Source organism: Orcinus orca, chromosome 9 (assembly GCF_937001465.1).
Source record: "Orcinus orca chromosome 9, mOrcOrc1.1, whole genome shotgun sequence".
In the NCBI taxonomy this organism is placed as follows: Eukaryota; Metazoa; Chordata; class Mammalia; order Artiodactyla; family Delphinidae; genus Orcinus; species Orcinus orca.
Genome location: NC_064567.1, coordinates 4183994 through 4433036, shown reverse-complemented (window position 1 = coordinate 4433036; position 249043 = coordinate 4183994). Strand labels below are relative to the sequence as shown.

At 43.9% G+C, this 249043-nt stretch overlaps 2 long non-coding RNA genes, 1 other non-coding gene and 1 pseudogene across 3 annotated transcripts; 3 read left to right on the top strand and 1 right to left on the bottom strand.

The window, feature by feature from the left end:
* The first annotated feature begins 6414 nt into the window (after positions 1–6414).
* LOC117197180 (uncharacterized) lies at positions 6415–137526 on the top strand. The gene is made up of 16 exons (XR_007479114.1): positions 6415–7158; positions 16827–16941; positions 88068–88385; positions 88475–88581; positions 94370–94651; positions 95064–95210; positions 95467–95567; positions 95789–99325; positions 106959–107052; positions 107141–109037; positions 109521–109760; positions 128755–128859; positions 129060–129213; positions 130298–130337; positions 132162–136902; positions 136987–137526. It is a non-coding gene; the product is annotated as an uncharacterized LOC117197180 (long non-coding RNA).
* On the bottom strand, positions 130476–147776 carry LOC117197182 (uncharacterized). The gene is made up of 5 exons (XR_007479117.1): positions 144175–147776; positions 142220–143961; positions 140152–141419; positions 138802–138917; positions 130476–137397 (listed from the first exon to the last, which is right to left on the bottom strand). It is a non-coding gene; the product is annotated as an uncharacterized LOC117197182 (long non-coding RNA).
* Positions 147777–170810: 23034 nt separating this feature from the next.
* Positions 170811–171794, top strand: LOC101275040 (PAX3- and PAX7-binding protein 1-like; annotated as a pseudogene).
* A 7166-nt stretch (positions 171795–178960) lies between these two features.
* On the top strand, positions 178961–179105 carry LOC117197203 (U8 small nucleolar RNA). The gene has a single exon (XR_004477741.1). It is a non-coding gene; the product is annotated as a U8 small nucleolar RNA (small nucleolar RNA).
* The last annotated feature ends 69938 nt before the right edge of the window (positions 179106–249043 follow it).

Here is a 249043-nt window from a genome sequence, read left to right as displayed (position 1 = left end):
TCTTTCTATTCCTGTCTTCAGGTAAACTTTCTCATTTGGGGCAAGCCTACTTTCCCTGCTCTCCTGTCCCCTCTCTACCTCCCATAGTGCTTGTAATAATGCTGTAATGACAGGCAGAGTTGAATAACTTGTTTCTTTTGTTGGAATTCTGGTGATCATTCCTGCCCCACCCCCACCCTGGGGAGTCAGTAACCTACTATTTTTCCAAGGCCTAACACTTTTTTCCTAAGCTGAAGATGCTAATTCCCACCCCCAACTCCTTGGCATTTCCCCTAGGATACTATTCACATCACAGTTGGAAGAGTATTAGGCTTGTTTATTACTCTCAAGGCTGCACCCCTGCTTTGTTTATCTCCTGCGCTGAGGGCAAGTGCCACCTCGTGTATAGAATAGACCCTCAAAGTTGCCAGATTTAGCAAGTGAAGATACAGGACACCTAATTGAATGTGAATTTCAGATAAATAACAAATAGATTTTCAGTGTAAGGATGTCCCATACCATCTTTTTGATATACCTATGCTAAAAATTATTCATTGTTTATCCAGAATTCAAATTTAACTGGGCATCCTATATTTTTTCTGGCAATCCTATGCTCAAAGAAATTGTATTGTTTTCACGTAGTATTGATAATGCCAAGGAACTGTGGGCTGTACCTATTTGCTTTATGTGAGTTTCTAAAGCACCACTGATATCTTAAAGTAATTTACCTATTTACTTTGTCTCCCCTTCCCCCCAACCCTTTGTCTCTAACCCCCCGTTTGTCCCTCTCTGTGTTTACTTTAATCCCTTCACTGCCTCTCTGAGGATTCTAAGGAAGTTATCACAGCAACCTAAATCATATACACAGTTAATCTAGAATAAACCTAGCAAAAAGCATAGATGTTCTACCCATTATTATAAGTGGGGCATTGAAATCTCCAATTATTATTGTTAAATTGTTCGTTTCTCCTTTCAGTTATGTCAGTTTTTGCTTTATGTATTTTTTCAGCCTTTTCGTTAGGTGCGTATATGTTTACAATGGTTATACATTCCTGATGAATAAGCTCTTTTATTATTATACAATGTCTCTCTTTGATTCTAGTCATTTTTTTTGTTAAAGTCCTTTAGTCTGATATTAATATAGCAACTCCACCTCTTTCAAGGGTGCTGTTGGCATACATTTTTCTATCTTTTAATTTTCAAACTTTTTGCCTGTCCTCTGAATCTAAAGTGTGTTTCCTGTCCACAGCATGTAATTGAGTCTTTTTTTTTTAAAGCTAGTTTGGCAATCTCTGTCTTTTGATTGAATTGTTTACTCCATCCACATCCTGGTCTGCTTCTCCTGGAGTGACACACGTGCTCTATGAGCAGAGCTGGGCTGGGGTGGCAGCCCCTGGTCTGGAGTGACACAGCTGCTGTATGAGCAGAGCTGGGTTTGGGTGGCAGCCCCTGGTCTGGAGTGACACACCTGCTGTATGAGCAGAGCTAGGTTGGGGTGGCAGCCCCTGGTCTGGAGTGACACAGCTGCTGTATGAGCAGAGCTGGGCTGGGGTGGCAGCCCCTGGTCTGGAGTGACACACCAGCTGTATGAGCAGAGCTGGGTTGGGGTGGCAGCCCCTGGTCTGGAGTGACACACGTGCTGTATGAGCAGAGCTGGGTTGGGGTGGCAGCCCCTGGTCTGGAGTGACACACGTGCTGTATGAGCAGAGCTGGGCTGGGGTGGCAGCCCCTGATCTGGAGTGACACACCTGCTGTATGAGCAGAGCTGGGCTGGGGTGGCAGCCCCTGGTCTTCTAGGCTTGTACTCCTGCTGTGGAGCCTCTGCTTATGAATCAGCTGGTATGGGGTCAGTCGAGGCCTCGGTATTGTCAGCCCATCATACCTGGGGTGGACGTTCTGTACCACAAGGTAGGAGTCTCATCTTTTTAGCCATGCCTGCCTGGAATTCTTTTATTTATTTATTTATTTATTTATTTTTGGCTGCATTGGGTCTTCATTGCTGTGTGCGGGCTTTCTCTAGTTGTGGCGAGCGGAGGCTACTCTTCGTTGCGGTGAGCAGGCTTCTCATTGCGGTGGCTTCTCTTGTTGCGAAGCATGGGCTCTAGGCATGCGGGCTTCAGTAGTTGTGGTGTGCAGGCTCAGTAGTTGTGGCACGTGGGCTCAGTAGTTGCGGCACATGGGCTCAGTAGTTGTGGCACATGGGCTCTAGAGTGCAGGATCAATAATTGCGGCGCATGGGCTTAGTTGCTCCACGGTGTGTGAGGTCTTCCCAGATCAAGGCTTGAACCCGTGTCCCCTGCATTGGCAGGCAGATTCTTAATCACTGTGTCACCAGGGAAGTCCCTGCCTGGAATTCTGAAGGCCTGAGAAGCACCCGTCACCTACCCTTTCAAAGGGAAAATGTAGCTCCACTGGGAGTGAGGTGGGGAGAGAGCCCCCGTCTTCTTAGCTGCATCTGCTCAGGTCAGAGCACCTGTGGTCGAGTTACCCAGGGCTGGGGGACTGGGGGTGGGAGGGGGCTCAGATTCCATAGACTTTCACTGTTTTTACTGAGATTTAGTAGATTTTCTTAAATGAATGTTTCTCCATTCCTTTGCTAAATGCCCTTAGGACAATTTCCAGAGGCTTTAGATGGTTGTATAAAAAAATAATTTTCACTAGTTAAGTGGTTGTTTTTCTGGGGAAGGTGGGTTGGCTGGACTCCCCAAGCTGCCATTCTAGAATTCCGCCTCTAACTGCGACTCTGAACTACACGAAATAAAACTTTTCTTTTTTTCAATTGCCCGCACCGGCATGTGGGCTGCAAACCACCATTTTTGTCTGATGGAAAAGTTTAGCACAAGTATTCTTACTTGCAGTAAGTGACACTGAGTCCTCTGATATTACTTATTAAATATTTGTTATCCTACATTTTTGATCCAGAGAAGGAAACTCACTGGTATAGCTGCAGTTCATGCTCCATGAATATTTAACCCAACAACCTGTGAATTTTTATTACCCAGTGCCTTTGGACCAGTAGTCTTATTATAGATTTAAATCCTCAACTTGGTCTTAGAGATAAATCTATTATTTTGTATTTGCTCCCTAGGGAGAGATTTAGTCTAGAGTTTTTATGGGGTTTTACGACAAGACGACAGTGCTCTGTAGGTCCTTACAATGTTTAGCCGTGTGCATCCTGTTCAAATACTTTGAGATTTTGATGTTTGCTGGAGAATTTATCTACTCTCCTTTACCCTCACTGCTAATGGTAGACGAAGATGCCAACGAAACCAAAGCAAGCAGCCGAGTTAGCTGTATGCTCTGCTATGTTCCGGAGAACATTTCATCGTTGGTGAAATTCAGTGGGGCAGGGGTGTATTTCTCCCCTTTGACTTTTTTTTTTTATCGGCAGTGCTGCGCAGCTTGTAGGATTTCGGTCGTCCTGGGTCCTCAGCAGTGAAAGCATGGAGTCCTAACCACTGGACTGTTAGGGAATTCCCTCCCCGTTGCCTTTTAAGGATTACTTACAAGGATTTGTTAGTATCCTTCACATATATCTAATGCAGTACGCCGTATGTGTGTATTTCCCACTTAACACTTGAATCATTGAAATGTATGGAGGATCCATTTAAGCCACGTTTACTAAGTAAGTGGGCTGTTAGAACATCATCATGTGGGCCATAGCTTTTAACCAGATATAGTTTTAATTTAACTCTTTAGGCTCATGGAAACTGGCTAGTCACCCCTCCCTTTCCTCTATCGACCAAAAGCTTATTGAAGACTTACTATGGTTAATACTCTAAGTGATATCTCAGGGATACAAAGAAATATTAGCCTGACTCTCTTGCAAGGACCCCTAGTTCTCCCAATCAGGCAAACTCTATGTGTTAAATTATGAAACAGATAGAAGTTTGTTTTGTCTTTTGGATTCTCTCTCCTATGTGTTCCTTTCTTCACAGACATTATCTGGACTTTTATGTTGCTCTTCCTTTCATGCTTTCAAACACTGCTTTGAAAGGACATTCCCGCTACGTGGATCTAAGGCGATGCTTTGGTCTTCTAAAGGAATTTGTGGGCCCAGCTCTTCTTGTTGTACAGACTGTGCCCTGTGCAAGGGCACCTGGCTCAGGGGGCAACATGATGGGCTGAATTCAGACCTTAGTCACTTTCCCAGCCCCGGGTCCTTGTAGACTATTCCAGAAAAAGGGATCTCACTATAGCTTTTCTGCCCTAATCCTAAATGGACCACCTTTGACTAATTCCTATGAAGGTACCGTGTGTGTAAGCTGACAGCCTAAATACTGAACTTTAAGGAAAGGACCTGTCGTTTATTATGGGGTTTCAAAAAGTCAGGGAGAAGATAGACTATTTTAGGGGGCCTAGGGTCCCCTGTGTGATTAAGAACTCCTAAGATGAAGCTTGAAGTCTGCCCTACTTCAATGCAGAGCAGACTCAATGGCTGCTACCCCTATATCCTATGTATTTGTGAGAGAATTGTTCACATATTGGTTAAGAGGTAAGACCGAAAACCCCTATTGGGCGTTTTGAGTTAAGCTTTGAGCTATAGATGTTCCTGGGAAAGAGAGGATGATGAATTAAAACAGTTATAAGAAACTGTAACTCAGACAGGTGCTCAATGTCAGTGATCTTGGCCAAGACAGGGTCAGTGATCTTGGGTCAATGGAAAGAGTGAACCCAGGTACGGATGATCACTAAGATCAGAACTGGGGACCTGGGGTCCAAAATTTAGATGAGAAAGTGCAACTTAAGCATCCAGCTGAAACCTGATTGAGGAGGACAGTCATCTAAACCATCGTCAGACTCCCCGACCATGTCAGTCTATGCCTTGCACGTTTGAGGTGAACGCAGAACTAGAGAAAACTATTGGTGAGCCAGGGAAGCACACGGCACACCCAGGCCTTCTATGGAAACTTTGAATGGGAATGGTGTCTGTCTTCTAGCTTAAGGAGAGAAGAGACAGAAAGCAAGAGGACCTGGGCTCTTACCAGAGTCAAGAGCAAAGCCTGTTGGCAGAACTGAGGGAAAAACATGGCACTGGGAACATCTCTGATTACGTGTATGGGGACCTTGGGTCTCTTCTTAGCTCTGGATCCTATTCTTCTGGCCATAAAAATGGAGACTGTGCTTCAGCACACACGTGGGTAGCCTTTCCTCTTTCAGTTTAGCATTTCTTGGGAATCCAGGGCCAGAGGGTGTCACCGTGTCCCAGGTCTACCTGTGCCTTGATGGCAGAAACGAGATCGAGAGAGAGAGGGAGAGGGTGAAAGAACAGGAGAATTTGTTAGTTCCATTACTGATTCTGTGTGAGTTTCTGTAGAGGGTTTGTACACAATTAGCAGCAAAGTTTGGAGAGAGCCAGTGCATTTTATGACCTTGAAATATTTAGTAGGATTTTTTTGGTCTCTCATTTCTATGACTTTTGAAACAGTTAAGAGATGCTTACTTGGCCCCCATTTTGTTGGAAGACCAAATATGCAAATTGAACCTAATATTATGAAAAAAAATCTTTGTGATCAGAATTTTCGATGGTAATTTATTAATGGCTAGGTGTTGCAAAGATACATGGTTGCATTCAACAAGGAGGGCAGCTCATGTAGCCACTAATAATCCAATTATTATGCATAGAACTGGAGGACTGTTTCTCCTTAAGTGATGTGCTCTCCTGTTTATTACAATAATTAAAATAGTTAACAATGACTCTATGAATTTTGTTTCATAAATTTTGTTTACAAACCAGATAATGACTTCACTTTTGAGTCATTTTTTACTTCTGCAAGAGGGGATAGACGTTGATATTGCTGTGAGCTCCCATCATGCACTGAAATGTGTTTAATTGCACGTAACCCCAGTAGTACGATGACATACCTGCTGCATAGAGTCTGGCATTCACGCTGAGACTTTCTCATCGGTAAAACTGTTCTCAGTACTGTCATCACGTGTGTAGTGTGTTTTGTTGGGTGGATGCATGTCTTGGGGTTGGTTCGTGTATGGTTTTAGCAATTGCCAATGTTCCCCCAGTGATACAAGCAGGCTTCGTGGAGGAAGTCAGATTTCCAGAGTTCTTAGGACAGGAAAAAGCTTCCTAAGATAAAGAGAACGAACGTCTGCCAGGATCAGTCCTAGGAATATGATTTTTTTTGGGTTTTTTTTTGGCTGCATTGGGTCTTACTTGTGGCACTCGGAATCTTCGTTGTGGCATGTGGGATCTTTCCTTGCAGTGCGCAGATTTCTCTCTAGTTGTGGCGTGTGGGTTTTTCTGTCTCTTGTCGTGGCACGTGTGCGGGCTCCAGGGCAAGTGGGCTCTGGAGTTTGCCGCGTGTGGGATCTTAGTTCCCTGACCAGGGATTGGAACCCACGTCCCCTGCATTGGAAGGTGGATTCTTTTTTTTTTTTTTAATTAATTAATTTTATTTTTGGCTGCATTGGGCCTTCGTTGCTGTGCACGGGCTTTCTCTAGTTGCAGCGAGCGGGGTCTACTCTTCGTTGCGGTGCGCGGGCTTCTCATTGCGGTGGTTTCTCTTGTTGCGGAGCATGGGCTCTAGGCGTGTGGGCTTCGGTAGTTGTGGCGCATGGGATTAGTTGCTCCGCGGCATGTAGGATCTTCCTGGACCAGGGCTCAAACCCATGTCCCCTACATTGGCAGGCGGCTTCTTAACCACTGCGCCACCAGGGAAGCCCTGGAAGGTGGGCCACTGGGGAAGTCCCGATGTTGTCTATTTTAATGGGGGTTCTCAAGCTTCATCTTCAGCAGCTTCATCTGCAGAATTTATTAAAAAGCAGATGCCTGTGTCTACCTCTGATGAGTCTATTGTGTATCTGTGGTGGGTTCAGGCATCTGTATTTTTTATAAGCTCCTCAGAAAATCCTGGTATATACACTATGTTTGCCAATAAACCTCATGTGTTCTATTCCAGTAATTTTCAAAGAGCCACGTCCTGAACACTTTTTTTTTTTTTTTTTTTACAGTACACGGGCCTCTCACTGTTGTGGCCTCTCCCGTTGCAGAGCACAGGCTCTGGACGCGCAGGCTCAGCGCCCATGGCTCACGGGCCCAGCCGCTCCGCGGCATGTGGGATCTTCCCGGACCGGGGCACGAACCTGTGTCCCCTGCATCGGCAGGCGGACTCTCAACCACTGCGCCACCAGGGAAGCCCCTGAACACTTTCATCATGAAAATTGGTAAGCTGTTGATGATCTTTCCTTGCTGGACTACTTCCTTTCATTGTAAATTACAATGGATAGTAAATCGTGATGTAACACACCAGAGCTTAAAATGCAAATGATTAATTCTGTTGAATAAGTCAATTTATCAATTTCAGGCTTTAAATATAGTTAAATATTTTAATAAGTTAAATATTTTAATAAGCCTTTGTTTTGTCAGCTGAAAATTAGATATTCTATAGCACTGTTCAATAACCATTATTTGTAGGATTCTTGTTGGATCGATACAGCCCGGAGTTCCCCTCATGTGCTAACTCAACCCTGTGCTAAAAGTTTTCAGGCCCCAGGTAAAACGGTCTGAAAGAATGAGCCTACTCGAGAAAATGTAATTAAGATAAGAGTTTAGAACTATATTCATTGATTTTGGAAACTTGGCTTTTCTTCGAGTAAAAATCAGTTTTAAGTATTTTTAAAAAAGGATTATGAAGGATTTGCATTTGTTTAACGTGAACTACAATTCTGCAAGTTGCCTGAAATGTCACCATTACATATTTAATCCTTTAATTTAAATTATGGTCTCTGGTGTGTCTGTCACAGTAAAAGTGCTCTTTGGTGTCAGTCTGATGATATTTTAGAGGTACTGCAATGGAGTGAAAAGGCCACTGCAGTTGAAACAGAAGATTTGCAGTTATTAACTGTTCTCAGCCAAGGCATCTGACTCTCTGAACGCTGTGTGGGGTTGAGAACTGAGTAGGGTATAACAGTATCTAATAATCCCTCTTCTCAGCTGTACCCCCTTCTCGCTCTGCAGAAAGCAAATCCTTTATCAGACATCAGAGTGGAAATCTTCTCAAGAGTGTGGACACCTGGTTTTTCCTGGGAGCGGTCCTTGATGGGAGACTGACTGGGCTGGTACAGCTGCCGCCCAGGTAAAGGGTTGCTTTTCCCACCTTCTCTGCTTCCTCATCTTTCCTTTTCTCTCATCGTTTTTTGGGAGCTCAGGGCTGGATCAGAGACCATCGCTGTGATGCTCCTGCATCATTCTCAGAGAAGCAGAGAGAGTGATGGTTTTTCTTCTTCCACCAAAACTGGCTGCCGTCTTTGTATGTTAGTTCCATTCTCATCTAGACCAATGTCCGAGGGACTCTGAGTCTTTCTTTATTGAGTTTATCATTCTTACGCTTAGCAGTTAATATTTAGGGTAAAAATTCCCCATGTTGGAGGAGAAAGAAAGGACACAGAAGCAGAAATGATGGTGGCATGAGTGGGGAAGAGTGAGAAGTCTGGCCTCCTTAAACGTCTACGTTCGGAGAAGGTGGGGCTGAATTCTAGGGGCCTTGGAAGCCAGGGTGAGCAGTTTAAATTTGATGGAAAAGGGAAAATGGGGCCAAGCATGCTCTGAGATGCAGGCTTGCCTACAGGAAATTTACCAGGAGCAGTTCCCAGAGCAACGCCTGTGGAAGGGAGGAGAGTGGGCATGGCTGAGGCAACCTTGGCATTGGGGCGTCAACAACAACCTCAGCTGATGGCCCGGGGAGCTCGGAAGCTGGAGCATTTTCAGGTGGTCCCATGGTGCCCCGAGCTTTTTCCTCCCACGGTGGCCAGTCATGAGGTGTGGCTTCCTGTGCCCCCAGCAGTGTGATCTGGGGTGAAGGAGCTCTCTTCATCTGAGGGCAGTTTGCAGAGGGGGTGACAGCTGAGGGATGTCCATCTTCTGGGGAGGGGGACAAATCCTTCATCCCTGAAGGAGGATCTGGGTGGCACATCATGATGTCCGTCACGGGGCATCACTGCCGTGTCTTAAGGACATCTACTGTCAGTGGCAAAATGGTTATTTGGAAGTGGTTAGGTGCCTTTGGCAGAATGACCAAGCGAGTCCTTCAGGCTGAAAGAGGAAACATCCCCGAAGGCTGTAGGTTTACAGCAAAGCTCTCTGGAGGAGTGGGTGGCATAAATACAAACCAGCATTACACCTAACGGCACTCGGTCCCGTACAGTTGGCACCTGACTGGCACTGTCGCCATGTTTAAACGTGCCATCTCGCTTTGCATTCTGGAGGATGCAAAGCCTGCTGGTGGCCGGCTGTGTTTCATCACCATTCTGCTGGTTGTCAGCATCTGCTGGTTGTCAGTGATAAATTAGAGGCATGTAGTTCCCAGAACAAATGAGCCATTTTGAATATTGTGAGATGTGTAATTGAATGTAATACTAGCCTGTAGAATAATTGAGTTTAGAGAAACAAATATGCAAGAGTTTGGACTGAACGACCTGACAGAGGAGGAACCCGACAGTCCCCAGACCTCCTGATTCAATCATTGCATGGACGTGACACACAAGGAGAGCAACCATGCAAAAGCCACACACCTGGGCATTCAATTATTTTCCCCACGAGCAGTTGAAGCCCGTATTAAATTTCATTAATTTTACATATTACATCAAAGTTATTGATCGTACATAGAACATGTCTTTAAATCAACTCAAGTCAATCAACGTTATGGCCCCTCCATTAGATCACGACCTTAATCAGCATGCTATACCCACTAAATGCCAGTAGCAGCCCACAGGTATGACAATCAAAAAGTTGCCCCCAGTTGATAACCACTGCTATAGACCCGTCATAATGAAATTTTAAAATAAGCTTCCAAAGGACTAGGGTGATTTGCAAGTAAGTTAATTGCCTGGTGAAACAAACCTCAATATTCTTGAAAGAAAGACAACAAAATCCATACAGTAAACAAGGCTGCATTTGTAATGTTCAGCGTACACTCCGTGGTGAGCACAGCTGCACAGATCACCTGGTAGGAATAAGGGCCCTGCTTCCCCTGCTGCTGCCATTGCTGTGGCAGGCAACCTAGTCATCATCTCCCTTCAGGACCTGCCTCTGCTGTGGAGGCAGCTTGCTCCAGGTCACACCCTTTTCCTGGGGGATTGATATGGGGGTATAAAGGCCTGGCCCCCTTGTGTCAAGTTGGGAAATCTCTGAAGAAGTTAAAAAAAAATTAATAACGGTGTTAACATGGATTTAGGAGTACTAAAAACTCAGCTAATCAAGAAAATCTAACAGCAGAAAGGGATGTGGAAAAAAGGAAACAACAGATAAGGCTAATAAAAAACACATCGCAGTGTGGTAGACTTATCCCAACTGTATCAATAATTATCTTAAATAGAAATGTACTAAGCAATCCAGCTAAAAGGCAGCGATGATACACAAAGAAAAGCAGCAAGATCATATAAATGTCATTTACAAGAGATGCATTTTAAACATGAACAAAAGATGAGTTAAAAGGAGAAGGACAAAGAGGCTTATCATGCAAACTTTAATCTTAGAAAGAAAGCTGGTGCCATGGACCGAATGGGGTTCTCCTCGATTCATATGCTGAAGTTCTAACCCCCAACGTGACTACCTTTGGACATGAGGCCTTTAAGGAGGTAATTAAGGTTAAATGAGGTCATAAGGATGGGGCCTGAATCCTATAGGACTAGTGGCCTTATAAGAAGAGGAAGAGACACAAGAGATCTCTCTCCCACTTTGCACCTGTGCCCAGAGGAAAGCCCATTGAGGACACAGCAGGATGACGGCTGTCTGCAGCCAAGGAGAGAGTTTTCACCAGAATCCAACCCAGCTGCCACCATGATCTTGGACTTCCAGACTCTGGAAGTGTGATGAAATAAGTTTCTGTTTTTAAGCCACCCAGCCTGGGTTCTTTTGTTGTGGCAGCCCAAGCGGACTCCTATAGCTGCAATGGGTATGTTAATATCCAACAAATTAGACTATGGGAGAAATAAGGCATATTATCAAAAATAAAGACATTTCACAGTGATAAAGGAATCAATTCATTAAGAGGAGAATCCTAGATGTGGAGATTCTCACCCAGATCCCCCTTCAAAAATAAGAGCCTGCTGCCCTGCTGAGGAGAGTGTGCTCGGGGCTGCAGAGAGCTGTCTCATGTCACCTTTCCTGGGGCAGCCGGCATGCCGAGTGAGGCAGGCTGGAAAGACTTGCACGCTCTGGCTGCATATGGGATCATGTGATGGGCAATACTCACTCCAAGGCTCCCCACTAACGGTCGAGGACTTAATCTCTGCTACAATCCGGGCACTGCTTTCCAAGTCAGGAAGCTCTATGCAGCAGAAGGCAGAGTTTTATTCCGAAACTCTGCCGCTGGGGTTTGCTTGAGACTTATCTACTCCTGGAACCCTGGCACCTGGATCTGCTGGGCATGTGGCCTACCTGGGCGGGTCACTGGATTTGCTGCAGAGCTCTCTTCTGCCCTGGTACACACCTGAACCTGGATTTTGGAAATAGCATATGTCAGACTTCAGAATCTTGTTCTAGCCTATTACCAGTTTAATTGAAAGGCTGCAGAAAAGGTCACTATGCCTTTTTTTTTTTTTTTTTTGGTGGCAGGTGATACAAGTTGCAACAACCTGTCTTGACGGTGGAGGGGCATTTTGACTTGCCCCGGACCACTGGATGTATAAAACTTCACTACTGGGGCAAATTGGCGAGACTCTGAATCCCCATAGCATTTTCTCCCAATAACTGGCAAGAATAGATCTCACTGGGACATGTAGACATAACATATAACACGTAACAGTTTGTTTTCTGATTCTGGGTAGTGATTTGGAAACACCATTGGAATTCATGGCTTAGAATCGTAGATCTATGTTCAAGCTACTGATATGTTTCCTTTTCATTTGAACTGTTGTCCTGGAAACCTTTGAAGCAACCAGAGGTGAAGCAAACGCCTATGTAGCATTGAGCTGCAGAGTCTCTTTTCTGCGTCTGAACGTGGGTCTCTTGTGGGAATCAGAACTGCTCACAGACTCTCAATCTCTGCAAAAGGAATATCCTTGGGAAATTTCATGAAGGAAGCACACTTGTGCTACATTTGTGGTCTCTTCTCTGCGGTGACTCTGTGATAATAAATGTGTTTAAAAATCCATGACAGTGGGGCATCTATAGATGGTAGATTGTTTTGAATTTTTGTCAGCATCATAAACAATTTCACATTTCAAAAGAAATTTCTACCGAAACACTCATGCACAATGTAGATTTGCATGCACAATGTAAAACACAGACTGGTTTGAACAAACAGCACAGTGCTGCTTGGTTGTTTTAAATATTGGCATAGATAAAGATGTATTATTCATCTCAACTCTTTCCATTGCTTTGAAACAGAAAATAATTTCTGTGGCCAGCTCTGAATAAATATGTGAGTTTGTGCCTTAGCAATCATGATATGTTCATCTAGCTTGATGGGAAATGTAGAAATCCCACCTCATACTCCAGTTTTAACTTCTCTTCTTCAGGTCTAATTGCCCTTTCACCTGCTCTTCTTTACATAGCTCTTGGAGGGGATGGGGTGCTGTCTCAGTTCAGGAGGGTCTTCTCTGTGTCCTCCAGAGACAGAGGACACAGTGGGTCAGGTCTGGGTTGAGGGATGGGCCTGAGGTGGGGCTGGTAGTGCTCTAAGTCAAAATGTCCAAAGATCAAATTCAAAGAGTTTCAGCCAAGGCCCTGTGGACCCAGGAGCTCTGATTCCAGAGCGTAGGAGGTCAGATAATGATGCCAGCTAGGAGACAGAGCGATAAAAGTTCAAGAATCCCTGCTAACCTGTCAGAAGACTCAGAGGCCAGAATTAAGGCCCAGACACATGACAAAGCCTGCCTGGGGAGTGAGGGCATTCCTGGGGAAGGAATCTGTTCTTCAGGCCATTATACCTGAAGGTAACACTGTTGCTTGTTGCTACCACTGGCAACCAACATAGCTGTGCACAGGGAACTAGATTGTACTTACACTGTGAAGTATAATTTGTGGTTTAAAATCATAGACTTTTAGAGTAAATAAGAGTCTCAGACCACAGATTTTTAAACGTCTGGACTTAATTTGTATTCAGGCCCTCATTCTACCAGTCACAGTAATTTGTGGTTTCCCCTTTTCTGTTTCTCTGGGATGATGTCCAATTTCTGAGGGCAAGCACTGATTAGATTTGGGGTCCTGTGTCATCAATCCAGGAAGACAGGTGAAGAGTCATGCCCCAGTGTCACCCTCAATGCCCCTCCAGAGCCAGGGTCTCCTGCTGCTTGTGGCCCACTCCAGACCACAGGAGAGTTAGGCCATCCTACACCAACAGCTCCTAGAAATCCTCTGTACTCTTCCTAACTGCGTTGGAGTACGGCCTTCTCCAAGCAAGACCTCCCCACACATCCCCTAAGCCTTCAATGTTCATGGCCGATCAAGGGGCGTATCATTTGGCGGGAAAATGGCATTTCAGTGGCTGGATCTGGTGGTGCTGGAGCCATTTCTCTCTGCAGAAAGAGGTTCGATACTTAGAGGACCCTTTAGTCCGAATCAGAAAGTGTAAGTCTCATTCTTCGCTTTTCAGGTGTTCTTCTGCTATCCAGAAAATTGAATCTACAAGAAACTACAACAAGCCTGCATTCCTTCCCTTTCCCTCTGTTTCTGGATGACCAACCTTACAGAATTTTGTTACAGTTTCTCAGTCACGGCTTCATCATTGTCTGTGATTTTGCAAGCTGGCCATGATGTCTGAATCTGATTATTCCACCCTGGGTTACAGCCGCTGCTTCCAGGGCACTTGGCTCTATTTGTAGGACTTTTTATCAGTTCATGACTGTCTGAGTATTCCTGGAGATTCTAGATAAGCCTTCCCATATTCTGGGCTCAAATTTTGACTTACAAATCGGGTGCCTAAAAAATGTAACTTATGTTCCAAAATTTCATGTCTAATTTGAGGCACCATTCCATCAGGGTGATAGACATTTCATATGAATTTAGGGTTCTTCCTTCCTCACTTTCCTAGGGCAGCATTTAAGTTCTGTGGGCACATGACAGCAAGGCACAGAGGGAAGGATGCTGCAGGAGTGGGTCTCAGCATCATTGGCAGCCGGCTGAGAGGTCCGGAGACCTCTGGTCTTTGGTCAAGTCTGTAGTTAGACATGTGGGCTGTTTCCATTCCGTGTATGTCTGTGACGATCTAAGGCGGTTTTCACTTACAAAAGAACATTCATGGCTTTAATGTTCCAGGAACATGGATTACAAATACAGAAAAAATCATTAAAGAGGTTGCTTAAGTTAGTGGATCAGACTTGGAATAGGAAAAGAAGTATTGTTCCGGAAGCTTCTGCCATAGCGTAGTAATATGCTCGGAGGAGCCCTGTGTGAGCTTATTTTTTGCTCCCAAGATGAGGAAGATTGTAGATATAAATAGTTTATTTTCAGGAAAGGACCCTCAAAGGAAACTTTCATCATTTAACCACTCTTCAATTGCTCCAAGAAGATAAAAGTACAACCTCCAAACCTTGAAAATCAGGTCAAATCTTCCTAAACCCTGGAGTTGTGGGGATGCAGAAGAAGCAGGACGCCCATGAGACAGGTGTTATTATTCCTGCTTTCAGATCACCAACTGCTGGTCCGAGGTGGGATTTCCATGGAAAACGTAATGAAAATATGACTCGTCTTCCCGCTTCGTTCTTCCCTGGTCTCAGAGTCGGGGGGAGGCTGTACGGAGGAAGTGTAAGATGAAGAATTTCTGTTTTCACTAAGAAAGATGATGTGATTAAGGAACAAGTTTTTGAAAGTCTCAGTCATTTTAAGGAAAAAAGATTTCTTAAAAAGGAGCACCCGCCGCCCCCCCTCCGTATAGAGAATAAAAGCAAACAACTTAGAAATGGGTGATGACTGTATGCAGAGGACAGCTCTGTTGAAGTCCCATGTCACTTGGACATGGTTTCATGTAGCAGGTGCTCTAAATGATTCGTGATGAAAGGAGTTTTCAGCATTATTACAATGTTACCTGAGGAACTACTCATCGGGAAGCGTTGGTCATTCCATTGTGTAGCAGTGGTAATGATCGCTGCTCAGGAATGACTCGATCACGCATTTTTGTCTTCGTTCTGTCCAGCGTGTCACTTTGAAACGAAATTAATTTTCTAGACAGAAGAGCCAGAAAATAAATCCTTTTGGAAATCTTTAGAGATTTAGATTCACTCCCAACCCCACCCCCCGCCCCCGCATCTCTTAATGATGTGCCAGGCATCTGCTTAGCACTGGGTGCAGGGCAGGCAGGTGGCGTCCATGCGTTTGACAGATCTGAGCATCTATTAAGCACCAGACAGTGTGCTCGGCACCAGAGATTGGAGAATGTCCAATCTCCAATGAGATTGGAGATGCCAGAGCTTGGAGAATGTTCCTGGTCTTAAGGACATACAAAGATAAGTGGAGAAGAGATATTAATTGGCAATTAAAATACAGCATTGTAACCACTAGTCATGGAAATCTCCTCTAAGATGAACATCTGGCTGTATTTTTAAGAATGATAATCATGAGGTGCCTCTTCTAGAAACTGGGAAATAACTACTTTGTGTGATCCAGAGAAACACGAATCGAAGTTAGGAAATATGCTATTGGCTACTTAACAATTTTTCTTTTTAAATTAGCAGGACCAAGTTTTTTGTTTTGTTTTTTAGAAGTTGCTGGGGGTAGGAGTTTATTAATTAACTAATTTATTTTTGCTGGGTTGGGTCTTCGTTTCTGTGCGAGGGCTTTCTCTAGTTGTGGCAAGCGGGGGCCACTCTTCATCGCGGTGCGCGGGCCTCTCGCTATCGCGGCCTCTCTCGTTGCGGAGCACAGGTTCCAGATGCGCAGGCTCAGTAGTTGTGGCTCACGGGCCTAGTTGCTCCATGGCATGTGAGATCCTCCCAGACCAGGGCTCGAACCCGTGTCCCCTGCATTAGCAGGCAGATTCTCAACCACTGTGCCACCAGGGAAGCCCAGCAGGACCAAGTTTATAGATAAAAAGGACAAAGGATAGAGTATTTCTTCTGTTTAGTCATTTAAAAAACTAACTCTTCAGAGACAATGTTTGTACTACTTGTGCTGAGCTGTGTTGCTGCCGAGGTGTTGTTTGATTCTTTCTGCTTATTGATTTACAAAGCTTCTTAAAAGGCAAACTTCAGTTTTCCTTTTGAACTGGACAAAAATTCAGAATGTACTAAACCTGACCACACGTACAGTTTCCTAAGTTGTTCTCCCTTAAGAATGGCTGCAGAAGCTCCATCTCGTAAGATGTGGGATATCATTTTCTTTGCCTTGAAGACAGAATTTCCTCGAGAATTGTAAATATCTGATATGGTTTTTTTTTTTTTGCGGTACGCGGGCCTCTCACTGCTGTGGCCTCTCCTGTTGCGGAGCACAGGCTCCAGATGCGCAGGCTCAGTGACCATGGCTCACGGGGCCCAGCCGCTCTGCGGCATGTGGGATCTTCCCGGACCGGGGCGCGAACCCGTGTCCCCTGCATCGGCAGGCGGACTCCCAACCACTGCGCCACCAGGGAAGCCCTATTTCCTGTATTTTAAGATGCTTTGACATCTTGGGGCCTTTCTGGTCCTGGAGAGTCTCCCCGTCCCAGGGCCAGTTAATTCGTAAAGAAAGTAAAACACTTGCTTTTGAGCATGTCTTTCATGTCCAAACCAGAACCCACAACCTCAAGTATCGCCTTAATCTAACTCTCACACACCAAGCCGATATTCCCCTCTCCCAAATCCCCCCAGGGCCAGGTACTGGTTGACCAGGGACCCCTATAGCCTAGAGACCACTAAAATTATTCACACCAGCCAATCCTAAACTTGCTCAGCTTGTCTACCCTGCCCCTTCCTTGCAGTGAGACCACAATAAAGGCTCCCGCCTGTGTTTTCTCCTTGCCCCTGCGTCTTGCCGAATCTGATGCTTCCACATGTGGACTTGCACAGCGTGACTGCCCTCTCCTCTTGGGAACAGTGAGTAATAAAGGCTTCTTTCAGGGAAGTCAGTTGCCTGTCACCTTACCTGCCTGTCATCCATCACACCCGATTAAACAAATCCCAGGGATATTTTAAAACGCCCGTTCCCCCATGCAAGCTCCCCCTCTATCACACTGCCCTGTTGTTGCTCTCTGGGGTGTTATCATCATCTGATAGTATCTTGTATATTGTTAATTTACTTTTTACTTATAACTACAAGCCACTGTTCCTCGCAAGGTTGTAAGCATGGTGCAAGTAGGAAATCTACTGCCTGTTCAGCATCCCTGGTGCCCGGACCAGAGCCTGGGAGAATGGGCAATCAGTCAGTAATTCTTGTCCAAATGAAATGTGTAGACACTGGGAGAAGAGCAATGAGAAAATCAAATGAAAGAGTATTTGAGAAATCATTTTGGAAGTTCTAAAATATTATACAATTAAAATGGTGAGTTTATTGCTGGATGCCTCTAGTCTCAAAAATTAAGCATTTCATATAGCATCACAGGCAGGTCTCGGAGGGCTTTAAGGAAGTATACTTTTATCCATTTTCCTGCACAGAAGGACAAGATATCTCTAGTGGTCTCAGAAAAATTTCTTATTAGGGAAAATCATGTCAAGATACACCTGTGGCTCTGGTGCTGAGATCTGTGTATTTTCCCATCTTCCTGGACAGTTGGACTACAGTTCCCAGCACCCCTTGCAGTTAGGTCTGGTCATCTGATTGAATTCTAGCCAATAGTGGGTGAGTGAAATTGATGGGCACCACTTCCAGTCTTGGCCCCTACAAGTGTCTCTGGGCAACCTCCAGGCTCCTTCACCTTCCTGGGTGACCTTGGAAACCATGGGTGGGGGGAAGTGGAGGTGACACAGAATGGAAGGGGTCTTGGTTCCTACCTTATCACTTGGAGAGTCACTCAAGATCAGCAACATTCACTTTGGACTTAACCTGAGTGAGAAAGTTTTGTTTTGTTTTTTAAGTTTTATCAAAAAATAGCTGATTTACAATGTTGTGTTAGTTTCAGGTGTACAGCAAAGTGATTCAGTTATACATACGTATATATCTATTCTTTTTTAGATTATTTTCCATTATAGATGATTACAAGATACTGAGTATAGTTCCCTGTGCTAGACAGTAGGTCCCTGTTGTTTATCTTTTTTACATATAGTAGTGTGCATCTGTTAAACTCATTTATCCCTCCCCCTCCCTTTCCCCTTTGGTACCCATCAGTTTGTTTTCTATGTCTCTGGGGAGAGTCTTATTGAGTGAAAACACTCGGGTTTTGTGGACAACCTGTTTTAGGAGCTATTGTCTTCATTAACATCGGTGCCTCGAGTGTCTGGGTAAAATCTAGCTGATGCCAAACATTGTGATGACAGGGGATTTAAAGCCCTCTTCTCGCCGGGAGATCAGAGGCTGTGGGAGTTGAATAACTCTTTTGCCTATGATTTACAGGGCTTCTGTATGGTCTAGGTCCACGCCTCCTGTGCTCTTTCCTGTGTCTGCTGTGGCTTGGGTTCTGCCATGACTCAGCATCTTGCCTTGATTGGGTTAGAAAGGGCAATCCTGAAGAAGTGAAATTCATATCTGTCAGTTTGGCAGAGTTTGCAAAAATCTACTCAAATGCAATTGTCTGGTATTATTTCTCTGGGCTCTAGGCAAACGGCCAGAAGGTGGAGATCTGATTTCCTCCCTAAAATATAACTTTGCTCTCCCAGGCATAGCTGTCAGCACAGGGGAAGGACTAGACCTCAGTCATCCCTTAACAGTGTCCTTCCCTTTCCTAACTGTCCTCTCTCCCTTTCTGGGAACCAGGGCTCTGGGGCTGTTGCCTCGTGGCCCCAAGCCCCCAGCTCAAGCTGCCCTCCTTTGTGCCCCTGCTCCCTCTGGGTAGACGGTTGTCTCCTGCATCCTCAGAATCGCTCTCTGAGCCATTCCCTAGAGCCCTCATTTACCCTCAGGGGCCTCAGCCTCTGCTGTTGTCCAGCAAGGGTGGGAAACAGGCGGACGTGCAGCCTTCTCAGGCTTTTCTCCACCGCCTCAGCAAAGGAAAGACAAAGCAGAGGGAATGTTTCTGGCTGGTCCTCTTTCTGTCCCTGGGAGGGTGGGCAGGGAGCAGCCAGGCTGCATTTCTGAGGTCCTCAGATAAAGACCCGTGGGCACTTTCCTGTACACTGAGACTTCTTCTTTTGTGATGTCAGCTTTTAACTTGCCAAGGCAGGGCGAGGTGGCAATGCTTGTTTCATTCCCCATTAAAGAACTCTTGACCTCTGGTGTGAAGAGTTCATGGAAACAGGTGTTGAGACTTCCCAAGTATTTAGAATGTGGATTTCATGAGGAACCAGGTAAGTAACTTGGCTTCCAGTCCTGGTTCTGCATTAACTGGGTGTCTTCCAGCAGGTCCTCAGTTTCTGGACATTTTTTTCCACTTGTACAACATGGTAGTGGGTTTCTCAGTGGATTATTTCCCTCCTAACATGTAAAACATAATATGTTTTTTCATATCAGATAAGTGAACTTTGTTCATCTGGTGATTCAATGCCAAGGTGATATGACATCGTCTCCTCAATAGATTAGCTGTCCTTTAAGAACACTCCTAACCAATTCAACAGTTTAGTCTGCTTGTTTTATTTTACTTTTTCTATTGTGGTAAGGACACAACACGAGATCTACCGTCTTAGCAGATGTTTTGTACACGGGCCTCTCACTGTTGTGGCCTCTCCCGTTGCGGAGCACAGGCTCCGGTCGCGTAGGCTCAGCGGCCATGGCTCACGGGCCCAGCCGCTCCGCGGCACGTGGGATCCTCCCGGACCGGGGCACGAACCTGTGTCCCCTGCATCGGCAGGCGGACTCTCAACCACTGCGCCACCAGGGAAGCCCCGTCTTAGCAGATTTTTATGCGCACAATATGGTGCTGTTACCTACAGGTGGCCAATCTCCAGAACTTACTCATTTGGTGGAACTGAAACTCTACCCAGTTCTTCCCTCAGCCCCTGGTGACACCTTCTACTGTTTCTGAGTTTATTTTAGATGCCTCATGGAAGTGGAACAATGCAGTATTTGTCCTTTTGTGATAATGTGGCATATGCATACAATAAAGTACTCTTCGGCCTTTAAATAGAAAGGCATCTCATTGTAAAGCAATTATACTCCAATAAAGATGTTAAAAGAAAAAAGACAAGGTACTTACCAAATTAAAAAAAAATAAATAAATAAAAAGAAGGGCATCTCAGTGTTGTTTGACTTGTGATCTGAAGTCCTAGGAAGTCTTAGGAGCCACCCTGGGGGCCTGGTGGGGATGGGCTGAGGAACCTGTGGGGTCCTCCTCTCGTCCTACCCCACCCCTGCCACCCACCACATTCATGTTCTCTATGTATTTGGGTTGCAAAGTAAGAAAGCATCCTGGACTAGATGATCTGAAAATGATGTTGGTCCTCATTTCAGGTGTTTTGCTCTATTGGTTAAACATGTGTCAGAGAAAAATCTTTATTTTTCATTGAAAAAAATTGCAGTCACCATTTTCCTTGGTTCTCTCTGGTTCTAACATTCTCTGATTGTCTAAAATGGGACAGGGGATGAGGTCCGCCTTTCCCGGCACACGCTTGGGTAGCACACACTGGTGACAATACCCAGGAGAAGAGGCCATCGCAGCTCCGTCCTGGAAGCAGGGTCAGAGATAGGCTGCTGGGCCGCCTGCCTGACCCACTGCCTCAAGGCGGATCATCTCCACCTGTGCAGCAGCACCCCCGAGGGTGAGCGATACAGCAGACTCACGAGGAAACTCTTGAGGCTCCTTGGTGAAGAGCTATTATGAGATTCCATTGCGTTAACATGGGTTTCAGCTGTCTTGCATCCTTTTGGTGGTTTACCAGCCCTAAAGAATGAAGCAGAGAGTGCTACCTGAACTATATTTCCGCTTAGAATCAGCCATGTCTGATGGGCGTCACAGTGGGTAGAAATAAATATCATGCGTCGCTAATTCCTCTAGAGAAGCTTGGGTGAGAATATGTACGTTTGGCAAATGTGAACTTGCACTTCACAGGACGCGGCCGTGTTTACAGAGCCCACTAGGTGGTGCGTGAGCTGCCCCGATCATGATGGTCTGAGCTGGACCAGTCAGAGCCCGCCTCCCAGGAGCTCCCTCAGGCCAGATGCTCACACCTCACGATTCTGCTCTCCAATATCCCCGGTCCTGTATCCGTCTCTAGTTTCTTCCTCTGTGAAAGCAGGGCCCAGGCTTTCTTGCTGCTTCTTTAATAAAGCACACAGTAAAAGTTTGAATTCTTGAAACCTTCATTTAATCCTTTAAACTCCAACAAGCATTGAATTTTAATTTTAAAGCTGTCACAGATTCAAAGTATTAGAGCATGTTTATGGACAAATCACATGTTCAATAAAGGGCTTGTATATAGAATAGATAAGGAACTCTCAAAACTCAAAAACAAACAATTCTATTAGAAAATGGACAAAAACATGAACCGACATTTCATCAAACAGGATATATATATTTCTTTGTCTTTGGAATTCTAGATCTGTGGTCTCAGAATTAGAGAAGTTTCCATACATCTAACAAGCAACTTTCCAGTCCAAGGCAGGGCAGAGGGAAGGAAGCTCTTAAGCTCATCATTACATCCTCACTGATGCACCAACCAAAGATGTTTTTAACAGGGTCCTGTGAAGAGGCTGATGTGGACACAAAGTCTGCTCCCGTATGTGGGGACCCCTCTTCCCGGTGTTCACTGTGGAAATCTAAGCTGGACCAGGAACATGCTTGATGCTTGACAATTGCAACCATTCTCTCTGACTCATGATGTCAGTCACTACCTACAGTGGTTAAATTCCCTGTTTCCACATCTGCAGTGTGGTGGCCAGCCCAAGGTTTTCCTGGTGCCTTTGAATCCAATCTCCTCCCATACACTGATCTATTAAACTTCTTTCTTTTCTGCTGGAGCCATTTCCTTTTTTGTAAAAGGCATTCAGGTTCATACATTCCAATCAAAACCAATTGATTTACACTTTGCTTTTCTTGAATCCCTTGCAATTCTTTCCCCCTCCTTTTTGTATCTTCATGCTCATTTGCACAACGGTTTTTACTTTCTGCACCTGACCCTGCCCTGCTCTCCAGTACTCTGCAGAAAGGTGTGACATAACTGTGCAGTAGATTGAATTTGCAGGACGCTTACCCAGTGAGGCAACAAAGCCCATTCAGACAGAGCACTCTACCCACTAATTATTCACATAATGTGAAAAGTAAATGAGGCTTGTTAGCATCGATGCTATCAGCACGTTAACTTACTTTAAAACCATTTTAATGATGATTAAGTAACAACTGGATGCTGCATTATTAAGGGGTCTCTATGTTTTTGTGTACATTGGCTGGTTCTTAATTGGCTAATTTCTTTTTTTTTGAATTTTATTTTATTTTATTTTTATACAGCAGGTTGTTACTAGTTATCTATTTTATACATATCAGTGTATACATGTCAATCCCGATCTCCCAGTTCATCCCACCCCCCCATCCCCCGTTTCCCCCCCTTGGTGTTCATATGTTTGTTCTCTACATCTGTGTCTCTATTTCTGCCCTGCAAACCGGTTCATCTGTACCATTTTTCTACATTCCACATATATGCATTAATATGCGATATTTGTTTTTCTCTTTCTGACTTAACTTCACTCTGTATGACAGTCTCTAGATCCATCCACGTCTCTACAAATGACCCAATTTCATTCCTTTTTATGGCTGAGTAATATTCCATTGTATATATGTGCCACATCTTCTTTATCCATTCGTCTGTTGATGGGCATTTAGGTTGCTTCCATGCCCTGGCTATTGTAAATAGTGCTGCAGTGAACATTGGGGTGCGTGTGTCTTTTTGAATTATGGTTTTCTCAGGGTATATGCCCAGTAGTGTGATTGCTGGGTCATATGGTAATTCTATTTTTAGTTTTTTAAGGAACCTCCATACTGTTCTCCATAGTGGCTGTATCAATTTACATTCCCACCAACAGTGCAAGAGGGTTCCCTTTTCTCCACACCCTCTCCAGTATTTGTTGTTTGTAGATTTTCTGATGATGCCCATCCTAACTGGTGTGAGGTGATACCTCATTGTAGTTTTGATTTGCGTTTCTCTAATAATTAGTGACGTTGAGCAGCTTTTCATGTGCTTCTTGGCCATCTGTATGTCTTCTTTGGAGAAATGCCTGTTTAGATCTCCTGCCCTTCTTTTTTTTTTTTTTTTTTATCAGTACGCGGGCCTCTCACTGTTGTGGCCTCTCCCGTTGCGGAGCACAGGCTCCGGACGCTCAAGCTCAGCGGCCATGGCTCACGGGCCTAGCCGCTCCGCGGCATGTGGGATCTTCCCAGACCGGGGCACGAACCCGTGTCCCCTGCATCGTCAGGCGGACTCTCAACAACTGCGCCACCAGGGAAGCCCTCCTGCCCTTTTTTTGAATGGGTTGTTTGTTTTTTCAATATTGAGCTACATGAGCTGTTTATATATTTTGGAGATTAATCTTTTTTTTTTTTTTTTTTTTTGCGGTACGTGGGCATCTCACTGTTGTGGCCTCTCCCGTTGCGGAGCTCCAGACGCGCAGGCTCAGTGGCCATAGCTCACGGGCCTAGCCACTCCACGGCATGTGGGATCTTCCCGGACCGGGGCACGAACCCGTGTCCCCTGCATCAGCAGGCGGACTGTCAACCACTGCGCCACCAGGGAAGCCCTGGAGATTAATCTTTTGTCCGTTGATTCGTTTGCAAATATTTTCTCCCATTCTGAGGGTTGTCTTTTCATCTTGTCTATAGTTTCCTTGGCTGTGCAAAAGCTTTTACGTTTCACCAGATCCCATCCATTTATTTTTGTTTTTATTTCCATTACTCTAGGAGGTGGGTCAAAAAAGATCGTGCTGTGATTTATGTCAAAGAGCGTTCTTCCTATGTTTTCCTCTAAAAGTTTTATAGTGTCTGGTCTTACATTTAGGTCTTTACTCCATTTTGAGTTTATTTTTGTGTATTGCGTTAGGGAGTGTTCTAATTTCATTCTTTTACATGTAGCTATCCAGTTTTCCCAGCACCACTTATTGAAGAGACTGTCTTTTCTCCATTGTATATCCTTGATAGTTGACCATAGGTACATGGGTTTATCTCTTGGGTTTATCTCTGGGCTTTCTATCCTGTTCCATTGATCTATATTTCTGTTTTTGTGCCAGTACCATATTTTCTTGATTACTGTAGCTTTGTAGTATATTCTGAAGTCAGGGAGTCTGATTCTTCCAGCTCTGTTTTTTTCCCTCAAGATTGCTTTGGCTATTTGGGGTCTTTTGTGTCTCCATAAAAATTTTAAGGTTTTTTTGTTCTAGTTCTGTAAAAAATGCCATTGGTAGTTTGATAGGGATTGTACTGAATCTGTAGATGGCTTTGGGTAGTATAGTCATTTTCACAATATTGATTCTTCCAATCCAAGAACATGGTATATCTCTCCATCTGTTTATGTCATCTTTGATTCCTTTCATCAGTGTTTTTATAGTTTTCTGAGTACAAGTCTTTCACCTCCTTAGGTAGGTTTATTCCTAGGTATTGTATTCTTTTTGTTGCAATGGTAAATGGAATTGTTTCCTTAATTTCTCTTTCTGATTTTTCGTTGTTAGTGTATAGGAATGCAAGGGATTTCTGTGCATTAATTTTGTATCCTGCTACTTTACCAAATTCATTGAATAGTTCTAGTAGTTTTCTGGTGGCATCTTTAGGATTTTCTATGTATAGTATCATGTCATCTGCAAACAGTGACAGTTTTACTTCTTTTCCAATTTGTATTCCTTTTATTTCTTTTTCTTCTCTGATTGCCGTGGCTAGGACTTCCAAAACTATGTTGAATAATAGTGGTGAGAGTGGACATCCTTGTCTTATTCCTGATCTTAGAGGAAATGCTTTCAGTTTTTCACCATTGAGAATGATGTTTGCTGTGGGTTTGTCATATATGGCCTTTATTGTGTCGAGGTAGGTTCCCTGTATACCCGTTTCCTGGAGAGTTTTTATCATAAATGGGTGTTGAATTTTGTCAAAAGCTTTTTGTGCATCTATTGAGATGATCATATGGTTTTTATTCCTTAATTTGTTAATGTGGTGTATCACATTGATTGATTTGCATATATTGAAGAATCCTTGCATCCCTGGGATAAATCCCACTTGATCATGGTGTATGATCCTTTTAATGTGTTGTTGGATTCTGTTTGCTAGTATTTTGTTGAAGGTTTTTGCATCTATATTCATCAGTGATATTGGTCTATAATTTTCTTTTTTTGTGGTATCTTTGTCTGGTTTTGGTATCAGGGCGATGGTGGCCTCATAGAATGAGTTTGGGAGTGTTCCTTCCTCTGCAAGTTTTTGGAAGAGTTTGAGAAGGATGGGTGTTAGCTCTTCTCTAAATGTTTGATAGAATTCCTGTGACGCCGTCTGGTCCTGGACTTATATTTGTTGGAAGATTTTTAATCACAGTTTCAGTTTCATTACTTATGACTGGTCTGTTCATATTTTCTATTTCTTCCTGGTTCAGTCTTGGAAGGTTACACCTTTCTAAGAATTTGCTCATTTCTTCCAGGTTGTCCATTTTATTGGCATAGAGTTGCTTGTAGTAATCTCTTAGGATGCTTTGTATTTCTATGGTGTCTGTTGTAACTTCTCCTTTTTCATTTCTAATTTTATTGATTTGAGTCCTCTCCCTCTTTTTCCTGATGAGTCTGGCTAAAGGTTGATCAATTTTGTTTATCTTCTCAAGGAAACAGCTTTTAGTTTTATTGATCTTTGCTATTGTTTTCTTTGTTTCTATTTCATTCATTTCTGCTCTGATCTCTATGATTTCTTTCCTTCTACTAATTTTGGGGTTTTTTTGTTCTTCTTTCTCTAGTTCCTTTTGGTGTAAGGTTAGATTGTTTATTTGAGAATTTTCTTATTTCTTGAGGTAGGATTGTATTGCTATAAACTTCCCTCTTAGAACTGCTTTTGCTGCATCCCATAGGTTTTGGATCGTCGTGTTTTCATTGTCGTTTATCTGTAGGTATTTTTTGATTTACTCTTTGATTTCTTCAATGATCTCTTGGTTATTTAATTATGTATTATTTAGCCTCTATGTGTTTGTGTTTTTTACATTTTTTTCCCCTGTAATTTATTTCTAAACTCATAGTGTTGTGGTCGGAAAAGATGCTTGATGTGATTTCAGTTTTCTTAAGTTTTCCAAGGCTTGATTTGTGACCCAAGATGTGATCTATCCTGGAGAATGTTCCGTGTGCACTTGAGAAGAAAGTGTAATCTGCTGTTTTCGAGTGGAATGTCCTATAAATATCAATTAAATCTATTTGGTCTGTTGTGTCATTTAAAGCTTTCATTTCCTTATTAATTTTCTGTCTGGATGATCTGTCCATTGGTGTAAGTGAGGTATTAAAGCCCCCACTACGATTGTGTTACTGTCGATCTCCTCTTTTATAGCTGTTAGCATTTGCCTTATTATTCAGGTGCTCCAATGTTGGGTGCATATATATTTATAATTGTTATATCTTCTTCTTGGATTGATCCCTTGATCATTATGTAGTGTCCTTCCTTGTCTCTTGTAACATCCTTTACTTTAAAGTCTGTTTTATGTGATATGAGTATTGCTACTCCAGCTTTCTTTTGATTTCTTTTTGCATGGAATATCTTTTTCCATCCCCTCAGTTTCAGTCTGTATGTGTCCCTAGGTCTGAAGTGGGTCTCTTGTAGAGAGCATATAGATGGGTCTTGTTTTTGTATCCATTCACCAAGCCTGTGTCTTTTGGTTGGAACATTTAATCCATTCACATTTAAGGTAATTATAGATATGTATGTTCCTATTACCATTTTCTTAATTGTTTTATGTTTGTATTTAAAGGTCCTTTTCTTCTCTTGTGTTTCCCACTTAGAGAAGTTCCTTTAGCATTTGTTGTAGAGCTGGTTTGGTGGTGCTGAATTCTCTTAGCTTTTGCTTGTCTGTAAAGCTTTTGATTTCTCTGTTGAATCTGAATGAAATCCTTGCCAGGTAGAGTAATCTTGGTTGTAGGCTATTCCCTTTCATCACTTTAAATATATCATGCTACTCCCTTCTGTCTTGTAGAGTTTCTGCTGAGAAATCAGCTGTTAACCTTATGGGAGTTCCCTTATATGTTGTTGTTTTTCCCTTGTTGCTTTCAATAATCTTTCTTTGTCTTTAATTTTTGTCAGTTTGATTACTATGTGTCTTGGTGTGTTTCTCATTGGGTTTATCCTGCCTGGGACTCTCTGCACTTCCTGGACTTGGGTGGCTATTTCCTTTCCCATGTTAGGGAAATTTTTGACTATAATCTCTTCAAATATTTTCTTGGGTCCTTTCTCTCTCTCTTCTCCTTCTGGGACCCCTATAATGTGAATGTTGATGTGTTTAATGTTGTCCCAGAGGTCTGTTAGGCTGTCTTTGTTTCTTTTCATTCTTTTTTCTTTATTCTTTTCTGCAGCAGTGATTTCCAGCATTCTGTCTTCCAGGTTACTTATACATTCTTCTGCCTCAGTTATTCTGCTATGATTACTTCTAGTGTATTTTTCATTTCAGTTATTGTATTGTTCATCTCTGTTTGTTCTTTAATTCTTCTAGGTCTTTGTTAAACATTTCTTGCATCTTCTTAATCATTGCCTCCATTGTTTTTTCGAGGTCCTGGATCATCTTCACTATCATTATTCTGAATTCTTTTTCTGGAAGGTTGCCTATCTCCACTTCATTTAGTTGTTCTTCTGGGGTTTTATCGTGTTCCTTCATCTGGTACATAGTCCTCTGCCTTTTCATTTTGTCTATGTTTCTGTGAATGTGGTTTTCATTCCACTGGCTGCTGGATTGTAGTTCTTCTTGCTTCTGCTGTCTGCCCTCTTAATTGGCTAATTTCTGAGGTTGGGGCGTGAAGGCAGGAGATGACTAAGTTTAGTTTTCTAAGAATTGTCACTGAGCTTTTAACATTTTATAACTAAATTTATAAGAAGTAGCTTCTACAACATTATTGAGCCTTTGAGCTGACTCTTAACATAAATAACTAAACTAGTCTTAAGTATTCTAACTGAGTTTTGGGGCATTTTCTCTTCATTTAGTTTATTATCCCAGATCACAAAGTTAAGAACCATTAAAAAATAAATTAAACTAGGATCTCCTGCCCATCAGACAGCTTTTAAAATTCTACTTGAAATAGAGATTTCCCAGTTAAAATTGATGTTGGGGACTTCCCTGGTGGCGCAGTGGTTGAGAGTCTGCCTGCCGATACAGGGGACATGGGTTCGTGCCCCGGTCTGGGAAGATCCCACCTGCTGCGGAGTGGCTAGGCCCATGAGCCATGGCCGCTGAGCCTGCGTGTCTGGAGCCTGTGCTCCACAACGGGAGAGGCCACAGCAGTGAGAGGCCCGCGTACCGCAAAAAAAAAAAAAAAAAAAAAAAATTGATGTTGGCATTGGAGTAACTATTTCTATTCCATGTCAGCTAAAGGAATTTGGGACACATACATAGTCTAGATCTGAGTCACCAATATTGACACCTCAAAACATAAAAACATATTGTTAAACTAAAAAATCAAAGAAAGAATTTTGTCCTAAACACTCAGCAAAAATTAACTTGTAGGGTACATACAACTCCTTTTCCCTTTTGCCATCCTTGCCCCACATGGGCCAGATATTTGCAGAGCCTTATTTAATTCTTGTGACATCTCTCTGAGATCATGTTATCCACATGTGGCAGATGGGGAAACTGAGGCTGAGCATGTTTAAGTAGCCTCCTGGAGATCATTGATCAGACCTAGAGTTTCTCAACACAGAGTCCAGGATTACTTGTGTCAGAGTCATGAGGGGTTCCAAAATGCAAATTTGGGGGTCTCACCCAAACCTTCTAAATTTTGGGGAATGGGACACATAAATTTTCATTTTTTAACTACCTCCCTAAGTTGTTTGTATAAACACCAAACTTAGGTCACTACCTCTATAGCATAGATATTCCTTGGCATGTGTGAATTCTGCTTGTGGACAAGAACTGCATTGCTTAAATGGATCCATCGGGAGAGGGTGTGGAGAAAAGGGAACCCTCCTTCACTGCTGGTGGGAATGTTGGAAATTATTGAGAGAACGGGAGCAGTATGGTTTATCCTGAGAATTCAGACCTCAAAGGGCATTGATATTTTTTGCCTTTGATAATCTTTTAGAGTGTGAATTACTTAAGTTCCCTGTTAATTTCTTACTTACTTTTGACTAATGACAGCTCTTTTGGTTATCAGGGCCCTAGTCCCTTACATTTGCATTTTCATTAAGGGATTTATTACTATGTATTAGTCCAAATCCAGTAAGGAGAAACCACCCCAGGCCTTTGAACAGAAAGCATTCAACACAGGGAACTGGTTACAATGACAAAGGCCAGAAAAGTCAAATGGGGGCAGGGAGGCAAGAGAAAGATTAGGGGCAGCAGGAGGATTGGCAACAGGAGGTCCAGCCGTTTCTGGGGGGACAACCGAGGGAAGTAGTGTTAGCAGAATCCAGAAGCTGGGGCCATGTGGCAGGTTCTAGGAGCATCTGGGTGGGGGAGGACTTCTGAGGGCTCTAGTCAGCAAGGAGACACTGGCCGCAGCTTCCTCCCTTCTCCTGTTCCTCAGGGTCCATGGGAGCCTCCCATTGGCCAAAGTCACCAGAAGGCTGGTTGGCAAAGGAGGCTGGGAAGTTGAAATACGCAGCAGGTGGGAGAAACGGAGGGGATGGAGGCAAGTGATGGATGTGCCATTCCTCCTCAGGGAGGAAGATGGTCCACTATCTCCCTCTCCTCCACCCATGCGATGGACCTGACTAACTGAACGGGTCCTGGATGGTACCTGTTGGGCCGTAATTACCGGGGCAGGACCCCTGCTCCTTCCCTTCTCTCTTGCCTCTCAGGCCCTTTCACGTCCAGCACACAAGCTCCCAGCTCCCAGGCCCACGTAGGGTCCCCCTCATGACCTCATGCCATCAGAGCCAGGCTGACCCTAATTTCTAGCTTCAGAGAAAGATGTGAGGGATCCACCCATCACTCCATGGTGGGCAAGATAATTCTTAACTCCTTGCTGGGAACCCATGGATATGTTAGGTCACGTGGTGTGAGCTATTAAGGGTACAGGTGGAATTAAGGGTGCTAATCAGCTGACCTTAGAATAGAGAGAATCCTGGATTATCCAGGTGGACCCCATGGCTTCATGAGGGTCCTTAAAAGTGGAAGAGGGAGACAGAGAAAAAGAGCCCAGTGAGCAATGCAACTGCGGAGCTCAATACGTGATAGGGGTGGCCATTCATCAATTGCGAAAAGAACCCTACTAGTTGATCAATCTTATATAAGTGAGATTGATCTTACTTATATAATCTTTTTTTTTTTTTTCGGTACGTGGGCCTCTCACTGTTGTGGCCTCTCCCATTGCGGAGCACAGGCTCTGGACGTGCAGGCTCAGCAGCCATGGCTCACGGGCCCAGCCGCTCCGCGGCATGTGGGATCTTCCCAGACCGGGGCACGAACCCGTGTCCCCTGCATTGGCAGGCAGACTCTCAACCACTGCGCCACCAGGGAAGCCCTTACTTATATAATCTTATCAATCTTTTTATCAGAAGAAGCTAGGCATCCTATGCCAATCATACTCAAAAATAAATTTCAAATATATTAAAGATATAAACATAAGTCATCTTAAAAATACAAAATTTGGGGATAATATTTTTATAGTTTGGAGGAAGAAGGAGTATCTGCTTGAGTGGAACTGGAAACTCAATATTATGTAATAACCTGTAAGGGAAAAGAATCTGAAAGAGAATATATATATAACTGAACTGCTGTGCTGTACACCTGAAACTTACACAATATTGTAAATCAACTATACTTCAATAAAAAGATTTTAAAAAAAAAGCTAGAAACTCAAACACATGAAGAAAAGATGGACGGTCTTGGCCACCTAGAAATGTCAAGTCTCTGAACGTGCAAAGATACCACAAAACAAATCAAAACACATGTGATAAACCAGAAGAACACAGGGCAGCTTGTGTGACAAAAGCTTCCCTTCTTCACAAACGGCTCCCACAAATAGATGAGAAGGCAGCCTGACAGAGGAGGGTCGGAAGAAATTAGCTGTTGGGTGAGTTACCGACGAAGAAACACAAACAGCTGGTGTAGGAGCTGTTGCCTCAGTTGTGACCTGCCAGGTTCTTGAGGTTTTGTTTGTTTGTTTGAACGGTCGCTGAAAATAATCAATAAACAATCAATAATAAGAATAGAAAAGAGTTTTATTTGAGCCAAACTGAGGACTAGCCCGGAAGCCCACTTCCCAGATGGCTCTGAGAAACTGCTTTGGAGAAGCAGGGTTTTCAGCACAGTTTTATATCTTGTCAGGACAAAGAACATGAAACAAGTCAGGGATCCGTTTCTTCAAGGTTCAAAAGAAAAATAAAAAAGAACAGACCAGCACGTACACAGCAAGTTAGGATGGCCTTAGCACCTGGGAAGGCAATCTTATCATTAAAGGAGGACCAGCATTGGTGTCCCAAGAAGAGGGGCATTTAATCTTTATTTTTAACATGGACATTCTTTACTTCTGGTCAGTGAGCTCTTTTCTTTAATAATTAAAGCAGATGTTCAATGTATATTTGATAGACCACAAACAGGCCATTTTAGTTAGCATCAAATTCAAGGGAACTCATGTATAAGCCACAATGACTTCCCTATATTCAATATGTAAACATTTCTTATAGCAGAACCCATGGTTGGCAATTTTTACTTTCATTTCTCCTTTAGCCCCAAAGTTATATTTGAGTGTTTTATATTTTCTAAGTGGTTAGATTTATTTTGACTGTCCTCTTGTCCTTTCTAGTTTTCTTGAGCAATGGTAAGAAAGCATGTTCTTTTTATTTATTTATTTTTTTATACAGCAGGTTCTTATTAGTTATCCATTTTATACATTAGTGTATATACGTTGATCCCAATCTCCAAATTCATCACACCACCACCCCTAAGAAACCATGTTCTGAATCATCGCTGTCTTAGGGAGACCATATGTTTATTAGCTAATGAAATTTTTATTAAATGTTCCATTAGCACCCTAAAAGTGTGTCCTCTGGTTTCGGGTGTAAAAATTTTATACATAGTTATTAAATATTATATCAAGGTTGCTAGGCATGTTATTCAAATTCTTAAACCTCATTTTTATTATTTAATCCATTTCTGAGAAGTGTGTTTCTAATTCTCCCAATTTCTCATTGAATTTACATATCTTTCACTGTAAGCATTTTGATGCTTTATTCTGTGCCCCCGGATACATGACTATTGTGTTTTCTCAGTGAATTATCTCTGTAATCAATATAAAATTTCTCCTTTGTCCTATTTAAGAAGGGTCAGCTTTGACATCTCATGTTAGCATTGCTACACCTGCTTTTTCTTGGCGTTTTCCTCATGTGTCTCATCTCTTCCTTTATTTAGTAACGTTTCCTGTGTCATTTGGTTATGATGTGTTTCGTGTAAACAGCATGAACTTGTATTTAAACTGTCAGAGGGTGCCTTTTAATGGGGGAATTTAAACTATTAAGATGACGACTATGTCTCAAGTTATTCCAGTGACCATATTGTTAAGTCTTCTGTTTAAAATTTGAAGGGAAAGCACTAGTCGATGGAAATAAGATGTAAAACTTCTAAATTACTAAAGGAAAGGAAGAGAAGGATTCCCACCAATCAAGGCAGCATAAGGAGAGACAGAAATCTACAAGGAAGGCAGTCTATTAAACAAAATCGACAGCTACCTTCTTAGGAGCTTCAGCATGCTTTCCCATCTCTCCAGTCACCCTGGAAAGATGTCCTATGAACGATTTGGAATTTTTTCTTTTATTAACATTAATTTAGAAGTCCTTTCTTCAATTTGCGTTAAAGGTAATGATTGCATTCACTTAACTAAAAATTTCCTGGCTCTGCCTAAAATTACAAGGCACCATGTGCAGCTGAGGAATTGCTTACAGCAACCCACTGTTGTGAGGTTGCACCCTTCACACCTCCAGCATAATAGATTTTATATATATTTGTGTGTTTTTATGTAGTTTTATTTTTTTAATTGAAGTATAGTTGATTTACAAAGTTGTGTTAGTTTCAGGTGTACAGAAAATGATTGAGATATGTATATGTATATTCAGTTACATGTGTATATATATATATATTCTTTTTCAGATTCTTTTCCATTATGGGTTATTACAGGATATTGACTATATTTCCTTGTGCTATACAGTAGGTCCTTATTGATTATCTATTTTATATACAGTAGTGTGTATCTGTTAATCCCAAACTCCTAATTTATCCCTCCTCACCCCCTTTCCCTTTGGAAACCATAGGTTTGTTTTCTAGCTCTGTGAGTCTGTTTCCATTCTGTAAATAAGTTCATTTGTATCATTTTTTGGTTCCATATATATAAGTGATATCATATGGTATTTGTCTTCCTTTGTCTGACTTACTTCACTTAGTATGATAATCTCTATGTCCATCCATGTTGCTGCAAATGACATTATTTCATTCTTTTTTGAAATAGTAATAGTAGTATTCCACTGTGTGTGTGTGTGTGTGTGTGTGTGTGTGTGTGTGTGTATCTTCTTTATCGATTCTAGGTTTTTATATTTATCTCACAATTTCCTAGGAGATGTCAGTAAAATCTCTGGGTGATGGGGCATATTTCAAAATTGGTCCTCTGTCTGTGACCATTTTAATCTAATATCTGGTGATTCTTTGTTGCTTATTAAGTTTTCATTACATATCCAGATTAATCTGGTGTGAGCTATCTCAGGAACTGTAAAAGTCACTGCTCCATTTCCTCAGAGGAAACCCCACCCTGCAGGGGAAGATGCACCACCAATAGGAGGGCTTCCCTTCCAGGTGCTGGGCAGGGACCGAATCACAGCCCCGCTGAGGGCTCCAGGGTGTCCCGCTGCTGCTGACCCCTCTAGGATCTTAGCTGGTCCAACACACATACACAGAAAAAGCTGGCAGAATAGAGAGAGCAAACACCCACTTTAGCTAAAGTGACAAGGTTCTCTGATGAAAACGGTCTCAAAATGTGTATTTTTCTGAAGCGTTATACTTCCATTAAAAAGTTAAGAAAAACTGGATTGAAGAATGAGGCTTAGTCCTAAAGGGAGTTGGGACCTCCCTCAACCTGAAGACCTAATTGATGGATCGATGTTGCATGCGATGAATCTTTTTTTTTTAAATCTATTTTTAAAATTTATTTTTGGCTGCATTGGGTCTTTGTTGCTGCACGTGGGCTTTCTCTAGTTGTGGCGAGCGGGGGTTACTCTTTGTTGTGGTGCATGGGTGCACGGGCTTCAGGAGTTGTGGCACGTGGGCTCAGGAGTTGTGGCGCACGGACTTAGTTGCTCCGTGGCATGTGGGATCTTCCCGGACCAGGGCTCAAACCCGTGTCCCCTGCATTGGCAGGTGGGTTCTTAACCACTGCGCCACCAGGGAAGCCCCCAGAAGGTCTCTTGAGGTCTGGTGAGCTGCACCATTTCTTTGGTGTAGAATGAAGTTCTTAATATCTTTCTTTTTTGAGCGGAAGACATGGGCCCATTGAGAATTTGATAAAAGCTGTGGCCCCTTTCACTAGAAACGTGTATTTGCACATAATTTTGCATATAGTCCTTCTTAAACCCACAGGTCCGTGGGCCCCAGATCAATAACTCCTGATAGAATACGCATGGCTAATGTGTGCTGAGATTTGTCCTGTGATGAAGTTCCATGCCCTGCTTTTGGCCTTTTGGGGCATAAATTGGACACAACCTGAAGAGTGGCAAAGGCTGCGCATTGACGGTCACCCCTGTGCCCAGGAGCAAGGCCCTGTCTTCTCTATAGTGCAGCTTTCTTCAGAGATGGCTGAAGTGGGTAACATCTGAGGTCTATTTTATCACCAGCGCTTCCACGGGGTCTCTATCCCCATCACCACATAGAAGCTGGTCTTGTCAAATTTACCGGCAAACTCAGTCTTTCCAAAACTGATGACATTTTTATTCATCTTTCACGACAGCTTAGCAGCGTCTGATCCAGCTGGTCGCTCCTTCCTTGAAATCGGTTTCATCCTTGACTTCTGGTAGGTTTTCTCCTACTTCTCTGGCTTCTTCTCCTCAGTCTCCTTTGCTGACTCCTTCTCAGTTGCCAGCATGATAAACGCTGGTGTGTCCTACAGCGTCTTCCTGAGGTCTTACTTCTTCTCTGTCTCTATTTATTCTCTAGATAGTTTCATCCAGTTCTGTTGCCTTAAAATTCTCCTGAATGCTGGTGATTCCAGGCCTGAACACTACTCTGAGTTCTGACATATATATCCAACCACTTACTTGAATTCCCCACTTGGTGAAAAGCTTCTCAGAATTGATACCTGTGGGGACTTCCCTGGTGGCACAGTGGTTAAGAATCCGCCTGCCAATGCAGGGGACACGGGTTCGAGCCCTGGTCCGGGAAGATCCCACATGCCACGGAGCAACTAAGTCCGTGAGCCACAACTACTGAGCCTGCGCTCTAGAGCCCGCGAGCCACAACTACTGAGCCCATGTGCCACAGCTCCTGAAGCCCGTGCACCCAGAGCCCACGCTCTGCAACAAGAGAAGCGACCGCAATGAGAAGCCCGCGCACTGCAACGAAGAGTAGCCCTCAGTCACCGCAACTAGAGAAAGCCCGCACACAGCAACGAAGACCCAACACAGCCAAAAAAAAAAATAAATAAATTTATTTTTAAAAATTGATATGTGCAAGTGAAGTTCATGATTGCAATAAGGTGCCATTTTCCTGAGATGGGCGGGACTGGAGGGAACCCGTTTGGGGTTCCAGTGGGGAGGTGACCAGTTATCAACATTTACACAACACCCTTAACTTTTATTCTTTCCCCTTATTTTAACCACCGGTCAGAGTTCCGCCTCTGAACAGATCACTATTGCATTGGAATTCTCCGTTCTTGTTACTCTAGACCAAGCCGCCTTCCCCTCTCACCTGGAGTAACGCAGTACCTTCCTCCCTGCTTCCTTTCACTTCCCCAACCATTCTTCCACGGGCCACCCCAGTGACTCTTCTTAGACATAAATCAGATCGTGTTACGTCATTTACATTCTCAAACGTATCAGGGCCTTTTTGTTGTTAGGATGAAATAAACGCTCTTCACCACGGTCTCTGCAGCCTCTATCACCTGCCTGTCTCATACTCTCAAATGCTGTGCTATGTTGGAGCCAGGCTCAGGGGTCTCTTTCTAACTCTTACATGAAGAATTAGGGCCAAGGGAAGGATTCCAGAGGAAATATGATACAAATAAATTCATTTTCACGTGTATGTTACCTTATCCCTCCAATCACATTACAAACTCCTGTGAGCAGAGGCTTAGTTTTATGCTTTCTTTCTCCATGATCCCCACTTCTCCCTCCCACCTGCTCCCTTTGTCTTTACGTAGGATGTCATCTTTTTTTATATGTGTATATATAATATTTATTTCTGTATCTATCACATTTTTTATCCACTCATCCATCAGTCAGGACTTAAGTTGTTACCATATCTTGACTATTGTAAATAATGCTGCAATGAACATGGAGGTGCATATATCTTCTGGAATTAGTGTTTTTATTTTCTTTGGATAAATACCCAGAAGTAGGGTTGCTGGTTCATGCGGTAGTCCTATTTTTAATTTTTTGAGGAAGCTCCATATTGTTTTCCATAGCGGCTGCACCAGTTTACATTCCCACCAGCAGTGCACAAGGGTTCCCTTTGCCGCACATCCTCACCAACACTTGTTTCTTGTCCTTTCAAAAACAGCCATTATAACAGGTGTGAGGTGACGCCTCACTGTGGCTCTGATTTGCATTTCCCTGTTGGTCATCTGCAGTCTTTGGAAAAATGCCTACTCAGACCCTCTGCCCATTTTTAAAAATTGGGCTATTTGGTATTTTGCTATTGAGTTGTAGGAGTTCTTTATATATTTTGGATATTAACCCTTCTCAGATATATGATTATTTTCTCCTATTCAGTCAGTTGCCTTTTCATTTTGTTGTTGGTTTCCTTTGCTGTGCAGAAACATTTTATTTTGATGTAGTCCCACTTTTTTTTTTTTTTTTTAACATCTTTATTGGGGTATAATTGCTTTACAATGGTGTGTTAGTTTCTGCTTTATAACAAAGTGAATCAGTCATACATAAACATATGTTCCCATATGTCTTCTCTCTTGCGTCTCCCTCCCTCCCACCCTCCCTATCCCACCCCTCCAGGCTGTCACAAAGCACCGAGCCAATATCCCTGTGCCATGCGGCTGCTTCCCACTAGCTATCTACTTTACTACGTTTGTTAGTGTGTATATGTCCATGACTCTCTCTCGCCCTGTCACAGCTCACCCTTCCCCCTCCCCATAACCTCAAGTCCGTTCTCTAGGAGGTCTGCGTCTTTATTCCTGCCTTACCCCTAGGTTCTTCATGACATTTTTTTTTCTTAAATTCCATATATATGTGTTAGCATACGGTATTTGTCTTTTTCTTTCCGACTTACTTCACTCTGTATGACAGACTCTAGGTCTATCCACCATATTACAAATAGCTCAATTTCGTTTCTTTTTATGGCTGAGTAATATTCCATTGTATATATGGGCCACATCTTCTTTATCCATTCATCCGATGATGGGCACCCAGGTTGCTTCCATCTTCGGGCTATTGTAAAAAGAGCTGCAATGAACATTTTGGTACATGACTCTTTTTGAATTTTGGTTTTCTCAGGGTATATGCCCAGTAGTGGGATTGCTGGGTCATATGGTAGTTCTATTTGTAGTTTTTTAAGGAACCTCCATACTGTTCTCCATAGTGGCTGAACCAATTCACATTCCCACCAGCAGTGCAAGAGTGTTCCCTTTTCTCCACACCCTCTCCAGCATTTATTGTTTCTAGATTTTTTGATGATGGCCATTCTGACTGGTGTGAGATGATATCTCATTGTAGTTTTGATTTGCATTTCTCTAATAATTAATGATGTTGAGCATTCTTTCATGTGCTTGTTGGCAGTCTGTATATCTTCTTTGGAGAAATGTCTATTTAGGTCTTCTGCCCATTTTTGGATTGGGTGGTTTGTTTTTTTGATATTGAGCTGCATGAGCTGCTTGTAAATTTTGGAGATTAATCCTTTGTCGGTTGCTTCATTTGCAAATATTTTCTCCCATTCTGAGGGTTGTCTTTTGGTCTTGTTTATGGTTTCCTTTGCTGTGCAAAAGCTTTGAAGTTTCATTAGGTCCCATTTGTTTATTTTTGTTTTTATTTCCATTACTCTAGGAGGTGGGTCAGAAAGGATCTTGCTGTGATTTATGTCATAGAGTGTTCTGCCTGTGTTTTCCTCTAAGAGTTTGATAGTTTCTGGCCTTACATTTAGGTCTTTAATCCATTTTGAACTTATTTTTGTGTATGGTGTTAGGTAGTGATCTAATCTCATACTTTTACATGTACCTGTCCAGTTTTCCCAGCACCACTTATTGAAGACGCTGTCCTTTCTCCACTGTACATTCCTGCCACCTTTATCAAAGATAAGGTGTCCATATGTGCGTGGGTTTATCTCTGGGCTTTCTATCCTGTTCCATTGATCTATCTTTCTGTTTTTGTGCCAGTACCATACCGTCTTGATAACTGTAGCTTTGTAGTATAGTCTGAAGTCAGGGAGCCTGATTCCTCCAGTTCCTTTTTTCGTTCTCAAGATTGCTTTGGCTATTCGGGGTCTTTTCTGTTTCCATACAAATTGCAAAATTTTTTGTTCTAGTTCTGTGAAAAATGCCAGTGGTAGTTTGACAGGGATTGCATTGAATCTATAGATTGCTTTGGGTAGTAGAGTCATTTTCACAATGTTGATTCTTCCAATCCAAGAACATGGTATATCTCTCCACCTATTTGTATCATCTTTAATTTCTTTCATCAGTGTCTTATAGTTTTCTGCATACAGGTCTTTTGTCTCCTTTGGTAGGTTTATTCCTAGATATTTTATTCTTTTTGTTGCAATGGTAAATGGGAGTGTTTTCTTGATTTCACTTTCAGATTTTTCATCATTAGTATATAGGAATGCCAGAGATTTCTGTGCATTAATTTTGTATCCTGCCACTTTACCAAATTCATTGATTAGCTCTAGTAGTTTTCTGGTAGCATCTTTACGATTCTCTATGTATAGGATCATGTCATCTGCAAACAGTGACAGCTTTACTTCTTCTTTTCTGATTTGGATTCCTTTTATTTCCTTTTCTTCTCTGATTGCTGTGGCTAACACTTCCAAAACTATGCTGAATAAGAGTGGTGAGAGTGGGCAACCTTGTCTTGTTCCTGATCTTACTGGAAATGCTTTCAGTTTTTCACCATTGAGAATGATGTTTGCTGTGGGCTTGTCATATATGGCCTTTATCATGTTGAGGATAATTCCCTTTATGCCTACTTTCCGGAGGGTTTTTATCATAAATGGGTGTTGAATTTTGTCAAAAGCTTTCTCTGCATCTATTGAGATGATCATATGGTTTTTCTCCTTCAATTTGTTAATATGGTTTACCACATTGATAGATTTGCGTATACTGAAGAATCCTTGCATTCCTGGAATAAACCCCACTTGATCATGGTGTATGATCCTTTAAATGTGCTGTTGGATTCTGTTTGCTAGTATTTTGTTGAGGATTTTTGCATCTATGTTCATCAGTGATATTGGCCTGTAGTTTTCTTTCTTTGTGACATCCTTGTCTGGTTTTGGTATCAAGGTGATGGTGGCCTCGTAGAAGGAGTTTGGGAGTGTTCCTCCCTCTGCTATATTTTGGAAGAGTTTGAGAAGGATAGGTGTTAGCTCTTCTCTAAATGTTTGATAGAATTCACCTGTGAAGCCATCTGGTCCTGGGCTTTTGTTTGTTGGAAGATTTTTAATCACAGTTCCAATTTCAGTGCTTGTGATTGGTCTGTTCATATTTTCTATTTCTTCCTGATTCAGTCTTGGCAGGTTGTGTATTTCTAAGAATTTGTCCATTTCTTCCAGATTGTCCATTTTATTGGCATAGAGTTGCTTGTAGTAATCTCTCATGATCTCTTTTATTTCTGCAGTGTCAGTTGTTACCTCTCCTTTTTCATTTCTAATTCTATTGATTTGAGTCTTCTCCCATTTTTTCTTGATGAGTCTGGCTAGTGGTTTATCTATTTTGTTTATCTTCTCAAAGAACCAGCTTTTAGTTTTATTGATCTTTGCTGTTGCTTCCTTCATTTCTTTTTCATTTATTTCTGATCTGATTTTTATGATTTCTTTCCTTCTGCTAGCTTTGGGGTTTTTTTGTTCTTCTTTCTCTAATTGCTTGAGGTGCAAGGTTAGGTTGTTTATTCGAGATGTTTCCTGCTTCTTAAGGTGGGCTTGTATTGCTATAAACTTCCCCCTTAGAACTGCTTTTGCTGCATCCCATAGGTTTTGGGTCATCGTGTCTCCATTGTCATTTGTTTCTAGGTATTTTTTGATTTCCTCTTTGATTTCTTCAGTGATCTCTTGGTTATTAAGTAGTGTATTGTTTAGCCTCCATGTGTTTGTATTTTTTACAGATCTTTTCCTGTAATTGATATCTAGTCTCATGGCATTGTGGTCAGAAAAGATACTTGATACAATTTCAATTTTCTTAAATTCACCAAGGCTTGATTTGTGACCCAAGATATGATCTATCCTGGAGAATGTTCCATGAGCACTTGAGAAAAATGTGTATTCTGTTGTTTTTGGATGGAATGTCCTATAAATATCAATTAAGTACATCTTGTTTAATGTCTCATTTAAAGCTTGTGTTTCCTTATTTATTTTCATTTTGGATGATCTGTCCATTGGTGAAAGTGGGGTGTTTAAGTCCCCTACTATGAATGTGTTACTGTCGATTTCCCCTTTTATGGCTGTTAGTATTTGCCTTATGTATTGAGGTGCTCCTATGTTGGGTGCATAAATATTTACAATTGTTATACCTTCTTCTTGGATCGATCCCTTGATCATTATGTAGTGTCCTTCTTTGTCTCTTTTAATAGTCCTTATTTTAAAGTCTATTTTGTCTGATATGAGAATTGCTACTCCAGCTTTCTTTTGGTTTCCATTTGCATGGAATATCTTTTTCCATCCCCTTACTTTCAGTCTGTATGTATCTCTAGGTCTGAAGTGGGTCTCTTGTAGACAGCATATATAAGGGTCTTGTTTTTGTATCCATTCAGCTAATCTGTGTCTTTTGGTGGGAGCATTTAGTCCATTTACATTTAAGGTAATTATCGATATGTATGTTCCTATTCCCATTTTCTAAATTGTTTTGGGTTCGTTATTATAGGCCTTTTCCTTCTCTTGTGTTTCTTGCCTAGAGAAGATCCTTTAGCATTTGTTGTAAAGCTGGTTTGGTGGTGCTGAACTCTCTCAGCTTTTGCTTGTCTGTAAAGGTTTTCATTTCTCTGTCAAATCTGAATGAGATCCTTGCTGGGTAGAGTAGTCTTGGCTGCAGGTTTTTCTCCTTCATCACTTTCAGTATGTCCTGCCACTCCCTTCTGGCTTGTAGGTTTTCTGCTGAGAGATCAGCTGTTAACCTTATGGGGATTCCCTTATGTGTTATTTGTTGTTTTTCCCTTGCTGCTTTTAATATGCTTTCTTTGTATTTAATTTTTGACAGTTTGATTAATATGTGTCTTGGCTTATTTCTCCTTGTATTTATCCTGTATGGGACTCTCTGTGCTTCCTGGACTTGATTAACTATTTCCTTTCCCATATTAGGGAAGTTTTCAACTATAATCTCTTCAAATATTTTCTCAGTCCCTTTCTTTTTCTCTTCTTCTTCTGGAACCCCTATAATATGAATGTTGGCATGTTTAATGTTGTCCCACAGGTCTCTGAGACTGTCCTCAGTTCTTTTCATTCTTTTTTCTTTATTCTGCTCTGCAGTAGTTATTTCCACTATTTTATCTTCCAGGTCACTTATCCGTTCTTCTGCCTCAGTTATTCTGCTATTGATCCCATCTAGAGTACTTTTAATTTCATTTATTGTGTTGTTCATCGTTGCTTGTTTCATCTTTAGTTCTTCTAGGTCCTTGTTAACTGTTTCTTGCATTTTGTCCATTCTATTTCCAAGATTTCGGATCATCCTTACTATCATTATTCTGACTTCTTTTTCAGGTAGACTGGCTATTTCCTCTTCATTTGTTAGGTCTGGTGCAGTTTTATCTTGCTCCTTTATCTGCTGTGTGTTTTTCTGTCTTCTCATTTTGCTTATCTTACTGTGTTTGGGGTCTCCTTTTTGCAGACTGCAGGTTCGTAGTTCCCGCTGTTTTTGATGTCTGTCTCCAGTGGCTAAGGTTGGTTCAGTGGGTTGTGTAGGCTTCCTGGTGGAGGGGACTAGTGCCTGTGTTGTGGTGGATGAGGCTGGATCTTGTCTCTCTAGTGGGCAGGTTCACGTCTGGTGGTGTGTTTTGGGGTGTCTGTGGCCTTATTATGACTTTAGGCAGCCTCTCTGCTAATGGGTGGGGTTGTGTTCCTGTTTTGCTAGTTGTTTGGCATAGGTTGTCCAGCACTGTGGCTTGCTGGTCGTTGAGTGAAGCTGGGTGCTGGTGTTAAGATGGAGGTCTCTGGGAGATTTTCGCCGTTTGATATTATGTGGAGCTGGGAGGTCTCTTGTTGACCAGTGTCCTGAAGTTGGCTCTCCTACCTCAGAGGCAGAGCCCTGACTCCTGGCTGGAGCACCAAGAGCCTTTCACCCACACGGCTCAGAATAAAAGGGAGAAAAAGTAGAGGGAATTAGTAGAAGTATGAGGAAAGAAAGAAGGAAAGGAGGGAAGGAAGGAAGGAAGGAAGAAAGAAAGAAGCAAAGCAGGAAAGAAAGCAAGAAGGAAAGAAAGGAGGGAGGGAGGGAGGGAGGAAGGAAGGAAGGAAGGAGGGAAAGAAGGAAAAAAGACAGAAAGAAAGAAGATACAGTAAAAATAAAATAAAGTATAATAAAGTTATTGAATTAAAAAATTCTTATTTAGGAAAAAAAAAAGGACGGATAGAACCTTAGGACAAATGTTGGAAGCAAAGCTATACAGACAAAATCTTACACAGAAGCATACACATACACCCTCACTAAAAGAGGTAACGGGGGAAAAATCATAAATCTTGCTGTCAGAGACCACCTCCTCAATTTCGGATGATTCGTTGTCTAAAGGAGGGAAGGAAGGAAGGAAAGAAAGAAAGAAAGAAAGAACGAAGGTAAAGTATAATAACGTTATTAAAATTAAAATTGATTATTAAGAAAAAAATTTTTTAAAAAAAACCATGGACGGATAGAACCCTAGGACAAATGGTGGAAACAAGACTATACAGACAAGATCTCACGCAGAAGCATACACATACACATTCACAAAAAGAGGAATAGGGAAAAAAATCATAGATCTTGCTCCTAAAGTCCACTTCCTCAATTTGGGATGATTGGTTGTCTATTCATGTATTCCACAGATGCAGGTACATCAAGTTGATTGTGGAGCTTTAATCCGCTGCTCCTGAGGCTGCTGGGAGAGATTTCCCTTTCTCTTCTTTGTTCTCACAGCTCCTGGGGCTTAGCTTTGGATTTGGCCCCGCCTCTGCGTGTAGGTCGCTGGAGGGCGTCTGTTTTTTGCTCAGACAGGACGGGGTTAAAGGAGCCGTTGATTCGGGGGCTCTGGCGCACTCAGGCCGGCGGGGAGGGAGGGGCATGGCGTGCGGGGCGGGCCTGCGGCGGCAGAGGCCAGCGTGACGTTGCGACGGCGTGACGTTGCGCCGGCGCGACGTTGCGCCGGCGCGACGTTGCACCAGCCTGAGGCCCGCCGTGCGTTCTCCCGGGGAAGTTGTCCCTGGATCCCGGGACCCTGGCAGTGGCGGGCTGCACAGGCTCCGCGGAAGAGGGGTGTGGAGAGTGACCTGTGCTCGCACACAGGCCCCTTGGTGGCGGCAGCAGCAGCATTAGCGTCTCCCACCCGTCTCTGGTGTCCGCGCTTTTAGCCGCGGCTCGCGCCCGTCTCTGGAGCTCCTTTAAGCAGCGCTCGTAATCCCTTCTCCTTGCGCACCAGGAAACAAAGAGGTAAGAAAAAGTCTCTTGCCTCTTCGGCAGGTCCTCCCGGCTATCCGTGGTGCACTAACCCCCTGCAGGCTGTGTTCACGCCGCCAACCCTAGTCCTCTCCCTGCGCTCCGTCCGAAACCGAAACCGAGCCTCAGAGCCTCAGCTCGCAGCCCCGCCCGCCCCGGCGGGGGAGCAGACAAGCCTCTCAGGCTGGTGATTGCCGGTCGGCACCGATCCTCTGTGCGGGAATCTCCCCGCTTTGCCCTCCGCACCCGTTGCTGTGCACTCCTCCGCGGCTTCGAAGCTCCCGCGTCTGCCTCCCGCAGTCTCTACCCGCGAAGGGGCTTCCTAGTGTGTGGAAACTTTTCCTCCTTCACAGCTCCCTCCCACTGGTGCAGGTCCCGTCCCTATTCTTTTGTTTCTGTTTTTTCTTTTTTTTTTTTTTCTTTTGCCCTACGCAGGTACGTGGGGAGTTTCTTGCCTTTTGGGAGGTCTGAGGTCTTCTGCCAGCCTTCAGTAGGTGTTCTGTAGGAGCTGTTCCACGTGTAGATGTATTTCTGGTGTATCTGTGGGGAGGAAGGTGATCTCCGCGTCTTACTCTTCCGCCATCTTCAAGGTCCCCCCCGACTTGTTTATTTTTGCTTTTGTTGCCTTTGCTTTTGGCGTCAAATCAAGAAACTCATCGTAGGATGGCATCTTGCACAATCCATTTAACACGCTGTTTTTTGAGCATCTACTACACAAGGGGGCTCTGGATTAAGTACTGGGAGTTTAGTAGACGTTAGATGTCGAGATGGTTTCTCTCCGTCTAGAAATATGAGCCATTGCATGGAGAGGATGGGAGTGGAAGATATCTGCCATAAGAAATGTGCAACATGTCAAAGCAAATTTTCAGCTCTGGTAGAATTTTGCTATTCTAATGAATTTTGAAGACTATCTCAGGCTAACTTTATTGCTTTGGATTAGTAACTGACTAAATGGTGCCTTAGTTGCTTGCAAGAGTATGATTTCCCAACGTGCTGAATTCTCTCCTACACTGTAGCTAAGAGGATCAAACTTAATGGAAAATAATGATATTCTTCACTCAAAGAGACAACAAGCAAGGTACACCCTTGCTCCTCTCCCTTCCCTCTTGATAAACATCTCCTACTTAGAGTTTCGCCTGAAGCACAGCAGAAAATAAATCAAAGCACGTTAAGGGAGAAACGATTCCTCTTTTAGCAACAGATTCTTCCCTCTTGACTTAAAGAGAACAACCACAAACGTTAGATGTGGTCAGCTGTTCTATTTGGTGTGGAGAATCTACCTGACAGCTTTGTTTCAAAGCTTTGTTTTTAAAAAAATTAAAGAGAGTCTCATCCGGTTATGACCACAGGCTTCCTCCTAATTCAAGTGGAATTAGGAACCAGGTACCAACGCTGCATACACGTTGCACGGTACAAACTTACATTGCAGAGTTCCGTGAGCAAGAGGAATCATGCCTTGTACATTTTAAGCTTTAATTACAGAAGAGCAGGCAGTTTGGTTCATCTTAGATGAGCTGGGCTATTCTGTGCTGGTTAAAAATCAGAAGGGGGTTATGGAAATGAGTCGCATGGTGTCAGTTACTTCAAAAAAAAAAAGTATATATATATATATATATTTTTTTTCCTTTTCTACTCAAATGAAAAACAGAAGCAGGGAAGAGGAAATGTAGGCATTCATGAGCTGTCTCTTGCTGTCGGGGGAGTGAAACCTGCGGTGGAAGCCGGAAGTCAGGGCCTCTTGATGGAAAGTGCCCTGAAGAGAACTAGAGAGGGTGGAGCTTGGGCACCTGTGGAGGGCGTCACGCCTAATGGTTGGTCTTGCTGAACCGCCGTAGAAGGAAGCAAAGCAACAGCCTATCAGAATTACGCATTGAAATAAGTGATAATTATCAAACTATATAATTTGATAATTATCAAACTGTCCTCTTGGTGGGGCATGGGGGAGCTAACTTTCCAAAAACATGGCAAAGAATGGCTTTGTCTTTTGAAAAGCTCTAGATATTTTCTTTAAAAACAATTAAACCCAACTCAGTTTTACTAATTAATTTTGGCCAGATATGGTATTCGTTTATCTTAAAACAACTCAGAGTGACTTTTGGGTGCTTTTAAATATCCCATTTCCCCTCAAAGCCCAAGGATTTGGCACCACAAAAGATGCCTCTCCAGGGCTTCCCCGGTGGCACAGTGGTTGAGAGTCCGCCTGCCGATGCAGGGGACGCGGGTTCGGGCCCTGGTCCGGGAGGATCCCACATGCCACGGAGCGGCTTGGCCTGTGAGCCGTGGCCACTGGGCCTGCGGGTCCAGAACCTGTGCTCTGCAACGGGAGAGGCCACAACAGTGAGAGGCCCGCGTACCGCAAAAAAAAAAAAAAAGATACTGAAGTTGATTGATGGCTGTTCCAACAGGGACGTTGTAAAACAGACTGTGCTGTTGCAGCATCAGAAGGGTGTGTGTAGACGCTTCCAAGGGGTGTGCTCCAAAGTGACCAAACCTCAGACACATGAACTCAAGTATCAGTCGAGCTACCTTGTAACCATACATCCCACACAGAGTCAGCCTGGAGTGAAAACTGGGTTGAACTGTGAAATCAACTTAAAAATTGGATAGACGAGTGTCTAAATATTTCTGTGTGAGCTGTATATTTAAGTCGATTTAGTTCTCTGTATTATTAAATTATTTCATGAAGTCTTTAGATCAGACAGTGCAACTGGATGGAAGGTATTCCAATGTCCAGCCCTATTGATTTGCACTTAGTTTATCATTCTTTCCACAATGCCCAGCAAAGTATGAATGATACATCTCATAGGTAAGGCTGATCTTTAACTTGTGTTAAATTCAACTTGAACATGTATTATTGAGCACCTTCCAAGGGCTGGAAGACCATGACGCTTATTTTAGGCTCTGCCACTTCCCGTGTGGGTGATTACTTACCCTTCGTGAGCTGTGAGCCTCTGTGGAATTGGACAATGTCCTAATTATGTCCTGGCATCATTAGGATCCGTTGTTTATTAAAGTTCCTTGTCCATTTTAACAATCACGTGAGTAGGGTATCACTATTGCTATCTTTGTTACGACTGCCACCTCCTCTTTCACTCATCTAGTGATATCCCAGTATAGGCACATCCTAAATATTCAGGAAAACACCTCTTCTAGCTTTGCAAATCATAAGATGATCCAAAAGTCATCCCAGTTCCTTCTGTGTTTCTGTTACGGAAAACACGATGAGGGTGATCTAGGTTTTAAAATAAACAAAGCACAGCTGGGCTGACACTTCCTGTGCTGTTTTCCATGCCTCTCCTCTGATTGCATGAAGGGTGCATCACCTCTATTGCTTTCTATTCCATCACAATCCCAGTATCTGGGCAGATCATCTAAGTTGGTGGAATACTCACTCCGCAAGCCGAATCCTGAGGATTTGCCTTCCTTCAACACCCTTCCAGCTCAGTAACTGCAGAAAGAATGCTAGGAAAGAGCACATTCTGGGGCGCACCCTGCCATCTTGTCAACCTGGGGCCTTGAGAACTGGATGCCACCACTTGCTCCTAAATTTTGGCCTGGTGGTTCACTGTCTGGCCTCCTGAGTGAGGCCTGGTCCTCAGTAGTGACTCGGGGGGAGGGGTGTCATTGAAAGCAGACAAGGCAGGTGAGCTGTCTGAGCTGGAGTCTCCCTCCTGCGTGTCCATCTGGCTGTCTTTCCCCTCCCCACGCCTCTCATCCCAGGACTCGTAGTTCTTCACCTGGTTGGGTGCCTGTAGAGCCAGCCTTCTGCACCACTGATAAAACATCCTAAGATTCTCATCGACAGACATTTTTCTCTTCCTAATTGATCACAAGGGGACTGGCTTCCCAAGTTGATTTCCAGGTTTTTTTTTTTTTTTTTTTTAAACCTCTAACTCATGGCTGGCTGCACAGTAAAAAATAGACAAATGGGGCCTCATCAAACTGAAAAACTTCAGCATGTCAGGGCAAACAACAAACGAGTGAAAGCCGGCCTATGGGATGGGAGGAAGTAATTGCAATTCATAAATCTGATAAAGGGTTAACCTGCAGAATATATAAGGAACTTCTATAACTCAACAACAAAAAACCCAAATACTTGATATAAAAATGGGCAAAGGGGCTTCCCTGGTGGTGCAGTGGTTGAGAGTCCGCCTGCCAATGCAGGGGACACGGGTTCGTGCCCCGGTCTGGGAAGATCCCACATGCCGCAGAGCGGCTGGGCCCCTGAGCCATGGCCGCTGAGCCTGCGCGTCCGGAGCCTGTGCTCCGTAACGGGAGAGGCCACAGCAGTGAGAGGCCCACGTACCGCAAAAAAAAATATATATATTAAATTAAAAAAAAAAATGGGCAAAGGATTAGAATAGATGTTTCTCCAAAGAATACATACAGATGGCCAATAAGCACATGGAAAGATACTCCACACAACTAACCATTAGAGAAATGAAAATCTAAACCACAGTGAGATATCACCTCACACCTGTCAGGATGGCCACTATCAAAAGTACAGAAATAACAAGTGTTGATGAGGATGCGGAGAAGTTGGAGCCTGTGCTCTGTTGGTGGGAATTTAGAATGGTGCGGTTGCTATGGAAATCAACATGGAAGCCCATAAAAAAATAAACTAAAGAGTACTGCCATATGACCCAGCAATCCCATTTCTGGGTATTCATTCAAAAGAATTGAAGTCAGGATCTCAAAGAGAGACTTGCACACCCATGTTATTGCAGCATTTTCACAATAATTAAGAGATGGAAGCAACCCAAATGAACATTGACAGATGAATGAATAAACAAAATGTGGTATATATGCACAAAGGAATACTATGTAGCCTTAAAAAGGAAGGAAATTCTGATACCTGTTACAACATGGAAGAACCTTGAGGACATTGTGGTAAGTGAAATAAGCCAGACACAAAAGGACAAACACTTGTCTGAGGCACTTAAGGTAGTCAGAATCATGGAAACAGAAAGTAGAGTGCTTGCCAATGGCTGAGGGGGGAAGGAAGAGAGAAAATTAATGTTTAGTGGGTATGGTTTCTTTTTTTTTTTCCCAGGCAAATCTCTCACTTATATTTTATTTTTATTTATTTTTTCCAGGCAAATCTCTTGCTTTTATTTAATTTATTTCTTTTTTAAAAATTTTATTCGAGTATAGTTGATTTACAATGTTGTGTTAGTTTCAGGCATACAGTGAAGTGAATCAGTTATACATATATATATATATCCACTCTTTTTAAGATTCTTTTCCCATATAGGTCATTACAGAGTATTGAGTAGAGTTCCCTGTGCTATACAGTAGGTCCTTGTTGATTATCTATTTTATATATAGTAGTGTGTGTACGTCAATCCCAATCTCCCAATTTATCCCTCCCCCCTTACCCCCTAGTAACCATAAGTTTGTTTTCTTCATCTGTGACTCTATTTCTGTTTTGTAAATAAGTTCATTTGTACCATTTTTTTTAAGATTCCACATATAATCGATATCATATGATATTTGTCTTTCTCTGTCTGACTTACTTCACTCGGTATGACAATCTCTAGGTCCATCCATGTTGCTGCAAATGACATTATTTCATTCTTTTTTATGGTTGAGTAATATTCCACTGTATACATGTACCACATCTTCTTTATCTATTCCTCTGTCGATGGACACTTAGGTTGCTTCTATGTCCTGGCTATTGTGAATAGTGCTGCAATGAACATTGGGGTGCATGTATCTTTTTGAATTATGGTTTTCTCTGGATATGGGTGTAGAGTTTCAGTGTTGCAAGATGAAAATGTTCCAGACGTCTGTTACACAACAATGTGAATATACTTTAACACTATTGAACTGTACACTTAACAGTTGTTAAGATGGTACATTTAATATTGTGTGCTTTTTTTTTACCTCAGTAAAACACACACACACACACATACAGACACACACACATACAGACACACACACATATAGACACACACACAGCCTCTAAGTCATTGGCTTTTGCCTGCCCGCAATGTCGGAAGTCACTTGTGACATGGTTGGAAAGTTTCAATATTGGTAATGATTTAAGATGCAAATGTTTGCAGATTGCAAGCAATAAAGGAATAAATTGGTACATGTAAATGGCTGAGAACTGTGCTTGGTCCATGTTTAGTATCAACACATACGTGTGTAGTGGTCAAGCATAGCACTGTTAGTTTACAGTCTTTAAAGCAGGCTCGTTCTTTTGAACACAATACCAGAAATACTCTTGGAGTGTAGACAGACAGAGATAACTCATCTTCTCAAAATCCCTCCTGTAATCTCTGATGACACTGAGCTGGGAGAGGACTTCAGATTGCTCTGCAGACCCTGGGCAGATGCAGAGTGTATGACAGAAAAAAGAAAGGGTGGCACAGCCTTGGCAAAGCTGGCTGGTGACATTAAATTCTCTGCAGATGTCATGCCTTGTAGTGATGTTGAAGACCCTTCTATCAGACTCGGAATTTGTAAGAGACTCAAACTTCTTCCTAGAGAGAGAAAGTGATTCCTGTAGCTCCGACTAAGGCTTTGCTGGCCAGGACAGGCAAGGGCCATCCCACAAGTTTTAGTCAGGACTGACACATTGCAGGCTTTTGGGACGACAGTGTGAGCTATTTCTGCAGGTTCTGAGAGCCACCTCTTAAGGCAAAAGAATACATGCCCCTCAACTAACAGAGATACAGGTGTGGAAAAGTTGTGCCTTGGAAAATAGCAGAGTCTACAGACAACTGGGGGAGCTTTGCCCAGCCTTGGTTTGAAACCATTTCTAAAGCAGCCATTAAAAGATTACACAAGCCGCAATGTTCATACCCTTGGCTTTTCTTTGAGGAAATTGAGTATTTCATGATAGACTCCCCATAAGGAAAACACACACCCAGGAATGCAGAAGCTCAGGCATGTTGGAGGCTTGGTAAGGTGTGTGTGTTGATGGGGCAGGTGTGGGTATCACAGAAAATGGAGGAATAAGAGAATGCACTCCATCTGGGATCAGCGTCCATCCCCCCTGGCAGGGTGCCAAGAATGCAGGGGCTGGTCCTGCCTCCTGGAAGAGAGGGACGACACGAAAGCATGGAACGGTAACAGCAGGAAGCTGCTGAAAGTGTGTGGACATGACCATCAAATACAAACCTGCATGGACCAGCAATCAACGACAGTTATAGACAGCAGACAAGTTAATGGTTTCCTGTATCTCCAGAGCTCACCGTGCAGGTATGCAGCAATAGATGATGCCCCGAACACGGAAAGAGGATGAGCCAGGTCCAACAGTTCTGCCCTATAATGAGGTTTCATGTCTTCTTAGTCTCTCCATTCTCTCCTGCGTGAAGAGCAATGGTCAGTGCCCTCGTAGCATCCCTCAGCAGGCCCAGATTTCAGGCTGACGAGTTCTCTTTCTGCCCTACTCAAACTGGGATCTGAGCATTTTATTTTATTTTTATTAAAAGGGTCACAATATACTCAAATGTGAGAAATATTGCTCAATACTATATCCTCATTTTGAAGAATCATAAGGCAAACCAATATATTAAAGCTCAGAGCATGTTTCTGACATAAAGAAATGAGTTTAGTTTAGTTCAATGCAATTTTCCCAAATGTATATATACTCAGAACATGTTTTTTATCAGAGAACATTATTAATAGTATTTGGGTCAGCTTCTCCAGAAACATTGGATTAAGTAAAGCCCCAAGTCCTCAAACTCATTCAGTTGCCTCCATAATCACGCCCTCAAATCAATCTAATCTTACCTACTACTGCTTTTCCATGTAAATCTTCAGATGGGGAGGAAAGGTGGTTTCACTTTTCTGAAATTCTACATGTCCCTTTCTTTTGCCAGTATTTCAAGCTCAAGGGTCATTCCCGCACCTTTGCTCATGTTGTAATTCTCCCAGGAATCTCTCTCCAGCACTACCACTTAAATTTTAACGTACAAATTAAGTACTTATCATCTGTAAAGACTTTCCTAATTTCTTCAGTTACTTTGTTAATAATAATGGTTAACATTTCACAAACATTTGCTGTGCACCATAAACTCTAACTAGAGCCCCTTTTATGCATTATTTTACTCAGCTGTTAGTATTCTAGGAAGGTGGGTATGAGATTAACTCTCTAGGCCTCAGCTTTCTGATCTGTAAAACGAGCCTAAGAGTCCTTACTTGCATCTGCACAGCTGGTGAGTAGCAGGGATAGAATTCAAACTCACTTCTGACTTCAGAGCCTGTCCTCTTAAGCACCGTGCTGTACCTTGTCTCACAACAATGATTCTCTTATCCAAATCCCTACAAAGTTTTTGATTAGGCTGCTTTTGGAATTTTGCTATTTAATACCTTTTTAAAAATTAAAAAAAATTTTTTTCTGTGTAAGAATTTACATTTATTTATGTATTTATTTATTTATTTATTATTGGAAGTTAGTTTCTGCTGCACAGCAAAGTGAATCAGCCATACGCATATACACATCCCCTCCCTCCTGGACTTCCCTCCCCCCATCCCACCCAAACAGGCCATCACAGAACACTGGGCCGAGCTCTCCGTGCTATACAGCAGGTTCCCACTAGCCATCTGTTTTACGCATGGTAGTGTATTTATGTCAAACCTAATGTCCCAATTCATCCCACCCTCTCCTTCCCCCACTGTGTCCACACATCTGTTCTCTACATCTGCCTTTCTATTCCTGCCTTGTAAATAGGTTCATCTTTACCATTTTTCTAGATTCCATTTATTCACTGCCTTGTAATTAATAAGTTGCAAATTCAGAGCTCAAGTCAAGATGACAGGTGGCTCTCAAAAAATACTTGTTGTTTCTTCCAGGTAGTTGGGGTCAATGACAGCTTCCTAAATCCACATCTCACCACAATACAAAAGAAGAGCCTATAAAATTACACAAAGTCCAGGACACTAGAAGACACACACACACAACTAGAAGACAATGATTGTGCAAAATTTACGCCGTTTTTAAGTAAAAATAAAATAAAATCTCGGTAAGTAAAATCTCTCAGACTCTTTGGCAAACCTTTGTTACAGGCAAAGACAGTCTGATTTAAAAAACAAAATAAAACAAAACAAACATTGCACAGAAGAGAGAATAAGCGAATGAGCAGCAGGTCTAAAATTATTCTAAAACCACAACCAGAATGATAGTTAACCTAATTGTGAAAATACTGAAAACATTTACTAGTAGACCATAGCACTGATTATAGGAAAGAGACTTAAAATATATGTGATTTGAAGTGGCAGTCTTCAAGAAGCATAGTTTCTGGTGAGAAAAAGACAAAAAATAAGGGATAGGCACTTTTGGGGATTGGGTGGTAAAAATAAAAGGAATGAAAGGAAAAATTAAAGTCCTGCAAGACCAAAAGTAATATAAAAACTAGAGGGTGAAGAACTACTCCATGCATCAATTAGAAACTCACGCATTAAAGAAACCAGACTATACAGACAGAAGAGGACATCATGCCACTAGATTAGAAATCCTGTAAACTACCACAAATATGCAAAATGAATACTGTGGAACTGAATAAAGTTCCACAGTATTCATACAAAGTATTGTGTGAATACAAAGTATTCCACACATATTCTATACAAAGTTACCACAAAAATATAAAAAATGAGAGTTAACACATTTCAGTTGATGAAACTCCTTCCCTAGAGACAACCATGAAGCAAAACTGTAAGATATGCTCCAAATGAATTAAATATTTTCAAACACCTATAACATGAAGAACCACTTTGAATCAGAAATCAAAGATTAAAAACAAAAATGGACAGAAAGACGGAAATGAAGAGAGTAATAAGAGTCATTGAAGGAATGCAAGAACACAACACAAAAATAAGATAAAGGAAGAAGTAAAAAGGATCAAAGAGAAGAAGGTTGCTTGGGAAGATCAACAAAGAAGAAACAACATACACATAATTGAAGTCATAGATGTAGAAAACAAACAATGGAACAGAGCTAATATGTAAATTGTAATCCCAGAAAACTTTACAGACATGAAAAAGACCTGAATTTATAATTGAAAGTGTCCACTGATTTCCTCAGAAAACAAAGAGGGAATGATTAGATTTATGATATAACCCAGTAAATCTATTAGACTTAAAAGATAAAGAAAAATATTTCAAGGTTTTCAGGTAAAAAGGATTAAAATAACTTGCAAGAGCAAAAGAATTAATCTATAATTAGAATTCTGAAGACAACATAAGAAAACAAAGCAACAATGGAACAGAATTTCAAAAAACTCAGTGAAAGAAAGTATGAGAAAGGACCTTTATTATTTTTTAAAAATAAATGTATTTATTTATTTTGGGCTGCATTGGGTCTTCTTTGCTGCACACAGGCTTTCTCTAGATGTGGCGAGTGGGGGCTACTCTTCATTGCAGTGCGTGGGCTTCTCATTGCGGTGGCTTCTCTTTGTTGTGGAGCATGGGCTCTAGGTGCATGGGCTTCAGTAGTTGTGGCATGTGGGCTCAGTAGTTGTGGCTCGCTGGCTGTAGAGCACAGGCTCAGTAGTTGTGGCACACGGGCTTAGTTGCTCCATGGCATGTGGGATCTTCTGGGACCAGGGCTCAAACCCATGTCCGCTGCATTGGCAGGCGTATTCTTAGCCACTGTGTCACCAGGGAAGTCTAGGACCTTCATTTTTAATCAAACTGTCTGTGAATCATCAAGACTGTAGACAATGGTTTCAGACACTCAAAAACTTGGGGAGATGTGTGCCATGCCCCGTTCTCAAGGAATTCAAGAGAGGATGAGCTTCATCTAAACAAGAGATGACTAGAAAAACTCCAGCAAGAGAACACAAGGAAAATGGAAACAATAAGAGAAACGAGGTTGCAATCCTAATGTCAAAGTAGAATTGACACCTAAAAGCATTAAATGTGACAAACAAGAACATTTTAAAATGTTGCAAACATAATATGTAATGGAGATATAACGGTAATGAATATATATATACACCAGTTAACACAACAACCACTGTTATGAAGCAACAATTACAGGAGAAGCAAGGAGATAGAAATATTAATAGAAACAGGAGATGTTAACACATCACTTTCAGTACAGGACAGATCAAGCTGACAAACCAGTAAGGATATAGAAGACTTTAAATAAACCACAGGGGGGACCACTGATAGGGAGCTAAGGATATAGAAGACTTAAACTAAACCACAGGGGGGACCACTGATAGGGAGCTAAGGGTATAGAAGACTTAAACTAAACCACAGGGGGGACCACTGATAGGGAGCTAAGGGTATAGAAGACTTAAACTAAACCACAGGGGGGACCACTGATAGGGAGCTAAGGTATGCAGATTGGGCAGAGGGAAAAGGAGCTGCAATGCAGTTGCAAATGAGGCCTCAGACAGTCCTGCTGGGAGCTGGGCTACATCTTCAGGTTTCTCCCAGTTTGAGGCAAGAGGGCTCAGCCTTTGGATTCCGGAATCAACAAGTCCCTGACAGGTCATAACCTCGGGTAAGGCAGCTCCATGTGGCTGAGGGCAATTCCCAATGACCTTGAATCTCATTTGAAAGCTTCTGCCTGCATTCCAACAGGGACCAGGGAGCCACTGCATGTTCTTGAGGGGCAGAAGGGCAGTATGGAAGATTCTTAGAAGACATATGTTTGGTTGTCCTTCACACTTAGCAGAATCATTAGAAAGGATCTGTGAGTTCCATGCCTGCAGTATATGGGTTCATGTAGAAGCAGTCTTTCATGACTGAACTGCCTTCTTTAAATCCGCAGTGTTAACATTTCCAATCACGCTTAGTTATCTTCCATAAAAGGCCGTTGTAATCTTAAAGACATTATCTATGACACTGTGTTTTTCTGCTGCTGGTTAGGCAAATGGCAAACCAAGGTGACTGCTCAGGGAAATTAATGTCCTCGTTTGTCACCAGTCTGCACAGCAAAAGCACTGGTTCCCTTTCTGGCTGATTGAGTAATGGTTTAGAAGAGGAAAATTGATAGGTACAACGCTACTCCTAGAAGGGAAAACTGATAAAAAGAATTGACTACCCAAATCTCTCTCATTTCTATGAGATAGTCTTTCTGCTCACATTAAATGAGCTTGTCAAAATAAATAAGGAGGCACTGTCACTGTGGATGGTGGAAGCCAGGTCCTTAGTAGAGGAAATCAATTTGGAGGTGGAGGGTTTGTTTCTGCTCCAGGCAGGCGAGTCTCCAATCTCATTCACTTCTTATTCTTGCTTAGCGTGCAACCATTTCCTTCTGCCTTTGATACAAATCCTACACATCCTCTGAGGCCAACTTCAGTCTCTTCTCTTGGAAGTCAGAGTATCCTTCTCTGAATTTCTACCATTTGCAGTCTGTGCTGTGCAAGTTGGCACTTAGCGAGCGTCTTCTTTTCTTCTTTCTTGTATAATTCTCACTCTTCCATGTACGTTAGCCTTACCATTTAGACAATCTGACTTTTTGTGGCTGTTGGCCGTGTCTTATACAGGTCTGTATTCCCCTGCACAGAGCACCGTGCTGGGGACATTATAAGGATGCCGTATATAACTGATTAGTTAGACCTGGCACGAATAGCATGCATCTGCTTTTTGCTGCCCAGCAGCCCTTCTTTTCCTTTCTGGAAGTAATAATATGGAATAATATCCCAAATAGTTTGAGAAGCCACTCAGTCCTTCATTATCAACCCTGAGTTTTTTGTAGGATTGATCATTCTTCAGCAACAATCTGTTCATCTCATTCTGGTTGTCATAGTGATTGGTTCAGGGATGGGCAGGCAACCTAAGGCCCTTCATGGTAAACCTCAGAGCCTTTTCTGGTATGTGAGTTCAGGGTTATACCCAGCTTATATCCTTGGAAACTAGTAGCAGCCATCACGTGACCACGAGGAGAACCAGTGTTAAAATGAAGGTAGAGTAGAGAGAGGTTCAAGGACATTATTGAACCACTGGACCGAGGCCTGCCTATAGACTTACCCGCTGAAGAACAAATAAAGTTCTCTTTACAATTTAAGCTAGTTTGAACCCTGTTTTTGTAATGAGTAACCAAATGAATATAGGAGATCCTTGGTAAATATTTCCATGCAACCCACAGTAATTTATGTGGGCATTTTGTATCTCCTTGGAGATCAGAATCGTGTTTGGACAGTTTTTCTTTTCATAGTACTAATATTTAGTTATTTTCGGGAGGAGAATATTGCAACATTCTGGCAAGCTGTAGGGATAACTATGGGTAAAGAGAATGAAATGAAAAGCAAGTTTTCTCACTTCGATACTCTCTCCCTTTGCGGGAGGTTTCTTGGAAGTTTTGAGAAACATGGAGAAAGCAGCAGGGGGGAGGGGATCAGTCCAGAGTAGTTTTCACCACTTCCAGTTTCTTCTATTCACTGCCCCACGCCTTGACTCAGACAAGGGGATTCTTTTTTTTTTTTAATTTATTTTTTTATACAGCAGGTTCTTATTTGTCATCCATTTTATACACATCAGTGTATACATGTCCATCCCAATCTCCCAACTCATCCCACCACCACCCACCCCCCGCCGCTTTCCCCGGACAAGGGGATTCTTTCCTCTTCTTTAGCAAAGATTCCCATCCTTTATGCTGCCCGTACTGTCTACCCCCTTCACGAACCAAATACACAGCCTTCATGCCACCTCTCATTGCACTTCTGTCAGTCTCAGAACTCTTGGCATTTTTGGCTGGACAGTTCTTTTTTGTGGAGGCTGTCCTGTGTGCTGGAAGATGGTTGGCAGCACCCCTGGCATCCATTCATTAGATGCTGGTAGCCCTCCCTCCTCTTCCCGAGTTTGACAACAAAAATGTTTACAGACATTGCCAAATGTCCCCTGGGGTCAAAATCACCCCCCTCCCCATCCTATTGAGAATTTCTGCTCTACGGGGAATGGAGGCGTATAATCTAGGAAAATGATGTTCCTCTGGTTGTCCCTCTTTGGAGATTCTGAGTTTTCCCATTAGTATCCTGAGTCCATGCACACGGGATCTCCATTCTGAAGTGATGGAAGAATCGAGATACTTGGGGCTCTCAGAAATCGGACCCAACTACCCTAGTCCTGTGTAAGTGCTCTGGATCTGTGTTCACAGGCAGTGATTCAGCGGTCTATCGAAACTGTCATCAGCCACGAATCTTTGTCATAAAGCAAGAGAAGGTAATCCAGTATTCCCAAGACAGTGACTTTCCTTGCATTGTCTTAGGAAAAGAGCAGTAGAGTGCCAGCTGCTATTTACTGAGCATCTCCTATGTCCTACTATATACGTCACTGAATGCTTTGTATTTATCCAAACTAATCATCACAGACGTGCTCCCAGGTCGGCATTAGGACTCCATCGTATCAATTCGGAACTTAAGCTTCCTGAACTCAGCCCTAACTCCTAGCAGGCTACACCTTGGGTGTGTCTGGTCAAGGTGCACACCGTTTACCTCGGCTGGCTCCCCGAGGGTGAGTGTCGTCTTCTCCACCAGGAAACTGCTCCCGGCAGGCTGAAGTCTAGGCTTGCTCTTGTTTTATAATAAATGCCTGGGAAATGTATTTTCTCTTGCCCTGGACCCTCTCCCTCGATGCTTTGGGTCCCAGGAAGTTGACCTTTACAGGTTGCAGCAACAAGGCTCCCTGACCTCCGGGCTCCCAGTTAGGTGTGGACAATGGGGCACCAGGATCAGGAAAGGTTGGGCTCCCTCTGTCTCTCCATCTCTCCCTGCCTCTGCCAGGCTGCCTCTCAGCAGTGACTTTGTCTCTCTACCAAAGACCACAGCTCCTCTTGGCGGGTGGGAGTGGTTCTGGCAGTGGAACGCCTGGGAGAAGGACCTCGGTCTTTGAAGAAAGAATTCAGCAAAGAGACAGAGATTGTGAAGCAGATAAATTGTTTGTTAGCAGCAAAGCACGTGTGAAAGAGTCAGTCTCAGAACCTAAGGGGCGGCTTAGGTTACTTATATGGGGGCAGTTTTCTGGGTTGTCTCTGGCCAGTCATCTCGCTTGTGCTGTCAAAGGGCAGCAGGAAACCAGTTGGAGCTGCTTAGCCTGGGGCCTGTCTCCTGCCTCAAGAGGGGGTCCCCTTCTCCAGCTGCAGCTGCAGCTCCCCAGATCCTGGTTAGCTGCGCCTTCCCCTCTCTCCAGACCGAGGAACAACAAAGGTCGCTCTTGGCCAGCCTCACGTGCTTCCTGGGTTCTTTCAACCCCAATCCTAGGCAACTGGTACCTGCTCAGATCAACTCACCCTCCAGCCTAAAATTAATTCGCTCTCAAATATAAACAAAAATCAAGGTACCCTGCACTTTAAGTCCTCAGTGAATCTGTCTTATGTTAGCATAATAATAATCTGTCTTACGTCTTATGCCGTGGTTTCTATACTGTGTGACCTTGGCCCAGTGAGTTTTCATCACAGGAGTGTTCTAGTTGTTCACTAGTGGATGCTTCAGTTAACTCCCCTCAATTCGATTATCCTTCCTGAGTGTGCAGACCGCGTCCCGCGGGCACCTAACTGATAGCCTGAACCTGGTATCACTATGAACGCTCAGTGATGTGCTGAGGTTACTTCTGGTAACTTCCCGGGGCTTGCAGGCAGACACCTAACCAGAGTCCCCAGAGGGTGGAAGGGAGGGGGTGGGGTCTAGGTGGACCTGCCATGCCAGCATCCAAGCTGGTGGCTCTGTTGGTTGGTGGGCACTTTGTATGTAGCGGGCTCCTCTCTCAGAAGGACGCTTCTTTAAGGTGGGGCAACGCTAGCACTTACCTGCGCGGAGGTGGGACGCATCTCGGTCCACACTCCCCTTTGGCCTCAGCAGTTCCGTCAGCCATTTCTGTCCTAGTAGATTTGCTGGCGCTCCACATGTATTTGTGGATTTACTGCTTTTAAAAAGTGACTGAAATCTTATCTTTCCCGGTTGTTGCAGTCTGATGGGAAAACCCACAATGCCAGCAGCTGCCGGAGGGGCCCCCAACCCCGGTACGTACCTCAGTGGCTGGCACGTAGAGCAAGCTCTGTGCATGCACCGTTTCTTCATTCATTGGAGAGAATATAATCATTTACTCAGTAAAAACCACCCAGCATAAAAACCATTGCAGGGCTGAGATAAGACAGATTAACAAAGGAAACAGAGTGCAAGGTCACTTTAAAAAATGTATTTATTTAGTTTGTTTAGTTATTATACTTTCGTATTTGGAAGCAAATACATTTTAATCTGGGGAGTGAGGCCTCATTTGACTAGGGGAGGGTATTACATAGGGCTTTATCCTAATGGTAATAATTTTCAGGGTCTTGATTGACTTTAAATTGTCCAAAACGTAGCATGTAAGAAGATGGAAGAAAGTTCTGAAGTGGGGCTGTAATGAGCTGGATATCAAGAGATCTATATTCTTCTCTGCATCTTTTTTTTTCTTTCTTTCTTTTTTAATTTAATTTTTATTTTATATTGGAGTATACCTGATTTTCAATGTTGTGTTAGTTTCAGGTGTACAGCAAAGTGAATCGGTTATACATATATCCATTCCTTCTCAGATTCTTTCCCTTATAAGTTATTACAGAATATTAACTAGAGTTCCCTGTGCTATACAGTAGGTCCTTGTTGATTATCTATTTTATATATAGTAGTGTGTATATGTTAATCCCAAACTCCTAATTTATCCGCCCCACCCCATGTTTCCCCTTTGGTAAACATAAGTTTGTTTTCAAAGTCTGTGAGTCTATTTCTGTTTTGTAAATAAGTTCATTTGTATAGGATTTTTTTTCAGATTCCACATCTAAGTGATATCATATGATATTTGTCTTTCTCTGACTTACTTCACTTAGTATGATAATCTCTATGTCTATCTGTGTTGCTGTAAATGGCATTATTTCATTCTTTTTTAAGGCTGAGTAATATTCCATCATATATATGTACCACATCTTCTTTATCCATTCATTTGTTGATGGACACTTAGGTTGCTTCCTCTCTGCATCTTTCTAGTGGATGGCATTGGGAAAATCTCATCTTACCTTCCAAGTATCATGTTTATCATCTATCTATCTATCTACCTATGTCTATCTATCTATCTATCATCTATCTATTAAATAAAGAAGGAGTTTGGACCACATAATTCAGATGGTTTCTGACCTTCTGTGATGTGATGATGGGATTCTGATTGTCTGAGCAATGTATTTAAACTTCGCTTCTCTTCTTCCAGTCTCTTAGACCCACACATCCAGGGCTGGTTGTTGGTAGGCGAATGTACCTTAAATTGCCTTTGATGTGCTCCTGGGGTCCTCTGAGTGCCTGTCCCTGTTCCCATTCGACGGCACCTGTGCTCCCCTCTCATCCCGCATCACCACAGCTCACATGCCTCCGGCCTGTCCGCCCTGTGATACGTTGAGTAGCAGTGGAATTTGCATGGAGAACGTGCCAGCAGCTGTAGGCTTCCGTTCACTGCCGTTCCTTGGGAGGTGTCACAGCCCTGCCTGGGAGCCCCCGTGAACTGTTCTTCCCCCCGGCCTTGCTGTTAAGCCCCTTTGTGAAGATCCTCTGGGGATTTAGCAGCTGGCCCTGAGCGCATGCTCTGTCTTCTCATTGCATTTCTGGCTTCACCTCAGTACCTTAGTTTTCTTTTCCTACCTTCATGTTTCTCTTCTCTCAATGTCCTCATTAAAAGCTCTTCTTTCTTCCTCTCAATGCCATGCCGATAATCACCTCCATCCCTTCTGCTCCCAGCTGGTATAAATGCCTGGGATTCTAATGCTTGAGTCACTCTCTGGGCTTGGGCCAGTAAATGCAGAGCATAAATCTAAGTCTGTGCGAAAGGTTATCTGGGAGGAATAAGGTGGGCACATTGACCCCACCCATCGTTAACATTCAGAAAGCAGGGCTGAAGAGACAGGAAGCAGGTGACTCTACTGGGGCCTTTGGTGGTGGGAAGTCGGGGATTGGGCGGTGGTACAGACGCAGGACCGGACAGCATCTTGGAGGGGTGCTGCAGAACGGATGTGAGGACAGGCCCCCGGCATGAGCAAGGGGAAGAAAAACATCTGTTACATCTAAGACACAACAGGAGTAAGATCCCACCTTCGGGACAGTGGAAAATTGACCTTGCTCGCCTCCCAGTCCTTCTGTGGGAGCTCTTTCCACCAGGTCATTCATTGCAGATTAGACTGCCAGTCCTCGAACGAATCCAGGCATCGTTAAAAATGCAGAGAGATCAGCCTCTTCAGTACCCAGGCCTAAAAAAAAAACCCCAAAACAGATTATGCCATTATGTTGACCTACTGCCATAGAGACAAGATGATTAGGGAAACAAAAATCCAAACTTTTAGCTTTCTAGCTTTACGATGAGTCATAAAGGATCCCACGTGGATAACTGAGCTGCTCTCGGAACAAAACTTAATGATGTTTGGTATTTTGAAAGATGTTTAGTGACAGGGACTCTACCTGGTTTAGGGACAGGGACTCTACATCCCTCAGAAGTGATCAGCCCCTTACGAGTCTTTTGGATCTAATTTGCAAATGGAAAGCAATTGAGGGGGGATAGATATTACTCAACCCTCTTCATCGCGTTCCAAGGGTGCTTAACACTGCGCACGGGCAGACTCTGCCGACAGCCCCTTGGGTGTTTGTGGGACGCAGCCATCCGTTCCAGGCTTTTCCTTCAAGAGCTGCAGGCAGGGTTTTAGGAACTTAAAATGGATTTCTGGTTACTGGGGAGAAGAGGTCCTGGAAAGGGAAGCCACCTATAGGCCAACAGTGAGAAATCCAAGCAAGTTAGATTTTGGAGTTCTCAGGACGCGCCTTGTTTATTTCCAACGCCACATGTTTGCTCTGGCTTAAAAGCCCTGCCTCGCTCTCTAATTGCCAAGTCTGGGCTGGCTGCCGTCAAAGTCCTCCAGCCCAAGGCGACCAGGAACACCTCTCCCTGCCCTTTGGTGTCCTGGGTGCCTCTGGCTGGTGCAGCCAGGACCAGGCAGAGAGGACGGGCGGGCTGACAGTCAGCATCTCAGCACGGAAGACTCTATGCTGCAGGTACACTGCTTTCTCATCACCTGTATTTTTGTTTTGTTCTCCTGACAACCTCGAGGAGCAGGTCTAACAGGTGGATCCTGCCCGTTTTACAGAGGACGAGAGAGGGTCCGAGGGCAGGATGGTCGGTGGCCACAGGGCTCCCGACGTGAAGCTCAGTCAGTGGAAAGCAAGGGCAGGTGGGGACGGGCAAAGGGGGCTCCTGCGATCGCCTGGGTCCTGGCAGCATGCGTGTGGGACGGGAGACCTGCCGGGTGGAGGAGGGGTGGGAGTTGGTAGGCTACCTTCTCACCCAGCCACTGGTCGCTGGGAGGAAATGAGCGTCTTTGAGGGTCGGAATGGCACTCAGGGGATGAAAACGGTTTTGACAGCCTGTGGACCAGCTCATGCTTTTCTCCCTCACTGCCTGTCTTTCCTCCCACCCTGTTTCTTGGTTTGGAAGCTGAGGATCAGAGCATCCGTAGTTCTGTACCATTTGTTGAAATCTCAGCACTCTGCTGTCGAAGGCCCACGAAGACGGGTGGCCGGAGGGACTTGATCTACTGCGAAGAACGCGGGAGATTTGCGTTGGCTCAGAGGGGTCAGAAGGGTGTGCCTTGCACACAGCCGAGTGAGGGCGTGCACGTGTGTGCGGGAGCGTGCATGCGCCAGTGTGCACGTGTACCTGGACACACGCATGTGCGTGTGTTTGGCAGGATAGGAGAGCAGGCTGTGGTTAGTTAGCAGGACCAGCAGGTGACCGGCCTGAGGCCACGAGGCGACCAGACTGAGGACAGGAGTGTGCAGTCGGATTGTGGTGGCCTGTGCTTGCTGGGCAGAGGAGATGGGACACAGTCTAGCAGTAGGGTGACTCGTGTCCAGATGGGCCCTGGACAGGTTTGGTTCTGGGGTAATTATTCATAGCATCCCCTTTTGCTTTCAGAAGTGCCTCCCATAAATTATTTGGGCATCCTTTCTAAGAGGACGCCCAAACCTTGCAGGCTCAGCTGGACAGCTGGGCGGAGCTAGCTACCCCGATCCTCTCTTCCTGGTCCTGCCTAGGAGCTGCGACCTGGCTGCAACCTTCTGCTTTTTTCTCTGGGTCCAGTTCCTGATGTTGGCAGAGCAAGTCTTGTGTGTCTCCTTCCAGGGCCATCTGTTGAGGACACATATCCCCAGGTTTGTAGAAGATCCAGGCTTTGCAGAGACCAGACACCAGTGCCATGGGTGTTTCCTCTGACTTACCTGTTCGTTATCCTAACCACGTCCCCAAACCACGTGCCTCTCCTCCCTGAGAGCATGTGCCTTTCCCAGGGCAGAGGACGCTCACTCGCAGACAGAAGGACAACGTTGGGTCACTTTCTAGTAATTGTCTATTCACGGAGCATGAGGGCCCATTGTTGCTTTACATTCAGGATGAAAATAGCTCTGTGTCTTGACCGGCTTCAAGGAAGGCTTTGAAAACATCAAAACAGAACTCTCTCCGAAAATGCACTCACAGCACTGTCTCCAAAACATCCTATCTAATCGTCTCTCAATCAGAACAGTTTTCTTTCCTCTCTTCCCTGTTATGCATGACAATGACACAGGGTGGGTTCGGATTTCTTCTTGGTACAGTGAGGACAACGCAGGGACCCCTCCCACTTCTCCAGACTCTGGGCAGGCTTGGAGCTGGCGCTCAGGCGGCTGTCTTAGAACACCGTGCAGACTCTGCAAGCTGAGGACATTGAATTAAGCCTCTGTGATGATGAGGGCATTAGATCAGCCATCGGGGATCCTGGGCCTTGAGAGGGAATCAGAGGAAGTTAAGGGCGATCCAAGTTAGGGCAGCTGAGAGGCATACCGACGACACAGCCATGGTCTTGGGGGGTTTCCGCACAACGTACTGTAAGAAAATAGAAACCGTGACTAACACGTGCATTGAAACCTGCTTCAAAATATAAAACTCAAGCTGGCATTCAACATCTGACAAGCTCTGACCCAGAGCTTTCCCAGTCTTATCTTGCTCTGCACAAAAATTACGCTGTGTCTGAACTAACCCACTGTCTTCTGTGCCTGCGTGGTGTCTCCTACCAGCCCTGGGCCACCCCGTCCTCCATCAGCAGTACCCCTCCCCCACTCTTCCTAGCTGAATCTCACCTCCTTTTCTCTGGGTCCATCGCACGTCTGCCCCAGTCTCCGAGCACCCACCCCACTTGCCTGGGTCTGACTCAGTCATTGGCCAGTAGGGGCACCATTGCCCACTGCAATCAGAATTGGGTCTGAACACCCGCCCTCCACTTGGTAATTGGATAACCTTGGGTTAGAAACATCACCTTTGGAAGCTGAGTTTCCTCACATGTGAACTGTTGGAGGGGAGGGGAGCACGACAGCACGGAGAGGACCCGGGGTGCCCTGGCTTATCACCAGCACCCCCTGACCAGGCCTAAGGGGCTGCCCAGGGGGTTTGGCCCCTGAGACACATAGACCGGAGGAAGCGCCCTGAATCCTAGCTTAAATAAAGTGGTCACCTTGAAAGAGGGCATTCTTGTAGTCCCAGCCCTCCCAACACACACACACACTGAGTCCACGTTACCTTGGCCAAAGGCCACCGATGTAATCCATGATGAGGGCTCTGGTTTCCTCTGCTCTTTCAGGGACCCAGGGGTCCATAGTTTGCCCCCAGAGAGTCCATCCTTGTTCTCTCCCAAGATCTCTTTATGATCCAGGTACTGTTTTCCAGTTTTCTGAAAAAACCAAAGACCTGCCCTTGGTCATTTTGACATTCTGTAAAATTATTACTAGCCCTTTCTTGACAAGTTGTGTGTGCTTTAATTTAGAGATGTTCTGCCCAACATCCAGACCTGGCCCCTTCTGCAGATGAGGGACCCCAGTGAGCATTGTGCTAGTTTAGGGGAGCTTGTGGAATCTTTGATTTTAAGGAGGTGGGATTTCTTGAGGAGCGACATTGCATAATTGGGGGCAGTGACTGCTGTCCTACCGCAGGCTGGAGAGCAGTGAGTCACACGTTTTGATTTCTGGCTGTGGAGCTGGCCATTCTAGGAGGTCACGGGCCAGTGTCTCTTTGGCAAAGATCAAGGCATAGCCTGTGTTTGATAGGACTCAGTACCCAGCACCTGAAAACTAGATCACAGTCACTTTTTACTTCATAGACATTCACCTTTTAAAAAATTAGGGAAGGGGGCATTCCTTTTTTTTAATTAAAAATGTTACAGTGTGAAATCCCTCACTCCCCACGCACATCACTGTGAACAGTTTCCATGTGCTGGAAAAAGCGTGGAAAGAAAGATGCATACCGAGACTGCGATGATCATTTTATAAATTTCTTTTTGAAATTTGCCTTTCCACCCACCCCCCAGCACCACATCATAAATAAATGTACCTGATGCATTTGACATGACCTCTTAGACTCTCTGGTCTGCTTCCTGGACACACAGCCACTTTCTACATTCAGCTGCCAGCAGATTCCCTTTGGACCCACACGCTTCTGCAGGGAGCTGACCAGTCACCTTCCCCTTTACTGTCCCCAGCCAACTGCGCACCCAGCATTTGTGCCTCCTCTTGTCACTTCTGTCTCTTGAGTGGCTCAGAAGGGGCCGGATAAGACAATGAGGGTATATGCCAGAGGAGTTAACTCCCCACTAGGTGGATGTTGACCGATTGCAAACAGAAGACGGGAGGAAGCCAGGAGGCTGGGATACATTCATCCTCCTTCCTCTCCTGCTCTGAGGTGTGCTATTTCTGCACTGTCTGTCCCAGAAAGGTGACATCTCATGCTGTGACCTGCTGTGTCATTCAGGACGCATTGGGAAACAGTGCCGGCCCCTAACAGCTCACCTTGCATTGCTCCATATTTCCACAAGGTGGCAGTGTCACACACACAGCTTTATTTGGTGATGCTTTGATAGATTTGTTTTGTAGGATTTCAAATTGCAGGTGCAGCTCAGAGGGGAGAAGATTTGGGGGTGGTGACGTTCCTTCAGGCTTGAATCATGCCATCTTTGATCAAAGCAGAGCTGCGTGGTCACACAGCTCCCACCTGGGAGGATCAGGCAGGAGCTCATCAGCTCTTGTCAGGGGTTCCCCCCTTAGGTTTGTTTGTGGCTTTAAGACAAGTCTGTTTCACACTTCGCCTCTGAAAGAGACGGTATTGAGGCTCCCCTGTGGGTGCCCAGTGTGCGGTGGAGTTCTGATTCCTGTCTGGTCCCTGTCTCCACCCATCACATATAAATCGACTAAGGATTTAATGTGGCACTGTTTAAAATTTTTGAAAAGAAAAAGTGCAATATCTTTTTGACCTTGATTAGGGTAAAGTTTGTTTGTTTGTTTGTTTGAAACAAAACCCAGAAATGCTCACCATGAATTAAAGGAATGATAAATTTAATTATTTTAACATTAACGATTTCTATTCATGAAAAAGCATTATAAAAAGGAAAAAAACCCCACACAAACTGAGAAGATATTTGGAACACACATAAAGTATTATTATCAGAATATATTAAAACGTTTTATAAAACAAAAAGAAAAAGATAAAAATCGGGCAAAAGACATGAATGGACATTTTACTGTTAAGGGGAAAACAAATGGCCAATAAATATATGAAGACATATTCCATTTCATTATTGATCAGATTGCTAAAATTAAGGAAGTTGGTACTATTAAATGGTAATAAGGATTTGGGCCAAGAACTTGTCATACTCATTGCTGGTGGGAACATTTTCTGGGACAGTTACTTTAAAAAAAGATTCATGGGGCTTCCCTGGTGGCGCAGTGGTTGAGAGTCCGCCTGCCGATGCAGGGAACGCAGGTTCGTGTCCTGGTCCGGGAGGATCCCACATGCCGCGGAGTGGCTGGGCCCGTGAGCCGTGGCCACTGGGGCTGCGCGTCTGGAGCCTGTGCTCCGCAATGGGAGAGGCCACAACAGTGAGAGGCCCGCGTACCGCAAAAAATAAAAATGCAAGAGATCTGCAGATGTGTAAGCACAGTATTCTCCCTGTAAGGCAGGATGTGTTCCTCCTCGATAGGCCAGCCCATATCTAAACCATGTGTCATTTTCACAGAATTCCTCTCGAGAGAGGATGATCCTGAAGACAGGAAGCAGTGTGCAGAGAAAAGAGATTCTTGTATAAATTACAGGCCATAGCCAATAGGCTTCTGTGCTCCAAGTGCAAACCATTCATTAGGGACAATCTGATGATATGTTTCAGCCCAAACATATCTGAGGCCAAGTTACCATGTTATAGGACGGCAAAGTTTTAAAGCCACCCATCAAGTGTGGTTCTTGCCAGGTGACGGATTTTGAGAATAGAGGTCATCAGATAGAAGTGAAGCAAAGAGCTCAGGGTAGAACCTGAGTAACGCCCTTTACCTAAGATCTGGGAAAATGCGCCAGCTTCCAAATAGACAGCAACTGTCCCCTCGCTCTTTTACAGGCTTTCGTTTTTCCAAAGTTCAATCACAAAGGCATTGCCTGTGGCAGGCACTTGAATGCTGATTCTGTGGAGACAGAAAACCCTTTTTCTATGTACCGCATGATAGAGGATTTTAGATTCGGGCTGGCCATCCTGTTGTGTTGCTGGCAATCTCAGAAGTGCTTAGTGTTTGAATCCAATTACCAGAGAACCCAACTGACTTATTAAAAGAAGGTAGTAGCAAAGGAAGCTGGTGACACAGAAAGAAAAGTGAATACAAACCACATGGTTTGTTTGATTATATATTTTGACTAAATTATTAATAAATTTTATTTCCAAATTGGGTTCGTACCAAGGAGAAGCAAAGGATGCAAAATGATATATTAATGATAAGGATCTTACAAGAACCATAGTTAATAGACAAAAAGCATCTCCTAATGATTCAGAACCTTACAGCAAATCAAGAGAAAAGAAAAACAAAAACATTACAATTAAAGCACGAGAATGTGTGGTTCAAATTATCTGCATCTCGTTCAGTGGATCCTGGTTGAAATTGTCTACTTCGTGCCATTGTCCCCTTGATCTGAAAGTTTTGGATGGAAGCTGTTTTCTTCTGATGAATACCTGCTTTTAGAGAATTCCAACTCATTTTCAGCTTGAGGTCTCCATACAGGACAGATTTTCCATGAATAGAAAATGTCTCGTCTGGTTGGTGAGCGGCAGTGCGACAAGCGGAAGGGCTCTTTGAAGCTGCCCTCCTGTGTCGGGGGGCCTGGGTCTGCTGAGGAAGGAGAGTACCCCAGCTGGGCAGCTGCCAGCCTTCCACAGCAGGACGGCCACCGGAAGCCCAGCCGGCGGCAGGATGCAGCACCCGAGGCCAAACGTGCCTCCCAGAAAAGGCGAAGCCAGGAGCTTAGAGGAGGGAGGCGCTCCCCGGCTGGCGCAGCTGGCCCGGCAGGGCCAAGGGGGAGGCCGTCCATGCTGGGCCTTTCCACCACCAGACGCCAAGGAACACAGTGACACAGGACGAGCTCGCAGGAGGGACCTACTCAGATTTGCCACCGAGCACAGAGGTGCTGAGGTCAGGAGTCTGGAAGCTGGGTCCGTCCGCCCTGTCTGAGGACACTCAGCTGTCTAAGGAGACTGATCCAGCACCTGGTCCCCTCTCCGGGCACAGTGTGGATACTGACCTTCTCCCCGTAGAACTGCGGCTGCAGGTAATCCAGAGAGAAAGAAGCAGGAAAGAGCTGTTTTGCAGAAAGAACAAGGCGGCAGCGCTCGTTCAGCGGGCCTGGAGAAGCTACCGGCTCAGCAAGCACCTGGCCCACGTCTGCACATAAAGCAGCTTGGAACCAGAGATATGGACAGATGGAACCGACAGTGCGTGGCTTTGATCCTCCAGGTCTGGAGGAGGGAACTGGAACTGAAACCCCCAAAGACCATGGCAGTAAAAGCAGGACCACCAAGAGTCCACCCAAGGGCAGCTCAGGCACCAGGGCCACCAGGCACTCAGTGCTCAAGCACTACGGTTCTCGAGAAGGAGAAGTGTGTCCCCCACAAGATCTTCAAAAGCCCATTCTGTACTGGTCTCAACTCAGTGAGCCACTTGCAGTGTATACACCCCCTTGAGAACGGTGGAACATCAAAGAATTGTTCTTATAACCTGCAATCAGCTAACCCATCAAGAAACGAAACAAAGCTTCAGCTGCCTATAGAGAGGCCTGTCGCCGGAGAGGGGTCTAATAGTGAGTGCAGAATTCTCTGGTTCGCTTTTACACTTTGGGAAAACTTTAATATCCATGCCGGAAGCCTTATTAGCCTGAAAATGGTGTAACCTCTGAAAGAAATATGTTTTCTCTCTGCTCGTACACAGCACTGTTTTGTAAATTCTTAGCCGGCGCTGACAGGACCAGGGTAGATTATACCTGTGCAAAACTGCCTGTCTGCCTACACGTCCGTCAGTACGGCTGGAAAAGAGTATTTCTAATAACAGGTAAGTCTAAGTAAAACTAAGGAAGTGAGCACTAAAGATGCTGCTGGGCTGGGATTTCTCCCTAGCTGGTGCAAGCCTGGTTTGCTGGCTCCAGTGAAGAGCCTAAATGAGATGGAGAGGAACCTGTCCCACGGCAGCTACCTTCAGTTCACTACTTTTCTGGAATCTAATGCAATGGACTTCATTACAGACGCCACATCCTGTTATTCCAACATCATCAGTTTTAACTGATCCGTTTAGACCAGAGTCGTGACCCAGTGTTTTGCTCTTAGAAATTGTCTAAGACTGTAATAGGTATACTCTGTTGATTGCGTACATTTGACAGTTTCCGTGTCAGCCTCTGAAGACCACAGCCGCGGCCACGTCCTCTCTGTGAATGGCGTTCCTTCTGCTAAGCACCGGCGGCAGTATCACAGCACCAGGGCCTCAGTCGGGCAGGTCTACAGGCCAGACATTCACGCACAGGGTGCCAATTCGGGCCATAACCTTCCACTTGTATTTTCTGCCTGACCTGCAGATGTGAGCAGTCTTGTCAAAATGCTGTTCCTTTGGCACGGGAAACTGTGCTAACTGTGCATTCTAGCTCTCTAAGAACACCTGGTTTAAATAAAATCCAGTGATCGTGGGCTTTTTCACATTTTTTAAGGGCAAAGCAACTAGGAATGTAGACAGGCAGAAACAGTGGCATGTTAGGCTAACAAATATTTCTAGAACTGCTTGCATTTTAAGATTACTGCCTCCTTTGTCCTGACAGTAAGAGATTGGAAGCAATAAAGTGTTATTTAATTACCTGGGTATTTTACAGTTGGCTAACTAAATTATTTCATTATTATGAAAATGATTATAACATAAATTAAGAACTATTACAATGGATCACTAGTAGAAAATCATTTTGTAAGAGTCACCCAGCTCAGACCAAGCACCATTTAGGTACAGGAAAGTCCACAACAAATGGGAGCACTGTCTTGAAATCCTGCCAGAAAAATCCTCTGGAAACAACACAACTTCATAGTGAGAAGCCACCACTCCCAACAAAACCAAACCAAAAACTAGTTTGTTGCTGTCTGAATGAGCTGGGGCTGAGAACCAATAAATGAAATTTGCCTAGATGAGACCACAAAGACGCAGCTGAAAAAAAAAAAAAAAAAGACGCAGCTGATTTCTTAGTATACAACAGAAGGTAGCATAATATCGCTCTGTATTTTATATACACTTAGCAATGAAATACAGAGTACCTGTAACCGCATATCACATGCTAGTCCCGGAAGCCAGCCTGTGTATCAGTGGGAACTCCCAAGCATTGTTTTCCTATTTCAGTGCAAAGGAAGGTTCACAAACAACTTCTTTAAAAGTTCAAATGTTTATTACATCAGTCTCTTCAAAATGAGATGCGAATAAACAGTTTCAAACAGAGGTGCCACAGTGCCTTTTCGATACACTGTACTCAACACGCTGGGTCCCTGGGGATGCCCAGTGGTACACACGTTGAAACAATAATGTAAGTCTGTGAGTCAGTGCTCATGGACACCTCCACTCTTCAATGTGTGCAGAGAAAAACAAGAGTGATATGAGAGTTGTACCAAAAAAAAAAAAAAAAGTCTTGTCTGGGGAAAGGCAAGTGTGTATTCAAGGACTGAACCCTTGAGATTTTTCTGCTGTGCTACTTAACAGTATAAGATTGTGTCCATCAGGTTTTGAGGGCCGTCTTTCTCAGACGCCTCTTAAGAAAAATCAATTTTCCAGGTTTTAGATTACGCAGGGGTTGTTCAGGAGAATGGTGAGCAAAGGGTACTCAGGCCTATGGATGATAAGACCGGATTTATTATGTGAGTCCTCTGCAGTATTTCTCCAAGTCTGCTTGCCAGAGGGCACAGTCTAGAACCAGAGATAAAATGACAGCTGACCCTTGAACAATGTGAAGGGTTAATCCGAGGATAACTTACAGCTGCCCCTCTGTATCCACAGTCCCTCTGCATCTGTGGATTCAACCAACCACGGACCGTGTAGCACTGTAGTATTTACTGTTGAAAAGTATCCACGTATAAGTGGACTCACACTGTTCAAGGGTCAACTCTACTGCAGTCCTGGGCTGACCCTCTACTAACTCATAGAAATCAGTAACAGAAGGAAATTCGGGAAATTCGTATATAGGTAGAAATGATAAAACACAGTCCTAAGTAATAAATGAGCCAAAGAAGACATACCAGGAAATTAGAAAATACTTTGAGGTGAATGAAAACGAGGCACAACATTTCCAAACAAGGTACTAAGGTAGTCCTTAGAAAGTTATAGTTGAAAATTTTTATATTGAAAAAGAAAGATCTCACGTTAATAACCTAAGTTTCCAACTTAAGACATGTAGAGAAGGAGAGCAAACTAAAAACCCAAGTAAGCAAAAGGAAGGAAATAATAACAATTAGAGTGAAGATTAATGAAATAGAGAAAAACAGAAAATCAACAAAAGCAAAGTTGGTATTTTGAAAAGATCAACAAAACTGACAAATCTTTTTTTTTTTTTTTTTTTGCGGTACACGGGCCTCTCACTGTTGTGGCCTCTCCTGTTGCGGAGCACAGGCTCCGGACGCACAGGCTCAGTGGCCACGGCTCACGGGCCCAGCCGCTCCGCGGCATGTGGGATCTTCCCGGACTGGGGCACAAACCCGCGTCCCCTGCATCGGCAGGCGGACCCTCAACCACTGCGCCACCAGGGAAGCCCCCAAACTGACAAATCTTTAGCTAGATTAACTGAGAAAAAAAGAGAGACGATTCAAACTAGTAAAATCAGGACTGAAGAGGGGACATCGCTACAGACCTTAGAGAAAGAAAAAGAATAATAGGGGAATAAAATTGCATGTCAGTAAATTAGATAACTTAGATGAAATGGAAAAAATTCTAGAAAGACACAAACTGCCAAAACCGACTTGGAAGAATTTTTAAAAATCTGAAAAGACCTGTAACAAATAAAAGATTAAATTAGGGCTTCCCTGGTGGCACAGTGGTTGAGAGTCCGCCTGCCGATGCAGGGGACACGGGTTCGTGCCCCGGTCCGGGAAGATACCACGTGCCGCGGAGCGGCTGGGCCCGTGGGCCATGGCCGCTGAGCCTGCGCGCCCGGAGCCTGTGCTCTGCAACGGGAGAGGCCACAGCAGTGAGAGGCCCGCGTACAGCAAAAACAAAAAAACAAAAAACAAAAAAAAAAAAATAAAAGATTAAATTAGTAATTAAAAGCTTCCCACCCAAAACCAACTTGGGAGAATTTAAAAAATCTGAAAAGACCTGTAACAAATAAACAGATTAAATTAGTAATTAAAAGCTTCCCACCCAAAAACGTACAGTCCCCAAATTCTACAAAACATTATGAAATTAATGTCAGTTCTTTACAAACTCTTCCAAAATTTAGAATAGGCGAGAACACTCCCCAACTCATTCTGTGAGGCCAGGATTACCCTGATATAAAAACCAGACAAAGACATTACAGGAAAAGAAAACCTCAGACCAATACGTCTAATGAATATAGAGCAGTATAAAGAACGCTAGTCACCAAATCAAAGCCTTTCTGTAAGACTCTGCCAGCCTTGGAACCAACAGCAAAGATAGACTTATCAGCCCTAGGCCTATTCTCTTCCCTATAAATTTCCTCTCACAGATTTCAAATAGAAAGTGACAAGCACAGAGGGAGAACAGAGATAAGGACAGAAAAAGGAAGACAGGATTCAACCAAAGACAAGAATTTTCAAATTGGACCAGATAATCAAAGGATTCCTAAACAGGGCTACTCATCCCTGGGGGACAAAGTACACTTGGTGTTTGAGAGCTTGACAAAAAGAAATCATAGCTCAGACCCCTGTGTGTGCAGCTCTGGGGTCTCGGAGGAACACGCTGTTCTGAGCGTGGATTGTAGAGCCAGGGCAGGAAGAAGGTCTTGGTTGATCTTGGCAAAATCTGCAGGATTACCAGCTGTCAGTTTCCCAAAAGTCCACCATAAAATGCGTCAAACAAGCAAAACAAAACTGCAGTTAGGGAGAGCGCTACATTGACAGACAGAGCCTGGTAGTATCTCAGAAGAGGGAAGCTGGGGTATATTTATGGGGTTGGGGCCTGGGCTGAGTGATTTAAGTGGGTTCTTGCAAGGAGGGCACCTGGTATTGGACAGAGTCTATGATAGCTTTGTGTGGGTGGGCCCAGTAGGGTGGGATTCTTGACATGAATACTGATGAGCCAATGAGCCAGCTGTTAGTTTTAACAAGTAAGCTATCTAGTTGGTTCAGCGTCTTAGGTATTTTTCCAGAAAATACTTGCTTCTGGAGGATAAGTTGTTTTTGCCTCAACCAAGAAGTACTTAACACAGAATGGGAAAATATGCCTTTTTCCAGAATCGTTTAGATGGTAATCATTCTCTGAGAATGATGACAGTGCTTGACAAATCAAACTGGGAGAAGATGAACTTCTACATTGTGGAAATAAACGAAGGACACCCAAAAGAGAATGAAAGGAGGCTATTCATTCAGAGACTGCTGTAGCAAGAGAGTCAACCATCGTCACCTGTGTGCCTGAGACTCAAAGGCCGGCATGAAAGAGGAAAAGTTTTCTAATACAAAGAAGGGGAGGCTTCGGGTATGCTCTGATTGGAGGTTGTTGGCCCAGGAGAGCTGGAAGTTGGCAAACTAGAAACATGGCATTTTATATTATCGGTCTGGGGGGCATGTTTGGCTTTCTCTTGCTGGCCCAGGGTTGGAAGTGGGGCAGAAAGCAGGGAAGTTGGCCATTCTTCACCAATCCAGACCACCTGGCCTGATGGCTGCAGAGGCTGTCGTTTGGCTTCCCAGGCTGGTTGCCACAGAGGCTGTGAGTCAGAGTTCTGCTGTCGTGGTGGCCTGGTCATCGTCCATTTGTATATTCAGTGTTACGACACGGACAGGAGAGTGTGTTGGCCTCAGTGCTCAATTGCAAATGGCCCCAAAAGGTATAGGTGTGATGAAAACCATGCTTTTAAGTCGTCAAACTAGAGATGGTCCAAGAGCTCTGAATTTCTGAGAATGAATAGAATTTTACTAGTCCAACTACGATGAACTTTTTTTTTTTTTTTTTTTGTGGTACGCGGCCTCTCACTGTTGTGGCCTCTGCCGTTGCGGAGCACAGGCTCCAGACGCACAGGCTCAGCGGCCATGGCTCACAGGCCCAGCCGCTCCGCGGCACGTGGGATCTTCCCAGGGCACGAACCCGCGTCCCCTGCATCGGTAGGCGGACTCTCAACCACTGCGCCACCAGGGAAGCCCTAAGATGAACTTTTGAGGCAGAATTCTTGAAAAGTTTGTAGGATTTTTCATATAAAAGAGAGCAGCAAGTGAGTATGGAAACTTAATTGTATGTGAGTGGGGGACTGCATTATTTCTAAGTGATGTTAGGTTAGCCATCTGCAAGCAAAGAGAGCTTCAAACTCTCCTTAGACTCTGAGATGGAAGTTTACAATGGAGAGTAACTTACAAAGGCCAAGTCTGCTTAAGCAACCTTGAACAGGTGTTTCTTGTGTGTGTGTGTATATATATATATATATATATATATATATATATACACATACACACACATATAACTGAATCACTGTGCTGTATACTTGGAGCTAACATGACATCATAAATCAACTATACTTCAAAAAAAAAAGAAATGAAATATTTCTTCAAAAGGTTTTTACGCTTTGTGGGATTTTGTTCGATATAAGTTGTGGTTCAGTGAAAGTGCTACACATATGAATGGTCATAACTGACAATTATAAAAATATCCCAAATCGTATTTCTACTTTGTGAGTCAGCTGAGCTCCCTAGGGTGGTCTTGGTGTCCCTTCTACATACTACGAATATTGTGTGATGGTCTCCTTCTGTATTGTTTTGATGTTCACTCACCTCAGTCCTGTACTACTCCTGGCTCATAGCAAGCCTTCCGCGGATGTCTGCAGAAGACATTTTACAACATGGGATGCTTCACATTACTCACGCTTACCTCAGCTCATACCATTTGGTTGTCATATCCATGTGGGTTTTCTGAGTCTCCGATGGGCCTTTGCCATGACTCGCTGGCCTCTCCCCAGTACAGACGGCTTTGTGTGTGAGAGACATGGTGGCTGTGTCCTGCCATTCCAGGTGTGTCACTTGTCAGGGCCGTGTGTGGACATGGGGTGGTCACGCAGCTAAGACTGCTGTGTGTTGTCCAGTCTGCTTGCCTGAGGCTGCTGTTCATCTATTTTCTCCCCGTTTTGTACAAACAAGGGAGCCTTTCTTTCTCAATGAAATGCAGCCTCCCTAACTGTCTTTTAAAGCTCCTGGCATCCTTCTTTTTCTAGCTTGTCAGATGCCATGCACTTTCCACCATGGTATTAGTGCCTTTATTAAGACAGAATCTCTTCCAAAAACATGACCATTTGGATCACATGTGATGGGAGCTCTGCTGATAGATATTGCCTTAGGTTTGTTTTTCAGAATAACAGTTCTTTGAAGAGTATGATAGATTAGGGTGGAAAAGAAAATAGTTTATAGACTTTTTTCATCAAGTTGCTGCATTTTTTAAACTTTATTATTGAAACTCTATACATTTCAGCCCAGAATTTTCTTTATGATGTAAAATGACAATAATTAACTCATCATGATAATAAAATTACAACAATAGGGACTTCCCTGGTGGTCCAGTGGTAAAGAATCCACCTTACAATGCAGGGGATGCTGGTTGAACCCTGGTCAGGGAACTAAGATCCCACATGCCACGGGGCAACTAAGCCCACGCACCACAACTAGAGAAGAGAAAACCCGCATGCCACAACTAGAGAGAAGCCTACATGCCACAACGAAAGATCCCGCATGCCTCAACCAAGATCCCATGTGCTGCAACTAAGACCCGACGCAGGCAAAAATAAATAAAATAAATAATAAACAAGTCTTTTAAAAAATTACAGTAAAAAACAACAGCTACCAACCTACATTTGCATGACTCCTGTACCTTTTGGGGGTGCCTTTTCAATTAATTAGATCATTGTAATAACAGCTTTCTGAGGAAGAAAGAGGGAGAGGTTGTCAGTATTTGAAGGTGAGGAAACCAAGGCCCAAGAAGGTTAAGTGTTTATCTCAAGTTCAGTCAGTAAGATAATAAAAAGATGGTTGCTTCAGAATTCAAACATACTCAAATATCCTCCCCGGGAAAAACTAATCAAAACTTTGATCTCTTTTTTCCAGTCACTGTCTTTTCTATTTTCTCTGTGTCTTCCTTTTCAAGGCAGATTCTCTGAACTATTAATCTGGGTAACAGAAAACACAGAGCTTAAACATTTTTCTCAGGGCAAACATTGTATTCTTCACAAATGGACACACACGCATTTCTAGAATGAGGTTATATCCTGATAACAATGACCAGTATACATTTTGACAATTCAGATAGATTGAGGTACCATTTCTTTACAGTAGAATTCACCTTTTTTAGGTGTTCAGTTCTATGAATTTTGAAAAATGTACACAGTTTGAAACCACCAACGTAATCAAGTTATAAAATATTTTCATTACCCCAGCCTTGAGGGTATTAGGCTAATCAGGCAGAGATAAGTACTGTATGATATCACTTGTAGGTGGAATATCTTAAAAACCGGAACTCAGCAACGGAGTAGAGTGATGGCAACCAGGGGCTGGAAGGTGGGGGAATATTGGGCGATATTGGTCAGAGGTTACAAACTCCCACTTGCAAGTGGGGGGAGTTCTAATATACACTATGGTGATCACAGCTAATTATACTGTATCATATACTTGAAAGCTACCAAGAGAGTAGACCTTAAACGTACTCACCACAGAAAAGAAATGGTAATTATGTGACACGTTGCAGGTGTTAGCTAATGCTATGTTGGTCATCAATCTGTAACAAATAAATGTATCAAATCATCACATCAGTATACCTTAAACTTACACCATGTTGTTTATCAATTGTGTCTCAACAAAGCTGGGGAAATTTTTTAAAAGACAGATGACTTAAAACTGTCCTGAGTTGCTTTCCTTGGTATTTTTTTTTCCATAGCTTATAATACATTTAGGTTTTTCAAATGATATCAGAACCCATTCTCTGGATCACGTGCTTTAAGATGACATGCTTCCTTGGCTTTGTATTCAGGGATTGGAATCCCCTCTGATTGTCGTATATTTAACTTTGAATATATTCTGGGATAAATTTTTCTTAAAATGCTTACATGTAAGGTTTTGTTTTGAGTAGCACTGCAGGTTATTATTCTGTTACGACTTCAGAATTTGTTTTGTTCAAATAGAAGAACCACTTGGGCATTGGAAAAGAAGAGCATGATAAATTTTATGGAAGAATCTCTATTATTCGGTTCTGTGTGAATGCAAAGCCATTTGCTCTCATACGAGAGCCTGTCCTTTCAAAATCCATCCTTCACTTTGGCTCATCACTGGAGCTGCTCGGGAATGTCACTGCTGCTTCTTTATTTTAGAAAATTTTCATCATGGCTTTATACATTTCTTAAGACAATGATGAAGATTGTAGGTAACTTTAAAACTATATTTAATGTTAGTTAACAGAATAAATGAAGTTTGGGACATTACATTATGTAATCACATACATCACATGATGTAAATACACGGATTGAGTTCCTAATCCACATCCTGAGACCCAGATCTCTATGGCTGTAGCAAAAAGGAGTTTCATTTGAACAGAAGTGGTCTTTTCTTCTTTTACCTTTTATGTGCCAAATTCTGGCTATTTCTATAATGAATGCAAAGCAGGTAACTCAAGTTAAAAGTAAAGGTTTGACAACTATGCAAGGGTTTTATGAAGCCTCTGGATAAAGTGGCAAGACTTTTTCCCGTAAAGTTTGCATATTTTGACACTAGAGAAACCTTTCCAAATTTATAAATAATAAGTGTAAATGCATTTTAAGACTTCCGTTTTTGTTTCAGTGAACACTTTGGGAATCAGATTAAAATGACATTCTGCAAAATATTTCACTGTAAGGACCATTGCTCGTTCTAAGAAGCTCTCAACGAGGCGTTAAAGAAACATTGCCCTGGACGAGATGAGTAGACGAAGAATGACTTTATTTCCATATGATTGGTTAGCAATGCAGGAAGGACAGACCAAGTTTGGACACTCAGATCCACTGAAGCAAACAGCAGAGGAGTTTTCTAGAGCTGGGGAGGATTGTAGGCCAGCTGTGTTGGCTAAGTGGTTCCCCAAGGAAAAGTAAACCTCCTCCTGTCTTCCTGACAGAGGTAATTTTACAATTTGGAGGCTGGTACCCACGAAGCTAGGCTCCCATCCTTCCACAGAGACTGGAGAGGGGCCCCCTCTGCCCTAATGTTTGCATTTCAAAGGGATGGTTCCCAGGTCCTTGAGAAAGACATTCGTGGATTGTAAAACTGGTAAGAGGCTTTTGAAAAGCTTTACATCTCAAAAGGGCAGAGGAAGGATTTTCAGTTATAAGTTTTCTAAAGTAAAGCCTCTAAGAAAAGGGAGGTCAGGAAGAAATCTGAATTTCAGTTGAGCTGAGGGGAATGTGAAGGCAGTCTAGGTCAGTGGTTTCACCTGTGAGAGTCCAGGTTGGTGCTTGGATTTCAGTGATGCAGAGATGGGACAGGATACATGAGGTAGGTCAGGACTAGTGGTCCAGGACCTCTGGCTCGGGGAGAGGTTTCTTCTTTTTCTTTGTTTTTAAATAAATCTATTTATTTAGTTTTGGCTGTGTTGGGTCTTCGTTGCTGGGCGCAGGCTTTCTCTAGTTGCGGCCAGCAGTGGCTACTCTTCGTTGCAATGCACAGGCTTCTCACTGTGGTGGCTTCTCTTTTTGCAGAGCCTGAGCTCTAGGCGCACAGGCTTCAGTAGCTGTGGCACCCAGCCTCACTAGTTGTGGTTCGCGGGCTCAGTAGTTGTGGCATGCAGGCTTCAGTAGTTGTGGCACCCAGGCTCACTAGTTGTGGTTCGTGGGCTCAGTAGTTGTGGCATGCAGGCTTCAGTAGTTGTGGCTCGCAGCCTTCAGTAGTTGTGGCATGCGGGCTCAGCAGTTGTGGTTAACGGGCTCCAGAGCACAGGCTCAGTAGTTGTGGCGCACGGGCTTAGTTGCTCCACAGCATGTGGGATCTTCCCGGACGAGGGCTCGAACCCATGTCTCCTGCACTGGCAGGTGGCTTCTTAGGCATTGCACCACCAGGGAAGCCCCAGGGAGAGGTTTCTTCACTGAGCTTTTTTACCTATGCGGTCTGCAAAGAACAAGTCCATTTACCTCCTACTGGTTTTCACATTGTTTTTTTTCTCCCTGCTGTCATGTACTCCCTGCACTAGTTATTGAACTATCTCCTCTCAGCTCCAAGCCCTCCCTTCTGTGCTCTGTTTGGTGATGCTGGGTCTGGGGTTCTGTGAGTCATATTTCTGCTTTGTCAGTGAGTTCCCAGTGTCGACTGAAAAAATATGCACAACCTAAAAGTTGAGAATTATTTTATTTGGTGGACAAAACCAAGGACTTAAGCCTGGGACACAGCCTCTCAGCTAGCTCTGAGGGATTGCTCCAAAGAGGTAATGGAAGAGCCAGGATGTATGGGAGTTTTTGCAACAAAAACCAGGTAGTTGGAACATCAAAATATTACTGTTAATTAAAGAAAACCAGACATCTCAAATTAATGACTTTAGCACTTTTTTGGTTTTCTTTGCGCTTTTCTATGTATGGGAAAATGCAAGAGTCTGGGCTCACTAAAATCATTCCTTTGATGTGCACCTCAGCTGTCTAAGGCCAGGATCCTGCTCTTCTCCATCCTGGATCCCTTCAGGGTTCACCGCTGGCTGTGGCTGCAGTGGCTGAGGGCTTGAGGGCTGCACCAGCCTTTGTTTACTGGTATGGCAGGCGATAGTTTTCATCCATGCCAGTAACTGGGAAGTATCTCCAATGGGGAGAGCTGCAGGGGGACCACAGCCTTGAGAAGGAGGAAGGGCCACCCTCATTCCAATCTCCTCCTAATGCTTCCTGACTGGTTCCCAGTCCCGTGAGCGGTCCACCACCAGTGCCTTCTCCCCTGGCAGTGCCAGGGGCACTGATTCACCCCTCACCCTCCAGCTCAGCAGAAACAAGAAGCATCTGTGCAGGGGCTGTGCTGTCATCTTGGAAACTGGCTTTCATCTTTCTTATTATGTTCACTCCAAATCTCAGCTACAAAGCAGGGCAGTGTTTGTGAGATTCTGCCTCTTCCATGGTTTGTATCAATATGTAAACCATTCAATCAGATCTAAGGGTCAATTTGTCAACTGTAGGAAGAATGATATTCATTGAAAGTGTGAATACGTCCAGGAGGTTACTCCTCATGTGTGTTACACGGTTACTCCTCAACTGTGTGTTTTGACACTTCTAACTTCAGCCTAATATATTGTTTATTAAGCGAAATTCATTATAGTGTCTTCATACACAAAAGAGATTTAAAATGAAGTATGTGAGTGCTGGTAACATTTCTCACTTGGCCAGTCTCAACATATGCCAATTTACTGGGCTAACAGCCCCTAAAAAGGAGGGCATTTGCCGTCAGTAAATAAGCCTCAGAGTAGAATATAGAGTGACTGCAAATACATCCTTCCAACATGTAGATCCTTGGTAGATAGCTTCTGACATCTCTCTCCCTCTCTACATATATTTCTGTTTGTCTGTCCTTGGAGATGCTATTCTATTCTGATCAGTTGGTAGACATCTTAGCTTCTCTGTGTTTAAATACTTGGAATACTACATGTGCGTTAAAGTTTTAAAAAATATTGGTTTATATAAGATATATCCTCCTTCCTGTTATATCAAAATGTGTGAGCTCAAATATATTTCTGTGATCTGTTTTTGTTTCCAGTCTATCAAATTGAACTCCCAACTACGTTGCAGCACTCTTCACAATAGCCAAGATGTGGAAACAACCTAAATGTCCATTGACAGGTGAATGGATAAAAAGTGATATATACATACAACGGAATATTATTCAGCCTTAACAAAATAGAAGGGTCATAGAAGAACCTTAGGACATTATGCTAAGAGAAATAAGCTAGTCACAGAAGGGCAAATACTGCATGATTCCGCTTATATGAGATATCTAAAAGATCAAACTCATAGAATCGAAGAATGGAAGGGTGGTTGCCAGGGGCTGAGGAAAGGGGGAAACGAGGTATTGCTAATTAACAGGTATAAAACTTCAGTTATGCAAGATGAATAAGTTCTAGGGACCTGCTTACAGGCCACATTTTGCCTATAAATAACAATACCATATTGCGTACCTAAAAACCTATCAAGTGGGTAGATCTTAGGTTAAGTGTCGTTAGCAAAATTTAAAAAGAAAAGAGTTTTGTCCTCTTTAAGAAATGGTTCCATATAACTTTCTAGAAACTTTTTTTTTAATGTGAGACTTGATAATGATTTTCTGACATCTGAAAAGAACGATATGAGTTGAGAGTGAAGGAAGTTGAGAATGAAAATTACAGTTTTCTAGTCCTAAGACAGAATGGTTATTGGAGATCATTCCCCTGTGAAGCATTTCTACACCGGCGCTAAACCAAGAGGAATGTATATCAATATTTAGAGCTAAAATGGGTGTGAAAGACTAATCCATGGCTTGGTAAGTTATGAAGACCCTCTTGGATGAAGTGACGATCTTGTGGTGGTGAAGCATCCGTTGGACAGTGCCGTGTGCTGGAGCGATTCTCCAATACGGCAGGAAGAGCGAGAACCCTGAAGTCGGACAAACTGGATTTGAATCCTGGCCCTACCATTGGCAGCTGTAGGATCCCAGGCGAGTTGCCTAACTTCTTGGGTCACACGCTCCACACCTGCTAAGCAAGGGTGATGACACCTGCTGGATTTGGTGTGAGGATGAACGATAATATATGCAAAGCCCCTGGCTCCATGTCTGATCCTAGGAGGTGCTTGATAAGTGGAGTCGGGTGGAGTAAAGAGCTCGCTACCAAGAAATAGCTGCGGGGCTTCAAAACAGACACAGAAAATAACTTAACATTTATCCAAGAATCAACTAGTAAAGGAGAAGTCTGAAGGATAATTATATCAGGAGACCTAAGCAGAGGAAAACTTACCGAAATGAGCGTTACCTTTATGGACACAGAGTAAGAATTATTGATTTCAGACTAATAAAAAGTATAATATGACATCATCAAGAGAGTAAAAAGAAAATCCCATCAAATATCAAAATGAGGAACAACTTCGAATTTTTACATAAGGCAATTGAAAATCCAAATCGAAGAATGGCAATGGAGAATGGAATGTAAAAATAAACCAAGGGCTGGACTCAAAATGAGTTTCCACAGTAAGGATTTGAATTTCTGCCTCCTGGCTAAGAACAGAGTGGGAATAAGGAATGAAATCCCTTTCCACACACCTATTAGCTTCTGTTTGCCTTTTCTTCCCAGATGTGTAGGATCTTAATGAAGGCAGTTATTTTGGTTTTTGGTTTTTTGTGGTTTTTTTGGCGGTACGCGGGCCTCTCACTGTTGTGGCCTCTCCCGTTGAGGAGCACAGCCTCCGGACGCACAGGCTCAGCGGCCATGGCTCACGGGCCCAGCCGCTCTGCGGCATGTGGGATCCTCCTGGACCGGGGCACGAACCCGTGTCCCCTGCATCGGCAGGCGGACCCTCAACCACTGCGCCACCAGGGAAGCCCAAGGCAGTTATTTTAATTGTCTTACTGTATGCAATGCTATTCTTCTCTGTGCTATGAACCATATCACAGAACAGCTCATTCATTTAAGAGGTTTGCTTAACCCAATTATTCTATACTTAATCCTAAATCTTTTGAAAGGGCTAAGATTTTTTTCTGAGTGACATCTTCTGTAGTTTTCCAATGAGACAGAAACTTTATCATTTTAGTTAAAGGGACAGACAACAAAATGGACTTTGTGAAACATCTACAACTCTATTGTTGCTTTTAAAAACATTTGACATTCATAATCTCATTTTATTATCACATCCTGTCCATTTCATAGATAAGAGGTCCGAAAAGGAGATGTCACACAGATGAGTTCTGTGACCTGAATTTCTGTTTAAATTCCATCTTGCCCCAAACTGATGCACTTCCTAGTCTTCTGTATTGAACCTGGTCTTAGGGTCTTCTTCGACTTTCTTTTTCTCCAAACACCACTAACTTCCTTTGTCCTCTCAGTTCCCAACCCCTAAAAGGGGTCCTGTCCTGTGTCCCTTTCATTACCGGCTCAGGTATTAATTAAGTTGCCAGCAGGAAAGAGCCACAGGGGGTTGTGACTCCAAGATAAATTTGCATTTTGGGTCAGAAGTTCTTGAAGATAAAAATATTCTTTAGTGTTTCCCATTCAAGATGGTCGCTGAGTTCAGATGTTTATCTCTCTTCCCTGTTCAAATCCCATTCAAGTTATTATAAGGAAATACAAAAGGAATTTCTTGTGAGAGCCGCATCAGTAGATCAGAGATTTGGGGAGAATTTCTGAAGGGTGGGAAGAAGCTGGGACAATGCTGACAGGTAAACAAGCAGAGGAACCTTCAGTGTGAATCAGCGGAGGGGAAATTATAGACAAGGAGGAAGCTGATCTCGCTGGTAGGACTCCGGAAAAGCTCCAAGCAAGGAATCAACAGGTGTGTACAGGTGAGTGGGTGGGGATGCAATTCACATTGAAGTGTTGGACTTCTCCCTGCAGAGCAGCTGTGCCATTGGTCTGCCTTGAGCCAGTTGATGCCCTGATACAAGCATGTAGACCCAGGCACAAACCAGTGACACCGTTGCTAATGGTGCTGAACACGCCTGGTCCCTGGGGCTCCTGGGATCGGTGTTGGTATCTCTCTGCAAACTCTCCTCATTTTGTCATTGAAAGTACGGTTTCCCTGACTGCCTGATGCCCTGAAGTGGAGCCCTTACACCTGCATATGAAATAAATGGTACAGACGTGTTCATGTAACACAGAAAGCTCACTGTCACTCTCTCTTTAAGGCAGGAATCAGCTGCAGGTGAAACCCACCGCAGTTACCGGTGCTAACTAATCAAATCATTTGTTCATACATGCAAATAGATAACCAAGGATCACCGCACATTTGTGCGGTGTTATTTTACTTAAAGAGAAAAATTATTTTACTTAAAGAGAAAAATTAACTGCAGAGGAAATGGGTCTCTTGATGGATACTGTGGGAAAAATAGTTTTAATGTTTTCATTGCCTAAATTTGCTTTGAGGCAATATTGCATTCAACACAAAGAACGCCCTGTGAACAAGCGTAAAGCTCTTATACTTTAAGAAGATGATCGCTGAAATGAGCAGTTCAGTGCAAGGGGTGAAAGAAGATGTTATGGAAATATTCCCAAGCATAGAGCCAAAAGGCAATGAGGTGGACCAGGGTGTGACAGAGAAGTAGATGAAGCCTGGAAGAATCAAAGTATGGGATCTATCACAAAAGAGAGATGAGAAGAAACAGAGGAGGGGAAATAAGAAAAGAGAGCAAGATTTCCCCGAGTTAAAAAAAAGATCGAATCCTTCCGTTGAAAGGGTCCATGAATACTAACCAATATGAATGGAAAAAACCCAATAGCGAGACATAGCCTCATTAAAATGTAAGCAACCAGGTCTAAGGAAAAATTTCTAAAACTTCAGAGAGAACAAAACCAAGCAGCAACAGTTTTTCCACAAAGAATGAGAATATGACGGTATTAGTATTAGACTTCTCATCGTCAGCACTGTAGTGAGAAAACAATAGACAAATACTTTTAAGCTGGAGGGAAGTGATTTACAATTTTTTTACCAGTCAAAATGGCACGTGATGAGGCAAAATAAGTGCATTTCAAGTCACAGAAAGTCTCAGAAAAATTTTTCTTGTGCACTCCTCCTGGACACACAAAAAACTACCAAGAATGCGTTCCAGCGAAATGCAAGTAATTCACATGATAGTGACTCCAGCTCAGTGCAGGAGGGTGACTTCCCAGGATTCAGGGGGCCGGTGGTCCTGGAGGACGTGGAATCCACATTGGAATTTGAAGACCCGGGGCTCTGAGGGGGTTGAGGAGTGAAGCAAGGAGGATGGTTAAGAAGTTGATAATTTATAGACGTGTGACATCATGTGCTGTGTACTTAGAAACTCCAGGAAAACTATACAGCTTTCTAAGGAAGTCACACCCTTGGTGAAGTAAACTTAAATGTGACCAGATTTGGGGCAGTCATGAGAGAAAGAAAAGAAAATTTATTTGATCTAGATTCTTAGAACCGTTTATTTTGTGTGGCACTCTTTTAATAGCACAAACTACATTTCATTCTCTGTAGAATGAAATACATATATATACTTATTTATTTATACCACATCTTCTTTATCCATTCATCTGTTGATGGACATTTAGGGTGTTTCCGTGTCTTGGCTATTGTGAAGAGTGCTGCTACGAACACAGGGGTGCGTGTATCCTTTCGAATTAGAGTTTTCTCTGGATATATGCTCAGGAGCGGGATTGCTGGGTCCTATGGTAGCTCTATTTTTAGTTTTCTGAGGACCCTCCATACCGTTCTCCATAGTGGCTGCACCAACTTAACATTCCCGCCAACAGTGTAGGAGCGTTCCCTTTTCTCCACACCCTCTCCAGCATTTTTTTATTTATAGAGTTTTTGATGCTAGCCATTCTGACCAGTGCGAGGTGGTACCTCATTGCAGTTTTGATCTGCTTTTCTCTAATAATTAGTGATGTTGAGCGTCTTTTCATGTGCCTATTGGCCATCTGTATTTATTCTTTGGAGAAATGTCTCTTTAGGTCTACATGCTATTCTATATGTTCAGTTGCTCATCTTTACACTTTAATTATATATATTAAATATAAATATAAATATATATATATATTTGGTGGAAAAAAGGAGGGGAAGCCAAAAGAAACCATAGAGGTATCAAGTTCCTTATTTTATAAAATAGAGAATCCAGAGGTAATAAAGTTGAGAGATGCAAAAACAGAGATTTAAGTACTTTTAAGCTATAGAGTAATCAGTAGTAGAACTGAAACTTATAATATGATAAAAATTAGGGGAAAGAGCAAGGGGGTGATGTAGAGCAAATGAAAAGAAAGTGAGCTAATATCTCAGTGGGGGGTCAGGAGGCATTATTTAAAATGCATCCATCAGAGATATATGACAAACACATACTGAGAGACTGTAGGCTTAGCTCCAAGCAGGACCACAGGCCTGGAGGCACCAGCGAGGCAGGGCGGGTGGGACCACATGCACAGGTGATGACTGTCTCATGCCTTGGTGCTGGGTCAGATCACGGAACTTAAAAATTTTCCCGGGGCAGAGACGGGCAAGAATGGTCCAAGTCGAATTGTAATTCACACCGTTTCAGAAAGAAGGGAGCTCACCATGAAGTTAATTTAATTGTAGAAAATAAAGAAATTTGGTCCTTTTCAGACAAGCGCTCCCACGCAATTGTTTCTGTGGCGCAAACACACATCGCAACATCCCCGACGCAGGGCTTGCCTTCCTGTGCTTTCCTTCACTGTTATCGATGTTTCGTGGCTTTGGACTTATTTTTCCTTTGAGATGACCATCAGAGAGTGTTCAGAGGCCATAATTACACTTTGTGAGGCCACGTGGGTTTCATAATTTCCCAGGTAGATGTTTTTTAGTCACAGTTTAAAATGTCCTCACAATGCGCAAATGCCAGCCCCAAATCCACCTTTCCCTAATGGATTTTACTCTTCTGCAGGCGAAATGCATTCTCTCTGGTAACAAATGAAGACGGAGTGGCAAGGCTTGCTGTGAAGGGAACGCGAGCCAGCACAGGGCACACAGTCGTGTGTTGCCACGGAAGTTTCGGCAACGGCTGCACCACCGAAGGCAATTTCTAAGAGATGGTTGTAAAACGTGACCAAATCCCCTGCAAGCTAGAGTGCATCACAGATTGGCACAAATGTTTATGGAGGTCAGAAGTCAGATTACATGTCCTCTTATTTCCATAGCAAACCTCTCTTTATTCCACACGTATGGAACCAAGATCCGTTTTCCTCACCTGATCCTTCACCAGGTGAAAAGATCCCTCTGCCTTGCCCCACCTGCGTGTGTGTGTGTGCACGCAGCATTACAATTAACTTCTCTGACCACTAATCTTTTCAGGCCAAAGGTTTGGATACCTGTTTGAGGCCAAGATAGAGAAAAAGAGGCTGAGTTGGAAAACCTTGTGACCTGGAGGGAGAGAACGGGCTCCAGAAGAAGGGCATTAGGTAGGTGACCCAATGACCAGTGTCCAATGGCTTCACAATGGCAAAGGCTGGACCCTGCTGGGTTTTGTCTCATGAGCTGTTAAAGTTGTGTCTAGGTATTCTCTCTCCTTTGGCCCCCGCTTCCAACCTCCCATTCTTTCCCGAGCTTTCTAGGATTCCAGGACAAATGGATGCCATATATTGGGAATATGAGTAACAAGACGAAACGCTTACAGTAATCACTGCTTAATCGCGGTGAGTTGCATTCAGGACCGAGACGTCTCGAAGTGTGGCCCGTATTGCTGGGCGTCCTTTCAGGGAACTGTCGGGACACTTGATTGCAGGAGAGCTGACGAGTGACACGTCCTTCCCACAGCAGTGGTGGCGGCCCCAGCTCCCTGTCTAGTCGCATTAGCTCCCCTCTGCACTCGAACAAGTCAGAAGCAATCATCTCCTCTGCGCCGGATAAGCAAATGCAAACACTGCCCTGGTGTGATGTTGATAGGACAAGAGGTGAAGGCGGCTAATATGATACAGACGTACCATTCGGATATAATAAGCCATTTAGAACAATAGCGGATGAAGATTTTCTGTCTTTCCCTGGATCTGTCTTCTTTCCACAAGGGAGGGACTAGGTAGTTCGTGAGGAGAGTGCCATGCAATTGCTTTATAGAGGCTAAGCCTCTCTGCTGCTTCTGCTGGTTTCCCTATGTGGACGATGAGAATCTTTGGTGCTGGAGGGCGGCTACTGGACCTATTAGTTTCACGTACATTTCATAGTGTTCCTAGGTCTTGAGAGCCCATCTAGCAACATTCGCCTAAGTGGCTTCGTTTCCTAAGGTGAGAGCTGAGAGTCAGCTAAGATCAGTGAAGCCTTTTGATAGACTTGTCCTAATATTAAAAAGTAAAAGGGCATGATGGATTTGAAAAGCAGAAGCCAGCCACTTGGAATCTGACCTTGGATGTAATTCAGCTGTTAAGTGGAAATAATATTGTTTATAAGTAAACTATTCTTTTCCTCAAGGCTGTAGGACCAAAGTTAGGGTGAAGCTTGAAAATGCACGAGGGTATTTTTGAAATAAGGAAACCAAATGGGGCAAAAAGAAACACTGGAGGAAATAAAATCTGTGACGGCGTTTCCCTCTAGTGTTTGCATTTATCCAATAAGCACTTGCTAATGTTGGATCGACACCAAGCAAGCAATGCTTTAGAGAAGAGGGTAAGGGAAAAGATAGTTCGTGTTTCCATTGCGGTAGTAACTGTTAATGCAATCTTTTGTGCCAGATGCGTCCTTGCCCTCATTTCTGGCAACTGATCGCCCAGCGTGTTGAGTGGGGAGGGTATATCTCTTAGCCCCATAGTCCTTGGGCTTGACCACTTGCTTTGGCCGATGGAATTTTAGTGAACTTGATGTGACCAATGATCCTGAAGGTGCTTGTGTGGTTTGGCTTGGTCTCTTGCTCTGCTGGGGTCCGTCATGATAAGGATGTGCCCTCCATAGCTGCTGGTCCAAAGAGAATGTGGAGACAAGTAGAAGAGAACTGAACTTGAATCAAACACTAAAGCCAACCTCAGCTGACTCGCAGCCCAACACAGGGCTGCTTCAGGTGGTTAGCTGTCTCATGAGGAATGAAAAAGTACAAATGCAAAAGCTCTAAGCAGCTGACTTTTGCAATGGTTTGTTACACAGCTTTAGTGCAGCTAATATGATTTTTAAAGTTAAATGAAAATTAATTGAATGGTGGGTATAATATAAAAAAGATAAAGTTTTTGGACCAGTTTCTAGATGATGCACTATTTGTCTTAATGAACAACAACAGTAACTTTAGTTTTGAAACTATTTAAAAGCCTGCTCTAGCTGAAAAAAAATCATATAGGGACAAAAAAAATTCTCCGAAGAGGCAAGTTTCTCCAGCCCAAGAAATAGGACGACCAGCTTTAGTTAACTCTCCTTGGAATTCTCATGTGTTTTACCAAGTATTTTCCTTGGCTGTCACAGTCATTACCCATTTCTTGCTCCCTTGCCAGCTCTTGGGGTGATACCTGCCACTGTTGCCGTTGCCAAGTCAGCACCTGAGCCACGAATGCTCGCTGGCTGTGCTACTGCCATAATTGGAACGGAGGCTGCCAGCGCCAGTGGTCAAGGGGCTCGTGTCTAACCAGAGGGCACTGTCTCTTGTCATTGCCAAAGCTGCTGGAGCCAATTCGGCAGACATCGCGCCTCTTCCGATTCTCACTCGAGTGTTCATGGCAACCATCGCATCCCAGGATTTGTTCATGTCAATCAGGGCCGGGCTAAACAATCCTAGAGGCAGGCGCTGCATTGCAGTTGGATTCCTCTTCTCAGTCTCTGGCACGCCCTGCTCTTTGCAAACTCTACTTGAGCATTTTGACTTTCTTCTCGAGATGAGTTCTTTGCTAGGACTCTCCTTAGTACTTGTGTTAACTATTGCTCTGGTAGGCTGCCTCACCAGCCTCTAGTCATCCCTTAGGGACACTGGAGTCACCCCAAGCTGGAGTCCCAGCCACACTGGGATTTGCACACATCTTGTTTTTCTGTCGTGGAAGGTGACACTACGGCTGATGGAGATTTGATGGCCTGGAATAATCAATATTAAAACAAGGAAGAGATAGAAGAGCTATGGGAGAGATATTGGATGGCCTAATGTATTCTGAGTCAGCTCAGGGAATCAAAGACACTTCCTTAGCAGGAAACTCCTGCGTTGAATCCAAGGACGTATGGGATATACTGTAGACCTGGATGGTTCTGAGAGTGAAGGGCGATACCGAGATGACCCGAGTTTTGCAAAACTCTAAATATCTGTGACCTAGAATGGAAACAAGGTCACAGATGGTGGCAGGACAGTGACCTCAAGGGACGGTGCTAGGAGATGAAGCCATAAAATGAATGAGAGAAGAATGACCTTGGCAGGACTGTGAATGCTTGGAATGACTGCTTTTTATGCTTCTGGTACATCGTTTAATGAGATGGTGTCTAAGGATCCTTGTACCTCTAAGCTTTCTATGATTCTATCTAGACATTTAATGGAAAATTTCAGTCGCTTTCCTAATGCAGCTGCTGCATGTCTGCTATTTTAATGGGCTTGCTTTATATCCTGAATATCCGGAGGAGGTGGAGATAAATCAGCCTGAGTTCCATCTACTCCTTCGATCGAGGGAGAAAAAGATGTCTCATAATATTGGAAGAGAGAGGCTGGAAGGTTTTCTTGCCTGTGGGAAAAGAGATGATGGGCTGAAATAAATAATGAGCATAAACTGTTTTTGTGTCGCTCCAAAACAACATGCAGGAGGGGGGACGTGGAAAGTCCTGGGAGTCCTACGTGTCTAGGAGGGTGACAGGGTTCGGACTCTTGAGTTTGGCACATTTTGGCTATATTTATAATCCCTGTCAAATCGCCCTCATTTCGCTGAATTCCAACTTTTATTTCACTCACAGAACTCCTCCTACTACTATTTTTGTAGAGTAAAGCTGATTATAAAAACTTTATTCTTCACCGTTTGGCTTAATTCCTTGTGTTAAAGATGACAGTAAAAACGCATCAGTTCAGACCTGCTGCTTTAAATCCCTTTTTGGAAGCAAGTGTGTTCCTTCCTTCTTCAGCATCCTCTAATTCGTGGTCCATAGACTAGGAGATAGATTGAGGGTTATCTTTATTCCTTTGGAAAAGGAGCGTATTATAAACCAGTTAATACTCAAATTGAGAACGCAAAGACAATGCTTAGTCTTTTTAAGAGACTAAATTAAGAAGTTCACTTTAAATCTTTTAAGCTCTCCCTTTGGTGCATGAAAAATGCTCATGCATTATTTTAAAAAACAACGACAAACCTCTTATCTCCTTCCAAAAGCAGGTTAAAAGAACCGTCTGAGTCATAACTGGCATTGATGTTGGGTTACCTTACCCTACATGGTAAAAAGTAATAACACTACCTCTCCTTTAAAATAGTGCATGATTTTTTTTTTTTTTTGTCACTTGGAATGAGACTTGTCCTTCACCCCTCAATCAATGAGCCAGTATTTACTGAGATGAAATTCTGCACCAGATGCACCCTCCAGGAGAACACAGGGAGGTGGGAGGGGGCCCGTCTGTCCTGAAGCAGATTGATACAGGGCGGAGGAAATTGAGCCTCATTTTTTTTTTTTAAACATCTTTATTGGGGTATAATTGCTTTACAATGGTGTGTTAGTTTCTGCTTTATAGCAAAGTGAATCAGTTATACATATACATATGTTTCCATATCTCTTCCCTCTTGCGTCTCCCTCCCTCCCACCCTCCCTATCCCACCCCTCCAGGCGGTCACAAAGCACCAACCTCATTCGTGTTTACATGTGAAATGTGGCCCTCGCCATGAGACAGGAAAGAGAAAATCGTGCTCTCGGTGCCACCCTCCTTAGGAGGAATGAGGATTGTAAATAACAGTTAATTCCCTCCCAGTCCAGTAAATAAACAAGTTCAAATCATGTGGTTTCCAGCCCAGGGCTCTTCCATCTGCCCTGAGGTCTGTGAGATTGACCTGGGATCATTACTCAGGGGTCCTGGCCTCCTTCCCTCCTCCAGGGCCTGCCCAGTCTTTTTCTCTGGTCTCCCGTTGTTTCTAGCTCTCTGTGCTTCGTGTTATCTGCTGATTTGTTCTCAGTGGAAAGCCCCAGACGGAGGTCAGGGGTAGGAAGAGGGCGGGCCGGGGTCCTCATTCCTTTGGCTTTCTCTCTGCGGGGTCCAGCTGTCTCCCTCGGCTAAAAGAAGCTGCTCCTCTCCAGGAAAGCCGTCCTGCAGGGTTCCTTGCCTTCTGGGGCTTGGTAACCTCTTCCCCAGCTTGTACCAGCCCTGCATTCTCCAGTCTGGTCCCTACACTCTGTCCTCACCTTTGCAAATAAACCCTTCTTGAATTTCCCACAATTCAGTGTTCCGTTTTTTGACAGAGGCACTGACAGGTTGAAGGACCTCCTTGTTAAACTCTTGAACTAGTGGAGGGACATAAGGAGGGGAACTTCAGGCCCTGTGGTGCCTCGTGGCGGACCCATATTTTGGTGAGGACTCCTTCATTTATGTCATTAGGCAATCATCTGACTTATTTACTTCTTATTGCCAACTTCGAATTGTTGAAGCCCAGCGCAGTTCTTAAATAAAAAATATGTGCCCAGCAAATGGAACCGATTTTAAAAGGAATTGCTCGTGGTGATTTAGTGAATTGTCAGGGTTCTATTTCATAAATAACAAAACAGAAATTAGGAGCATGTCAGAGCTGCATTAGTGCTCACCCATAAATAAGAATCATTTTATTAGAGCTGGTAAATTATGCTTACTTAATTCACATTGTCATGCCTGCCACTTTGCTATATATCCTGTGGGTTTTTCACTCCCTAGATGTGTTACAGTTCAGCAAGACAAACATTTTGGGTAACTGATATATTAGGAATGCAGTTATGAGTAAATAGATGTTATTTTTCTGTGTTTCGTACAGTAGTGATTGGCTTTTCTTCCGTTGACATGTAGGGCTGAGCTTCATGAAAATGGGAGATTAATGCATCCTCTGTGTGTGTCTCTCTCTCACTCTTTTTTTTTTTTTTTTTTTTTTGCGGTACGCGGGCCTCTCACTGCTGTGGCCTCTCCCATTGTGGAGCACAGGCTCCGGACGCGCAGGCCCAGCGGCCATGGCTCACGGGCCCAGCCGCTCCGCGGCATGTGGGATCTTCCCGGACCGGGGCACGAACCCGTGTCCCCTGCATCGGCAGGCGGACTCTCAACCACTGCGCCACCAGGGAAGCCCCATCTCTCTCACTCTTTTTAAGGCCAAGTGTGAAAAAGAAATGAAAACATGAAGAGTGTTAATGAATGTGAGATGCCGGAATAAAGGAGTCTTTGCTCTTCAGCTATGTGGCATTGATCCCACTAATGGTTTGGCTTCTGAGGAGAGAAAATCTTTGATCCGCTCAGTGAGTTGACGGTCACAGGACAGGTGGTCATGTCATGCAGGCCAAGTCCGAAGGCCTGGGAAGCAGGGCATCTCCAGAAGACAGTTTCCATAAGCGTACAATCCAGACCAGGGACAAGACTGATACATTCACGAAAGTGTCAGTAACACTGAAGGGCGACACGGGCCCGGGATGAGGGTCAGGGGGGTGGGAGGTGTCTGAGGGGCCCTCCCAGAGCAATCAAGCTTGAAGGACACGTCCAGGTAGAGACCTGTGTCTCATCTCTTCTGTTTGACAAGGATGCCCAGGTAGAGATCTATGTCTCGGCTCTTCCGTTTGACAAGGACAGTCCTTAACAAAGTTCAGCCCCGCCCCCCCCCAATGTCTGCGGCATCATAATCTCTTTACACAGCTTCTCCCTCATCCCCAGGGCTCAGTGACCTTCAACTCCCTCCTGCCCTGGGTTCCTCACCAGATGGTTCTTCACCCCTCGCCCCACCACATCATCGTCCCATCTCAAACTCTCTCCCCTTCACCCTTGAAAGCACCTATTTTTGTTCTATTTTTTCAGTCTCCTGTCTACTAGATGATAATGGGATGAAAATAATGCATATAAAACAATTAATATACTATTAATAAGTTACCCCTTCCTGGGAACACAGTGCCTTCAGCCAGTGAAGATGCTCCAGGTCAGGTGCCTTGACCATCCATAGGGAAGGTGAGGAGAGGAACTCTCTGGGACCCTTCACATCTTAGCACGTGGGTGGGAGCTCCCCATTCAGGGAATGACATGCTTTCACGGGCCTTGTAAGGTCTCTTCCTGGAAGGCTCTCCCCGCACCTCCGGACCTGCCTGGGGCTGCCGGACTGTATAGACTTTCCCTTAGTGTCACACTTTTGAAAGCACTCTCCTAGCTGAATATTTTGCATTTGATCCCCCAAATGGTAAAGGAAGGTACTTTTCTCATTTGACAGTTGGGGGAAGCGAAACCAATAATAACAGAGTGTAGGACCCAGGCCTCCTGAACCAGCATGGACCCTGCCACCCCTGTGGCTTTTCTGAAGATGCCACCCAAGTGAGTCTGATTTGCTTAAGACATCTGGGCGTTAATTTCTGAAATCAGAAAAGAGGGGGGCAGACATGGTGAATGGATACATTGTTGCAGTTAGCTTAGCTCGTTGAAGCAGTCAGATGTCCTTTGTGGTGGTTGTAGTCTCATCAGTGAGAGCCAATGATTTGTGCTTAAAGTTTAGTGAAACATTGTACTATATTTGTTTAATTATTTCCATTTTACAGATGAAGAAATTGAGGTTGAGACGCGCGAAGTGACTTGTCCGAGTTGACTCTGCTGGTCACAAGGCGCCAGGCTTCCCTACCCAAATCCGCAGTGATGTCTCTTTCACTTGGAGGATAAAGGAAGAACTGAATTCAAGTTATTGCAGACTACAGAATCGCTACCATTGTAGTGACTGTAGTCTGCAATTACTACATCTCTTAGATATTGAAAATCACATGTAGTAAAAGACTAATCATACACATTTGTTGGGTGTTAGTACCACAGTCCATCTCCGTATTTAAGCAGAGTTGATTGTTTAGAAAATGTGAGAAATAAACAGAGAGCTGTTTTCTGGGTCAGTGAGGGTAACCCCTACCTTGGAAGGATTAATGCAGGCATTTATAGGCAGTGAATAAGAATACTGTGGCCGTGTATGTGGAGGATCCAGGCATAGCATTTAGAAGTTACAGGAACTTGAAAAATTTCCCTCCACTCTCACCAACTTGTTCAATGAACTTGACTGGGTGCTTTACAGGGAAGGACTGTACTGAAGGCCACCAAGATGGACGACACTTGTCCCCTCCCAGACCATGCGGAATTAGGAAGACGCCACGGAGAGCGCCAGCCGCAGCTGCGGAAGTGCCTCCCATGGTGTCCAGCGGGCCAGTTCTCAGGGGACTTAGTTTATTTATTTTTTATTCAAGTATAGTTGATTTACAATATCGTGTTAGTTTCAGTTATTCATACATACATATATATGTGTGTATATATATAAGTATATATATCCTTTTTCAGATTCTTTTCCCTTATAGTACAGAATACTGAGTATAGTTCCCTGCACTATACAGTAGTCCTTGTTGGTCGTCTGCTTCATGTATAGTATGTGTACATGTCAATCAGGGGATTTATTGAAGAGCAGAATGGACAGAATGGAAATCCAAATGTCCTCAGACCATGTTTTCTCTACAGCCTATGTGAAGATATCCTAGGTACTTACTTCAGTTATTTGCCTCTAAATATTTTGTTTGTGGAGCAACGAGACAGAATTGGGTGAGAGAACCACTGCGCTCTACACGAGGAGGCCTGAGCTCTGATCGCCATCACATTGCCAACTTGGGGAGCCTTTGGGGAGGCCACTTGAATTGAACGGCAGGACAAACTGGTCAGGATCCCACGAGAATGCCTCGTGTAAGCCTCGCCTCTGCTGCGCCTGGCGTAACCTCCATCGCGTTGCTTAATCAACCCAGGCCTCGGTTTCCTCATCTCTACAATGGGGGCACCGTCAGAGCCCAGCTCACAGGTGATGGTGAGGCTCAAAGAAGCTGAAAATCAAACAGGGAGGGCTTCCCTGGTGGCGCAGTGGTTGAGAGTCCACCTGCCGATGCAGGGGACACGGGTTCGAGCCCTGGTCTGGGAGGATCCCACATGCCGCGGAGCGGCTAGGCCCGTGAGCCACGACTACTGAGCCTGCGTGTCTGGAGCCTGTGCTCCGCAACGAGAGAGGCCGTGATAGTGAGAGGCCCGCGCACCACGATGAAGAGTGGGCCCCGCTCGCCACAACTAGAGAAAGCCCTCGCACAGAAAGGAAGACCCAATGCAGCAAAAATAAATTAAGTAATAAACTCCTACCCTCAACATCTTAAAAAAAAAAAAAAAGCTGAATAAAAAGAATAGAATAAACAGGGAGCCCTGTACGTAGCACTGGGGGTGCCAGGCACTGTCCCACCACTTTCTGTAATGTTGTTCTTCACTTCTCAGAGCTCCACCTTCCTTATCTCTACGGTGTACAGATAATAGCTGCCTTACTTCCTCTTATAAGATTCTGCTGAGGGCCAAGAAAAAACCCTCCAATAATTGTGATTTCAAGAAGAATATTCTTTTAAAATGACAAAGATATATTTGTGGTGATAATTATTATCAGCATCACTAGCCTCGGAATTCCCCTGCTTTACAGAATCCTTGAGGAGGAGTGCAGGAACCGCAGTGGGCAGAAGGATCGCATTTCACAGAAATACTTGTCCAGCAACGCGTCACCCCTCCCGGCCACCCGCTGCCCGTGGAGCCGTGCTGAGCCGTGACCGTGGAACACGGACAGCCCGATGCTGAGGACCACCAGTGATGTGGAAAAGTGGGGACGAGCTAATGAAAATGGAAGAGGTCCTATTTTTTAAAAACTTTTTATTGGAGTAGAGTTGATTTACGATGTCGTGTTAGTTTCAGGTGTACAGCAAAGTGAGTCAGTTATACATATACATAGATCCACTCTTTGTTTTAGATTCTTTTTTCCCATATAGGTCATTACAGAGCATTGAATAGAGCTCCCTGTGCTATAAAGTAGGTCCTTATTAGTTATCTACGGAAGACGTCCAATTTAAGCCTTGTTCATGTATTGGAAATCTGTGCTGCAGTCTATCCTCCAGTCATACACCACGCTCAGCATCGTCTGCCCACGAGAACTTTGGGAGCGTATTGACTCAATTGCCCCCACGAGTGATGAGCTCCCTGTCTTTGCCCGACGGCTCCGGGTCAGTGGGGGCTGCCTGTTGCCCCCTGGCAGACATGATGGGGAGGCTCAAACAAGCCTATTAATATTCAGTCAAATGCCAATAAAGTCCTTGTCCAATGCGATTCATTCACCATATTGATCTACCCTTTTCAAGCCGAGAGCAAATTAAGTGAGCATTGGCTTGTGTTACCTTGAAAACGCAGTACAGGTAAAAATCAAACTGTAATCTTCTGTGTACTTGGAAGATAAATTGGAAAGGCTATTCTTTTGGCGCTCAATTTAGTGTGCCCAACCATTGTCTGGGGGAAATCAGGGCCTCTGGCGGCACGGCAGGGTTTATCAGAAGGTGTCTCTGGATTTGAAAATGATCTGATGAACAATTCTGCTTGTGTTCTGCATCTTCTAAAAATAGTGTCAACAAATTGGCACCATCTCCTAAATATCTGCTTACATCCTATTTTAGCAGCCAACTCATGGGTTGCCAGGAGTTTATAATATACCCATCTCAAAATAAAAATGCCTCTCCCGCAAATTGTAAGAGAGATCAACATCAGATTGGTAGCAGGACAAGGGTTCTCATGGTGCCCAGTGGGGTGAAAGTCTCTCGGAAACTTGCAAACCCCTATTTATGGGCTGAAAAGCTCATAGAGTTTCTTTTTAAGGATGTTTTCTTTTAAGGATGTCTTTAAGGATGTTGATATTTTCTTTTAAGGATGTTGAAACATTGCTGTCTTCATGTTCAACTCGAGGGCCATTGGAGACTTTGGCCTCAGAGAAGTGGGAGAAGGAGGCGCCTTCAGGATTCACGTCCACCATCATCTCCTGAAGATGACGAGGGGATGAGGAGTGAAGGGCCTGCTTTCACATCCAGCTGGGATGTGACCGGCTTCCAGCCTGGAGCTCTGAGCATCCCTCAGGCTCTCAAGGCATCGCAACAGATGTGCAGGGAACACAGCGGGTACCAAGCCCACAGGCCTGCCCCTTCCCAAACTCCTGCCTCACGGAGCTTTGTAAAGGAGATCATCACCACGGAATTGAAGATACAGTCAGGGTAAGCTCTATTCTGTTCATCTCTCTGTTACTGAGGAAGGTTGTGAAGCAACGGAAGTCCAGGGCCCTGCTCTTTCCATTTTTGTGTTTCTTTCACACCTGCCGGAAAACCATTTTCCCAGTCCTGATACGCACAGCCCCAGGCTGCACCCTCGCGCGCACGCACACACTCTCACACACACTCACACACACCTCTCAGCGCTCTCTTGCTAATTACTTCTCTCTAAAAACCACAACTCAGGATGGAGAACAAAACAATCAAACATCTTCACTTAAGGTTATTCTCGTATTTTAGAGGATACTTATTAGCTTGACTGATGGATAAGTCCAAATGTGCGAGGCATCAGGGGGGACCCCAGTGGTCTGAGAAGTCGCAGGGTGCGTGAGGGGTGGGCATGGTGCTGTGGTCTTCAAGGATTTTGACTGATTTGGGATAACAAGTTGTGGACTTCACTGCAAAGCACAGGACGACAGAAAGATCTGAGGGCTGTTTAGAGGCCTGGGCTTTTTCTACCACCGAGACAGGGCAAGTTATTTTAGAGGATGCAAGGCAGATACTTTGATGTGATTGACTTAGCATCAGAAAGGTTCATCTCACTGAATTTTTTTTTTTTTTTTTTTTTTTTTGCGGTACGCGGACCTCTCACTGCTGCGGTCTCTCCCGTTGCGGAGCACAGGCTCCGGACGTGCAGGCTCAGCGGCCATGGCTCATGGGCCCAGCCGCTCCGCGGCATGTGAGATCTTCCCGGACCGGGGCACGAACCCGTGTCCCCTGCATCGGCAGGCAGACTCTCAACCACTGTGCCACCAGGGAAGCCCCATCTCACTGAATGTTAAGGCTCCTACTCTGCCTGCTCTTAGCCCTGGATTGGAGGGAAGGGCAATATATCACTGGATTCAAAATTCATGGTTCTGTATAATATTTATTATTTGGTGTTTACTAAGATCTGCTTTTTAAAAAAATTTTTTAACATCTTTACTGGAGTGTAATTGTTTTACAGTGTTGTGTTAGTTTCTGCTTTATAACAAAGTGAATCAACTATACGTATACATATATCCCCATATCCCCTCCCTCTTGAGCCTCCCTCCCACCCTCCCTATCTCACCCCTCTAGGTAATTGCAAAGCACCGAGCTGATCTCCCTGTGCTATGCGGCTGCTTCCTACTAGCTAACTATTTTACATTCGGTAGTGCATATATGTCGCTACTCTAACTTCCTCATTCTCTATGTCTATGTCTTTATTCCTGCCTTGCCACTAGGTTCATCAGTACCATTTTTTTTTTAAGGTTCCAGATATATGTCTTAGCATTCGGTATTTGATTTTCTCTTTCTGACTTACTTCACTCTGTATGACAGACTCTGTGTCCATCCACCTCACTACAACGAACTCAGTTTCGTTTCTTTTTATGGCTGAGTAATATTCCATTGTATATATGTGCCACATCTTCTTTATCCATTCATCTGATGATGGACACTTAGGTTGCTTCCATGTCCTGGCTATTGTAAATAGAGCTGCAATGAACATTGTGGTACATGAATCTTTTTGAATTATGGTTTTCTCAGGGTATATGCCCAGTAGTGGGATGCTGGGACATATGGTAGTTCTATTTTTAGTATTTTAAGGAACCTCCATACTGTTCTCCATAGTGGTTTTATCAATTTGCATTCCCACCAACAATGCAGGAGGGTTCCTTTTTCACCACACCCTTTCCAGCATTTATTGTTTCTAGATTTTTTGATAATGGCCATTCTGACCAGTGTGAGGTGATACCTCACTGTAGTTTTGATTTGCATTTCTCTAATAATTAGTGATGCTGAACAGCTTTTCATGTGCCTCTTGGCCATCTGTATGTCTTCTTTGGTGAAATGTCTATTTAGGTCTTCCACCCATTTTTTTCATTGAATTGTTTATCTTTTTGATATTGAGCTCCATGAGCTGTTTGTATATTTTGGAGATTAATCCTTTGTCTGTTGTTTCATTTGCAAATATTTTCTCCCATTCTGAGGGTTGTCTTTTCATCTTGTTTGTGGCCTCCTTTGTTGTGCAAAAGCTTTGAAGTTTAATTAGGTCCCATTTGTTTATTTTTGTTTTTATTACCATTACTCTAGGCAGTGGGTCAAAAAAAGATCTTGCTGTGGTTTATGTCAAAGAGTGTTTTCCTCTAAGAGTTTTATACTGTGTGGTCTTACATTTAGGTCTTTAATCCATTTGGAGTTTATTTTTGTATATAGTGTTAAGTAGTGTTCTAATCTCATTCTTTTACATGTAGCTGTCCAGTTTTCCCAGCACCACTTATTGAAAAGACTGTCTTTTTTCCATTGTATGTTCTGGTATCCTTTGTCATAAATTAGGTGACCATATGTGCATGGGTTTATCTTTGGGCTTTCTATCCTGTACAATTGAACTATATTTCTGTTTTTGTGCCAGTACCATACTGTCTTGATTACTGTAGCTTTGTAGTATAGTTTGAAGTCAGGAAGCCTGATTCCTCCAGCTCCGTTTTTCTTTCTCAAGATTGCTTTGGCTATTCGGGGTCTTTTGTGTTTCCATACGAATTGTAAAATTTTTTGCTCTAATTCTGTGAAGGATGCCATTGGTAGTTTGATAGGGGTTGCATTGAATCTGTAGATTGGTTTGGGTAGTATTGTCATTTTCACAATATTAATTCGTCCAATCCAAGAACATGGTGTATTTCTCCATCTGTTTATGTCATCTTTGATTTCTTTCATCAGTGTTTTATAGTTTTCTGAGTACAAGTCTTTCACCTCCTTAGGTAGGTTTATTCCTAGGTATTGTATTCTTTTTGTTGCAATGGTAAATGAGATTGTTTCCTTAATTTCTCTTTCTGAGTTTTCATTGTTAGTGTATAGGAATGCCAGATATTTCTGTGCATTAATTTTATATCCTGCAACCTTACCAAATGCATTGATTAGTTCTAGTAGTTTTCTGGTGGCACCTTTAGGATTTTCTGGTGGTATCATGTCATCTGCAAACAGTGACAGTTTTACTTTTTATTTTCCAATTTTTATTCCTTTTATTTCTTTTTCTTCTCTGATTGCCGTGGCTTGGACTTCCAATACTATGTTGAATAAGAGTGGTGAGAGTGGACATCCTTGTCTAGTTCCTGATCTTAGTGGAAATGTTTTCAGTTTTTCACCATTGAGTATGATGTTTGCTGTGGGTTTGTCATATATGCCCTTTATTATGTTGAGGTAGGTTCTCAGTAGGCCCATTTTCTAGAGAGTTTTTATCATAAATGGGTGTTGAATTTTGTCAAAAGCTTTATTCTGCATCTACTGGGACGATCATATGGTTTTCATTCCTTAATTTGTTAATGTGGTGTATCACATTGATTGATTTGCATATATTGATGACTCCTTGCATCCCTGGGATAAATCCCACTTGATCATGGTGTATGATCCTTTTAATATATTGTTGGATTCTGTTTGCTGGTATTCTGTTCAAGATTTTTGCATCCATGTTCATCAGTGATATTGGTCTGTAATTTTCTTTTTGTGTGATATCTTTCTCTGGTTTTGGTATTAGGGTGATGGTGGCTTCAGAGAATGAATTTGGGAGTGTTCCTCTCTCTGAAATTTTTTGGAAGAGTTTGAGAAGGATTGGTGTTAGCTCTTTTCTAAATATTTTATAGAATTCGCCTGTGAAGCCATCTGGTCCTGTATCCTTAATACTTTAAATTTCTTGGTTGATTAGTCATTGAAAGGGGTATAAACATCACTATTATTTTAGATTTATCACATTTCCATGTTATTCTCTCAATTCTGAATTTATTCAGTTTGTAGCTATATGGGGTTCATACCCGTTCCAAATTGTTACAGTTTCCTGGTGATTTGTCTCTTTTATAATTCATTAGTTATATGCACTGCATCAAGTAAACTTTGCCTGATACTAATGATGAAACATCAACTTTCCTTTGGTTGGTATTTGTCCCGTTTTCTTCTCTTACATTATTTTCAGCACTTGTTTCAGACCAAATGAAAATGTATCTTTTATCTGGGAGGTTTTATCCAATTACATTTCCTGTGTATGTTCATTCAAATAGGCCTGAATCTACACCCTTACTTTGTGCCTTATGTTTGCTAGACTTTTGCTTGTTTTCCTACCCTCATCCCTATACTATCTTCTTGAAAACAAATCAAGCTGTTTTATAGTTTCTACTTTTTCTCTACTGGTTGGGAAGTTATACATCTTATACCTATTCTTTGTGGTGGTTAAGCTTAATTAATTTATTTTTTTTGCGGTACGCGGGCCTCTCACTGTTGTGGCCTCTCCCATTGCGGAGCACAGGCTCCGGACGCGCAGGCTCAGTGGCCATGGCTCATGGGCCCAGCCGCTCCGCGGCATGTGGGATCCTCCCGGACCGGGGCACGAACCCGCGTCCCCTGCATCGGCAGGCGGACTCTCAACCCCTGCGCCACCAGGGAAGCCCAAGCTTAATTTTTAATTAAAAAACACTTTGAAAAAAACTCAAACTTACAGAAAAGTTGCAATTACAGCACAAAGAATACTGATGCAACATCTTTATGTAATACTTAATGTGTATTTCCTACAAACAAGGGCATTCTCCTATATAACTGCAATACAACCATGAACATTTTGGAAGTAGTATACCTGCATTCTTACCAGTTGATGCAAAGACCTCATTCTCATTTTCCTTAGTGTTCCAATAATTTCCTTTAGAGTTAAAGGATCCGATTCAGAATCACAAATAACTTAAATTGTCACCTTTCCTTAATCTGGAAAGGTTCTTCGTTTTTTCCTTGATTTTACATCCTTGGCTCTTTCGAAAATTTTAGGCCAGTTATTCCGTAGAATGCCCCTCAATTCGGCTTCATCCAATGTTTCCTAATTCCTGTTAAAGATGCACGCCCTGAATCTAATCATACCACAGAAATGCCATGTGTTTCGTTCTTGGTATCCTATCAGGTGTTGTGTAATTCCAATTAGTCCTTTTGTGAATTATGGTCACTTTAAGCACTTGATGAAGGTGGTATTTCTCCATGTAAGTTTGCTCTTTTTCCCTTTATAATTAATAAGTTCTTTGTGGTGAGAGACTTTGAAACTATGAAAATATCTAATTTCCCATCAGATTTTCAATTTATTAACTGTATCAGTATAGACTCATGGCTTCCTTTTTCACTCAAGGTGTTACAATCTCTTATTAATGATATTTATTTTCATGTTCAAATTGTTCCAAATTTGGTCAGTGGGAGCCTCTTTAACCTGACTGTTATCTTTTGATGTGTCCCGTCGTTTTTGTGTGTTTCCTATCCCTTACTTCCTATTTCTGTTACAATGATTCTGCTCCAAACCTGAAATCCGCCATATCTCCAAGCATCGCTGACTTCTTACAGTGGAGGATGATACTGAGACACCAAGATCTGGGCACTAGGTGCTCAGCTCTAATGGGAGGTCACAGCTCCCACCACGCAGGTGACACAGTGAGAAGCTAAATGTCTGTTAGTTTTTCTCTTTAAACTTTAATTTGAGATGAGCCACATCCACAGGGTGTTTATACCTGGTGACAGCCAGCACTCCTCAGTTGACTATGGGGAGTCTCAAATGGCAGGCTCACAGGGAAGGCAGAGGCTTGTCTACCTGAAGAATCTTCATGGGCCCCATACAGTCAATCAATTTTCCTACCACCACACTGAGCCCAGGCTTAGCTGGAATGGGTGTGGGGGGAGTCTCTTGGGGTCTATGTAGGTGCTTAGAAAGACCTGAGGGTAACTTTTGGAATCGTAAGTGGAAAGCTTTCCTTATATGGGGACTGTTTCTAATGAAATCCTCCTTAGCGTGTCAGGAAGTGGAACACATCGCTAGGGACCTTGGCAGTGGTGGGGGGGATCATGGGCATCTGAACATTTAACAGTAGGAGATGTGATTGTTCTGGAAGATGCCTGGGTGCAGCTGTTAGTGACCCAGGATCATTCAACATTTGGAGACAGGAAAAGAGCTGGTATCAGGTCCAGTGGGGCCGAGATGGCTGGGAGAAACTAAAGACAGAGACTTCTTCCCCAGGAGGGAAACAATGGGAGGAGTTGACCTCAGAGAGGCAAGAGGTCTTGGGATTGTTAAGAAAAGAATGTCCATCGACAGCTGAATGGATAAAGAAGGTGTGGTATTGATATATATATACACAATGGAATACTACTCAGCCATAAAAAAGAATGAAATAATGCCATTTGCAGCAACTTGGATGGACCTAGAGATTACCATACTAAGTGAAGTAAACCAGACAGAGAAAGACAAATATCCTATATCACTTGTATGTGGAATCTAAAAAAAAAAAATGATACAAACGAACTTACATACAAAATAGAAATTGACTCACAGACACAGAAAACAAAATTACGTTTACCAAAGGGGAAAGGGGGGATAAATTAGGAGTTTGGGATTAATATATACACACTACTATATATAAAATAGATAACCAACAAGAACATACTATGTAGCACAGGGAACTGTATTCACTATCTTGTAATAATCTGTAAGGGAAAAGAATTCATATATATATATATATACATATATATATATATATATGAATCACTTTGCTGTACACCTGAAACTAACACAACACTGTAAATCAACTACACTTCAATTAAAAAAAAAAGGAACTCAGATTAGGAGATGGGAATGTAACAAGACCCGGTTACCAGAAGTGGGACCCGGGTAAGCTGGTAAGATGGCGCAGTGGTTAAGCCCGGGGCTGGCTTCCTGCCCTTGAGCTCGGGCTCCACCTCTGTCGACGGCTGTGATCTAGGGCACAGGGTGTAACCTCTCTGTGCCTCCATGACCTCTTCTGCAAACTGGGATCGTGAACCAGCCACACCACAGGGTCGTTGGGAGGGTGACATAACACAAGTTAAGGTTTAACCAGTGACAGACACAGATGTTAGCTGCTATTTTCACTTAAGGACAAAGCAGAAGGCCAGTCGTTGGAACCAAGGCCTGAGGTCAGGCCAAGTTTTCAGCCAGTTGGACTCGTTCTCTCTGCTTGGACGTTGAACTTGATCCAAGGCTTTGAGGAGAGGCAGGTGGGCAGGGTGCGTGGTGGTGGCGGGGGAAGAAAACTCCCAACTTGGCAGCTGGAGCGTGGAGTGTGTCTCAGACTATTGCTTCTCCCAGGGGCAACGATGCTCCCTCGTTGGGAGCCACTCGGTGCAAGTCCGCCAGGCATGTGTCAGTTCCTCCATCATCTCGGGTTGGACTTAGGGAGTCACGATGTTTTCTATTTCTTTGGAGACAAGGGAAAGCCACGCAAACATGGCAAACAACGGCCAGTTCTGCAAGCATCTTTCCTCCCCTCCCCACCTCCCTTCCCCGAAAGCACTGGAGCAAAGGGAATGAGAGTAAATTGAAAAGCAAACTCACCTTACAAGCACATAAAAAAGATCAAGTGCAAGGGTGGGGGAGGAGAGGAGGTCCTTAGGGAGGACCTTAGGGAGGCCCTTAGCCGGGCCTTGGGGAGACTTAAGAGGAATCCTAGGATTGAGCCATAAAATTTTATGGCATCCTAGGAATAGTTGAACGTTTCCTCGTTTGTGGTGCTGAGATTTTATGAGCCAAACAGGCGATCTTTAAAGCTTGTTTTCCTTTGCTCTTCAATAGGTTTAATTAAGCTTGGACTTGAGGCTTCAAGTTGTTTGAAAACTTGAGATTTACAACAAAACGACCCAAGTAACCTATATAACCAGTGAAACAGGTAAGGACTGGATTGGTTACGTGCGCGTCCCCAATGGGCTAATAATTTGACACCCTTTCAAAGCAAAAATTTTAATGTTTTTCCTTAGCCATCACTCAGAGCATGCTGAAACAAAAATCTTTAAGCTGTGTTTGGGATTCCCCTGGTGGCGCAGTGGTTAAGAATCCACCTGCCAATGCAGGGGACATGGGTTTGAGCCCTGGTCCAGGAAGATCCCACATGCCGCAGAGCAACTAAGCCCACGTGCCACAACTACTGAGCCTGCGCTCCAGAGCCCTCGAGCCACAACTACTGAAGCCCGCGCACCTAGAGCCCATGCTCCACAACAAGAGAAGCCCTGCTTGCCGCAACTAGAGAAAGCCCATGCACAGCAACGAAGACCCAACGCAGCCAAAAGTAAATTAAAAAAAAAAATCTTTAAGCTGTGTTTACACATCTTCTGTTGGACAGTGGTTACCACGGAACATTGGATGGTAACTCATCGTCCTGACGGTCAAACCTAGTGAGCTCCCTGACTCGTGGTGCTGAGGGAAACCGCCCCCACCCCTCTATTTCCTCTGAATGACGTGATGGGTCCCCTGCGCACTAGAAGCTTCTGGTATGTTTAAATGAGCTACGGGCTTAGACTTGAACACTTGGGGTGAAGGCTGGCACAGAACACTCTCATTCTCCCTGAAGCAGAAGTTACTACCGGACACCCAATCCCTCCAGCTCCACAGAGGCCTGCCCTTGACTCACGGCAGACACTCTGTATCAATATGGCAACCGAAGCTGCCTCTGTCCCAGCGACTTCTTTATGTGTGGAATTTCTCCAAGAGGCATGAAAAATAAGTAACTACATCACAACTTAGTGTCTTTTCTTCTCTGTGTCCACTGTGTTTGATTAGTCTTCAGCTCCGGGTCCAAATATTACTAGGTTACAACGTCTGTGGGCTGTTCAGCTTCCAGCAACCTTTTAGACAGGCCATTTAAAGATTCGCGGGACACCATCCATAAAAGTCATTGGTGTTGCCTCTTTGGATGAGGAACAAGAAATAGTCAAGATTTTCCAGTTCAAGTTCTTCATTTTACGCATGGGAAAAGCGAGGCCCCCAATGATACAGTGACTGGTGCAAAGCTACTCCATTTCCTGCAGAAGACCTGGGTCTGGAAGCTGGCTCTCCTGAATCTCACTTCTGCTTTTGTCCCACACGTGGCAGGGATGCACATTCTTAATTATTCTATTAAGCAGATACAGTCAGCACTAAAATTTGCACCAGGTCCAATGTTAGCAAGTATTAGCACTAGTCAATCAGTGCTATTATCATCCCCATGCCACCGAGGAGGAGCCCTAGAAAGGCTACTGACTTGCAAGTCAGAGTTTGTAAAAGGCTGTGTGCCCTGAGAGCACAGCAGATCTACCCCAGAGTCCGTGCTCCAACTGCCCCCATGCTCTGTCATCTCCACCGTTCCACGCTACAAGCAGGTATATAGGTGTCGGCCCTTGTCACAAATTCCAAATGAGATATAATATCTCCATCTGGAAAGACAGACCTTAGCTCAACAGGCAACATTAAATCAAGGTTTGACTACGTATCAGCTTGAAAGTTACTTTTCAGGAATGGTTTTCTTTCCAATGTTAAGATTCTTTGAGAATCTCAAAAAAAATCATTTCTTTCTCCTCATTGTTGCCTTGTGGGCCGAAGGAATGTTAATATGTTTATCTTCGGTGTCCTAATTATTCAAAGGGTTATGGGAAGAGAGAGCTAGGCTGTTTTCCCATGCAAGTCTCAGCCAGGAGAGTTCTTTTTTCCCCTTGATATAGAAAGCAAAGCAAGAAACATAATAATTCTCAAAGATGACTCACACCTGCTAAGATTCCTGTGTTATGGGCAAATATCAAAGCCACCAGATACTTCGGCTGTTTTTGGCTTCCTCAGCTATTTTGTGATAGAATGGAGGGGAATGATGTGAAGAGAGTCATCTGATTTGAGGTTGGAGTGAAGGTAAGTGTTTATCTTAAATCAGTATGAAAAATCCTATAGTTCTTTAGGGGTCAATCAGCACTATTAATGAAAAGGCGAGGTGAATACACAATGAGAGCTAATGGGTCTTTTTAAGACGTTTCACCTGGGATTTAACCCACAGTCTGCCACTCTTGGGCTATGTGAACGTGGGCAAAGTCATAGCATTTTTTTGGCCTAGACTCTAGAAAATGGACTTATTCTGAATGAACATGACTATGTTTTTGGGTTGACGTTGGGACACGTGCATGGGAGCTGCGTGAGAGAGAGATGCATGTTGGGGGGAAGGTAGCATGGTCCTTCTTGCCGGGGAGAGGAGGCTCCGATGGGGAATTCACGTGGCAGCTCAGGGGGTGGACAGGTGGTGGACCACCTTAGCCTGGCGAGGAAAGGGCTGTCATTTCATTTTATTATTATTTTTTGCGGTACGCGGGCCTCTCACTGTTGTGGCCTTTCCCGTTGCAGAGCACAGGCTCTGGACGCGCAGGCTCAGCGGCCATGGCTCACGGGCCCAGCCGCCCAACAGCATGTGGGATCTTCCCAGACCGGGGCACGAACCCGCATCCCCTGCATCGGCAGGCGGGCTCTCAACCACTGCGCCACCAGGGAAGCCCAGGGCTGTCACTTCAGCAGAGTGCCAGCCTCTGGGACTTTGGTAGAAGAGGATGCAAGTCACCCGTGCCTCTGATTTTGGCCATGAGAACGGTAATTGGAAGCGATGAACAAAGTCAGTTAACAATATTCACGAGTCCGTGAGAAAAGACCCTTACAGAAGGCTAAAGGTGCACAATGTGTGAAAAGAATCCTCAAATCATTTTAGAGACATTTGGTGAAAATTGAAAATGTCCCATCATAACCAAACTACAAATTTCAGCCACAAATAGAAATGCTAAGTGAGAGGTACAGTGGAGAAGGGGTAGAAGAGTCGAGAGAGATGGGAACAAGGGCAGGGGAGGGGAAAGGAATTACGTCGGAGGGAAACGGATTAATGGAAAACCCAACTAATGAGGCCCTCGAGGTGAGCTCCCCCCGTCCCCCAGTACCACTGGGAATTGGGATTTACTCTTGAAATGGTTTTGGGAGAAAGGGCTCAGACTTGTGGGGAGAGCGTCAGGGCAAGTTTACTGAGCTTATCAAAGGGGATGTCTCTGCCTGTCCTCTCTGGGGATGAACCCTGGGGTATTCGTCAGCTGGGGCTGCCATCACTAATGGCACAGAACTTAAACACCAGAACTTTATTTGTTCACGGTTCTGGAGACTGGAAGCCCACAATGAAGGTATCAGCCGGGTCGGTTCCCCCAGAGGCCTCCTTGGCTTGCAGATGGCCGTCTCTTCACCAGGTCCTCACAGAGCCGTCCCTCTTTACACAGCACTCCTGGCTCTCTTTCTGTGTGTCCAAATTTCCTCTTCTTATAAGGACACCAGTCAGACTTGATTATCAACCACTCTAAGGACATCATTTTGCCTTAAACACCTCTTTCAAGGCCCTATTTCCAAATACAGTCGTGTTCTGAGGCGCTGGGGGTTAAAACGTCAACATAGGAATTTGGAGGGGGCGGACACAACTCAGCCCATGACACCGGGAAAGAGGGAGAACAAAGACTGCGATACACAAGTCCAGTGAAAGAGGAAGGCGTGTGACGGGTGCTGAAGGAAAACAAAGCATCCATACGATATAAGACATAGAATAAAAAGTCGTCAAACAGTACCGTTCTCTTGCTGTGATTAAGACTTCTTTTGGCCCTGGCACCTTCAGAGACTATAGACTCCAGTGATGAAAACTCAGAAAGCATGCCAAATGTGGCCTGAATCAACACCCCTCATTTACTTCCCACTTAGCTTCACCAGAGGAGTCTTGCTGACTCTCCGTGACAGGTAGGCATCCTATGGTCAAAAAGATTTGTGGTAGGTTATGAAAACATCAGGGGATTATGTTCTAGTATCAGTGGTAGCCAGACTGGAATTATTGCATCTTGACGTGGTACCGTGGTGATGTCTCAGTAGGCTGAGCAAAGATTAAACTCCAAGTGTTATACAGAGAAAACACTTGTCATAGTTCCCTCCTGTCATGTTACTTGCTGGACACCATTGTCTGACCCAGGCCTGGACATCACAATTTTACATGCTGGGGAGCCCCTGGCTTTAGCCAAGACCCTCTCTTTCTGGAAGCAATGTTCAGGACACTTGTTTGTTTATCTTATGGGTCGTTAGCCGTATTTGGATGGGCAGGATGGAGGCTTGTCTTAAGAAGCTTCCCTCTCATCCTTCCGCTGCCTGCACCTGCCAGCTAGCTCTCTGCCTCAGAGACTCCTCAGTCATCTCTTGTTGTCCTGAAGTCTGAATGTTTGTTAAAAGTAGGTGTAGCAGGTGAGTGATAGTTCAGACAGGTTCGTGTGCGTAATTTCCTTCAACTTGGCTAAGGCAAGGTCCATGGTCAGAAACAAGAGTTTCTGGCACTTGGTGTTTTGCGAGTAATTGGAGTCTGGTGGTTACCGTCAGGAGAGAGATTGTAAATGGAACCGAAACAGCTCCACGTCCTTGTTTTTTGTTTCATTTATTTTCTCTATCGTTTTCCTGTTTTGAATTGCCTTGATTTCTGTTCTTAGAGTCATTCTATCCTTCCTTTGGGTTTATTTTGCTCTTCTTCTTCTAGCTTTTTGAAGTGGGAGGTTATATTATTGATTTGAGACTTTTCCTCTTTTCTGATACAGACGTTCGTGCCATTAATGTCCCCTCTACTACTACTTTAGCTGTGCCCCACGAATTTTGATTTGTTCCATTTTCATTTTCTTTCAGTTCCGTGTATTTTAAAATAATTTCCTTGAGACTTCCTTTTCACCCAAGGATTATTTAGACGGGTGCCATTTAGCTTCCGAGTATTTGGAGATTTTCCTTTTATCTGATATTTTTTTCTAGTTTGATTTCATTGTGGTCAGAGAACACAGTCTATGACTTCACTTCCTCTAATTTTGTGAGGTTTGTTTTACAGCTCAGGACAAGGTCTATTTTTTTTTTTTTAGTTTTATTATTTGGCTGCATCAGGTCTTAGTGCGGTACATGGGATCTTTAGTTGCAGTGCATGCACTCTTTGGTGTGGCGTGTGGGCTTCTCTAGTTGTGGTGCGCAGTCTCATTAGTTGTGGCACGGGGGCTTAGTTGCCACATGGCATGTGGGATCCTAGTTCCTCAATCAGGGATCAAACTCACGTCTCCTCATGGGAAGGTGGATTCTTAACCACTGGACCACCAGGGAAATCCCGGATAAGGTCTATTTTAGTACATTTTTTTCATGGACACTTGAAAAGAATATGTATTCTACTGTTATTGGATGGAGTATTATGTAAATGTTGATTGGATCTTGTTGCTTGATGGTGTTGTTGAGTTCTTCTGTATCCTTCCTGAGTTTCAGTCCAGTTATGTCAATTGTTGAGAGATGGGTGTTGCAGTCTTCAACTATAATTAGAGATTTATCTGTTTCTCCTTTAGTTCTATCAGTTTTTGCTTCACATATTTTGCAGCTCGGTTGTTTGGTGCATACACAATTAGGATTGATATGTCTTCTTGGTAGATTGACCCATTTACTGTTGTATAATGTCTCTTTCTATTAATTTTGTTTTGTCTCAAGTATACTAATATCTGATATTAATATAGAGACTCCTGATTTCTTTTGATTAATGATTGCATAGTACATCTTTTTTCATTCTTGTACTTTCAACTTGCCTGCATGTTTATATTTGAAGTGAGTTTTTTATTGCAGACAACATATAGTTGGGTAATGTTTTTTTAATCCACACTGCCAACTTCTTTCTTTAAACTGTTATATTTAGAGCATTTACATTTGAGTCATTATTGATATGTTAGGGCATAAACTTGCCCTTTTATTTTTGTTTTTCATTTGTTCTCTTTGTTTTTCATTTCTCTGTTTTCGTTTTCCTGCCTTCCAATGGGTTTATTGAATTTTTTTTTTTTTGGATTTCATTTTGATATATCTATGATGCTTTTGAGTGTAACAATTTATATAGGTTTTTACTGGTTGCTTTAGGTATTGCATTATATATATATATATATATGTGTGTGTATATATATATATATATATATATATATATATATATATATATATATATATATATAAAGCTTGTCACCTGTATTGGAGTCATCATATTACCAGGTTGAATGTATTTGTCTTGTTTTGTGTGTTTCCAGGAACTGTGGTTTGGTGTCTGCCATTAATTTTGGAAATTTCTCTGCCATATTACTTTAAATATTTCTCCTGTTCCCTTTTCTCCTCTTCCAGCATTCCAATTATGTTTATTTATTTTTCTCTATTAGGTGAGAAAGAAGGCTGGAGGGGGTTGGAGTGGGAAGAATTCTCTTCCACCTGCTGGGATAAATTTCTGACAAAATTTTTTCCCCTAGAGTAGGCTTTTGTTGTGAAACCAGTCTGGGCATATTTTGCAATGTTTACTCCTCTCCCCCCGTCAGAGCTGTGAGGGGAACTTTCTCAAATCTTCTCTGTGAGAACCTGGTGAAGTTTCTGGAGGAGAAGCCCATGGAAGTGTGGCTGCACCTCCCTCCAAGCTTCAGCCCAAAGGAGTTTCTTACGCTTATGCCAGTAACGCTCAGCCTCCAGCAATCCATCAGAATTGTCACTTAGGTGTTCTGCCAGTTTATGGCTGCAGGTAACGATCTCAGCTGTGACTCTTTGTAGCCCCCGATTTGGAGGAGGGGGCGTTTTCTCTGCCACTTCAGTTCTCTAATGGGGCCAGTAAAAACCTTTGATTTTTCAGTATGCCCAGCTCTTTCTGGTTATAAGGACAAAAGTGACGACTTCCAAGCTCTCTACATATTTGATCTGAGTCTGGAAGTCTTTCACACCATATTTTCATTGTTGTTTACGTGAGTTCATTGAAGGAAGAGACTGCAAGTTCGGGATCTAGGATGCTGACTGGAGAGAAAGTAAGATTCAAAAATAATTGGGTAAATAAATTAAATGCTCCTTTGAAGGGGCTAAAGCCATCAGCATTTTAAAGATGGGAAAACTAGAGTTCAGATATTAAACAATTTAGCTTAACAATCAGTAGGGACCATATCCTGGGACCTTTGATCCAAATTTTATATTCTTTTTTTCTTTTTTTTTTTTTTTTCTGGTACGCAGGCCTCTCACTGCCGTGGCCCCTCCCGTTGCAGAGCACAGGCTCCGGACGCGCAGGCTCGGCGGCCATGGCTCACGGGCCCAGCCGCTCCGCGGCATGCGGGATCTTCCCGGACCGGGGCACGAACCCGTGTCCCCTGCATCGGCAGGCGGACCCTCAACCACTGCGCCACCAGGGAAGCCCCAAATTTTATATCCTTGCTGTAAGCAACCTTTGTAATTTAATGTTATACTACATTTACTCAGTGCTGTATAAATTAAAGGGAGGGGAAAATGGTATGTGCTGAAGTAATGAGGACTAAATTTATAGAAGTTATTTATAGAATATATTGAACTAGATTCCAAAGGAGGCTAGACTTTACTTGATTGATGGGAGAGAGGGCTCCAGGTGTTTTCTAGGGAACAGAGTAAGAAAAATGAGCATTGCTTGATGGGAATAAGCCACCACATGAAATGAAGCTGGAGAGTAAAGTGGGGCTAACCGTCTCATTTGAAAATTAAAAATAATTCCGTCTTGTGTTTCACAATCTGGACAAGTAGTTCTTGGTTTCATGTCAGAGTGACCAGGTGGTTAACTCTTCCACGGCATTTAGGACTGATAGTGTTAGCGGGTCTCTCCTCAGTGACTTGCCTCTCCTCCTGCACCATGAGGTCCTAAAAATCAGAAAACAAGACTTATGCATGTTGTTCTCTAATGCAGCACCCAGACAGTGCCTTTTGGAGGGGGCACATAGGAAGGCTGTGTGGAAAGAACGGATGCCTTGCCAGGGTGGCGAGTACTGTGTCTGCCTGAAGGTTTGTGCATCGGTACCCGGAAGCAGGTAAGAATGAGCTGACGTTCCCGTGTGCATGGAAAGGATGGGCTAAAGAAGGGCAATGCGAATCAAGAGAGGCTTGAGGCACCAAAACAGTTTCAGAAATTGATGACCCAACTAACTCCTCGAATTGTAATAATGCTAAGAGCCTTCCAGAGATGCACCTTTAGGAAAAACACTCAGATATGTTTGGGGCTTGAACATCCCAGCCAGACTAGTCACAGACTGTCTTACGATCAAAGCAACGGGAGCTAGAGGAGGACTTATCTTCCTCCTTTGCCCTCCGATCCACAAAAGGTCTCTGAGGCCCAGCCAAGAGAGGCTGCTTGCTTGAAGCTGGACATGTCCACTGGTCAGTGATGTTGCCTCCTGAAGAACTTTGGGCTGTAACCTTGGAGATGACGGTGGTCTGTCGGGTGTGGAAGCGGTGGGGTCCTGGAAATCTGGGGTATAGTCTTTGAGCCAGCTTCTTGATATGGTGTTCTCAGAGGGGAATACCCTCTGTCTCCCAAATTCTTAATTCCTTTCTCAGCTCAAAGAGTCAGACTCTTCGTCTCGACCATGAAATGATGTGGATATGATGCTTTCTAAGTGTGGCAATGAAGAAGTAGGATTTAGGTAAAGCCATGGATTCATAACAGACAATTAGGACTGAAGCGTGAGAAGTAGGCCATCTCAGGACACGTGTATTACGAAGTACTTCCCACTATTAGAAGTTTTCTAGAACGCCCCTGAAAGGTGGCAGCTTAGTCACAACTTTATTAATAGCTCCTGTTCCAGGGAGTTTCTGCCTTATAAGTCACCTGAGCAACATGGTGTCATAGCTGGAGTTGTCAGGAGTTTATGGAGATTAAATCTGCCTCAATAGAAGAAAGGGAAACTAGGGATAGCTGAGGCTGAGGAATGAGGTTGATAGTGTGGAATATTATGGAATAAAAACGTGTCCTGTACAAAGGGTCTCTTACAGCCATCTTAGAGATGCTTAAGTAGGTAGCCAGGGGCTCATGACCAAGGTAATAAGGAATAACCCTGAGCTTGCAAAATAAAGACTAAAACAGGAATGGTGGGCTGGAAAAAGACAAGAAGAGGATTGTGGAAATCAGGGTGAAGGCAAAAGAGTGCAGCCAAGCTGGCCGGCATGGCATTCCAGAGCCAGGGACTTGGTAATATCTCCCTAATCCCCCTCTGCAGTGTCTCTGATCCTTTGGGAGCATCTCTCTGCCTAATTATGCAGCCATGTAACTGTCAGGTAAGAAAGAAAATTAACCCTGTTTAGGCAAGCATCTGGCAGATGGAGGAGAGATTCATTACTTCCAGAAATGCGTCTTGCTTCTGTCAACCTAAAGAAAGTGAAATGTTTTCTCCTGGAAATGTAATCATGGAGGTTATTCCATCACACTTTTAAATTTCTACTTTCTCCCTAAAGAACTTTTTTCTCCTACTTGGAGATGTTGCAGAATCCATTATTTGATACGATGCCGGTTGTTATAAGTAACATTTCTTCCTGCACTAACTAGATAGAAATGCTCAATTTAATATATTGGATTTGGGGAAACCATTTTCCCATCTTCTCCAATTAATTGCACATTATAACATGTTAATTATAAGTGTAAATATAATGTCAAGGGGATTCAGGGAAAATATGCAATGACTTTCAAAAGGAAATTCAGAATCTATTTGTGGTTGGGTTTTTGGTGTGGATGTATGTAGTTTCTGTGATGTCTCTTTTCCAAGGTCAGAGCTTCTCCGAGCTGCCTGCTGTAGGTGTATAATAAAGATGTAGGTAAGGAACAGAGAGCGGTAAACGGTAGATATGGGTTTTAGCCTAATATCCGTCTCTTTGACACACAGCCAACTGGAGGAAATAGCAGGGTATCTGTTTTCGTATTTTTTTCGTACACTCTACATCCATTGTGATTGTGTTTATATGTCATCAGGGTACCACAAATTCCTTAAGCTTTTTTCAAGTATTTGGAGATTTGCCTGTTGATGCTAGAGCTGCAGCAGCCTAATATTCTTCTTTTTTAAAAAATTGAAGTACAGTTGATTTACAAGGTTGTGTTAGTTTCAGGTGTGCAGCAAAGTGATTCAGTTATGTGTGTATGCGTGTGCATCTGTATATACATATTCTTTTTCATATTCTCTTCCATTGTAGGTTATTACAAGATATTGAACATAGTTCCCTGTGCTATACAGTAGGTCTTTGTTGTTTACCTATTTTATATACAGTAGTATGTATCTGTTCATCCCAAACTCCTAATTTATCCCACCCCCTCCTTTCCCCTTTGGGAACCATAAGTTTGTTTTCTATCTGTGAGTCTATTTTTGTTTTATAAATAAGTTCATTTGTATTATTTTTTAGACTCCACCTATAAGTGATATCATATATTTGTCTTTCTCTGACTTCACTTAGTATGATAATCTCTAGGTTCATCCATGTTGCTGAAAACGGCAAGATTTCATTCTTTTTTATGTCTGAGTAATATTCCACTGTATCTATGTACCACATCTTCTTTATCCACTCATCTGTTGATGGGCATTTAGGTTGTTTCCATGTCTTGACTATTGTCAGTAGTGCTGCTGTGTACATTGGGGTGCATGTATCTTTTTTTTTTTTTAACATCTTTATTGGGGTATAATTGCTTTACAATGGTGTGTTAGTTTCTGCCTTATAACAAAGTGAATCAGTCATACATAAACATATGTTCCCATATGTCTTCCCTCTTGCGTCTCTCTCCCTCCCACCCTCCCTATCCCACCCCTCCAGGCTGTCACAAAGCACTGAGCCAATATCCCTGTGCCATGTGGCTGCTTCCCACTACCTATCTACCTTACTACGTTTGTTAGTGTGTATATGTCCATGACTCTCTCTCACCCTGTCACAGCTCACCCTTCCCCCTCCCCATAACCTCAAGTCCGTTCTCTAGGAGGTCTGCATCTTTATTCCTGCCTTACCCCTAGGTTCTTCATGACATTTTTTTTTCTTAAATTCCATATATATGTGTTAGCATACGGTATTTGTCTTTTTCTTTCCGACTTACTTCACTCTGTATGACAGACTCTAGGTCTATCCACCTCATTACAAATAGCTCAATTTTGTTTCTTTTTATGGCTGAGTAATATTCCATTGTATATATGGGCCACATCTTCTTTATCCATTCATCCGATGATGGGCACTTAGGTTGTTTCCATCTCCGGGCTATTGTAAATAGAGCTGCAATGAACATTTTGGTACATGACTCTTTTTGAATTTTGGTTTTCTCAGGGTATCTGTCCAGTAGTGGGATTGCTGGGTCATATGGTAGTTCTATTTGTAGTTTTTTAAGGAACCTCCATACTGTTCTCCATAGTGGCTGAACCAATTCACATTCCCACCAGCAGTGCAAGAGTGTTCCCTTTTCTCCACACCCTCTCCAGCATTTATTGTTTCTAGATTTTTTGATGATGGCCATTCTGACTGGTGTGAGATGATATCTCATTGTAGTTTTGATTTGCATTTCTCTAATGATTAATGATGTTGAGCATTCTATCATGTGTTTGTTAGCAGTCTGTATATCTTCTTTGGAGAAATGTCTATTTAGGTCTTCTGCCCATTTTTGGATTGGGTTGTTTGTTTTTTTGATATTGAGCTGCATGAGCTGCTTGTAAATTTTGGAGATTAATCCTTTGTCGGTTGCTTCATTTGCAAATATTTTCTCCCATTCTGAGGGTTGTCTTTTGGTCTTGTTTATGGTTTCCTTTGCTGTGCAAAAGCTTTGAAGTTTCATTAGGTCCCATTTGTTTATTTTTGTTTTTATTTCCATTACTCTAGGAGGTGGGTCAGAAAGGATCTTGCTGTGATTTATGTCATAGAGTGTTCTGCCTATGTTTTCCTCTAAGAGTTTGATAGTTTCTGGCCTTACATTTAGGTCTTTAATCCATTTTGAGCTTATTTTTGTGTATGGTGTTAGGGAGTGATCTAATCTCATACTTTTACATGTACCTGTCCAGTTTTCCCAGCACCACTTATTGAAGACGCTGTCCTTTCTCCACTGTACATTCCTGCCACCTTTATCAAAGATAAGGTGTCCATATGTGCGTGGGTTTATCTCTGGGCTTTCTATCCTGTTCCATTGATCTATCTTTCTGTTTTTGTGCCAGTACCATACCGTCTTGATAACTGTAGCTTTGTAGTATAGTCTGAAGTCAGGGAGCCTGACTCCTCCAGTTCCTTTTTTCGTTCTCAAGATTGCTTTGGCTATTCGGGGTCTTTTGTGTTTCCATACAAATTGCAAAAATTTTTGTTCTAGTTCTGTGAAAAATGCCAGTGGTAGTTTGATAGGGATTGCATTGAATCTATAGATTGCTTTGGGTAGTAGAGTCATTTTCACAATGTTGATTCTTCCAATCCAAGAACATGGTATATCTCTCCATCTATTTGTATCATCTTTAATTTCTTTCATCAGTGTCTTATAATTTTCTGCATACAGATCTTTTGTCTCCTTCGGTAGGTTTATTCCTAGATATTTTATTCTTTTTGTTGCAATGGTAAATGGGAGTGTTTTCTTGATTTCACTTTCAGATTTTTCATCATTAGTATATAGGAATGCCAGAGATTTCTGTGCATTAATTTTGTATCCTGCCACTTTACCAAATTCATTGATTAGCTCTAGTAGTTTTCTGGTAGCATCTTTAGGATTCTCTATGTATAGGATCATGTCATCTGCAAACACTGACAGCTTTACTTCTTCTTTTCCGATTTGGATTCCTTTTATTTCCTTTTCTTCTCTGATTGCTGTGGCTAACACTTCCAAAACTATGCTGAATAAGAGTGGTGAGAGTGGGCAACCTTGTCTTGTTCCTGATCTTAGTGGAAATGCTTTCAGTTTTTCACCATTGAGAATGATGTTTGCTGTGGGCTTGTCATATATGGCCTTTATTATGTTGAGGAAAGTTCCCTCTATGCCTACTTTCTGCAGGGTTTTTATCATAAATGGGTGTTGAATTTTGTCAAAAGCTTTCTCTGCATCTATTGAGATGATCATATGGTTTTTCTCCTTCAATTCGTTAATATGGTTTATCACATGGATAGATTTGCGTATATTGAAGAATCCTTGCATTCCTGGAATAAACCCCATTTGATCATGGTGTATGATCCTTTAAATGTGCTGTTGGATTCTGTTTGCTAGTATTTTGTTGAGGATTTTTGCATCTATGTTCATCAGTGATATTGGTCTGTAGTTTTCTTTCTTTGTGACATCCTTGTCTGGTTTTGGTATCAAGGTGATGGTGGCCTCATAGAAGGAATTTGGGAGTGTTCCTCGCTCTGCTATATTTTGGAAGAGTTTGAGAAGGATAGGTGTTAGCTCTTCTCTAAATGTTTGATAGAATTCGCCTGTGAAGCCATCTGGTCCTGGGCTTTTGTTTGTTGGAAGATTTTTAATCACAGTTCCAATTTCAGTGCTTGTGATTGGTCTGTTCATATTTTCTATTTCTTCCTGATTCAGTCTTGGCAGGTTGTGCATTTCTAAGAATTTGTCCATTTCTTCCAGGTTGTCCATTTTATTGGCATAGAGTTGCTTGTAGTAATCTCTCATGATCTCTTTTATTTCTGCAGTGTCAGTTGTTACCTCTCCTTTTTCATTTCTAATTCTATTGATTTGAGTCTTCTCCCTTTTTTTCTTGATGAGTCTGGCTAGTGGTTTATCTATTTTGTTTATCTTCTCAAAGAACCAGCTTTTAGTTTTATTGATCTTTGCTATTGTATCCTTCATTTCTTTTTCATTTATTTCTGATCTGATTTTTATGATTTCTTTCCTTCTGCTAGCTTTGGGGTTTTTTGGTTCTTCTTTCTCTAATTGCTTGAGGTGCAAGGTTAGGTTGTTTATTCGAGATGTTTCCTGCTTCTTAAGGTGGGCTTGTATTGCTATAAACTTCCCCCTTAGAACTGCTTTTGCTGCATCCCATAGGTTTTGGGTCATCGTGTCTCCATTGTCATTTGTTTCTAGGTATTTTTTGATTTCCTCTTTGATTTCTTCAGTGATCTCTTGGTTATTAAGTAGTGTATTGTTTAGCCTCCATGTGTTTGTATTTTTTACAGATCTTTTCCTGTAATTGATATCTAGTCTCATGGCGTTGTGGTCAGAAAAGATACTTGATACAATTTCAATTTTCTTAAATTTACCAAGGCTAGATTTGTGACCCAAGATATGATCTTTCCTGGAGAATGTTCCATGAGCACTTGAGAAGAATGTGTATTCTGTTGTTTTTGGATGGAGTGTCCTATAAATATCAATTAAGTCCATCTTGTTTAATGTATCATTTAAAGCTTGTGTTTCCTTATTTATTTTCATTTTGGATGATCTGTCCATTGGTGAAAGTGGGGTGTTAAAGTCCCCTACTATGAATGTGTTACTGTCGATTTCCCCTTTTAGGCTGTTAGTATTTGCCTTATGTATTGAGGTGCTCCTATATTAGGTGCATAAATATTTACAATTGTTATATCTTCTTCTTGGATCGATCCCTTGATCATGATGTAGTGTCCTTCTTTGTCTCTTTTAATAGTCCGTATTTTAAAGTCTATTTTGTCTGATATGTCCAGGTTTCTTTTGGTTTCCATTTGCATGGAATATCTTTTTCCATCCCCTTACTTTCAGTCTGTATGTGTCTCTAGGTCTGAAGTGGGTCTCTTGTAGACAGCATATATAAGGGTCTTGTTTTTGTATCCATTCAGCTAATCTATGTCTTTTGGTGGGAGCATTTAGTCCATTTACATTTAAGGTAATTATCGATATGTATGTTCCTATTCCCATTTTCTAAATTGTTTTGGGTTCGTTATTATAGGTCTTTTCCTTCTCTTGTGTTTCTTGCCTAGAGAAGATCCTTTAGCATTTGTTGTAAAGCTGGTTTGGTGGTGCTGAACTCTCTCAGCTTTTGCTTGTCTGTAAAGGTTTTAATTTCTCCATCAAATCTGAATGAGATCCTTGCTGGGTAGAGTAGTCTTGGCTGCAGGTTTTTCTCCTTCATCACTTTCAGTATGTCCTGCCACTCCCTTCTGGCTTGTAGGGTTTCTGCTGAGAGATCAGCTGTTAACCTTATGGGGATTCCCTTATGTGTTATTTGTTGTTTTTCCCTTGCTGCTTTTAATATGCTTTCTTTGTATTTAATTTTTGACAGTTTGATTAATATGTGTCTTGGCTTATTTCTCCTTGTATTTATCCTGTATGGGACTCTCTGTGCTTCCTGGACTTGATTAACTATTTCCTTTCCCATATTAGGGAAGTTTTCAACTATAATCTCTTCAAATATTTTCTCAGTCCCTTTCTTTTTCTCTTCTTCTTCTGGAACCCCTATAATTTGAATGTTGGTGCGTTTAATGTTGTCCCAGAGGTCCCTGAGACTGTCCTCAGTTCTTTTCATTCTTTTTTCTTTATTCTGCTCTGCAGTAGTTATTTCCACTATTTTATCTTCCAGGTCACTTATCCGTTCTTCTGCCTCAGTTATTCTGCTATTGATCCCATCTAGAGTACTTTTAATTTCATTTATTGTGTTGTTCATCGTTGCTTGTTTCATCTTTAGTTCTTCTAGGTCCTTGTTAACTGTTTCTTGCATTTTGTCCATTCTATTTCCAAGATTTCGGATCATCCTTACTATCATTATTCTGACTTCTTTTTCAGGTAGACTGGCTATTTCCTCTTCATTTGTTAGGTCTGGTGCAGTTTTATCTTGCTCCTTTATCTGCTGTGTGTTTTTCTGTCTTACTGTGTTTGGGGTCTCCTTTTTGCAGACTGCAGGTTCGTAGTTCCCGCTGTTTTTGATGTCTGTCTCCAGTGGCTAAGGTTGGTTCAGTGGGTTGTGTAGGCTTCCTGGTGGAGGGGACTAGTGCCTGTGTTGTGGTGGATTCGGCTGGATCTTGTCTCTCTAGTGGGCAGGTTCACGTCTGGTGGTGTGTTTTGGGGTGTCTGTGGCCTTATTATGACTTTAGGCAGCCTCTCTGCTAATGGGTGGGGTTGTGTTCCTGTTTTGCTAGTTGTTTGGCATAGGTTGTCCAGCACTGTGGCTTGCTGGTCGTTGAGTGAAGCTGGGTGCTGGTGTTGAGATGGAGGTCTCTGGGAGATTTTCGCCGTTTGATATTATGTGGAGCTGGGAGGTCTCTTGTTGACCAGTGTCCTGAAGTTGGCTCTCCTACCTCAGAGGCAGAGCCCTGACTCCTGGCTGGAGCACCAAGAGCCTTTCACCCACACGGCTCAGAATAAAAGGGAGAAAAAGTAGAGGGAATTAGTAGAAGTATGAGGAAAGAAAGAAGGAAAGGAGGGAAGGAAGAAAGGAGGGAAGGAAGTAAGGAAGGAAGGAAGGAAGAAAGAAAGAAAGAAGCAAAGAAGGAAAGAAGGCAAGAATGAAAGAAAGGGAGGGAGGGAGGAAGGAAGGAAGGAGGGAAAGAAGGAAAAAAGACAGAAAGAAAGAAGATAAGTAAAAAATAAAATAAAGTATAATAAAGTTATTGAATTAAAAAATTCTTATTTAGAAAAAAAGAAGGGACGGATAGAAACTTAGGACAAATGTTGGAAGCAAAGCTATACAGGCAAACTCTTACACAGAAGCATACACATACACCCTCACTAAAAGAGGTAAAGGGGGAAAAAATCATAAATCTTGCTGTCAGAGACCACCTCCTCAATTTCGGATGATTCGTTGTCTAAAGGAGGGAAGGAAGGAAGGAAAGAAAGAAAGAAAGAACGAAGGTAAAGTATAATAACGTTATTAAAATTGATTATTACGAAAAAAAATTTTTTAAAAAAACCATGGACAGATTGAACCCTAGGACAAATGGTGGAAGCAAGACTATACAGACAAGATCTCACACAGAAGCATACACATACACATTCACAAAAAGAGGAATAGGGAAAAAAATCATAGATCTTGCTCCTAAAGTCCACTTCCTTAATTTGGGATGGTTCGTCGTCTATTCATGTATTCCACAGATGCAGGTACATCAAGTTGATTGTGGAGCTTTAATCCGCTGCTCCTGAGGCTGCTGGGAGAGATTTCCCTTTCTCTTCTTTGTTCTCACGGCTCCCAGGGGCTCAGCTTTGGATTTGGCCCTGCCTCTGCGTGTAGGTCGCTGGAGGGCGTCTGTTTTTTGCTCAGACAGGACGGGGTTAAAGGAGCCGCTGATTCGGGGGCTCTGGCGCACTCAGGCCGGCGGGGAGGGAGGGGCATGGCGTGCGGGGCGGGGCTGCCGCGGCAGAGGACGGCGTGACTTTGCACCAGCCTGAGGCGCGCCGTGCGTTCTCCCGGGGAAGTTGTCCCTGGATCCCGGGACCCTGGCAGTGGCGGGCTGCACAGGCTCCGCGGAAGAGGGGTGTGGAGAGTGACCTGTGCTTGCACACAGGCCCGTTGGTGGTGGCAGCAGCAGCCTTAGCGTCTCCCACCCGTCTCTGGGGTCCGCGCTTTTAGCCGCGGCTCGCGCCCGTCTCTGGAGCTCCTTTAAGCAGCGCTCGTAATCCCTTCTCCTTGCGCACCAGGAAACAAAGAGGTAAGAAAAAGTCTCCTGCCTCTTCGGCAGGTGCAGACTTTTCCCCGCACTCCCTCCCGGCTACCCGTAGTGCACTAACCCCCTTCAGGCTATGTTCACGCCGCCAACCCCAGTCCTCTCCCTGCGCTCCGTCCGAAACCGAAACCGAAACCGAAACCGAGCCTCAGCGCCTCAGCTCGCAGCCCCGCCCGCCCCGGCGGGTGAGCAGACAAGCCTCACGGGCTGGTGAGTGCCGGTCGGCACCGATCCTCTGTGCGGGAATCTGCGCTTTGCCCTCCGCACCCTTGTTGCTGCGCTCTCCTCCGCGGCTTCGAAGCTCCCCCCTCCGCCTCCCGCAGTCTCCGCCCGCGAAGGGGCTTCCTAGTGTGTGGAAACTTTTACTCCTTCACAGCTCCCTCCCACTGGTGCAGGTGCCGTCCCTATTCTTTTGTCTTCTGTTTTTTTTTTTTTTCTTTTGCCCTACCCAGGTACGTGGGGAGTTTCTTGCCTTTTGGGAGGTCTGAGGTCTTCTGCCAGCCTTCAGTAGGTGTTCTGTAGGAGCTGTTCCACGTGTAGATGTATTTCTGGTGTATCCGTGGGGAGGAAGGTGATCTCCGCGTCTTACTCTTCTGCCATCTTCAAGGTCTCCCCGCATGTTTCTTTTTGAATTAGAGATTTGTCTTTTCCGAAGTAATATTCTTATTTCCATTATCACTGAATTTCAGTCTTCCCCTCAGGATGCACATGGAAAGGCTCTGAGCTGGAAAAACTGTAAGGCCAGAGGCAGAAGATGACATTTATGGGCAACTCTGTCTTGGTCATAACTCTATTCCTCCACCATTACTTGGTGTCAGACATTCAGCCAAACACTAATATAGATGAAAGAGCTGTTTACTTTTATTAGCCCATTAAGCAAACGCTTATCAAGCTCCTACCATGCTGGACAGTGTGGTAGCCCTGGTGCAGAAAGAGAAACACACAGACGGACCCTCACCGATGAGGGTAAGAACAACGGGCTTGAGGCACATACAGCCTCCCCTCAGGGATGGAGTCCTGTGCCCAGGGCGCCCACAGACCCTTGCCAGTGGAGGAAGCAGGGCTGGAGCATTTTCTAGTAACAGATAACACACTTGGCCAGACCACGGTGAAGCCAAGAGCACACCAGTCTGAGAATGGGATCTTCTCTGGCTGCCACTGAATAGCAGTGTGATTGGGGGCCGCTGACTCAAATCACCTGCAGGCCCAGTGTCCTCATTCATTGAATGAAGGGATTTAGAGGAAACTTCCCCACTCCTGGGCATATATCAGGAGAAAACCATAATTCAAAAAGATACATGCACCCCAATGTTCACTGCAGCACCATTTACAATAGCCAGGACACGGACACAACTTAATGTCCATTGACAGATGAATGGATAGAGAAGATGTGGTACGTATATACAATGGAATATTACTCAGCCATAAAAAAGAATGAAATAATGCCATTTGCAGCAACATGGATGGACCTAAAAATCATCATACTAAGTGAAGTAAGTCAGACAGAGAAAGACAAATGTATGATATCACTTATATGTAGAATCTAATTTAAAAAATGATACAAATGAACTTATTTACAAAACGGAAACAGACTCACAGATATCAAAAACAAACTTATGGGTACCAAAGGGGAAACCTGGGGGGGAGGGATAAATCAGGAGCTTGGGATTAACATACACACTCTACTATATTATAAGATAGATAACCAACAAGGACCTATTGTATAGCACAGGGAACTCTACTCAATACTCTGTAAAAACCTATATGAGAAAATAATCTGAAAAAGAATGAATATATGTATATGTATAACTGAATCACTTTGCTGTACATCTGAAACTAACAGAACATTGTAAATCAACTATACTCCAATAAAATTAAAAAAAATAAAATCAAGGAAGTTTTTAAAAAAATACAGTTGATACAAACAAGCAATACTCACTCCAGGTTTCTGTATATAAAATACAGTACATGTATGTGAAATTAAAATCAGTAAAAATGAAAAAACATAAAGGAAACTTCAGTCTGTGTGTGTGTATAGACTGTGTATATGCACGTATATATGTGTATACGTATATATGTCTGTAATTATTGTAAATAAGAAAACAAAGCATAGAGTTGACATTTCTCATCTCTCGTTCCAGGTCTGTTGCTTTTCCTTCTTAGTTTTTGGCTATTTTTCTCCTTTTTCTCTGTTGACATTCACCTGTCATAACACACTGTAGCTCACCTCTGCCTCAAGCTAGCCCTTCTTTGAAATCTCTGCTTCTCCTGTTCCAGTTTTCCTTCCTTTGCCTAAACAGAGCATCAAGAAAGGAAGAAATCAATAGGAGAAATGATATGTTTTGATCAGCAGTTTTCTCTAAATTACATTTGTTAAAGTCTTGCCGTTTCATATTCTGTTTAATGTATTCCATCGAGGTCATTTTCAATCTTGAAGTTCCTTCCCATTTCTTTCATTTCAAAAGATGAGAGGTTAATGTCTTGCTTTTTAAAAATTAATAGCAACTCACTGGAACTATGATAAAGGCAAAACGGAGCTTTATTGTGAATGACGGACATGGGACTCTTTTGGGGAAAAATGTATGGAAGAACTAAGGCAATGATGTATTTTTTTAATCCCCCCTATTTATAATGGATTATCATTGCATAAAATTTACATACGGCCAACAAAGTATGGCAAGAGAATGTATTGCTCAAACGCTCAGGTAACAACTTAACATCCAGTTAATTCAGTGGTAAACATCGGAGGAATCAGTTGCAAAGGGTTTTCGTGGCAGGGGAGGCCGTAGTGGAAATAACGTTGGCTTAAGTATCAAGAGATCTGGTTTCTAACCTGGCATTTAATAAAATTGTGTGTCCTTGGGAAAGTTATTTCATTTCTCTGTGGGGAGTGAGGACAACACCTCCAGGCCCAGTTACCCATCACTGCAGAAAAAATCACCCGGAAGCTTCCATGCCAGCCTTCGGTTCTGAGTGAGTCTGCTGGTTCCGGGTGAGCCTCGAGCCTGCCCAGGTTCAAGGGGAGCAGAAACAGGTTCTACCTCTTTTACAAGAGCATTTCAAACAGGAGATACTTTTTCGGCCATTTTTAGAAAAGACATGCTTTCCACCTAAGCTACCACTTTTAATGCTTAATCGTTGCCTTGGAATAGGCATTGTTTATTATCCATTTTAAAAATAATCAGCACCTACTCAAATATTCTTTGTTTATAACTTCTTGCAGGCTTTCTTTTCTACATATATATTTAAATCATTTCTGTATTTTAAATTATTTGCCCACAGCTTTTTTTTTAAAAAAAACATCTTTATTGGAGTATAATTGCTTTACAATGGTGGGTTAGTTTCTGCTTTATAACAAAGTGAATCAGTTATACATATACTTATATCCCCATATCTCTTCCCTCTTGCGTCTCCCTCCCTCCCACCCTCCCTATCCCGCCCCTCTAGGTGGTCACAAAGCACCGAGCTGATCTCCCTGTGCTATGCGGCTGCTTCCCACTAGCTAGCTATTTTACGTTTGGTAGTGTATATATGTCCATGCCACTGTCTCACTTTGTCCCAGCTTACCCTTCCCCCTCTCCGTATCCTCAAGTCCGTTCTCTAGTAGGTCTGCCTCTTTATTCCCATCTTGCCCCTAGGTTTGCCCGCAGCTTTATTGAGACATAATTGACACATAACATTGGGTAAGTTTAAGGTGTATAGCGGGTTGATTTGGTACATTCACATATTGCAAAATGATTACCAGCATAGCATTAGCTAACACTTCCATCCCGTCACATAATTACCATTTCTTTTTTGTGTTGAAAACAGTTACCGTCTACTCGCTTAGAAATTTTCAATATATGCTACAATATTAACTATAATCACTGTGCTGTACATTAGATCCCCAGGACTTGTTACTCTTATAACTGGAAGTTTGTCTACATATATCTTTAATGTTTATTTGAAATCCATCTGAGACTGTATTACTAAGGATAGAGCTTTTAATCTCTTAAGAGCTATAGGTTTGATAGATGTTACGCATATAAATGCAGTATCTTTGCTTTTCAGTTGGCCTGCACAATTCTCTAAGGATTGTTGTGATTGAATTAAGCCCTAGCTAGTATCTATGGGCCAAATCCATGAGGATTTCTCTGGAGGGAAATTGTTTTATTTACTTGTTAGTGAGAAATATAAAATGATAAAAATTCCTTTTGGGCCTTAGAGAGAAGACATTGCAACCACAGAAAAAGATACCTGGCTGCTTGGCCTTTCACTGGAGTCCGAGTGAAGGACTGCCCTCTGAGGCAGCGTTGACATCTAAGGAAAGGTATCACATCCTGAACTTACCGCCAAAATGGGGGAGGTTTTAGTTGATTCTGTTGTCAAGGTTCACCTCCTCTATTGTGTTTTGCAATTGATTTTTTTAACTTCATGCGGGCCTTTCTACTAATAGGCAAAATGCTTTCTGGCCTATGAAATGTCCACCTGTCCTGATTCCTCTTCCTTGTAACTACCTCTCCCCGCCAGGCATTCACAGCACTCTGTGCTGAACTCGGACTGGACCTGGAAACCCAGACAACCCTTCCAAAGCCTTCCAAAACCTTATCATCTTCCAGAACGCTTTACACACAGAAGATAAAAATGTAGTTCCGTATAACACCGCAAGAAAACTTTTGCAAAGGTAAGGCATTATTCTCATTGTAAAATAATTCACTTTAGTGGGGGGAAAAAAACCTCACCTTGACACTTCTTGAGATAGCAAGTTAGCTGACTGCTGAGTTTAGACTGCTTTAAGAGCATCACCTTAGCACGTGACTCTCATGAATATTTCCCCCCAACTAGATGAGAACTTATCCCTCTCATTTGGATCTTCGCCGAGTCACCCCTTTGTGTGGAGTTGCAGGCTCCCAGCAGGGCCCGTAAGGACGGCAGAGCTCTATTCTCTGACTCTATCCATGTCCCATCACCTCCAGCCTCCTTCACTTGGTGGCAGCCCATTGTTTCCGTCTCTGTCTTGAACATACCAGGTTTGTTTCCTCCTCAGACCCTTTGCACTGGCCATGGCCCTGCCCGAACTTGCCCGTCCTCCAGGCTTTGGTTAGTGACTCACTGTCATCATTCTGCTTAGGATTGAATGCCACCCCTCCACGGGGCTTCCCTTAGCCCCTGCTAACGTCTGCTCCCCACCCACTCAGACTCCATCTGACTCCCTCTCAAGTCCAAGCCATAACCCCAATGTCCTTTTTTTCACGTAACTTTCCCCTAAGTTCCTTATGTCTTATTTACACCCAGGCCATCCCTGGGGACACTTGCTTTCCTCGTGTAATCATTAATTACTCTCAAGTGTTCTGGTTGAAATACGAAACTATAACATTATCATAGTTATCACTTCTAGAAATGGGGTTTATTTATTTTTCCGTATCCTTCGTAGATGTCTCTTCACTAGAAAGTAGGCACAGGGACTTTGTGCCAGGTAATTATTTAGGCACTGGGGAGGCAACAGTGAATACAGATTATGAGAACTCATTCAATATTTTTTGATGGAACCAGTTAAAGAAAACGAATGACAGGCTTTCATATAATGTGTTTGTGCACAGACACATAAACGAACTGAAGTGATGATTTTGTGTTCTTTTGTTTTTCTTTTAATTTTTATTTTATATTGGAGTCCAGTTGATTAGCAACGTTGTGTTAGTTTCAGGTGTACAGCAAAGTGATTCAGTCATACATGTATTTATTCTTTTTCAAATTCTTTTCCCATTTAGGTTATTACAAAGTATTTAGCAGAGCTCCCTGTGCTATACGGTAGGTCCTTGTTGGTTATCGTTTTTAAACATAGCCGTGTGTACATGTCAATCCCAAACTCCCAATCTATCCTTCCCCCTCCCCCTCCCCCCACGTCACCCCGGGTAACCATAAGTTTATTTTCTATGTCAGTGAGTCTGGTTTTTTTTTTTGGTTAAATAAGTTCATTTTTATCTTATTTAAGTGAAGATTTTGGATCAAGTTTTATTTCATAGTTATGTGGACATATGCTCCAAAAAATAATAAATAGGGAAAAACTCACACTCATTCAGAGGAATGAGATTGCAAAGAAATTGTCAAAAAGTTCAAATTGAAAAAGAAACTTGTTTGGAAAGGTTGCTTCTGCTACATTGCATGAAACTTCCTAAAGAGGTCAGCGACTCCTCCATTAGTACCTGGGGTCTTCTCTGTATCTTTGTCAATTTTTTTCTTTTCAACACTGGCCTTGGAATATGACAAGTTATTCTAGATAATTTAGGCAATATTCTTGCAAGTAGCCATAATGTGGGGGACCCAGATGTGGGGGACGAGTTTATCGATCTGTAGACAGAGCAACGATACTGGGGTCGCTGCTCGCCTTTGCACACGGAGCCATGGATGAATTAAGAACAGATTTTCCTTTGAGAGGATAAACTGGGAGAAAAAAGCTGAGGTTGTGTTTCAACCTCCACTTGTCTCCTAGGCTTGAAAGCTTCGGGCAGTACACGGTCTGCATCTCTTCATGTGGAAACATGGGCGGTAGCAAAGACCATTTATTTTCAGTGTATGTAAAACCGATGAAATCAAAATTAACCCAGAGAACTATTTAAATTGGCGTTTATTTCTTTCTGACCCCAAGGGTGATTTATTCCCATCCACACCCCAGACACGGACACAGCTTCAAATGGACACTTCAGCAGCTGGGATGTACTGAGTTGCAGGAGGTCCCACCTTACAAATCAGAATAGTTCAGAGAAGTGACAAAATCATATGCATGTTTAAAGGCAACCCAGAACTAGGAACACAGGGAAACCCAACTGAACTGAATTCCAGTAAGAGACAAGCCCTTCCTAGCAGAGACCCTGGGTACTTTCATCCCTGCCGCATTTTTCCTTACTCAGTATGTGTGGGATGTGGCACCCACCTGTCTTTTAAACTTCTGCCAACTACAGATTGGCACTTGCCATCTGCCTCTACAAGGATTAAATCATGAACTGCTGCAGCCGCTGACCTTCCACACCCCTGAAAGGAGCTCAGGGTGGAGAGCAGGAAGGAGGCCCTCTGTGCTCTGGGAAAACCCGGCAGAACAGGCCTTCAGATAGTTAGATATTCTCAGGAGATATTATGAGCCCAATTCTTGCATCTCCTTGTATCTAGAAAAGCACTAAAATCATTAATGGAGACATCTGCTCCTTGTGACGAGCAGCCACCTTCTGCCAAAATGCATGGGTTTTTTTTTTTTCATTTATGTTTTGCGGTACGCGGGCCTCTCACTGCTGTGGCCTCTCCCGGTGCGGAGCACAGGCTCCGGACACTCAGGCTCAGCGGCCATGGCTCACGGGCCCAGCCGCTCCGCGGCATGTGGGATCTTCCCGGACCGGGGCACGAACCCGTGTCCCCTGCATCGGCAGGCGGACTCTCAACCACTGTGCCACCAGGGAGGCCCTCAAAATGCATGTTTGACTGCATGTTCCCCCTTCACTAAAATCACATCTATACTGACCTCCCCCTGCCTCTTCGGGAGAGTTTCTCAGAGCTCTCTGAGAGGCTGTCTCCCAGGCTATAGTCCTCATTTTGCCCCAAATAAAACTTAACTCAGAACTCTCATGTTGTGCATCTTTTTAGGCAACTCTTCATCAGCCACGTGTGGGCTGAGAGGAAGGTTTGGAATTCTGAGGATTCCCAGGCTTGGAGTGAATCCACACCACATCCTTCTCACGGGACCTTCACTGGGTGCATGGTAGCAGCACCAAGGCAGGTAAGCCCTCCCGATGTGCGCGGTACCTGGACCATGTACGTGGCCGGGCCCTTCTGGAGGCTTGGGGATGTGCAGGATGGCCAAGGGAGCTTCCTAGGGCACAGGAGGCTCCTCCTGGATGCGAGGCAGAAGCAAATCAAAGCCTGCTCCTCTTGTAGAAGAATGGAGAGCGATCTCCAGAGGCTCAGGGAGTGGCTGCTCATGTGTAAAGTCTGGAGCCTTAATAATAATATTCGTGTGCTGCTTTATTAAGCACTTTAACCTTTACACTCTAATTCTCATGATAAACACATTACGTTTGTGATGTTATTCCCAAACTCTGGAGGATAACTGGCTTACTCTAGGCTTTAGAAAGTGAGTGTGCAGCAAAATCAGGACAGAGACCCAAGATTGTTGCCTCTTAGTTTATGCTTTTCCAAGAAACAATAGTTACTCTGCTGCTGCACTATCCTTACCTCAGAAAACTCCTGCTGTAGCAACGTTTGTTGTTGAGGTCTCTGAAATACCTGTTTTGTTCTGAACCTCTGAACTTTCTTGGCTCAAAATTGGAATGACAGCCTTTAACACATGATTATCATTTTATAGCAATGTATGCATTTAGAATTCTGAGTTATGATTCACCCAGTTATCTGAATTAAAATATTTTCCTTGCCTTCACTGTTGGGCTTTGAAGTACCACCGTAAACCCACCTACCCCTTTCCCCAGAGTCTGGGGTAGGCGCTTCAATATGCCCCCATAGCACCATAAGATCCCCCACCATAATGCCCATCACAAGATACTGGACCTTCCAGTTTATGCGTCTGCTTCTACCCAGCGGTGAGCTCAGGGATTTTATGCTTGGAGGAGAAATTATTTCGTATTCATCTTTTATCCCAGGGCTTATTACAGTGGCATTCAAGGGTCAGTCAATAAATACTACTGAATGACTAAACAAACAGGGTAAATAAATGCCTTAGGAGAATCGGTCACCCCCCGGTCTGCCATATCTCACCACGACTACATTGATACATTGATTAATAATTTGCCTGGAAAGAAGCTCCTTTATGATGGTGTGGATGATAGTAAAAGTAATATTTTCATCGTGTTATTAAGTGCAGTGTTGTTCAACCTGTCTGCTTATCTGCCAACGTACGGTCCGGGGCAGAGATCACGTCAGCTTTGCTGTCGTATCTACAGCAGTTTGGAGAGCTATTGGCACACGGTAGTGGCTTACTTTCCTGGGTGAATAAATACCTTTTTATGATGATTATATAATACATGTACAGTTCTGTAAACATTATATATATTAGTCATGCTTTACATGTACATATATAAATTTAAACTTATCCATCTTTTTCTTCATTGATTGTGATTTTTGTCACTTGTTTAATAATTGCTTCTTTTCCCCAAGGCACTGTCTTTATTTTTTGGTAAGATTTGGGGGTTTGATTTTTATATATTGATAGTTAATTCATTAAAATTGTTTTCTTTTTGTGGTGTGAGGTAGGTATCAGATTTTTTAATGTATGCGTAAACAATTTTCCCAGCTCTATTTATTGAATAGCTTAGCTTTTCTTCTCTGATTTGCAATGTCATTTATCAATGTTCTATAATTAATAGGCATTCTTTTCTATTATATATGTTGGCATTGATATCATAGTGTTTCCATTACTACAGTTTTGTAAGTCTTGATAACTAGCAAGAAATGTTTTGTTCCTTTTCTTCTCTCTTCTTGATCTTTCTTAGAGGTTTTTAAAAAGCAAATTTTTCTTTTGTTGAAGCTCATTTGCTTTTTTCTTTTTCCATTTTATTGATTTCCTACCTATTATGTCTGCCCTATTTTTAAAAGCTTATTCTAAGCTTTTAAGTTCTTCAGACATTTACTTTTAATCTTTTTCTTTTATTAATGCACATATTTCCCCTTTTTCTTGGTCCTACTATAGATGACTATGATGTAGTACACTTTTTGTTATTCAATTCTAAATATGTCTTAGTTTCCTATGTGAATAACTTATTATCTTGAGTAATTTGAGTCCATTTAAGTCTGTGCTTGTTGCTGATTTCTAATTACTTGGAGTTTTGCTCTGAGAATCTGATCTGAATGTGTATCACTCACACTCTAGCAGGAAGCAGATGCCGTACTCAAGTGGGTAATTGAGGAAGGTTTAATGAAGAGGCTGCTCATAAATATGTAAGCAGGGTTACAGGAAACCAAGAGCGATGGTTGAAATGCTCTAAACTAGCAAGATGGAGGAGCCACTACTACCCTCAGGACTGAAGGTTAAGGAGAGGCAAAGTTGACCAGAACCCAGAGATAGTAGCTGTTGTTGTAGCAGAGGGTTTCCTGACAGGGGCTGTGGTCTTGGTAGAGAAACTTACTTCAACATATAACGACCCATCACAGAGGAAAGCAGGAAATAAGTACCCTGATCTCACTCTGTCGTCCAGTCCAGTCTCCACCAATGCTTCCCATTTATGCGAAACAACCAGAAGCCAGATGGCAAAGGGAACCATGGACGAAGTCCAGCCAGTTCAGCCTCCCAGGGTAGGGGCGGATGGAAGAAAGGCAGAGGGTGGGTTTGGATGGTATAATGAAAGTGTCCAGTACTGTTCATTCTTTCTGTCCCCTCCAAAGCTTCACTCACCTGTTTGGCATTCAAGTAAAATAAATGTGTTCTCAATGCCGGGGACAACAAAGTTCCATGAGCTGCCGTATAGATTGAGTGATGTCAATACCTGAAAGATAAAATGTTAGCCACCCCGAGCTGCCCACCATCAACTGAATGTTTTTTCCTGATATTCCAAATCATAAGATTGGATATTAACAGTAATATTAAATTATCCCTTGGAAATGGTATATATCAGAACAGGCACAAGTTAATTGCACAGGTAGCTGGGTCATTTACTCACCTGGAAACTGTGCCTATTTCTGCGTCTACTGCTTTGCCCTCAACACACACCTGTGGCCTCATGAGGGTTCCCTATGAAAAGTTAACAAAAAGGGTAGGTCTGGTTTGCAGATGGATTTGCATAATATACACATAGATAACCAAATGTATTACAGCTCCACACAGGGATGGGTGGATTTGGGAAAAAAACAGTGATGATGGGCAATCACTTGGGGGGTCAAGCACTAAGTTTCCACCGGGGTCAATAGGAGGCCAGGAACTGCTTACCAACTTGAGGCTAGTTACTGGCAGAAGACGGCATGGCTTCATTCCCAAACCCAAGGGACCATGCAGTGATTCTTTCTTTGGGATTTTTCAGTTGCTGTTAAAATATATTATCTGCCTCACACACAGGAAATACCGTAGCATATCTTGACACACAGCATAAGTGACAAGACAGCTTGAACTACTTCCTGGACATGATACGGAAGTCTAAGCAGTAGACCTTCTTGTTCTTTACTCTTTCCACCCGCTCCCCCCCCCCCCGCAAACTGGCCATCTTAAGCGTTACTCAATAATCATGTTACAAGATCATGCTTACATATCCTATATGTAGCCTTCAGAAAGCAAAAAGTCCATCAACAGTTACGTCTATTTCTTTGAAATGGGTGCTACAAAGTGTCACAGTATATTTTCCCTTTAGAGTGAAAGTGAAAGACTTTAGGTCTCCAAACTCTGCGGGGCTTCTCTCTTACCCTCTCCCCTTGCTACTTCCTCTCATCAGCTCCAGTGAGCAAAACGTCATCAACGTGATGTGGTACCTGATGTGATGTTAAGACATTCAATTCCCTCTGGTCTGTCTTAGGACCAAAGCAGGAGAGATGGATGATGTAGGGGTGCTGATGCTCCTGCCACAAGAGAATGAGTTGTTTCTGATCATCTTTACTGATAGAAATGGGGAAAATTATCAATATATGCCAGGTCAACAGCCGTATACTCGGTGGTAGAGCAATGTTGATTTGCTTCGGTAAAGATACCACATGTGGAACTACAGTTATGATGGACATGAGCACCTGATTAAGTGTGCGATAACCCACAGTCATCCTCCAAGACTCATCTGGGTTTTGCACCATTCAAACGGGTAAGGCAGAGGGACTTCCCTGGTGGTCCAGTGGTTAAGACTCTGCCTTCCAATGCATGGGGTGCAGGTTCGATCCCTGCTTGGGGAGCTAAGATCCCACAAGCCTTAGAGCCAAAAAAACAAAACATAAAAACAGAAGCAATATTGTAACAAATAAAGACTCCTGTTTTCCTCCTGTTTGTACAATGTTTTTTTTTAAAAATCCTTGTGACAGAGCTCTCCTGGTGTGAACCGCATGGGTTATGGCTTCAATAGCAACCAGAAGTGACAGCTCCTAGGTCCTCATTGGGAGAAGCTTCCTACATGGGGGAAAGAGGGCTGGAAGGCATGAACCCTGAGTGGGAGGAGGGCGCTGCAGCATCACCGGTGCAGGTGAGGGTCATGGCAAGGATGCTGGCCGCCAGAGCCACACTCGGTCTCAGTTATGCTCACCTTTTTGCTGAAGAACAGGGGGAAGCCTGTCCCCTTTCCCTCTCCGAATCGATCCAGAGAAGGTGGCCCTGGCCGGCTTGCCACTCTGTAGAGCCTCGAGTTGGCCACCAGGAGGCAGTGCTGTCTCTTCTCAGACGCAAGGGTAGAAGGTCCCGCCTGGCTCGGAGGTGAGTTCTCGGGTGACCTGTGGGAGGTGTGAAGACAGAGAAAGGTGGAGACAAAGAGGGCTTTTCTCTCCCACTCCGATGTAGGGAGGAACCTGTCGCCACCCTGGGCTGTTCTGATCGCAAGCATTTAAGCGGAGCCTAGAGGATCCCCACCCCCGCCCCGGTCAGGCAGGTGGGGATTGAAGTTTCCCTCCAGAAGGTATTTGCCTGGTTCACCAGAAAACACCTGACGTCCAATGCTTTAGTCCAATGAGTTCCCTGAAGGCAGGGCTACTGCCTCTTCATCTCTCTCCTAGCAGGGCGTGTGCTTAACTGACAAGTCGTCCAGTGAGTGATTTAATACATAAAGCATCTGACCTTTGCTAAGACGCTGCTTTCGGAGGCAAGGAACCAGGTTTTCATGTCGGCCCTCCTACCGGTCTGTCGCTGAGAAATAACTTCTGTCTGAGCCTTCACTCCCCGTGTGTGACTCACTCGCAGATGTAAAGTCGAACTCTGCTGAAGGCAGGGACACAGTTACGGATGCATGTTTTTGAAAGGAAAAAATGGTTGTGAATGTGAAATCCACGTTTCTTCCTTGACTGTTTTAGATCTTATAGGGTAGAGTAAATTTCTTATGTGAAGGCACCTAGAGATTTGCCTCATGGCCCTCAAGGCATGATTACCAGGGGGTAAGGGGGAGACGGATAAATTGGGAGATTGGGATTGACATATACACACTACTGTGTATAAAATAGATAACTAATAAGAACCTATTGTATAACACAGGGAACTCTACTCAATACTCTGTAACGGCCTATATGGGAAAAGAATCTTAAAAAAGAGTGGAGGGGGCTTCCCTGGTGGCGCAGTGGTTGAGAGTCCGCCTGCCGATGCAGGGGACACGGGTTCGTGCCCCGGTCCGGGAAGATCCCACGTGCCGCGGAGCGGCTGGGCCCGTGAGCCATGGCCGCTGAGCCTGCGCGTCCGGAGCCTGTGCTCCGCGACGGGAGAGGCCACAACAGTGAGAGGCCCGCGTACCGCAAAAAAAACAAAACAAAAAGAATGGAGGTATGTATATGTATAACAGATTCACTTTGCTGTACACCTGAAATTAACACAACATTGTAAATCAACAATACTCCAATAAAGATTAAAAATAATAGTAACACATCGAGCTGAGAGTGCAAAATGGGTGGAGAGCCCGTCCACTCGATTTACAACCTGGACAGCGGCCTGCATCGTGGACGAGGAGGCTTGTCTGTGGACGCTTCAGGGATGTGGCCCGGTTAGTTTCACGTTGACCCTCCCCAGTTATCCCTGACCACCCCCGTCAGGGGGCGCTAGATAGTAAGGTTCTCGGGAGTAAGAACTATGCTTGGGGTGGGATAGGGAGGGGGGGAGGGAGGGAGACGCAAGAGGGAAGACATATGGGAACATATGTATATGTATAACTGATTCACTTTGTTATAAAGCAGAAACTAACACACCATTGTAAAGCAATTATACCCCAATAAAGATGTTAAAAAAAAAAACTATGCTTCATTCATCCAGTAACTCGTTCAATATCCCCTACAAACTCCTCGTCCACTTGCCTTCTTGGGTCCTCCAGACTGTGTCCTCTGGGTGTGTGTGTCCCCATGGCAACCTCTCCATACTCAATAAAAGCCATAGGTTTGCACCACCAAACACGAACCTTAGGTCTGCATGTTTCCTTCACCTCAGTTACACCTTTTCTTCTATTACCCAGGATCAGCCACTATCCAACGCGTCATCCCCGCCAAGCCAGAAACACCCTCAAATACAACCGGTACTTTTCCACTCCACTCCACTTCCTATTCCGTCGTCCATTCCATCACCTTCATGATGTCATATCTTCACGTTTTGGCGTCGCCAATGTTGGAATAGCTTGTAACTTACCATCTTACCACCCTCTTTCCTTCCTGTCCAGCTCCTTCAACATTCTGTGAGCTCAGCCACGGCAGGGAGGATCTTGCGTTCCCAGTATCTTCCGCTGGTGTTGGCCATAAGGAGCCCTGAAATCAACGTTTGTGAAATGATCAGATAAAAGAATGGCCCGTACGTTCTGAGTCGTGAAAACTCCCTCAGTCAGGGATGCTTACTGCTTTGCTGGGAGATGCATGCAAATTCCTACTTTAGGGAAAGTTGGGATTTTCATAGGCGTATTGAATCATCTCTTAAATGATAGAAAATTTTAATATATATAACCTCAGCCTGGTGATGCAGGCAGAGCAAGTATTGCTTTTCTGAGGTTTAAGTTGTAAGAGGGAGAAATGGGGCCTCAGAGGTGTAAAGTGATTGCCAAGGTCATGACTGTGTCTGGCAAGAAATAGGATCTCCCTGCTCTGACCGCAGTGCCCTTTCTTCATTGTATCTCCTCCCTCATGACCTGTGGAGTGAATGATGGATGGGTATCTGCTCATGGATGCTTACAATGGATATCTCTGACCTCTCCAGTAATTGATGGGGCAGAATCCTTTGAGTTCAGGCTTAAGACAGACACTAACTGGGGTAAAATTAAGTGGTTTAAAATGCTTTTGAGATACTTCACCTGAAGACGTGCTACTGACAGGTAAATGAAATGAATATGGAGAAACCTCTTCCCTGCCAATGAATAACACATAGCTTTCAGGCAAGTAGGTAAATTCAAGGAGACTGTCTTTCTTAGCTACGCTTAAAAAGTTCAGTACATGAATAATTGAACAACTTCCTGGCACACTCAATATTTATTTGTAAGCCTGCTCCGGGCAGAAAAAGAGAAAAAGCATTTTGAAAACAAGTTTTGCATTAGCTAGGAGTTTATTTGTTTGCCGGAAGATTCCCTAATTACATTTGCAAAGGAACATATTGTTGTGTCTTGTTATTTTCTCGTTGACCTATTGACGTGAAATATATGAGACAAATTAGAAGGGAGATGGGTAAAAGTCTGAACCACGTGTGTACGTGTGCGCTTTAGGAGACCAGAATAGAACTTGCAGAAATTTGCACATGGATCACGATCCTTATTACAGTCCTACAATCCTATGGAATAAGAATTGCTTTTGCACTTGCCTTTTCTCTCCAGTTAAGCCAGTGGCCAGTCCAGGAGGGCCACAGAGCTTCACCAGAAGCAGATGCTCAAAAACTGTTGAATAAATGTTTTGCTGGTTTGCAAACTGGTCCCCATATATGGAGGGCAAAGAGAGAGCGAAGAAGGAGGCAGACACTCCACATTGGCAGGTGGCAGTTCTAATAAGCAAGGGGACTTACCTATGAGGCTTCTCTTGGGGGCCACAGATGATTAGATGTCCACACTAGGTGGTCTCAGCGCCGGCTCGCTCTCTCAAGGCTGCGTCCTCGGAAGGGCTCTCGCTGTGGAACGGTGGGCAGATGCACCTTCAAATGTGGGGATGGGATGAGGAACCTCCACTGCCTGGGTCCACCTTGAGGGTCAGCTGGTGGTCACGTCCTCTCGATGACCTCCTCCAACATGTTTCCTATTCCAAAACGTTCACAATGTCTTCTTTATGAAATCTAAGTTATGAGCGTGTAAACAAGCAGAGGGTCTTCCATCGTCCTCCGTCTAGTGGGGGTAGGAAGTCCCATCCAGAGAAAGCCTGACTGCCTGATTCTGTTGGTTCTTCACATGCTTATTGGGTCTAATGAGGAGGAGAGGCTGCTGGTGACATGGACCCAAAGATGGGATGCTGGGGAGTCAGCACCAGGGGTCTGGGAAATGGACGCTGCATCTAATCTACGTAACACATATTACAGACAATGTGTCTCCTTTAGACCTGAGGGCTCACTAATCACGCATTCACTTCTTCATTCACCGAATGAATAGATTTTGAACACCTTTTATGTGCTGGACGCTGTTCTTGGTGTGGATAACAGCAGGGAGTAAAAGAGACAGCCATCTCTGCCCTAGGGGGGCTCACATTCTATGGGGGAAGACGGCCAATAAAACAACACAGGGATGTGTGATCTAGTGTGATTGGAGACTCCGTAGAGATTCACCGTGAGATGCAGCTCACATCCGGTTGACTGAATATTTGTGATCCAGGATCAGGCAGTCACCTCTCTGGGGCAGGAAGTGAACGTCAGCCTCCCAGGACTGTACTCCTCCCAGGGGAAACCATCAAGATTGCTGCACTTATTTAAACAATGGTTAGAAAAAATTAACCTGTTTCATTTAAATAGCTTTAACCAAATGCAAATTAGTTTTTCCTCATGGGAGGGTGTTAAAATACAGGTCTCCTGCTAATTCAGGGCTTTGCCAAGTAAACTACAGCACCGAGGTTCAGATCTGAGAAAACTGTTGGTTATACTCTACTGGCCATCACAGACTCCTCTCTTCCTCTCATTTCCTCTCTCTCTCTCTCTCTCTCTCTCTCTCTCCCCCCCCCCCCACCTTGCATATTTGATGTTGTCTTGTAGGTTTCCATTGAAAAAATCAATGCTTGGCTCTGATTATGTTCTTGGTACAGGTGTGAACTCCGATTAGGTAACTGCTGTTGCATTTGACTTTTTCCTTTGATCTGAATTGAGGTGATAAGTGTGGCAGACAGAATAGGAGGGAGATTAGCAGCCTTTCCTACCAATATACTTTCTAAAAAAATAAAATAAAATATTCATGCTGGTTATTCTTCATCCCTGCCTTTCCCCCCCTCCCCCTCCTTCTTCTTCTTCCTTCTTGGTCTTCTCCGCTAGCCTGTTGGGGATGTATTTGTTTGCCCTGAGGCTGTACCCCCTGCTTCAGCCAGAGGCGCAGCTGGGGACAGGGCGGGGATTTACGCCCACTTTTGGCTTCTGTCCCAGTAGCAGCTCATCTCTCGGAGGAGCTCAGGTCTCCTGGGCGCCTGCACCCCACCCCCTCCGCCTCCCACACAGCTCAAGCCCTCACCAGGGTGCTATGTTTCTTCTTCTTGACCCTTGGGGTCTGCGAATGCCAACCCCTCCCCAGGACTGCTACTTCTGGGTGTGCTGACCTCAGATGATGTGCTTAACCCCGCAGCCCCTCATAAGTCCCTATAGGCAGCTCTCTCCAGAATCCCATAGGAACATGCATTCTCTTTCCAGGTGGGCCCCTGACTGATATTGTAATCTATTTAAGTAACTAAGCATCGAATATAAAACATTACTGTTTTGAGAAAAAAAATAATTATTTAAAGGGAGACAGAAGCACAAAGGTATGATTTAGGTATCCCGTTTTTCCTTAATCACCTTAAGTTAGTGCCTAAACTAACCCTGTTTTTCTTCCAGCTTCAAGGGATCACTTCTTTAAAATCACTCTCAGTTTCTGATTTTAGATCAGAAACCCTCCCCCCCCAGAGGATACATTTGACTCTGGAGCATCTCAGCTTCAGAGACAGTTGAAATCTTAGATTCTTTTCCGTTCCAGCTGAGAGTTAAAACTGAGTTCTCTGTTTCCCGTAACTGCAGGAAAGGAGTCCGCTGAGGACACAAACACGCAAGCAAAAACCTGTAACAGAAAGTGGAAAGTGTGACCTTGACCTGGGGAAACTTGGCGAAGAAGTTGGCAACTGTGGTGGGACCTACAGGATGAGTGGGCACGAGTGTGTCATCTGCTGGTAATGACCTTCACCCTCTGTATCTGGAGAAGAGGCACCAGCAGCTGGAGTATCTGGGGAACCTTGAGTCATGGTGAAACGGATCAGGGGTGGGAGGGGGTGAGGGCAGCCCCAGGAAAGCTGAGGTCACCCCTGTTGCCTGAACTCCCAGCCTGCTATTAAGACAATTTCCAGAGGCTTTATTTCCCTTGTCAAGAACGCCCTTTACTCCCTCTTCCACTTACTGAATGGAGCAGAAAATGTCCTCTACCTACCCATGGAAAGCCTGTTATTAGGAAAGAGTGATTATTTTCACTTCTCTGATTAAAAAAAGCATGAAGGTACAATTTAGGTATCTACTATTCTAAATCTACAATTCAGAAAAGAGAAGCCTTGACATTTTCTTGTTTTAATTCTTTGCTTTTTAAAATGTAGAGTTTGGGTTACTCCTACGATTTAAACGATTATCCCACTAACTCTGACATGTTGCCTCTTTCAGCCTGAGCTCCTACTTGAATTCCAAAGTTAAGTTCCAATGCACCTGTTTGATTTTAGAGGGTGAGGAGAGAATTTATGAATATTTGAAAGCTTGAACTTGAGGTCACGGCACACTCTTCCTCTCCTCCAGCCTCACCTTTTGGTCTCGTTTCCCCCTTCCTGTCCCTGCTTTCTTCCCTTCCCTTCCGTTTCTCTCCCATAGAGACTCGCTCTTCTTCACACCTCATCCCCACCTGGGGCGCGGGTCCCACTGGCCCCATGAAGGGAAATCATTTCAGCCCTCCTGTGCGAGCCCCCCAGAGGGGTCTGCATGGCTTCCTAGTGGCTCTGGAGATGGGAAAGTTTGCCGTGAAGGAGAAGAGACCAGGTGACATAGCTGAGCGCTGAGTGGAAGGTTGAGAGAGATTCCAAGTGGACTTTGAGCTGTTAAACCTCAGGGTGGAAGTGGGGGTCAGAAGGAGGGTCGTAAGAAGGATGAGGGCAGGAAGGCCGTGTTACCAAACCAAACTTAGGTCCACTCACCCGTGCGTAGTAAAGCCAGTCTACTGTCACCAGGTTGTGGTGAAGAGAAGTTCAGCGTTTATTGCCAGTGCCAAGAAAGAAGAATGGGCAGCTCATCTGCAAAAGACCTGAAGTGCCTGATGGCTTTCAGAGAAGGGGTTTTAAAGGCAGTGGGACGGGGCGGGGGTCTGCAGGGTGCGTTCTCAGCTCATGCACAATTCCTTGATTAGTTGGCATCAAGGTGAAGTTCAAGCATTATCTGGTCCAGGACCAGATGGTTTCACATGTAAATTCTATCAAACATTTAGAGAAGAGCTAACACTTATCCTTCTCAAACTCTTCCAAAAAATTGCAGAGGGAGAAACATTCCCAAATTCATTCTATGAAGCCACCATCACCCTGATACCAAAACCAGAAAAAGATATCACAAAAAAAGAAAATTATAGACCCATATCACTGATGAACATAGATGCAAACATACTGAACAAAATACTAGCAAATAGGGGCTTCCCTGGTGGCGCAGTGGTTGGGAGTCCGCCTGCCGATGCAGGGGACGCAGGTTCGCGCCCCGGTCCGGGAGGATCCCATATGCCGCGGAGCGGCTGGGCCCGTGAGCCATGGCCGCTGAGCCTGCGCGTCCGGAGCCTGTGCTCCGCAACGGGAGAGGCCCGCATACCGCAAAAAAAAAAAAAAAAAAAAAAAATACTAGCAAATAGAATCCAACAACACATTAAAAGTTTCAAGTGGGACTTATCCCAGGGATGCAAGTATTCTTCAATATATGCAAATCAATCAGTGTGATACACCACATAAAAAATTAAGGAATAAAAACCATATGATCATCTCAATAGATGCAGAAAAAGCTTTTGAAAAAATTCAACACCATTTATGATAAAAACTCTCCAGAAAATGGGCAAACAGGGAAACTACCTCAACATAACAAAGACCATATATGACAAACAAACAGCAAGAATCACAGTCAATGTTGAAAAACTGAAACCATTTCCACTAAGATCAGGAACAAGACAAGGAAGTCCACTCTCACCACTCTTATTCAACATAGTTTTGGAAGTCCTGATAGCCACAGCAATCAGAGAAGAAAAAAGAAATAAATGGAATAAAAATTGGAAAAGAAGGGCTTCCCTGGTGGCGCAGTGGTTGAGAGTCCGCCTGCCGATGCAGGGGATACGGGTTTGTGCCCCAGTCTGGGAAGATCCCACACGCCGCGGAGCGGCTGGGCCCGTGAGCCATGGCCGCTGAGGCTGCGCGTCCGGAGCCTGTGCTCCACAACGGGAGAGACCACAACAGTGAGAGGCCTGCATACCGCCAAAAAAGAAAAACAAAAACAAAATTGGAAAAGAAAAAGTTTGCAGATGACATGATACGATACATAGAAAATCCTCAAGATGCCACCAGAAAACTACTAGAACTAATCAATGAATCTGGTAAGGTTGTAGGATACAAAGTTAATGCACAGAAATCTCTGTCATTCCTATACACCAACAGTGAAAAATCAGAAAGAGAAATTAAGGAAACACTCCCATTTACCATTGCAACAAAAAGAATAAAATACCTAGGAATAAACCTGCCTAAGGAGGTGAAAGACTTGTACTCAGAAAACTATAAAACACTAATGAAAGAAATCAAAGATGACATAAACAGATGGAGAAATATACCATGTTCTTGGATTGGAAGAATCAATATTGTGAAAATGACTATACTACCCAAAGCAATCTACAGATTCAATGCAATCCCTATCAAATTACCAACGTCATTCTTCCCAGAATTAGAACAAAAAATTTTACAGTTCGTATGGAAACACAAAAGACCCTGAATAACTAAAGCGATCTTGAGAAAGAAAAACGGAGTGGAGGAATAAGGCTCCCTGACTTCAAACTATACCACAAAGCTACAGTAATCAAGACAGTATGGTACTGGTACAAAAACAGAAATATTGCTCAATGGTAGAGGATACAATGCCCAGAGATAAATCCACACACATGTGGGCACCTAATTTACGACAAAGGAGGCAAGAACATACAATGGAGAAAAGACAGTCTCTTCAGTAAGTGGTGCTGGGAAAACTGGACAGCTACATGTAAAAGAACGAAATTAGAACACTCCCTAACATCATACACAAAAATAAACTCCAAATCGATTAAAGACTTAAATGTAAGACCAGACACTATGAAACTCTTAGATGAAAACATAGGAAAAACACTCTTTGAAAAACCACAGCAAGATCTTTTATGACCCACCTGCTAGAGTAACAGAAATAAAAACAAAAATAAAGAAATGGGACTTAATTAAACTTAAAAGCTTTTGCACAGCAAAGGAAACTATAAACAAGACAAAAAGGCAACCCTCAGAATGGGAGAAAATATTTGCAAATGAAACAACAGACAAAGGATTAAACTCCAAAATATACAAACAGCTCATGGAGCTCAATATCAAAAAAACAAACAATCCACTTAAAAAATGGGCAGAAGACCAAATAGACATTTCTCCAAAGAGGACATACAGATGGCCAAGAGGCACATGAAAAGCTGCTCAACATCACTGATTATTACAGAAATGCAAATCAAAACTACAATGAGGTATCACCTCACACCAGTTAGGATGGGCATCATCAGAAAATCTACAAACAACAAATGCTGGAGAGGGTGTGGAGAAAAGGGAACCCTCTTGCACTGTTGGTGGGAATGTAAACTGATACAGCCACTATGGAGAACAGTATGGAGGTTCCTTAAAACACTAAAGATAGAATTACCATATGAACCAGCAATCACACTACTGGGCATTTACCCAGAGAAAACCATAATTCAAAAGGTCACATGCACCCCAATGTTCATTGGAGCACTATTTACAATAGCCAGGTCATGGAAGCAACCTAAATGCCCATCGACAGATGAATGGATAAAGAAGACGTGGTACATATATACAATGGAATATTACTCGTCCATAAAAAGGAACAAAATTGGGTCATTTGTAGAGATGTGGATGGACCTAGAGAGTGTCATACAGAACGAAGTAAGTCAGAAAGAGTAAAACAAATATCGTGTATTAACGCATATATGTGGAATCTAGAAAAATAGTACAGATGAACCTATTTGCAGGGCAAGAATAGAGATGCAGACGTAGAGAATGGACATGTGGACACAGTGGGGGAAGGGGAGGGTGGGATGAACTGGGAGGTTAGGATTGACATATACACACTACTTTGTGTAAAATAGTTAGTGGGAACCTGCTGTAGAGCAAAGGGAGCTCAGCTCAGTGCTCTGTAATGACCTAGATTGGTGGCCTGGGGGGTGGGGTGGGAGGGAGGTCCAAGAGGGAGGATATATATGTATACATACAGCTGATTCACTTCATTGTACAGCAGAAACTAACACAACATTGTAAAGCAATTATACTTCAATAAAACAAAAATCTGGTAGCAATGAGAATTCACTTAATGTTTCTTCCTCTAAAACACCTTTAGCTTCTATTTAAAAGAACATTTTTATTTGGATATAATTTTAAACTCACACAGAAGTTGTAAATTTAATACAGAGAGTTCCATATACCGTTTACCCAGCTTTCCCCGATGACAGCATCTTACATTATATTATATAACAAGTTTAGCAAAGCCAGAAAACTGACATTACAAAAATACTCTTAACTCAACTGGTTTTTACACACACTCATTTTGGGGGGCACACAATTCTACGAAATTTTATCACATTTGTAGCCCTAGGGTCTCCACCACCTCATTCAGGGGTCTCTTTAGTTTCCCTTCTTGTGCTGTGAACTGGAAACTGCTTCAGGTTGTAATCCAGGATAATTGTCAGGCTCATCTTATTTTTTTCCTTCTTTCAGGAATCATACTCCTGTGCTGTCAGTGTCCTATGGCTGAAAATTACTATTTCATATATATTTGCCCAGTTTTCTAGTTAATTTTAGTGGGGAGATAAATTAGGTACCATTTATGCACATGGATGGAAGTGTGAGTATACATGCTGGGAAAATTTAATTGCTCATTTCACTTTCTCAGGCAAAAGTAGTGGAGTTGACAAGTCATCACATTGGTGACGAGCTGTCTCTTGAGTGGGGAGAGCCCCAGGCTGAACTTTGAATTTCCTCTTCTTCACAGGAGCCCATGTTTATGTGACTATTACCGTCTTCAAAGGCTTGCTGTGGTTGCCTGATTTTCTGTGTCAGTTTTCCCTCAAATTAGAATCAACTGATTATCCTTCACCAGTCATCTCCCATTTTTTGTTCAACTTCCCTTGCTTTCTGCTGGCTCTCTGTTAATTCTCCTTTTGGATCAAACTCTTACATTCAGAACTGTCAGTTTTAACACAATCCCAGACTCGGCAACTTTGTTATGCCAACTTTTTCTACCGAATACCGTTGTGTCACCAGGCATTTACAGAAATCAAAGCCTTAGAGAATGTCAGAATTGATGAGGTTAAGTGTTATGAATGACAGTCATTTGGTTTTGTAGCTAACAGAGTAAGCATTAAAGGTTATTAATTACACAAAAATGTTTCCTGAAGGATAGTTAATGTCAAGGCAAACTACCCTCTGTGGTGAGATTGTCAGGCTCGAGGGAGGGTCAGAGAGGGAAGGGGAGCCATCACGCTTCCCTCACGTTTACCTAAAGTTGCCAATGAACAGAATGAACAAAATTATAGAGATATATTTATTGCTTTTAGGTCTCAGTCTCTGCAGTTCTGAGAAACTCGTTTTTCCTTCCTGTCTACCTACCCATCATTTGAGGATGATAACTCAGGACGTATCCAGGATACACCGCCATAGTGAATATCAAAGTCATTTGAAAAGCATGTTGGAATAAAAAGTTCTTACGGTAAAAGAAGGTAGTTATAAATACCAGCTAAAACCGTGTGACCAAAATACCTTCCCAGGAGCACCTAGACTGGTGTCTCATTGCGTGATGGGACTGCAGCTAAGCCAACACCAATAGACCGTCACTGTCCAGTGCACCCCTTTGTGAACTTGGTACCATACAAAATTCCTTAAACCATACTTAATTTCTAACTAAAGACAATAACAAAGTCATACTTTGACCCTACACGATACAACTATTCTGTGTACAACAAAATCAGGCCAACCCTTCCCCCAGAAGGGGATGCAGAGTCAGTCCTTGAGTGAAGCCCACTCTTATTCCTCGACATCCTGCAGCATAAACACTATGCTGTAACGTTCACTACTATTAATATATTTTGTGTGAGATGATAAGGGGACAGTAGAAGAAAGCAAAGAAAATATTTGGGTAATATATATGCAAACAGAACAAAATAATGAAGTTCTTACAACTATTACAGGCCTTGTATCTGCAACAGTTTCCATGGTTGTAGCTGGTATTTATAACTAATTCTTCTACTACCCGTTCCACATTCCCTTTGCCTTCAGCGAGCACTTCAGCTGGTTGTGGTTCTTTGCCTTTGCCTGGTGAAGTGCTCCAGACCTGCATTGCAGAAGCATCTGGGCTATTAGCACTCTCCACAGAATTGGACGGTGGTAGTTTTCCATTGACTTTAAGGACATGATGGTACTAAGAGGCACAAAGGGATATTCTGTATTCCAGATGTGCTCTTCTTTGCTCTTTGTGTAGGAGCTACCAAACTTCCCTTTGGGAGTCAAAGTCATTCACCCCATCAGTATAGCAAACCCTTTCTTTGCCTGTTGATTCAGAGGGATGAGGAGATCAAAGTGGCTGGATGCAATCTTAACTTTTATTTCAATGGAATCATTGTTTTCTTCCCCCTGATGGAAGCAATCTTTTATCTGGAACTAAGACCTCTAGATGAGTAGAGCCTAAGGTCACAAGGATGGGAAACAACAATTTTGCTAGTGGGTCACCTTTGTTAATAATGACTAGAGCCACTCCTACTTCTGTGTCTTGATTACAGGACATGTGAATCCCGGCTCTGGGGGAAACAGCATCGTATGTTGGACAGTGATTCAGCACAGTCAGTCTTCTGGAGAACTTTGCCCCACCCTGCAAGGTATCAGCCATCTGGCTTGTGCTGTAATTGAGTCTTCAAAATGCCATTCCATCTTTCTGTCAAGCCAGCTGCTTCAGGATGGTGGGGAACATAGTAAGACCAGTGAATTCCACGGGCGCGGGCCCGTTGCCATGCTTTGTCTTCTGCGAAGTGAGTTCCTTGACCAGAAGCAGTGCTGGGTGGTGTACCATGACAGTGGATAGGGCATTCCGGATGGTAGCTTTGTCAGAAGCACTGCATGGGGAAGGCACATCTGTATCCAGGTTAAAGGTCTATTCCAGTAAGGGCAAAGCACTTCCTCTTCCAGGATGGAAGTGGTCCAGTGCGGTCAACCTGCTGACTGACGACCCCAGGGAATGGTGCTATGTTAACGGCTCAGTGTGGGTCTCTGTGCTGGCAGACTGGACACTCAGTGATTAATGATTAATCACATCTACAAAATACCTTCCCAGAAACACTGTGGAAGGGGATGGAAGTGGGTTTTGTTCTTCAGGGATAAATGAAATAATGGAGTTGATGATTCATCATCTGTCACCTATGTATTAATGAGAGCCATTTGAGAAGTCTATTCTTAGCGACGCAGGCATTGACTCACCAGTGGAATCACAAAAGGGAGTTCAAGGTTTGGGTGTGCAAAGTGAGCGTTCATCTGTGTCTGGGAACACAGTGGAGTAACTTACATGGAAAACCTTCACCACCCAGAAATACTGGTTACAATGGACCATGTATTTTCTAAAAAACACAGGGAGTTGAGCCATTCAATAAGCATGTTACTAAGCACCATCTGGGGATGGAGTGACAAACCCAGTGTGGCTCTGCCTGAAGAAATATATGGAATAAATGAACACCTCAGTCCGGTCAGAGTGGCCATCACCAAAAATACTACAAATAATAAATGCTGGAGAGGGTGTGGAGAAAAGGGAACCCTCCTTACACTGTTGGTGGGAATGTAAATGGGTGCAGACACTATGGAGAACAGCATGGAGGTTCCTTATAAAACTAAAAATAGAGTTTCCATATCATCTAGCAATCCCACTCCTGGGCATATATCTGGAGAAAACTATAATTAAAAAAAATACATGCACCCCTATGTTCATAGCAGCACTATTTACAGTAGCCAAGACATGGAAGCAACCTGAATGTCCATCGACAGATAAATGGATAAAGAAGATGTGGTGTATATATACCATGGAATATTACTCAGCCATAAAAAAGAACGAAATAATGCCATTTGCAGCAACATGGATGAACCTAGAGATTATCATACTCAGTGAAGTAAGCCAGACAGAGAAAGACAAATATCATAGGATATCACTTATATATGGAATCTTAAAAAAAATACAAATGAACTTATTTACAAAACAGAAATAGACCCACAGACATACAAAACAAATTTATGGTTACCAAAGGGGAAAGGAGAGGGGCAGGGGTAAATTAGGAGGTTGGGATTAACACATACACACTACTATATATAAAATAGATAACCAACAAGGACACACTGTACAGCACAGGGAACTTTACTCAATATATTGTAATAACCTATAAGAGAAAAGAATCTGAAAAAGAATATGTATATATCTGAGTCACTGTGCTGTACACCTAAAACTAACACAACGTTGTAAATCAACTCTACTCCAATGGAAAATAAAAATTAAATTAAAAAAAGACCTAGGCATGATGCCAAGGAGATTTTACCATATAAGTCTGAGGTACTGTCCTTCAGAATGACACACAAACTGATACAGTGAAACAGGGACGAAGAGGTAGTGATCTTTCCATCATAGCCACAATATGCTGGTCTAGGAATCAATGATGAACATTAAGGTGGGTCCTCACACACTTATTTCTGGAGCCCCACTTGCAGCTATTTTGTATTTCTTGCTCCACTACTATGAACTTGGCTGAATTCGAGGTTTTAGAAAGTAAGACACGTTTCAACAAAAGACAAAGTAATGGTTCTTTTCATTTGGAGGCTGAGACTAATACCTGGCGATTTTGGAATCTTTGTGTCGTTGGGCTAATGACACAAAAGGGAGTTCAAGGGTGATCTGTGGTTGGGTGATTTGATTCTGATTATGAAGGGAAAGGGGTACCGCTAAGTACTGGGGGCAGGGAAGGGTAGGGATGAAACTCACTCTTTTGGGAAATGACACTAAATCCTGATCAGCAATGGAGATGGCAGTGGAGGCTCTAAGTCTAAGAATTTGAAAGGAAGTCACTGTCACTTCCTCTTTAATTCTCCCTCCAGCCCAGAATGTCTTACCACTTATTATACAGCAAATCAGGGGCCTGTGCACAGAACTGAAACAGAGAGGTTCATAAAGACAGCTTAAGTTCTTGCCTGGATCACGGATAGATGTAGGGCTTCACGGGAAGAGCTCACCATCCGTGCTCCGATGCGGCCAAGGCTGTTCAGCCTGGCCTGTGACTCCTCACATCTCTAGGACTCTAACAGCTCTCTAAGTTTTCTGAATTAATGGGATAATCCTGCCATGTAATATATCACAGAAACTTCATTTGTATTTCAACAGAAGCACTTTGTCCATTTTCCCTCTAGCAAGTAGATTGATTTTGGTTACTCATGGGAGACAACGCTGGCAGCATGAGAAACTCACAGTGACATTTGTGAGGATCAAGGTAGTCTAACAATTGTACCCTTCAAACCCTTTTTGGAGGACCTGTAAGGTGCTGGGCACGGTGCTAAAGACTTAAGATTGGAACACAGATCGGGTGCCTCTGATGACTCAACCAGCGAGGGGCACGCACTGAAGCACTGCGTCTTAGATATGTTTTCAAAGCAGCACTTGTGCATGTGTTCTGAGGTGTTCTGGTGCCTCATACACACTTCTATCCTGAGTTGCAACTTTTCTTTCACGGCTATGCTGTGAGTAGTGAAATACGTATTGATGCAATCAGGGAAACGCTGGTGAGACAGACTATGGGTTTTGGAATCAGGGAAAGCCACATTCAAATGCAGCTCTTTGACTTACCGGCCACGGGAGAGCTACGGCTGTGTCTCATTTGTAAATGTTGCAAATGCTATTTACATCATGAGATCGTTGGAAAGATTGATGGAGAACTTGTATTAAAATACCTAGTGTGAGAAGACAGTAAGTCTCCATTTCGCATTCCAAGCTTTGTATTTCTTTCACGGCACTGTGATAAATTTACCTGGGCTGAAGATTTTAAATAGTCAGGAAGCTCTCCTGTAAAGAAGACAGAAGAGAAAAAGCATCTATTTAAAGGTTTACTAACTTACTAGGTTGTTTTTACACTCTTCCTCGAGGGATTCTCTAGAATAGGTTATTTCTTCCAATTACTCCTCACGTTACACCGCACCCATGAATAAACGGTGCGTAATTAACGCACTGGATCTGATCACAGCGATGTCACCGTGTATAAGAAATCATCAAGAGGTTAATAAAGCAATGATGGAGTCTTTGGCAAGTGCGGTGCTGAATCTCAGAAATAAGTCAAAATACCATTACATCATCACACTTTTCCCAGCAAAAGGACTCAGAAAAGTAAGACATCATAATGTTCCAAGGAACGGAAGGAGATTGTCTTCCCTCTTGTGAGAATGCACACAGTCTGTTAAGAGAGGGAGGTTATAAATGTCCCTGCTCTTTCTTGTTGGGCCCTTGGACTCTCCCAGTGTTCAGGCTTGTCAGCCTGTGGATAGGTCAGTAGAAAGATCAGGTCTGGTCTGTGCCCTTGGCTTCAGTTCAGGGGGCAAAGGAGTTGTTATAACCCTTGCTTCAATACCAGTGCCAAGTTTTTTGTCCAAACTACTTGGCCATCAGTATAGCTGCTATCATATTTCCCACTGGGCTCAGCTGTTTGTATTTATATTTTAGCAGCCAGAGCTCTGGAGCAGGAGAAGAAGAGGGGGCCAGTAAATGGGAGGAGTTGGGATACAAAGCCAATGTTACCCTTCAGCATCCTGGAACATTAGAGCTGGAAGGAATTGAGCGTCATTATACTGATGAGAAAAATGCAGTTCAGCTGGATGAAGTAAATTACCCAAGGTCACACAGCATGTCAGTGCAAGAGACACAAGTAGGACTCAGGATGGGGCAGTTTAATGGCCTGTTCTCTCACTCACGCTGCCTGTGACTCTGAACCATATGCTGTTGATCTGCTCTTTTCTCGAGGTGAAAAAGAAAATTTCCGGATTTTCCAACCGTTTATGTGTCTTGTTTTCCAGTGTTTAGGACCCGGATTATTGGCCTTTTCATGGGATCATGCTCCCATTTGCTAATGCTCCTTAATTGTGTGGCATCACAGAGGTGCTCCCTCAGGTGCACTGCTATCTTATGAGAGGAAGAGGATGATTCCTCTTCAATCTGAATGAAACACTTCTACTGAGACCATCTAAGGTCAGATTAACTTTTGTGGTTGTTGACTAACATAGAGTTTAATGTCAGCCAAATCTCATGCGTCTACTTTATTCCTTTAAAATCTTAGCGATGGGGCTTCCCTGGTGGCGCAGCGGTTGGGAGTCCGCCTGCTGATGCAGGGGACACGGGTTCGTGCCCTGGTCCGGGAAGATCCCACATGCCGCGGAGCGGCTGGGCCCGTGAGCCATGGCCGCTGAGCCTGCGCGTCCGGAGCCTGTGCTCCGCAACGGGAAAGGCCACAGCAGTGAGAGGCCTTAGCGATGCACCGTCAACATCAACATTGATTCTTAAAGTGATAATTTCTTATCGTGATGTTAATAATAATAAAGTAATAAAAATAGAACTATTCTTTCCTATGTTCCAGGAACTTTGAACATCAGCTTTACTTACAGGTTTTAACTCATTTAATCTTCACACGAATCTTTTGGGTTAATGACCATTATTTCTCCTAATATGCAGATGACGAAACCGAGGCCAGGGAAGGTAAATGTGTTCAAGGTCACAGAACCACTAAGAAGCAAAGTCAAGATTCACACCGAGGGGGGCGTCTACAGAGTCCACACCCTCAGACGCTATTTTTTAAGAACTCAAGTTATGCCTTTCTCTTTCTGCCCTTCAGGGCTTGGAGCAGTGGAGGATATACCTAAACTTCATAATCGTGTGAGTATAATATTACTGAACAAGAATCCTGTAATTACTCAAAGGTAGGCTTGCAAGAATTGGTAACAGAGAACCATAGTGGATTCCAAGTCCATTTCCTCAATCTGTTATGTGGACAAGAAACTGGAACTCTCTATCTCTTTTGAAGACAGACAGAAAAGAGAGAAAATAGGGTAGGGGGTAGTCAAAGCAGGGCATTCCTCTTTCCTTACCCCATGGAGAGAGCCAGTGGAGGGGACCTGCTTGCCTGAGACAATGCAACAGAAAAGGTAAACATGTACGGAAATGTTCTGTGCAGAAGCACAACTTATAACACAACGACATCACCTATTTTGAAAGTAAAGTCCAATAATGTCAAGTGCCTGCCAATCACATTAGCCACTCTTTCCTCCCTGGGGATGCATGAGCCAGGGATGGAGCGGAGGCAGAAAAGTGGGAAGGGGGGTGGGTCTTCCCTTCGAAGAGGCAGCTGCTGCTGAGTGAGTACGGGAAGTGCAGCAGACCTGAGCTCCTTGGGGCCTCCAGCAGAAACCAAGGACGAGACGATGAGGCGGTCTGCTGGTCTGCTCTCTCCCACCCAGCCTGGACCGTTTTCTAGGCTTATGGGGTCCTCTTTGGTCTGCAGAGGAATATCCATCAGGAATCATTACATCAGGCTGTTGGATGTCAGTACCAACGCAGAGCCCAGGAGACTGGTACCCACCCAGGGTCGGGCAGTGGCTCCAGTTTTAGCATCCTCTCCACATGAAGCCCCTAACGTGGTCCGGAATCAATCTAATTTTCTGATGGATCATTAGAACACTTTTTAATATCCTCTTGTTCTGTAGTTATGGTCTCCATGGAGCCATCTAGCAAGTACCTGCTTCTATCGTCATAATAAACAATAACACACACTTCATTTGGGCTCTCCTCCAAATTAGGTATTCCGGTGATGATTGCTGGAATTGATCACCCTTGAAATAATATGGAGAAAGTAGCCAGTGGTTAGAAAGCATGCTTCCTATTTATAATTTGAATAGCTTATTTGTCTTCCTTAATTACCACTGGAACTGTCAGTTCTTAGACTCCAGGAGCTATCTGGATCATAGGGTTAAATAACAATTTTTTTAGACCCTTTATTGGCTTTCATTTTTCCTTCTTTTTAAAAAAAATTTTGACACGGCATAAAATGAATTTGCTAGTTAGTTTTCTCTTCCTCACTTGCATTAATCTTATTGTTTCAATCTGTCTCCAATGAGACCAACAAAAGTGGTTAAGCCCATACTGCTTCTAGAGACCCAGTATTCAAAAAAGTTTTAAGACAAGATGCAATTCAAGTGGAGGTTAGCCAGCTGTGTAACCTTAGCCAGGTGGGTGGCCTCTGTCACCTTAAGTGCACAAGGACAAGATGGGGATATCTTATCTCTAGATTTCTCCACCTACAGGTCCTCGAACAGACGCTCCCAAACTTGCCTGGAACACTTGTTTACAAAATGGCCTAGATATTCCAAAGTAGAATCAGGGAAGAGATCTAACTCTTATGTATTGCATTTAACAAACACCACCCAGTGGTGGTTATCATCAAGGAAATTTTGGAAACCCTGGTTTAAGAGGATGAATCTAGGCTGGGTGATTCTTTTTTTTTTTTCCGGTACGTGGGCCTCCCACTGTTGTGGCCTCTCCCGTCGCGGAGCACAGGCTCCGGACGCGCAGGCTCAGCGGCCATGGCTCACAGGTCCAGCCGCTCCGCGGCACGTGGGATCTTCCCGGACCGGGGCACGAACCCGTGTCCCCTGCATGGGCAGGCGGACTCTCAACCACTGCGCCACCAGGGAAGCCCTGGGTGATTCTTTTTGACACTGGAGTTCAAGACCTACTGCCCTAGAGGAAAGTGATAATAAATATAAAGGTATAGATAAGATGAGACCAAACTTACTGTAATCAGATTCTGTATCACCACACACAAACGTTTTTTCCTACCTAGAAGCATAAAAGTTTAGATATGTATATCTGGAATACCATCTGTTAGATCATTTAGTCCACTCTCAATAATGCAGAAACTCTTTTCAAGTAAAAAGAAGCTCACTATTTTTCCTTCCCCAAAGCAAGAGGGTCTACCATCTACAGTCAAGAAAACCTGAACTAGTCCAATGATGCCTAAACGCTCTGAAGCAGCTTCCATAAAATATAGATTCTGAGATCTCACCACATACCCACCAACTCATAACGTTCACGGATAGGGCTTGGCAATCTGGTTTTGACCCAGAAGAACGAGGTCATCAGTCAAACTCAACAATCACTGATCTATTCCACTTTTGTTCAATAGCTGAGTGAACTCAGCAACAGAGTCAAAGTGATTCACCAAATCAGGTTTATGGGAGGCCTTCAACTTGTCTGTCTGCAAAGCTCAAGTCTGCTTGGTGTGAGTCACACACAGATGTTTTGTCTCTCACAAAGTCTAACGGGGTGATCCCATCACCCTGAGTATTAGGAGAACTTTGGAGGTTAGAGAAATCTACTCATCAACGATTCAAATTCTTTACGCACACTGCCATCTATCGACTCTCCCCACCTGTCAATTAAGATCCGCTCTCAGTCAAATGATTATAATCTCTGAATAGGCAAAAGAGAAGGATTGGGATGGGGGAAATGATCATGGCATTGTAGGCGAGAGAACAAAGTGTGCTTGTGTCCCTGTGCTTTGATCGTGAAGTTTTTAGGACAAGTCAACATGAAGATAGAGAGTGTGGGCATCTTATAAACCACTGAATTCTAGCTTTACCGTTACTTCCTTTTCTGAAAAATTGGGGCAGGTAGCTTCCAAAATGATCCCAATGATTATAATCTCCTAGGATCTATTCCCTCTCCCATGTTGAACAGAGACAACCTGTGTAACCAGCAGGGTATGGTGGAAAGGATGGGATGTGATTTCTAAGCTTGGATCATAAAAGGCACTGTGGCTTCTTCTTTGCTCTCTCATGGAGCATTGCTCTGGGAAAACCAGCCACAATATAGGGTGGGCGCACTTAAGAAGTCCCGTGGAGAGGTCCACACCATGAGGAAAGGGGCTTCCCACCCACAGCCAGCGCCATCTTGCCAGGGATGTAGGTGGGCCCCCTGGGAAGAGCCTCTTCCAGCCTCAGTCCAGCCTTCAGATGATGCAGCCCTGGCTGACATCTGGCAGCAACCTCACGATGGCCCTTGTGCCACAAACCCCTGCTAGACTGTGAGATAAGGGTTCACTGCTTTAAGTCGAAGTTTGGGATAGTTTGTTATGCAGCAATAGATAATCAGCACATATATGTTGAGTGGTTATCCCACAGATATAAGACTGTTGTATTTGCTATGAGATGATCACGACTCTTCAGCATGGAAGAGGTAGAAGGAAGCACCAAAGATGAGATTTACAGGCTGAAAAAGTCAAGGCTAGTGAGGTGTGCTACCAGCCACGAGGAGACAGTCCTTGCACTGCATTTTAGACCATCTTTCGGGTGACTGTAAATAGGGCATGAGATGCCAATTTAGAAGGAATGGCATGAGTGAGAGCAAGTGGTAGTGAGAGCCCCTCGCCCTGGGGGAGCAAGTTTAAATTCATTTTCTTTCTTTCTCTGGTCTAAGCCACAAAACTACCCCTTTCATGAATCACAGGGGACCTTTCTATTCCTAGGGGGTAGTAAGGGGAACAACTGTGCTGTCTGAACCAAAGGGAAAGCACATTTTTTTAAAAAAACATTATTTTATTGAAGTATAGTTGATTTACAATATTGTGTTAGTTTCAGGTATATAGCAAAGTGATTAAGTTTTATATATATATTATATATATTTCAGATTATTTTTCATTATAGGTTATTACAAGCTATTGAATATAGTTCCCTGTGCTATACAGTAGGTCTTTGTCGCTTATCTATTTTATGTATAGTAGTGTGTGTGTGTGTGTGTGTGTGTGTGTATATATATATATACACACACACACCACATCTTCTTAAGCCATTCACCTTTTGATGCACTCTTGGGTTGCTTCCAGGTCTTAACTATTGTAAATAGTGCTGCAGTGAACACTGGGGTGCATGTATCTTTTCAAATTAGAGTTTTCTCTGGATATATGCCCAGGAGTGGGATTGCAGGATCATATGGTAGCTCTATTTTTAGATTTTTAAGGAACCTCCATACTATTTTCCACAGTGGCTGAACCAATTTACATTCCCACTAACAGTGCAGGAGGGTTCCTTCTCTCCACACTCCCTCCAGCATTTATTATTGTAGACTTTTTGATGATGGCCATTCTGATTGCTGTGAGGTGACACCTCATTGGGGGTGTTGATTTGCATTTCTCTAATAATTAGTGATGTTGAGCATTTTTTCATATGCCTGTTGGCCATCTGTATGTCTTCTTTGGAGAAATGTCTATTTAGGTCTTCTGCCCATTTTTTGATTAGGTTGTTAGATTTTTTTTTATTCAGTTCTATGAGCTGTTTGTATATTTTGGATATTAACCCCTTGTCAGTCACATCGTTTGCAAATATTTTCTCCCATTCTGTAGGTTGTCTTTTCATTTTGTTGATGGTTTCCTTTGCTGTGCAAAAGGTTTTAAGTTTGATTAGGTCCCATTTGTTTATTTTTCCTTGTATTTCTTTTGCCTTGGGAGACTGATCTAAGAAAATATTGTTACAATTTATGCCTAAGAATATTTTGCCTATGTTAATGGTGATTTTTTATTTCTCCCTTTGTTTCTACATTTAGTAATTGGGATTCTCCTGTGAGGAAGAACTGCCACTTCTTCCATTGATTTATTTATCCAGTTATTTATTTTTATCAGTATGGACTCATAGATATTTATTTTATTCTTTGAGTTATAGTCTAGTACTATAGTCATTTATTTTGTTTATCTATGTCTTGAGTTGTTGTAACTTTGTCCATTGGGAGACCTTTCAGGTTGGTTTCTGTTCCTTTTCAATATGTGTGCTTTTCTGTTCAGCAATTTCTTATTTTCTAGCTCCACAAGATGCTCCAGGCTCATCTGGTATTTTCTTTGTTCCAGTCCTGAAATCAACTACTAAGGAGGCTTGGTTCTGTCAACTGAAAAAAAAAAAAAAACAAAAAACCACACACACAACGTAGAAGTTGAAAATTATGTTTTATTTGGAGACATTGCTGAGGACTATATAGCTGGGGAGACAGCCTCTCAGCTAACTCCGAGGAATTGCTCCAAAGAGGTGAGGGAGGAGCCAGGATAAATGGGTGTTTTTGCTGAAAAATAAATGTGGTCAAAGATCAAAAGATTACTGCTACTCACAAAAAACCAGACATCTAAAGTGAATGATTTTAGTGCTTTTCTACGTATGAGAAGATGCAAGAGTCCGGGGTTACTGAAATTATTCCTTTGATATGCATCTTAACTATCTAGGGCCAGTATCCTGTTTTTCTCCATCTTGAGTTACTCTCAGGGGTGGGGGTATGCTGCAGTGGCTGTTGGCTTGACGGTGAGCATAATTTATTGTCTACTGGGATGGCAGGCGACATTCTTTGTTTACTGAAATGGCAGGCAACATTTTTTTTTTTGTCCACAGTTCCGTTTTCGTTTGTTTGTTTTTGAGAATGGTATTTAGAAACCAAACCATGGAAGATAATTGTGCTCATTGATACTGGGGTGTCACTGCTGCTTCTATAGCTGTCCTCAGTGAAATAGCTAAGAATATATGGACTCATATAACACATGCATACACACATCTGTATTTATGCTTTTGTCATGAGTCCATATTGATATCTCCAACCCCAGTCCAGCACCAGAGAAGTTTTTCTAGGCTTTTCCCTCTCCTTATTTGTAAATTCTTTCTCTGCCAGTGAGACACTTAGTTCTCATTATCTGCAATGTACTTATTTGTTCGACCCTAAAACACAAAGTAGTTTCAGAATTCTTAACCCATGGGAATTTCCTTTTCTTTACAACCCACGAAGATTCTTTATCTTCTCTAGATCTGTTTAGCTCTTTGCTTCTTTCTGTCTCTGTGAATATGATTTTCAAGTTACAATCTCCAAGTGTTGATCATTGACTTTTGCATCTTGTTTTTTTTTTTTTTTTTGCGGTGCGCGGGCCTCTCACTGTTTTGGCCTCTCCCGTTGCGGAGCACAGGTTCCAGACGCGCAGGCTCAGCGGCCATGGCTCACGGGCCCAGCTGCTCCGCGGCATGTGGGATCTTCCCGGACTGGGGCACGAACCCGTGTCCCCTGCATCGGCAGGCGGACTCTCAACCACTGCGCCACCAGGGAAGCCCTTGCATCTTGTGTTCTAACATGTCCTGCTTTCCTGTGTGCCTTGCCGTGTCTCAGCCTTGCCCTATTTAGGGATGCTTCTAATAAAAGCTTTCACTTTGTCTCTGGGGCATTGTTCATTCTTGTGGACGTTGTTTCTTGGAAATTAGTTTGTTGTATTTTACTAGTCATAACTCATCTCTCCCTGCCCCCCCCCCAACTAAGTACCCAGCTTCTTATCCAGCCCGCATGTCTCCTATTTCTTTTTAACATGAGGCGTGTTGAAAAAACAGAACTTGTTTCAAAACCCATAATGATGTTTCTAAGAGACTTTCTCCACTCTCATGCCCTTTAAAATTCTGTTGTGAAGTCAAATGACCTTGGGAGTTTTTAGTATAGGGTAAATCTAAAGGAATTTGAGGTGATTTAGCACGGGGAAAAAAGTTTATAATTTCTCCTGATTTCCAGTCTATGGGAAGATATCATTTTGTTTATTTATATACGAAGAGGGGCTTTCAGTAATCAAGTCATTCATGAGGAAATGATGAACTCTTCAGGAATATCAAAGTATTTTATGTTTCTTGTTTTACTGTAAATTCTCGAGGGCAATGGCATAAACACCCACACCCATGCCTGCATTGTAATATGCACATTAATTAGCATGGTAGCCACAATAATAAAACAGGATTAAAAGAAACATTATTGGAAAATACTGTATGAACTCCTAAATTAGTGACTTGTTAGTATTTAGAAAATAACCAGTGTTCACCAAAAACCAATATTGCACTCAATGTTTTAAATTGAACGTTGGAATGGAGAAACCCTTAGGTTGTTTCCAACCGTGGGAATTGGGACCTTCCCATGCTGACCTGTGGGAGATCCCAGTTTACTGAGTTCACCACCTTGCTCTCCCCACTCCCGCGGGCTCTGTGTTCCTTGTTTTGCCATCTGGAAGCAGCCTCTCCCCATATCCGAGAACTCAGACATTCTTCCAGGGCACACTTGATCCTAAGGCATAGGTTTTCACATTTAATTACCAGTCTGCCACTCATTAACCCAGTGATTCTCTTTGTTTTTTGTTGGGGGTTTTGTGTTGTCTAATTATGATCTTTGAGGGATTATTTCCACCCTCGGTTATTTTCACCCTTGCTGCTTATTGGTGAACACCCCTGTTGGAGAATTTTAATGAAACTCCGGGCTCTGTCATGCCCTTCTGGGTTAGTAATGAGAGCAGAGGCTGGCAAATTAGAGAAGCTTTGGCGTTGGGATACACAGCTCACCCCCTCCCTCTCCTCCATGTGGGGAACAGGACAAGCTCGGTTGACTCTGCCCCCTGCTCTCTTGGGGGTGGGAGCGCATCTTTGCCTTTCCTCTAGGAGGTGTGAAATATTCACTCTCCCTGCAATCTACATGCCAGTATCTCCTGAAAAGAGACTGTGCATTCCATTGAGGGACAATGTCAGTGAACAGGGATCTGGGGATCATCAGGTGGGCAGGATAATAATCATGCAGGCTCACCTGCTCAGAACCCGGTGAGGATAAGTGATCCTGGAAACATTCAGCTGACTGAGGGTGCCCTCCTCAGCCAGCTGCCCCCCAATTCATATGCTTTATCACACAGAGCTTCTTAGACCTTCGCCAATCCCTTATACACTTCCTTGTTCGGTTTCACAATCTGAATCAGGGATAATATGGGGAACCGAGGGAATACCTTCTCTCAGCTTCATCACTAAGAGCCTGCGTGAACCTGAGCAAATAATTCCAGCAGACTGGACGTGGGCTTCTTATCTACGAGTGGGGGCTTGGATGAGGTGACTGCTAGGTCCCTCCAGTTTAAACATCTTGCTTTTCTGACTTTTGTGAATGCCGCAGGGACCTCAGGTTAGACCTGCCTGAGAGAGTAACTCAACAGCAATAAAAAGACGCACTTCTCGTCTTCAAGACCAGAGATCAGGTCATCAGGGGAGAAGAGACCCAGTGAAATAGGGACAGGGCAAGGAGTGCTGAAAGAAAAGGTCACCCAAGAGAGAAGGTCTTTGCTACCCAAGGAAAGAACTCTGGGTTCTGTCTGAGTTGGGGAAGCTTTGCGCCTTGAGAGCCCTCACGGGCTGAGTGGCAACACTGTTTTGCTTTTCGCAGTTCCTTTGAGGAGATGCGCCTCTGTAAATGCCTGATTCCGAAGGCAAGCAGGCTTCCCGCGAGGTGCTTGGGCTCTGATCTCTGGGCTGCAACATAAACTGCCTGGAGGGTGGCTGCGGAATGGAAACCGAATGGCAGCTGGATGCAGGATGCTCCAGCCCTGTGCTGAGTGTTAAGTCAGGGAGGGATTTGACGTTGGTCCCCCCTTCCGGAAGGCAGATGCCTCTGTTGTCAGTCTAGAAATGAGACAGTGGGAGGACCTGGTCTTCTCTTAGTTTTTGTTACTTCCAAGCACAAAGCAACACAAAGCCAGGTCAGAGAGCAGCCCGGACGAGGTATGGACACCTCTAGCTGTGTGAGGCACCTGACACCGTACCCGTGCTTATCACCCGGTCCTCTCTGCACAGTGCTTGGCATGAGGACGGCCCTGCAGTGGCGGCGGCTGCTACAACTAGGGCTAAGAGGGAGGTTCTGAATGTCAAGTGCTGGGGAGAGAGAGATGGTGAAGGTCATCACGGTGGAAGAGCCAGGAAGTGCTTTACAAGGGAGCTGCAGGGTGTGCTCCATTCAGAGGATTCACTTAGGGTCCATCCTTCCTTACGCCAGACTGTCAGAGCCAGGGAGTGGAAGGGGACTCAGAGGACAGAGGCCACGAGACACAAAACGACGAGAAGAGGATGCAAGTGATAAAAGCCACAGAGCAAAGCTGAGGACTCCGGCAGGGAGGAGACTTCCCTGCCGTCTTTAAAGCTGGTTCTTAGCGATGGTGTCACAGGATGTCCCGGTGAGCTCATCAGTGCACCTGACATCCCACCAGTGTGATGATAATCACACGGAAATAACCCGCAAATGAAGAAGGGGCCTAGAAGTCCTGGGTTGGACAGAGGCTTCAAGGTGAAAGGCAAGGACAGTCCACAACCCCTCTCCTGTGGGGTCACCCGGAGCTATTTCACGCTATCTCCCCAGAAGCCCGGCTTGTGCCACACTCAGCATTCTCCCCGGCCATTCATCCTGCAGGAAAACGCCATCATTTTCTTGCCCCACCTTATCCTAATCCCCCATCCTTCAAATCCCTCTAGTTCTATCCCCAGCGTGAGCCCTCCTCCCTGAACTCCATGAATTCTAAGCTCCTAGTCATTTCTGTTAGCATCTGGTAACCATCTCGTGCGTGAATTTTGCTTCCACGTCTATGTCCTAAGCTTCCTGAGAGCAGGGATGATGTCTTAGGCTACTTTGGATTTCCCACGATGCTGCGTCTGGAGCTAGAACGCACCACACCTTCAGGACATAACTGTCTTAGTGATGCTGCACTTGCCTTTTGCCGGATGTATTCGTGGGCTTCCTAAGTCAGTCCTGAAATCAGTGTCTGCGTCAGGTGTATAATTCATACGACCTGCTTCATTCTTTAGGAATATTTGGATTCTGGACAGCAGAGACCATCTCAAACTCCAAATTCCTCACTCTTTAAAGCAGTGCCTTGTAGACCACCTTCTGTGCCAGAACAAGGTCTTTGTGAAAGGGGTGGTGTAGGGTAGGAACGTTGAGTGTGGGCATTTATTAGCAAATCTGGGAGAAAGAGAGGGGGATAGTCTTCTTCATCTGTAGAATGAGAATCATGCCTAACTCACAGTGAGGTAGTGAGGACTCAGAGGGAGTGTGCACACACGATGCCTGCCGTATGGTCCCCAGTCTGCGAATGGTAGGTGTTAATAATTATGATTTACTCAGGAATTTCCAGACGCGCCTCTGGCCAGTATCTTCTGCCTGGTGTGAATGTTCATTTTTCCAAAAATGGTTTCAGGTCTAGTTGAAAGTGAAATTGAGCCGCACTGCCCGTCAGGTTGTCATCCAAAGGCCATTTAGGTCTCCTAACTGAACAGGAGGTCATATTGGACACAGCCATGACCAGTTGTCTGGTTGAGAAGGCTTTTAGCAAGGATGGGTTCTGGGAAAATTCTGGTTAAGTGATCATGCAAACCAGAGTACAAGGCTTTGCTCGAAAATTGCAGGAGAGACATGTCCAAGCCAGGCAGTCAACAGTAGATACCACCCAGGGCTATTCAAAGGGAAGGTCCGGGATCAAGCGCTGAGCATGAAAAGCTGGACGGGGAGAGGATGGAGGGCGTGGGGACCAGTGATGAAGGTTGACAACCCTGGTGCCGCAGAGACGCCGTGGCCTCCAGAGTGATGGCCCCGAGGAGGGCACAGCGCCTTTGTTCTCTTCTTCCCAGTAACGGGGAACCCCAGCCTGACCGCGGGGAGCATCAGACAGCTGGCTGCCGCTCTGCCTCCTTTACTGGGCTTAGGACTGAGCTCACCCCGGGTGTGTGTCACAGGGCACAGCAAGGTCTTTGAGAGTAACTGGCTACAGGAAATACACACTTTCCTTAAAAACGAGTTTAGACGTGGAGACTCCCTGACTTTCTCTTCTGAAGCTCACCTCTCTGTAAACTGGTAGCCACACTGAATGCCTTTGAAAAATGTCCCTCCAGGGCTTCCCTGGTGGCGCAGTGGTTGAGAGTCCGCCTGCTGAAGCAGGGGACGCGGGTTCGAGCCCCGGTCCGGGAAGATCCCACATGCCGCGGAGCGGCTGGGCCCGTGAGCCATGGCCGCTGAGCCTGCGTGTCCGGAGCCTGTGCTCCGCAACGGGAGAGGCCACAGCAGTGAGAGGCCCGCGTACTGCAAAAACAAAACAAAACAAAACAAAATGCCCCTCCAAGGGACCCCAGGGGAGCCTTGGTTCTCCTCCTCCAGTTTCAGAGTGTTTCATGGCCTTCTCTTTACTTACTGCAAAAACTCAGTCCACTAGGTTCTTTACATCCACTGCAGAACCTTCTTAGCTGCTGTTGCTGTGGCTATCTGGGAGGTCCACACTGAAATTCTTGGCTGCTTTTTTGTTTTTTTTTTAATCCCCTTTGCCCACCTTCTCCAAGGGCTCTAGAGCTCTCAGTAGCTCAGCAAGGGCACAAATGCCCTTGTCTATTATGTGCAGAGGATCACACCATATGTTTAGAGCCTAAAGAAAGTAGTGCAGTCAAGTTCCCTAGGGTTCTGTGGAGGGGGGGGAGTGAACAAACAAAATCCTGCTTAAGGAACATGGGGCAGAACTTGCCCTGTGGCAGGTGAGAGGTAGGCGACTTGAGGAAGGACGGGTCACAGCTGGCTGGCGTGGTCAGAAAGGCTTACAGGGCAAGCAGGGCTCACCCGGTCTTTGATGGAGGGGATTGGGAGGGTCAGGGAAAGGGCTCAGGTCCGAGGACACGCATACCCTCTGAGAACACTGGGTCTCTCGAGCTGACTGGAGAGAAGGATGCTTCTTGGAAGGAAGCTTAGACAAGTAGGTAGGGGTCTCTCGCGCCCGAGTGAAGAGTTTGGTTTTATCTTGTAGATAATAGAGGCTCAGAGATTACTTTTATGAGGGATCATGTGGTCATAAGGAACGCATAGATGTCGGACACCTGTTGGAACCAAGGGACGTGGAAGAAGTAAAGACATGAGGGAGTCACTGTGAGTGTTTAGGACCAGATGTAACCGGTGACAGTAGCAATGGGATGGACAGGAAAGTCAGAAACGTCACAACGAAAGCTTGGGTGAGACGTACTCCCTGACTGCGGAGAGAAGAACAAATAGGAAGCATTACTGATGTACTGTGATGGGGAAAGATCAACCAATGGGACCAGGAATCAGGAGACCAGTGCTTCCGTAAGACTTTTCTCTAGTGACCCTAGGAAATCGAGCTAACTTTGGACCACCTCTTACTCCTGAATGAGAGAAGCAACTATAATTTCAGGCCTTGCTTCTCAAATTTCCTTGAGAGTGAAATAAGAGTGGAGAAGAATACATTTTTGAAACGTTAGGACGATCCTGCAAATCAGGATCATGATTAATATCCCCGTGCAACTGCAATCCTTGTGACTCGTTAATTTTGCAAGTCGTGCCCAGATTAAGGGATCTGGGGGAGGTACAGTGCGCTAGCATCTGTGTGTTTCTGGAGGGAGGTCAGAAGACTGCCTTGCCTCACGGCAGGAAGGGAGTTTCCTATTTTCAGGCAAAACAATAAAAAAGAGCAATCTCTCCCCAGGAGCGAGTCTCCGAAGACATGATTCTCATAAAAATCGTAACTGAGGCGTCACCTTATGTGGTACGCGAGCATTAGCCTCAGTCCCCCTGCTAGGGGAGGACGTTTCCACCGGCCACAATAAACATAAACGCCAGATAAAATCACAGCCTGTGCGAAGACTCTGCAAAGCGCTCTGCTGCCGCCACCGTGTGTTCTGGCTTCCCACACGCGCTGCCATTTCCAAGCTCCAGACGGATGCTGAGGGGACTGGTACCCACCCCGACCCTGTGACTTTCAATCAAGCAGACACCCTATTAGCAGGTGGGGTTCCAAGCGTCTTGCTGGCTGCCTGGTACTACAACCCATGTCTTTCTCACCCGGATGCTGGCCGGAGATGTAGGGCTGAAGGTGGTGGGGTTGCCGGAGCAGACGGTCACTGTAACTCTGGGAATTATCAGCCTTTAAACGACAGATGAGGTTCAAAAGCCGTCGAGTGTTCTACAGCTGTCGGGGGATCAGTGTTGTCATTCTGTTAGTTCAGCATTAATTTGAGGAGGTGATAAGATCTTAGTGCGCGTCAGGGGTTGGTGCCACGAAGCTAGCTGGCTCCGTAATAAATGTTCCTTCCAGATTATCTTGTTTAATCTGCACCAGCACCTTCCAGTGAGGCACTTTTCTAATGCCCATTTTATGGATGAGAAAACTCAACACTGGAGAAGGTAAACACCTTGAATAAAGCCACAGAACTAATAAATGATCGTTCCCGGATCACACCAAAGTCTGCACCAACCCAAGCGTTTCACTAATGTTGCCAGCTCTCTGACATCCTGGGAATGAAATTCTCTGCCTGCCCTTCCGCCCCCGCCAATTCTACCTCTTTGCTTGGCACGTACAAGCACTCAGTAAATATTTTTGGATTGATTGATCACGAATTGAATGAGGCTGGAAGTATGGCATCTGCCGCCCGGCATGAGAAGGAACTTAGCTGGACCAGATCATCTGAGTTCGTGGAGGTCCTGGGGCTGACACGGTGAGAGGAGAGCGGGATGGGGAGGCAACCAAGAACTAACGAGGGAGAAATGGGGGAAAGTAGAAAAGATGAATCAGAATGAGTTAAGAAAGTAGAGAGAAAAGGCAGAGGCAACTAACAGAAGTGAGTGCTAGACATTAGAAAACACTATGATCTCACTTATTGGTGGAACCTAAAAATAGCCAAGCTCCTAAAAACAGAGTGAAATGGAGGGTCCCAGGGGCTGGGGGCAGACTTGGGGGGAAGAAAAGGGGAGATGTCTAAGGGCACACACTTGCAACCAGTAGATAAGTCCTGGAGATCTAATGCACAGTCTAGTGAATATAGACAACATTATTGCATTATAATTGTTAAACTTGCTGTGAGACCAGCTCTTAATTAATCCCACCATGACAAAGTAATAACTGTGCCCGGATAGAGGCGCTGGCTAACACTGCAATGGCAACCAGACTACAATATATACATGGACCAAATCAACATGCTGTACACTTTACTCAGTATCATAGGTCAAATATACTCCAATAAAGAAAAAAGAGAAAAGTGGGCTTCATGTCATCGCCTTAAGATAGGTAATGGCTTTCTTACACCCTCATTTTGAAGTACAGAAATGCGTTGATGCAGGTGGTTCTGAATTAAATGTATGTGCTGCAAATCAAAGTGCCACGAGTTTCCCTGAGCAGGCGCTGTTCATTTTTGTCAACCTGTTCACTGAGGTCTTTGCCCTCCTTCCCTCTGGGAAAGGAAATGGCGCTGCCATTAACAGGCACCTGCTTCCATCAGGTATCACTCATGGGTAATTTGTCTCCTGCAGGTGCGAGGGCCTGATGAACCCTTCAGGCCTCACAGGGCTCCTCAGCCCCTTACCTTTATATTATTTATTCCCTGGCTCACAGGGGGCAGCCTTCAGTCTCTTATTTCTCTAATTTATTCCTTCTAGCCAAGGTTTCTCACTTTTGGTCCATCATGGAACAACATTTGATAATTGATGGCCCTAGAGCAAGCACATTACTTTTGTTTCAAACTGTGGAAAATCTCAGAAAAGACAGTAAATCTAAAAAGTTATCTACACATGCAAAACAGTTCTCTGTCTTTTTTTTCACTAAGTCCTTGTAGGGAAACCCAAAGGCGCATGCAGGACCCTTGAGACTCAGAGAATTTTTCGCAAGCTATTGAATTTTAAATGAAAGATTTCCCCCACACTTCAGAGGAAAACACATTGTATTTCTGTTAGAAGTTGAAAGGGGAAGGAGGAAAATGGGAACAAGTGGGGAGAGCTGGAGGGGTAGGGGTCCTGGGGGTTTAGCCATTCCTGAAAGGTGCGTGTGAATAAAGGTTAAGGCTACTATTTGTGAGCGGCTTTCCCCTCCACATGGCCCCAATCCCAGGTCTGTTCACGTTAAAGTCCCTGGGCATCTCCTTCTGTCGCTCCTGCCTTGGATCACAGAGGCCTGTGGTGACTTAGCGACCTTGTCCCGCAGAGGGAGTGGGTGGCGATCTTGGCCAACTCAGCCGTCATTCTCCTGGGTTTGTTTCCTGTGCACTGGCTTAAAGACCCAGCCTGTGTGGTATAGGGGAGGGAGCGGGCAGAATCAAGTGCATTCCAAAGAATAAACAACTTCAGTGAGAGAGGAATTCTTGAAACACAATTCTTTGATAAGCTTGGGATTGTCTTTGAACTGATCATGAAATCACTTGCTCTTCCTTTGGGGCTAGAACATATTTCCCCGTTTCTCCTGCGGTTCTGTGTGCCAGGTCACAGATTTCCACCAGGTGGATGCGAGTGCAGGTCGGGCGCACAGCATCCTGTGCCCCTCCCACCACGCTCCTCCTCTGGTCCTGATGCAAATGAGCAGCACATCCTCACAGCTTCAACTGAACAGGTTGCTTCCCACATGGAAGGGGCTTGGGTTTCCTTCTAGAGAAGGAAAGCTGCCTGCAGGTCAAGAATACTCACATGAGTTTCACGTGAGTGAGGAATAAATCTAAAAACATGTGATAGCTCAACACAGAGATGTATTTGTTACAGCAACACATGGAATTGAGTGAGAGAGAGCGCTCTGTTTCTCAGAAACAGTCTTTTGCATTAAAAAAAAACCCTGAGTTTAGATTAAAAAGAAAAAGTAACACATTCTGGGGCAAGCCAGATTTTAGAAGGAAAAATAACGTTAATTTATTCTTTAACAAATATTTATTAAGTAGGCACTTAGTTATTTTGGAAGTTTGCAAGCAAAGGGGGTGTTCTTCATAAGAAAACAGACATACCCCTGCCCTCATGGGGCTTACAGTCCAGTAGGGAGGCAGACTAAAAACAGATAGGTCATTAGCGTGGCTTTAATAGGTTCAAGGGATGTGCTCTGAGCCAGTGAACAGGGTGGGACTCACTCTTCAGATCTCGGAAAGGACTCTCTGACTCCACAATTTAAAGTTATAATTCGCAGAGACTGCTCTGACTTAACATCTGGCTGAGGCAGTAGCCCGTGCAAGGGTCCTGACTCCGAAGAGATCTTTGCTGGACCCGAAAGAATATTACTATCACTAGAGAATAGTGAGTCAGATGAAGGGGAGCGTGAGGACAGATCATGCAGGGCTGTTTGGACCTTGGTGAGGACTCTGTCGGATATCCTGCTTGTGAACGGAAACCACTGTAGGCTTTGAACAGGAAGTGCTATACCAATAAGACTTTGTCAGCTATGTGTAGAATGGATCAGAAATGGATACCAATTAGTAGCCTGTGGTTTCAGTTCAGGTGAAAGGTTATGGCTACCCCGGACAGGGGATGATAGTGAGAATTCAGATCCACAGATGCGGATACGGAAATGACAAGACCTGGTGATGGGTATGAAGGTGAGTGACGGTGAGAAGACAAAAGTGAGTCCCAGGTCCTGGGTTTGAGCAACTGTTTACAGAGACGGTGAAGACTAGAGGAGGAGCAGGTGAGTCACCTTACCTGGTGTGAATTCAAGCCCAGGGTAATTCACCCTGCTTAAACATACACAGATCCTGGCTACGGACTATATTTTGAAAGACAGAGCCAAATACAAAATATGTAGGAGATATTGGGAATGAGAAGAACTTTAGATGATGATGTATTCACGCCCTTATATTAAAAAAAAATGTCTTAGGGGCTTCCCTGGTGGCGCAGTGGTTGAGAGTCCGCCTGCCGATGCAGGGGACACGGGTTCATGCCCCGGTCCGGGAGGATCCCACATGCCGCGGAGCGGCTGGGCCCGTGAGCCATGGCCGCTGAGCCTGCGCGTCCGGAGCCTGTGCTCCGCAATGGGAGAGGCCACAACAGTGAGAGGCCCGCATACCGCAAAAAAAAAAAAAAAAAAAAAGTCTTAGAAAACAAAAATTGGGGGCCTTATTGGTATTTTCAAAGATAGTTTTGGTCTTTAGTCAAGCTATTAGGGAATTTTCTTCAGTGTACGGTATTTTCTCAAATAAAAGTCGTCAGGAGTTACTGATAGATGTTTACTGAATAGATACATTTCCATGGTTTCTCAGAATTCAGAATATGGAAATTACAGCATCAAAAAAAGTCCCCAGTGGCATCAATTGTTTCTCCAAACAGTGGTTCCTGACTCTGAAAGGAGAAAGGACAATCCCTCAGCTTTTTAGAAAACTTCTCTGGATACCTTGTATACTCGGCAGATACAATTCTCAGAACGCATCGGGTGCTCTGGTGTGGAAACAAGACATTCAAGGGAAAACATAACACAGAGAGTAAAGCCTCTTGCAAGCGTCCACACTTTGGGTCATGCTGTCTGTTGTAAGCGTCCACAGCATGAGAGAAGTGAAGTCTTAGAAGCTATATAGACCTATCAGCCCGAAAAGCTATCATTTGCTTTAATACCATTCTCAGTCTATACATTTTGCACTTTACAAAGTTCCTTAAGCTGCTCAGTATTAATTCTTGCTTTAATATAAGGAGCACTATTAAATTCAAAAAACACAGGCGTTTAAAGGGGGCTCCCAATCATTTTGCCCTAAGAATGAATGAATTTATTCAGCAGTTTTTGTTCCCAGTTGTCACTGTGATACGCTTGAGGGTGAGCAGAGGAAATAGGATTTAAGATATTGGCAACAGACTCACTGGGTAGGCAGAGGGGCGTCAGCAGAAGTCAGTTTGGGCAGAGGGGGAAAAGAAGAAAATAAGAGTTATTTTCTTAGACCAAGGAGAATGTCTCCCTTCTGCACTGTGAGCCCTGGAAGGCAAGGTCACAGTCTCCGTCTCGGCCTCCACCACACAGAGGTGAGCACAGTGCGTCCCTGAGTGTAGGAAACAGTCATTGGATGTAGGATGTAGAAGAGGCCCCGAGAGATACTGTGCCTATTTTAATCCTCAAATTGGTGCCAAATTACAGAGACCCAGACCAGTCTGTGCTGCTCTTTCCGTGGGTCCTTCAAACATTCCGGAACTTCCTTGAAGCCAAGTAAAAGCAACATTTCATTTCATGAAAAAGAAAGGCATTGATGGGTAGCATACCTAGTTGAGAAAAATGATCCTGGTGAAATGACTATTAGATGACATGCTGACATGGAACTGACCTTGATGAAGGTGGTTTTGGTTTCTATTGTGGAGATAACAGTCTAACTGGTGTAGTTTCCCAAGGTAATGATGGGAAAGGATGTGGATTCAGGGACTGTAGGCTCTCTTTTGGCGAGTCGTGATAAAAGGCGAGTTGGACACATGGAGAAGCAAGAGACTCATCTGAGTTCAAGGGAGGTTCTTTTATTATTGTTTTTAAAGATGAGAACATCTTTGTACGATCAAGGGAAATAATCCACAGAAAGGGGCATTTATGATGTGAGAGAGGATGGAAAATTGCCACAGTGATATCTTTGAGCAGATGAGAGGGGACTGAATTCAGGACACAAGTGAGGCGGGAGGCGGGTGGGTGGGAACTGTGCTTAGATACAGGCAAACAGATCAAAACAGTGATCTTTAAGAGAAGAGGGGACCGTTCTAGTGATCCAGATGGCTGTCATGATCACAGGGAGCTAACGAGGCTGGCTAATGGCAAGAGCTTCAAAGACCCAGATTCATTTCATGAGTGAGGAGGGAGGACGGTCTAGAAACCACAATGAGGAACTGGAAACACCTACTTCACGTCCCGGACCACCTGTGCAAGGGGTTCGAAAGAACAGGCTGAAGGGGATGCTCAGTCCTCCACAGTCAGCCTGTTCCTGCCAGAGGAGAAGGTGAAGAGATTGTTCCAAGAAGACGTTGAAATAGAGAAGAGCTTGCTGATGACCTTGAGTTCTAGAAGGCCCGGTGGGAGGATTTGGGCTATAGGGGAGCGTGAGTGTTCAGAGATGTGCAAAGCTAAGTGGGGTGAGTTTCCAGTTAGTAAAGGATGAGGTGTGACTCAGTGATGGATGTGTATACGATGAAGTGCACACAGGAGTGTTGTGCAAATTGGGGTGGTGAGGCTGTGCGTACCGGGGACAGGGAGCAGACTTCTCCGAAAGCAAGCAGGGTTCTGGGTGTCTCCAGCCCCATCACTCTGATCGCGGGACAGAGGCTGGTAGATGGCCCACGGTGTGCACGGTCCTGGGGACATTCCCTGGCGCGTTTACGGAACAGGGCTATGTCATGTGGTCCTGCCTCTTCACCCGCTGCACGCCTCTGGGGGAAGCCATTTCCATCTGTTCCACGTGAATGGTGCCCTGTGGCAGCTCTTTCCGCAGAGACCAGTGGCACCAGTAGCACGTGGGGCTCATCAGTATTTCTCATGTAACTGATGAGGAAACTGAGGAACAGAGAAGTTCAGTGACTTTCCCAATTTCATGCTGCTATTGTTAAGGGAATCAGATTTTTTTTCTAAAATTAAAAGTTTATTTTTTAATACAATTTTTATTTATTTATTTACTTATTTATTTATTGCGGTACGCTGGCCTCTCACTGTTGTGGCCTCTCCCGTCGCGGAGCACAGGCTCTGGACGCACAGGCTCAGCGGCCATGGCTCACGGGGCCAGCCGCTCCGCGGCATGTGGGATCTTCCCGGACCGGGGCACGAATCCGTGTCCCCTGCATGGGCAGGTGGACTCTCAACCACTGCGCCACCAGGGAAGCCCCTATTTTTTAATACAATTTTTAAAGGTTACTTTCCATTTACAATTATTATACAGTATCAGCTATATTCCCTGTGTGGTACAATACATCCTTGAGCCTATCTTATACCCAATAGTTTGTACCTCCCACCCTCCGTCCGTATATTGCCCCTCCCCGCTTCCCTCTCCCCACTGGTAACCACTAGTTTGTTCTCTATATCTGTGAGTCTGCTGCTTTTTTGTTATATTCACTAGTTTGTTGTATTTTTTTAGATTCCACATATAAGTCCTATCGTACATTATTTGTCTTCCTCTGACTTAGTTCACTTAGCTTAATGCCCTCCAAGTCCATCCGTGTTGCTGCAAATAGCAAAATTTTGTTCTTTTTTAATGGCTGAGTTGTATTCCATTGTATATATGCACCACGCCTTTATCCATTCATCTGTCAATGGACATTTAGGTTGTTTCCATGTCTTGGCTATCATAAATAATGCTGCTATGAACATTGGGGTGCCTGTATTTTTTAGAATTAGTGGAATTTGGGGGGATATATACCCAGGGGTGGAATTGCTGGGTCCTATGGTAGTTCTATTTTTAGTGTTTTGAGAAACCTCCATACTGTTTTCCACAGTGGCTGCACCAATTGACATTCACGGAACCAGCTTTGGTTCCGGCATTTGCATGTGCTCTTAATCTTAATGCTGCTTCTTGAAAGCCAAGATTCTTTTGTCCCTCCGAGGCTACTGTTAACAGCGAAAGGAAAGCCAAACAAACACTGAAATGCACTTGAAGGGAAAGAGTCAATCTATTTAAGAGAAAACTTTAAAAACCAGAGCTATCTTTAGTGATACAGGCTTGCCTCAATTTTCCGGTGGTCTCTTGCTTTCTGTTTTTATTTAAGAGTCAGCAGCAAAGGAGATCTGTGAGCATGGTTAAAGCAGGATTTCATTTACGGTTATTGGGCTGAGACCTGGTCATTTTGTGAGAGGCACCCTGAAATAGCAGGTCTTGTATCTTCTGCTAGGCCGTTTCTCTTGGGAAGAGCCTCTGGCCTCGTGCCTGAGGATATAAATATGGCCGCTGGTTTCCTGAGACCAAGCAAGGGAAGTGGACTGGGGAAGTCCCTTTCCAGCGTTTGGGTTTTTAATGAAAGCTTTTGTTTTCTTCCCCTTTGCTAAAACCTTCCCCTGTGCCTGGAACTCCCAAGCCCAGAGCCCCCAGCTCATAATTGTATTTGCGACCTGTTTTGAAGCACTTCCAATCCCCCCCATCTACTTTGTTCCCATCACTGCTGTGGTGACAAATTCCATGCAGGGGTGACCAGCCCCACGCAGGTTTACCCTGACAGCACCTGGCCAGCAACTCCTGATTCTGCCCCTGAGCTTCCTGGGTGCCTTGGAGGGGAAACTCAGTAGGTATCACATGTGTGCAACCTGGAGGGACAGGGAAGTTGATGCCGCCAGTCACAGTAGGTGGAGGTGATGGACATGTATTCTCCCCGCCCCTTTCCCAGGGCAGAGGGTTCTGTGAACAAATCCACAAGCCTCCTCAGAAGTCCTGGTGAGCTGGGACAACTGGTCACCCACGCGCTGGTCCACAGAATAAGGCACCTGCTCGTGACTCTCTCTCCTTCTGCTCGTCCTTCACTCCCGCTTCCTGGGATCAGATTCCTAAATAAAGTATTCCCAAGCAAGCCTGTCTCAGCTCTGCCTTTGGGGTACGTGTATGGAGAGGTCGGCCTTTGTGTCTTTGTGTGGGTGTTGAAGGGTGAGCTGGCCGAGTGAAGGGACAGAGGGAACTGAAGTCCTTCACAGATGTCCCCCAGCCCCTCTCTCAGCCCCACTTTCAGCGGCACCTGGAGCATTCACCTCCTGGGGCTTTTCCACAGTCAGTGGTGTCAATCGCCTTGCGTTCTGTTGCTCTCTTTCCCTGCAGGAGATCAGGTTTCAGCTTTCCCCACGAACGTATTATTTACCACCTAAACATCTGCTTTGCCTCTTCCAGCATCTCTTGGCATCTCTCGTCTGGGATCAGCTCCTCGATGGGTCTCTGTGTCCTTGTAGGTTTGTAATATAACGTCACGCGTTTGCTTTCTTTTTAGTGGGGCTTCCAGAGGGAGCGTAGGGAGAGAAAACACACGTGTTCTGTGCCCTGCTCACAGGTGAGCTGGTATTTTCCCTTCATGTCACCTAGTGTGTCATAAAGAGCAAAAACCCTGTGCTCTAGCTCTGCGTCACTGGTGATTCATGGTGAGATTTGGGGTAAGACGTGGAATGCCTCGGAGCCCCGGTTTCCTCATCTGTGAAATCTGCTGTGTGAATTGACCTCTGACCCCTCCAGCTCCACCTTCGGCCCTCGGAGAATCCCAGAAACTACCAGTGGTCAGTGTCTCAGGGCGGAATTGGATTGATCTTCTGGCTTAGGGAACCATGTTCTGTACTTGCCTCCCCAGGAAATGCCCGGACTGATGAGTTTTCATCTTCTCTGGGGCCTGGAGTCAGCTTGTATTAACTCTGCAGAACGTTTCACAGGCCCTGTGTGTCTGTCTCTAGAATTGACTTCCATTTGCTCCCCTTTGGCACATTTAGAAAGCTGTGTAGGACATTGGCAGACAATTATATGGGAGTTCCTGGCCTTGTATTCATGTTTTTCTCCCTTTTTCTAGCATTACCTATACCTTCTGGAATAGATTTGGATAGAGGGGCCAAAACATGGACTCTAAACCCATGGCCTATTTGTGTGTGTGTGTGTGTGTGTGTGTGTGTGTGTGTGTGTGTGTGTGTGTATACTGGGATACATACACACACACACACACACACAGCAATATGAATATGTTCATTGTCTTAAAGCCCTCCCTTCTCCCAGGTCAGCGAAGAGTACGTGTGGTAGGGGTGTAGCTTCTCTCTAACTTATCTGTTCAAATCCATCTTTACTATTCCCATCTCCCTGTCCTTTCCCTACAGATGGTTTGACAGCCACTGGATGTCAGGCTCTGGAAACCATTTCTGAGATTGTCTAACGAGCACGAGCTGTCACAGAGAGAGAAGCACTTGGCTGTGTCAAACCTAGAATAGCACCGTCTCCATCAGAACTGAATATCTCCCCTTCGACCTTCAGATGCAGCTCACATATCACTTCCTTTGCAAAGATCCTCTTAATTGTCCCAGACAAGGTTAGACACTCCCTCCTTTGTTTGCTGTTAGATTACCTTATCATTCTATTGCAATATATGCATGTTTCCATTAGAATAAATACCACCTTGCATTATAATTGTACATGAGAAACAACATATTAAAATGAGATGCTCGTCAGTTTGGGCTGAGGCCCCAAAGCCTGGGAGCACGGAAAGCTACATGGCATTTTCAAGAGAGGAGCTAGTTGACTTATGGAGGAATTGCTTGGGGAATGAGCTGAAGCTGGTTGGTCAATGTTAGTTAATCTTCAACCTCCAGCCCTCTCAAAAGACGAGGTTGAAGAGGATGAGGCAAAAAAATCCCTCTGGGGAGGGTTTTCAGAGAGCTCGGCATTTCCCCTCTACTTTGCCACTTCACCACCCCTATGGGGATGAGGGACAGGGCGTTGTAGTCAAGAAAACCAGAAGGACGCTCCAGAAGTTTCCATGGAACGTGCAGAGCATACAGCCTAGTGTCTGATATCCCTCAGATGCTTAAAGGCAGGAGGATGCGTCTGGAGCTCCCTGATGGGAGGCAAAGCTACACATTTCCCGAACATTCCACGTTGTCTTAAAACTGATGCATGCCAAGGGGACCACTAGGAGGGGAGGGGGACCCCAGGGAGAAGGGAGGCTATACAAGCTCAGGGGCACAGGGAGAACTGCAAGGGGCCAACCGGAGGAGGGAGGTCGCCCAGCTGAACACAGAGTGCAGGTGGGCCTCCCAGAGGAAGAATCTCGAGGAAGGAGCAAAACACAGGCAGACACAGACACACAGAGACACACACAAAGACACGCACAGACACATACACACAGATATACACAGACACACACACAGACACACACACACACAGAGGCGTTTTTTCGCTGCTCACACAAGCCAGCGGTACCAGTGCCAAATCCTCCGGTGCACCTGCCTTGTGGATGTAAACTCACCTTTGCTTCTGTAGCTCCTCCCCCTCCATCTAATCCTGGAAGGGTCAGAGACAGGAGCTCGTGGGTTGGGGATGAACTGGCCTGAAGAAACAACAGCTGACTGTCCTTTCCTCTGCGGTGTCTCCTTGCCTGGTGACACCGCAGTAAGTACCCCTCAGCTCTGCCCGCCCCTTTCCACAGGCTCCACCCTGACCGCCTCCTCCTCCCCCTACCGTGATCACACCCAGCCTTCTGAACTCAGCCCGCACGCACATCGAAGATAAACCTTTCCCTGAAAGGTTTCTATCTCTGGGATTCCTCGTGGATAGAGCCCCAGCACGTCTAGGAATGGGACACAAGGCACAGAGGTCCCCACAGCACATCGGGCAGAAGAAGGGGATGCTTCCCCATGGTAGACTAGGGCGTTAGGCTGGGCATCAGGGTCTACCAGGTGGGCAGGGCATACGGTCCAAAGTGTACGACCGGCTCCATTTGATTCCGACTGCAGTTAGTAGCAGAACGCCCTGTGAGGGTTTCAGAGCTTGGGTCCAGATCAGGAAATCTGGGAATGAGGAGTCTTTGGTGAGGCTGTCTGCTGGGTGCTATCACACCGATGGTCCCGCCAGACAGTGGCTACTACAGGCTGGGATTCAGAAGCAGAGTCTGGGGCCTGAGGAAAGAGTCCCATGCCCTGGAATGTGACACGTATTTATTCATCCATATAGTTGAGTTTGACTTTCACAAAGTTCAGTGTGGCAGATGTGACTCTAGACTGGTATTTTCAAGTATTTGCAGGCACAGGTCATCACTAGGAGAGCCGATTAAAATGTACATCTTCCCATCGTCAGGTAGGATACACCTTACCTGTTGCTCCTTTCGGAGGACAGAATAGAACATGATGATTGGAGCTCGCATGATTCGTGATTCACGGCTGTGCGTCATCAGGCCTTGCAAGATGTCCATCTTCCTGGGGGTTGCACTCGGTAATTACAGAGTTTGGGGTGGGCCCTGGCAATAGGCAGAGCAGCAAGTTTCCGGGCAATCGGGGGAAACCACACATGGTCCCCAGACCACCAAGCATGTGACTGAACTCTGATCAACTTCCATTTTTACTAAAAGACCAACATAGGCTTTGTCTTTTCTGTGTTTCTCCCTCCAAGTGTTACGTAATTAAAGCCAAGGCTGTGAGTGAGCAATTCAACAGGGGCTGGGGGACCAAGGTCACAATTAGATTTTCCTGCAGTCGCGTGACAACGGATTATTTCAGCCCTTGAAGAGGCAGGTGGGCGCGCATTCTAACAATGGGCAGAATGGTCTATGAGTCACCCTCCCATCTGACTGAATGTTTGCCCACACGGAAGATTTGCTCCATCCCTCGGTATGAAATTGGGCTTCCTACTTGCAGCTGCCTGGTGAGCAATTTATAGGACACAGAGGATGAGGCCAGTAATTAGGTTTCGGTTTTGGTTTTGGTGGGTGATTCAAATGCCGTCGTTCCCTTGTCATTCCTGATTTCTGAAAAGTCCACTGCTCTCCCACATTCCCATGTAGAAGCCAGAGGATGTTTACAGTTTCTCTGCAAAGCAATTCCTTTGAGAGCTGTTTTTCTCTCTGCACACTGCATGATTAAAAATAGCAACCGTGAGCCCCAGAGGGAGTTAGGAGTAGATCCTCTGGGTGCTTTCAGCGTAGGTGGTTTAGGAAAAAAATATTCCTTCTTTATTTTTGGTAGAGGAGGTAGTATTTCCAACAGGTGGAGCTGGGGGAAAAAAAACCTGTTGCGACTGTTTCTTAGTGGGACAAATTACTCTTAGGACACTGTTTGAATGGATGAGTTGAAAGTCAAATTTGCCTGCAAAGGAGATGCTCTCTAGGAGATGCTAATGTGGTTTGTGTTGTGATTTTCAAGGATGGTTTCTCGATGACCTATAATGTGTTTTCCTTTCCCTTGTAGATAACAACCTCTTATTATCTGCAGCCTCAGGAAGAGAACAAAGCAGACCAGGCCGTTAGGGGACTGAAATTACGCATTTAACTTCATGAACATTGTGTCTACGTGGCCTCATTCGTTCAACATATATTTATAAGTAGCTCTATGCCACATACTGCTCTCAGCACTGGGGACGCATCAGTGAACAAAACGGTCCAAATGTCTGCACTTAACGCAGCTTACTTTCTGATGAGGTCATCGTCTGACTCCCTGGCCCGTACAATATGGATTTCGGCGTGACTTTGGACAAGCTGATAAAACTCTCTGAAGGTGAATTTCCTCGTCTGTCAAATGTGTTCCTTGTGCTATTTGTGCTTCCCCAGTTCTCCTGGTCTTGAGAGTCACCGGGAATACTTGACAAGCATAAGCCCCTCCCACAGGGACTCTGATTCGGTATGTCTGGACCAGCCTTGTCCAGCAGAATGGAATATGAGCCATTCATGTCATTTCTAATGTTCTCACAGCCACATTTTTTAAAAAAAAGTATAAAGAAATAAGTGAAATTAATTCTAATATTTTCTTTTAAATATAAATGTATTGATTGATTGATTTTTGGCCGCGTTGGGTCTTCGTTGCTGAGCGCGGGCTTTCTCTAGTTGAGGTGAGGGGGGCTGCTCTTTGTTGAGGTGCGCGGGCTTCTCATTGCGGTGGCTTCTCTCGTTGCGGAGCACGGGCTCTCTGGGCGCGTGGGCTCAGTAGTTGTGGCTCGCCGGCTCTAGAGCGCAGGCTCAGTGGTTGTGACGCACGAGCTTAGTTCCTCCGCGGAATTTGGGATGTTCCCAGACCAGGGCTCGAACCCGTGTCCCCTGCATTGGCAGGCAGATTCTTAACCACTGTGCCACCAGGGAGGTCCATATCTTTTACTTAATCCCATAAATTCAAACTTCTATCATTTCAAGATGTAGTCAATAGAAAACAGTCATGAGATATCTTATACTCTTTCTTTGTACGAAGCCTGCAAAATCTAGTGTGTATTTTATACTTACAACACAACTCATTTCGGATTTGCCACCTTTCAAGTGCTCACTCATCACCTGTGGCTGCTGGCCACCATCTTGGACAGCACTGGTCCCCACAGAGCCTTGGAATCTGTACATTGAACAAGTGGTTCAGATGATTCTTATGTCTGAGCAAGTGTGGAAGAGACTAGGCCAGATGCTCCCCAGGGGAGCTCCCAATTCTCACTTTCTATTAGAATTTCGAGGTGTGTGGGGGGCACATCAAAGCATCTATCACTCAGTTGGCAATTACCACATATTCTTATTTTCAGAACATCAGTTTCATAACTTATTTGATCTCCTCTGTTTTCTCCCCCTCCCATCCTCTATGTGGTTAAACTGAGAGTCAAGTCTTCTTAAGAATGATGACATAACAGTGCCGGAGACGACTCAATGAAGAGAACTTCACACGATCAAAGGGCTAAGGAGGCTGCCTGAGGAGGATAACCTAAAAAGAACAACGCTTCAAACTAGAAAAAGAAGGTGGAAAAGCCAGGGTGATCAAAGTTTGTAAAGTCATGAAGTAAATGGAAGCCTGAACAGGAACGTTTTGAAATCCAAAGCTTAGCCGAAGAATGGAGCCTACTGGATAGCTTGAAATCACTCGCCTTAAGACAAATGATGAGAAAACAATAAGAATTCTTTAGGCAGCAGACACAGAATTTAGAGAACTCATTCCCTCTAGGATAGCAAAGGATATAATGCAAAGAGATTCAGGCCATGTTTCGGTTTAAGCCCTAACCTCTTACAATATCCTAAAACATTCCCTATCTCCCTAGTAAGTAGTTGGTTTTGTCTGTGGGAGGAGGTGAGCTTCAGGTCCTACTACTCTGCCACCTTGATTGCCTCCCCAGTCGTTGGTTTTAGATAGAATACTTTCCATCTGTCCATCCATCCACCCACCTGTACATCTGTTCATTAAACTTTGTAAGGGTCTACTCTGTGAAATAGGTTTTGTTAGAGGTTTTCATAGGCAGGGCTTCACTGAATACGCCTAACAATTCTGCAAAGTAGATACTATTATATCTCATTTCACAGATGGAGTTATAGGCTCAGAGAGGTTCAGTGACTTGTCCAGATTCATCTGGCTGACACGTCGTGTTAGTGCTTGGCTTAAAAACTCCAAGCCTTAAACAAAGTCCAGTGGTCTTTACAAACAACAGCATGAGGCCAGGTGTCTACTAGGCTGACCCAGAGCATTCTTATGAGCAAAGGGGGAAGGTTCTCCTCTCTCAGAAGATCTATCACCAAGGCCGAGTTCAGCGTGCCTGCCAGGACCTCGCGAGACCAAAGCCAGCATGCCCTGCACCCCACCAGGCTTGTGGAAACCCCCTTCTGACTTGTGATCACGTGGTTACAGATGTGTTCAATCAGTTTCATTTGTTGAGCTTTCTTGGGGCAACACAGTGTGACAAACCTTGTTAGAATCACAATAGTACACAGTCATCAAAACTAGTGGAAACCATTCAGATCCTCTTTTCCAATCTTCTCGTTCACAGTAATGGCCCAGCTGCTATGTGTTTGTGGCCTTGGCCAGCGCCGGGATTAGAACTGACAGCCTGACTCCCTGGCCAAAGCTCCTTCCAGGCTGGTAAGCTTTGCACACGATGCCCTTTCCCTGCTATCCAGTAGGCAAAACAACACAGAATTTGACATTTCATTTCTTGACACTTGATGGGAAGGCCTGAGATATATCACATCAGACTGAAAAATCACTGGGCCTGGTAACATGCAAAAATGATTTACAGCTTGTAATTGAAGATTTAGCGTTGGCACAAGTTATTCTGGGTGACTTCAGAGGAGAGGCTTAAATGGCCCCCATTTGCTTTCTCTGTATCCCACTTTAGAGCTCTTGGTACACGCTATCTTCTCCATCCGAAATAACTGTTTGTTGCAGGGCCCAGCAGTAAGGGCAGGTAAGAGTCACGGGGTTGGAGATACACGAACTGGTAGTCAACAGTCACGAATCACGATTCCCATACTGCACACGTTTAGAACACAACACAGGCCAGTCAAGTAGGGAAAGGGGGGAACTAAGGGTTGGGTCCTCCCGCAAAGAGCCTTCAAGTCTGCTTAGCATCTCGTTTGAAGACGTCACGGTTACCCCAGGGGAAGGGATCTTGGCTCTATCCATTGCTCCTGTTCCAGTGACACGCGTGACCCATCAAACTTCTCATCTAAAGCAGTAGTCTTCGTTCATCACTTGAAGACTCCCGCAGTCCCGCAGAGGACATTTCAAAACAACTAGTATGGAAGTTCCCATTGGCCACTGTGACTCCACGTTGAACTACTTAACATGTCTCGACAGTGCTTAAATCCTGTACGTTTCACAGAAGATGAATAGGAAACCTAACATGAAAGAAATCACCTCATCACATACCCCATGTGTATTAGATGGACTAGAATAAGCTTAGCTGTTGTAGCAAATAAACCCCGGCCTCTCAACCCTGGGACATGTAAAGACCCTGCTTCTCACTCACAGCACGGTCTGATGTGGGCTGAGCGGACCTCCTGCATGGGCCCCCTGAGCCAGCTTCCCCGCACCGCTCTGCGCCTCTCACAGACCTGGGTCCTCTCCTTGGCAGTGACTCTGGGATCCGAATTGTTTTCATAATACAGCGACACCATCTTAGACTCTTTCCTTCCAGGCAAGTGGGGAGAGAGAGAGATGGAGGGAGGGAGAAAGGGAGGAGGAAAGAGAGAGAGAGAGAGAGAGAGAGAGAGAGAGAGAGAGCGCCTAGAGAAGACACACGTGCTTGTATTGGCCTCCAGGATCGTGTGGACACTTGGTAGGGAGCAGCAGTCTCTACCACGCCAGATCTGGACTGTGTCCCCCTGCCCCTGCCACACATCAAGAAGCCTTTCTTCCCTAAGCACTTAACCCAGCAAGATGGGCTCCGTCTATTAACAGGTTCTTGGTTCACCGACAGGACTGGAAGCTCTTTCAGGCGAGGGAGCTCCTAATGACCTTCATCAAGTATTCTCAGGGATCATATGCTCATTCGCTCTGGCAGGTGGTTGATTTGGGGGAAGGAGTGTGACTCCAAGGCAGATGGCCTGTGGCTCACTCCCAATGCCAGGTGAGGGACAGGGTGTGAGAAGGGCAACACTGACTGTCCCTGGGGCCTGGGGGGAGGAGGGGCCGTCTCTCTGAGTAGAGAAGCCCCACTGGCTTCCTTTCCTCATTCAGGAAAAGCTTTCACTCTGTCCTGTAACTCGTTCCCTCTGCGACATTTACAGAGTGGTTGCTATGAGCCAGGACGTGTCCTAGGGGCTCCCTCTGCTTCATAAGAAGGGTGTAGCCAGTGTTGTGAGGTCTGATGAGGGGACTTCACAAAGCACAAGGATAGGGCAGACAGGAGTCATTTGCCTCAATGGTAGAAAAAAAGAGAAATTCCATAAAAGTGGTCATTATTATCTGGAAAACAGTATAGAACAACCCGCAGAGAATGAATTTCACACGTAGGATTACAGCTGTGAAAAAAGAACTGGGGAAAGGACAGCCTTGCCCCTCCAGCCTTAGGGGACAGATATGGCCAACAGATAAAGGAAAGTCTCTGTTCCTAGAAAGCGAGTCAGAAGACGAACTGGCAGAAACTGGTGCTCAGTGTGGCCTGCTCCCCTGTGATCTGGTGGAGAACCGTTTAAGGGGTATTTGATCAGAATGGAGAAAGTTGCCCAGCTGCCTTAAGCCCCTCTACTACTGTCCAGGAGTCCTTGTGGTTCCCTCTCCAAGGAAAGGATTAGACCCAGAGTCTGGGGCTGATGGTTAAATGCCTCCAACTGCAAAGATGGATCAGCTGGTGGGGCAGGGAGCCACAGGCAGCCACAGAGAAAGTTCATCGTCATTAAGTGATACCACCGGGAATTAGTGGGAACAGGACATCACTGTAAAGAATAGCATTTCTATGGGCAGACCTTCCACCTCACTTAGGAGTCATACCCTGGAAAAGTAACTTACATGTTAGTGTTGCCTTTGCGATGGTCAGTGAATGCGGCCGGCTGAGAGGCACACAGACCGAGGTCATAGTGTGGGTCACAGGGGGCAAAGTCATGGTATGGGGCCGTATAGGAACAGGTGACAGGAGAAAGGACCAGGGAGGAAAAGTGCCGTGCTTGGTACAAGAGTCTGGGACAGTTGGATTTGTCTTGAGTCTTCTGGACGCTATGGTTAGAGGAACAACCCGACAGCTCCTGTTAATAGCAACTGGTCAGAACCGCCTACAGTTACTCCCAATGGGCGTCTGTCAACCTAGATTCCCAGGGCAAGCATCCCAACAGAGACAGAAGCTGTATCTTTTTTTAAGACCCAGCTGTGGAAGTCGCTCTGACTTTCTTCTGCCACATCCTACTCATTAGAAATGAGCCATTAAGACGGCTTGTCTCCAGCATTTACTGCGTGTAGAGTTTTTGATGATGGCCATTTTGACTGGTGTGAGATAATAAATGCTGGAGAGGGTGTGGAGAAAAGAGAACACTCTTGCACTGTTGGTGGGAATGTGAATTGGTACAGCCACTATGGAGAACAGTATGGAGGTTCCTTAAAAAACTACAAATAGAACTACCATATGACCCAGCAATCCCACTACTGGGCATATACCCTGAGAAAACAATAACTCAAAAAGAGTCATGTACCAACATCTTCATTGCAGCGCTATTTACAATAGCCCGGAGATGGAAGCAACCTAAGTGTCCATCAACAGATGAATGGATAAAGAAGGTGTGGCACATATATACAATGGAATATTACTCAGCCATAAAAAGGAATGAATCTGAGGTATTTGTAGTGAGGTGGATGGACCTAGAGACTGTCATACAGAATGACATAAGTCAGAAAGACAAAAACAAATACCATATGCTAACACATATATATGGAATCTAAAAAAAAAAAGGTCATGAAGAACCTAGGGGCAAGATGGGAATAAAGATGCAGACCTACTAGAGAATGGACTTGAGAATACAGGGAGGGGGAAGGTAAGCTGGGACAAAGTGAGAGAGTGGCATGGACATATATAAACTAAATGTAAAATAGATAGCTAGTGGGAAGCAGCCGCATAGCACAGGGAGATCAGCTCAGTGCTTTGTGACCACCTAGAGGGGTGGAATAGGGAGGGTGGGAGGGAGGGAGATGCAAGAGGGAAGAGATATGGGGACATATGTATAACTGATTCACTTTGTTATAAAGTAGAACCTAACACACCATTGTAAAGCAATTATACTCCAATAAAGATGTTAAAAAAAAAAAAAAGATGGCTTGCCTTCAAGGAGAGGTGAATTGGAGCCCTCCTTTTTATGAAGGGTCAAAAATGTGCAGATATGTTTTGGTGATTTTTTTTTGAATACGCTTCTTTTTAAATTTTTTTTATCATTAACAAGAGTTCAATTTTTTTTACATTTTTTTCTTTTGAAACAAATCTTACACATGATAAATGCACAAGTCTTTCATGTACATCTGTCGAGTTTTGACAAATGAATATATCTATATACTCTAAACCCTATCAAGAGATATAAAACATTACCATCATCTCTGTAAGTTCCCTCAGCCCTTTCCCAGTCTGTTCCTGCCCTAATCCCAGATACCAGGGGTGTTCTGTTTTTGCTTTTTTCTATTGTAGTTTCAAGATGTTGATTTATACCAGTTAGTATCATTACTGAGTCCTCAAATAATTTTTCTTCGGTTGTTACTTGGTCTTCTTTTTAAAAGCATATTTTCCATGTTCTGGCCACAAGTTATTTGCATTCATCTCACAGGCCCACTTCCACCCAGGATCTCCCAAAGGCTCATCTGTCATGGGATTCGACTCATGATATCACCATCTAATTAGGTCCAGGTGCAGACAAGCCCCTGAGTTTGGCTTGCCAGCACAGCACCCTCAGCTCCCACCCTCTGCAGGAAAGAGACTTCCTTACAGAGTGCAAGCGCCCTGCAGACAGAAACCCATCCCCTTTTACCCCTCATGGTGCTTAGCACCAACTAAACATTAAATGCTCTGGAGACATCATCTTGCAGATTTTCTAATGTTTCAGAACAATCAAACCTCGACATCCCTCCCTTCTGTTCCCAAGTAGCACAATTCCTTGTCACGGTTGGCTTTCTGCCCTTGGAGCTCAGGAACTGCCTCAAGAACAGCAAGTAAGCCCGAGTGCTCGTGCCAGTGCAATGACCATCGGCAGTGGCAGGGAAGGGCTCTGCGGCGTAACGAGGGGGCACTGACGCCGCTTCACTTCCCAAATTCTCAAACTGCACGCTGCTCCTGGGATCCTCTTGGCAAGCCCTCCCTGCCTTTGGGATATCAGACCAACTGCAAAACCAAAGAGACAGCCTTACATGGAAGGCCCCCTGACACTGTTTATAGCCAAATCAATCTGTTCACGGTCATAACTGAGATACAGGGGCCCCAGCTGCAGCCTTCAACTGGACCTCGATCTGCCTCACGACAGGACCAGGGACGCTGAGGAGTATAGAAGGAAACCTCCTCTTCCCCTCCAGTCTTCGGCCGCCTGTCCCCACGCCCACCCTGCGCACACACTCCCGTGAGAAAGACTTTTCAGGAACAAAGGGTGACACATAAGAGTAGGAGCTCATTTCATCTTTACAGCAGCCCTATATGTTTCTTATCCTCAGATAAGACACTGAAACCAAGAGGGGCTTATGACTGGCTGGGGGTCCACAGCCCGTGATAGGCAGAGCCAGGATTCAAACCTTAGTAGATTCCAGAATGTGTGCTATTCACCACCACCTCACTGTGAAAGGCAGACAGTGTGTTTTGGGTACAACAATGACATAAACAGGTTTCTAATATAGGACTAATAATGCAACATATCCTACCTGTAGGTCAGGAATTTTATGTAGACTAATAAGAAAGCGCTGAATGTGAGGACGTTGATTTATAATTTATAATGATCGGCGGCCACGCACTGGGTGCCTTCCAGGAGCAGACACTACACTAAGCATTTTACATATTGTGTCACTATGCTTCATACCCTTGCAACATCGTTATTATAAAAGTGGGAATTGAAGCACTGAGGAGTCCAATACGTTGCCTACATTTGCATAGCTGGGGTGTGACCGGGCTGCGGTACATATGCTTCCTAGCTTTCCAGATACAGCTCCTGCCATCTGTCTAACCTGACTGTCCCTGTCACCATTCCAGCCCTCTATGTAGTATTCCCAGCCCTCATGAAGTCATCAATTTGCTAAAAATAATTTCTGTGGTTGATGGGTTTTTAACGGAGCATGCTGTCTCTGGCCCCTCCCTAGAAGTCTATGTCCAAGGGGGTGGGGAGCAGGTGTTCAGAGCTCCCGCTAATCTTAGCAGAGGCTCCAGGGCTGAGGCTGTGCCCTCTCTGATTTCTGCCTCATCTTATTTTTAATGAGGTCAAGGGCATCCACTGGGGAAAGGGAGGGGGCTATCTCTCCTGGTGGTGCCTGGAGCTCTCTGTTGTCACCCCTATTTCTTTGGCTTCTCACACAGTTGGTGTCAGAGGCAGAGACATCACTCACCCAGCTAGTCCTTGTAGGTCACGTCATTTTGAGCCAGATACCCCAGGTGGGTGAAGGAGAGATGAACCTCTGTATCTCCCAGATGTCACCTGCCCTTCAAAGCCCTCTTTCCATATCCGACAGGCAATTTCCTCACTGAGCTCTGCCTGGTGGGCTCTTCCCAGGCAGAACCAGCAAACTTGACCCTTCAAAAACAGATGCTGGTGGCAAGAGGCATTTCCTGTACCTCAAACTGTATGAGAAGCTGGTCCCAGGGACCGCTCGAGCTTGGAGTCACCCAAGAGATGGCAGGAGGGGCCACCCACACGGAGCTTGGTGTGACCGGTGGAGCGGACACCAGCTCCGGAGTCCAGCTCAGCCACAAAATCACCTCTGGGAGAAGTGCTTCTCCTCTGACGGCCTCTGTCTTCCCATCTGTGGTGTGGGGAATAACTCCATCTCATCTCCCACATGAGCGTAAAGTCAGTGTTGGAACTTGGCTCGTGACGCTGCAGTCAGAGCCCTTTTCTCCATCCTCCTCGCTATCCGTCTTCTCAGCCCAGTTCCTGGTCCCCCCCCCCCGCCCCCGCTCGCCCTGGCCAAGCCCCGCCTGCTTCCCTCTTTACAGCCACATCTGTCCCTGCCCTGCATGCTGCTGGCTCACACTCACTGCGCTTCCCCATCTGCACTGGTGGGCCTGATGCCTTAGCCATGACTTCTGCAAACTCGACCACAGGGGACTTATCTTACGCTCACCTCTAAAGATGGGGAAAAGCAGAGGGCAAAGGTTATGCACACTTTTACTCTATTTTCCTGTGATTAACATTAGAGGTGGGACTTTGCTGTTAGTTGTCTATACGTTAATAATTTTTATGTCTTCCTGTGTATTGACACTTTTTATTATGAACTGTCCCTCTTTGAACTCTAGCAATGTTTCTTGTCTCTGAATCTATTTTCTATGATAGTGATATCATCTCTCTAGCTCTTTCACAGTCATTGTTTGCATAGAACATCTTTTTTCATCCTTTCATGCTCAAGCTATTTGTGCTCTAGAATCTGAAGTGTTTCACCTGTTGACAACGTATAATTGGATTTGCTTTTTTTTTAATCAAGTTTGAAAATCTGTCTTTTAATTAGAGTGTATAGAACATTCACGTCTAATGTAATTACTGAAGTGCTTGGGTTTCACTCATTTTGCTATTTGTTTTCTCCAGGTCTCATGTATTTTTGTTCCTCTGTTCTTTCTTTACTGCCTTTTTTGTGTTCAATTTTTGTAGTGTGTAATTTTTCTTCCTCTGTTCATTTTTACATATATTTTAAACAGTTTTATTGAAGTAAAATGGGCATAAACTGTGAATGTTTAAGGTTTATAATTTGGTGAGTTTTGACATGTACACACCCATGAAAGCACCAGTGTGCCCCTTTGTCTCCCCACCCATCCCCGCCCATCAACATAAAATCCCTGGCCTTATTTCTGTCCATGGGCATTGGTTTGTATAATCTAGAATTTTATATAAATGGAAGCCTACAGTGTATTGGTTTAATCTAAATTCACTCAGCATGATTATTTTTCAAAAATAATACATAAGTAAAAATAAATAAGCATGATTGATTATTTGATGATTCATCCAGGTTGCAGTGTATCAACAGTTTATTATTTTGAATTGCTGAGTACTATCACATGATAGATATTACTACAGACACAGATATATACTACATTTTGTTTATCTATTCACCTGTTTATCTATTCACCTGTTGGGACATTTGGGCTGTTTCCAGTTTTAGGCTATTATAAATAATGCTGCTATAAACATTCATGGCCAAGGTTTCGTGTGGATATATATTTTTATTTCTCTTGGAGATACAGCTGGTAGTGAAATTGCTGGATTGTATTATAAGTATACTTTTCTAGGATACAGGATTTGAAAATATTTTGTTCCAGTCGAGGCTTGTCTTTTTGTTTTTTTTAATGATGCCTTTTGAAGAGCAGGCGTTTTGGGGGGAGGGATGGATTGGGAGTTTGGGATTAGCAGATGCAAACTATTATCTGTAGGATGGATAAACAACAAGGTCCTACAGTATAGCACATGGAACTATATTCAATATCCTGTGATAAACCATAATGGAAAAAATATGAAAAAGAATGTATATATAGGTATAACTGAATCACTTTGCTGTACAGTAGAAATTAACACAACATTGTAAATCAACTATACTTCACTAAAATAACTTTTTTTTTTTTTAATTTTTTTAAACATCTTTATTGGAGCATAATTGCTTTACAATGGTATGTTAGTTTCAGCTTCACAACAAAATGAATCAGTTATATATATACATATGTTCCCATATCTCTTCCTGCTTGCGTCTCCCTCCCTCCCACCCTCCCTATCCCACCCCTCCAGGCGGTCACAAAGCACCGAGCTGATCTCCCTGTGCTATGCGGCTGCTTCCCACTAGCTATCTACCTTACGTTTGGTAGTGTATACATGTCCATGCCTCTTTATTGCTTTGTCACCGTTTACCCTTCCCCCTCCCCATATCCTCAAGTCCATTCTCTAGTAGGTCTGTGTCTTTATTCCTGTTTCACCCCTAGGTTTTTCATGACATTTTTTTTTTCTTAAATTCCATATATATGTGTTAGCATACGGTATTTGTCTCTCTCTTTCTGACTTACTTCACTCTGTATGACAGACTCTAGGTCTATCCACCTCATTACAAATAGCTCAATTTCGTCTCTTTTTATGGCTGAGTAATATTCCATTGTATATATGTGCCACATCTTCTTTATCCATTCATCCGATGATGGACACTTAGGTTGTTTCCATCTCTGGGCTATTGTAAATAGAGCTGCAGTGAACATTTTGGTACATGACTCTTTTTGAATTATGGTTTTCTCAGGGTATATGCCCAGTAGTGGGATTGCTGGGTCATATGGTAGTTCTATTTGTAGCTTTTTAAGGAACCTCCATACTGTTCTCCACAGTGGCTGTATCGATTTACATTCCCACCAACAGTGTAAGAGGGTTCCCTTTTCTCCACACCCTCTCCAGCATTTATTGTTTCTAGATTTTTTGATGATGGCCATTCTGACTGGTGTGAGATGATATCTCATTGTAGTTTTGATTTGCATTTCTCTAATGATTAGTGATGTTGAGCATTCTTTCATGTGTTTGTTGGCACTCTGTATATCTTCTTTGGAGAAATGTCTATTTAGGTCTTCTGCCCATTTTTGGATTGGGTTGTTTGTTCTTTTGTTATTAAGCTGCATGAGCTGCTTATAAATTTTGGAGATTAATCCTTTGTCAGTTGCTTCATTTGCAAATATTTTCTCCCATTCTGAGGGTTGTCTTTTGGTCTTCTTTATGGTTTCCTTTGCTGCGCAAAAGCTTTTAAGTTTCATTAGGTCCCATTTGTTTACTTTTGTTTTTATTTCCATTTCTCTAGGAGGTGGGTCAAAAAGGATCTTGCTGTGATTTATGTCATAGAGTGTTCTGCCTATGTTTTCCTCTAAGAGTTTGATAGTTTCTGGCCTTACATTTAGGTCTTTAATCCATTTTGAGCTTATTTTTGTGTATGGTGTTAGGGAGTGATCTAATCTCATACTTTTACATGTAGCTGTCCAGTTTTCCCAGCACCACTTATTGAATAGGCTGTCCTTTCTCCACTGTACATTTCTGCCTCCTTTGTCAAAGATAAGGTGACCATATGTGCGTGGGTTTATCTCTGGGCTTTCTATCCTGTTCCATTGATCTATATTTCTGTTTTTGTGCCAGTACCATACTGTCTTGATTACTGTAGCTTTGTAGTATAGTCTGAAGTCAGGAAGCCTGATTCCTCCAGCTCCATTTTTCGTTCTCAAGATTGCTTTGGCTATTCGGGGTCTTTTGTGTTTCCATACAAATTGTGAGATTTTTTGTTCTAGTTCTGTGAAAAATGCCAGTGTAAAATAACTTTTTAAAAAAGATAAAAAAAGAAGTTTTTAATTTTGATGGAGTCCAATTAATCAAATCTTTCTCTTTTATTTATTCGCTCAGTTTTTAGTCATTGCATGCTATATCTTTTAAAATTCCTCTATTCTAAATTATTTGATTATCTTAGTTTTAATTCTCTGTGTTTTCACAAAGTCCTTTAACCAGTACCTGGTTGCACATTCTGTTTTCATCCACTGTGACCATTTGCTGTCCTCTATTATCTCACCTGGGACCATCTGCACCTTAGATTTCATCTTGAATTCCTTGTGGTACTTACGCAATACCCAGCACGCAGAAAGCCCTCAAAGAACAAGGGTTGCGTTATTTGTGCATTGCTCACGTGTGCTGTTTGGGACCAGACTACGCTTTGGGGTTCACATTCTTCCTTCAGAAAGACAAATGACGACATCTGAGATAGGGGACCTCTCCAGTACAACACCATGCCTTTTAATCAACGGGAAACATGGTTTCATGCCCATCCATCCCTCCAAACTCAAAAGAAACTGTGACACGTGCCTGTTGAGAATGTGACACATGCTTCTTGCTCTGTGACCCTTTGATTCACGTTAGATGTGGCCTCAAACACACCCCTCCTCCCTCTGTTGGAGGAGACTGTTTCTTGCTAGCAAACGTTTTGCCTCTGCATCCTGTGCATGGAAAAGGCCTTTGCATCCCATGGAGATTCTGCATTTTTACTCAGGTCAGTAGAGGGTACGGGATCCCCCTGTGTCATCCAGGTTACGAAACGGCAGGGTGAACAGCCGTGATCTTGAGACGAGCTTCACTCCCAGGTTTGTCCTGAGCAGCCCTGCCAGCCCACACCTGCGCTGATGGGTGTCACATGTCACAGGTCTCTTACTTTCTCCCCTCAGCATCACTGTGAAGGCTGCACGAGCAAAGGGCTAAGGTATGTGGAAGCACCTGCTACAGGGCAGGTACATGGTGAGGGCTTGTTCCATTATTCCCGGTGTGCCTGAAACGATTCATACCTTTAAAAATATAACTGGTGTATTTCCAGGCACTGTGAGGGGCCAGGGAGACGACAATTTCTATGAAGGTCTGTCCTGCACCTGTCAACGTTCTGCCCGTTTCCAAGCGTCTTGTTGCCGGCGCACCTCCTCTGCCGCATCTCTGCGTTTCAACAACTAATCTAAACATCGGTCAGTTGGAAGCAGCTTCACCGACACCAGGAACAGACCTAGAAGCACATAGGAAGCTGTGGTTGAGCTCCTTTTGGGGTCCGGTGCTGCCTGTCCGCTGGGAGTGGTGCTGAAGGGTGTGCCAGAAGGGAGAGGAAGGGCGAGTTCCCGGGGCAGAGGCCCCTGCAGTGGAAACCACTACGCTTTGTCCCGCAGACACTCCTGTTCCTGCCCTCGGCTAATCACAGCCATGGGCTTTCAGGTGATTCTAGCCAATTTTTGATAATGCATATCAAAGGGTAACAAAAATACTCACTTCTGAAAATCGCCACTGCCCTTGCTTCCCTGGCAATCCGAGAGGAAACTGACATTTCTGGGACAAACCGATCAGCTTGAGCGGCAAGCGATGGGCCACTGACCTTGGTGGGCAGAGGAGCTGCTGAAAGGCACCAGCGGCCGTCCTTCAGGCCTCCAGGGAGACTTAGGGACGTGAAGTCCTCACTTACATGACATTGTCCCAAGTCCTGCCATGCTGTATTTTCTTGGTCCAGGTCTTGGGCCTGCCGGCAGGTACTTGCGGTCAGAATGTGTTTGCTGTGGATTGCATCAGATGCGAGGAAAGGTGGCCGTCAGCTGTGGTGGGCTGGGGGGATGTGCTTAGGTTGGCACTGAGTCCTTTCTCCTGAGGACAAGCTAGTGACCCTGAAGATGGCTCAGTCTCAGGCCGAGAGGGGCAGCCCTCTACAGGGGCCCAAAGCAGGAGTAACGTGTGATGACCTCCACCGACACCGTTCCCGGGCCTTACCCCGTAACAGGACCCGGCAGGAGGCATCTAACAGATCTGCTGGGTATTCAGCTTCCTCATTTTTGAAGAAGGTGGGCCTCGGTGACGTGGGGATGGGGTGTAGGACTAGGAATATGTTCTTACTGACTTCCAAGTAAGTGAAGTAAAAATTGCTATTTTTTATATTAATTTTTATTGGAGTAGAGTTGATTTACAATGTTGTGTTCGTTTCTGCTGTACAGCAGAGAGAATGTTATACACATGCACATATCCACTCTTTTTTAGATTCTTTTCCCATATAGGTCATTGCAGAGGATTGAGTAGGGTTCCCTGTGCTAGACAGGAGGTCCTTATTAGTTATCAATTTTTTTTTTTTTCGGTACGCGGGCCTCTCACTGTTGTGGCCTCTCCCGCCGCGGAGCACAGGCTCCGGACGCGCAGGCCCAGCGGCCACGGCCCACGGGCCCAGCCGCTCCGCGGCATGTGGGATCCTCCTGGACCGGGGCACGAACCCGTGTCCCCTGCATCGGCAGGCGGACTCTCAACCACTGCGCCACCAGGGAAGCCCCAGAAGGGACCTTTTGAAGCCTGGACTGGAATAATGGAAGGAGAGTATGAGAAATATGATGGGACTTGACGACTCTGGTTCCTGACAAACAATACTGGCCACGAGGAATACATCTAAGTCCAGATGGCCACACGGCTACAACGCAGTGCGTGTCTCAGCAATGAACTCATCTTAGAAACCAGTCTTTTCAAGCAGCCCATGATCTCCAACAGCTTTATCTTACAGATGAGACCAAGATGTACAGCCTCTTGCTGAGGGTCCCAGAGCCTTGTACAGGTTTCGAGGTCCCTAATCTCTGCTCCCTCTAACCTGGCAGTAATATGCAATTGACTCTTACCCTTTGGGTGCATCTGAAACTTGACCTCCAGGATCCATCCTTACCACTGCCTGGAGCAGAGTGTCACAAGGGTCCTTACCCCTGGCGTTTGTTCCTCAGCTGAACTTTGAGTCAGACCTCTGGTCCTGCCGGGGTCTCCTCTCCAGGGTCCTAACACTGGATTCTCTCCTTGTGCCCCAGCTGTGCTCCTGGTTCCCAGGTGTTAGTCTCCATACCTGCTCCCCAGGTCTCCTTGGAGCCCGAGGCTCGGGATTGGGCTGGACCGTCTGCTCGGCTCCTGCTGGATTCAAGGCTGCTCCGTCCTCTGCTCGTCCTGATATGCCTCCAGCCCCTCCTGCATGCTCTTTATTGCACTGACTCCTTGGTTTCATGCACAGTTCCTGGAAACCTCCCTCTACATCACGGATCCAAAATTGATGGTCCCGGTGTGACTGCCTAGTGGCCACCATGCCTCCTCCTGGGTGGCTGGCCGTCTCATGGTTCTGAACCTCCCAGGCCTTCTGCCGCCAGGTTGATTCTGATTTGCGCACTGAACAGTGTTTACAGGGAAGGCAGCTGCTGGCTTTCGTGCTCACCTAAGTCTGGCTGTTCCTTGTCTCCATCGGGGTGTCTGATGGAGGTTCGTCTACGGCTTTGACCTCAAACTCCCTTTGCCTTTTGTCTTTTTAGACACTACTGTTCATCTGCTGGGCTTACCTGCCATGGGGCCTAGGAGGGGAGCCACACTGCAGCTAATGGGATAAAGAAAGGGCAGTCTTTCCCCTCCACCCCACTGACCCTCCCACCTTCCCTCACAAGACAAAAATCTAACAGGGAATGTACAGAGAGAGCTCCCTCCTTCTACCTAACCTAGCCATTCCAGGCACTGTCTGTTTGCTGTTCCAGGTACTTCCTGTCTGCTGTTCCAGGCATTTCCTGTCTGCTATTCCAGGCATTTCCTGTTTGCCCTTCCTGTCCTTTCCTGCCCTCCTCTGTTGGATCCTGTGCTCTGACTCCCCAGGCTTTTTTGTCAAGTGATCTCTGGCCTGATTCAGCCACCGGGAGACTCGTGCTGGGGACCAACCCTCCCCCCGTCCCCCCCGGTTTCAGGCAGTGTCTATGACAGTGCCGTTCCTCCCACAAGGATTCCGCTCCTGCCAGACAGCCCCTCTGTCCAGGAACCCAGCTCAGGTACTGAGCCTCTCACTGAGATGCCAGCTTTTGAAGAACTGCACACCTGGGGAAGGGGGGCCCACTGTGACCATCTCCTCTCTTTGCACCTTAGCCGGGGGTGGGGGCAGTTCCTGGGATGGCTCTTGTCTGGGCCCCTCACTGTGCCCTCCCTGTCTGCTCTGACTTCATTGATTGTCCTCTGTACCATCAATTATACAGCAGCCTTTGGGTATAAGTGAAGTCACACTATATGACGCATATGTCAACTTTCACATAATGCAGCTTATACTGCATTTATCAGGTTTAATACGACATGGTTTCAGAAATATTAAAACATAAACAATGGTCTATTTTAGGATCCCATCCTTAGTGCGATGTTGATTTCCCCTTGCGAAGGTTGAATATGTGATGTAAATCCTTGCAGGAATTCTCAGAACATCTCAGGTGTTTAGTCCTATTCCTATTAAGTTTAAAAAATTTTTTCCATTTCTCAAACTTACCTGACTATAGCTACCCTTTTGTGCCACATTTATTAACAACCAGTGGAAAGGCGTTTCCCATAATATACACTGAGAAATATTGTCATCATATGAAAACTACATGATTCACAGTAGACCTCACATTTCCCATCCCTTCTTTCCTTCTTTCTTTCCCTTCCTGCCAGCCTGAGGTTGAGTTTTAAACCTTCAATGGAGACTGTGAAATAAAATTCATGTTTTATGGCAAGACAAGAAAAATCTAAACGTAAGAAGTCTTCTCTGCTCTTTGGCTTCCTCTCTCCCTACTGTCCATTGTGCACCTGCATTATGCGTGGACCAGACCTCCCCCACAGAAAGAAATACCTGCGCAACCATGAAGAGCAACATCCTCCCAGCATCAGTAAGACAACTCCTTAAAGATAACGTTCCTCCTTGACCTTGTAGGGGTCACATGATCCACCTCGATGGTGCCTACATCTGGATTATGTAAATCGTCAATAATACGTCATCTGATGTACAGCCCTCTGTCTCATAAAATTTACATAAACTATGTCTTGACTTCTAACGGGTGGAACAGTTCTCAGAGCTTTCTGAGATGCTCTTCCTGGGTTATAATCCTCAAATCTGGCTAGAATAAAAATTTCCAGTTCTTTCATAGATCGACTGATTAATTTTTCTTTGACAAGATCTACTTCATCTCTGCTTCTCAATTAATGAAAATTCTATTTTTATTTTTTCGTGGAACCATAGACCACTGGACCCATGAGGAACTGTGCTGGGCAGAAGTCTGATATTGTCCCCAAGTTCTCAGCCCCTGGTGTACACGCACTTTCTCCTACTTATTGAAATGCTAATCTGGGTGCTGTTCTGAAGGGATTTTGCAGATGTAATCAAGATCCCAAATTAGTTGACCTTAAAGTAGGGAGATTATCAAGGTGACCTAATCAAGTGGTCCCTTAAACAAAGGTGAGACTTTTCTCTCCTGGAGAAAGAGGTTCAAAGCACGAAGGGTACTGGATATGTGAGACGGTCTCCTTTGCTGGATTTGAAGGTGGAGGGACCATGTGGCAGATAGCGCATGTGGCTTTCAGGGCCTGGAGCAGCCCCTGTTGACCCCTAGCAAGGAAATGGGACCTCAGGGCTGTAACCACCAGCAGTTGAGTTGTGTCACAACCATTTAAGCTCCAGATGAGGATGAGCAGAGAACCTGACCATAGCCAGCCTGGACTCGACCTGTCGAGCTGTGAGCTAATAAATGGGTTCTGTTCTGAGCTGCTTACTGCGTGGGGATTAGTTATGCAACAATAGGAAAGTAACCCAGGGACAATGTTTTTCTCCTTGCAGCTGGGGAAACTGAGGCTGAGAGAGGTGAAGTTGTGTCTCTTGATCTCCTACGTGATGCCTTCGGCACCATGCCGGTGTCCAGAGGTGGGACCAAGGTGACTACACGGGGCTCTCTTTCAAGGGACAATTTTTTTACAAGAGGAAACACCTGGTCTTCCATCAGATTAATCAGACACTTGCTTATCTCCATTGCAAACCCCCTTAGGTATCGAGTAGGGGGTCCTTAAGTGGAACTCTAAGTAGGGCCAGCCCTTCATGCTTCAGTTATTTTATTCCCAACCTAAAAATAGGTGCAGCTGGTGCTGTCCTTGGCCTGAGCCTGGATGGGGCCGCTGTTTGCCCAGGATCCTGTTGCCGAGGATCCAAGGCTCCAGAGCTCCCAGCGGGGCACCCTCTCCGGTTCCAAGACAGATGGCTCAGCACTGGTGAGGAAGCTCCTTCCTGCCCCCCTTCCCGGTCGCTACTGCTCCATCTGCTGTCCTTCCAAACTCCCCCCTTCCTACTTTGGCTTCCGACAAGAGGGAGCAGAGAGAAATTGGGCGTTGGGGGTCAACTGGGCTTTGGGGGTCTTCTCTTCTCCGTACTTCATTGTTTCCTGGTAACCCAGTGCCAAGGGAAGCCTCAGTCCTGGGCACGGGAAGCCAATTCATAAGCACAATCTGACTCAACATCTAGGTCTGCTTATGTATAACTGGTCAACCCAGGAAACGTCCAGAAAACCCCATGGTGTGGTTTAGAGAGTTTTAAACCCCTAATCTGACTTAGGCTAAGCCGAATAGACAGTTCTTACTCGAGGAAATGTTGCGCTGCCATCACTGGTGTACAGTAAGCCTTTCTAAGCATCTACTACTGGCCTATCCAGTCTTCACTAGGTCCCTTAGGAGATGCCAATATATATCATCAGGGAAATAATCATCAGGGAAATGCCAATCAAACCACAACAGGCATCACCTTACACTTGTTAGGATGGCTATTATTTAAGAAAACAAAACGTAAGTGTTGGCAAGGATGTAGCAAGAAGCGACACATTGTTGAGAAGTGGTACACGGTTGGTGGGAAGGCAAATTGGTAAGGCCATTACCAGTATGGAGGTTTCTCAAAATATTAAAAATAGAACCACCGTATGATTCAGCAATCCCCCTTCTAGGTATTTATCCAAAAGAAACAAAATCAGGATCTCAAAGACTCACCTGCATTCCTGTGTTTATTCAGCATTATCACAACAGCCAAGATATGAAAACAACCTAAATGTCCCTCAATGGATGAACGGTTAAGGAAAATGTGGTATATCCACACAGCAGAATATTATCCAGCCTTAAAAAGAAGGAGATCCTGCCATTTGCAATAAGACAGATGGACCTAGAGGACATTATACTAAGTGAAATAAGCCAGACACAGAAAGACAAACGCTGAATCATCTCACTTAGATGCGGTGGGATCTAAAACAGTCAAAGTCATAGAAGCAGAGATTAGAGTGGTGGTTGCCACGAGCTGTGGGAGGGGTTGATGAGGGAGATGTTAGTCAAGGGGTACAAAGTTGCAGTTATGCAAGATGAACACTTCTGGGGATCTAGTGTATAGCATGGAGACTATAGGTAAAAATACTGTACTTTATTCTTGAAATGTGCTAAGAGAGTAGATCCTAGGTGTTCTCACACACACAGAGGTAACTGTGAGGTGATGGACGTGTGAATTAGCTTGATTGTGTTAATTCTTTCACAGTGGATACAGGTGAACCCCTTACATACATACAATTAAAAAAGAAAAATAGGATATAATTTCTACTCTCAGATAGTACATAGAGAATAAAATACAGATTAAAGTTAAGTGACATAATTTGAAATATACACAAAATCTACTGCATAATGCCCCAAGCCAGAAGAATCACTGTGGGATGAATCTGGAACTTTTTGTGGAGGACATAACATTTGAAATTTATCTTGAAAAAGAAAAATGGAGCTGGAGGAATCAGGCTCCCTGACTTCAGACTATACTACAAAGCTACAGTAATCAAGACAGTATGGTACTGGCACAAAAACAGCAATATAGATCAATGGAACAGGATAGAAAGCCCAGAGATAAACCCACACACATATGGTCATCTTATCTTTGATAAAGGAGGCGAGAATATACAGTGGAGAAAAGACAGCCTCTTCAATAAGTGGTTCTGGGAAAACTGGACAGCTACATGTAAAAGAATGAAATTAGAACACTCCCTAACACCATACATAAAAATAAACTCAAAATGGATTAAAGACCTAAATGTAAGGCCAGACACTATAAAATTCTTAGAGGAAAACATAGGAGAACACTCTATGACATAAATCACAGCAAGATCCTTTTTGACCCACCTCCTAGAGAAATGGAAATAAAAACAAAAATAAACAAATGGGACCTAATGAAACTTCAAAGCTTTTGCACAGCAAAGGAAACCATAAACAAGACCAAAAGACAACCCTCAGAATGGGAGAAAATATTTGCAAATGAAGCAACTGACAAAGGATTAATCTCCAAAACACACAAGCAACTCATGCAGCTCAATATCAAAAAAACAAACAACCCAATCCAAAATTGGGCAGCAGACGTAAATAGACATTTCTCCAAAGAAGATATACAGATTGCCAACAAATACATGAAAGAATGCTCAACATCATTAATCATTAGAGAAATGCAAATCAAAACTACAATGAGGTCTGTGTCGAATGGACCTAAGGATATGGGGAGGGGGAAGGGGAAGCTGTGACAAAGTGAGAGAGTGGCATGGACATATATACATTACCAAACGTAAAATAGACAGCTAGTGGGAAGCAGCCACATAGCACAGGGAGATCAGCTCGGTGCTTTGTGACCACCTAGAGAGGTGGGATAGGGAGGGTGGGAGGGAGAGAGATGGAAGGGGGAAGAGATATGGGGACATATGTATATGTATAACCGATTCACTTTCTTATAAAGCAGAAACTGACATACCATTGTAAAGCAATTATACTCTAATAAAGATGTTTTAAAAAAAGAGAAATATATCTTGAAGAATTAATATTCAATTCCAAAAGCCTATCTTTATTTCAGATGGATACATAGATAAATGTATCCATTGAAGAAAAATGGACCAGAAAAGATTTGAGAAGGCAAACATTTCCTCTAATCCCTCAAGCCTTTGATACCAAAATATAACAACCAGAACAAGCTTGCAAAACTTTTATTTTGCCCATTATCCTGTTTGTTTCTGTATCTTCACTAGAATTTATACTCCATCTGGTATTGAAACAGTTTTGAGACATCTTCAAAATTAAGCACAGTGTAGAATACAAAACATTTAAAAATTATAGTAATTCTCTTATTGTCCTGTAAGAACTTTTTTGCCTTCTGTTAATTGACTGTATTCTTCTTACCTTCCTTGTTACCAAGGCAAAAGAGAAAGGCATTGATTTATATTTCTGCTACTTTCTGAAGGCAAACATGCTGGTTTATTTATCAAGCTTTTTCCCATTATTGAATTCAAATGGGGATGAGTCAGAGAATCCTTGGTAAGAGAATAGACAATGCATTTAAATACAGTTTTAGAAAACGTGCATACGTCTTGTTCAAGCGGAAGTAGGCACACCACAAATTTATCTTAGTTGCCTGTGAAACGGCTTTGACTAGGTTATAATAGTCTGTGTTCGTTGCAATCTAACATTCTGGCTTCCTGTAGCCAAAGGACATACAAAACCCTATTAGACTGTGAGTGAACTTGGGCATTAGACGGCCTTTCTCGGATATCAGATGCCTCAAGTGAGCCTAGGCCGGCATGGATTCCATCTACTCAGATCTGAATTCTCTAGCAAGCGCCTGCAGCACACTCATCGGGGTTCGTTAATATGAGTCTTGTCTTTTCAACACCACGCACGCTGCAGGGAGAGCTGTCGTTCCAGCGAGTAAAATTAGTCAGGTAGAGACCCAGTGGGCTGCAGGGGGATCTGCAGGACTTAAAGGTAATGCACTCTCCACTTTTCAGATTAAAATAGTCTTTTCCACGTGATGGGACCTTCACACACATGCCGAAGATGTCTAAGGGAATGCCTTAACCAACTCCTCCTTGTTCATTTATTTACTGATTTTACTGACTCAGTTGGAATAAAATTGCTTCTTGGTGGATTACAAGAATGAGTAACTTACAAAATCCATCACCAAGCAGTCTAATCAATCGTCCTGGGAGTATGATTATTGAACATCGTTCACTTAAGTGTTCAGCACATCCAACTCAAACAGTCTAATTTTCATGTATCTGAGCCTGAGCTGCTTAATTTAACCTGAATAGGCTTTGAATTGTAAGATATTAGTTACTGTTCCCAATATATGGCTCTGAGTGGAGAACAAAGCTATGACTTTTATACAAGATGACTTATTCCTCCCCTCACTCTAGACCACAAGGAAGTGGACAGGCCTGGAGATTCTCAAGAACTGGGAGGGAGGAGCCTTTCTGGAACTCTCCAGCAACAGTGCTGATTGGACGGTCCCTCCTATTCAAGAAAACGCACAGGGCCACTCTGCAGGGTGTTTCTTAAAGGATTTTCCTCTCTCAATTGTTTGTAGACCCGAGCAATGAATTTATTGCCAGAAACCAGGGCTGTAGATACTAAATGTCAGATCCTTCATCCAGGGTGGCCGTGACTCTCTGCTCTGTCTCTGCCTACTCTGTGCCATCTCCCTGTGCTCTAGAATTCCTGCTGTCAGGGGTAAACTCAAGGAGTACATGCTTTCTCCTCTGAGAAGCCTGGATGTTAAACATTATCTCGGAGAAAGTAGAAAGGCCTATACATAGGGTGATCCTGGAATTTACATTGTGTCTGACAAGTTGCCTTTACTATATAGGTAGATAGATAAATTAGCTAAAATCTAAAACCATTTTTAAAACTAAAATTATTTTCAAAATTTAAAATGATATATCAATATACATTGAAATGGAATAAGACTCTTTATATTATTTCAATAAATATTAAAAATGAACATAGGCAGGATAATTATTCTTGGAACATGGGTGCTACTTCCTCTTCCCTGAGGCCCTAGTGATCACAGAACAAATGCTGCTAAGTGGAGGATATTCTCAGTCCTATGTATTTTTTAAATCAGCAGAAATATCAAATATGTTCACAGGTGCTTTTTATTGCCTCTATTTATACTAGATTTTCTCAAAAATAATGTTTACAGGCCTAAACCATACAGAATTGTTTAGAATATTGTCAAATTTGGATGCTAAAAATCATTGACCTTCTCCATTTTATTCTATTCCACTACAGAATGTAATTTATCAATTTAAAAGGTTGAGACATTCCAAAATGCACTTATGAAATTTCCAATTAAAATTTTCAGACTATTTGGGATTTTTTCATTTAAGTTATCAGCCTCCTTGCTTTTGATGGGGTGCGTTTCAGTGCCTCCTTCCTGAATAATTACAATTCACTGAACGGTGTCAAATCTAAAGTTACTCTTGTCGTATCAGGTATTGACATTATTTGAATAAAAAGGATTCCACCTGAGTTTGAAAAACATGAAGTCAAAATTTAGAGGATTCATTTAGTCCTAAAAAAACGAGTTTAATACCATTGCTTAGGTTGTTTATATTGAAGTACTTCAAAGGCTCACACATTTCTGCCATCTGACGGCAGCTTCAAAAAGAGAGAGCGCGCGCTGCCGTGCTAAAGTATTTTTACTGTATCCAAAGTCAGATTTTTCCCAAAAAATACTGTAGTTCAGTTATTCTTTCCCCACCCTCCTCTCTCCCCTACACCCTGCCCCCCGTACTGGCCATACACCCAAATAAGTTGCAATATTTTTCCAGTCCAGATAGAAGCTGTCACAGTTTCCTTAATTTAGCAAAATTGCCTTTACAATGTGACTCTGCTCTACCAAAATTTATATTACCAGCTCAAAACCAAATAATTTTATGTTTAACGTTTACCTTTAAATTGAATTTGGAACGGGCGTTCAGAGTAGCATCAGCCATTTCAACTTTGACAGGATGAACTCCCCAAAGTTCTTCTTTGAGTCTAGAATAGGAGGAGAAAAGTGGAGCTACGATTACAATTCATGCGGCTGATTTCCTTTTAGAAGTAGCTGGTGACAATAATTAAAAAACCTGTTGTCCTTCAACTATTTGAAAAGTATTTCTGCTGCTAATGAAGTCCAAGTATCAACAGCCATGACTTGCGTGCGTTCTTACACACTTGAACTTGGAAGAGAAAATGAACGTGATTCACTTTGAAGAACAGTCCTCTGATGAAAAGGAAAACGCCTTCGCAGAATGATAGGAAAACACACTTTCTGTGTCCGGTGAAATCATTATTTGGGGGCTCAGTCTTTTAAAAATAGCTATTGGGTGTCAAGTAGGTGTTAATTTCATTTTAGTAGGTTTGCACCTTCTGGTTTCACGTGGTCAGGGATGTCTTTAGGACTCTAAGACTGGGGCTCCACATCGTCTCTGAGCCCCAAGTCCAGTCCTAGATTCCTGACATGGACCATTGATTTGCCTGTTGGAATTTATTTAAACCCTTCTCCACTCCCCAGCTGGGACACCCATCCTCTGCCTGGATTTCCTCATAATTTTTGCCTTCCCCCAGGGTCCCCTTCCCTGTGATTTACCTGTAATGCCATCACTACTGGGCTCGTGGCTGTTCTGGTCTCCCTTCCTCCCTCAGTGACAAATCTGGACGCAGGTTTTGCCTTTTTCCCACCATTAACCTTAATCCACTGTGGTAAACCTCTCCTTCCTGCTCACTTAGTATGTAATGGAAAGCAGGTACTTTCCATTACAAATAGGTGAATAATTAATTTGAAGGGCTGGGGATTTCTTTTTGACAATGCTATAGGCCACTTCTAAAATCCACTGTCCACAGATGCTGTCCCAGTTAACTTCACAAGTGATAGTTTGTATACTGTCTAGAAAGGTGGGTCCCTATCTTTGCCGAATAATTCTGGAAGCAGAAGATTTTCTCTCGGGGAGTTTTTCTTTCATTATTAAGTGATAACTTAATAGGTAAAATTACTCAGTGCTGTTGGGACGTGGGCGAGGTGAGAGGCGGGTCTCTTATCCACCTGTTGGCAGGTGGCAGGGTGGTTTCCCAGGTCCCGACCTGGCTACTAAGTTCTAACCAAACCTGGCTTTCAGTGACCCTGAGATGTACTGCAGGGGCCTGGCAATGACTGCCTTGGCTAAGTAAGATGGAGATCCAGTGAACAGAACTTAGATTTAAGGGTGTGTCAGAGTTTACAAAGCACATCCATAAATGTGCGAAGCCCCCCACACAAGGGCTAAGGCAAGAGCACATTAGTTGGAGGTGGAAGCGAGGTCAGATCAGGCCGCCATGTTGTTGAGACCCTGGGCTCTTACTCCAAGGCTGGTAGATGATATTCTTCCAGACTTGGGGACGGCTGGAGAATGGCTTGTTGAGACGACCAGAAAGACTACCCCTAAAGCCATCCACATTCCCTCAGAGCCTCCTCTAACAAATGAAGGAGTGGAGAGAGCATTCTAGCCCAGGGTTTATTGTGGGGGAACAACCAGAGCAAGGTCACAGAAGAGAGACACTTTTCTGAAAAGGGTTGGAACCTTCCTGCACCCAGACCATGAGTCCCAGCCCTCTTAATTTTAGCAGGAAGGAATGGGAGACCTGAGCATCGGGGCGAGGTCTCTGCTGGAACCCAGGGCGAAGCAAGGCGTAGCAGAGAGGAGGCAGAGGTCCTACGGGCAATGGTTTTGGCAAGTGAGGGTGCAGTTTGGGTTCATTTTCGGGTGAGGGATGGGACACTGAATGTGAGTAGGAAAGGATGTTGGATACAGGATCACAAAGACAAGTCAGAATCCTGGTGTTGCCTTTATACAACAGAAGACACGCATCTCCTAAAGGAAGTCAGTTCAAGGGAAAACTGTGCATTCCAAGATCTTAAGTAAAAGTTCCCGCAACTAAGAGGCTCTTATTGCACTCAGCATGCAACAGATCCAGGAGAAGAAGGGCCCCATTTCTGAAATGGCAGATGGAGGATTAAAGAGAGGTGGAGCGATACCCAGACCCCGACTTAGACAGAAGAAGTTTCCTCCATCGGGTCCCGTCCTGACCCTTGCTGTGAGAAAGCCGGGCAGTGAGGTTGACCTGTTACAAACAAGGAGAGGCTGATGAACAAAGTCATGAACAAAGTAAACCTCCGTGCCAATGCCTTCAAGCAGGTAATGATGTTCCTGTTTTCATCTGCTTCCTAATGTCTCCTGTCCCGTGGTGGTGCGACTAAGCCTCAACTAGTAATATCATCCCAGCGGGGTGAGCCAGCAGCTAAGAGTCCGGGTTTAAGAGGGGGACTCTGTGTCTTCAAGTACCAACTCCTCCACTTACTACCTGGTCTCCTCATCTGTGAAATGGGTCTAAGACCTTTTCAGGTTGCTAGATTTAATAGATAAAAATACAGGATGCCCTGTTAAGTTTGTACTTCAGATAAGCTAAGAATACTCCAAATGTCGCACGGGGCATAATTAAACTAATCATTTATTTGTTGCTAATCCGGTATTTAACTGGGTGTCCTGTATTTAATCTGGCAATCCTAACAAGGTTACGTTTATTATCTTATATGCGTCTCATAGTAAAATGCTAGCATATTTTATGCACACAGCAAGCATTAAAATAGTAATTACCACGATTTTTATTCTATAAAGATTATCTAGGGGACGATACTCAATACTTTGTAATAACCTATAAGGGAAAAGAATCTGAAAAAAAAAGATATATATGTATATATAACTGAATCACTTTGCTGTACACCCGAAACTAACACAACATTGTAAATCAACTCTACTTCCATCGAAAAAAGACGATTATCTAGTACAAACCACTTATATAGTATATTAGGAAGCTGCGGCTTGGGAAGTTTATGCTGCATACCCAAGAACACACACATGGGTTATTTTTTGTTTTGTTTTGTTTTTTTATTTCCCAAGAGACAAAACTCAAAGCTCCAGATGACTCACTGCTGATTTTTCTACGTCTCACTGGTTACAGCAGCTCCAGGTAGACTTTCCCAGTGAGTGGAACGATCCATCCATAACTGTCCTTTAATTATTCCTTTTCTGAGCTCAATGCTGGTTCTTTGTATGTAAAGTGTGGCCAGAGGACCTACAGCCTCAGCCTACCTAGGAGTTTGTTAGACAGGCGAGAACGAAGTTCACCTCTTTCATCGGAGTCCACACTTTAAACAAAATCCCCAAGTGGTGTGTTTGCACGTTAACATTTGAGGGAGTCTTTCCCGCCATGTTTCACCTTCAGAGCAGTGGTTCTTGTTCTTGGCAGTAACTGAATCCTCTGAACAGGTTTTAGAACCTACTGAGGCCTGAGCCACACTCAGAGATTTTGACTTAGGCAGCCTGGGGTAAGCCCTGGGAATTGGTGTTTCCTTTCATCTCCCAGGTGGTCCTCATGTGCAGTCTTGGCTGAAAACTACTGATTTAAAGAGTGCTTCCCCACCTGAGGCAAGAGATGCTGGAGGAAATCAATGTCTCCAGTGATAAATCTTTTCCTTTAGCTTCGAGAGATTGAATATACAAATGGACAACAGCAAGACCGTATATAAAATCAGCACACTGGGGGACTTCCCTGGCGGTCTAGCGGTTAGGACTCTGCAAGTCCACTGCAGGGGGCATGGGTTCGACCCCTGGTCAGGGAACTAAGATCCTGCATGCCAAGCGGCATGGCCAGAAAAAAAAAAAATTAGAACACTGACCAAATCTTCAGCAGCCAGCCCAGGAGACAAACCCGTTAACTACAGTGGCCAGCCCAGGAACCAGCCTACCATCCACACGTCAGACTTGCAGGAAGACAAAGAAATCCCAATATGCACCCCTAACCGATCACACAGGAGCCCCGCTTCCAGCTCCCTGGCGCCCACAGCCTCCATCCGAGCACCCTCCTACCATCAGAGCTCCTACCACAGCCTCCATCAGAGCTCCTCCTACCACCATGAAGCTGTCCTGCTTCCCTGCCTGCCTTTGAGTCTCTGCGGAGCCTAAGGGATGGCAGTCGGCTCCTGTGCTAAAGCAACCTCTGAATGAAGAGCCTTTGCTTGTTCTCATTTGGTGGGTTTTCATTTACTTCCACAGCTGCTGCTGGAGATGGATGGTTGCAGGAGGAGCAGAAGGGACGGACAGAGCCACCTTTCAGTCCCCCCTGAAGAAGCTGACACCTTCTTGTCTACTCATCCCAAACCCGTCTCAGCAAACAGTGGGATCAGAATTAGAATGGGCCGGGCCACTGGTCACCTCAAGTTCCCAAGGTGACCTTGCTTTCGAGGAGCTTTCCTGCTCCTCGTTTCTCCTCTGTCCTCTGACCTGCCCCGTTCTGGTCCACATTTCTGAGAGTCATTGCGATGCAGGGCATGCCCGGGTGTGGACCCCTAGTGAAACCGAGCAGGACCCTGTGGGGCTCCTGGGCACAAAAGCCTTTCTGTGTCCCCCATTTCTTGATTATGGGAAATGGTCTCCACTCAGCCTCCATGACCTTCCCTGAGTTCCAACAGGCAGGTTCAGCTGCTGCTCAGGGAAGGGAGGGGATGCGGAGACAAGGGAGCAGCAGCTAAGAAACAATAGTACAGCCTTGGGGCAGGGTCCAGTTTTCCCCTCAAGGGATACACAGAACAATATCTTTGAGCTGTTTTGCAGATTCTGAAGCTCCCACCAGGCAGGAGAAGTTAACTGTCTGCTGCCCACAAGCACACAGACCCCAGACCGGTTGGAACCAGAAGGTTGATGAGGCTGACTCCCGATGACCTCACCACCAACCAATCAGAAGAATGTCCGCAAGCTGACCGCCCTCTTTGAACCATTCCTATAAAACTGCTCACGACCCCCTCCAGGGAGGGACATGCAGTTTGGAGGGCATGAGCCCACTGTGGCCTGGCAAAGCAATAAAGCTGTTCTTTTCTACTTCACCCCAAACTCTGTCTCTGAGATTTTATTCGGTGTCAGGGTACAGAGCCTGGGTTTGGCATCGCTAGCTCCACTGTGGATTAACTGTGTGACAACTAGTCTGTGCCTTGGCTCCCCCCATCTCTTGGGGTTGTCGCGAGACTTAACCAGGTTGATACATGTAAAGCCCTTAGCCCGGGACCCGGGCTTATTAAGCGCTCTGTGAGCTAAGCCACTGTCATCATTATTCTTCACGATGCTCTTTTTTCTCCTCACTTTGTCACTCAAGCAAAGAGACAAACTCTCTCCCTCATTGAATCAACCCATCGATTGAATCAAGGGCTGCCCTAAAATACCATGAATGGGGTGGCTTAGGCAACATTTATTTTCTCACAGTTCTAGAGGCTAGAAGTCCACGATCAAGGTTCTGGCTGGTTTAATTGCTGGTGAGACCAGTCATTTTGGCTTGTAGACGGCCCCATTCCTGCTATCCTCACACAGCCTTTTCTCAGGGTGTGCATATGGGGTGGGGGGCAGGGGAGGGGGAGGGAGAGAGAGCTCTGCTGTTTCTTCTTATAAGGACACTGATCTTATCCGATCAGAGCCCCACGGCCATGACCTCATTTAACCTTAATTACTTCCCAAATATAGCCACTCTAGGGGTGGAGCTTCAGCACAGGAATTTGGTGGCAACGCATACATTCAGTCCGTAACAGACGCATGTTCCAAACAGAAAGTGGAAAAACTTAAAAGTTCATATCAGACATCCTGGTTCCAGTCCCGAGATTCCTGCCACAGGGGCACCATCACTCATGTCTCATTCTGTTCTTATCAACATAACTAGGGGTCCCATTCAGTAGTTTCTCTCTTCCCCTGATGCCTAGAGTCCCAGGTCCTTCAAAACGTCTGTCGTCTGGGCTTTCCAGGGTCTGTTCATCAATCCACATGAGAACAGCTCCTGGCCCCCCGGAGAGCATTCCATTTACTTCATTAAGTCAATCTATTCAGCTCTCTTCCTTTCAACAGCTCTCACCCTCACCCTGATCCTCTTAAAATATGAAATGTCAGGTTCAAAGACCCATGAACTTCTGCCACATTCAAGCATTCAAACCGATTTATTGAACTGTGCTGAGTGGTGGGGAAAATAATGAAAAGAGCAAAGAGTCCTTCTCTCCTGGAGTTGACGTTTCTAGAAGAGAAGGAAATGTGACCTAGACTGGGGGTGAGGGAATACACCTGAGGGAAGTGACCTTGGCTCTGGGATCTCAATAATGAATAAAAGTTTGCTTGGTCAAGGGTGTGTGTCAGGGGTGGGGCTAAGGAATTGGAGAGATCATTCCTGACAGAAGGACCTCAGGAAGAAAGAGCCATTATCAGGAGCAAATAAAACTTCAGGACTTTTAGGTGTATCAGTCAGGGTCCAACCAGGGAAACAGAAACCACTTGTAGTTCTTAACCAGAAGGAATTTAATAGAGGGAATTGCTTACTTTGGTTAAAAAAAAAAGAGAAAAAGAAAGCTAAGAAACGGAACACAAGGCAGTGAGACACCAGAGATTAGTAACGGCTCACAGCTCTTTCTATATTTAAGTTTTAAAGTTTAAGTTCTTCCGTTTGATAACTTTTGTACTTCAAAGCACGTCATTACAAAAGTTAAGTCACAGACCGTGAGAAAATATTTGCAGATCAAACTCTAATGAAGGACTGGTCTGCAGAATACATAAAGAACACTTACAATTCAGTCATAACCACAAAGAGCCCAACTCAAAAATGGGCAAAAGACTTGAGTAGACATTTCTCCAGAGAAGACACGTGAATGGCTAAGAAGCACACAGAAAGGATGCTGAACACCATTAATCTTTAGCGAAATGAAATCAAAACCACTTCGTCCCCACTAAAATTCCCATGAGACTCCTAGGAATTTACTTGAAAGAAATGAAAGCGTATGTCTTCACAAAGACTTGTATGTATGAATGTTTATAGCAGCTTTATTCATCACAGCCCCAAGATGGAAACAACGCAAACGTCTGTCAACTGGTCAATTCAGAATTTGGTAGAGCCACACAACGAAATACGATTAAGCAATAAAAAGGAATGAACGACTGGTACACGCTACAACATGAGTGGACCTCAAAATGTTATGCTAATTGAAAGAAGCCAGGCGATGAATATTAATAAGCAAGTGAATACTCCTTATTAAATGTAAATTTATAGAGCCTGAGTGCCGATTGGTGGTTATTGGGAAGGGAGCATTGATTGACTTCATGGGAAGTTTTGAGGGACAATGGAAATGTTCTCCAGTGGAACTGTGGGAGCGATGGTTCATCTCTGCAAATTTACTAAAAATTATTGGGTTGTACACTTGCAGTAGTTAAAGCAGGGTTAAAATACACTCCAATAAAACTATTAAAAATTGCACAGAATATATCTTGTTGCTATGACTTGGACTCACCCCCTTCTGTTGACATGATCACATTATCTCCAACCTTCCTCCCCCACCCCCCCCACCCCATATTTGTTGCTCTTGAAGATTTCCTACCCATTTCTGGACAGCCTTGTTGTTCAATTTCTAGCTCAGTTCACAGGCATCAAATACTTCACTAGAACATGATGTTCCTCATTCTGAAAACTGCTTTCCTTCCAGTAATTCTGAACCACTCTCGTCCAAGCCCATCTCTCACGCTAGCTGGCTACAAGTCTGCGTGTTCTTGGGCCATTCATCACCAAGGCGACACATCTCTTGTTCTCTGCAGGCTTCACTGCCTTATATAGTAGAGGAGCATCCCGTCCTGGGCCTGCCTTCCAGTCTGTAGTCCTTTACTCAAGGCTGCTTCTTCCACTCAGAGTTGATGTAAACCTGACCTTATTCCTCCCTCTGCGATTTGAAACAGCAGAGAAAAAAAAATGGCAGGGCAGCAGCTTTTAACTCCTCAACAGGAATCTGCACACAGGCTGCTACAGACTGAATGTTCATGTTACTCCAACACTCATATGTTGAAAACCTAATAGCCAATGTGAGGGTTATTTAGAGGTGGGGACTTTGGGAAATGATTAGGTTGTGAGGGCAAAGCCTTATACATGGAGTCAGTGCCCTTATCCAAGAAGCCCAAGAAAGCCCCTTCACCCCCTGCCATGTGACGACATGGAGAGAAGGTCCATGAACCAGGAAGAGAGCTCTCACCAGACTCTCAATCTGTTGGTGCCTTGGTCCTGGACTTCCAGCCTCCAGAACTGTGAGAAATAAATGTCTGCTGTTTGTAAGCCATGCAGTCTATGGTATATTTTTATAGCAGCCCAAATGGCCTAAGACACAGGCCCGCGGCCTACACGTCATCAAGAAGAAAAACCAGGGGCCAGCAAAGGAGCAAAGAAAAAACTGGACAAATTCTATGACTGGGCTCATGCTTAGAAGAAGCTTGAATTTGCCCTTTCCTTTCTTTTCTAGAAGGGACAGAAGAGAAGTATCCTTCCCACACCCGAGTCTATCAGAGTGAGATCTGCTATCTTTGGTTCTCTGTCATTTATCTTCAAATATTTAACCAAAAACCAACCAACAACCAAAAAGAAAAAACACTGGACTTCCCTGGTGGTGGAGTGGTTAGGAATCTGCCTGCCAACGCAGGGGACATGGGTTCGAGCCCTGGTCTGGGAAGATCCCACAGGCTGTGGAGCAACTAAGCTCGTGTGCCACAACTACTGAGCCTGTGATCTAGAGCCCGCCAGCCACAACTACTGAGCCTGCGCTCTAGAGCCCACAAGCCACAACTACTGAGCCCGCGTGCCACAACTACTGAAGCCTGTGCGCCTAGAGCCCGTGCTCCACAACAAGAGAAGCCACCGCAATGAGAAGCCCGCACACCACAATGAAGAGTAGCCCCCGCTCGCCACAACTAGAGAAAGCCCATGCGCAGCTACAAAGACCCAACTCAGCCCAAAATAATAAATTAATTAATTTTTAAAAAGCAGGAATTAAAAGAAAGGAAAACCACTGCCTCCCACCCATACCCCCAAAGAAAGAAAAATTCATGCTGAACGCTCCCAGAAGTGTGGTAAAGACAAAAATTCCAGCTCTGACCTGATACTGCTTGACCTAAGACAAGACCCCAGAAACTTTGAAGGAAACTATTCTTGTCCTTTGATTCTTGTCAAAGGTTCTTTGAAGAGTCTTCTAGGAAAGAGGGCTTTGTCTTCTTGATCGTAGAGGATTTACTTGAAACTCAGTTGCAATAACAGAACTAATGGCCCAGTGGAAGAAAAAGAGAACTTTTAAATATCGTGATTAATGTCATATGCTGCATTTCTTAACCCACTGAAAAGAAACTGAGTGCTGGTACCCAAAAAGTGAGTGGGATGATTTATTCATTTTTATTATTAGTAACATGACACTCAGGTGTGCATGAGCGCAAGCATGTAGGATAAATTTGCCAAATAATTTCTCAGCCAAACCAGATGAAAGAGTGAAAGGAAACACGATTAATCATTATTCCAGGGCTCCAGAAGTAAGACGCACCTGCCTTGGGAAAACAGGGTCATTTAGTCACCGTAAACGTAAGGAGCATCTCTTGAAAATCGAAACAACAATGAGGTCCCACCTCACACCGGTCAGAGTGGCCATCATTAGAAAGTCTACAAACAACAAATGCTGGGGAGGGTGTGCAGGAAAGGGAACCCTCATGCACTGCTGGTGGGGATGTGAATTGGTGCAGCCACTACAGAGAACAGTATGGAGGCTTCTCAAAAAACCAAAAAACAGTGTTACCATATGATCCAGCAAGCCCACTCCTGGGCATATATCCAGGCAAAACTATAATTCAAAAAGATACATGCACCCCTATGTTCTTAGCAGCGCTATTTACAATAGCCAAGACATGGAAGCAACCTAAATGTCCATCAGCAGATGAATGGATAAAGATGATGTGGCACACACACACACACACACACACACACACACACACACACACACACACAATGGAATACTACTCAGCTGTAAAAAAGAATGATATATTGCCATTTGCAGCAACATGGATGGACCTAGAGATTATCATACTAAGTGAAGTAAGTCAGACAGAGAAAGACAAATACCATGTGATATCACTTATATATGGAATCTAAAATATGACATAACTGAACCTACCCATGAAACAGAAACAGACTCACAGCATAGACAACAGACTTGTGGTTGCCAAGGGGTAAGGGGGTGGGAGAGGGATGGATTGGGAGTTTGAGATTAGCAGATGCAAACTATTATATATAGAATGGATAAACAGCAAGGTCCTACCATATAGTGCAGGGAACTATACTCAATATCATGTAATAAACCATAATGGAAAAGAATATGAAAAAGAATATATATATATATATCTGAATCACTTTCCTGTACACCTGAAACTAACACAACATTGTAAACCAATTATACGTCAATAAAATAAAATAAAACAACAACAACAAAACACAAGGAGCATTTCTGAGTCTTCAGAAATGGCCCTCCTGGAAATCCCTTTTGTTACATCAGCTTAGAGAGTTTCAGGTAGAGTTTTATTTGCTTCCCAAGCAAGCTGTCCTGGGCGCATTAGGTGTGGGCAGTCTCCTGCCACCAGTGGGGGGCTGCTCACAGCTCTGGAGGCTGGAAGCCCCAGATCAAGGTGTCAGCAGGTTGAGTTTCTTCTGAGGCCTCTCTCCTTGGCTCGCAGGTGGCCGCCTTCTCACTGTGTCCTCACCAGGTCGTCCCCCTGTGCTGTCTGTGTTCTCATCTCCTCTTCTCACAAGGACACCAGTCATAGTGGATCAGGGCCCACCCACAGGGCCTCGTTTCACCTCAATTACCTCCTTAAAGGCCCTATGCCACAGTCACATCCTGAGGTCCCGGGGAGGTGGGGGTGGTTTCAACGTATGCCTTTTGAGGGACAGAGTTCAGGCCATCCCACTACCTTTTCCACCCACCTGTGATGATGACTCCATACCCCACAGTCAGACCCCCCGCTCCCCTTGACTTTGCCCTCCTGGCTTTGTCCCCATCCCAGGACGAACTTGGAAGGACTCAGCTGCCCAGGCGGCAGTGACCTCTCGTTACAGACAGCGAGGGCAGGAGAGTGAGGGACAGGAGGGGACACCCGGCCAGTCTCAGGGTCTCAGTGCGAGACATCAGGAGAGTCTGTGCCTCTAGCTGAGCATCCTTCTTTCACTTAATCCTGTTCCTCGTGCCCCCTCGCTGGGTGCAGGGAGACCCAGGGACAGAGGCTAGTGGGGCACCATTAGTTCTGTGTTTACATTGCCGTTCCAGCTGCCGACAGGGCAGACTGATAAGGAGAATTCTGCCTGTGAGGGAGACTGTTTACACAGGCACTGCAGAAACAGAGCTGCTTGGAGAGTGACTGTTTTCCTGGGGAGCAGCTAAGGGGCCTCTCCAAGGGGGAGGTGGGTGGGGCGAGCTGTACTTGGCCTGTCAGCTGCATTTCTGGGGCATCTGCTGGGGGACAGTGTTGTCACGGAGCCCAATCCTGCAACGAGGGAGCGGACAGGTCAGCCCTGGTTTCAGGTGTGTTCGCAGCCCACCAGCAATAGTCGCATGAAGACATCAGAAGAGAAAGCATGCAGGTGACAACCAAGTCAGGGAATGTGTAAGGGAGCTAGAGACATAAAGACCCCCTCAGCTCACTGGTCCTCAAATCCTAAGAGGATGGAGTTGCAGGGAAGGGCACAGGGTCGGTTCTCGGGGGCTGTGTTTTCTGGGGACTCTGCTTTTGTAGATGGTCCCCTTTGGTGCCTTCTGATGGAACACGCAGCCAATCTGACAGAGCCATGGGGGACGGGGGATGGAGCCGCACCAGGGCCGGCCTTGCAGACGCCCAGAAACCTGGCATCTCAGAAAGTCCGCAGACCCCACTTAGGGCTTCTGCTCCAGGGGCGTCCCCCAGCCGCAGTGTCTGGGGCAGTGGCTCCGGTCTCCCCGGCTGTGCACTGCCGTGGACGCTGCCATCCACACATCTGCCGCCCTGCCCATGGGGGCAAATCAGTGCCGACCTTGAGGCCTCCCATGCCCTTGGTCCCAGCCCCCGAGGCACTGCGACTTCAAAAGGTGTCCTGCGCAGGATACAACTTCCGTTCAACGAAGGGGCACGGAACTGAATAATGCAGCGTTTTGGGAACTTGCTGGTTGCCCCGTGGGAGCTAAAGCCTCTGCAGAGCCGGGCAGAATCATCCCCTCTCGAAAGCAATCTGCACCGGGTTTGGATTTTGGGGCAGGACGATGTAATGGGAAGCAGGAGGTAGTGTGCAAACCGAGACCCACCACCAACACTCTGTGAATTCCAGAGTAAGCGCGACTCAGGGCACCCCAGGGGGCGGAACGTGAGCCTCGGGCCTCCGGGCTCAGGCTCTGACCCCCAGCCCGGGGGACCCTCACAGACCAGACGGCCGCCCGGGTCTCGGGGGTACTTCCTTCGGGGGGGCGGGGGGATGCACTTTACGTAGGGGCCGCTCATCTCACTGTTGCAGTTGCTCCAGTGAAAACTGTTCCCGCACTTCCCGCCCCGCTCGTGAGAGGCCCTCCTTCCCAGCGTCCCTCCCTCAGGGTCACTCTACATGATGTTTGTTGAAGGTGGTGGGCCTCTGTCTGGCTCCCCCCCAAGCCCCACCAAGCTGCCTGTTTCACAGCTTTCCGGGACCTACGTTCTCCCTCCGTCTGCATGTTTCCCTTTTCCTTGCAGGACAAAGAAGCATCTGAGCCTTGCCGACCCCCCGCCTCGGGGATGGGGGGATCCCTCTCCCGGCCCCTGGGGGGAGGTGGGCCACCCCTCGTCCAGGCTCTTGGGATGCACTGGCGTGGAGGTGAGGTCACAAGGCCCCGGAGACACCTTCCCCCGGGAGCGGACTGGCCCTGCTAGCAGAACTGAAATGAGTTCTAACGAGGAACAGACACCTCCACATTCCCCAGGGCAATCACGGGCTTGGCACCGGCAAGAAGGTGCTGCAGGCCATGGACCACTTGAGACTCAGCTCCTCCCCCCGCGTTTCCTATTTAATGGCAGAAACAAGACGGTGGCCCCGACGGCAGACACGCGGCGACACGCTGCACTGGGGAAGGGAGAGGCCTCAGCTGGCACCACAGGCAGTCCCATAACTGCAGGGCCTTTGGAGGGAGCTGGGGGACACTTGGCTGAAATGTGACACCGGGCACCATGACCTGAACACACGTGGGTTTGGGGGGAGGGAAAGGAGAAGGTTAAGGATTGCGGGAAGAGGAGAAAGTCACCGAGATCCCAGAAATGGACGGACGGGCAGAGATGACGGGGCCCGGGGGGAGGGGCTGGGGGGTGGGGGGTAGGATGCTGGCGGGACAGTGATGCAGGAGGGTGAACGGACACTGTAGGGCCTGGTCTGCGAGGCTCTGAGCCGCCAGCAGACCGGCGGGGTGCGCGGGTTGGAGGCCGTCCACATTCCCATCCCATGGCTGGTTTGTTCTGACCGCCCACATCTCAGCTTGATGCCTCCTTTGAAGCTTGTTTTGCAAAGTGTTGCACTGATCACCACCTGCGAGGCCATCTGTGCTCGCGAAGGCCGGCACCCCAACACCCGCCCACCCACAGGTGCGCCTGGCAGCCATGCCCAGGGCTGGACCCGGAACCTCCACCTACAGCTGGGCTGCCCTGGGGCCGGTGGTCCTGGTGCCCCTGCCATCATTCCCTTTCGCCTCCCCCTCCTCGCCATGCAGCATCTCACACACACTGAGCACACGCTCTACACACGGTACGCATTGGCACAAGACACCGCACAGACCGCACACACTGCGCACGCGCATAGCCCTTCCTGTTACTTGGTCGGAGTTCGTTGCTTCTGCTTCCAGACTTAGCACACACCTTTCGGGACTTTACCTGGGCGGAGGTTGAGGGTAATTTGATGAAATAAGTCCCTTAAAGTTATTTCCGTTGCAATAACGCTTCCCGTCTACTTGCGTTTCTAAAGGGGCTTTTCTTCCCTCTCAGTTTCCCTGGTTCTTCCACAGCCTGGCCCACGTGACACAGAAATGAACCTTTTGCTGGTACAAGTGTCTCTTGTGATCCTACATGTTGGTACCATTGGGGAAATAGGAACAGATACCAAATGCAGCGGCACAAAACGGGGCTCATCAGGGATGCCCCCGGCCCCAACCCACCTCTTTCCTTTGTGAAGAGCAGCTGTGTGGGCTTTTTACTCATGTGAGGTTCATTTCTCTCCCTTGTTTGAGGGGAAAATATTAATTCTGTGAAGTAACATGAGAACTCGCGACCTGCTTGGTAAAGTAATTTGAATGCATGCTCACATAGTTTTAACTGCAATGGAGGTTATAATTATTCCTTCTCTGGGAACCCACGCCCAAAGCCTGCCCTTCCTCAAGTCCTCACAGCTTTGTTTTCCTAATGAATTTTCAAAAGATAGAGATGGAGGGTTTCACCAGTTTGAGACCAACTTATGTGCGACTGCTGTGGATGAACCTTGCCTTATGCAGCCCTGGCAGGTAGCAGGGATGCGAAGATTTGCTGAATGAATGAAGAATGAGTTAGTGAATGGATGACTGATTGGAGGGGAGGAGCTTAAACTTCTAACTGTTTACAACAGCCCTCCTATCGGTGGCGTTAGGAGTCACGATAGCAAGAAGCTGTCTATATTTCATTCATTCCCTCAGAACTATTCATCAAACTTTTTAAAAAATTAATTATTGGGCTTCCCTGGTGGCGCAGTGGTTGAGAGTCCACCTGCGGATGCAGGGGACACGGGTTCATGCCCCAGTCCGGGAGGATCCCACATGCCGCGGAGCTGCTGGGCCCGTGAGCCATGGCCGCTGAGCCTACGTGTCTGGAGCCTGTGCTCCGCAACGGGAGAGGCCGCAACAGTGAGAGGCCCGCGTACCGCAAAAAATTAAAAAAAAAAATTAATTATTGAATTTATTTATTTTGGCTGTGTTGGGTCTTCGTTGCTGCACACGGGCTTTCTCTAGTTGTGGCGAGCGGGGGCTACCCTTCGTTGTGGTGCGCGGGCTTCTCATTGCGGTGGCTTCTCTTGTTGCAGAGCATGCGCTCTAGGCGCCTGGGCTTCAGCAGTTGTGGCACGTGGGCTCAGTAGTTGTGGCACACGGGCTTAGTTGCTCCGCAGCATGTGGGATCTTCCCGGACCAGGGCTCGAACCCGTGTCCCCTGCATTGGCAGGCGGATTCTTAACCACTGCGCCACCCAGGAAGTCCCATCAAACATGTTGAAAACACTAAGGTGTGTGACAGCTAATAAGGGAGAGATGCACATTAAAAGGTGTCATTTAATGCCTTACACGGCTAAATACCTAAAACATCAATTTGATCTGTCAACAAATATTTGTTGGATGATTACTCCAGATTAGGCACCAAATTGAGGGCTGGGATAGGGCAGTGAAAATCTAGCCCAAATCTCCCTGCCTTCATGGACCTTCCACTCTAGAAGGAGATGCAAACAAGAAGCAACAAATATACCAAAGAGTTTATATATAAAACCATAAGTAAGATTGTACAGTACATATATAATTTATATATATACATACTACATACTGGAATGTGTGTACATATATAGACAAACATACTATATGCACACATATGTAGTATACATAGTATCATATAGGTAGTCTATACAGTACATATAGATACCTTCGTGTGTGTATGTATGTGCATGCATGTCGTATGTAGTATGTTAGAAGGTGATAAATGCCATGCGAAAAACTTAGGGCAGGTACAGGTGGTCACAAGCACCTGTATGGGGAGGGGTGGTTGCAGTTTTAAGTTGGACGTCAGAGTAGCTGGCACTAGAAGCTGTCATTTTAGCAGCTCTTGAAGGAGGTGGGAGAACTGTTCATGTAGACGTCTGGGGTGAGCATCTCCGGCGTGACGTGCCTGGCATGGTCCTCCCCCAGGGAGAGCCATCTAGCCTGTCCAGAGGTTCTTGGAGATGCGCGGGTGAGGAACGTCCTGCCGGCTCCAGGAAGAGGAAGCCAAGGCAGAGCATTGCCCCTCTGTTTGGGGTTTCGTAGGACATGTTCCTGGTTAGATGTGACCATACGAGCTGTTGGGCATCTCCTTTCTGTTCCAATCAGGCCGCAGTAATGCTTCTCCTTGTCTTTGTCCTTCTTCTTCTTCATTTGAGTCTATAAAAATTAGTTGCTGTTCACTTTCTGTTCTTTCCTTACATGAAGTTTGATTGGGGTTGTGGATATGGGCTGTTGGGGTGGTCACTTTTGTCTTCTGCTAAAACACAGAGGGTGAATGCCCTGAAGGTAAATGGATGGGTCCCAGCTGAGAGTAATGCCCAATTCCGTAATGTCTGGGCAGGAACGGGAGGTTGTGGACGCCAGATGCTGATGCCATAGAACGTGCTGGGTATTTGGCCGCAGACCTCAAGGCACAGCCCACTTGGCTGCCTACAACCTGTGCGCTCCAGACAACCTGTGTGACTTTGCTGCATGTAAAGTGTGTTCGTGGATTCTATGAGGCGTCTGATGAATCGTACGGAGATAATGTATACAAAGTTTCTAGCACAGTCCCTGGCACTAAAGTGCATATTAATTCTTAATGATAACAGCACTTTTTATTTCTGAAGCCAGTAATGCCTTGATCCAAAGGGAAACATTTCTCATGGTAGAGCTCCAGACCCTGCAGAAGGGAATAGCTTTATGTCTCACCCCTAAACCAAACCGTAATGTGGTCCTTCTGTCCACGTCCATCTTGCCCGTGACCTTTCTGAAACGTGCGCCTGTGTTTACTCAGCATCCTTGGGAGAATTTGCCCATCTGAAAATTCTCTGATCACCAGGTAGGATGGGTGTGGTGAAGGTTCCTACTGCGGGCGGGAGGTAGGACCGTTCGCTGGCCTCCCTCCCAAACTTTTATTCTGTGAGTCAGAATCTGCTTTATATGTGTGGCTGTGCATTTCACCAATGCAAGCCTTCAGGACAGCATTTCCCCAGCTCCCCACGGAGAAAACGGAATTCCCTTAGAGCCGACAGTAAGGTCACAGGTGGGTGTCATGGGTGCCTGCTGGGATCACAGGTGCCACTGGGGTGATTGACTTTCTCCCCAGACACGCTGAGGTCTAGGTCTGTGCCAAGGCACTCTGACAGAAGCACGAAGGTGCTAGAGGGAGGGTGTGCTTGGGCAAATACTGTCTCACCAATCAGTGTGAACAGCTTTAAGAACTGATGTACTTAGAGGCTCTCTGCATATGGCAGGAAAGATAGCCACTGTGAGCCCCAAACCTATATTTTTGCAGCTCATAACTCAAAAGGAAAAGAGATCCATGTACTAGTCAGGGCTCCCCAGAGAAACAGAACCAACAGACTGTGTGCGTGCGTGCGTGTGTGTGCGTGTGTGTGTGTGTGTATTTAATATAAGGAACTAACTCATGTGATATGAAGGCTGACATGTCTCTAGGTCTGTAGTTGGCAGCTGGAGTCCCAGGAGGGCAGGGATGCAGCTCTAGTCCAGAGACCGGCACGCTCTAGACCCCACAAGAGGTGAAATGTTTCACGTGAGTCTGAAGATAGGGAAAAATGATGTCCCAGCTCAAAGCAAGAGGCATTCCTCTTACTTGTAGGAGGGTCAACCTTTTGGTTCTAGTCAGGCCCTCAACTGGTTGGGTGAGGCCCACCCACATGGGGAGGGCAACCTGCTTTACATAGTCCACCGATTCAAACGTTCATCTCATCCAAAACACCCTCCCAGACACATTCAGAATAAAGTCTGACCACATGTCCGGGCACCTAATGGCCCGTCAAGTTGCCGCGTGAAATTAACCATCACAACCCTCCAGCTCTTAGCTTTTCCTTTTGCCTAATTCCACTTAAGGCTTCTGTTGGGCTCTGTCTGGTTCGTGTCCACCCCGTGGGCCAATCACTCTGTATAGGGGGACAAAATGCCATATCCGTGACTCTGTAGTCAGGGAACAGGTGTGTTTGATGGTCCCAACAAAGGCATATAAGAGCACTGCCTCCGCAGAGAGGATGCCACGTGACAAAAGCAACAAAGAGCCATTGCAGCTGAAGTTTTGCACAGTAAATCCATATATTTGTATGCAGTTTATAAGGCGTTTTCCTACATATTATTTTATTTGGTTCTCAGAAACACCATGTGAGATAAGCATGTGAGGAAGAAGAAACTACCATGGAGAAATTAAGTGGAGAACGGGGACTCAGACGGTTATGCCATCGTTCCCCCAATCTTAAGTGATTTCTGGCATTAGCTGGGAGGAAGAAATCATCTATCTGAAGTCATTGCCTTTTCTGAGACCTTCTAACCGCCATAGCTAAGGGTCCCTGGCTCTCCCTTTGGGGAAGGGCTTTAGGGACTATTGGGACCTGATGCGGCAGCCAAACTGCTAAGTTAAGGACTGTCTGTTCCATACCCTGCCCCTTTCCCCCCAGCTCTCACTGTTCCCCCTATGATTCCTGACCCAGATTGCTTCTCCTCTATTAATTTTGTGTGTCATGCCTCTCTACCCACGTGACTCCCATTATTACCCCCCTATGACTTCTGAGAGGAGGTCATTTATCAGAGTTCTCTTTTTGAGTAAATGAGAAATCCATCACTCCCAGGAGGGTTAGGAATTCAGGAGTCATCCATCATCCCTGAATGTGTGCAATTTAGGAATCTCCTAGAGACAGTGCTTTAAGGCAAAAAGAGGCTTCTGTGATAGAAACGGTATCATCGATGCTTCCAAGAACAAGAATAATATGGAAGTATCTGACCAGCAAGGCTGTGGTTGGGAGCCAGGGTCTTAGAGCATCTGCAAGATTTCAGACCCCCTCTACCATATAAAAGTCAGTCGGACGTGGTAAGACGGCCGTATAAGTATTCAGCTCTCTGCAGTTTGGGGGTCTCGGCCTTGAGATCCACAGATGGCGTGAGTGGGGACGTGAGTCAGAGGGAAACCAGGGCGCTAGTCACCTTCCTGGCACGAGCTCATCTGCTGTCCACCTTCTAGACACTCCCCGAATCCTTGGGCCTTACGGGTCCCAGTGCCTTTGCAGCTGCTGGTGACTGAGTTCCTTCCTTGGAGCCTCTGACTCTTCAGATGCTCTTCTCTGTTTTGAATTGAGGAGGTGAAACTCATCTCCTGGCTGTGCTTTTTCAAGTATTATTTAGGGAAATATGGATTCCATTCACCAGAAATTTAGGAGGGTGCGGAGAGGGTTGGTTCCCCCATCCCGCCAGCCCTAGTGTTTAAACAGAAGACAAAAGGCAGGGCTGGCTTTGAGAGAGCTGCTTCTCAACAGGCTTCGCCAGGAGCCTGCCTCTGCTGATGACAGTCACACAATCACAGCTCCGAATGAGAGCGTGGAGGGGGGACAGCAGCGCAAGCCAGGAATGAACCAGGAGTCTCAGGGCCACCGCCGTGATGCGGACAGGTTTCCTTCCAAATCATACTGTGGGGCTCAGACGCCCGCAGGCAGCAAGGGCCCAGCTTCCTGGCCTGCCACCAGCTCCAGGAGAAGCCTAAGCGCAGACAATTTAACAGTGACTTCCCTCTCCCCGCTTTGAATTCTGTACTTACTTAGTCCCCAGCTTTTAACGTGATCTGTCAGTGTGGGGAAAAGGGAACCCTCCTACACTGTGGGTGGGGATGTAAGTTGGTGCAGCCACTGTGGAAAACAGTATGGAGGTTCCTCAGAAAACTAAAACTAGAGCTACCATAGGATCCAGCAATCCCATCCCTGGGCATACACCCCCAAAAAACTGTACTTCAAAAAAGATACATGCACCCCAATGTTCATAGCAACACTCTTCACAATAGCCAATATGGAAACGACCTAAATGTCCATCAGCAGATGAATGGATGAAGAAGATGTGGTACATATATACAATGGAATATTACTCCGCCATAAAAAGAATGGATAATGCCATTTGCAGCAACATGGATGGACCTAGAGACTATCATACTAAGTGACGTAAGCCAGACAAAGACAAATATATAGTATCACCTATATGCGGAATCTAAAATATGACACAAATAAACTTATCCACCACAGAGAAACAGGCTCACGGACATAGAGAACAGACTTGTGGCTGCCACGGGGGAGAATGTAGGTGGAGGGATGGATGGGGAGTTTGGGATTAGCAGATGCAAACAATTATATATAGGATGGATAAACAACAAGGTCCTACTGTATAGCACAGGGAACTATATTCCATATCCTATGATAAACCATAATGGAAAAGAATATAAAAAAGAAGGTCTGTATGTGTATAACTGAGTCACTTTGCTGGACAGCCGAAATTAACACAACAATGTAAAGCAACCATACTTCAATTAAAGAAAAAAATGCGTTCCACCAGAATGCGTTCCAGGGACTAACCAGCACAAAGCCTTGACGTTTTAAACGTACTCTCTTTCCTGGCCTTATTATCCGTATTGTCCAGACCTAAGGAGTACTTGATAATTAAATCTCAATAGCTTAACCGTCAAATTCTGTCAGTTTTGTCCTCAAAGTCTGTACTGTTTTAAACCAGGTGGAGTGGTAGTCATCCATGGATATATCTCTTTATGTTATTCTGCTTTTAGTACATGTAGTTACTGAAACCTAAAAAGAGTTCAATCTCTGGTTTAAAGTTGAATGGAATGTTTGCGGTGCCTATATTAATGTCCTCCCTCTGTCTTTAGGCCGTCTTCCGTTAAAAGTAATGTTTTTGTCCATTAATTTCTCTACTCTTTCCTTAATTAAAAGTTGTGATTTTTTTGCTGATTCAAGCTGTGATTCTCAAGTGAAGAGCAATAATGCATAAAAAATTCTTTATTTCGGAAAAATGACAAGTTAACACAATTCTGCCTTATTGTTAATTAATTAATTCATCCATTCACTGAGCACTTATTTATCGAGGGCCTACTCTGCCCAAAGCACTAAAGTGGGGGTGGGTGGGCAATAAAGGTGAATAAAACCAGACCCCATCTTCATGGAAAAAATGCGATTCTTTTAAGGCACAGAACAGGAAGAAACCATGTCTCCACAAGGGGCTCAGGAGAGGAGGTGACGGCATTTGAATTCACTTGAATCCCCAGAGGCTATCACCCCAGCCCTTGGGATCCCATAAGGGTTTGGACCTTCTATCGGCCTCATTCTGCAAAGGAAAAAGGTAACAAAGAATAACCAGACATTTGAGGAAATCCTGTGGCATGAAAAGGAAAGTTTGAAGTAAGTAGAACAACCAGAAACACTTAAATCAGAACCAAAAACTCGATATGAAAAAGGTTCAGTGAGAAAACAAGAATTAGCTCTTGGAAGTTGAAATAGGACCATGTGTATTATGGGATAGGGCATTAATTATTCAGTGTAAGAGGTCAAAGCAAAGTCTGAGAAATCCATGCAGAATTTAGAGCACAAAAATAATGTGAGAAAATATATGAAGAAAGATAAGAGGGTCAGATCCAGAAGTTCTAATATTTAATTAATAGATGTTACAGAAAGCAAGACCAAGGGAAGTAGAAAGAGCTAATAATCAAATAACCACCCCCCCGCCTCAAATTATCCAGGGCCAAGTAAGACCTGAGTCTTCAAACTGAATATACTTAAGTTTCAAATGGGACCAAGTAGAGGAACAAAAAATGGTGGTGTAATTATAACAACTTGAAATGAGTAGAAGATAGAAATCAGTATAAGTATGCTGAATCCTTAGCTCTTACAACTAGAAGGCAATGAGAAATCCAGAAATAGTGATACAACATACTGTTTAGCAATATGAAAATAACTAGCAGAACACTTAAAACTGCACGTGGCTAAAACTGGTTACACTCTGGAATGGGACTGAGGAATGTGTTATAGGACTTTTAATACTTCTATTATATGACTTTTAATATTTGTTATTTTTTAATTAATTAACAATAAGGCAGTCAATATTTTAATACTGACTGATAAAAATCATTCATTAAAATTTGTTCCTCAACTAGAGAAACGTGAGACATCTTTACTCCATAGGCAAAACTTGTTAGTGGGAAAACCAACAATAACATAATTGTACGATCAATGTATATACACTTGTGTATATGTCATTATATATAAAATATATAACCTGCTCTCCCTGCTCAGTATCTTCACGGGAGCCATGACCTTGGCCTAAGTAACTGTGTCATTCTATGAATAATTAACACATTATTTATTTAGATTTATTCATTTACCTAGATTATCTTCTTGTCTTGCCAGGCTGAGAGTTAGCATGTCTTTTGAAGATTATGTAGCATAATTCTGATCTGTTTTGTGTGGATTTTAGAATTCAAAGGGTTTTTCCCCTTGTTTCCAAGTTCCAATGGCCATTTCACATTTTTTCCAAGGTAGTTCAAGGGAATAGTAGGGCTAGGGCTAGGGAGTAAGTAATCATAACTGTTAACATGCTGGGGGGTTGGGGTCAGCAGATGCGAACTATCTCATATAGGATGGATAAACAACAAGGTCCTACTGTATGACACAGGGAGCTACATTCGATATTCTGTGATAAACTGTAATGGAAAAGAGTATAAAAAAGGAAGGTATGTATGTGTATAACTGAGTCACTTTGCTGTCCAGCAGAAACTAACCCAACATTGTAAATCAACTATAGTTCAATAAAAAAAATTATTTAAGGGCTTCCCTGGTGGCGCAGTGGTGGAGAGTTCGCCTGCTGATGCAGGGGACACGGGTTCGTGCCCCGGTCCGGGAAGATCCCACATGCTGCGGAGCGCCTGGGCCCCGTGAGCCATGGCCGCTGAGCCTGCGCGTCCGGAGCCTGTGCTCCGCAACGGGAGAGGCCACAACAGTGAGAAGCCCACGTACCGAAAAAAAAAATTATTAAAAAAATAAGTTTTATATGGACTACTCAACAAGCATATGTATAGATGAGAGTGTCTACTATCTATAATTGGGGTGGGGTAGGAAGCAGACATCGGGGGTGGAAATTAGGGGATAAACCAACAGGAACTATTTTTTTCCTGGACATTATGATTTGGAGTGTCTATATGTGCTGTTTCTTGTGACCTTGTATAGGGACTTCCACCACCACCAGTCCTGCTTGGGCAAAAAACGTAAATGACTAGCTTTGCTATATGATTTTGGATAAATTACTCTCCTGCCTATTAGTCTCAGTTTCCTAATCTGTAAACACGGGGGTAGTAATGATGATCTTGCCGTGCTCTTGTGAGGACTGAATTATAAAGTCAATGTAAAACGTTCACCTATTGGATCCTGAGTCCCGCGGGCCAGATTGTGCATAATAATATAATTTACTCAACGTTAAATGTCCAAATGGGATCCCTCAGGGTTTCTCTGTAAGCTTAAGTAGTCTGCAGTATCAAGATAATTAAGTCATTCTTTTACTCCGTGGACCCCAAAGCCATCTTTTAACAATTACCAAGTACACCTGACTTTAGATTCGCTATTATTAAAGAGATGTAAAGATTATAGCAAGATCTTGGAGAGGAGGTGGTGAGAGTGTCATGCTTATCACAAGAGGTCATATGTTTTAAAAAAAGGTTGAGAAAATAACCCTCTGAAGATTTTTATGAAAATATTATTCTGGTCCTTGGAAGCCCCTTCCTGGATATTTATTATCTATTATCTAATAGATAAATGGCATGAATTATCCACACCACCTAAAGAAAATACATTTTCCACACTCACTATCTATAGATATTAAATTGGTTCTTCTGTTCTGACATGTTCACCAAGCTGCGATTGTCTGCACTTTAAAAAATATGTACTGCTTTTTAATGAGACCCTGACAGTTTAAAAATTCTAAGCTCATATCATTATTATTGTAAAAATTAAGAATTATCCTTGTAACTATTTCTACTGCATCTCAGCATGCATGCCCTCCATTCTTGCCTGTTATACTCTAATGTAGGCAAAGGAAAGGGGGCTCTAAATTACTTATTAATCTCAACAAGGAAACTGTTTCAGAACCTAAACAGCATGAAAACTGGAGGGGGGGCAGGTCTTAAGTATTAATTAATAAATAATTCACATCACTAGTAAGTAACTAACATCACGGCTTGTTCATTTTGCAAAGTAGTTTTATAAAAACTAATTTTTGTGTATGGAAATTAATTATATAGAAATTGGTGATAAGGCTGTGTGAACCTTCTCACCATATACAAATATGTGTTATAGCAGGAGAGCGAGAACCCAATTCAGGAAAACAATGGGAACCCAGCCAGCTCCAGAGATCCGCATGGAATCAGCTGAGGTCTCTGTAACAAGCGATCTCAGTTCAACGCCCTGGTTGCTCTGACCTGCTTCCCGCACAGGTGTGGTTCCTGTGTGAGCACTCCCTACTCAGCTTCCGGCACACACCTCCACCTCCAAGATCCTGGCTACTCCCAGAATAGGCCACCATTGGCGCTTGCAGGTGGCCTTCCCTCTGGGCTTACATGGCGGGTTTACATCAGTGGCCCTTTAATTTCAACATGTGGCTTCTAAGATCACCATAGAAGGGAAAGGAAGAGCAGAGAAGGCACTCCTCCTTCTTAACCACATTGTTCCTGCAATGAAATGTGGGCTTCTGTGTACATTTCATTGCCTATGACTGTCCGTGTGGTACAGGACCAGGGACACGTGGTCCCGGCTAGACAGCCTCTTCCCAACGCCCCTCCCCACCCCCCCGACACAGATGCTCATTCCTGCCACATTGCTGGAAAGATGGGCTGCTGTCGGTTCTTTCTTAATCTGCTGCTTTTGTCCAGTCAGCTTGCTAAACTCTGTTGTAAGCTCTAAAAGTCATACTACACACCTTTGTCATGTTTCAAGAACAGTCTGGACTTTTCCAAACCTTGCCAGGAGGGTCTCCAAGAAAATTATAATGGAGTGTAGTTGGCAGGGATCTTTCTGTAATCATTGATTAAAGACATGCTTATAAAATTTCACTATTAATTAAGATGTCTCATGAGGGTTAATTAGTCAAGTAAACTTTTATTGAAGTATCACTTAAATATTTTTTAAAAGGTGCAATTCATAGTGTACAGTTTGATGATTTTTCATGAAGTGAACACACTCATCTAATTAGCACCCAGATTTTAAAAAAGAACCCTGCACATAAAATCACTTTTTATATTGCTCTATTTAGCAGCTAGCTTGCTAAACTGTTTTATAAGTCATCTATAAATTTGTCTATAGATTCTCTTGGGTTTTAAGTGAAAACAGTTATAATTATACATCAGTTTTCTTCCTTTCCAAATCTTTTAATTATTTCCTGGTCTTATTTCACTACGTAGGACCTCCTTTTAATATTGAATAGAAGCAGTACTAGAAGCTTTTTTTTTGGTCAGGAACAAGACGGGGTATTTCTGCTAACATTTTACCATTAACAATGATATCTGATGTGACCTTTTGGTAAACTGTATAGTTAGTGAAGTTCTCTGATTCCTCATATGCTAAGACTTTTGAAATTGTGAGTGGGTACCAAAGGTTTTAACATTTTTGGGCATGTGTTGCAATAATCCATCATGACCAAGTGGGATTTCCCTCACAAATTCATATACTTTATCTTCTTTAATTCATTAGCTGAAATTAGAGGAGATAAACCATATGGTTACCTTTTTTGTAATACACTGCTGGATTTCATTTTGCAGAAAATCTTTTGAAGAATTTTGCATTTAAGATTAGGAAAGAGATTGGACTAATGTTTTTCATTCTTCTGACCTTAATTGGTTTTGGTTTCAGAGTTTTAGTGATCTCATAGAAGGAGTTAGAAATTCTTTTCTATTCACTGGCAGAGTATGAATAAGGTTGAGATGAAATTTTCCTTGCAAGTTGGAAGAATGTACAGTATTGATAAGACAAGAGTGCCTTTTTTAGGGAAACTTATTTACCCACTAATTCAATTTCCTTAGTAGGTACAGTATTTTAGGGTTTGTTAATTTTTCCCCTTGAGTTATCATAAGTGAGTTATATTTTTGAGAAATTTGTCCACGTATCTAAATTTCAAATTTATTAGCTAAAGTTGTTCAACGTATTCTCTTAACATCTTTAAAGTGTCTGAGAAATCTGCAGTTGTGAAACCTTTCACCATTCCCAATGTTATTTCTTGTGTGGTTTTCTCTCCTTCTCCTTCCTCTCCTCCACTTTCTCCTCTACCTCCTCTTTCTATTTCACTGAGGATTTCTCCATTTTATAGTGTTTTTATAGATATAAATTTACTGGGCCACAATTATCGTCCTGCATAAACTGAGTAGGAAAGATAAAGGGAAACTTCATCCTTGAGCGTGGTACCTGTGCAGCATTTTATTTCTCCACTGGCATAATATATAACAAGAAAAATAAAACAAGAGTTTGTGAATAAAAAAAGGAGGAGAAAAGAAATAACTTTTGGTTTGTTGACATTCTCAACTGTACCTTTATTTCTATCTCATTTTTTCTTTTCTTATCTGTACTATATCTTTCTACTTACTTTTAAAGAAACTTCTTAAATTGATTAGCGCATTCACTTTTAACCTTTCTTTGATTTAAACATACGCTTTAATAGCTATATGTTTTCTTCCAAGTGCAGCTTTAGCTGTACGCCGTACACTTTTTAGTATGTGCTATATTTATCATCTGACAACACTAAAACAATCTATGGATATCTAGACCAGTAGGTAATGTAGAACAATATTTTTTGGAAGGATCAAAAAATTCTGTTAACTCTCTGTGCTTGTGGTATATTCTTGCATCATGTTTAAAAGTTACTTAATTTTGGGCTTCCCTGGTGGCGCAGTGGTTGAGAGTCCGCCTGCCGATGCAGGGGACGCGGGTTCGTGCCCCGGTCCGGGAAGATCCCACATGCCGTGGAGCGGCTGGGCCCGTGAGCCATGGCCACTGAGCCTGCGCGTCCGGAGCCCGTGCTCCGCAACGGGAGAGGCCACAACAGTGAGAGGCCCGTGTACCGCAAAAAAAAAAAAAAAAAAAAGTTACTTAATTTTGAAAAGGTTAAAGTAATCATTGTTTTTTGTTGCTGTGGTTTTCCTATAATTACTTTTTATCCTAGAAAAAATTATGACTTATGCTCATGACTTGTCTCCCCTAACAATTCTTTGTAATTTCACGTTTTCCAAATTTAGGTCCCCAGGAAAGAATTATAAACTGTTTTTTTAAAAAATGTCTAAAGCTATCATTGTGTTTGCTATAATGTCCAAGAGGTAACACAAGATTTGCTTCTTTATCTTATTAAAATAAGGATCATAAAAATAGACTTGACATTCAAATTTTATTTAATTATTGAGCTATTGAGATAACCTTTTCTTAAAACCAAACTTGAGATAAACTGTGGGAAAAAAACTTGACAAATTAAGAGGGAATTTTAGTCTCTTGTTTTACCTTATAGAAATAAGTTCACTACTGTAGTTCAATATGGTTCCAAAGACTGGCACAATAACTGTCTATGAATTAATTTTTAATTAATAATGGTCTATTTTTAAAATTGAAGTATAGTTGATTTACAATATTTTATTAGTTTCGGGTATAGAGCATAGTGATTCAGTATTTTTACAGATTATACGCTAAAAATTAAAGTTAAATTTTAAAAAAGTTATTACAAGATGATGGCTATACTTCCCTGTGCTATACAATATGTCCTTGTAGCTTACCTATTTTATTTTTTATTAGTTAAAAAAATTTTATTTTATTGAAGTATTGTTGGTTTACAATGTTGTGTTAATTTCTGCTATACAGCAAAGTGACTCAGTTATGCATATATATATATATATATATTCTTTTTCAGATTCTTTTCCTTCTTTTTCAGATTCTTTTCCATTATGGTTGATCACAAGATGTTGAATACAGTTCCCTGTGCTATACAGTAGGAACTTGTTGCCCATCCAATCTATATATGATAGTTTGCATCTATGAATTGATATTTAGTTGTAGATTTCAAAGCCCTTTTCAGTCAGATACAATCCGAGATGATCACAGTATTCTTTATGTAGGTTTGTCAGTGTTCTCACTGCTCTTAATATGTTTTTATTCCCGTTGTCTACCACTCATAAACTAATTATGTGTTTTACCTCAAGAGAGGATTTCACTCTTCCATGCTGAAAATGCTGTCTAACATAATACATTATCCAGAGCTTTTCAGTCTTCAGTGAGAAAATTTCATTCAGATTCTAAGGCTGTTCCTGGCACTTGTCCCATCTGTCAAACTCATTACCCTGGAAAAACTGTAAAAGTGGGACAATGACAAGAACCAATTTCTCAAGTTACATTTAAGTACCTTTTGATGGATTATATTCAACTGCCTTCAGCCATGAATTTTGACTCTGTGTTGACTACTATATGCCCAGATGGACAAGTCTTTCTTGGAAAGGCAACTACCCTGGCAACAGCAAAACACTTTTCTAGACTTTGTATTCCTAGTCTGGGGTATTCCAATTAGGCTCTCCGGTGATGGGAAAAATCATTTCACAGGAATCGTTTGTTTATAATCTCTGCCATTGACTCAAAAGCTACACTGTGCCTTCCAACCACAGTCCTATGGGAAAACACAGGAACTCCCACCACCTCAGACTGTGACCTTATTTGGAAATAGTGCGACTGCAGTTGTAATGAGTTAATATGAGATCATACTGGAGCAGGGTAGGCCCCTAACCCAGTTAGTGTCCTTATAAGAAGATACACAGGCACAGACACAAACACACACACACACAGACACACACACACAGACACACACACACACATACGGAAGGCCCTGTGACAACAGAGGCAGAGGTTGGAGTGATGAAGCTACAAGCAGAGGAAGGCCAAGGATGGACATCCACCACCAGAAGCTGTGAAGAGGCCAGGACAGATTCTGCCCGGAGTCTCATGGGCCGTGGGGTCCTGCTAACACCTCAATTTCAGACTTCTAGCTTCCAGAACTGTGAGAATAAATTTCTGTTTTTCTAAGCCATCATGTTTGTGGTACTTTGTTATAGCAGCCCTAGGAGACTAAGATACTCCCTGCTTACTTGAAAATCAAATAGGAGGGAAATTAAATAGTAAAGAAAAATAAAATTACTAAAATCCCATCATGAAGAAGAAACCATTGTTAATATTTTGGTGAACATCTACCCAGATATCTCTCTAAGCCTATGTGTGTTTTTGTTAGTGTTTGGGTAAAGGTATAAAACTGGAAGAATGAGATGGAATTGGAAAAAATAAAACTTCTCATTGTCTTGAATGGGAAGTTAAAAGGCTAAATATTTCATTGAGCCTTTACCAATGGTCATTTCAATACTTAGACTGGATTGTATGGTAGCTCTCTTTTCAGTTTTTTTGAGGAACTGCCATACTGTTCTCCATAGTGGCTGCACCAATTTACATTCCCACCAACTGTGCACAAGGGTTCTAATTTCTCCACATCCTCATCAACACTTGTCTTTGTTTTTTGGTTACTAGCCATCCTGCGACAGGTGTGAGGTGATATCTAGTGGTTTTGATTTGCATTTCCCTGATGATTAGTGACATTGACCTTAGTGACAATTCGTGTGACTGTTGGCCATGTGTATGTCTTCTCTGGAGAACCTGTCCAAGGGTACATTTTGATTTAAAAAAAAAAAAAAAGACCACCTTTAAATCAATAAGGAAACAAGCAAACTGATAGACACAACTCCTTAACAGTCGCTTCACAAAAGAAGGTGTTCAAATGGCCAATAAACATGCCATTTCTTTTTTTTTTTTTTTTGCGGTACGCGGGCCTCTCACTGCTGTGGCCTCTCCCATTGCGGAGCACAGGCTCCGGACGCGCAGGCTCAGCGGCCATGGCTCACGGGTCCAGCCGCTTCGCGGCATGTGGGATCTTCCCGGACCGGGGCACGAACCCGTGTCCCCTGCATCGGCAAGCGGACTCTCAACCACTGCGCCACCAGGGAAGCCCAAACGTGCCATTTCTTTAAAGTACAAAAGCAGATGTAACTAATCTCGCTGTTGAAAGTTAGGAGAGTGTTACCCAGCAGACAGTGTGAGTGGACGAGGCCACAAAGGCGGCTCCGAAGTGCTGGTGATGCTGTTTCTTGATCCGGATGCTGGTTACAAGGATGTGTTAATTTCGTGACAATGTACGCAGCTATGCCCTTAGGCATAGAGTGATCAACTTATGCCTTAGAGTGATCAACTTTCCAATGACACAAAAGCTCCCAGCAGCATTGGGTCATGGGGTCAAAACTATATGTGAGAGGTAATAAAAATACAAACATAAACTCAAAATAGATTAAAGACCTAACTGTAAGACCCGATACTATAAAACTCCTAGAGGAAAACATAGGCAGAATACTCTTTGACATAAATCATAACAATATCTTTTGGATCCATCTCCTAAAGTAAAGGAAATAAAAGCAAAAATAAACAAATGGAAACTTATTAAACTTAAAAGCTTTTGCACAGCAAAGGAAACCATCGAGAAAATGAAGAGACAACCTACTGAATAGGAGAAAATATTTGCAAATGATATGACCACTAAGGGGTTAATATCCAACATATATAAACAGCTTTTACAACTCAACAACATAAAAACAAACAATCCAATTTAAAAATGGGCAGAAGAACTGAACAGATATTTTTCCAAAGAGGACATGCAGATGGCCAACAGGCACATGAAAAGACGCTCAACATCACTAATCATCAGGGAAATGCAAATCAAACCCACAATGAGGTATCACCTCACACCTGTCAGAATGGCCATCATCAAAAATAACAACTGTTGACAAGGATGTGGAGAAAAGGGAACCCTCGTACACTGTTGGTGGGAATGTACATTGGTGCAGGCGCTGTGGAAAACAGTATGGAGGTTTCTCAAAAAACTAAAAATAGAACTACCATATGACCCAGCAATTCCACTCTTGGGTATATATCCAAAAAACCCCCAAAACACTAATCTGAAAAGATAAATGCACCCCAGTGTTCACAGCAGCATTATTTACAATAGCCAAGACATGGACGCAACCTAAGGGTCCATCAACAGATGAATGGATAAAGAAGATGTGGTATAGACACACAATGGAACATTACTCAGCCATAAAAAAGAGTAAAATTTTGCCATTTACAGCAACATGGATGGATTTGGAGGGCATTATTCTTAGTGAAATAAGTCAGACAGAGAAAGACACACACTGTACGACATCACTTTTACGTGGAAACTAAAATATACAACAAACTAGTGAATATAATAAAAAAGCAGCAGACTCACAGATATAGAGAACAAACTAGTGGTTACCAGTGGGGAGAGGGAAGGGGGGAGGGGCAACAGAGGGATGGGGGTGTGGGAGGTACAAACTATTGGGTATAAGATAGGCTCAAGGATGTATTGTACCACATGGGGAATAGAGTCAATATTTTGTAATTACTGTAAATGGAAAGTAACCTTTAAAAACTATAAAATTTTTAAATTAAAGATTAAAAAATTAAAAACTACAATTTGATAGAGAGATAGCGCTCTCTGGAAACATCTAAGTTTAAAATCCATAGGTCTGACATTATTTGAACTAGAAATTATTACACATTAGTCATATGTTACCTTTAAATTAATATTTTTAAAAATTTTGCGTGTACATTTTAAGGTGACAAATAGATTTAACTGGAAATTTTTTCACTCATTCTCATGAAGTCTATGAGCTAAGAGAAACAAACACGCTTAAGTGAGATATATGACTAAGATGACAATTTGGAAGCTTATTTCAACGAGCCCTTCTGAACCAGCGGCTTCTGTTTTAGGAGCATTTAGCAAATGGAGTCATGAGCCCTTCTATGTAGGATGTGCGCTTTCTCTCTGAGTTTGTTTTTCCTTAATTGCTTTTGTGGGAGATTATAACCTGGGAGTCATTGACTCAGCCAGTAAAACCTCAGAGCCATCCACTGAGCTTCCAAAATGTTAAAAAAACAACTGACACCAAGATTAAGATGCAAGGGACTTCCCTGGTGGCGCAGTGGTTGAGAATCTGCCTGCCAAGGAAGGGGGCACGTGTTCGAGCCCTGGTCCGGAAAGATCCCACATGCCGCAGAGCAACTAAGCCTGTGCGCCACATCTATTGAGCCTGCGCTCTAGAGCCCGCGAGCCACAACTACTGAGCCCGCGTGCCACAACTCCTGAAGCCTGCGCACCTAGAGCCCGTGCTCTGCAACAAGAGAAGCCACCGCAATGAGAAGCCCGTGCACTGCAACGAAGAGTAGGCCCCTCTCGCCACAACTAGAGAAAGCCCGCAGGCAGCAACGAAGACCCAACGCAGCCATAAATAAATAAATAAATAAATTTATTTTGAAAAAAAGATCGAGATGCAAGAGTCTTTTCCATTTTTTTCAGTTGTATTTCTGTCCTACACAAAAACCTGAGCAAAATGTTGTTTAATGATGTAATGGTGTCATTAATGTTCACAGCTGTAAGGAGTTCTGGAAGAAGACTGACCACAGGACCCCTGCTGCTCTCCCGTTAGGAACCAGCTTCATGAACTTGGACGTTCAGTTGACAGTTTGACCCAAGATCCATGATTCTCAGTGGAGGCCCATCCCTCTGGGGAAATTTTCCCCACGACCGGCGACTTTGGTTTTTCTTCCTGACACTTCCTTCCGGTGGGAAGGCAGCCTGTCCAGTTAAGTCTCCTGTCCAGAGAGACAGATGGACTTGTGTCTCGGTCTTGGGATGGGCTTTACTCTTTGAGAATCAGAGGTCCCTTCCCCCCAGTATATTTCTACCATTTCTAGCATTCCCTACCCCCCTTTTCTGCTCTGTTTTTCTTAATAACATCATCACTATCAGATATTATAACTATTTGTTCACATTTTTGCAGTCTTCCCAAATGAATATAAACCCCAGGAAATTAGGGGTTTTTGTTGTGTTTGCTAATGCCTAGAATGTCTGGGACAGTAACACACACAATGAATAGTTCTCAGATGTTTCTCTCATTCTTTCATTCAAAGCCTGATTGTAAGCCATTCATCTACAGAGCAAAGGGGTCTCCTCTTCTGTTGTTTGTTTGTTTTTGCTGTAATCATGGCAAGTGGCCAGGGATAAGCAGAGGACAGTCTGGGGGCTTGGGGGTTGAAATAGAGAAGAAAAGCGGTGATTTCCTCCCTTTCATATTTTTCTCGGGGGAGATGAGTTTTTTATTCCCAAGGCTATGCAGATGGGAAGACTTCCTCTGCCCTGGTGGCCTGGTAAATGGTGGCAGCTGGGGTCAAGAGCAGAGACCGAGGCCTCGGCCAAACACTTGCAAAACAAGAAATTAATTTTTGAATTCTCTGGACTTTTTTTCCTTTGTGAGAACTGCAGCTGCAACACATTTTAATTTGCATTTGAATGTACTGCTTTTTAAAAAATCCATTATAAAATCAATCACCCTTTTTTATAGTGTATATGAAAATCACCATTTATCAAAACTACCATTAAAGAGAATGGAATTCAAAAACAAAAAAACCCCACAGCAAATCCTAAATTGCCTATTCAAAGGGGTAAATATACCACAATGGTCAAATTCTGAGTTTCTTTACTATCAATATGAAAAGGTGCGGTATTAATGCATGGAAATATTACCTGGGGTCTCTCCAGGACTCCCCTAAAAGCCTTTCCCCCTCCCACACTCCTGTTCCCTTTCCCCCCTATTTTATCCTCCCTTTACGGAACTCTGTCTTCAGAATGTTTTCGTCAATCCTGTTTGGCGGTTGCTGCCTTGAGGGAAGAAATTCTTTCAAACAAGAACAAGAGTCATCCATCGCTTTATGTTGGTCAACAGTCTCTCCCCTCTGACACAGGGCAGACCATTCACTACCGAAAGGCATGAAGTGATACCATATTTCCACGACATTATTACCTTTGGAGAAGTAAAACACAGTCCTGATGAAATAGAGTATGACGGATATGTACATTGACGAAGACAGTCAAACCCAAGGGTCGGTGATAAGTGGCCACCATGTGCGTGGTGGAAAGGCAGGAATTCTGCATGATTATGGGACAAAATGAAGACCTACAGGAGGCCTGGCGACAGAAGACATGGACCTCCCAAAAAGTGAGGGCCGTCAAGGACTTTGCTTCATTAGAAGTTCTAGAAAGAGACTGACCTAAGAAAATATTGCTACTTGGATTTGACTGTCTTGGGTACTTCATCTATGTTTTAAGTAATGTAGTAAAAGTCTGCCTTCTGTTGGAGTAACTACAGAAATAGCATAAATATGCAGCTATTCTAGTTCTGTCCTTAATTAGCTTCATAACATTGAAGAAGATACAGAGCTACTTCAGTATTATACTTAGTTTGTTCATCTATAATAGAAGGGCATTACATGACATATTTTTTTTGAAGTATAATTGATTTACAAGGTTGTGTTAGTTTCAGGTATACAGCAAAGTGATTCAGTTATATATATATATTTTTTCAGATTATTTCCATTATAGGTTATTACAAGATATTGAACATTGTTCCCTGTGTTATACAGTAAATCCTTGTTGCTTATCTATTGTATATGTGGTAGTCTGTATCTGTTAATCCCATACTTCTAATTTATTTGTCCCCCTCCCCACCTTTCCCCTTTAGTAGCCATGTTTGTTTTCTATGTCTGTGAGTCTGTCTCTGTTTTGTAAAAAATTCATTGGTATCATTTTTTAGATCCCACATATAAGTGATATCATGTGATATTTGTCTTTCTCTGACTGACTTCACTTAGTATGATAATCTCTAGGTCCATCCATGTAGCTACAAATGGCATTATTTCATTCTTTTTTATGGCTGAGTAATATTCCATTGTATACATGTACCACATCTTCTTAAGTCAACCATCCGTTGATGGACACTTGGGTTGTTTCCATGTCTTGGCTATTGTAAATAGTGCTGCTACAAACATTGGGGTGCATGTATCTTTTTGAATTTGAGGTTTTGTTTTTTCTGGATATATGCCCAGGAGTGGGATTTCAGGATCATGTGGTAGCTCTATTTTTAGTTGTTAAAGGAACCTCCATACTGTTCTCCGCAGGGCTGCATCAATTTACATTCCCACCCACACTGCAAGAGGGTTCCCTTTTCTGCACACCCTCTCCAGCATTTATTATTTGTAGACTTTTTAATGACGGCCATTCTGACCTGTGTGGGGTGACACTTCATTGTAGTTCTGATTTGTATTTCTCTAATAATTAGGGATGTTGAACATCTTTTCATGTGCCTGTTGGCCATCTGTATGTCTTCTTTGGAGAAATGTCTATTTAGGCCTTCTGCCATTTTTTGATTAGGTTGTTTGTTTTTCTGGTATTGAGTTGTATGAGCTGTTTGTATATTGTGGAAATTAACCCCTGTCGGTCGCGCAAACATTTTCTCCCATTCCATAGGTTGTCTTTTCGTTTTGTTGATGGTGTTCTTTGCTATGCAAAAGTTTTTTAAGTGTTATTAGGTCCCATTTGTTTATTTTTCTTTTTTTTTTTTGCCTCAAGAGACTAACTTAAGAAGATATTGCTATAATTGATGTCAGAGAATGCTTTGCCTATGCTCTCTTCTAGGAGTTTTATGGTGCCCCTATCTTATATTTAGGTCTTTAAACCATTTTGAGTTTATGCGGAGAAAGTGACAATGTGCTAGGTCCAAATCTAGACCTCAAGAGAATTTGCATGCTTTTGTTTTTTCTCTTGGAAACCTGTCCAGCTTTCATGCAGGCCAGCCAACCGGAGCATGAGAGACACAACAATATCATTCCAGCCAAGGCCATCCTAAGCCAATCAGCTGATCCATTCAACTCACCAGCTGACCCCAGAGGCATGAGAGAGCCTGGCCAGATCAACCCTCCAGGTGGCCCACTGACCCTTGAGAAATAACACATGATACACTTTAAGTCATTAAGTTTTAGAGCTGATTGTGCAACAGTACCTAACTGACACAGATGATGGTCACTTCTGAGATTCACTGGTATGCATTTTGGATACATTTTTGTTTCAAAGAGGGATTCTTTTAACGTTGTTTCAACTGTATCTAATTGATATTAATCTTTTCAAGACTTGGTATATATCTCAACTCTCTTTGTCAAAAAATAGCCAGCTATATTTTTACTTTACTAATAAGCTAGTAGGTAGTTCCTAACCTTAGTTTAAGAAATAGGAATAATGGGGCTTCCCTGGTGGCGCAGTGGTTGAGAGTCCGCCTGACGATGTCAGGGGACGCGGGTTCGTGCCCCGGTCCGGGAATATCCCACATGCCGCGGAGCGGCTGGGCCTGTGAGCCATGGCCACTAAGCCTGCGCGTCCGGAGCCTGTGCTCTGCAGCGGGAGAGGCCGCAGTAGTGAGAGGCCCGCGTACCGCAAAAAAAAAAAAAAAAAAGAAAAGAAAAGAAATAGGAATAATGGATTATTTGACTTGTAAGTCCCTATTCTAAACTTTTAGCCCAGCTATTAGTCCAAACATCCCAGAAAGTTTCTAGGCATGCAGAATAAATTTTGGAGAATTGCTTGCAATGTTGCCTATTATTATAAATACTAGGTGAATTTCTTCTGTTGTGAATGAATTTAGGTGAATTTACTTATTGGATAGGAATTGAGCAGAGATTCTTTACCCATGGTGACATCAAAGATGCCGGTGCCAACATTATTATCCGAATGGTGAATTTACTGCATTTATAAACATGATACATGCTCACTATAAAACATCCAAGCAATTCAGGTAAGTATAAAGAAAGCAATAAATCATCTCGAACCCTCAAAAACACTAGTGTTGTCGTTTTGTGAATAGCATTTCAGATATTTCTCTACTCAGATATAGAAATAGAAGGATGAGGAAGAAGATAAAGAGATTTTTCAGTATAGTTTCAGAACATACACATTATTATTATTTTTTTTTTTGCGGCATGTGGGATCTTCCCGGAGCGGGGCACGAACCCGCGTCCCCTGCATCGGCAGGCGGACTCTCAACCACTGCGCCACCAGGGAAGCCCTACATATTATTTTTAATTTGAAAAGTATTACATTTAATAATCCCTGATTTTATCTAGAGAAAAAAGAGTCAAGGAAGAGTTCAAGTTCTTATGAATATTAATTAATTCCCTTGGAACTAGTTTCTCAAAGTTTATTCAAGACCTAAAAAACATTAGAGAATCAAATGCCTCTTATGTATCTCTCAGACCTTTCTGGCCTCACCTCTCCCCTGCGGCAACCTTGCATGGGTATGGACCCATGTTATAAAGATATGACGGTGTGTCGCTATTTGCCATGCTGTGGCTTTCCACTCCTAGTCTGGGGCTTTCCTGTGAATGTCACAGCAGGATCCTACTCAGCACATACATGACCCAAAAGGGCAGAGGAGTTAACACCCAGAGGAAGATTTTTTGACCAATGGAAAATGAGAGCCAATGTTAAATTTCCCCCCCTTTCTCCATGATCCCTAAGCAGGGGAGCCTTGAGATGCAGTTTATACACTTCTGAGGGCCACATTCCCATGAATCGCGCAGTCCTCACTCTCAGCAACAGCCCACTTGATGACACGTTTGTACACTGCCTCCCCATCTTGCCTACCTCACTCATCATATTCCTAAGTCTAGTTCTCTGGAACTGTACTTATTCCAATAATAACTACAGGGCTTTTTAGTGTTGAATTCATTCTAAGATATTCATACCAGAAGTGGACCTAGGTCATTAGCAAAGCAGATCTCAAGATAGTGTTTGGATATTCTTGAGTTTATTGATAGCAGTAAGAATCCCGCTGCTGGTGGTAAGGGGAGTGGTACTCATAACCCGGGCATGCAGTGGCATCACATGTAGGGACAAGGTATAGATGGAAGGTGAGGCATTGGGACTGTAACATATAGTATCAGGGAAATAATTTTTATAAGGATTGTGAAGTGGTTCAGCTTCATTAATGACACTGGAAACATTTTTAAACTAAAATAGGCTCAGGGCATCAAAATGCTAACTTAAGACCCTCTGAAAGCCAAAGGATCTCTTTACCATTAGACTCGGAAGCTGTCACCTCCTACAGTCTTATGAGAGACTGTTTGAAAATGAGGTCCGGGATCTCACTGTAAAGTGGCAGACTGCCAAAGAGACCAAATACACAGCCTTGACAAGTCACTGATAGGAAAATAGCGGGAACCTGAGATGTAGGATGGGGACATCTGGATGGGAACCTGAGAATCCTTAAACCCCCACTTCTATTTAAATGTTCAGTATGCAGCAGCAGAATCTTCCCTGTTGTCAGAGAAGGGCAGTTTCTCCTGGCGTGAAGAATAAAGCAGGACGTCACCTGAAGCCAGGTGACACTCGTTTTCATTACAATGTGTCATCACCACTCTTTCTACATTCCAGAGCAACGCTCATCCTTCCCGGCTTGGGTCATGCTGAGGACTAAATGCAATTATTGGCCTGGAGGTAAATAAATTATGTGCTAAAAGGGATTGCAGGAGCTGGCTAGTTTTCCCAGGAGAAACTGGGCAAGGTGTGTGGGAGTCCATCTTAAGGATGCCGGACCATGGGGCGTGGGGTGGGGTATAAAAGCTGGTGAGAGGAGAAATGATTGACATGGGGGCGCTTACGACATACATGAGCCGGTGCTCTGGCCAGGACATCTGTAGGTCATCTAGTATCTGCTGGGATGGATCCTGGAAGTTTAACATGATATTATCCCACAGTAAATGAGATGGAGATGTTAGATTTTCCTTGACTTTTGAAGAAAGAGTTAGAGTATAAAGGAAAATGGGAATAGTAGAATGGATTTATTATGCAAGATCTGAGAACCCACCACCAAAAATGTTTCCCAAGAGGGCCCCAAGGACATCTCTTCACTAAGGTAATAAGGAATGCATTCACAGGAGGGCATCTGGATCTTTCGGAAGCTCTTCCAGAGCTGATGCTGGAAAGTGCTGTCGTGAAAATGGGCTCCATGGAATCAATGAGGACGACTCCAGAATTGCAGGGACCTAGTGGAAGTTTTTACTTCCAAGATCTGTTCTGATGGAAATAGTGGAAACAGTTCCCACTATTTTCCTATCAAAGGTCAAGGCAGCACATAATACTGGGCCTAAATTTTAGGTCTCAGACTACATCAGGGGCCTAGAAGGAACACGGCTAGAAGTGCGGGAAGAGTAAGTGTGGGGTATATGCCTGGACCTACACAGAATGGACCCGAAATATGGGGATCCCTGGATCTCACGTTAACACCCACTGGAGAGTGAGTGCCCCCCAGGAAGAAGGTACTAAACACCACACTGAACAGGATGATCTGGCCTGCGGATGTCAGTCAGCCTCCCTCTTTGGCTGCTCCAAAGCTTGCAATGGGCCTGCGCATATAGCGGCCATGGGGGCAGAGACAGAGGCTTTGAGTGTTGCGTGAAAGGACAGCATGGGTGCCGTCTCACCGAGGCAGATGGAGCTACTGTCACAGCTGAAGGCCCAAAGGGTCAAGAGCTGAGCGTACGGATACAGCACCACTTCTCCACGAGCGGCTGGCCACCTGGTGGCGGATAAACTGTGCCAAACTTCCATTCTGGAGGGGGGCGGACATCAGTCCTTGTGCTCACTTCAGATTTCGGTTTTCCGTTCCTTTCTCTGCCACCAGCACCACTGTTTGAGATTTTACACATTGCCTGATATTCCACACGACCTTACCTCAGTCCCAGGGAGCAGGTTATGGCAAATGAGGTGCAGCAAGGAGCAAAAGACAAGGGGATGCACTGGTCCTACTCCACGCTCACAGTACGATACAGCGTTAATGATTCAGTCCACACATCTAGCACCCAGATCACAGCTTTTATATACCATTTTCCATTTTAACGATCTGGGGAATCTTGGAAAAATCACTTATTCCAGGACTGGTCCAGGTAAAGTTTTTAAAAGATGAGCCTGGAACAACTTTTTGTTCCATGAAGTAAGGAAGTGCTCATAAGAGAATGGGAACACATCATGACGACACAGGGCTGGCTTGAAGGGGCACTTGTGGCCAAACCTGGGAACCTTAATACTAGTGATTACAGACACAGAAAACAAACTTATGGCTACCAAAGGGGAAGGGGGAGGGATAAATTAGGAGTTTGGGGTTAGCAGATACACACTACTATATATAAAATAGATAAGCAGCAAGGACCAGTTACTGTATAGCACAGGGAACTATATTCAATATCTTGTAATCAACTATAATGGAAAGGAATCTGAAAAAGAATATATCTGTATATAACTGAATAACTTTGCTGTACAGCAGAAACTAATACAATGTAAATCAACTATACTTTAATAAAAAAATTAGTGCTTAATTATAATCTATTGAATAAAGTAAGAATCCATGAGAATAAGAAGAAAGGAAGGAGAGAAGGAAAGAAGGAAAAAAGGCGGGAGGAAAGGAGGGAGGGAGGGAGGGAAAGCTATTCCTTGAGTAAAATGTCAACTAACCAGTGTAACAGTGAGGAGTTGGGAGACAATCATTGTTTGAACATCGTAGTATATTGATTTAGTCAAGAATAATCAGCGGCCACTAAACTAGTTTGTGAGCATTTGATAAGGCAGACAATATCTATAGACTGTCAAAGAATTTCTTCGCAGATTACTAATAAATTACAAAAGGAAAAATCAGTCACATCATTTGGAAAAAAACCTGGCAGATACCGACCGCCCTTAGGAAGTATTCAAATTAACATAATAACGGGACAAACCAAGAAAGCATAGGATTGTGTTTCCTAATGTGATGCAATGAGAAGAACACAGTATCTTTTATGTTGCAATTTTTCCAAAAGTAGATAAACGGAATGGAATCATAAGGGCATATCATGAAAACACAAACTCAGGACATCCTAACTGTCCTGTTCTCTTTAAAAATGATAATGTTAAGAAAGACCAAGAAAGACTTGGGAATCTTTCAGATTAAAGGAGATTAAGGAGACATGAAAATGAAATATAATGTATGATTCTGGTTTGGCTCCTAGCCTAGAAAACATTTCTAAAAAAGACATTCCTGGGACGGTTGGGTAAATCTGAATAAGGTCTGTAGTTATGCGAATGAACGTCCTAGTGATTAGGAAATCCATATATACTAAAGTATTTAGGAGTAACCAGGCATAATTTCCACAATTTACAAATTACTGAGAAAAAATGGCAAAGCAAACATGGCAAAATTGTATCAAATACTGAATGTGAATGAAGGATAGAGGAACTTCTTTGCATTATTTGCACAGATCTTTCATAAATTGGAAATTATTTAAAAATGAAAACTAACAAAGAACATAGCTCTTGCCAACCTAGGAATGTGGATCTGGGGAACTGGCTGTCACAATAAGTATGACACTGAACCGAGAACCCCACCCACTGAATGCAGCGTGTCTTAGTTTTATGGGAAGAAGAATGTCTATCGGATTCCTGCTCTGGATGGCCCTGGAATTTGTATCTAAGGTCCAGGTTGGACAAACTCATCCAATATTCCGGGATTAAAACTGACTGCAGTGCTCAAAATTAGTTCCTAGTTGTTATAGTTCCCTTTTATTTTCACCTAAGGATTGTTTATGTCTTACCAGATCATCAATGGATTTAATTAAGACTCTGCAAATTTTCTCTTAGTTTTTTTGTTTTAATTTTTCAGTAACAGGGTCAGTTCAGCTGCTTAGTCTGTTGCCTTCTCAGAATGGAAGTCCCTTTCCTTGCTTTCTGGCATTGAATGTCACTATGGAGAAACCTGAGATCGTCCTGTTTTGTTTCTTTCTCTTTTTCTTTTGAAGGTGACTGGTTTTGACAGCAGGAAACCTAAAAATAAATCTTTTTTTTTAAAAAAACTTATAGCTCAATAATTTATTCATAGCATGTCTGGATATCAATACTTCCTGATATAGAGCATGCTTTTTAAATCTGCAGATTCCACTCTTATTTAAAGAAAATAGTTCCTATAAATTTTATGAGGACTTTTGCAGCTTTTTGTTGTTGGATTCGCTGAGGAATCGTTCTTATGTTAGGCTGTATTTACCGCTCTTATTATCCTCACTCTAAAATTTCTTTTTTATTGAAGTATAGTTGACTTACAATGCTGTGTTAATTTCTGCTGTACAGCAAAGTGATTCAGTTATACATATATATGTGTACATATATATGTGTGTGTATGTGTATATATATATATATATACATTCTTTTTCAGATTCTTTTCCATTATGGCGTATCACAGGATATTGAATAAAGTTCCCTGTGCTCTACAGTAGGACCTTGTTGTTTATCCATCCTATATGTAATAGTTTGCATCTGCTGACCCCAAACTCCCAATCCATCCCTCCCCCACGCACTCACTCTAAATTTTTTAATACTTTTCTCTGTACCTAAGGATTCCCTTATTGTCTCATGTCACTCCTCCATCCAACCAACTGGATTTTCAATCATGTCTATTTTTTTCCTCGAGGTATCTAATTTATTTATTAGAAAGCACACACGTATATTCTTTATGATACAACTAGCTTACTGATTAGATAAATAATGGCATATTTTGTTTTCTCAATTTACTTGCTTAGCTCTATCATCTCTTCATATTTTTAGAATTTAATTTCTCATTTAATCCCTTAATCGATAAGATTTTTAAAAAATCAACTTTCTATGTTTTATTAAGTACCCTTATAGTTAAAATCATTCCTAGAATACCTGCTCTGGATGACACTTTCTTCCAGAATCATTTTTTTTTGTCTTTTATATGTTATGATCCTTCCTTCCTCCCGTATTGTGTTCACCCCCACCCTGCGTGTGTGCCTGTACGTGTGCGTGTGTGAGTGCGTGTGTGTGTGTCTCTCTCTCTAGCTCATTTATTTTGGCCATAGTATGTCTGTCTAACTCCAATAATAATGTTTGCTTTAATTTTTTTTTTGCATACTTAATATTGATCACTTTGTCCACAACATTTTTGGGCTCTGACACATGAATGCACCCTGACAATTTTTACCTTAAAATGAACCAGATCCTCTCCCTGTCCATCCAGCTATAGCTAAAAGGCTGACTATGGCTTTCCCTGAACTCTTCTGTATCCTAAAGGCTCTGGTGCAGGGGAGGCCCTGTTTAAGAGGGATTTAGTTTTTTTCTCTCTCTAAATCTCTTTCTCTGTCTCTGAGACTGATAAAGATTCCCTCTTTGACCAAACTTCAGACAGACTCCTCTGAGCCCTCTTTTTGACAAGGACTCATCCTCGGACACTTGTTTTCTGCCTGTGTAGCCCAGTGTAGCAAGAATCCTATTAAATCAGTTTAGTGAGAATCCCCCTGCCCCCCGGCCTTGATAGCTGACCCCCCGTGGTATCTGATCCCAGCCCTCATCCCTCACCTTTGATGTCTAAGTCCTCGGCCTCCCTTCAGCAAGTCGATTTAGCAAGAATCCTCTCACTCTTGTGTCGCCTCTTAGTAATTCTCCATCCACCAGCCCCCCACCCTGCTCCTTGGCTATAAATTCCCACTTGTCTTGCTGAGCTCAGAGTTGAGCCCCATCTCTCTCCCTATTGCAATAGTCTCGACTTGTCTTCCTAACAATTTAGCAAGTGTCAGAGTAATTCCTTCTTTATCGAGATCCATGACGTGACACATTATATATTCTATCATTTATTAGTTTGTGCCTACACGTCCTACTAGAACATAAGATCTAGTAGGAAGGAGACTGATTGCTCTTTTTCATCACTGAGCTTCCGGCACCTAGAATGGACTTGAGACACAGCAGACACTTAACATTCACTGATTAATGTACGAATGAATGGATGTGAGAACCTCAGTTACTTTATTTCACCGAGCCTGCAGTACTTTTCACTCTTTCTGAACTGAGAAACAGTAGGTAATCCAAATGAGAAAGGTAATATGTAATAAATGTTCAATATAAATCCAATAGTGGTAAACAGCCTTGTTCTCCCAACTCAAAATCGGGTTCTGTGTATAAAGTGACATACCCTGGAGTACCTTTTCTTCTCTTGTAGCTGTCCCAGTGGTAGACAGAAGTTTCAATTTTCCCTTTGAATTGTTAAAGGGCTGCTCCAAATTGTAAGCTATTAGGGAGAATCTTTAGGATTTTGTTGACTCTCCTTTCCTCGTTTTTGCTCCTGGGGTGAGGATGGGGCAAGATGTGGGCTACAGTGAGCCACATTATAATCACCTGTTTCTTTCTCTTTTGCTGTCCCTTCTGTAAGGGACCTTATTCATAGTTGAACACTGTGTGTCGTATTGGACCTCTCTCCTTGTCTGCTTGTTGCCACTGAAGCTTTGACTGCGTGTTTATTTATTTACCAGGTACTTGTGGGAGGGAGATGATGTGGGCTGGCTTCATTCTTCGTTCACGGTCGCGTGGCCTCTTCTGCTGTCTTGAATTTAAATCTCCTCATCTTGAGTCAGGAAGATTTGTTTCTGAAGCTGGGTGGGAAAGACACTGGATTTGGGAGTCAGGAGAAAATTGCGTTCCTGGCTCTGACCGGCAAGGCAAATTCTCACTGTCTGTTTCCTTTACTCCCAAGTGTGGATAAAGCCTGTCCTTGGCACTGTACAGAGTTGTAATGAGGACAGAATCAGACAATAGACACAAAAAAAACACTTTGAAGGAAATTACGGGATCTCCAATCGTAAGAGAATATTACAATATTAATATTCTCTTTTATTTGCTTATGGAAACTGGGCCTTTCCCCGGAGTAAGAATTGTGAGTGTTCAGTCTCATGAGGGATTCAGGCTTAATTGGAAATCTTACTGCGACGTTGCCTTCTGGAAACTTCCCTGAAAAGTCCGCCAAAGTATCAGTGATCAGGGAAGGATCAGGGAAAACACCATGAAAAAGGAGAGATTTCAGCTGAAACACTGAGGGACCATCAAAGAGGGACTGATGGAAAGAGGAGAAACAGGCTCTGTCAGGAGCCAGACATAGGAACCAGGAGAGGGA